This window comes from Metarhizium robertsii (genome assembly GCF_000187425.2).
Source record: "Metarhizium robertsii ARSEF 23 chromosome Unknown MAA_Scf_5, whole genome shotgun sequence".
NCBI classification, from domain to species: Eukaryota; Fungi; Ascomycota; class Sordariomycetes; order Hypocreales; family Clavicipitaceae; genus Metarhizium; species Metarhizium robertsii.
This window is the reverse complement of record NW_011942193.1, coordinates 1,664,443-1,934,291: the sequence shown is the minus strand read 5'-3', so window position 1 is coordinate 1,934,291 and position 269,849 is coordinate 1,664,443. Positions and strand designations below refer to the sequence as shown.

General features: G+C 51.5%; 80 protein-coding genes across 80 annotated transcripts in view; 38 read left to right on the top strand and 42 right to left on the bottom strand.

The window, feature by feature from the left end:
• MAA_04083 (uncharacterized protein) overlaps positions 1–1,766 on the bottom strand; it is a gene marked incomplete at both ends in the record, with an annotated part of 2,612 nt that extends 846 nt beyond the window's left edge. Inside the window, 3 exons of the mRNA XM_007822081.1 lie at positions 1–781; positions 837–1,127; positions 1,486–1,766. The exon at positions 1–781 is cut by the window's left edge and continues 846 nt beyond it. Coding sequence (XP_007820272.1) covers positions 1–781; positions 837–1,127; positions 1,486–1,766 — 1,353 coding nt within the window. The remainder of the gene's footprint in view (positions 782–836; positions 1,128–1,485) is intronic.
• Positions 1,767–6,389: 4,623 nt separating this feature from the next.
• On the bottom strand, positions 6,390–6,617 carry MAA_11227 (uncharacterized protein; the record flags this gene model as incomplete). The annotated part of the gene is made up of 1 exon (XM_011413207.1): positions 6,390–6,617. The coding sequence occupies one exon, from the start codon at positions 6,615–6,617 to the stop codon at positions 6,390–6,392; it is 228 nt and encodes a 75-aa protein (XP_011411509.1).
• Positions 6,618–7,350: 733 nt separating this feature from the next.
• Positions 7,351–8,376, bottom strand: MAA_04084 (uncharacterized protein; the record flags this gene model as incomplete). Its single annotated transcript, XM_007822082.1, has 1 exon — positions 7,351–8,376. The coding sequence occupies one exon, from the start codon at positions 8,374–8,376 to the stop codon at positions 7,351–7,353; it is 1,026 nt and encodes a 341-aa protein (XP_007820273.1).
• A 2,337-nt stretch (positions 8,377–10,713) lies between these two features.
• On the top strand, positions 10,714–12,147 carry MAA_04085 (Annexin; the record flags this gene model as incomplete). Its single annotated transcript, XM_007822083.1, has 2 exons — positions 10,714–11,796; positions 11,860–12,147. 2 exons carry the CDS (start codon positions 10,714–10,716, stop codon positions 12,145–12,147), a joined length of 1,371 nt encoding a protein of 456 aa, XP_007820274.1.
• Positions 12,148–13,930: 1,783 nt separating this feature from the next.
• Positions 13,931–16,309, top strand: MAA_04086 (uncharacterized protein; the record flags this gene model as incomplete). The annotated part of the gene is made up of 3 exons (XM_007822084.1): positions 13,931–14,377; positions 14,617–14,976; positions 15,260–16,309. The coding sequence occupies 3 exons, from the start codon at positions 13,931–13,933 to the stop codon at positions 16,307–16,309; spliced, it is 1,857 nt and encodes a 618-aa protein (XP_007820275.1).
• A 3,118-nt stretch (positions 16,310–19,427) lies between these two features.
• On the top strand, positions 19,428–20,543 carry MAA_04087 (uncharacterized protein; the record flags this gene model as incomplete). The annotated part of the gene is made up of 1 exon (XM_007822085.2): positions 19,428–20,543. One exon carries the CDS (start codon positions 19,428–19,430, stop codon positions 20,541–20,543), a length of 1,116 nt encoding a protein of 371 aa, XP_007820276.2.
• A 1,168-nt stretch (positions 20,544–21,711) lies between these two features.
• Positions 21,712–24,839, bottom strand: MAA_04088 (uncharacterized protein; the record flags this gene model as incomplete). The annotated part of the gene is made up of 3 exons (XM_007822086.1): positions 21,712–23,812; positions 23,906–24,635; positions 24,692–24,839. 3 exons carry the CDS (start codon positions 24,837–24,839, stop codon positions 21,712–21,714), a joined length of 2,979 nt encoding a protein of 992 aa, XP_007820277.1.
• Positions 24,840–29,544: 4,705 nt separating this feature from the next.
• MAA_04089 (retrograde regulation protein 2) lies at positions 29,545–31,422 on the top strand (the record flags this gene model as incomplete). The annotated part of the gene is made up of 3 exons (XM_007822087.2): positions 29,545–29,648; positions 29,703–31,181; positions 31,236–31,422. The coding sequence occupies 3 exons, from the start codon at positions 29,545–29,547 to the stop codon at positions 31,420–31,422; spliced, it is 1,770 nt and encodes a 589-aa protein (XP_007820278.2).
• Positions 31,423–31,519: 97 nt separating this feature from the next.
• Positions 31,520–33,693, bottom strand: MAA_04090 (uncharacterized protein; the record flags this gene model as incomplete). The annotated part of the gene is made up of 6 exons (XM_007822088.2): positions 31,520–31,689; positions 31,750–31,959; positions 32,024–32,366; positions 32,421–32,755; positions 32,822–32,936; positions 32,998–33,693. The coding sequence occupies 6 exons, from the start codon at positions 33,691–33,693 to the stop codon at positions 31,520–31,522; spliced, it is 1,869 nt and encodes a 622-aa protein (XP_007820279.2).
• Positions 33,694–39,260: 5,567 nt separating this feature from the next.
• On the top strand, positions 39,261–42,700 carry MAA_04091 (choriogenin Hminor; the record flags this gene model as incomplete). The annotated part of the gene is made up of 2 exons (XM_007822089.2): positions 39,261–40,487; positions 40,547–42,700. 2 exons carry the CDS (start codon positions 39,261–39,263, stop codon positions 42,698–42,700), a joined length of 3,381 nt encoding a protein of 1,126 aa, XP_007820280.2.
• A 3,584-nt stretch (positions 42,701–46,284) lies between these two features.
• On the bottom strand, positions 46,285–48,504 carry MAA_04092 (uncharacterized protein; the record flags this gene model as incomplete). Its single annotated transcript, XM_007822090.1, has 2 exons — positions 46,285–47,857; positions 47,921–48,504. The coding sequence occupies 2 exons, from the start codon at positions 48,502–48,504 to the stop codon at positions 46,285–46,287; spliced, it is 2,157 nt and encodes a 718-aa protein (XP_007820281.1).
• Positions 48,505–51,020: 2,516 nt separating this feature from the next.
• Positions 51,021–54,567, bottom strand: MAA_04093 (SNF2 family helicase; the record flags this gene model as incomplete). Its single annotated transcript, XM_007822091.1, has 3 exons — positions 51,021–51,642; positions 51,696–51,787; positions 51,847–54,567. 3 exons carry the CDS (start codon positions 54,565–54,567, stop codon positions 51,021–51,023), a joined length of 3,435 nt encoding a protein of 1,144 aa, XP_007820282.1.
• A 405-nt stretch (positions 54,568–54,972) lies between these two features.
• On the bottom strand, positions 54,973–56,531 carry MAA_04094 (Ubiquitin-conjugating enzyme E2C-binding protein; the record flags this gene model as incomplete). Its single annotated transcript, XM_007822092.1, has 2 exons — positions 54,973–55,566; positions 55,938–56,531. 2 exons carry the CDS (start codon positions 56,529–56,531, stop codon positions 54,973–54,975), a joined length of 1,188 nt encoding a protein of 395 aa, XP_007820283.1.
• A 367-nt stretch (positions 56,532–56,898) lies between these two features.
• MAA_04096 (cell cycle checkpoint protein RAD17) lies at positions 56,899–61,500 on the top strand (the record flags this gene model as incomplete). The annotated part of the gene is made up of 4 exons (XM_007822094.2): positions 56,899–57,370; positions 57,429–58,061; positions 58,122–58,194; positions 58,788–61,500. The coding sequence occupies 4 exons, from the start codon at positions 56,899–56,901 to the stop codon at positions 61,498–61,500; spliced, it is 3,891 nt and encodes a 1,296-aa protein (XP_007820285.2).
• Positions 61,501–63,512: 2,012 nt separating this feature from the next.
• On the bottom strand, positions 63,513–65,208 carry MAA_11226 (proteinrelated to Gim complex component GIM4; the record flags this gene model as incomplete). The annotated part of the gene is made up of 2 exons (XM_011413206.1): positions 63,513–64,946; positions 65,164–65,208. The coding sequence occupies 2 exons, from the start codon at positions 65,206–65,208 to the stop codon at positions 63,513–63,515; spliced, it is 1,479 nt and encodes a 492-aa protein (XP_011411508.1).
• A 1,232-nt stretch (positions 65,209–66,440) lies between these two features.
• MAA_04097 (mucin) lies at positions 66,441–67,199 on the bottom strand (the record flags this gene model as incomplete). Its single annotated transcript, XM_007822095.2, has 1 exon — positions 66,441–67,199. The coding sequence occupies one exon, from the start codon at positions 67,197–67,199 to the stop codon at positions 66,441–66,443; it is 759 nt and encodes a 252-aa protein (XP_007820286.2).
• Positions 67,200–71,914: 4,715 nt separating this feature from the next.
• MAA_11225 (uncharacterized protein) lies at positions 71,915–72,262 on the bottom strand (the record flags this gene model as incomplete). The annotated part of the gene is made up of 1 exon (XM_011413205.1): positions 71,915–72,262. The coding sequence occupies one exon, from the start codon at positions 72,260–72,262 to the stop codon at positions 71,915–71,917; it is 348 nt and encodes a 115-aa protein (XP_011411507.1).
• Positions 72,263–72,774: 512 nt separating this feature from the next.
• MAA_04098 (D-lactate dehydrogenase (cytochrome)) lies at positions 72,775–74,795 on the bottom strand (the record flags this gene model as incomplete). Its single annotated transcript, XM_007822096.2, has 6 exons — positions 72,775–72,811; positions 72,861–72,934; positions 73,000–73,029; positions 73,086–73,545; positions 73,620–74,446; positions 74,505–74,795. The coding sequence occupies 6 exons, from the start codon at positions 74,793–74,795 to the stop codon at positions 72,775–72,777; spliced, it is 1,719 nt and encodes a 572-aa protein (XP_007820287.2).
• Positions 74,796–77,520: 2,725 nt separating this feature from the next.
• On the top strand, positions 77,521–80,797 carry MAA_04099 (RNA polymerase II Mediator complex subunit Sin4; the record flags this gene model as incomplete). Its single annotated transcript, XM_007822097.2, has 8 exons — positions 77,521–77,672; positions 77,732–78,086; positions 78,158–78,413; positions 78,481–79,134; positions 79,197–79,316; positions 79,369–79,482; positions 79,541–79,822; positions 79,884–80,797. 8 exons carry the CDS (start codon positions 77,521–77,523, stop codon positions 80,795–80,797), a joined length of 2,847 nt encoding a protein of 948 aa, XP_007820288.2.
• Positions 80,798–84,953: 4,156 nt separating this feature from the next.
• MAA_04100 (intracellular protein transport-like protein) lies at positions 84,954–88,591 on the top strand (the record flags this gene model as incomplete). The annotated part of the gene is made up of 2 exons (XM_007822098.1): positions 84,954–85,537; positions 85,822–88,591. The coding sequence occupies 2 exons, from the start codon at positions 84,954–84,956 to the stop codon at positions 88,589–88,591; spliced, it is 3,354 nt and encodes a 1,117-aa protein (XP_007820289.1).
• Positions 88,592–89,467: 876 nt separating this feature from the next.
• On the top strand, positions 89,468–91,738 carry MAA_04101 (DNA polymerase; the record flags this gene model as incomplete). The annotated part of the gene is made up of 1 exon (XM_007822099.1): positions 89,468–91,738. One exon carries the CDS (start codon positions 89,468–89,470, stop codon positions 91,736–91,738), a length of 2,271 nt encoding a protein of 756 aa, XP_007820290.1.
• Positions 91,739–92,507: 769 nt separating this feature from the next.
• Positions 92,508–93,558, top strand: MAA_04102 (peroxisomal membrane protein 24; the record flags this gene model as incomplete). The annotated part of the gene is made up of 5 exons (XM_007822100.2): positions 92,508–92,597; positions 92,638–92,753; positions 92,838–92,864; positions 92,961–93,091; positions 93,182–93,558. The coding sequence occupies 5 exons, from the start codon at positions 92,508–92,510 to the stop codon at positions 93,556–93,558; spliced, it is 741 nt and encodes a 246-aa protein (XP_007820291.2).
• Positions 93,559–94,436: 878 nt separating this feature from the next.
• On the top strand, positions 94,437–95,774 carry MAA_04103 (PCI domain-containing protein; the record flags this gene model as incomplete). The annotated part of the gene is made up of 2 exons (XM_007822101.1): positions 94,437–95,666; positions 95,745–95,774. The coding sequence occupies 2 exons, from the start codon at positions 94,437–94,439 to the stop codon at positions 95,772–95,774; spliced, it is 1,260 nt and encodes a 419-aa protein (XP_007820292.1).
• Positions 95,775–95,950: 176 nt separating this feature from the next.
• MAA_04104 (GDSL-like Lipase/Acylhydrolase) lies at positions 95,951–97,062 on the bottom strand (the record flags this gene model as incomplete). Its single annotated transcript, XM_007822102.2, has 4 exons — positions 95,951–96,251; positions 96,380–96,568; positions 96,639–96,684; positions 96,852–97,062. 4 exons carry the CDS (start codon positions 97,060–97,062, stop codon positions 95,951–95,953), a joined length of 747 nt encoding a protein of 248 aa, XP_007820293.2.
• Positions 97,063–97,914: 852 nt separating this feature from the next.
• On the top strand, positions 97,915–99,908 carry MAA_04105 (phosphoribosylaminoimidazolecarboxamide formyltransferase/IMP cyclohydrolase; the record flags this gene model as incomplete). The annotated part of the gene is made up of 3 exons (XM_007822103.1): positions 97,915–98,063; positions 98,185–99,667; positions 99,753–99,908. 3 exons carry the CDS (start codon positions 97,915–97,917, stop codon positions 99,906–99,908), a joined length of 1,788 nt encoding a protein of 595 aa, XP_007820294.1.
• An 888-nt stretch (positions 99,909–100,796) lies between these two features.
• Positions 100,797–105,402, bottom strand: MAA_04106 (vacuolar sorting protein; the record flags this gene model as incomplete). Its single annotated transcript, XM_007822104.2, has 2 exons — positions 100,797–101,439; positions 101,528–105,402. 2 exons carry the CDS (start codon positions 105,400–105,402, stop codon positions 100,797–100,799), a joined length of 4,518 nt encoding a protein of 1,505 aa, XP_007820295.2.
• Positions 105,403–107,907: 2,505 nt separating this feature from the next.
• Positions 107,908–109,640, top strand: MAA_04107 (uncharacterized protein; the record flags this gene model as incomplete). Its single annotated transcript, XM_007822105.1, has 2 exons — positions 107,908–108,210; positions 108,312–109,640. The coding sequence occupies 2 exons, from the start codon at positions 107,908–107,910 to the stop codon at positions 109,638–109,640; spliced, it is 1,632 nt and encodes a 543-aa protein (XP_007820296.1).
• Positions 109,641–110,528: 888 nt separating this feature from the next.
• MAA_04108 (general amino-acid permease GAP1) lies at positions 110,529–112,637 on the bottom strand (the record flags this gene model as incomplete). Its single annotated transcript, XM_007822106.2, has 4 exons — positions 110,529–111,591; positions 111,712–111,921; positions 111,999–112,206; positions 112,295–112,637. 4 exons carry the CDS (start codon positions 112,635–112,637, stop codon positions 110,529–110,531), a joined length of 1,824 nt encoding a protein of 607 aa, XP_007820297.2.
• A 2,160-nt stretch (positions 112,638–114,797) lies between these two features.
• On the bottom strand, positions 114,798–117,036 carry MAA_04109 (glycoside hydrolase family 47 protein; the record flags this gene model as incomplete). Its single annotated transcript, XM_007822107.2, has 3 exons — positions 114,798–114,992; positions 115,065–116,404; positions 116,484–117,036. 3 exons carry the CDS (start codon positions 117,034–117,036, stop codon positions 114,798–114,800), a joined length of 2,088 nt encoding a protein of 695 aa, XP_007820298.2.
• A 689-nt stretch (positions 117,037–117,725) lies between these two features.
• On the top strand, positions 117,726–118,342 carry MAA_04110 (autophagy-related protein Atg10; the record flags this gene model as incomplete). Its single annotated transcript, XM_007822108.2, has 2 exons — positions 117,726–118,034; positions 118,094–118,342. The coding sequence occupies 2 exons, from the start codon at positions 117,726–117,728 to the stop codon at positions 118,340–118,342; spliced, it is 558 nt and encodes a 185-aa protein (XP_007820299.2).
• A 273-nt stretch (positions 118,343–118,615) lies between these two features.
• On the bottom strand, positions 118,616–119,323 carry MAA_04111 (Nucleotide-binding, alpha-beta plait; the record flags this gene model as incomplete). Its single annotated transcript, XM_007822109.2, has 3 exons — positions 118,616–118,912; positions 118,973–119,189; positions 119,241–119,323. 3 exons carry the CDS (start codon positions 119,321–119,323, stop codon positions 118,616–118,618), a joined length of 597 nt encoding a protein of 198 aa, XP_007820300.2.
• A 366-nt stretch (positions 119,324–119,689) lies between these two features.
• Positions 119,690–120,906, top strand: MAA_04112 (actin related protein 2/3 complex subunit; the record flags this gene model as incomplete). Its single annotated transcript, XM_007822110.1, has 3 exons — positions 119,690–119,912; positions 119,966–120,790; positions 120,866–120,906. 3 exons carry the CDS (start codon positions 119,690–119,692, stop codon positions 120,904–120,906), a joined length of 1,089 nt encoding a protein of 362 aa, XP_007820301.1.
• Positions 120,907–121,149: 243 nt separating this feature from the next.
• On the bottom strand, positions 121,150–121,761 carry MAA_04113 (uncharacterized protein; the record flags this gene model as incomplete). The annotated part of the gene is made up of 4 exons (XM_007822111.1): positions 121,150–121,266; positions 121,333–121,536; positions 121,625–121,638; positions 121,719–121,761. The coding sequence occupies 4 exons, from the start codon at positions 121,759–121,761 to the stop codon at positions 121,150–121,152; spliced, it is 378 nt and encodes a 125-aa protein (XP_007820302.1).
• A 1,687-nt stretch (positions 121,762–123,448) lies between these two features.
• Positions 123,449–125,882, top strand: MAA_04114 (glycosyltransferase family 39; the record flags this gene model as incomplete). The annotated part of the gene is made up of 3 exons (XM_007822112.1): positions 123,449–123,703; positions 123,776–125,411; positions 125,476–125,882. The coding sequence occupies 3 exons, from the start codon at positions 123,449–123,451 to the stop codon at positions 125,880–125,882; spliced, it is 2,298 nt and encodes a 765-aa protein (XP_007820303.1).
• Positions 125,883–126,568: 686 nt separating this feature from the next.
• On the top strand, positions 126,569–127,955 carry MAA_04115 (glycosyltransferase family 69 protein; the record flags this gene model as incomplete). The annotated part of the gene is made up of 3 exons (XM_007822113.2): positions 126,569–127,162; positions 127,235–127,463; positions 127,543–127,955. 3 exons carry the CDS (start codon positions 126,569–126,571, stop codon positions 127,953–127,955), a joined length of 1,236 nt encoding a protein of 411 aa, XP_007820304.2.
• Positions 127,956–128,415: 460 nt separating this feature from the next.
• Positions 128,416–129,306, bottom strand: MAA_04116 (uncharacterized protein; the record flags this gene model as incomplete). Its single annotated transcript, XM_007822114.1, has 2 exons — positions 128,416–129,072; positions 129,115–129,306. 2 exons carry the CDS (start codon positions 129,304–129,306, stop codon positions 128,416–128,418), a joined length of 849 nt encoding a protein of 282 aa, XP_007820305.1.
• Positions 129,307–129,754: 448 nt separating this feature from the next.
• MAA_04117 (methyltransferase) lies at positions 129,755–130,606 on the bottom strand (the record flags this gene model as incomplete). Its single annotated transcript, XM_007822115.1, has 1 exon — positions 129,755–130,606. The coding sequence occupies one exon, from the start codon at positions 130,604–130,606 to the stop codon at positions 129,755–129,757; it is 852 nt and encodes a 283-aa protein (XP_007820306.1).
• Positions 130,607–134,221: 3,615 nt separating this feature from the next.
• MAA_04118 (transcription factor) lies at positions 134,222–136,558 on the top strand (the record flags this gene model as incomplete). The annotated part of the gene is made up of 2 exons (XM_007822116.2): positions 134,222–135,270; positions 135,322–136,558. The coding sequence occupies 2 exons, from the start codon at positions 134,222–134,224 to the stop codon at positions 136,556–136,558; spliced, it is 2,286 nt and encodes a 761-aa protein (XP_007820307.2).
• A 2,346-nt stretch (positions 136,559–138,904) lies between these two features.
• MAA_04119 (carbohydrate esterase family 3 protein) lies at positions 138,905–139,573 on the bottom strand (the record flags this gene model as incomplete). The annotated part of the gene is made up of 1 exon (XM_007822117.1): positions 138,905–139,573. One exon carries the CDS (start codon positions 139,571–139,573, stop codon positions 138,905–138,907), a length of 669 nt encoding a protein of 222 aa, XP_007820308.1.
• A 1,277-nt stretch (positions 139,574–140,850) lies between these two features.
• Positions 140,851–142,771, top strand: MAA_04120 (asparagine synthase-like protein; the record flags this gene model as incomplete). The annotated part of the gene is made up of 4 exons (XM_007822118.1): positions 140,851–141,477; positions 141,549–141,959; positions 142,026–142,574; positions 142,700–142,771. 4 exons carry the CDS (start codon positions 140,851–140,853, stop codon positions 142,769–142,771), a joined length of 1,659 nt encoding a protein of 552 aa, XP_007820309.1.
• A 3,955-nt stretch (positions 142,772–146,726) lies between these two features.
• On the top strand, positions 146,727–147,638 carry MAA_04121 (uncharacterized protein; the record flags this gene model as incomplete). The annotated part of the gene is made up of 1 exon (XM_007822119.1): positions 146,727–147,638. One exon carries the CDS (start codon positions 146,727–146,729, stop codon positions 147,636–147,638), a length of 912 nt encoding a protein of 303 aa, XP_007820310.1.
• Positions 147,639–148,025: 387 nt separating this feature from the next.
• MAA_11224 (ankyrin repeat domain-containing protein 28) lies at positions 148,026–149,402 on the bottom strand (the record flags this gene model as incomplete). Its single annotated transcript, XM_011413204.1, has 2 exons — positions 148,026–148,544; positions 148,605–149,402. The coding sequence occupies 2 exons, from the start codon at positions 149,400–149,402 to the stop codon at positions 148,026–148,028; spliced, it is 1,317 nt and encodes a 438-aa protein (XP_011411506.1).
• Positions 149,403–149,642: 240 nt separating this feature from the next.
• Positions 149,643–151,390, bottom strand: MAA_04122 (CoA-transferase family III; the record flags this gene model as incomplete). Its single annotated transcript, XM_007822120.2, has 4 exons — positions 149,643–150,148; positions 150,198–150,702; positions 150,803–150,929; positions 151,011–151,390. 4 exons carry the CDS (start codon positions 151,388–151,390, stop codon positions 149,643–149,645), a joined length of 1,518 nt encoding a protein of 505 aa, XP_007820311.2.
• A 1,294-nt stretch (positions 151,391–152,684) lies between these two features.
• MAA_04123 (uncharacterized protein) lies at positions 152,685–153,347 on the top strand (the record flags this gene model as incomplete). The annotated part of the gene is made up of 1 exon (XM_007822121.1): positions 152,685–153,347. One exon carries the CDS (start codon positions 152,685–152,687, stop codon positions 153,345–153,347), a length of 663 nt encoding a protein of 220 aa, XP_007820312.1.
• Positions 153,348–153,647: 300 nt separating this feature from the next.
• On the bottom strand, positions 153,648–154,967 carry MAA_04124 (anthranilate phosphoribosyltransferase; the record flags this gene model as incomplete). The annotated part of the gene is made up of 2 exons (XM_007822122.1): positions 153,648–154,556; positions 154,626–154,967. The coding sequence occupies 2 exons, from the start codon at positions 154,965–154,967 to the stop codon at positions 153,648–153,650; spliced, it is 1,251 nt and encodes a 416-aa protein (XP_007820313.1).
• Positions 154,968–155,715: 748 nt separating this feature from the next.
• MAA_04125 (uncharacterized protein) lies at positions 155,716–156,759 on the top strand (the record flags this gene model as incomplete). Its single annotated transcript, XM_007822123.1, has 1 exon — positions 155,716–156,759. The coding sequence occupies one exon, from the start codon at positions 155,716–155,718 to the stop codon at positions 156,757–156,759; it is 1,044 nt and encodes a 347-aa protein (XP_007820314.1).
• Positions 156,760–158,558: 1,799 nt separating this feature from the next.
• MAA_04126 (ATPase, P-type phosphorylation site) lies at positions 158,559–162,943 on the top strand (the record flags this gene model as incomplete). Its single annotated transcript, XM_007822124.1, has 3 exons — positions 158,559–158,954; positions 159,043–162,428; positions 162,490–162,943. The coding sequence occupies 3 exons, from the start codon at positions 158,559–158,561 to the stop codon at positions 162,941–162,943; spliced, it is 4,236 nt and encodes a 1,411-aa protein (XP_007820315.1).
• A 221-nt stretch (positions 162,944–163,164) lies between these two features.
• On the bottom strand, positions 163,165–165,204 carry MAA_04127 (drug resistance protein; the record flags this gene model as incomplete). The annotated part of the gene is made up of 4 exons (XM_007822125.2): positions 163,165–164,348; positions 164,402–164,492; positions 164,553–164,816; positions 164,965–165,204. 4 exons carry the CDS (start codon positions 165,202–165,204, stop codon positions 163,165–163,167), a joined length of 1,779 nt encoding a protein of 592 aa, XP_007820316.2.
• A 1,848-nt stretch (positions 165,205–167,052) lies between these two features.
• On the bottom strand, positions 167,053–170,118 carry MAA_04128 (UBA-like protein; the record flags this gene model as incomplete). The annotated part of the gene is made up of 3 exons (XM_007822126.1): positions 167,053–168,365; positions 168,429–169,571; positions 169,818–170,118. 3 exons carry the CDS (start codon positions 170,116–170,118, stop codon positions 167,053–167,055), a joined length of 2,757 nt encoding a protein of 918 aa, XP_007820317.1.
• A 195-nt stretch (positions 170,119–170,313) lies between these two features.
• On the top strand, positions 170,314–170,757 carry MAA_04129 (uncharacterized protein; the record flags this gene model as incomplete). Its single annotated transcript, XM_007822127.1, has 1 exon — positions 170,314–170,757. The coding sequence occupies one exon, from the start codon at positions 170,314–170,316 to the stop codon at positions 170,755–170,757; it is 444 nt and encodes a 147-aa protein (XP_007820318.1).
• A 1,667-nt stretch (positions 170,758–172,424) lies between these two features.
• On the top strand, positions 172,425–173,621 carry MAA_04130 (uncharacterized protein; the record flags this gene model as incomplete). Its single annotated transcript, XM_007822128.1, has 1 exon — positions 172,425–173,621. The coding sequence occupies one exon, from the start codon at positions 172,425–172,427 to the stop codon at positions 173,619–173,621; it is 1,197 nt and encodes a 398-aa protein (XP_007820319.1).
• A 348-nt stretch (positions 173,622–173,969) lies between these two features.
• MAA_04131 (Oxoglutarate/iron-dependent oxygenase degradation domain protein) lies at positions 173,970–176,027 on the bottom strand (the record flags this gene model as incomplete). Its single annotated transcript, XM_007822129.1, has 2 exons — positions 173,970–175,861; positions 175,964–176,027. The coding sequence occupies 2 exons, from the start codon at positions 176,025–176,027 to the stop codon at positions 173,970–173,972; spliced, it is 1,956 nt and encodes a 651-aa protein (XP_007820320.1).
• Positions 176,028–176,887: 860 nt separating this feature from the next.
• On the bottom strand, positions 176,888–177,857 carry MAA_04132 (Ribulose-phosphate 3-epimerase; the record flags this gene model as incomplete). The annotated part of the gene is made up of 4 exons (XM_007822130.1): positions 176,888–177,154; positions 177,202–177,447; positions 177,559–177,685; positions 177,742–177,857. 4 exons carry the CDS (start codon positions 177,855–177,857, stop codon positions 176,888–176,890), a joined length of 756 nt encoding a protein of 251 aa, XP_007820321.1.
• A 724-nt stretch (positions 177,858–178,581) lies between these two features.
• MAA_04133 (cell wall protein) lies at positions 178,582–179,200 on the bottom strand (the record flags this gene model as incomplete). The annotated part of the gene is made up of 2 exons (XM_007822131.1): positions 178,582–179,013; positions 179,120–179,200. 2 exons carry the CDS (start codon positions 179,198–179,200, stop codon positions 178,582–178,584), a joined length of 513 nt encoding a protein of 170 aa, XP_007820322.1.
• A 1,086-nt stretch (positions 179,201–180,286) lies between these two features.
• On the bottom strand, positions 180,287–181,685 carry MAA_11223 (uncharacterized protein; the record flags this gene model as incomplete). The annotated part of the gene is made up of 3 exons (XM_011413203.1): positions 180,287–180,453; positions 180,533–181,353; positions 181,459–181,685. 3 exons carry the CDS (start codon positions 181,683–181,685, stop codon positions 180,287–180,289), a joined length of 1,215 nt encoding a protein of 404 aa, XP_011411505.1.
• Positions 181,686–191,050: 9,365 nt separating this feature from the next.
• MAA_04134 (Zn(2)-C6 fungal-type DNA-binding domain protein) lies at positions 191,051–192,277 on the top strand (the record flags this gene model as incomplete). The annotated part of the gene is made up of 2 exons (XM_007822132.2): positions 191,051–191,588; positions 191,643–192,277. 2 exons carry the CDS (start codon positions 191,051–191,053, stop codon positions 192,275–192,277), a joined length of 1,173 nt encoding a protein of 390 aa, XP_007820323.2.
• An 831-nt stretch (positions 192,278–193,108) lies between these two features.
• Positions 193,109–193,640, bottom strand: MAA_04135 (uncharacterized protein; the record flags this gene model as incomplete). Its single annotated transcript, XM_007822133.2, has 2 exons — positions 193,109–193,442; positions 193,528–193,640. 2 exons carry the CDS (start codon positions 193,638–193,640, stop codon positions 193,109–193,111), a joined length of 447 nt encoding a protein of 148 aa, XP_007820324.2.
• A 2,582-nt stretch (positions 193,641–196,222) lies between these two features.
• Positions 196,223–199,765, top strand: MAA_04136 (C2H2 finger domain-containing protein; the record flags this gene model as incomplete). Its single annotated transcript, XM_007822134.1, has 1 exon — positions 196,223–199,765. The coding sequence occupies one exon, from the start codon at positions 196,223–196,225 to the stop codon at positions 199,763–199,765; it is 3,543 nt and encodes a 1,180-aa protein (XP_007820325.1).
• Positions 199,766–204,452: 4,687 nt separating this feature from the next.
• MAA_04137 (transient receptor potential ion channel) lies at positions 204,453–206,792 on the top strand (the record flags this gene model as incomplete). Its single annotated transcript, XM_007822135.1, has 2 exons — positions 204,453–206,346; positions 206,407–206,792. The coding sequence occupies 2 exons, from the start codon at positions 204,453–204,455 to the stop codon at positions 206,790–206,792; spliced, it is 2,280 nt and encodes a 759-aa protein (XP_007820326.1).
• Positions 206,793–207,599: 807 nt separating this feature from the next.
• Positions 207,600–210,198, bottom strand: MAA_04138 (guanine nucleotide exchange factor Vps9; the record flags this gene model as incomplete). The annotated part of the gene is made up of 3 exons (XM_007822136.1): positions 207,600–208,244; positions 208,309–208,481; positions 208,689–210,198. The coding sequence occupies 3 exons, from the start codon at positions 210,196–210,198 to the stop codon at positions 207,600–207,602; spliced, it is 2,328 nt and encodes a 775-aa protein (XP_007820327.1).
• Positions 210,199–211,543: 1,345 nt separating this feature from the next.
• On the top strand, positions 211,544–212,185 carry MAA_04139 (ATP-dependent RNA helicase DHX8; the record flags this gene model as incomplete). The annotated part of the gene is made up of 1 exon (XM_007822137.1): positions 211,544–212,185. The coding sequence occupies one exon, from the start codon at positions 211,544–211,546 to the stop codon at positions 212,183–212,185; it is 642 nt and encodes a 213-aa protein (XP_007820328.1).
• A 267-nt stretch (positions 212,186–212,452) lies between these two features.
• On the bottom strand, positions 212,453–214,219 carry MAA_04140 (HET-domain-containing protein; the record flags this gene model as incomplete). Its single annotated transcript, XM_007822138.1, has 1 exon — positions 212,453–214,219. One exon carries the CDS (start codon positions 214,217–214,219, stop codon positions 212,453–212,455), a length of 1,767 nt encoding a protein of 588 aa, XP_007820329.1.
• A 486-nt stretch (positions 214,220–214,705) lies between these two features.
• Positions 214,706–215,137, bottom strand: MAA_04141 (KLTH0A01078p-like protein; the record flags this gene model as incomplete). The annotated part of the gene is made up of 3 exons (XM_007822139.2): positions 214,706–214,780; positions 214,846–215,002; positions 215,100–215,137. The coding sequence occupies 3 exons, from the start codon at positions 215,135–215,137 to the stop codon at positions 214,706–214,708; spliced, it is 270 nt and encodes an 89-aa protein (XP_007820330.2).
• A 2,011-nt stretch (positions 215,138–217,148) lies between these two features.
• Positions 217,149–218,002, top strand: MAA_04142 (cytosolic Cu/Zn superoxide dismutase; the record flags this gene model as incomplete). Its single annotated transcript, XM_007822140.1, has 3 exons — positions 217,149–217,404; positions 217,483–217,792; positions 217,924–218,002. 3 exons carry the CDS (start codon positions 217,149–217,151, stop codon positions 218,000–218,002), a joined length of 645 nt encoding a protein of 214 aa, XP_007820331.1.
• Positions 218,003–219,585: 1,583 nt separating this feature from the next.
• Positions 219,586–221,775, top strand: MAA_04143 (histidine kinase group protein; the record flags this gene model as incomplete). Its single annotated transcript, XM_007822141.2, has 2 exons — positions 219,586–219,791; positions 219,897–221,775. The coding sequence occupies 2 exons, from the start codon at positions 219,586–219,588 to the stop codon at positions 221,773–221,775; spliced, it is 2,085 nt and encodes a 694-aa protein (XP_007820332.2).
• Positions 221,776–222,192: 417 nt separating this feature from the next.
• Positions 222,193–225,114, bottom strand: MAA_04144 (fungal-specific transcription factor domain-containing protein; the record flags this gene model as incomplete). Its single annotated transcript, XM_007822142.1, has 4 exons — positions 222,193–223,495; positions 223,556–224,297; positions 224,371–224,884; positions 224,941–225,114. 4 exons carry the CDS (start codon positions 225,112–225,114, stop codon positions 222,193–222,195), a joined length of 2,733 nt encoding a protein of 910 aa, XP_007820333.1.
• A 3,671-nt stretch (positions 225,115–228,785) lies between these two features.
• Positions 228,786–231,396, top strand: MAA_04145 (N-terminal binuclear Zn cluster-containing/DNA binding domain-containing protein; the record flags this gene model as incomplete). Its single annotated transcript, XM_007822143.1, has 6 exons — positions 228,786–229,122; positions 229,202–229,221; positions 229,289–229,389; positions 229,449–229,682; positions 229,780–230,385; positions 230,445–231,396. The coding sequence occupies 6 exons, from the start codon at positions 228,786–228,788 to the stop codon at positions 231,394–231,396; spliced, it is 2,250 nt and encodes a 749-aa protein (XP_007820334.1).
• Positions 231,397–232,803: 1,407 nt separating this feature from the next.
• MAA_04146 (snf5/smarcb1/ini1) lies at positions 232,804–234,649 on the bottom strand (the record flags this gene model as incomplete). The annotated part of the gene is made up of 2 exons (XM_007822144.2): positions 232,804–232,899; positions 232,979–234,649. The coding sequence occupies 2 exons, from the start codon at positions 234,647–234,649 to the stop codon at positions 232,804–232,806; spliced, it is 1,767 nt and encodes a 588-aa protein (XP_007820335.2).
• A 934-nt stretch (positions 234,650–235,583) lies between these two features.
• MAA_04147 (SCP-like extracellular) lies at positions 235,584–236,222 on the bottom strand (the record flags this gene model as incomplete). The annotated part of the gene is made up of 3 exons (XM_007822145.2): positions 235,584–235,605; positions 235,662–235,770; positions 235,835–236,222. 3 exons carry the CDS (start codon positions 236,220–236,222, stop codon positions 235,584–235,586), a joined length of 519 nt encoding a protein of 172 aa, XP_007820336.2.
• Positions 236,223–236,851: 629 nt separating this feature from the next.
• On the top strand, positions 236,852–237,391 carry MAA_04148 (Zinc finger, DNL-type; the record flags this gene model as incomplete). Its single annotated transcript, XM_007822146.1, has 1 exon — positions 236,852–237,391. One exon carries the CDS (start codon positions 236,852–236,854, stop codon positions 237,389–237,391), a length of 540 nt encoding a protein of 179 aa, XP_007820337.1.
• Positions 237,392–237,677: 286 nt separating this feature from the next.
• MAA_04149 (Armadillo-type fold protein) lies at positions 237,678–245,635 on the bottom strand (the record flags this gene model as incomplete). The annotated part of the gene is made up of 2 exons (XM_007822147.1): positions 237,678–244,206; positions 244,254–245,635. 2 exons carry the CDS (start codon positions 245,633–245,635, stop codon positions 237,678–237,680), a joined length of 7,911 nt encoding a protein of 2,636 aa, XP_007820338.1.
• A 334-nt stretch (positions 245,636–245,969) lies between these two features.
• MAA_04150 (cwfJ domain-containing protein) lies at positions 245,970–247,667 on the top strand (the record flags this gene model as incomplete). The annotated part of the gene is made up of 2 exons (XM_007822148.1): positions 245,970–245,986; positions 246,050–247,667. 2 exons carry the CDS (start codon positions 245,970–245,972, stop codon positions 247,665–247,667), a joined length of 1,635 nt encoding a protein of 544 aa, XP_007820339.1.
• A 410-nt stretch (positions 247,668–248,077) lies between these two features.
• Positions 248,078–249,559, bottom strand: MAA_04151 (rhodanese-like domain-containing protein; the record flags this gene model as incomplete). The annotated part of the gene is made up of 3 exons (XM_007822149.2): positions 248,078–249,128; positions 249,251–249,473; positions 249,532–249,559. 3 exons carry the CDS (start codon positions 249,557–249,559, stop codon positions 248,078–248,080), a joined length of 1,302 nt encoding a protein of 433 aa, XP_007820340.2.
• Positions 249,560–255,293: 5,734 nt separating this feature from the next.
• Positions 255,294–258,416, top strand: MAA_04152 (DNA polymerase V; the record flags this gene model as incomplete). Its single annotated transcript, XM_007822150.1, has 2 exons — positions 255,294–256,317; positions 256,378–258,416. The coding sequence occupies 2 exons, from the start codon at positions 255,294–255,296 to the stop codon at positions 258,414–258,416; spliced, it is 3,063 nt and encodes a 1,020-aa protein (XP_007820341.1).
• Positions 258,417–258,755: 339 nt separating this feature from the next.
• MAA_04153 (uncharacterized protein) lies at positions 258,756–259,795 on the bottom strand (the record flags this gene model as incomplete). The annotated part of the gene is made up of 2 exons (XM_007822151.1): positions 258,756–259,718; positions 259,793–259,795. The coding sequence occupies 2 exons, from the start codon at positions 259,793–259,795 to the stop codon at positions 258,756–258,758; spliced, it is 966 nt and encodes a 321-aa protein (XP_007820342.1).
• A 2,106-nt stretch (positions 259,796–261,901) lies between these two features.
• MAA_04154 (uncharacterized protein) lies at positions 261,902–262,762 on the top strand (the record flags this gene model as incomplete). Its single annotated transcript, XM_007822152.1, has 1 exon — positions 261,902–262,762. One exon carries the CDS (start codon positions 261,902–261,904, stop codon positions 262,760–262,762), a length of 861 nt encoding a protein of 286 aa, XP_007820343.1.
• A 781-nt stretch (positions 262,763–263,543) lies between these two features.
• On the bottom strand, positions 263,544–264,880 carry MAA_04155 (RNI-like protein; the record flags this gene model as incomplete). Its single annotated transcript, XM_007822153.1, has 2 exons — positions 263,544–264,605; positions 264,689–264,880. The coding sequence occupies 2 exons, from the start codon at positions 264,878–264,880 to the stop codon at positions 263,544–263,546; spliced, it is 1,254 nt and encodes a 417-aa protein (XP_007820344.1).
• A 511-nt stretch (positions 264,881–265,391) lies between these two features.
• On the top strand, positions 265,392–266,749 carry MAA_04156 (Cytochrome c1; the record flags this gene model as incomplete). Its single annotated transcript, XM_007822154.1, has 4 exons — positions 265,392–265,466; positions 265,630–265,781; positions 265,923–265,985; positions 266,077–266,749. The coding sequence occupies 4 exons, from the start codon at positions 265,392–265,394 to the stop codon at positions 266,747–266,749; spliced, it is 963 nt and encodes a 320-aa protein (XP_007820345.1).
• Positions 266,750–267,740: 991 nt separating this feature from the next.
• On the top strand, positions 267,741–268,496 carry MAA_04157 (uncharacterized protein; the record flags this gene model as incomplete). The annotated part of the gene is made up of 1 exon (XM_007822155.1): positions 267,741–268,496. The coding sequence occupies one exon, from the start codon at positions 267,741–267,743 to the stop codon at positions 268,494–268,496; it is 756 nt and encodes a 251-aa protein (XP_007820346.1).
• A 558-nt stretch (positions 268,497–269,054) lies between these two features.
• Positions 269,055–269,849, bottom strand: part of MAA_04158 (uncharacterized protein) — a gene marked incomplete at both ends in the record, with an annotated part of 1,498 nt that continues 703 nt past the window's right edge. Inside the window, one exon of the mRNA XM_007822156.1 lies at positions 269,055–269,849. This exon is cut by the window's right edge and continues 318 nt beyond it. Coding sequence (XP_007820347.1) covers positions 269,055–269,849 — 795 coding nt within the window.

The window sequence follows — 269,849 nt, the reverse complement described above, 5'->3', positions numbered from 1 at the left end:
CGCGAGAGCTTGGTTATGCCAGTTGGGTGGAGGGGTATGACGAGCCCTGGGCTCGGGCGTTGGGAAATCGCTATGGGGTGGACTTGGATACGGGTTCTCGGCAGTGACAGGTTGTCGCTCAATAGACAGCTGGGTCGGTGGTGAGATCGATTTTCTGGTTTTGTGCTTAGCGGTAAGAGGGAAGAACTTCCTCATCGTGCTTCCAGCGCCAAAAGACTCGGACGTTCCAGATCCTGTGGCTGCTGCCAGGGGTGTCCCGTTGCGACCGGGTCGTTTGCTGCTCTTTCGCGGAATGCCCAGTGGCGCAACATTCAAGTCGTCGCGAACAGGTTCGACTATCACAGACCGGCCGCTAGCTCCATTCCAAGGCGGGCGGCTATCGAGCGGTTGCGGTTTCTCTTTTGCAGGCCAGCGCATTTGTAACCCATGTGAAGGCGAAGAGATATTCATATTCTTATTTTCGAGGGGGGAAAGAGGCGTGTTTGAATCAGTAGACATGACTGGACGCCGGGTATGACGAAACGAATCACTATCTGGAGGGGTGAGTACCCGTCCAGTATGAACTTGCTCGTTCCATGCTCTTCCACCATGTAATTGAATTTCTCGTGGCTGAGTCACTAGACCTCCGTCATCCCGTTGTGCAGATAGACTTGGCTTGGGTATAGCAGTCCTTTGTTGTTGCGACGGTAGGTAGAGGGCATCATGGCTATTCCCATGAAATGCTGTCCGCTGAATGTCATCCAAGTCGTCATCGATAGGTGATACATCTCCAGCTGTAAACCTGTTCCAATGTCAGAATTGCGACAAGCTCCCCCCACATCCTAAATACAACGTACCGGTCTTGCGTGGCACAAACGTCCGGCGAGCTGGGCGGCGATATTTGGTCAGCGGCAGAGCCGCCTAGGCCAGTTGAAGACTCCAGTTTGTATTTCGGTACAGGTGTCAACGATTCTCCGTCGCTCTTGTCGTAGACTGAGGATGCTGGGCGCCAGACAGGATTCGTTTGAAGTTGCGAGGATTGTTGCAGCTGCAGCTGCAGTTGTTGGCGCTGTTTTCTGCGGGAGCTTCGCCGAGGAGGCACGATATCTGGATGCACAGATCCAAATGGGTTTTGCGATGGCAAAATACTATGACCGAGTAGTATCACAAATTAGATATGAGAAATGTGAGGTTCGCAGGAGACATATTTTTACTCCGACTTGGCTGAGCCATCTATAGCCGCAGTGAGAAGGGCTGTGATGAGCAATTGTGCTCCGCACGCAGCCCCAAACAATGACAGGTATTGATTGACTTTTTATGATGTTCACTTGAACAAACAATGCGTGGCGCAGGACAAGTCTGCCCTGGACCATGAACACCAAGCCAGCTTTTGATACTTAAAAATAGCTCCGCATGACCAGCAGGTGGGTTAAAGACGCAAGCGCCACGCCAAGGCACTTGATGCAAGAAATAGCGGTGGGAAATCGAAAAGGAACGTGCGCTTACATGTCAACGTTGTGGTATCGGGGCACGACCTTGCCTCGCTGAATAGCGAATCGGTTGGGGCTGTTTGTATCGTGAAAAATCCCCAAGTCGTCGAGTGGTTCGGGAAAGTTGTCGTCAACAGCGTCTAAGCGATGATGTGTCCTCCCAGGTCTGACAGCTCGCGCGCGCTTTTGGGCCACCATGTGCTTATGTACGCTGCCACCTGAATGACGTCCCTGGAAGACTTCCTCTGGGGCTGCCATGACAGACGGTGATGACGAGGTTCGCAGGCGGTCCCACATGGCGGAATATAAGCCTAAAAACTTGGTAGGGTCTGCTGAAACGTGAGACACAGGAGGCCGGAGTGTGTTGATGGTGGTGGTGGCGGTGGCGGGCAGCGCTTGGCAAGCTTTCCGGACTCGCCCAAGCTCCTCTGACCTGCGAGAACCTACCGAAAACGCCGGTGTAAGTTATTGGTTGAGCCGGGTGGGCAGATGCTTGGCCAGTTGGCTGGGCTTGGGACTGACCAATTTCTAGACTGGTTCGAGCTTCAGTCTTGCAAAACCGAGGTTTTATTCGTTCCAAAGCACACAATATGAGCTTGCTTCGTCCTCTGATGCACAACACCAAGGCCCGAACAAAAGGAAAAGCCGTTTAGCTACTTGTTGAGATGGTGGGTGGCGTGGCTAATATTGACTCCTGCGAGTGCTCCAAGTGGTTGCAGGGGCCACCAGAACATCCAGGGCAACTGGTCGTCTGGGTGTTGTTGTGGTGTTGACCGTCTTGTTCGTGGGCCGCTCGGCCATGCGCGTGCCAGACAATGGAGTTGATGCTTTGGATCAATGATGGCTGAAAAGCTGGCTGAAAAGATTACGAGGCCAAAAAATAAATATTGACAGTCTGGTTCAAAGCGAGCTCAAAGCTCACCAGACATGTGCAAGTCAGCGGGTCGCACGTACCACAGGGAGGTAGTTCCTTCCTTCCCTTTGTCTGTTCGCCGTGCCTTCCGATGGAAAAGGCTTCGCAGTTGGTAAGACAAGAGGTCCGTCGAGTTGGCAGAACCCAAGAGTATTGTCAGGGTTTCAAGGCCGACAGACTTGCAATGGCTTATCCTGGTTTATGTATGATTTCCATCTATAATGCGGTACTCCATGCTCCATACTCCATACTCCATACATACACTGTTCCTGAGACTAATTATAATCTCAGCCAAGGGGTCAGCCCACCCCGCAATTGCCTTGTCGCGATCTGCATTCAACCAGAGCCACTAGCCATGCGTTTGCATCCACAGTCCGCGAACCCGCGCGCGGTTGGAAAATGACGGCAAACATACCAATTTGCCAATGGATCTCCTTCTGTGGCTGCAGTGCTGTCGGCCTTGTCCTTGATCGCACAGACGTTTTGCAACAGCTGGTTTGTTTCCCAAATGGCCCCATCTCTGTCAGGACTGAGATGGGTAGGGATCAGCCCTTGCATGAGTGCAGAATCTTTACCGCCATAAACCAGCTCTTCACCAGCTCGCCAGTATCAGACGACAGGAGCCAACCGAGCCAAACAAAACATGGATGAATGTTCTAGCGTCTAGCGATAAACATTCTGGGCCATACGCTTCTCGCCGTCTCACATCCACCTCGGCTGGCGTCCTGTTCCATGTTGGTTTCAGAACATTGGGCCGAATGGCAGGTACTTGGGCAACTGTTGAAAAACATGCCTCGTGACGAAAACGAATGTCAAATCGATACAATCTTCTCCGAACTAATTCCAGATACAGAAAGGCTTAATTATTTGAGACGGTTCTCATGCTTTCGGAAGGCGGCACGCAAGATTCCTTTAATACACATCATCTTACTCGTCGTGATGCCTTCATAGCCAGGAATGAGAATATCAACCTTCCCGAGATTCCGGTTACGTCCAATTTTATCAGCCTAGGGTCACACCGAAATGACTACTAGGCAATGGCCAGGTCCAGATATCAGTCTTGCCACTCAAAAAATAGCCAAGCACGAACATTGTTGTGGCCACTTGATTTGTGAGTGCACGCCTGGATAAAACGGGGTATTCTCACCATGATGCTATCTATATGCGAACTTGGCAGCATTTGCTACTTTCTTGCCCACTGTACATGCTCACTGTACGGAGGTGTTTTTGTATCCCAGCTTCGTTGCGCGGACATGGAAAAGCTCCCAGGTTTCTTTGTTGCCAGCCATCGAGCAAACACATCTACCTACCTAGGTAGGTAGTCGATAGCAACTTCGGCCAATAGTTTGTTTCATGAGCAGGCGCTGGGTGCTCCGTACAGAGAGTAATGGCTACTGTTTCAGGCCTCGGCGGCGCCAAACCCTGGCTCACTCCACCACATCACGCTCTCCTTATTCGTCTGAATAGAGCAGTTGCACACGACAAAGCCAGCAAATGCTCCGCAAGCACGGACTACGCTATACCTTCAAGTGGGTTTTCAACATTTAGTTATCACTGCCGACTATCTTGGGAATTCTACTTACCCTTGACGGTGAGCAGAGATGGTTGGTACCCGGTACTCTTTCCGGACCGGATTCACTTCGTCGAAAGAGGGCAAGGAGCACAGCAAAATGATCAGGATGTGCTGCACAAATGACCACTGCGTCAACTCGAAATATTCCTCAATGCTGAGCCAGGTACAGTGTTCCAATCGCATCATCGCGATCGACAATCTCAGACCGGACGTTGGCGCAGTCACTGGCTCCAACGATGACAGAATTGTATGTTGGCACGGAGGTCAGCCTTCATTCCCTTTCAAGACTGTTATTGAAGTGTGCTACTCCGTATAGCGGCATCATTACCCGTAGCTCGTGTTTCAAGGTGGTCAGGACATGAAATGTCGCAGTCTCTAGCTGTAAGCGTTCTCGTGTTTCCAATGATTCTTGATCGTATTCTGAATGTCAATGTAGAGATACAAGATCCACGCGAGTCAGCGACTAGAAACACATGCTCTCTGATTGTAGTTCAGCTCTAGACAGCTTCATCGAGGATGATTGTTATGTCTGGTTACATACAATCGAGCGCTAGCGCCGGCAGGAGACTTCTTATATGCTGTTTTTCACGCCGTACCCATCCATACAACTCAACTGTGTGTGTTCAATGGGACTTGAACAACATGGCCAGGTTAGTGTTATCCGCCAAAGAGCAGCAGAGCATTTCAGGTATTTTGTCGGCTCATTTAGCGACGCCCAGCTCTGAAAGGCATGGCTGGGACCCATGAACTTAAAGCATTGCCCACAGAGTCACACCACCCGCCAATCCCCAGCCAACAACATGGCTTAATAAAGGTTGACCAAGGGCGCTCGCAGCGCTTCTCCCACCGGAACCATACACGGTTCCGTCATGCTGGACCCTGAATTCGACCGTCAATCCCGACGGGGTGCATATCGTCCCGGCAGCGCAGTTCATCACGGCACTCCACTGACCACTGGCGCATCGTTGGAACGAGTTGGTCATGCAGTTCCATTGGCCCTCGGTGGAACAGGACGAGCCAACTGACTGGGAGCGTCTGAATAAACTCGGTGGTGCAATTTCAGTCTTTTGAGCGTATGCATGAGCTGCAAGCATGGGCAAAAGGATGAGTGCAATTGCCGTTTGCAGAAAAAATGGCCGTAGCTGAGAAAAATCCATGTGTATTTTGGTAAAATGGTCGGAATATGAATTGCCCAATTCGGAAGAATGGACTCGAATCGTTGGACAAAATCAACGGCTGAAGGCGTAGGAGGGGCTCCGATGATTTCTTCTCTCTCTCTTCTTTATGAAAAGAAATTAAAAAATTACAAGAAAAAAAAACGAGTTTATAAAATCGGGACGTGGTGAAATTTATCCTGTTCACAATGGTGCCTTTCCTGCCAAATTCGCTTTGTGACCGAATTGCTGCCCAGTTCGGACCCATCGCCACGGACGTGTATACATCACATTGGCGGGATCGAGTCACGAACCCACCAGATTCACGTTGGGACAGCTGGGATCGAAGCGGTGTAATGGCCCCAGGCCCTGTGCCTGACGGGATCATGGCAGGGTTGGATTGGGCTGCAGATGTTCAATGCGTGGCAGGTCCCCGGGATCGATATGAGTGAAACATGGGCGATTACCGATGCTCAAAATTTCGGGTTTAATCCACGCATAAAATAGAGAGTTTGGACATTTTTTTTTTATTTTGCTGCAATTTCGAGACTTGGATCCTTTGCTGGCAATTCATTTCTACAACTCCTCTAGCCCAATTCGTATCTTCAAATTTTGCCTAGCAAACGACTACATATGCACGAGTCAGAGCCGTGACGGGATCGCCACGGAGAACTCATCCCGTAACCAAGCCCCAAACCGAGAGTTTGAAGCAAAAGAGTGACTTGTCAAACGCTGTAGCTAAAGAAGCCTACTGTCAACATCCCGCGGAGCCGTGAGCTGTGAAGTGGCGGACGAGGAGGGTGAGCAACATGAAGACTATCTATCACGCTTCGAACGGTCTCAACCCTCCTCCCATTAGATTGGTAGTCCGTGTATGACACGCAAATAAACAATGGTATATAGAACTGCGTAATCTACCTACTTCTTTGGCGGACGATTGTTGGATGCGATCGGAGAATATATACGCCCAAGACACCCGGCAGCCTCGAACGTCCTCGCAGACCAACGCGCATTCGCAAACGGCGCCGTAACACCAGCAAGTCGACGTTGAGCTCTTCTTCCAGCAAAAAATGCCCAATGCAGCGTCACAGCGAAAGAGAGAGCTGCCAATGCCATGATCTCAGCTTCCCCAACCAAAATACCTGTACTGACCACTCGCCGTATACTCCGCCCTGCAGGTGTTTTGCAATCCTTGTGTACCGGGGCAAAAACAAGTCCTGCCTTCGCTCTCAGTCCTTCCTCTGTTCGGGGCCTCTGTGCCCGCCTCCATGGTGAATCCCTCAAGCAGCGCCGTCTTTGCTCGCGGCTGCCTCATCCCCTTGAACCCTCGTCATACGACGGAGTCTCTGTAGAACAAGCAGCACAGATACTGCCGTCAGGGCCAGAGACAAGACACAAGTCACCAAAACCGCCACAATGACAATGGTTTCCTTCTCGGCCGTGGGCGAAGTTTGTACGGTGATGGCCGTGCCGTTCGCGTTGGGGAAGTCTGTCTCTGGGTTCCACATCCTGAGTGTTTGTTTCTGGAGAAGCATTTAGTCACTGGTTTTTCACTCATGATGGCGGTGATTTCTTACTGGGAAGTCTCGAGTCTTTTATGCCGGTAGTTGAGGGCGGAGTCACGATTTGCGAGATTGCGTTGGACTGGTTGATGTTTCTGAGATTTATCATGTTGCCGGTTGTCATGGCATTTGATTTGAAATTTGGGAGGGAGTTTTGATATTGTTCAGCGCGGCGACATTGTTGTTGTCCTGTGAGTTTGCTTGGTTCGATCGCATTAATATTGTCGCCGAAAGTGAGCGTGATGTGACAGGCATGCATATCTTGCTATATATAACAATCGCTTTCACCTGCACATTTTTTTCTAGAAAAGAAAACACCCAAGAAAATCCATCAAGTATTGTCATCCTTGTAAGATTGATATTATTCCGTTTATCGACATTATATACCTAGGTAAATGGCACCACACCCCAGCGCTTGGTGCGTGTCGCCACAACCAATTGACAATATGCATATATACATATGCATGAGTATGCCCCAGTGATATCCCAAACTCCAAAGGCCATGTGCTGCAAGTTTCTGATGCCCTCCTCCATATTCTGCATGCGTCTTGCAAGGTCTTCCCCGTCCATGGCCGCGATTCCCTCTCCCATTCTCATTACTTCTTACATGCGTTTCAAAACATATCGGCAATGTGGTGAGTTTGTACATGTGAACTCATTAATAATTTACGAAATAATCTTAAAAACGTCGGAACCGATGCGTAGCGGTGTCATTCCAAGCTGGGTATGTTGTGTGCCACTTGCCATCGTCATACGTATTTGTTGAGGTTGATGAGGATGAGGGCGTGAGGAAGACAGTGCTCAAAGTGGTGGGGATCCAGGTGGTATTAGTCCCTATGGGCGCAGGAGTCGTGGTGGACGGTTCCGGTCTACTTCCGGTTCCAAGAAGAGTCGTTGCGCCTACGGCTGTGTTGGTGGTTTCTGAAAATGGATCTGATGTGGTTGTTGTGTGGTTGGAGCTTGGAACAGACCAAGGGTTTGTTGACATTGGTGCAGGCGGCGTCGCAGAGGGGATCGAGGGGATTGTATCCGTTGGGGTGACGACGATGGATGTTGTGGAACTAATTGGCGATATGGGTGTTGCTGCTGTAGAGTTGGCCTGAGTGGAGGTGGTAGTAAGTGTTGCTGTTGTTGGATCAGAAACCGAAGTCGTTGTTGGATCAGAGACCGGAGTCGTTGTTGGATCAGAAACCGGAGTCGTTGTTGGATCAGAAACCGGAGTCGTTGTTGGATCAGAAACCGGAGTCGTTGTTGGATCAGAAACTGAAGTCGTTGTAGGAGCAACAACTGAGCTCGTCGTCGCAGGGGTGGCGATTGAGGCCGTCGTTGATGCAACAGTGGGTGTCACTTCAGCAGTTACAGTTATTGTAACATCTGGGTTGCCTCCAATGGGAATTATTGAGATGGTGGTAGGAGCCGGGTGCGTGACAGTAACAGGCTGGCCAGTTTTCGTGACTGTGTGAGTAACAGGATCTTCGGTCTCGACGACCGTCTTGGTCACGTCACTGCCCTTGGAGCTATTTTCGCCATTGCCACCGTTGCCGCTTTGTGGATCATCATCGCCAGGCTCAAGAGGTACCACGGAATACTTGGGCTTAACAGGAGTAGTAGCTGCTGCTCGAGGCACCATGTCCAATTGTGGGAGTGCAGAACCAAGCGTGGCAAGTGCTGAGAGCACGGCAACGAATGAGACGGGTCCACGCATGTTGACGGAAACTGTCCCTTCAAACTGCGCCGGCCGTAGCAATGTGGTTGTGGTTATGGTTGCGATGATGTTTCAGATGGCAGTTGAGGAAGTCCCAAGGACAAGAATGGATGACAACGGATGGTGATTAGTGCAGTTGACCAGGAATGCAAAGGCAGTCTTGCAGACGAAAATGGACAAGACGGAGAATGGCCACTGGTGGCAGTAAATATAGAAAAGAGAAAAGGTATGTAACGCCAAATGCGTACATATGTACGGAGTACTCCATAGCGATTTTGACATATCGTCGGTGCGCCCGCCTATGAATGTGGACTGGTGGTGGTCTCGAGAATTCAAGGTGGCTGGTGAAATGTGGTGGTTGGAGACGGCGCGGCAAGGGACAGGGACAGTGCTGCTGAAAGAGGCAGGAACGGGAGATGGTAGCAATTTAGTGCCAGGGGTAAGTCTGTGGAACATGGGGAACACTTGGTGGCCAAGTACATGACGGGGCAAATTTGGCGGCAGGGTACATGTATGTTGTAGTACCAGTACTAACTCTGTTTGGAACTTGGGCCGATTACTTGGCTGGTTGCAACACAAGCATTGAGGTTCCAGGTGTCTGACCCGGGTGAAGTTCCAGATGTCCGCCGTGCAAGGTCCAGTTCAGTGGCGCCCGGTGTTCCTCTGTCACTCAGACCGTTGGTGGTCAACAGTGGCGGTTGGCCTCAGTTGAAAATTCTGGTTTGGTGTTGCCGGACCCCGTACTCCGTAATCGTGCCAGCCCCACTTATTTTAGGTGGTGAGGGCAACGAGCCACCTAAAGGTGCACGATAACAACCTTGCTGTACTCCGTATCGCCCCCTGGCTGGTTCGGCAGCACCCGCCGAGGCCAGCCACCTTTAAATGTCGGTTGTTTATCAGACCATGCCCTTTGTTTTCACAGCAGCAGACCCCTTCAGCACCCAAAAATCTATCCAGCAAATAGGACCAGATCCCTCACGCCCATCGCCTTTGTTCCAAAACATCAGACTGGTCTGTCCCGAGAACAGACAATAGGCTTCAATGTTTTCCTGGAGGAGCACCTCCCCCAATGTTTCGGGATGTTGCTTCCTTTGTTGATGTACTGTACGAGTAAGTCTTGGCTGAACGCCGTGGCGCCGCGTCCCCTCATTTGACTCGAAGGTACTACGTAGTAGGCAGGCACTCCGTCCTGAGTATTGAGTGTCGACAAAGAAGCATTCTCCTTGATACTTGCCGCCATCAGACCAGATGGAATTTGCACGTAGCCGTGAATCGTTGCAGCTGCAGAGCCCAGCCAAGACAAAGGCAGCCCGACTTCGGGTAGCTTAGTCAGTCATTGCGCAACTGCATTGGAGGCCTTGTGGCAGTGCAATCGGGATGCGTGACTTGGGCACAGCTCACCAACAACCAGTCAAGACTGACAGCGAATGGGTGGCAATTCGACAGGCGAGCACTCCGTACAGAGCAGTTATAACGGCTTCCTCATCTACCGTCTCCTACTCCGTACTCCAAGTCGCCATGGATGCCGAGTATTCTCTGCCCGCCACATCAATTGATCCCATTGCTTCCGCTGCCTCAGCGACACAACGACATGGCAGCCAGTAACAGGACTTGGGTTAGTGATGTGCTGCTTCGTCGCAGAAAAGTAGCTCTGATGTCTGCCGATGCACCAAATGTCGCCCACAGTTGCAGGTTAATCCATGATCCACGCAACTGTCAAATGTGTTTGTGGGAGAAAACGTCATCATGTGAGGCTCACGCGAGACCGTTGCGGGGTTTCGTCCAGCCGGCTGCCCACTTTGACCAGGCTACAGTGGGTGTACAGTGGGTGTACATGACGTTGAGATGGCCAGGCCAGCAACTCAGCTCCAAGCTCAGCCACCTTGTGATTGATCATTGATGGCTTGTCGCCACCAGACTGTCAATGGATGAGGCTGCCAGCCAAGTCTCAACGGTTTGCACAAGTGCTTGGCTTGCTTACTTAGACGTCTGCATGTGGTGTTCAGGTAGTTGCAAGGTACCAAGGCTGACGAGAGCAAGTGGGATGGACAGCACGCACACAGGTTTCGTACTCCATTTGAAGGAAGGCCTTTTCGGGTCATCAGAGTGGGTTTGCCCGTACTTAAGCTAATCCCTCCCCTCATCACGGCCATTTGCGCCGCTTTTGCGTTTCTCCAATCCACCTGTTGATTCCATCCGCCGTGGCTGCTTGCGTCATTCGCAGATCGACCCAGGAACAAAGAAAGGACGGCAACCCGATACGCAGAATCCCTTTGTCAAAATGTCGTATCAAGGATATGGTCAGCCCTACGGTCGTGAGTGAGACCCAACCCCTCCATGCGCGAGCTCCTTGTTCGAAAGCTTGCCCGACAGCTTGCACTAACCAGCGTTTTGAAATATCGAACAGAACCGCCACCACAGGCAGGCTACGGCCAGTATCCTCCGCCACAAGGCCAATATCCTCCGCCGCAAGGCCAATACCCCCCTCAGCAAGGCCATTATCCTCCACCCCAGCAGGGAGGATACTATCAACAGCCGCCTCCGCCTCCGCCAGGCCATTATCCTCCTCCTCACCAGCAACCCTACGGTCAACAGCCGCCGCCGCAGCAGCACTTCAATGCTCCTCCGCCCGCACCTTCGCCATACGGCCATCACTCGCCTGCGCCGCCCCAGGGCCAGTACGGCGCTCCCTACGGCGCTCCCCCTCCCCAGCAATATGGCCATTCCGTGCCAGCAACGCCGCCGTCGAAGGGATATGGCGCGCCCCAGATCATTCAATGGGATGCCAATCCCGATGCGCAGGCATTGCGGGCTGCGATGAAGGGCTTTGGCACGGACGAAAAGGCCTTGATACGAATTTTGTCCACCAAGGACCCACTACAGATCGATCTTATTCGGACGACATTTGACCGCACTTTCAAACGAAGTCTCATTGACGACATCAAGAGCGAGACAAGTCGGTATTTCGAAGACGGGCTGGTGCAGCTAGCCTACGGCCCTCTGCTGGCCGATGTCCACAACCTGAGAGATGCTATGAAAGGCATCGGAACCAAGGAATCAGTCCTCAACGACGTCCTTCTTAGCAGATCCAATGCTGATATCAAGGCCATCAAGGGCGCATACCGTCAGCAGTTTGGCAGGTCCCTGGAGCAAGATGTCAAGGGTGATCTGAGCATGAAGACTGAAAGGCACTTCCTCATGGTGCTTGCGGCCAACAGAGCCGAAGATGCTGAGCCAGTGGATCCCCGAAAAGTCGACGACGCCGTGATGCATCTTTATCAGGCGACTGAAGGCAGGATGGGCACGGACGAAATTCTTGTTTGTCAAATCTTGACCAGCCACAACGATAACCAAATCCGTGCCATTGCCCACACCTATAAGCAAAAGTTCAACCGTGACTTGGCCAAGGTTATTGACTCTGTAAGTTGAAGTTCCTATGGGTCCTGTCGATGAATGGTTTAGCATGGGGCTAATAACGAGCAGGAATTCTCTGGGCACATGAGGGATGCGCTCCTCTTCCAGCTGGGCCACGCCGTCGACAAGTATATGCACGCTGCTGAACTGTTGGAAGAGACCATGCGCGGCGCGGGAACCAAAGACTTTTTACTTGTTCTTCGCGTAGTCCGGCTTCACTGGGATCACACTATGCTATCCAACGCCAAGGCTGCATATCAACAACGCTACCGCCGAAGCCTGGCCAGTCGTATCGACGGAGAGGTATCTGGGGATTACAAGAGATTGATGCTGGCGTGCATTGGCGAGTGGCGTTGAGAAGTGTGATGCAATGGTGCGATTTTGGGAAGGTAGTTGTGACTCGTGAGGCATACAAATCGGCAGGGGGGCAAACGGAAATGGACATGGCATTGCGGAACTTTCGGGCTTGCTGTATGGCGTTTTGGAGCACAGGGTTTGCTATGCGCAGTCATGTCATGCGAAGGGACTGGCTGAAAGCATGGCGCAGCGGTCATTGAGGTCCTATATAATACTATGTAGCATAAAGTCCGGTTGAAAGATCTCAATGTTTGAGAGAGGAACTACTGTTACGTCCCCACGTATCCTGTAACGATCGCAACTTCTCCTTTGAGCCTTGATACATGTATCGGTTAGTGGGGCTTTGCAGGGTTATTGCCGGAGAATTACGAGACATTTGAATGCATGATATGGGATACACGATCATGACTCGGCGGCAGGATTGTATTGAAACCCATAGGCCGGTACATACATAAGTTCTTATGCGACACGACAAGCATCCCCAACACCTCTCAACCTGACGGATGCGTTGCAACGCATGGCAACAGGCATGCTCAAGTACTTGTCTAGGAATAGGCACCAAGACAGGTCGAACTAGGTGCACAGATGAAAGTCTAGACGTTCAGCAAGGCGCTTGCAATGGCACTCGGGCTATGTTTCCTGTCAGAATCGAGCCCTGAGAAGATGGCTTAGAAATCCACATGCCAGTGAAGCAAATGAATCAGTAGCATCAAACGACATCCCTAATAAGCCTTAGTCGGCGAAATAAGCCTTTTCGGCATAATAATTACCGACTCGAAAACGATGAGACTGGGCATTATTACATGGGTGCTTGTGGAGACTCGGTGTCATGAACTTGTACGGAGTCCTCCGTGCTCCACAACTAGTACTAGATGATATTAAATTACTCCGTGATCTACGTGTGATAAATTACATAAATTCCCGGTGCCGGTGGGGTGATGAATTATAAGCCAGGTTGTGTGAGCCTACCATTAAACCGCTAAGCTGAATTAGCCCTTTGCCGCCTATGCAATTATGCGCTAACGTACTTATGTGAGCCTAAATTGTGAGGCAGAAATAGTCTTTTCTCCTCGGCCAACCCCCTCCAACTACTATTACCGCGCTCTCGTTTTAATTTAATTTTTTTTTTTATGTTAAAACAACCCTTCCTCCCTCCCTTTGCTCGCCCAGGGACCCGGAACTGATTTTGTGCATGTCAAAAAAGCACCGGCAAAAACTCTTTTTCTAGGGACAAATTCAAATCGCTCGGCCTGACTCACCATCTTCGGTTTGTGTTGGCACACCACGCTTGACGGCTGCACATCGCGCTCCGTCGTGACTCGTCGGCCTGTTTATGCTGCCTAGTATCGACCTAACTGGGTAATTTCTACGTACCAAAGGTACTTGGGTACTACGGCGTTCGCGTAGACATTGTGGAGGACCACTGTTTGTCTCTCGTTTAAGCACTTTAAAATCGGCACCGTCAGATTTTGCTTGGCGGGGGGGTGTGCTGTGCTCCTCAATATAGGTACGTACGTCGAGTTGTGATGAATACTAGTACTCGGTTTCTGTCTATTTGCTACTGTTGTTCACATTATTATTCATGCTTTTCCCCTGAGGGCTTCTCCACCTTATTTGCGTTTCGCAGTTGCCCAAACGCGGACACTAGGAGAAAATAAAAAGAGAAGGCACCACCACCACCAGACTCATCTAACGCATATATTTAGCCACGAATCCCGCCGGCCTGTTAGGCAATCATTGATCTTTGGAGGCTGGGCCTATGCAGGTTGAGACGTGTCCCAAAATGGCGGACCACACAGGCCAAAAAATGACTGGGCCGGCGTCGCCCGTTGTGGTATCAAGCGCGTCATCAATATCAACTGGCCCTCTGCCTTCGCCGGGAGCAAGCAGGCGCAACTCGCCTTCAGATCAGAACATGAATGCTACACAGGCTGATCCCTCCATGCCGACTCAACTGGCACATCCGCCCCCGGCACCAACTCCAACTGCACCAGCGGCACCGGCGACGCCTCTGACACCAGCGACCCCGATTGCCTCTGGAGCAGCGTCTGCCCTGGGCCAACACAGTAACGCTGCGGCACAGATGCTCCCGAGTGTGCAGACTGTACGACCTCAGATGCCATCGTCGACAATGGCTCAGGTTCATCGACCGCCGATCAACGGCTTTGGGCCGCCTCCTATGCATCCTCAGCAGGGCCAAAGGCAAAGGGTTGCCTACCCATCTCCGAGGGTGAACGACACGCAACTATGTAATTCGGCACAATATGTTGCGCTAATCCAGCTGATGCAGAGAACTGAACCCCAAGTGCTGCGGCAAGTGATTAGAGATTATCATGAAACGTGTTTACTTGGTTCAGAGTATCACTTAGCCTTTATAGTGAGTAAAGCGCCCTCATTACCTACCAGACTGTGTTGTCGTCCAAATCGATTCGAAAGCTGCGTCGCTTCAAGTCCTAACCTCTCGACTAGTTTAACACGGCGATTCACAAGGCCCACAAGCCAACATTGACTCAAGCCATCGCAGATTTTGGCTCAAGGCTTGTTCAAACGTCAAAGTCCCAGCTTATCTCACACTTCACAGCAGAGGACTTGGATGAAGTAGCAGATGAGATCCTGAGCAAGGCCAGCACCAACTTTTTGGACCAGGCCCTGGCCCGGCGGTTGGAGACCATTCGTGCCCGTTCGCTGGTAAATGCTCTGGCCAAGGCAGAGCGTCTTGGATATGATGTCAAGGATGCTGTCGAGGAGAGAAAGGATGGAACTGAACATGTTATTCCGTACATGAAGCATGATTTGGCCCAACACCCATCACAACATGAGCAGCCTCAGGTACAGCCTCACGCGCAGTCTTTTGTGCAGCCTTCAATCCAATCAGTTCAAATTCAATCTATGCCAGCAATGCCAGCCTCTACATGGCCGGGCCCGCAACCGCAGGCGACGCAAAGACCAACGAATAGGCACAGTTATTCCACTTTGACTCAGTGTGGAGTCTGCAGTCGTCCGTTATCAGGTCCGGACGCGCTCATATTTGTAGGTTTTGCTGGCTCCTCCAACCGAATCCAACATTTGTACCCTGCAGCAAACTAACTCAAGTCAGCATAAATTGAAACAGGTTTGCTACGGCAATTTCAGGACAATTGACCGAGTTGGCAGAGAGATTTGCCCTCACTGCGGATCCTACTTCAGTACTGGTGGTTTGCCGTATCATATCAAGTCGCAAGCGTGTGGGAAATACACCGAGAGGGACGCCTCTGCCCTTATGCCATCACTACAAAGGTTCTACCAAGAGCATGTTTCTGCTGGACCCTCTGGAGCGGCCCAGGGCCCACGGTTAATGCCGTCGTCAACCCCAGATCAGAGCCGGAGGCAGCCTGCCCAGTCATCTGCCCCTACCACTCATTTCACAGCTGTAAACTCGGGCACGGCGGCGACGATGACGCCTCGGAGTGCCTCTGCAACAGGGAAAGGCTCTGGCCCATATGCACACCTCTCGCCCGAGGACAGAGATCGACTTAAAGAGGAATTGGCACATACTGAAGCACACTACGGTGCACTCTTGCGAAAGGCCATGCAGCTTCCACAACCACAGCAAGATGAAGAGGTAGCCAAAATCAAGAACTGCTTCAATACAAAACAATCAACAACTCGCAGGAAGTATGGGGTTAAACTTCGGGAAAGACGCACCAAAGCCGAAATTGAGGCAGAGCGCGAGAGGTTGATCACAGCACCACCAGAAGAAAATCTTGGGCGGCGACAAGACGCGTCGGCTAGTCAAAATGGGTCCGAACCAGTGGGAAAGAAGGCTCGTATCAACGAAAGAGGCGATTCTGCACCTACTTCGCAGCCTGCAGTCTCAAGCCCTGTTACTGAATCACCACGGAAGCGAGTTCGACTGGCAGATATGGGTGGCCTAGGTGCATCAGCAGCCACGGCAGAGCACATAGATCCTACCACTGCGGCAGCACAAGACCATTCAGCGTCACAGCCGCAACCAGCGAAGGAGTCACCTGGTAGTAATGTTGTCGGAGCTACCCCAGACGCCCCGGCGAGTACAGGAGCACGCAACGACCCGATGAAGCTTGACGACAGCACTGATACCGAAGACTCAGACTCTGAGGAAGAAGATGGCGATATCCCTGCTGTTTTGACTAAAAAGATGTGAGACGCAGCCGGCACGACTGGTCGAATCAACTTCTGACGTTATTGATTGGCGGTATGCATTTGGAGCTATGGCTGCGGAAATTAACAATTGTGGTTCTGGAGCAGGTTTTTTTAACAGAAGGGAGTTTATGCGTGATTTGTGGGAACTGGGAGCAATATATCACATTTGCGTTTTACAAGGATGGTGGTCTTTATGGCAAACCGTAGAGGGAGACTTGGCGCAGGGAGTATGGAAATGGCGGCATGAGGAGCAGAACAAGGATAGGAATGAATACCATCTCGGGACGAGAACGAGAGTTGAGGATAGATACGCATTGCACATTCAACTGGATGATTAAGCTCCAAAGTTGAAACTAGTTGCTTTGGCTCCCCATGTAATATACCTTTTTGGTCCCAGCGACCTCGGCAGGGACTTCAATGTTAATTTGTTACAAAGCCTCGAGCCAAGACTTGTGAGCTGAACTTTGCCCAGTATCGACGATACGTTGACGCAATCAATCGACTTCGAACTTATGAGGCATGTGTGCGGTGCATGAGAACGGCCATGCAGCGCAACCTTGTGACCTGCATTCTCTGAAACCGACGCCAGGTGGACAAAGCGGGCGATTGATGACGGCACCGGGGAACCGCCTATTCACTGTGTGCGCGCGCTGGGCGCCGTGGTTCGCAGCGATCAACGCTTTGATACACGGGATGATATTACGAGGGGGCCTTTGCATTCTGTTGGACTCGGTCCAGGGGGGGCCAATATCTACATCTGTACGGAGCACGGCGGCTCTTGGATCACGATCGTAGATGAAAGGTGTAATCGCATGATGGTCATATGCTTGCTTCCAAATAGTTTGTAATCTGGAGATGTCTGTCATGGAGCCGAGGTCACGGCTGCGTTATCTGGCATGGCGTCTGGTGCGACTGTGGATGGACGGACAGCTATCGTGAGCGTCGGGTCGACGGGAAACCGTGCTCTTGCATCCCTGAGCGTTCATCTGGCCATTAAGGTTCCTGCCCAGTTTGGCTGGCCAGACGGGGTGAAACACGGATTATCATCTTGTCCGGTGGCCAGGACGGTGCTTGCCTTTTCTTTTCCTTTTTTCCTTTTTTTTTTTTTTAGTAGTTCCCCTTATCTGAAACCATCTACTCCGTACGTATGTATTATATTCGCCATGTCTTTTTGGCCAGCATGATTGGACCGAACTCGTACATGTCTAGTGGTCTGCTGCGCCCGCGGGATCGGGATGGGCCAGGGTCTTTGATAATTCCTGCAGCAAAAGACTCGTGATGATTTTACTCAACTCGGTATGTGTATGTAGTACATTCACTTTAAATTACTAGGTAGTCGGTGCGTGGCCGTGACAAACCAATGCGGGTACTTTGCCTCCACTCGCCCCCCGGGGTCATCTGCCTCTGTGACTGATTAGTACTTCCGAGCTGACCTGTATGGCTCAGGAACAGAAACGCAAAGCGAAATCGACACAATGCTACGCCGTGCTGCGTACTGAATCGATGGGTGTATATCGACCCACAGCCGTGCGTCTCCCGTGGCCCCCGGTCGAGTCAGCTCCTCGCAGCATCGACGCCGTCAACGGAGTGCGACAAGAGAAATCATGGCCACGTTTTTGTTGGAGTCTGTCTCACGCCTAATGAACCACATACCACGTTGCCCTACTCCGTATTGGCCCGTTGTTTCCCCTTCTCCTCTCTCTCCCTATGTCAGCCATGACGCAAGTTTCCTCAAGACCTTCCAGAGGAGTGCCGAGTATTTGAGTACATGCGCAAGTCGGCAAAGTAGGCATCCAGGGATCGGACCACGCATAAGAGATGGAACCCTCATGAATCGGCTACCACGCTGCAAGCAGGTCATCTTCCCGGTCGCCAAGGCGATGCGTGGGAACTGGAAAGCCTTTGAAAGGAAAAAGAGAGGAATCCAAAACAGCAGTGCTCCCCGCAATTCTGTGCTACGCGAGAAGCACGAACCCATCGCTTGTGGAAAACAGTGTCGATCCTAGCCCGGCACTGCTGGTAAAAAAAATTGGGGAACATGGGTTGATATGAAGAGCGACATGCATGTCTTTGTTTTATTCTGCTCTTGGTTGCTGGGAAGCCTTCCTTCCTCTCCCCAGCTGATACAGCAACAAGCATTTGGGAACCGGGGGTTGGCTGCTGACCATGGTTGAAATAACAGGGGTGTCGTGGGTGTCATGAAACGTCTGGTTTGGCCAAGAAGTCTGCTCGACATTTCTCCCCTCGGAGATGTGTGACTGGCACGGGACGGTGGGAATCCTTTAGCAATCATCTAACACTCTTGCACTCTTCTTTTGTTTGTCATGGAGCCTAATAGTCTTACGGAGTACACATGAAGCATGTCGGCACCGTTGGTGAGGCGGCCACGTCCCAATACTAAGGCTAAAGGGTTATGAGTAAGTCCTCGGTGTCATGCTAGCACTAAACAGGATGTTTGACCCGGCTTGACAGGAGCACACTACTCTGTTTCAAGATCCCTTGATTCTTCCCTGGAGGGGGTGGTGGTTTTGTAGGCTGCGGACTTGCTTACTCTTTTGTTCGTATTGCAAAACAGTTCAAAAGATGTAGCTATGCGTGTTAACCACCAGCCCAGGCTACGAGCGACCATCTGTTTCCTAACACCCGTGTCTTCTAATACATAGTTAGTCTTACTTTTATAAACTCTTGCTGGATGCTAGCTCTTTTCGTTTTTTTTTTATGTCCTTGGTCCTCCCCCGGTCTGCCTAGCTAGGTTTATGGTTGGGTGCGTGTCATAAGGTGCGTTCTGCGCACCGACTGGTGTATCGACCCTGGGCTCAGGCAACCTTGTGCGTCACATTCTTTTACTAACTGATTGTAGAAAGGAAACGACATCACATCTTCCGTGCGTCTTCCCGTCTTGGCTATTCGGGACGGTACAGGGACAGACAGGCCGTTGGGTTTGCCGGCTTTTGCGGGAGGAGAGGGGGCTTTGCTCTTCTTGCTATCAATACATTTCTTGGCCGTCCGCACACGCCCATCGACACTGCTACTCTTGAGTGAAGAGAGAGATTCAAGAAAAAAGAGTACATGACACTTGGCTTGGCGGGCGTCTTGAGTCTATCTAAACTACTGATGCCATGGTGCCCATCAATCGCCTGCGCTCACCATGGCACTCTCGTTGTCAACGCCAGCACCACTACCATCAACACCATGCAACCGCCTCCAAATCATCATCACCAAGACCCAGCCTCGATAAAACCCTCCCTCCACCACCTAACGTTGCCGCGTCCCAATCCACCTCCCGGTCTACCTCAGAGCCAACCCTAAGCTCAATAACAACCGTTCTTATCGGCGCCAAGCAGCAACCCTTCAGCGTGAACTGCCAACTCCTTTGTGAGGCATCGCCCTTCTTCTCTGAGCGCCTCCTAGAGAACTCCCAGCCGAAATCAGTTTGCCTCTGGCTCCCCGGTGAATCCTCCACCATGTTCGCCCTCTTCGTCCACTGGGTTCACGCCCCGGGCTCGTTCCGCCAGTTCCTCGACCATTCTATAGCCTCAGCCCATAACACGGGCGAGCAGGCGGCGCAGGACATCCACTGGGCCATTATCCGCTTACATCTCTTCGCCTCGCACCTGGACCTTCACAAACTACAAGACCTAGCCATGGACGCCATCCAAGACATGTACCTCAAGTACGACTGGGACGTGCCGCCAAGCCTGATTACCTACCTTTACACGCAGTGCGAGTCCCTGCCGGCCGTCCGCGTCCGCAGATGGGCCGTGGCCATGGTCGCCTTCTCCCAGACAGTCGGCAGCAGCATCGCCAACTTGAAGTTCCACCCCCAGGATTCCGCCACCTCGGACCCGGCGCGGTTCAGGGCCCTCTTCGACTCGCTGCCCGACTTTGCGGCCGACTACGCCACGCACGTCCGCAACATGAAGGCCGCCCGGCTGGACATACGCTCCAAAAACCCGCAGCTGCGCATCTCGGCCAACAAGCTACGCAATGACGAGCGCCTCTTCGGCTTCCGCGAGTGCTCGTTCCACTCGCATCGCGCCGCCATCGGCGAGCGACGCTGCCCGCACAGCCGCGGGAGGAGCCGGAGTAAACACCCCGACATGGGCTTGCGGCTAAGGGATTCGTATACCGGTGTTCGGGAACTGATACCAGAGCCGCTATTCACGAGTGGCCGGCGGGAGGAGGCGAGGTTAAAGCACGCGCGGCCTATCTCGAGTGAGATGAGGGAAGGGTAGCGTCTCTCTCTCTCTCTCTTTTCTTTTTGCGGGGATAAGAGGCAGCTGTTTCTACGCCTTCATCTTCATTTTCTTTCTTCCCTTTCTCTTCTTTTCTTTCTTGGGGGGATTTCTCGCGGAAACAGCTACTAGTTGAGTAATAAGCGTGGGCTGACGCATCGCGAAGCAGCGGGAGACCCGTGTAAGTCAGTCGTTTGGCATGAAACAGGGTGGTGGGCTACGGCATGTGGCAGTGTTGCTGATCAAACGACCGCCCCTTACGCGGCACATGTACATATCATGCAGCGAACTTGCTATTGAACAGTGGATCGAGAAGATCCCTGGGTAGACGATGAATGACACGTTATAAATCTGCAAGGAGAGCATCGTGAGGCCGCTGTGCGTGTTGTTAGCAGGGTGGGCGGCCATTAGTAGCTGGCATGCCAAGCATGACTGGAATATGCGGTGCTGCAATGCCCATGTACAAGGAAGGGGCCGTGGAGGCGTAACGAGTGCCCGGCATCAATTGATCATGGCTAGCTTGATAAATGCCAGGCGTCACTCGAGCTTGGTTGCTGGTGGGAACAGTTTCCGCAGCCTGATACGATGTAGATGCTGCTCGTTGACACGGCTACAGTTGTACTTGTAGGAGGTCAGACGCGTAGATTACTATTTAATTCATCCACAACCTACTTTAGATATCAAGGTACGAAGTACTGCTCTTGGACTTAGGGGTTACGTGGGCAACGTCTGTTTCTCTTGCCGCCCCAACCCCTCTTCTTTCAATCTACTCTCATCTATTCTGTAGATAGATAGATGGCTTATAATATATAGTGGCAAAACACGTGTTCCAGGCAAAGCACACAGAAATAGGGCAGTATATTAAATGATATAGCTGCTAGCCGAGTGTAGAAATTCTTTTCAAAAAAAAAAAAAATCTAGTAGCAAAAATATAGCCATCGCTCCTCTGAGGTCTGTTAACCCTCTTTAATTATCATTCAGTCGTAAAATCGTCACGGAAATTGTCCCAAGGTAAATTGCTGCCGACTCTCGTCGGATGTCGTCAGCCTGCAAAAGGTGCTAGGTAGCAGAAAAAAAAATACAAAATAGGTATATATAAAATGGTGGGTAATGGTGAAGAAATCGTAAATATCATTATATTTCCACATGTCGAAAGGGGACGGCATATTTAGAAAGGTGACTGCGACCGTCGACCTTCTCTGTCTCTGCGGCGAAAGCGCTTCAGGCGTTCGTCGATATATGCAAGGCGGTTGGCAAGCGGCGTCTTGTTAGACGATGACGCGGCACTGTTCACACTCTCCCCGCCAGTTTGGTGTACGGTAGCAAATGGACGGACGACGGCGTCGACATTGATCGTCGAGACGCTGAAGTGGCGGTTCGGAAATGAGTGGCTCGCGGCCTTTGCTGAGAATGGCGAGCCTAGCCTGGCGGGGACAGTCTGTGAAGGCGTCAAGCCAGTTATTGGGGGGAAACCTGAGGACCCGGCGGCTGGTGACGGAGCGGGATGTGAGGCCTCAAAGAGTTCCTGCAAGTTGGCGCGAGGGACAAAGAGGCTGTCATGGTGGTTGGAATCGGTGGAGCTGAATTGGATAAGGGGCGCACTGGATGCCGCATTCTCGTTGCTTGCCGGGTCTATCCAGAAGTCTGAGCCCAGACTGGGCCGCTTGGTACGTTGTGGTTCCAGCACAGACTGCCTGGATCTGCGCTTCTGCATGCTCGACCGACTCTGGTCGAGTCTCAAAGGCGACCTCAAGCCTCGCAGCGTACCAACCGTGCGGGCTTGTCGTTGGGCTTCGGGACTGACATCAAAGGCCTCTTCCAACCCTGTTGATGAGCTAGGCCCATAACTCCTAGCCATGAAGGGAGACCCGAGAGGTGGTCTGGGCTGATCCAAGGTGTCTCCAAGGGCAAATATCGGCTGGTGTCCTAGCGTGGTAGCCTTAGTTGACGGTTCGGGCTGCGAGGCGGTCAACCGAGCCAAAGGCCCTTGAGGTTGCATGGAATCTGATGTGCAGATAGCTAGGGACATGGCCATGTCTGAAGCAGAGAAAACCGTGGGAGAGCGGGCAGGCGCCGATCGACGGTTCCAAAATCGATTGATAGACTTGCCAAACGATGCCGGGCTGTTGGACAGGTTTTGGAGGCTGCGAGATGGCCCGCCGCGAGCTTTGCAAAGCTCTCGCAAGTGACCCCTAGTAGCTGCGCATGTGTGTGGCCACTCAATGTATGGCCCAGCAGCCTCGGCTGTTGGCGTTGAACTGCGGCTCTTGATTTCCGACTTGGCCACAGGCCTCGAGCCTTTCCAGCTTCTCTTGGCTTCCCTGGCCACGCGCATGCATACTCCGGGCGGAGGAATGCCGCTCTTGCCCACCTGAAAAGGTGTAACTTTTGGATCCTGCAGGTACATGGCGTATGTGGACCAAAGATGCTGGCTCATTGCCCTGGTCCAAGGAGCTTTTCTTGATTTCGCTGATCGTGTAGCCGTCATGAGCGACCTAACCGCCCTACCGGCATCCTCTGGCGAAAGGAACCTGCCAAACCGGTCACAATGGTCGCTCTCGGGGCTGGCGCATTGGCTCAGGTCTTCCGATGCAAGAGAGAAGCGACTACACAGTGACGAGCTGGTCTCACTCGATCTTGCCGTGGAGGGCCGGCTGCTGTCATACTCGGGGCTGGACTCAAGGCTGCTAATGGCAGCATCGATTGACCAGTCTGGAAACTGCTTTGTTGACGGCGACGGAGCCAATTCGGGAGCTGGAGTCTTGGGCGGCGAGAAGGTCCTCCTCGGACCGGGGTGTTCAAATGTGACGTCGTCAATCCGGTCCAGTTGGGGGATAGATGGGTAAGCGATGCTCAGCATGTCTTGGTCGTCGTCGTAAACTTGAGGCCCTTCAATGCTGGGGACGGGAACATCGGCGGCGGCAACTGATGCGAGAAACTGCTGAGTCGGGGCGTTGAGTTGTGATGATGTAGTTCGCCTCCTCAAGCGAAACTTGGGCCGCGCTGGTGACGGGGGCTGCGCTTGGCTTTCAGCAAATGGTTCTGGGGTTTTGGGCGCCGCTGCTGCCTGGCGAAGATGCCGTGGGCGAGCGGCCCTGTAGGGTTCAAGGGGTGGCATTGTTGGAGGATGGCTGGCGTTGTATGCGATGACGCTTGTCGCGAGTCCTGCGCGATGGTCGTCGTTGATCTCGGGGAGGCGCACGGAGTGGCCGTTGAAGCAAGGGGGATGGATGGACAGAGGAAATTCGGCGCGCAAGTTGCAAAAGTGTCTAGAGTCAACTGCAAGGTCGTCTGAGCTTGCCTGTTTCGTTTTGAGGGTTGTTGTGGTGTCGGTTTTGAATGGCTACGCCGGGCAGGCCGACCTTGTCGCAAAGCTAGACAGGTCCTTGTCGCAGGCGGAATGCAGAGTCTCAGTCGCTGCGTCGAGCCACGCGATTGATGTAGGGATGCGCCACGACGAAGAATCGCAGAAGCAAATACTAGTATTGATTCGTAGGTAGTACCGGGACAAAGAAAAAATGACGGGTCGTCGCGAGAGCTTCGTGCGCGAGGACGGGAAACGGCGCGCGGTCGGAGGAGTCTGCGCCTGGCGCTGCCGGCCAAGGTTCAATGTTGGACCAAGGAAATGCCACGTCGCTATTGAGGCACGGAGCGTCGCGATAGTGTAGCGAATTCGTCGTCCAGAGACGGGAGCGGTGGTCTTGCGACGCAGCAACTGGCAATCGAGAGCAACTCTGCCCGCTGGCGTGTCGGCGCAAAGGAGGGACTGGAATGAGGAGGATGAAGGAGAGGAGTATGGCCCAGGGCGCCCGGGGTGTGGAGGAGCAGTTTGTATGTACCAGACATGTATGGCGGTGGAGTTGAGAGACTGGCTGTTTGGGGCAGCGAGGGGAGGCGAGAGACGCCAGACAGCGCCTGGAGCCCTGGGGAGGGGGGAGTGGCCGAGGACGCGCACCCAACCAGGCAGAGGCAGGCCCTGCGAGTCTGCGACGCACAGAGCAGACATGGACTGGAGAGCGTCGACGGTAGAAGACGCATCGATCGACTCGACGGTAGCCAGCGAGGTGCGGGAGGTGCGGATGCGCGAGGACCCTGTTGGAACAAGCGCCAGCCAGGCCTCTTGCTGCGGACAGGGGCCAGGCACACACAGTGCTCGCGCTGCGGTGCAGGCTCATGGTGCCTGGCCTGTCGCTTCTGTCGATTTGCACCACTGGCCACCAGGCGTCCACCGGCCTGTTGCTTGGTCGCCGTGCCTCGACGCGCTCCATGTTTGGTCCGTTGCTCACGCGGACCCATCGAGACGCACCAGAGCTGTCGACTAAAATGCACGCCGGCGGGCCTTGCCAGAAGCCGCCCCCCCACTTGAACGCTCGGGCCCCACCCTCGATGTCGGTGACCTCAAGTCCTCAAGCGCCTTCGAGTCTTCAACTTGGAGCGGTGATGGCGGTGGAAAGACCAGACACCAGGTTGCGTCTGCGGGAGCTGGTCGGGCGGACCGTCCAGACGTCCTGCAACGTGCAGAGTTCACTGCAACCCGGAGCCGCCGTCATCAACACTTCCCAAGCCCAGCAGATTGACCCCTTGGATGTGCTCTTTTGAGAGTTGGGCGGTGGGATGGAAAGTGGCAGCAATCATGTCTGCGACCCCAAGCCAAGAAGAGATGGGAGTCTTCAAACAACAATTGGTGGACACTGCTGCTTCGACATGCAGCCTCTCAGTTCCTCGTATGATGCAGACCGTACCAAGTACCGAGGAGTTGCCAAAAGCTCTATTTTTAACCGAGAACAACTACCAAGACGGGAACGGGAACAGCAACGGCTTGCTAGCAGACGACTAACGGCAACCGGTGGCGGCCATTGTCTAGCTCCAAGAGTCATGTAAATGCCAATCGTCCAACATTCGACAAGTAGAGTTAAGTAGTAGCGTACTGTAGATGGGATGGTGATTTTCTTAGTGATTAAAATTGCGGTGGAGGGCGATGGCAACGGCTACTATTCCGTAATCGTGTGTTGGAGGATGACCGTGGCCGAGACTAATTCTTGTCTTGACCCTGGCGTCGTCACTCGCGAGCTTAATATGCTCACATTTCCGGAAGATGAATAGCTTGGCCGCCCAGAACGAGGGTTTGGTAGGTTACAGTATACTCGAGTGAGGAGTACGTAATGATTCAACCCCCAAGTGTGCATGCAAGGGCTCGGGAGGCTATCCAGGTACTACAATCCGTCAACGTGGCCAGCAGCACTGCAACGTTGGCAAAGAGATGGAGAGGAGGAGGCTGGCGATGGTCACAATAATTGCTGTCTGGGATGGGATTGGCCGTTAGATGCCAGCGTTGGACAGTGAGAGAGTGCTTGTCGTCGTTTCCTCATTTCTCGACCCAAGTCGTGGGAAAAAGCAACCGCTTCTCCTCCAGTCCGTTAAACTTTAGCCTTGGTATGCAATCTAGTGTGGGCGAAAAGCCCTAGTACTACTACTGGATTTGGGCGGGTACCTAGGCGAGAAAGAATAACTCGCAGCATTCGCGATTGCGACGTCTCTGTCAACCCCGTCGCGGCAAGAAACTTGCTATCATTACGATGAAGCATCTCGACGCCAGCTCCCGGTGCGATTCGGTTATGACTTCAGAGACACGCTGAGGAAATCGGCTCTTCCTCGCTCAATCGCCAATTGCGGATTGTGTGGAATATACGGAGTACGGAGTAGTATCTAGTCCGACGAGGATTGTGCGTGGACAGGATCAACGCAAAGTCGCGTGTGACGCGTTTCCGACGCGTCAAGAGCGGGGAAGCGTGCCTGGGATAGCATCCAATCATCGGCTCTCCTTCGAGTGGCTGGTGGGGTTGTCCGACTTCACCTCGATGCCACGCAGCAGTTAGCATTCCAGCATGAACCCTCTGCATGTCTTCACGTCCAGATGTGCCTTTGTGCTCTGCGCATCTTCCCAACTCAACTGAGCACCGCATACAATATTGTGGCAACATGGATACTAGTCGGCATGGTTTTACACGGCCTCGGCCAGTCTATTCAACCGACTTGTCGCCTCGACCATTCGCGGAACACTCCCCTACATTTCCGATGCTGCCATGTCAAGCTTGAACTCTGGGGAGGAAGCATATTCTGGGGTTGCATCACTACAGCCTATCCCCCCCCAAGGTTCCAAGGGGCGCACGTTTGTCACATTGATCACATTGATCACATTGTAGACCCCAGTCCCTTAAATGACACGAATGCCCACGTTCTTGGACTTGTGGACTGTCAAGTCTCGACTGTGCTTCTCACCTGTGATGGAGCGACTCACAACAAAGTAAAGTCGTATTCCCGCTGATGGGGCAGACTGTTCGGGGTATCTCTCAAACCATATGGGTGCATGCGTTGGGATCAATGCACCGTAGAGAGTGCACAACAATGTCCTCCAGTGATACGAGATGTCGTCTACAATGGGCTGGTGCCCATACATGAGCCGATGCCTTATAGATATCGCTACAGAGCCGAAGCGCCAGCAATCAGGTTGTACAGAGTACTTCGTCGCAGTTTCTTTTCCTGCAAACATGTGGCGAAATTTTGGACCATTGGCTTCGCCGGTTTCCTCTTGGACTATCAGGTCGTGAGCCTCATCTCTTGTAATTGCCGGTTCTCAACGCATCAAACGGGAACACAGGAATGTGCCCCTTCCATTTCAGACCCATTGTCGTACACCAACGCCCTCGCAGGGGAGGAAAAGAGTAGCAGAGCCATCTGAAAAGGAAATCACCAGCATGAGGCCGTCCATGGCGGACAGCACTTGTCGGCGCCATTGTCAATGCAACGAACATTGGAATGCCAGCTTGCTCGGTTCGCAAAGCGCATTCCGGTCCTGGAACACAACCACATGGTCAAAACACAAAACACTACCTGGCGAGACGGGATTTTAGCTGGCGCAGTGTTCCAGACGCCGGCCATATGGCGACATTGTCCTCGTGTTTCACTCGACTGCAGCGAATATGTTGGGAACCTACTACGTAGTACGGAGTAGTAATGGTGTTCTGTCTGGAATTGGGGAAAGTTCTCGCCTCACATTCCCCTCTGCCGTGGCTTCCTTTCTCGAACTAGGGCCAATCGTGATGTCGGTTCCACAAAGAGAACAAACCTGGTCTGCGAGTCGCTCACTGGAGAGCCAATCGCTACATTCTGCCATGTAACTCCGTACAAGATGAAGAAGTGTATCGTGGAGTATCAGCCACGCAGCGGGGTGGCGTGTGGAGTGATTGTTAACCGCTTGCAGGTAGTTGTACCCAAGGCAGTTGAATGGGCCCAGCCAAACGTCCACTCGCGAGAGAACAACGGGCCGGTGTTGAGGCCAGCACTTCTATGAACAATTCGGGCCCCTAGGTTGCGAGGGAAAGGATGCCGAATAGACACCCCAATGTACTCCGTACATACACCACCCTTATAATTAGCCGTCTCGGTCGAGACATCACGCTCTCCAGCGATGGGTAAGTACAGAGCACGAGGGCACAAGTAAATGTCCTAGAAGCAACATTACCACAACATCAACGTCTAGAGAACGACATGATTCGGAACGGCTCGTCCGCCATACACTAGAGGAATGCGGTTGACCCTGTCACCCTGTCTCCCAGCTACCCATGAAGTCTGTCCACTGAGACACGCAGAATGGACACGCAGGAACTTGATGATGCGTCACGGGCAAACCCAACTGTCCCCTCTTTTCGCTTTCGTGCATTCCAGATACGACCCCATCTTGGACGGTCCTTCTCTGTGGCCAGGAATACACTTACTAATAGCATCTCCGGTTCATGCCCGACTTGATGCCACAAGGCCCGGACGGGAGCGTCCCCGTTCAAGCCGTCCATCCGAGGCGCCAAAGAATGCGGCATCTGCGTCGATTCCCTGGTCCTGGTCTTCGTGCGAGCTGTAAGCTTCTCCCTTCCAGATGTAGTGCCAATTGGCATTGCATTCATTTCTGCCCAACACCCAACAGCGCAAACTGCTGCTTGGTTAACACCCAACCCAATGTTGTGACATCATCTTGTTTTCCCGTCAAGCCAAAGTGTGCATGTACAATATAAGGGGGTCGGGCAACGTTTTGGCAACTGAGTCGCGGTCGGGTGTCTAGTTCTTCAAAATTATCAGACCTCTCAGGAGGTGCCCGTATACCCGAGTCTCTTAGCATTGTTGATACCGACTCCCGTCCCCGGACCCGTATGCCGCGAGTGTACCATTCATGTGCTATCCAATACCTGCGAAAAGGCTCGTTGGCTGAGCAAACGTAGACGGAGGATACAGAAACACGTCGTGGCGTCGCCAAGATTTCTCTAGGTTCACGGGCAGGGTATTTTGTTGATGATCTACCATGTCGTTAGACAATTTCTGTCATAGTATTTCAATAGGGTGTCAACATAGCTTATAACTAGACTTGCGCAATCGGATGACAGGTTTTGCCTAGATATGCGATATCTGTTGATGCTTGGTATGTTCTGGCTGGTGCACTTCGTATTCAACCATGGATATCATGAAAAGAAGAAAGATAAATGGCTGGTTGAAGAAATTGCTGATTCTTTGTTGATACATATGTTTAAAACTGGCCTTTTCTGCAGTCATTCATTCTCACCTTAACAAGCAAGGGCAAGGCTTGCTCGGGACTTGTGTAGACAAGAAATACGGGGTGCAGAGCATCAAGTATGGAGTATGGGGATGTACTCCGTATGCATGTAGCTCGGAGATTTGCCCTGCCCACTTGAGCACTCGGCTCGCCCGTTGAAGCACCTGCCCAGACTTGGTCCATACCCTGATGCTCACCCCACTTTCAATCATGACTTCCCAAAATTCCGGCCGCAGAGAAGCCTCACCGTCCACCTTTACTTCTGATGATGCGCATGCTATGATACCCAACTCCCGCCGCCTCTAGCCGACCCAATCATTTCGCACTCCTGTCGAACTTCATCATCATTGTGTATCTTGTTTTTTTTTTGGGCCACGGCCGGCTTAATCATTCTCTCCCACCATGCCTCCGTCGGATATCATAACCCTGGAGACCCTCCACGAGAAACTCCCACGATGGCATCCCAACTATGAAAACCATCTCTATGCCATTGTTGACATGGGAAGGTCTGCTTACTTTCAATTACCCAATTGAAAAACCCGTTCTAAGTAAAATCATAGTAATGGAATCCGATTTTCAATTACGTCCTTAAAACCTCCTACCACGAGGCTCCTTGAACCGGTCTACTCCAGTCGGGTAGCCATATCTCTCTTCGATGCTTTGACACCTTCGGATCGGGGGCCAATATTTCCCTCTGAAACTATCAAGGCCGTCGCATCTGCCCTATCGGGATTCCGCCACATAGCTGTTATGCATGGTGTGCCCCAATCGCAAATAATGATTTTGGCCACGGAGGCGATGCGGCGTGCCGTGAATGGAGGTCAATTGCTGGAGGCCATTGCAGCTGAAACCGATGGCCTTGGCGTGCAAATTCTTGATCCTGCCGTGGAAACCTTGTTTGGTGCTGTTATGGGATCAAGAAGCGGCTTGGTTTCGGTGCACAATGGCGCATTATTCCTCGACCTCGGCGGTGGCAGCGTACAAATGACATGGGTTGATACCAGCAAGGACAATTATGAAATCGAAGCTGCCATGGCCGGCCAGAGCCTTCCGTACGGTGCGGCAAAGCTTGCAAAGGTTCTTGACGGGCAGTCAACTAAGGTCCAGGCCGAGGAGATTTGCGCCTTGCAAAACGGGATTGCAGGCATATATTCTAACCTATGTGCCAGGTTCCCTGCCCTCCGAGCCATAAAGGAAGCATATGATAGGGGGGAAGACGCATCCGTCGATGTGTACATGTGCGGTGGTGGATTTCGCGGCTACGGAAGCATGTTGATGCACAACGACCCAATCTCACCCTACCCAATTCCTTCAACCCATACGTATTCTGTCCCAGGCTCTCAGTTCAAGCAGCCAACCAAGATGCGCCAAGTCAACGATGAGTACGATGGGAAGATTTATGGCATGTCAAAACGGCGTCGTCAGCAGTTCCCGGCCATTGCCACGGTTATTGAATCGTTTATCGCCGTCGTGCCCAATATCCGCCGCGTGACCTTCTGTGGCGGCTCAAATAGGCAGGGTGTCCTTTTTATGAAGATGCCCAAAGATGTCCGGGAAAGCAATCCCTTGGAGGTCTTGGCAAATGTCACAAAGACGGAGCAGCCGCTGTTTAATGCCATCTTGGGCTTGCTTTCAGCGTCAATACCAGGCGACCTGAACAATATTCCGACTATTTTTTCTCCTGGGCTAGGAGCTCTATTTGTTAGGCAAATTTGGTCTCGGGCCGGTCACAGCTCTAACAGCAATAGCTCGAGTGCTCTTCACCATGCTATTATCCGCGACCCAGATTGTCCGGGCCTGACGCATCTCGCTCGTGCCTTGTTAGCTTTGACAACTTGCGCTAGATGGGGCAACGACATCGGTCCTTCCGACGAAATTCTCTGGCGCGGTCTGAAAGGAGTGATTGAGAGCCATCATCCAGATGCCGTGTTCTGGACTCTCTACATTGGTGCTGTGGCGAACATGCTCGCAACTCTGTTTCCCGTCATGCCCCAAAATGCGAGGGAGCTTCTTTCAGCTGTCAGGCAAGTCATCTCCAAGTCAATAAATGGCTCTCTATTTATATGAACTGCAATGCTAACTTTTAATGATAGACTCAATTCGAAGATTTCCAAAAACAAATCAGAAAAAGACAAAGTGGAATTAACCGTGAGCCTATCAGCCCAGATCATTGAACACGTCAATCTTGAGGAGCTCTCTGCAACAATGAAAAACACAACCAAGATTAAGGGAGAGAAAGGAAAGTATAAATCAAACGTTCAATTTTCCAACTTGTCGTGAAATTTCCTCTTCAAAGTGTCATCCGTCGTCAGCATTCTTGTTTTGAATCGTCAATGTCATCAAAGGGCTGGTTGAAAAGGCCCTTCCCCCACTTTTTTTACTCGTCATCATATTCATCGTCATTACGGTGTGACTTTTTCGACTTAGAAGTTGACCCCTTGGGATTTCGTTTCCGAGCATTGAGTTTCTTGATTTCGTGCTCGACGACGAACGTCCAAAGCATGTTGTCAACCTCGTCTGTTTCCGAAGTGGACTTGATATAGTTGTCTGTGATATTGTTAGTTCAGTCACTTGCGACGGCTGGATAAGTTCCTGTGGGGAACTTACACAAGTCTTTTCTTGAGGCGAGCAACTGGTGGCCAAAGCGGCGAATGAGCTCCTTGTCTTCGCGCGGGACATGGGATGAAGAAATTCCATCGAGCCACTCGAACGACAACTCAATGCTCTTCTTGGTACGGAACTGATAATGATAGAAGATCGTGAGCAAAGGGTAAAAGTTGTCCACCAAACGCTGGTATTGGTGTGTCTGAGAGCTGACTATTTTTGTGATGATTAGTTTCTCCCGCCAGAATTCTCAATGGCTTCAGTGACCGAAACTTACTGAATTCGTCCGGCGAGCTTGGGTCCTGCGTCATCTGACCCAAATGGATTTTGTACCCCGCCAACAACTCGCGGTACATCAACATGAGTTGCCACATGCTCACCCAAATTGCCACCCTCTCCTCTGCCTTGGGCGAGCCTTGCTGGCTGAGGCAATCGTCCAACAACTTCAAGACATCATGCTCCAGGAGGTCCAGTGCTTTCCGAGCGATGCTTCGCAGCTGTGCTTGAACAGATACTGGAAGATTGGCGATGTTCTTGGAAGGGTCTCTGCACCAGAACGACGGCATCTTCCAGATTCTGAAAAAACAATTCATTTTGTGGACCTTTCTGACCAGGTCATACTGTCTGGCTGTCAGCTACCTTGATATCAACAAACTGGACTGCCTATTACGTACCTTGGGAAGCTTCTTCAGTCCTTCTTTGGAGTAAGCCAGCAGAAAGTTCTGCAAAGCCTGGCTGAACTGCGGGCCATGCTCACGCTTGATTTGGTCTTCAACCCATCGCTGTAGCTTCGGGTGACTGGGTACCTTCTCACGGGGGAAGGCAACAGTCCTCGGGCTGCCAACTTCATCATGGTTGTTGGTGGGTCTGTATGCCTGAACAGTGGCATGCAAGGACGACGAAGTGGTGTCCTTGCTAAAGAAGATGGAAATGTCTCTGGCACTCCCGGTGTAGAACCGGGGTCCAGAGCACAGATACTGCTCTTCTGCAGCATAGCTGGACCAGAAGTCTAGGGCTGATGTTAATCCATGGTTGACGAGTTGGTGGATTGTCCAAGAAGGGGAGAGCTACACACCTGGCACCTTGGCCATCACTGGCCAGGCCATTGCAGGAGTCATGCGAGTGCACACCAGATGAGAATGCTTTGGGAACGCCTTTCTGCATGTAGGACAAACGCCGCTGTCATGGCACTAAAAGAGAAAGTGGTCAGTCAAGAGATTCCGCCTGTGGAGTTGGGTGATAGTGTCTCACCCTGGTCTTGGTTACTCGGCATGGCACACACGCCCCACTCTTCCGGACGTCTGCCGTTTGTACAGGGTCAACGAGCTGCCTGGGCCTTTTCTCGACATCTTTGCTGGAGCGGCGGCGCTTTGTTCCAGCAGATTTGCTTGTCTGGAGGCCAGTATAGTCTCCTCGAACGAGAATATGGGAGGGATATCCCCGACGAGCAGCCTTGGCCAGGTCAGTTTGGGGATAAGTCCACTCATCGTCCTGGGCTTGGACTTCTTGAAGGGTAACATCAGAGTGGTGGGGACGCTCTTCGGCGTGATCGAGGAAGACAGATCCGGAGTGGTCCGAGGGAGAGGTGCTTCCTCCTCCCTGGATCAGTTCTGGGGGGGAGTGTCCGGAGTAGTCAGAAGTGGTAGCCGTGTCATCGTCAGACCGGAACGGAGCTTTCATTCTGTAAAACTCTGTTCGGAGGTCATCGATGGCAAAGTTATCAAGGTCAAAATCAAGAGATGTGGGAGTGAATTGGGTTATGAGCTTGGACAAGCTCCCCGGGGTCTGACGGCCGGGGAGGCGGGAGGGTTCTAGCTCCTCGGTGGACTCGCAGTAAAGAGCCCAGTCAAATATCTCATCGAAAGGCACCTCTTCCACAACCGGGGATGAAAGACGAGGGGTTTCTTTCCCAACTTGGGAATGCGCCCTGCTTCTGCTTGCATCCATGTTTGATATCCCCGTGTAAGTCACGAGATGCAGTGGGACCTTTGGCTAGCTCTAGGACGAATTGAACACGAAGGGGGGGTTCCTATCAGATGGCAATAAGGTGAAGATGCCCAATTGATCCCAGGTATTCTGTGTAAGATTTGTCGGTTCAGAAACTCTGCCTGACACAAGAGAGATTATAATTTGGCGTTCAAGGAGGCTCTGTCGTGGACCGTCGACTTACACCATCACCAGTTGCGCATTTTCGGTGAAAAACGGGGCCTTGATTGGTCAATCCGACAATTCGACCCACCATAATCAACCAATGACAACCATGTTCTTCACCGATTTTGACAGTCGTGCTTGGACCAGTCCTATTCGGTGTCCCCCGGAGCAGTCAGGTGACACCCCGAAGAGCACTCCATGGGAGTTTTGGGAACGTACACAGCTTCGTGAAGGCCATTATGGCAGGGCGATGGGAATATTCTGTTTTGTGACCGTTTTCGGAGGAGATGCGCTTGAAATATTGGGTTTCTGGATGAAGCTGAGGGGGGAGATACAAGGAACAAGAGGATGGGTCAAGCCTAGATGTTCAGGGAATGTCAAGCTCATGAAGTGTGCGAATATGCAATGCCGTGGCTGAGAGTGCATATTCCAGAATAGCTCAAGCATCTCTCAAGACAACAAGCCGAGTTTGGGAACAAGACACAGTCTGATCAAGGGCTGAACGTTACTCGAATAGACGGCAAAGCAAAGCAAGACGCGCGTCTGGCTCTTTGAACAAGCACTCTCTCGAACTGCACAGTCCGAGGCTGTCAACCCCGGCCTGGACACGAATGAAGAAATGTGTCGTTCAAGAGAGAAGGAGAGAGAGGAAAACCAAAGCAATTTATTTCTAGAAAAGACACTACGAAGGGCGGTGCAGACAGAGTACGCTACGGCCCGGGCCAAGAAAAAAAAAAGAGCCGTCCCAAGACCCCGGAATCAACAAACCGAACCCGAACCCCTGTGCCATCGTGTTTAAACAGGGGACGCCCAAGTCGAGTGGGCTGAGACAACGGCGGGGGAACATAGCACCGTTGACCAAAAAGTGCGGCTTTTGCAAGACGGGCAGAGTCGAAAGAAAATTCCAAATGAAGGCCGTTTGAACAGACCCCCTCTGCTCCGGAATCTCGACACTTATATTCTTGTGAGGCTGAACACCGTTTTGGAATTTGCGCATGGCACCGGGTAATAAAACGGGCAAGGGGAGACTTCCTTGATGGAGTGAACAATTTTCCCTTTCTGGTTGTCGTTTGACTTCTAGATACACTGGCCAGCTGGGGTGTAAGGGGAAAGAAATAAGACTAGGTAATATTCTGTGGCCGATGATAGAGGTGGGTCTTTTTTTTTCGGGTTTTTTTTTTGGTTACTACTTATACTGGTATTTTGGGCTAATTGGTGTTGAACAGGGAAGATCTGACGTAACCGAACAGTCGGTAACACGATCTCCAAGGTGAGAGCCCGCATTGGAAGGGGGCGAACATGGGGTGGTTACATTATCGAGGGGGGAGCAAATACCTTATAGAAGGAAGGGTGGTGAAATCTGTTGCCGATGAGAAAGATCCGTGGTTGTGCATAAAACGCCATGACCAATTTTTGATTAGCAGTGTAAGGATGGGCCTGGTTCTGGATTTGAGGGATCCGTGCTGCTTGGAGATGTAGAGTATCGCCGTATTCAGTGCAGCGTCAGGAGGTAGGCATACAGCCGTCATGCGCATATGCAGCATTTCTACACTGCGTAGGTAGGGACCTAGGCTGGAAGAGCTCTGTCTTCTCAAGCTCTCGACGTTATCCAGCCGCCACGTCCACAGACTAGGAAATACATAGGCATTGTAGCCCATATCAGGGGTTATCAAGGATTACCAGGGATTGGCACACTACTGCTCCGGCTCCGGCTCCGGTCCTGGTCCTACTCGGCGGCAGAACAAACCTCGATAAGCCAGATGTTGAGGGCCGTTTTGTATGGTTGCCGTGTTGATTATTTCCAGGATGCTCCTTTTTGTCCCCCCCGAGGAACATTTGTGCCTGAGCGTCTTTTACTCTTTTATGCAACACTCTGGCCAAATTAGGCAAGTTGGTGTCACGTGAACAAACTGATATGTGTGTTGGCTTGGTTGCGGGGTTCTGGAAGCTTGTCCAAGACATGCTTAAACTTTCCGCGAAAAGGAGCACCACCATGTGGGTGAAACATTGTACGAGGTCGATTTTTTTTTTCCGTCTGCATTGAGCGGAACAAAGCACACCTGGCGAAGAACCAGCCCTCTGGTGATTCGTGGTTCTGGGCCATTCATTGTTGACTGTAACATGTAAGTCTATGACAAGCTAGGAGCGAGGACCTGTATTCCAATAATTGATTCCTTACGACCATGCATGCACGCCGGCACAAAAGACACCTGTATTTTAGCGGCTTCATGTAAACAAGAAGAGGAAAATAGTACACCTGTTGCTACGAGCCGGAACAGTGTGCCGAAAAGTTTAATGCCCAACACATCGGAAGAGCCGGCGCAGTTCTCTTGGTTCATGGTTCTGGGGACTGTTAGGGACGGTGGAGTTTATTAATGTGCAGAGGCAAGCAAGCAAGTAGTAGTACCTTGAAAAGGTGGCTTGGCCCAGGGCAGGGACAGACACTTGAAATAGCCGCGTTCGTTGATAACTACATGCAGACCTGCAGTAAGTATGTACTGTGTACGTATTGTGCAGGATTGACAGGCGGCTAAGATCAATAACGCGACCAGAGCTCAGCCTCCGTTGCCGGCGGATCCAAGTCCCTCGCATCCACCGGGACCATGCGGATATATCTATATATGATGGGTTGATGTAAAAGTGAAATCAACAGACAGGACCATTTCAGAACATGTGAGAAAGTCGCGAGCTCCGCTAGGAATGAATCGTCTCACCGCCGCCGTAGGGATCGGCCATGAACCCTACAGGCTCAACGCTTATGCTGCATGATGTCCGGTGTACACAAAGCGAGTCAAGTAAGGAGTGTCCCAGTACTAGTACATACTATTCCCAAGTCTCGAGCCAAAAAGGTGGTGGGGCAGGCCACGTTTGATGGCTGAGGCTGATCCACTCTTTGAGGCAAGTCCAAAATGGTCTGGTCGGCTATGGCAAAATGACGTGGGCATCCAAGCGGCAGATGCGACAAGTTGCGTACTATAGTATCTATTGATCCCGTTGGTCTGGTGATTTATTTGGTGTCGTTACTCGTTTGGTTTGTGTTCGCATTGCCCTGTGGCGGCAAGCTTCTCATCTCTGTTAGCTTAGGCATTCCTCGACATTAGGTTGCGTTTGCTCCCAACAATTCCACCAACGACACTACGAGTATGGTTGAATGGCAGAGTGAGGCTGAAAGTAAGTCGCCAGTCGCTGACTGGCACCACTGGCCGCAGAGGCATGGGCGTGTTTTCCGCTTTGGCTCTCGGATGTACATACTCTGTACAATTGCTACAGACTGGCCGCCCGTGTCCATGAAGTGTCCATAATCAATCGCTGAACCAGAGCTGCAATCTACTTAAGTAGTATCTCGAATCTGATGGTCGATGCTGTGGCGACCAGAGGTGGCCCAGGTGCAGTGCGTGTGCGGCGAGTGATGAGAGTTGTGTTCCGTCTGGTTCTGTGCTCTGGTCTTTGTAAGTGAGCACAGGCGACTTTGCCGTGTTCAACTGCCCCCCCTTCTCCCCTGGAAGTTCCCACGGCTATCATTGCCGTAAACCGACATGTGGCACAGCAAGACATTGCCTGGATAATGGCTGGACAAGAGAAGAAAGGAAAAGAAACAGGCTGCAACACAAGTGGTCCTGGCTAGCTTGTCACTGCACGTGCAAAACGGGAAAGTGCCTGGCTGGACCAGACACTTCAGCTTGCCAGCGCGCCTTCCCTCACCTGCCGAGACGCTAGTTGCCGTAGCAAGTAGGAGCTATGCACATGTGCACCCAAGTACTCCCTAGGTACTCCGTAGATGGGTGGATGCGGGCATCAGTCGGTTCCAGACCACATGCGCAGTTTCTAAAGTTACCAGTCCAGTGGTGGCCTCTTCCTCAAGCCCCAACTGCTAGCCCAAGTTGCTCGTTGCCACACAGCACGTTGCCCGGCCATTATTATTATTAGAACGCGGCATCCATCCGCCCGCACAAAGATGACAGAGATGGAACTCTGCAGACGATTGACCCGTCCAAGGCTGCAGGTCCAATAACCCGAGAACCATACTGTACATACATGATCCACCATGACGGAGCAGGGATGTGCATGCGACGGCTTGACGCTGTTGTCGGGGGACCGGTGACCTGGTCCAAGGGGAAGCAGGAAGCACAGAGGGCAACAATGCTAATAATGTTGCAATGCAGAGCATGTACGGAGTACAGGGCATGTACACACACCTGAATCTGCATCCTGTCCTCTAGTACTACATGCATTGTCCAGCTGGTTGGCACGGGTTGGGTCTCGAGGCTTTGTCGACGGATGGTATCCAAGTCTCCTGCGTATAACTACCCACACACAGCCGAGCCGTACAAAACTCTGAACCTGCCGTGATTATCCTTGAAGCCATCGACATGGCGCGCATCTGTGGTATGGACACTTTGTCCACGGCAGACTAGTCGAGCCAACTATTACTCAAGTACGTATTGTGGTCTGGCTGCTCGCCCGTACAATACAACTTTCGACTACTAGCCGTTGGGGATGAGACACCCGATCGACTCTGTCTCCCTCTCCATCCCTGCCCGGCGGCCCCTTTTGTTGCCAAACGGCCAAACGTCATTCAAGGCCCCCGCTGCCAAGACCCTCTCACCAGACCCTCTCGATCCTCAATTACCTTGCTCTGCTTGGGTAGGTACCCGGGTACTCACCCACGCACCTACTAGCCTACCTACCGTAGGTACCGCTACTCCGTACGCCGTGGGCCATCATCCGTCGTTCCGAAATCCTCTATTACGTCGTGTTCCAATATCCACGAGCGTCTCGTAAAAGAACGGCTTAGCACTCGCGACTGCGTGGCAGTTTGCGTAACTCGTGCCTCGATAAGCCCCGTGCTGCCGTGTTCCGCCTGCCGAGTAATAAGACCAACATTGAGCTGAGCCCACATGCACATTCACCACCGCAGCATCCCAGGTCACCCAAGGTCATCCAAGGTGTGTATAAGTACTTTGACTTTTGCCTCCGCCTCCATGTGCCCTCCGACTCTGGGCACGAACCATGTTGGGCTGGGCTGATTCGTTGCAGGGCGAATCGCTGTGCACAGTGGGTTGTATCTGTGACCTCCAAGTTCCCCGTCCGAAAAATCGCAATCCCAGTCCCCTGGTGCGGCGTCGCTCATCAACAGATCCACGTTTCCCTTTCAACTGCTCTCTGTATTAGCACTCCGTACTCGGTACGCCGTACTCTGGAACGGGGTGCCCGCCTGATTTCGTCTTTCGTCTTGCGTTATTATAGTCTTCTCATCCCGTCGGCCTTCATTGCTCCGTTTGGCAGCATTCTTGATTGCGCTTCCTCTTAGCCTGCTGCATGTCAGACTCACCCGCGGGCCGGACGGTCATATGTTGCCCAGTATGACCACCAGTAAGTCTTTTAGAGCATCCATGCTTCCTTCCTCGCTCTCCTTTCCTTCATTCCGATCCACGTCCAACACCGACTGCAACGCCAACTCCAACTCCAACTCCCATCCATCCCCCGACCCCGAAAAATCCAAGCGGAGGTCGCTTTGGCACAAAGGAACTACGCACCTACCCATGCGCAGGCCATTGCCGGCCAGGGACCTGAAAGAAGAATCCAAGTCAGCGACGGCCACAACCCCGGCGCCCGCCGCCACCAACTTGAACAAGGAGCAACGAGAGCAACAAGGGCAGCAAGAGCAACGAGACCCATCACCTGCGCAGCCTCTTCCGAATCCTCATTTCCAAAAATCACCTTCCTGGGGTCTCCGTCTATCGTCACTTGTTCCTCTACTCACACCTGACACTGCAGACACGCACCCAGTGTCCGTCAACCGCAAGCCCGTGGCAGTCAACATGATACCACCACCTCAAACACCTCCGCCGCCACCGTACGTTGCATCAGAGGCCGAGGACGAGCGCAGCGGTTCAAGAAGCAGAACCACCACCAGCGTGGAAGCATCGGGGAGCGGCGAGGCGGCTGTTCACCCACAAGAGTCGCCTCGAGCCCAAATACGAGCCCAAATACGAACCGTCCCGCCTATACCTGAGTCTGAACCGGCAGAGGTCCCTGAGTTTGCAATCTCCTTTTCCACGCACCAGACACCGGAAATTCTGGCTCCGATCCCGCCGTCTCCAGACTCTCACCATGCCGCGTTGACAAAGCAGGAGCCTGCCATACAACCGGACGCATGGAGAGTCAGTGGCGCTGCCGACAATGAAAATGAGTCTCAGAAACAGGCCAAGTTGCAAAAGGACAATTATAAACCCCGACCACGGAGAAACTCGTTGTTTCAGCCCAAATTACCCGAGCCACAGCCCGGCAATATCTACCCACGGCAAATGTCCCCTAATCCCGAGTCTAGGGGCCGAAGAAGTGTCTCTGGCCAGATGTCGTTGGCCCCGTCCGGGTCTGTATCACTAGCGCCAAATTCCCGGTCTGCCTCTTCTCATGATGGTAGCCAAAGCCCGACGAGGGCCAAATTACGCCGAAGCTGGCTGCCAGGTGGAGCGCGATCTCGTTCCAACTCAGAAGTCACTAATGGCGTCAAACCCGAAGCCTGGATCATGTCGGATGACGCTCACGCTGAATACAACCCTTCCTTTTTGAGAAACGGTGAAAAGGTAACAAGAAAGCATTTTTCGAACCCCCCCCCCTTGCTCATTTCTGACTTGGTTTGTAGGTTCCAGAGTTGTGGAACGAGAATGGAAATGTATACGTATACCTGTACCCCCGAGGGAGCGGCTATGGACCCTCTTTCAAAGTACCAGAGTTCGTCGTTGGCACATCTTACGTCTTCAATGAGCTTATTTATACCGAACAAAATGCCGAATCGCCCGGAGACAGGGTATCGAGCTTTGGGGGTCGCGATAACCTCAGTGTTCACGATGCCAACCGTATCGCATCACCATCAATCGGGTCATCTATGGCAGAAGAGCCGAATGCGCTGCGCCTCTATATCCCTGCCGCACCCGGCGGAGGAGCGCCAGCAGAACTGGGTCGATTGATCGCCATCAGGAATCTCTTTGCCTTCCTCACGGGACAACCATTGGTTGCAACCAAGGCTCACCCTACCATTTTCCACGCCTTTGTCGAGCTCGCAGGTCTATTGCTAGAGTTTGGTTTCTCCGGCCCTGATGGTAGCACATTTGGTGAAGCTGTGGAGCTCAGCTTTGGCTTCTATCTGGAGCAACTGGGCATTTCGGATTGTCGCCACAGTCGGGAGAAGACGATAGAGTCGCTCATTTTGGGTGAACGCATGCGATGTGTTGAGTTGTATAACGAGGCTTTTGCTCATGCTGCCGGCAAATACTCTGCCATCATCGACTTGCGATTGCCATTGTTTGAGCAAGTGTCCCCGCTCACTCGTCAGAGATTGGAACGAGCGCACTTGGATCTCGTTAACAGACAACACAATGTGAACGAACACCTGGAGCAGTTTGAATTCCCGTCACTTTTCGCAGGCATCGCCAATTCAACCTCTATTCCTGAGCTCAGGCAGGTGCGATTCAAGACGTGGCGAAACTCATTCAGTCGGATGCGGCAATTCCTGCTCAATTACTACAAGTCAACATTTGGAAATTGGCCCCCCAAGGCCAGCAACAAGAAGAACCCCTTTGCCGAAAGTGGGCTAAACAGGCTTGTCCTCAAAGTATTGTATTCCGACATGTGCGCCTTGTACGATTTATTGGTTGACCGGAACAGCCTAACGTCTCGGGTCATGGACGAGACTCCAGCCATTTCGGACGAACCAAGTAAAATGACAATATCTGCTCTCCGAAACATCCTCTCCGAGTTCGATCGCTCCAAACCCCCTGTTTTGCCGCCGATTCCGTTTGATCTGCCGCAACTGCCTTCAATGAAAGCGATCCACGAGACATTTGACAACATGTCCCAAAAGGACCAGAACAGAATGGAAAAGAAGATTAAAGAGCACGAACTGATTCTCATCTTGAACAAAGCCTACAATTACGACACAAACCGCATTAAGCTGCCGTTCCTTGACCATTTCAAGGACTTTGAGATTCGAGAGGGCAAAGGCAAAGTTACACACGACTTGGTGGACCAGCGCATTGGGTACTGGTTGTTCCTGTATGTAGTGCTTCAATCTCTACCCATGCTTGTCGTAGACGCTCCGGGAGTCAAACACACCGAAGGCGTCGAGTACTTCCTTTGTGAGCCTCCCATGGGCAATCTGCCTTGGATTGAGGACGGACAAGTTCGCAAAATGTGGTATGAGGTCACTGGCGGCGGCGGTATCGTTGAGCTTTCCGCAGACGCCGTCATGTTCAGCGTTGAAGCCACATACCATCGTAGTCACTGTTGGCTCGCCGCAAAACAGTGGGAGGGTCTGGATGGAGTTGATGCTGTTCCGCCCGAGGAGCCTCCAATGTCGCCCTTGCAGCCACCGCAACCCATGTTTCCCGGAGAAGAACCTGCGATGAATAGTCCGCCAGTTGTTGGTGGCCCAAGCACTCCGTCACCGCCGCCTGGAGGCCCGCAACCCGCATTGCGCTCCCGGAATCTATCTCCAGCTCATCGAAGTCGGCAATATTCTCGATCGAGCATCGCAATGGGCCTTGAGCCAGTACCCATGGAACCTCCGCCGAATGTCTTTGGAAGTCACAACCGAAGCAGTTCCATTGGTCCTCGCCCACCAAGTAGCCATCTCGGTCTTCGAAGTGCTTCGGTAGGCAATCTTGCCGGCATGACTACTCGAGTGGTAAGCCCTGTGTCTCAAACCAAGCCGGCGGCCACGACGGGGGCTACATTTGACGATATTCTGGGCGAGACTAAGAAGAAGCCAGTTGCGAAGAAAAAGGGCCTTTTCTTCTAATCAGCACTACTTTTTTCCCTCTTTTTTTTTTTTTAAATCCAGACCTGTGTAGTCTGTTGCATCTTCGGGGCATAATTTAAGCGAGTCTATAAACGATCGGCTTCGAACCTTCCAAAATATCTTTTTCTTTTTAATCTGTTTGGATATAATTTTGCATCTGGCGACGGAGTTCAACAAGTAATAAATTATTGGATTGGAAGAGTCCATATTCATCAAATAACAGATAGACCACACGGCCATAACAAAGGCGGAATAGATTATCGCTGGGGTCCCCAGCCCATTTATTTGAAACCGTCACAAGGGAACATTCTCGTCATATCCACTCGTGCAGGTCGAATACAGCAGTCATATCTAACATAAAACCACGTCATCAACCAGTTTTGTGTGGTCGGAGCGCATCAAGGGGATCAATATCCATCCAGCCTGCCGCCCTGTTCATTCTCACGAGAAGCCCAAAAGCATGGTAAATGGATAATAGCATTGTCTTTCGAGAAAGATGAGAAGTCTCCAAGTTCTTATCACCCCATCGTCACCATAGGCCACGATTCATCCCATGCAGAGACGATCTGATCGACGCCCCGTCACGAAACGTCACACTATTATAGATGTACACTCAGTAAGCCAGTCGCCATTTCGCACCCATATTCATGGGTGAAACTCACACTTTGATATATCTCATGTCCAAGGCCTATGGCTTCATCCTTGCCCGTTTTACAAAACCCCTTGTTGTGGCAGACCACATCGGCCCCGAGGCTTCGATGACGTGCCGAATCATCACAGAGCGGGCCCAGGCACCGGTCGTTCACAACATTTCCGATACATATATTTGACGATTCTATGGTTTTCTGACCTCAGGCAGTGGGCAAAGATCTTCTGACTGGTGGTGTGTGAACACATGGTTACGGTGTTGCCATGGAATGGGACAAAATGCTCGTGTATATGGAGCGGTGCTTAAAGGCAGTAAATACAAATCGGTAGTCGGTTTGGACTCCTCCTCAAAGGGATCAGTGCCCCAGAAGCAAATGGCATCGTGGGTCATTGCATACCACAGGCAACCTAGTGATGGGTTGGTATTCAGTTATGTTGCCGTTGCAGCACGGTGCTACCGTCGTTTCGTTGAGGCTGCAAAAACAGAATGCGGTCTTGACTCTTTAAGCAGCGGTCGCCGGTAGTAGGAGTATGAGTTCACGCCCCAGGATGTAAATGTTGCAGAGAGCACGATTGAGATGTTGGCACGCCTTTTCAATGAATGCCTTGGCTATCGATGTGCGAAGGGTGAGTTCTTCTTGGCCAAGGCGGGCCACGGGGGCTCGTGTGAATCAGTCTACTCTTGGCATCTCACCGAATACTTGCTCAAGGCTATATACGGATTCATTGGATTCGACGGCGCGGCCCTTGTTGAACAATGAAGACGCGCAGGTCCGGAACTGGTGCGTGCTCTACTAGACAACTTGTACCCATCCCTGGAGATGTAGCGGACTTGTGTTCATGCCAACCATGATGTTGGCGAAACTCACCATGGTGTCTTTGATTTTTCTCATAAAAGACTTTGAATTCTCCCGCTTCGCCAGGGGTCAGAATCGCAAAAAATCAACCACCTCCTGGTCACCGACACCTTTGCAACATTTACACGTCCAACAGAACGACTACACAGAAGCCGGCAAAAGTACAATCTGATCAAGATGTGCCATCGAGACGTTTCATACGCCAATTGCCCTTGCGGTGTGAAATTCATCAAACTACACGCCGTTGAATATTGCGACCGAGGGAGGGCTCTGATGTTTAGCTGGAAGGGAACACGAGCTCAAGGTTGTGCCCGTGCCTCCTACGAATGATGAGGACTCTCCTATTGAGGCGGACTGCCCTGCTTGCATATCCGAAAGGGGGGAGTGATATGAGAAGGGAAGAAATAAGGCCGCTTCAGCTCCACTGTCTGAGATGGTTGAATGAGAAGCAATGTCAGCGGCAACATGTTCTCGCAGCAGGAATGGACAGATGTTGACGGTGAGCGCTGAGGAAATCAAGGGAGAGTCTATTGGATAGATGGAGACACACTTCCAGGCACCAAATTTTATGCGCGACGGATGCCCGGTGAACTGAGTGTGTCAGATCAAGATTGTTTGTCAATATAGAAATAAAGTTGGTTTGCTTTCATTGCTCAAGTTGAATTAGTGAGTCTTTGTGTCTGACGGTGAATGAATACATGCGTCTGAAGATGCAGCTTAAACGAGCAGAACGATGGTCAACTATAGATAGGGAAACTTGGACAGCCTCCGTACAGTTGGGCCACAAATCTAGTATATTATGTAGCGAATATCAGAAACACGTAGGAATAAAAGCTTCGAAATGAGGAGTGAGTTATTGCGCAAGACCGGCGGCCTCTGTGATTGCGGAGATGTTCCTGACAGACCTGAAGCGTCGGATACGGCACGTCATGATCTAGCTCGAAGAGGATTTGAGCTTGCTCCCTCTGAATATTAGTTTACAGAGGTATATTGGATAGTGGCTGTCAACATAACCGGCTCGAAGGGCTCAGAGACAGGTTGAACGAGTCTACGTGCAACCAAGCACGAGGAGCACAGCCGTAACAAGAACAAGATATGCAGAAGCAAATCGGAAGAGCGACGTCAGTGAACATGAACTCTTGAGGTATAAAAGGGCTGGGAGATTCCTTCGAATCCGGATTGAAGTCAGGCATCGCAACGCATTTCTCTACAGTCTCATCTTCTTTCAAAACACCATCCAGCTTGACCTTTGAAGCCTTCCGCCCGATATCAGCACTCAACTGAAGATTCAAGTCAAGCAACGCAACGCCATTCTCCACACTCGGCATCTTCTTTAAAAACTATCCAAGCTTGCCCTTTGGAAGCCTTCCACCACGATATCAGCACTCAACAACTGAAGATTCAGTCAAGTCAAGCAACGCAACGCTATTCTCTACACTTGGTATCGTCTTTCAAAACACCACCCAAGCTTGACCTTTGGGACCCTTCCACCCTAATATCACCATTCAACAACTGAGCTTTGCAAAAAACGGCAGTCCAAGATGTGCTATTACTCGCAAGGGGGTTGCCAGTGCACCGATTGCCGTAAGTGGAATATCATCGAGGAACCCATTCAGATATGTGGCATGATGCTCGGGAACAAAGACTTTCGAGATGGGTTCAAGGAGTTGAAGAATAAACACCCCGGAACAGAGAAACTCAATACGGCGCTTAAGGATATGTTGTTGGAGTATTCACATCCAGTCGAGCTTAAGTGTTCTAAGTCCAAGACATACGTCTGTGACGGGTGCCGTGGTCATTAAAGACTACGTGACCTGGAGTGAGGGAAAATACAAAAACGCATGTACGCAGAGGGACTTGAGGGAAAACAACGCCAGCAGGGAAATTCGTCGTGGTTGAGCCGGGACCGACTGAGTGATGGGAACCGAGGTCCCGGGGGGTTCTGATTTTTGTTGATTGTCATTCTCTTTGATTTGGATTAAAAAGTAGCAAAGTACAAAAAAATAAAATTGCTGTGCGTTGGGGTATACATATTGGTATTAATGCTAGTCCGTCGTGAGAACAAGTCGTCGTGAAATCTCAAAGCTCGACTTTCCGCCATCGTGTCCTCTCAGTGTGCCACCAGCTTTCCTTTTCCCTCTTATCAGCAACAACGCCCTCTCGCCAGTTCCAGCTTCCCGTGCATCCTGCTCGTCCCACAGCTGGGCCGTCACCCAAGTCGTCACGCAGATCAGGGACGTCGACAAGACCGCCCTTTTGGTCGCTAGATCCCTCGTCCGGGAGGAGATGATAGTGGATATCGCTGCCCACGGTGCCAATGTACCCTGCTAGCCCAAATGTCTCAACCAGGTCACCTTCCTCATCCGTGACATTTACTTGAACCGTGTAGGAGTCGCGCGCTCGATCCAGGCGTGCCTGGGCAGCCAGCCGCGCCACGACGAGGTTGGTATGAGGGCTGATGGTCATGATGGATGGCAGCGAGCTCGTCGTGGGTGATTTGGAGAGATACTTTATCGGGGAGCTGGGCACGCTTCCGCATTCCGAGACAGACATGGTTCGGAGCCGGTCGCTCGGCAGGTCGATTCTTTCCACCGGTCGACACAACTCTTGAAAAATGCCGTCCGGGTCATTGGGCGCTCGTAGTGTTTTCAACGAGGGGAACCCACCCGCTCCGATGCTCCTCGCGAGAATGCTGTCTGCGGCATTGCTGCACTCTGGATGACTGGTAATATCCCAATGCAGATTCTTGACGCTCCTCGACGCCAAGTATGGCATCATCCAAAGAATAAACGAGTCTGACTCGGGCATCAATGGGGGGAAAGTCTGCACCAGTGAAAAAGTCGATAGGGACTGCAGGTTGGACAATATGCGCGCGAGAGCGGGTAATGAGGTGAGCGGTGTGTGACGAAGAACGAGCCGTCGAAGAGGTTGGCTGGTAGATCGTGTTGCAAAGGATGAAAGGCCATTAGATGAGATGCCGCGGATACCTGAAAGAGTCAAGCTTTGTAAAGGGGGAAGAGACAGGAGATTGACATCGTTGAATGCACTCGGTGGCAAGTTGCAAAGGTGTAGATGCTGCAGCGAAGGGAGAAGTGTCAGGGTTCTGGCAAGCAATGTTTGAGGTGCAAGCGTTGCGTCAGGTAAACACTCTACAGAGAGGCTAGTTAATTTGGCCCAGGCTCGATGTTGTTCCAAAAAGGCAATCTGGTGATCAGTCTGTAGCTCGTCGTTGGTCCCAAGAGTACAGTCTTTACCTGGGGCCAGGGCCACTTGTTTTGTTGTTGTCAAGTCGCATGATTCAATCAGCCAGTTCATATCTTTCAGATTGGCTCTCGTAGATAGGGCATGAAACAGTCTCTTGAAGGAATGGTCGTAGGTAAACACTGGCCCCGACAGCCTCTCAAGGTTGGGACAGGCCATTACCAATGCAGCCACATTGTCTTCGTACTGCTCAAATGCCGTAGAGCCCTTGGCAGTTGACATGCCAGTTATGATTTCAGGCGCAGGAACCTTGAGCGAGCGCACCATTGACGCAATTTCGGCGTTGGCTCTCAAAGTGCGTCGCAAAAGCGCCACACGACACCCTTGTATCATCTTGAACCTCTTCTTATGGGTTGCCGAATCCGGACCGTTTAATTGAATATCTTGGTATCTTGATTATAGTTAGCCTCCGTTAAAAGCACTCCAGACTCATCAAAATTATTCATCAACTTACAGCGCCAGGCGTGCAGCCTTGGACCACATTCTAGAACAAACCGCAATGTTGCAGGCATCTCGCATCCAGCATGTAGCACAACTTTCATTCCCGTTCTCGAGATGAATCTGTTTCAACATTTCGAAAATGACTTCCAAGACCTCCCCTGGTAACGAAGCAACCAAGTCCCCAAGTCTAGCTCTCCTCTTTTGTTTTTTCAGAGGCGTAGGTGTCTGCGGCGGCACGTAGCTCAATCTCCAAGTGGATGAGTCGACTTGTCCATGGTCGAATCCGCTGCCCCAAGACTGACTCCTCGTCCTTGAGCCTACCGGCCCTTGGTGTCGCCCACCTGCCCGGGAGTATTCCGATGTGCCTGACAGCTTTCTTGGGCGGTTCAGGACTGGCGGTGCTTCCATGGACGATTTTCGGTCTATTCTCGGCATTTGAAGCCCGGGATACATGGGATATGCAGACGCATCTCCTGCAGTCAGAGGTCGGGCGGTAGATGGAGGCTTTCTGGCGTCCAAGGCATTGTTGTTGTGTTCGGGGATCGAGTATAAGTCGGGCAGCATCCTGTCGAGGGCGGCGGGATGCGCGGGCCGCATTGTGATTGTTGTGCTCATTTTTGTGCCAGATATTCAGACGCTGATGACGGCTCTCAATTTGACATGGCTGCTTCAACACTATTGTAGCTTGTTGGTCTGTTGGGAATCGTGCTGGCTTCTCGACCAGTCTACTCCCCGTAGTTCCTCAAGTTCCTCAACAGGGCCTGATTCACGCCTATAGGAAACAAAAGGACTCGAGTAAAGGGAATTCCCAGACTGAACGTGAATAAAAAGAAAAGGAGCATTGGCCTGGACTTCCGAGAAAGCCGATAGGGATCGCAAGGAATTGAAAGGGGAAGCGGAGGAGATATTCATGAGCTACTATAAGAATATTAGGACCATATTCCAACAATGAAACGTGCTTAATGGCTTGAACAGCTTCGCACACTACTGTCAACCCCTCCAACAAAAAACGGAGTATACCCCTGTTCTGGATAAAGAGCAGCAGGTCGATCGTGGCCCCTGCTGAGACTCGGCATACCAGTCCTACTGGGGGGGCTCCGCATGCTGTGTTTGCTGGGCTGTCGTTGGTACTGGTCTAGAGCCCCTTGGCATCTTGACGTGCCTGGGTTGCAATGATGGCAGGCATCTGTGGTCTAGTCCCGGCCGAAGTTTGGATGGCCGGGGCCTAAACGGCCGTCCAGGGGATCTTAACAGTGGGCATTAATCAAACCCCCCAACAGACTTGACAGAACAAGGAAATTGCTGCCGTCACTGTTCAATGACCGCCAAGGACAAAAGGTGGATTCGGACGAGAGACATGGCTATGCAAATCGAAGCCAATAGAGGTTAGACTCGAGTTGGACGTTGTATTGGTGAATTTGCATTGTGCCGGATTTTTAGAATGAATCTCGACGAGGCTCGAACTTTGTCAGGAGAGCAAGTGAACCAAGTCGCCAAATGCTGGGGCTGATGTTGAGGCTGACGCCGGTGCTGATGATCCTTGTTGAACACCCGAACAGGACGCGGGCAATAAAAGGGGCATCTTGGCAGTCACCATCTCTCCTCTTTGATCCGTTTGTTCTGTTGCATCAGTGGGCCAGCCCACGTTCCCTGGTGCTCAGACAGCTGGATCCAAGGACACTCTTTGCTGATCTTGTTGATGAACATTTCTCGTCTTCGGTTCTATTGTACAGAGTACTCCGCAATAGACTGTTGATTCTGCTGGCTGTCTTCACCACGCCAACCGCAAGTCGCCCAAGGGTGAGGGTACATACAGTACAAGACGGAAGGCCTCAAACCCGCCAGCTGAAATTTTGGCGCCAGCTCAAAGCCAGGGTTAAGGCAGTGAACCTTGCCTGGTGGTTTCTTGGTGACTGGTCAATGACTTGGATGAAAAACGTACATGATCACCGGGGTTCGCATCACCAATAAAGTAGAAAAAATGCGTAATCCATTGCCAGTGCATGCCAGCGCAATGGTGAATAGTCCTCCTCTTGGCTGATTCTGCTGGTCCCCGGGCCATTTCCATCATCACCATCGGTGGGCCGTGGATTTGCTCTTGATCAAGCCTCCCAAGGCCCATGTCGCCGATATGCATGCTCAATTTTATCTCAATGGACTGACCGCCTTGGCCCCCAGCAAATGCAGCCTTGAACTTCCCAGCATACCGATTGCGTGCGTGAAGATGAGCAAATTCGTCAAAGGGCTGCGCAAGACCACTTCGCTCAACTTGGACATGCAGGGCAGCTCTGTAGTTGTCCAAGGGAGGGAACATCGCAGCGACGATTCGACGAGCAAGGCATCCAATAAACCTTTATTGAATCACCTAGTTTCGATCCTACTGCTCTCATCGACCTTGTTTCCAACTCTCTTCTGTTCTCTTCTCTGGCTTGGGCTGCGGCTTCAATGCTACAGTCGCGAATTTCATCTGTGCTCTGGACCAGCGCCGGCCACCGTCCGGGGATCTAACGAATCAACAGCCAATGTGCCTCGCACCTCAGCTGCAGAAATCCAGCCACTCTACTAACAGTATTGCCCTGGCTGGCGAAAGCGGACTTGCAAGAATTGACCCGTCATTGCCTATTTATGGGCCTGGGGTGCCGGCAAGGCTAAATGTGGCTTGCCGAGACGCCACTCCAGAATATGCCGGTGTTGTTGTAGTACTAGTTACTAGTAATAAGTTGCAATTTTATCACCAGGGAAATATCATTTGTTGTTTGTGACTTGCAGGCCCCGAGGTCTTAGCGATAATACCATCACGGTACTCAAAGGTTCCACGATAGCTCCCGACGAGACTGCTAGACTGGGAGACCATAACGAAAATTCAAGCTGTGAATTTACTCAGTTGTATGTACTGATAAGTCTTGTATATTATCTTATCCGATCATGATTCTGGATCACCGCTTCAATGTGTGAGCAAGCAAAGTTCCGCTAGCTGAGACATTTAGGTCAGTACTGCCTAACTGTCATAATATTTGTGAGATAACAGAGCCGAAAATGAATTAGACGGGTCCGAACGACCTCCCGTAATGCCCCTAGTAATACCGATTACGCAAGTCCCGGGTGTGGTCTTCTCAATCTTCTGAATCGGAGTCAGTCGCAAATCGAACTCGGCGACCACCCGGATGTGATACAGGTTCATGCTTGTGTAGCACCTTATCCGTTTCACTCTGAGCCTGTTCAATTCCCGGTCCAGCGTCATATGTACGTTTTAACGGAGTAATTGGCGAAATATGGGGCGTCAAGCTGGAGGTCTTCGTTTTTGGCTTGATAGGGGAGTCTCCCAAGACAAGTCCATGATCAGGGTGCAGTTCTGTTCCAAATCCTTTACCAAATACAGGTTGTGGCATTTGCAATGCTGCCATATGGGTCGGAGTTTGGTGACCAGAGGGCGGCAGGGCCACAATGGCAGCATTCTTGATCCAGTTATATATCGGCCGTACGTCAAGGATAGACTTCATTTGGCGGTGCTCAGCTTGCGTCATGTGTTGTTTTCGCTCCAAAATTACTTCGTCAATACTATCCTTCAGAACGAGGGTCTCAACAAATACAGGCTTTTGCTGGCTTATGCGACGAACTCGCCCGATTGCTTGTGCCTCAACTTGAGGGTTGAGAACTGGATTGATAAAGTAGACGCGTGAGGCCTCGCGCATATCCAATCCAAAAGCAGCTTGAGAAAGATCCATCAGGAGGACTCTTCACAACCGCAGTCAGCATGACGGCTTTGAAAAATGCTATCAGGCACTTACCTAAATACGGGATTGTGATGAAACGTGTTGACGTATTGTGCTTTGCGTTCCGTAGTCAATGTCCTGGCATAAATGAGATGTTGTACTTGAAGCTGGAATCTGTCAGACACAACGCTTTCTTCCCACACGAAATCCATTTACAAGCACGTACCATGTCTAGAACGCTTGCAAGATACCAAGCAACATTTTCATTCTCGTAGAAAATGATGATTTTGTCGTCATCTTGATGGCGTACTATGCTGTCAATCAGATACGAAAGCTTAGAGGATACAGTTGATACTAGATGAGTTTGCCGCAAAGCCGGTGGCAGGCTGTCCACAGGAAATGCTTCAGTTGGACCTATAGCCCCAGCTTGAAGTCGAGGCTTGCGACGTCGAGTATCCTCTCCAAGTTTGGTGTTTCCCGCCAAGGTAGCTGATTTCTTCTCTTTGGCATCAGCAACTTTGTCAGATGTTTGTACAGCTAAGATCTTATTTCTCTCGATCAATCCTTCTCGAATGAGACCTCCATTAAGCAAAGAGTTCAGCAACTCCGTTTCATGGGCCGCCTCAGTCAGTAATTTTTGCAGAGATAAAATCATACTTGCTGATGTGTATATTGTATCTCCCCCCTCACCATCCAGGGACCATGAATGGCTTGCATCCCCAAGCGGGCCATGGACTCGAATGGGAATGTCATGATAACGATTGCTGAGATTTCTCAATTTGTCATTGATGGCAACTTTTCCCAGTATTATAGCTTGTCGCAAATGGACGCTGTCTTCGTCACTGATTGGCACTTTCTTTTCTTCCAGGAATTTCTCCGCCGTTTCAACAGCCTTTGCGATCTCTTCCGAAGAAAAAAACGAGCCCCCAAAGAAACTCGACTGTTTTAGATTGTGCACGATTTCCAATAGACTCTTACGCTGTCGAGGGTGAAAGAAGTAGTCCATGTCTGTTCGTTGTGACTGCACGGAATTAAAGATGATCATCATAGCGAAGAGGTTCAAGGACAGCCGATCTTGGAATGAGCCTTCAAGCAAAATTACCTTTTCATCAACAGGCGGCAAGAGATCGCTGACTTCAGATAGTCGATGTCTGATAATTAAGGAGTTAAGGGTCGCCTTCAAACGGTCCCGCCGGCCGTAACTGTTCTTCTTGTGCCGCGGGAGTAACAAATATGTCCCCCAATCCGCACGAGTATCTTCGTTTTCCGTCGCAACATTCGCCCACGGCCTCGCCTTCAGGTACAGCGAAGAGATCGAGCCTAGTCGCTCAAGATCTTTCTTCTCCATTTCAGCGGATGTCTCTCGAGTTTGTATAGGGAGTAATGTTGGGTCTCTCGGTGAAGAACCCGCCGGAGTTCGGTTATCTACACCAAAAAGACCATGTGAGGGCGTTCCAGTCACAATCCATCGCGACGAGAAGTTCATTCTGTCGAGGCCACGTAGCAAATTGCTCTTTCGGCATATTTTTGAATTGCCGAGTTTATGGCCTTCATCAACGATGCAGCGTTTGAAATGGACTACAGAGAGCGCAGTACCACCTACTCCACCACTTTCTTTAACGAGCCTTTCGAATCGTGATTGAGAAAATAAGATGATATCGATATCTAACAATTCTCTCAAGGAAGGAATTGATTCATCCTTTGAGAGAACGCGGACAGTTAAGGAGGTAGTGTGCTTTGCTATTTCGTGCTTCCACTGAGAAAGCAGATTGGTAGGCACAACCACGATGGTTGCATTGCTCAAGTAGATTTTAGTAGGCGCTAGTTCTTGGACAGGATGTCGACCGGTACGACGAAGTTTCGGTGGAGGACGCAAGTAATATCCTGGGTTTCGTTTGAGAGCGGCCTCGCATCGATGAAATTCATAACCAATCTGGCGTCTCCAGGTTTCAAAATATGATCTCCACGGAACGGCGTGCCGGGTAGCACAGGCCGCTGCCATGTCGGCAAGTGAGGCTATTTTGTTTCGTTTAGGACAACTGATACCGCTGCAAAGCTCTGGGGGCCGCGTTGGGAGATTCCTAGTCGCGAGGATGAGAGCTAAGCAAATAATGGTCTTGCCTGCTCCCATTTCTTCTGCCAAGATGCCGCCACATACACCATCATAATATCGTGGTTCTCTCAGAATGGTCCCAGCCACCGGATCAGTGTACCATGGAGTTCCATCATGCCCATCGATAGCAATCAGGCGTGGATCAAGAACCTTGCTTGGCTCTGCTTCCTTTTGCACCATGACGGCTATTGACCTGCGTTGGTAAGCGTACAGTTCTGTGGTGACTCCGGGTATGGTGTGCTCCAAGACATCGTTCATAGAATCCCGAGCGTATGCGTCGGTAACCAGGTCAGTGGCCGGGTTAGGCGAGGGAATATTGTTAAACACCTGCAACAGCGATTCGTTCTCATCGCCTGCAACGTTATCGCCTCCGAGGGGGGATGAGCCATCAACACATGCAATAGTTTTTCCTTCCCATGCGTCTGTCGAGTAGTCTAATAAATGAAGAAGACGTTGCCGCGATTTTCTGAGACTGACACTGGTTCTATCAATCAGGCCGCGATATGCATCATCCGGTAGCAAATATACCCGCACCGTGCCATATGATCCATCTTCATGTACACAAAACTCGAGATCTATCCATTGTGATTTAAACAGAAGTGAGGCTAATTGCAGAAATTGTAGCTGGAAAAGGCGCTCTTGGACGTTGATTGGTAAATGACCATTGTCAGCACGGACTTGATTGTCGTCAAACTGGTCCAGAGACGAGTGATGGCGGAAACTTCTCCAAACCTTGAGATTGATGGTATCCCAGGTCTCTTTTGCAACATTGGAATCGTCAAAGGAGACTCCAAGGCATCCGGCAGGGATATAGTCATGCCGTAGAAGATGCATTTTGTCCACATCTCGTAGATCGTCATCAAGCCGATTGCACTGTGCCTCTCAAAGTTAGAGTCATGATTATCGGAATTATAGGAAATTAAAACACTCGGTGTATCGTTTTCATTCTCCCAGAAAGGAGAGAAGAAAGCTTGAACGTTAGGAGTTGTAAGTCCTATTAGTACTGATGGGATTGATGATAATAGTAAAGGGGCAAGATTCTGACACCAAGATCCGGCTGTTGCCTAATACTGTAAATGCTAATTTCTTCACACTGTGAATCGCCACTCCCGAGGCGTGATGCAGACAGTGCCAATAACACACTGTGTGCGAAAATCATGAAAATCGATGATTTCTTCATCTTAGCGAGGTAACAACTAAATAATCAGCTTGAAGTGGTGTGTAAATTACTATAGTTTCCTATCTCGTTCCGTCCCAACGATCCAAAAGTCCGACCTGCCACTCTTTAAAGGACCTTTCCTTTTCCGGTAGCAGACGATTGCTCGATTTTAGAATCTCCCTTGATAATTGAATCGTGGCAGTCGGAAGACTCAAGTCTTGTACATCTAATACGATTGAATCTGTAAGTTTATCACCCTCTTCTGCGGTGATCTGCTGATATAGAACCTTCATCGCTGTTTTCTTGCCCTGAATAGAGGAGGATGAGTAGACGACATTGGGGTTCAGAACCCAGAGATAGAGCGGCGTCGTCTGATTCTCTCCCTCTTCGGACGCGTGTGCTGATATAAGCGACTTCGCGCTTCCTGATCTGGAGATATTTGCAACAAGAGATGCTGCAAGACACTCGGGTCCGCTTGGGACTCTATTGCTTGGCACAGTCGTGTTGCATTTGACCTGCCACTTGAACAGATTCACTGAGCCGATTTTCACGTTGAAAAGACCGATTTCTGCTTCGCATGCACCGCAGAAAATATGTAAAAACTTTGGCGGTGCTGCATCTGCTAAGGCGTCGGAGCTATTTCTCGCAGCTTTTGCTAGAGTGGACATCGAAAACTGGCAGGATGTAAGCATACAGTTCTTACGGCTTTCGTTACCGAGCGAACAAACGTGGCAAAAGATATGCCAACCAATGTACCTCATTAAGATCTCCCAGCAACCATGGCTCTGATTACTAAGAAGAAATTGGGAGGTCAGCCGTTCACCCAGGTCATCAGAACCCGTCCTGGAGTGAGGAGGTTTCAAAGACACTGGTTGCCCCAGACAGAGGCCGGCAGAATCCAATGATGTTGGGGAATTGTATCGATGACCATACCACCGAGTAGCCTTTGACGGCTGATCTGGCCACCTTCTATTTCCCCGGATAGATTGAAAAGGACATAATAGTAAAACAATGCAAAGGCGTCGCATTAGGCAGCGGAACTTACAAGTAAGTTTTGACAATTGGTTTCATCAAACATGAATGAGGTAATGTCAACAAAGCCGGTGCCAGGCTGGGCAGTTATAACACTATTGGCGCCATATCCTCTATCTGCCAAGCTTTCTTGTTGATGCTCACTGTGATCGTGTGGTTTGTGACAGTGCCAAAACTCCATCATTTCGGCCCAGTTTTCGCTAGGCAAGTCTTTCCAGGATTGTATGGTGTCCTTGGGAATGACGATGGAGTTGCAGCTTCGACAATATATGACAGATCCATGTTCAAGGTCTGAAGCAACCCACGGAACAGCCTGAGTTTCGGGTGAGAAGTGCGGAAATGGCGTCCCTTCTGAAGACAGTGGCAATCGCCATGTCAGTTCGCGAGAAGCCGATTGGGAAACTTGCAATGTCGTATTGCCAAACACCGTTCCTGGCAGATCCAGGGCCTCGGTCTGGCCATCATGCTCGATGCATAACCGTCGACCGCCATCGAAAACTTTGGCTACAGTCCTGGGACCTGGAGGCGACGGCAATGAAGCAGCGATGGAGACTTGTCTGATGTTCGAGAGCAACTCTGCATAGATGGAAATCCGATCCTCCTTCATCGGAACGGTTATCTCGAATCGGTCTCCCGCATCAAGGGCGGTGGTCACTACGTCTGAATTAGACGTTTGCTCTGACAAAAGCAGTGTGGCGGTAGGCCTGCACCAGTCGAAGCGCGGTGATGGGGTCTGGAGCGTTGTTTGTGCTGTGTCTGTCTGTTGAGGTGCAAAAGACGCGGACTCGCATTGTGCAATCAGGACAAGCAAGAGCCCGGTTCCCCCCCACTAATACTCCGTAGAGTACGGAGTACCAGACTGTACATCTCGATCCCCACTCATGACCTCAACGCTTTCAGCATCATAAAAGAGTCCACTTCTTGACCCAACAGTTACCGACAGGAAATCATGCGGTCTTGCTAAATCATCCAGAATGTCTGGAATACTATCATATGTGCTTGGTGGCGACCGGAAGGCTGCAGCGATCAACTTGACCCCAGTGGAAGTACACCATATAGAAACCAACCCCGATCGCAGGGCGCGGTCACTCAAGCATCTGCTCAAGGCTAATCACGTCAACTATTCTGTCGTCTATAACCAGCTCCGTTTCGATAATCATAATGCCCATATTCTGAGCTCGGCATATTTACTCGGTGCCACACCGAATCAGCTCCACGATGTTTATGAGGAACAGGCCAAGGAATTGGACGCTTGGACGCCGTCTCCGGCGGAACTGGTTGATAGTGACTGGGTCGACTTTTTAGGAGACAGGCATTATCAAAGAGCATACGTGGATTTCTTCGAGGACAAACTGGCCATGGAATACGCCTATGACTGGAAGAAGGTGGTTGAGCACTTTCTGTTCTCGTCCGACAAGCCGTTGGTCCATGGACTAATTTGCGGCCGTATGTTCAATATGACGGCGCCAAAGTTCTCGAAACCACCTATACTGACGTGTATTAGTTGGCCACCCTCTAATTCAGCTGGGATATGCATATGAAATGGACAGCAGAGAGGTCGCAATGGAGGCTCTCACACTGGCGTCAGTACAGCACAATTTTCTCTACAAGTACAGCGCTGATGCGTCCTACACGAGGCCCTCATCTAAGAGCAACAGCTCAGTGCTTGATCTGCTTGTCCAGATGTCAGAGGATGAAAATTTCGACAGTCTGTCGAAAGATATTGACTTTGGAAGCCTTGAAAGCATGATTACCAATCATGAGGACCTGATAATGGAGTACTGGAATGCCTGGAAGATCTCCGATCCGGTCAAGGATTTTGAATCATCACAGAGAGCCTCCGTCGCGCTTTTTGTTACATCGGTCGACCATAAATCACATAATTACAACTTCTTCATCGTGCATCTGCTTACGACCAGCTATGCGTTGAGGGTCTTGCTGCCATTCTTCCCAGCCAAGTATCACATCAGCCTTGTGAGGCAGTGGTGGCTTTTAGTCATTGCAGTCTTTGTCTTGAAGGGAAGGCCATGTCCGAATCTCGAAAACATTGACAAGGACTGCAATAGCCGTGGCTGGGAGTATATCCAGGACAAGGCGCTGAACTCCCAGTTTTCATGCGATGCACATTATGTCAAGGGTAGGTTACCAGTGATGGGCCCCTAAAGTTTCCGACTGGATAATCTAACTGACTGCTTAGCAATTCGATCAATGAGGGAAATTGGTAGACTTTGGGGAGACGAGGATACTTTCTATCTCCGGGCGGCTGCAACGTTTGTGGACAATTTTCACGGATGGAGTTTCTAACCTCGAAGGGTTTTGGATCGCATGTACTTGTAAAGGATTGTTTGAGTGGGAAAACTTGTCTTCCGCTGTATGTACACCTATGTGTGAGTCATTACAAATTGAAATTGTATCTGTTCATTACTCTAATTAAATACAAATCAGTTGATAAGCATGCTCCTTTGGTGCCATGCACACGCTAGTGACTGCTTACTTTTATCAACTTTAGAAGTCAATGCCCAAATGGACCAGACGACAACATCAGTGTTTGGGGCACTGCATGTCAAGTGGTACGGGGTAGTTAATGTTGAAGCCTGGTGGGGTCCAGGTCGCCGTAAGCTACCAGACAGATATTGAGTGCACGTGGACATGGAATTGACGTTAGTTCTGGCGCATGGCCTCCATGTCCAGTGGACCGGGTCACCACAGTGATGTTAACATAGTGCCTGGCAGCCTGGCAGCCTGGCACTTCAGCTGGCTGGGTCCAGTCGAGTCGGGTCGAGTCTGGTCTGGCAGCATGCAGTTACCAGACTTGGGGCAAACATTCAATGTTGAATCGACGCAACTACCTCTAAGTACTTAGTGTTACTTTCTCCCATCACCCGCCGTCAACACCAGACCAGTTGGCAGCCTTCCCGACCGACTGGTTGAGCTCAATTCTACAAACCCAGCCCGTATGGAACTCCGGATACACAAATGCTTCAGTCGCTTTGATGGCACCGTCCGCGAAACGCCGCAGGCGGAACCCAGTTGAGGCGTCTGATGACGAAGATGAGCAGCCTCGAGCCAACACCCTCTCCAATTTCCTTCTGTCTTCGCCAAGCTCTTCGTCAAAAGACCCAGCCCCGACTGCGTCTACGAGTTCCCCCAAGGGCAAAGGTTTTGCGGGCCAATCTGGCACCAGTTTTTCTCCTCGAAAGACGCGGCAGGCAAGCTTACAGAAGAATGGTAGCAGTCCCAGCCCCAAGAAGTCCAAAAATGTTGGACGAATCGAAGAAAGGGGCAAGACGGCCGATCTCAAAGCACTCTTTTTGAAACAAGCCCAACGGGCCACGAAGCCGGGGAATGGCAGCGAAAAGCGACCTTCGCCCATCGATGACCCCATCAGCGATCCAATATCCGAAGATGACGAAATATCAGAACTCAAGGCTTGCTCATCGAGCTTGGTCAGCCAACATGCCCGTAAGAGATTGAAAAATGGGAGTGCAACTGCGGCGAGCGAGTCGTCGAACACTGGCTCAATGTTCCTCAAACCACCCAGACCTGCAAATCCAGTTGGTGTCGATGACGATTTGCGACCATGGTCGGAGCGGTTCGGGCCACGAAATCTGGATGAGCTGGCAGTCCACAAGAAGAAAGTTGCAGATGTTCGAAGATGGCTAGAGGATGTCATGTCAGGACGCATGCGACAGCGGATTTTGATCCTCAAAGGGGCAGCAGGCTCGGGCAAGACAACCACTGTCCGGCTGTTGGCGACCGATATGGGGTGTGAACTCCTTGAATGGAAAAACCCTACGACGAATTCGGGCACGGGATATGTTTCTGTGTCGGGCCAGTTCGGGGAATTCCTTGGCCGTAGCGGCAAGTTTGGGACACTGGATGTGGAGGAGCCGGCTAACACAACCATGAAGAACTCAAATGGGCTTGCTCAAAGTCGAGCCAAGCGAATCATTCTCGTAGAGGAGTTCCCAAACACATTTTCAAGGTCCTCGTCAGCGTTGACCTCTTTCCGCAGCACAATACTCCAGTACTTGGCTGCGCACACGCCTTCACTAGCCAGCTTTGGGAAGGCACCTCAGCATAGGAATCAGATCAGTCCGATTGTTTTGGTCATTTCAGAGACCTTGTTGACAACAACATCCGCAACAGCCGATAGCCTTACGGCTCACCGTCTGCTGGGACCAGAAATACTTCGTCACCCTGGTGTTGGTGTGATAGAGTTCAATGCAATTGCACCTTCGATCCTGGCAAAGGCCCTGGAGCTTGTCGTCTTAAAGGAAGCGAGAAAGTCTGGCCGCAAACGAACTCCTGGACCCCAAGTGCTTAAGAGACTGGGCGAAATTGGAGACATTCGAAACGCCGTCTCCTCTCTCGAGTTCTTGTGCCTCAAAGGGGACCAAGACTCGGACTGGGGAGCCAAGGTCGCTTTTACCAAAATCAAAAAAAGTACGAGGGATTCGATTACTTTGACAAAGGGGGAAGCAGAGAGCCTAGAGTTGATATCGCAACGCGAAGCCAGCCTGGGCATATTTCACGCAGTTGGCAAAATCGTGTATAACAAGAGGGACGAAAAGGCGCCAGCAAATGATGCTGTCGAAAACCTTCCCCCGTTCCTATCAGAATATGCCCGGCCGAAGAGGTCGCAAGTATCTGTTGATTCTCTTATTGATGAAATCGGTACAGACACTCATACATTCATATCCGCCCTCCATGAGAATTACATTCTTTCATGTGAGAGCACTGACCCTATGGATTTATCAACACCAGTGGACTATGTCAATGAATGTATAGAGTGTTTATCAGAAAGCGATCTTCTCTGTCCGTCCCGAGACGTATTTTTTGGAGGTAGGGGCGGTTTTGGTGGTTTCAGCGGTCGAGAGACAGGCAGCCATCTTCTTCGGCAGGACGAGATGACATTTCAAGTCGCCGTTAGAGGTATGCTCTTCTCCTTACCAAGCCCGGTCAAACGCAAGACAACTACAATGACCAAAGGCAGCGATGCATTCAAGATGTTTTATCCAACAAGTTTGAAGCTTTGGAAGGCCAAGGAAGAGATTGAGGGCATTATCGACATGTGGTCATCAAGGATACTGAAGGGCGGATCAGAACTGGCAACAAAAAATCTAACAGACGGAGCAAATGCATTTCTGAGGACCCAATCCTCTGGAGAGCCTTCTTCTTGGATGCAGCGCCAACAGGCACGCGCTGCAACTGCAAACACCACCGAGCAACAGGAAGAATCCTCGGCCCCATCGCCCTTGCTGTCACTGGGCAGCTCAGCTCAGCGGGAAATGCTCCTCGACCGCCTACCTTACATGGCTCACATGGCACGAACCCGAAGAACAGGTTTGAGACTACGAGATCTTGAAAAAGTCGTGTCCTTTCATGGCGTCACGGCTGCCGCCGATGAAGAATTCGAGGCAGAGGATGATGCAACGCTGGGCGAGGCTTGGGCTACAGACAAACCCTCGGAAGAATCAAGTCCACGCAAGAAGACTGCGCGGATTAAAGCAGGCGGCATGTCCGGCATGTTAGATCAAAAGTTAGTATTAAGCGACGATGATATCGAGGATTGAAAGAGGGCGTGCGCTTTTTTTTACTGTACTACTATATTTAATTTCCACACCAACGGCTGGGGTAAGCAGGCAGCACTTGAGGCGTTTATGACGAGCATGAGCTAGTTGCGCGGGATATGGGGCTCCCGACAGCACTCGAGAGTGCTTGTCCCAGGTACTTGAGCACGGTGCTCATCAATTTGCTTGTTTCTGTCACACAGAAGGTCCAGATCTTGTTCACGCTCTTGTTGGTAAAGTTTGGCGATCCAACTTGCAACTCAAGCTGTCATGTAAAATAATAGTACCCAAAGGCGTCAATGGGGCCCGCACTACCAACATTGAACCAGCAGCAATCCATTCATGCAGCCAATATGTACGTCCCCGGCATCATCCAAAGTCCACCAGCAAGCTACTTGTAATTGTATATTACTAGTACTACGGAGTAGCTCGAGCTGGTTTGGTCTTGCACATGTGCGGTTTGCCACATCTGCAGGTGCTCGGACCCGCGTGTGCCACCAGGGAGGGGGCAAGAGAATGGCGGCTGGGCCCCGGCCAGGCCCGAAAGAAGGACCACCCGACCAGCTCCATAGTAATAATCACAACCTGAGGCTGAGGCGCCGTTTGCGGTCTGCCAGCCAGAGCGCGTTACAAGCTGCGACTCGACTATGGAGTACTGGTCCGAGAGTCCAGTTACAGGGACGCAGCATTTGGATTCCAACGAGGGTGCCCTGTCCGTCTCGACCTGTTCGTCCCATCCATCGACCCTGCAGCGAGCTAAATCAAGCCACCACGCTTCTTCCATGCCCTCGCCGCCGGGAAGGAAAGTAATTGCGGAACAGCGGCTATTATGGAATTGGGCCACGACAACGCCGTCAGTTTTTACCCGACTTGTAAACGCCGCGTGGTTGGAGAACAAGCAATAAAAAAAAGGTTAGCCCACGACAGATAAAAGAGCAAAAGAAAAATAAGAATAAACAAGACACTCCTGAGAAGCGGGGCTTGGGGCCATGCCCGGACCAAAAAGCAACTGCTTTATGCAGGAGATTGCTGCACCAAGCATTTGGTTTGTTTGGGCCTACAGCACGTTGAGCACGTTGAGCGGGTTGCAAAGTACATACATACATACTTTACATACAATCACGTTGTAACAAAGGTTGCATGTACACACATACATGTATGTATGCAGCGCCGTGATATCATGCTGTACAAAGCACACTTGGCCACATGATATTGGTGCTTTCTTGCTTCGGCGCTGGCTCCGCAACCCACAAACCCAGCGCCCGAGAGTCGTGATGAAACAACATAACCTCGCCGCATTCATCAATACGCATCACGGTAGTTCTAGACAAGGGTGGATTCGGGACAAACGTGCCCAGCTCGTGGACGGGCCGTTAAATTAACAACAGTCGTGTGTCTACCCGACTACCTTTAATGTCTTGCATCTCCATCATCCCATCGAATTCCCCCATACAAGTAAAATGACTCCTTGAACTTCCAGTACGCGCAGTCAAATAATCAAACAGGGCCTCTCCCCTGTGCGTCCATAGTTCTCATCGTTCGTTAACAGACCAGGTCCCTCAAAGTTCAAACAAAGAAAATAAGAAAAACTCGCTTCAAGTAGTAAAATGATTGTCAGATTCCGTCAAACTCCTAATGGCATGGTGTGACGTTGGTTGAGGTGAACCGTAAGCAGACCATCTATACATTATCGCTTCTAAATGACCAAAATTTGTCATCTGGCGTCAGAATCGTGAAGTTGGGCATGGGAAGAATGAAAAGCAAAATCGAGACAGCAAAAGGGTATAAGCGCAGCGAGAGCGATGAAGGAAAAAAAACTCATTTCGTGACATCAGTTCTGAGATGGGCTTGCTTGCTCATGTATTTGTGTCTTGTGTTTCGTGTAGCTTGTGTATGATGTACACATGTGCGGGATTGAGTATTATTGCGATTTCGGGACGTGTAGATAAAAGGATTCGTAAGCCAAATACGGCGGTGGCATCTCTCGAGTAGTTCAGGCCGATATCAGCACAAAATTATGACCGACGCACACGGTTCCAGAATCTCTTCATTACGCCATTGTCATTTGCCAGTAGGTCTTCTTGATCCATAGTGGCAAGCTGCCGTTCAATGCTTTCTTTCGAGTGTCCTTCTCGGGTAGTAGACACTGGCGACAACGGCTCCTCTCTGGCCTGAGATTTTCGTCCATTGGAGGTCTTTTGCCAACCATAGATTTGATCCTCATTTGCGCGAAGATCAGGCCGTGTCAAGGTCATACGGAGTGTCATTTCCCGACATGCTGCTGGTGCTTGAGCATAACCGGCCGTGTTTGATATGTCGTCCTTCTCTTGGCTAACGCGAACTGGTTTGACTGATAGAGATTTCTCCATTTCTGGGGTCCTAGGCGACTCGGGCTCCTTAGTAGAGGCCCCATCACTGTAGACCGAGGATTTGTCATCCTCAGGAGAGCCATTTGACTTGGCCATGGAGTTAGTTGACTGTCCTTGTGACAAACTTGCCCTCTTACGTCGTGGGTAATTTTCGCTGCTCTGTACTTCCTCAATTGATGGAAAACCAAATTCAACGGCCTCGTCAAATTTGTGTGGCGAGGCAAGATACACTCGGAGCTTCATCCTTGCGTCTGGATCCTGGTAATGTGCTGCTGCGGCATCAATCGAGACAGGTGCATCTGGAACTGGCTGCTTGTTAGGCGAGATGAGAGAAAGAGCCCGTGATCTTCGGCGAACATGGCCAAGAATAGGTGAACTTGGGCTTGAGACAGGTGATCCCATCAGTGGCGGGCTCACAGAGGTGTCCTTGGTAGTTGGTCGACTCAACGTAGACGAAGCACGACTGCTGAAAGGAAGCTTAGAAATGGACATGTGCCGTCTAAATGACGGCCGGTGCTTCTCAGCCAACACATCCTCGCCTCGTAAATTGAAATGATGGTCATCGAGGCACAACTTCAAATCCAGGTCCTCCTCCTCCTCTAACCAGCGGAACGACTCATACATGGAATCGGCAGTAGACTTGAGATCCGGGGCCGCAGTTGTGGTATTAGTAGAAAGCGACACCATGCTGCCAGGATTATGTTTCGGACTCGTCGAACTTCTGGGTAGACTTTCAAATCGCAATTGCCGTTTTCCCATTCGAAGGATCGATTCCTCCGTTGCATCCGATATCATACTCTGTCCCGAGCTCTGTCCCCTCAACTGGTCACAGCTAGCGTAGCGATTTCTGCTAAGGCGATTCCCTGGACTGGCATATATCCGCAATGCGTTGCCTTGAGGCCGGCGATGGGGAGCGTTCTCAAGTTCGTCCTGTCCAAAGCCAAGTCTGAGAGGCGGTCTGTCTTCCTCGTCACAAGACAAGGCAAAAGAGAGACTATCAGAGCTCTCCTGGCCAGAATTGTCTATTTCTTGGTAATCTTGCCCTTGAGTGATCCGGAGGCGCTCGAGCGTTGAGAAGTACTATTCGGGATCAGGAGGTAATTAGTGTTTGTGTCAAACATGGAAAACGACTCATCTGGACGGATAAGGGGGAGAAGGAAACAGGAAGTAGCGATCATGAAAGGGATGGATGGGATATACATATGGCTAGATCTCGGGTTGAGATTACCATGTCAGAGGCAGTTGTGCTAGAAAGGGAATGGCATGTTTCAACGCAGGAACGAGCCCTGACACACACCACGGGTAACCATATGTCAAGAAAGCGGGTACGTTGCGGTGACATCGTGAACTGCGGCAAACTAAAGGGCCATATTGCGTTTGTACTACTGTACTATGTCGTACAAACCAGCACAATCATGTACTATTAGCCCAGAGCAATTCTCCATCTTCCTGGCACAAGGACAACAGGGACACCCCTAATTACCCAGCAGCCACAACCGACAGTCTGTTAGATTAACAGATTGCTCTTGGGATGACCAGTTACGCAAGCTGGTCCGTCCCTGGCTGGTCAGTTTTGAACCGAGGGTGTGAGGGAACGTGCTGTCGTGGCCCGAATGGTGCTTGACCGCTGGAACTAGTACGGAGTACGTCCAGCCCAGGCCCACAGCACAGTCCTAGTTCTCCGTATGTGGAATGGCCTTGGTCTGAATATGACTTGTGACGAAAGTGTGGAGGGTAGGAGGATGCAGGGACAAAAGCAAATAGGGAACGCTTAGAACCCTTTCAGCGAATGAGTCGCGCGGGGTGTTGTTGGACGGCCAAGGGCACTTCTGCTTGCGAATCAGACAAAGCACGACTGTTGCAAGTACTCCGCACGCCGTACAGAGAACACATGGGGTGTTGGATTTGGGCCTGCTTTGGGTTCATCCCTGGTCAACATCTCATGGCTCACCGCCGTGGGCCTGACCGTGCATTGCATTTGCAGGGGAGGACCGAACAATATTGGGGCCCAGGGGATGGGTAAGGGCAGGGAGTACGACAAGAGCCGTAAAAGGGCGAGGTAAACATGTGCTCGAGCCGGGGCAATTATTAGGAAGAAAATACTAGAACAAAATAAAATAAAAAAACAAGAAAGAAAGAAAAATGAAAAGAGATGACGACATAAGCGGAAGCAAGGATGATGACTTGAACTAGACGGAAAGTGACAAGGAGGCGCCCTCGTGAGGTTGAGGGAGTAGGCAGAGCGGCGTAGCAATCATACTTAATTAGCCAAAACGACCAAGATCAGCAACTTGCAGCCAGTGCACAGATAGCGGAAGCAACGATATGCCAAAGTTGCGCCTGCTGCAGACAAAACTGGCATCTCGTACTTTTTTTGCGACTGTGCCTGGACCTTCCGCCTTTGTCTATGTGCCATCAATATGCGGATTGCTTCTTTGCAGGACCATCCTAAAGGAGTACATGCCAGGCTCGGGCTGAGAGCCTGTCAACTGGTGACTCCTGTGTGTCCGTCTTGTCAAGTCTCCAATTCAATCACTTGCTGCTCTGTTCTCGATGCGTCTTGCTCCAGTGTTCTTAACTTACTTTGCGTTGAATAGTAGGTGGCAGTGCCTCGAATTCATCCCTCGTCAGGGCTGGAGACCGTGGCAGGCCATCTGAGGATGATACTCTGCCATGGCAAGAGCTCCGCAGAGGCTTGAATGTTTGCATAGGGTTGCATCTTTGATTTGAGCTTCTAGATTGAGGCTTTGGGGGTGGTGGTACAGCTTTCTTGACGACCTCGTTGTTCATGAGCCTTATGCTACTATAGCAGTGATGCTGTGTGTTGCCCATATGTGAATGTTCGGTATCGTCGCCGCCGTCAGTAAAACTGTCTCGCACTCGTCGTCGACGAAAAGGACCTCCGGCATTCGGCAGAATGTAGTGTCGGTTTCGGCTTCTTGTGGAGCTATTGGAACTGGTACATGATGTCTCTGTCCTGATAGACATTGGAAATGTCGCAAGGCTATTGGAAGAGCCAAGTCTAGCTTGGTGGCCATTGTCCCTGGCGCTACACGTGCTAGCGATAGACTCTAGCTTTTCAATAGTTGAAGGCGCATTAGCTGCCATGATGGCTACCGCAGCAGGAACCGAATCCAACAACAAGAAGCTGGAATGGTAGTAGTCGGCATGGTCGTGCTCGCCGGTCGAGAGAGAAAATGAGCTCTTGGTTGGAGAGTCGAGATCGAGAAAGCTTTTCATGTCCTGATAGTAGACGGGAGAAATGGGATAAGCCAAATGGAGATTGCCGTTGTCGTCGGCCTCCCAGGCCCGGCTGTTGTCGACCTGAGCCATGCTAGCCCAGCAACCGAGCTATCGCCCAAAAACGTACGACTCTAATTAACTGACTGGGTGTCAAGTATGTACCTGTGTGTACTCAGTAGTTGTGACTGGATAAATTTGGATGCAACCCCGTTCTTAACAAACGGAGCAATTGACAGGGCCCAGGACGCTCCCCAATCTGATCCTTCGCACTTGCAAGCTCCTTGCAGTCTTCCCAGACGCTGGACTGGGTGAGAAGAAATCTTGCAGACTGAACGACAAGAAATGGTGGGGGCTTGCGAGCTGTACAGTGTACAACAGAATATGCCGTACAATTGTATTATAGAGCCCACAGTCAAGGTAAAGCCTGGGAGAAAAGACTGTACGAGATGCTTGGCGATGCCAAGGTTGTGCTCGATTAAGGTAATCAGGGCAGGGGAGGGCAATACCGCAAAATGCCCAAGCACTTACCCTTGTGTCCGGATTGTTCAAAGTTGCAGCAAGCCGAAAAAGAGCATGTCGCTAGCAATGATCTGAATCTGAGCAACAGGCTCGCCATCCATGTCGTTGAAGGGATGGGTATAAGTCGGTTGGTGGTTTGTACGGAGAATCTGTAGAACGTCAAAAGTTGATGGCGTGGGCAGCGATATCTTGATGTATTATTTTCTTTTGCACTGGCATCCGGGGCAGGTTGCACAGACACACTGGTATTATACACAGGACTCTGACAGTACGAGCATACCAGACAACAGTGCACCGAGTACACGGAGCACAAAGTGCAAGAGCGGCTGGCCGTGCCTGCATCCGAGTCGGTATCAAGCCCCCTTCTTCCCACGCCTCGCAAAGCACGATTGTGAACACACATGATCCGGTCAGGCCATCTCCATGACAAGAACGACGTTGCAGCCAAGAAAAACTTTTAATACGCCTTATACTCAGCCAGCTCAAGGATGACGGTGGAGGTAACGGCCCCGGCGGCCCACGGGCCAAGACGCATCCCCATTGAAGCGAACAATGTGGCAGCTCCAGAACAAGCACCGACCAGAAGATCGTCACGGAGAAAACTTGTGGCACTCGGCAACGAACATTGTGTACATACTCCGTATGTACGTACGTCTGGACGGAATACTCAAGTCCAGCTCCGCGGGGAAGTGCCACCGCTGGTGGCCAGGGTCATGGAAAGTTAGGGGAAAAGCACCAGACTCAACAGGTGAAGCTTGAGCTCCGGCCACGTCGTGGTTCCAGAGATCTTGTAGGTACGCTCCACACCTGCAGCTTCTTCGCGTTCTGTGCTCAATGGTGAGCTTGGTCGATGTTCGTTGAAATCTTTTTTACGGAGTATGTAAGCCTAAAAATATGAGCTATCCCCTCTCGCCTTTCAAAATGACAGAAGATGAACACGAACTCTGAGACTGGGGTTTTGTGGCTTGCTGAGCGGCCGCAAACACCAAAACAGCTAACCGAGTCTTCAGGCATAGTTTTCCGTCACACGCATAGAAAGGCTGAGAAGCACAATTTCGCTTACTCAACGTTGTGATACGACTACTCCGTACGAGGTACAGAGTGCTTGGCCTTTGGCAACAAGGAAGTCCAGATCATGTCTTGCAAGCTGCCGGCCACTCAACATTCGCCAGGGTAGAGCCCCTAAATGTGGCTTGGCTAGACAGAACAAGAGCCACCTAAAAATAAAGAAATATAAGACACGGCTACGTACTACTACTGCGATCCGACGCTAGGCAGTTCTCCTGCGCTTTCCGACGCAATCTAGGAAACAAATTTATTGGTTTTTGCAAGTCTGCCCAGGATATATTACGAGTCTGGTCTGGACCTTCAAAATGAGGAGCAGCAACAGCCGACGGGATGTCGTGGATACCATGTACGGAGTAGGACAAGTCATGAGGAATGCAGTTGCATAGCTAGGTTGCTTCCATGTGCCGAAGCAATCATTTAGCCAATCCTGACTGCCACCACCTAGTATTATTCTTCATAGAAGAAACATTTGTTGTATAACAGAGCAGCGCACTTGGGGCCGAACAGCATATAGGCTCGCACAAGAGGCCATCTCACAGCATAACACAACATACGTATCAAAAAGTGCCACAACGTCATCGAGGTTAGCAGGTTCTCGTCTTTATGAGGGGCATTGCACCGATTCTCTCGTCACTTGTGCTTGACTCGCTTTTAGTTGAGCACTTGCGTCAGCTCGTTCATCCACACCATGGACACTGTTACAGCGTTGTCCGTAGAAGCGGTTCATGTATCACAAGAATTATACTGAGTGATGGGAGACGAAACAAACCAGACTCTTGGGCTTGGACTTGGATTGAAATACGGTTCTCCGGCAAGCGTTGAACATGATCGCAACCTTTCGTCGCTTATCTCGATGTGTAGGCTCGCCTACTGTGGTGTTCTAGCATCTAGGAGTTGAGGCACTTATTCTACTACCCTTTCTAAGAAACGTGCATGGGTTTGGTCCCCAAGGCCAGCCGACAACTGCCGAGTACTCGCTTGTCACAATCTTGTCAGGTACTTACAGCCTACAGTGGTCTCCAGTCGGTATGTGCCCAACCCGGAAGCCTTGATAGTAGACGTTGCATTCCGCCGAGCTTCTAAGACGTTGTTGTAAGCTGAGAAGAAAAAGGCACGAGCGATGCTCCCCCTTGATTCCCTTAGCAAATCCAGAGAATACCTATCTGGATTCGCATACGTAGTCCGCAGTAGACCATGTATCACAGCAGGGGGAGAGGACATGATTGTCTCAACGGCGGGTGTCAAACGGTTCCCTTTTCTTGTTGTCTCAAACATAAATTTTTGCTCTTCCACGTTTTCTGTAACCGCCAGTTGTTTCGGTGTAAGACGTCCTTTTCCACAGTATAAGCTCTGGCTCATACCAAGGTTCCTGTCATCAGCTTCTCCCGTCAAGCACAGCCCGCACGAGAGGAGATGACGATTGTACTTGCTAGGTATTAACCGTGTTCAAGCCGGGGCCAACCGTACGATCAGGGGTCCAATTCAAGATCCTCAGCCACCGCAGGGGGCATCGTCTTTCCCAAATTTTTCGGCAGCTGTCATCAATGATTAATGACACCAGACAAAAACGCCATATAATCAAACCTGACGTCTAATACAAAAATACGGTGAACGTGTTCATTATTCAGCCACACTTTACCCCACGTGGCGGCTTGAACAGGCTACGAAGACGGCAAAACAGCACCGACAACATATGTAAGATACCTTGTACGGAGTAAAGGCACAGATGTTGCGTCGGCATTTGTGAGTCAGGGACGTGCAAAGTCGGAAGAATATCAAGTCGGTGGCGGCGCTGTCAGTGTGTCAGCCCGTCAGCCATACAGCAGAGGTGACCGTTGCGCGTGATGATGACGTCCAGAAGTCTCAAGGGGATGGATTAGTTCAGTCATTCTCGATGATAGTAATTACATCAAGACATAGTCATTACGGCAAGTGATTTCATATGTACAAATTGCATACTATTCAGCAGGAGACTATCCCAACTTCGTCAAGTAATATACCATGGTCTCACATATGGCTTGTCATTTTAAAACTTTTGCCGGCTCTGCTCTGAACAAGGACAGGCGACGTCTTCTAGAAGTCTTGGCCGGAAATTCAACCCCCCACAAGTTCATTTCAGCATAAGCCCCCAACGAGGGAAATTTTCCGTTAAAGAGGTCAAGTTCTTTGAGGGAGGGGTGTGTCGTGGACTCATCAATGGTCCCGTCCCTGTTTATGTGCGCCCCCTGGAAGTATGGTAACATCATCTCTTGCAGTACCACCGAGAAATTTCCATATTATGCTCGAGTTATACGCCGGGACACTTGAATAGTTTCTCACCCAGATATCAGGGGATATCTTACACGGATGCAGTTGACTTCGAAGTGCCGAGGGGCATCATGGCTCGGCAGAGCTTTCGGTACTCCCTACAACCCCATGTACTACTTGCTCTGCAACGACAAAGAAGCTTGTACGTACTTAAGTACATACATGTACATACATGAATCGTTTGGTCCCTGCCATTACAGTGTCTACAGTAGGCCGCCAACAAAAAAGCCCGACCGGCAATTTGATTTCTCCACAAGCCAAGTCTTGTCGGGAGACACGCTAAATGTCCGAGCCATTTATCTATGTATTTTTACTTATTTTCATCTTTTTTATTTTTTATTACAAGCGAAGTGCCCCATGCCGGCCCAAGGCAGCGTCCCACCACGCGACAGGGTCAGAGATCGGTTCAAAATTGGGTGCAAAGTCGTGGTCAAAACACCCCCTCTCATGACCGAGTGCGATGGCGTTTGATAGCAGAGTCCTGTACAACATCAGCGAGCACTCTTTCCAAGTCGCATGTACGCATAGGCCGAGGGCATCATGACATATTATTGCTCCTGTCAGCCGGAGACAAGATGTTCAATTTCTCCAAGGCAGATGTCATGCCATAGCGCTGCTGCCCGCCTACTTCCACACTCCTCGTCAACGGGCCACCGCTCTCGCAATCGGCATCTGTAAAATCGGATGGGAAATTGATCGCCTTGACATGCCAGTCAATAAGCAGCAGCATGCTCGCAATAGCACCCGTTGACCTGGTGGCCATCGACCCCCAGTGCCCACATGACCGATTGCAAGTACTTTTGCAATATTCTCTACGACTGCCGAGCGTATCTGTGCATGACTCCCCACAAACACGGCGTACCTTGAAGATATTGTAATGAGGCACTTACTAAGAAGGGGCTCCTCTGCAATCAGCCGGTGGTAATATGACGGGTCCTGTCCTTGTAGTACGTTGGCACGATGGGTTTCAGCGGCCATAATTTCTCAAAGAAGAAGCCAAAGGACTGAACAGCCTCGCTCTTGGATAGTAGATCCTTATTTATCAGGGTGAAACTATTCCGGATCCTTTGCTCACCGGCTGACTCTCCACGGGCCTGCTGTTGGTTCGGTTCCTGGCTTGACATCCTTGTTAACCCGGTAAGTCGGGGCGTAGTCGCCGAGCAGCCATTCAAGTCGTTGGCATCTTGGGTACTAGTAGTCCCAGCAAACGTCAACAGATCCAGGGCATCCACGGCATTGTGCAGCTGCGCTAAGACCATCTTGTTCTGGCATCTAGGGGCGCAGCCGACGAGTTCGGCGAATACCGGATTTCATGGCTGTGTTCTGACGACGCTTCTTCCGCGTTGCGTTCGAGTCCTGTGGTCTTGAATAGCGTTGCAGTGCTCCTCTGCCGAAAGTTGTAAGCCGGCGACGTTGCCGATACGTCGTCCTAGTTGCTCTTGGGCGAGGGCCCCTGTCTCGCTTGCGTGGGTGAATGTGGTATCCGAATGAAGCATGAAGTGAAGTCAACACATGATGACGACGGTCGGATAATCAAGGCATTAGACCCCACAATGGTTGTATGGCGGCGGGATTGGCTGTCTCGGCTCAAGCATCCGTGGTTGCTACTGACGACATGATCAGCTTAGGAGAGCTATTCTTACTTCGACTCTACCGTGTTGCAATTTTAGCCATGCCCAAGTCACAGCTGCTTTATTGGCACTTGAACTGTCTCTTGATCGATCAAATATGTCACTATTTTAATTATACGTCACGGACTCACGGCTAATATCTACTCATCGAAGACCTTCCCTGGGTTAAGCAGCCAGCTATTATCTTATTAGTCACGGTTCACATTCGAATATTGGCAATACTCACTGGGGATCAAGAGAGTCCTTCAAAGCTTTCATGACTCCCAGCGTTGCACCATCAAGCTCCTTTGCCAAGCAATGCTAGTGAAATTGTTAGTAGACAATGTCATGCGCCTGCACCAATCTCGGGGGATTTGATTACATACCTTTTTTCCGAGTCCGATACCGTGCTCTCCCTTCGGGGTAATTAGACAACCAAAGTTTGATACATCTTGGATCAGACAGGACTTACTGAGACCGTTCCTTCCATTGCGATAGCACCCTCCACCATCAAGTTGACACAGTCTGTAACCGCCTTCTTCTGTTCGGGAATGTTCGGGTTATACATGATCATCTGATGAAAGTTTCCATCGCCGACATGCCCTATGATGCTGTTAAATAGTCCAAGCTTTCTTGCTCTCTCCTGAGACAATTCTACTCTTATTAGCGCGATCCCGTCCCAGGTGAATGGAAGACACTTGCCGATCAAGTCAGCCATTCGCGACAGCGGAACAGCTACATCTGTAGACCAAACTTCGGTGCCCTCCGGCTTCACCGCTAAAGACGCCCACAGTACTTGCTTTCTTGCAGACCACAGGGCCTCCATTTGTTCGGGGCTACTGGCAAATTCGAATGATTTGCAGTCAAAGGATTTGGCAACCGTCTGGGCGGATTTTATATTGTCCTTAACTGTGGCATCTGTTCCTGAGAATCTGTCCGAACATGGTTAGAATATTCAAGGCTTTTGTAAATATTGGAAATGGAAGCATCTCTTTTTTTATCTTACTTGATGAATAGAGTTGGTAGTTCTTTCCACATTCTACCCCCAGCACCTCCGTTTTTGTTAATTATTTGCATTTGTACGTCATCCATGAGCTCAACAGCGGCCACAGGTACACCAGACCGAACGATTGAAGCCGCTGCAGTTGCAGCTTGTCTGATATTCTGAAACGTGACAGTTGCAACGCTGTGGCTAGATGGCACAGTCGCTAGTTTCAGCGTAATCTCAGTAATGATGCCCAAAGTCCCTTCGGAGCCGGCAAAGAGGCCGTTCAAATTGTAGCCGGCAGAGGTCTTTCGGGGTCTGTTACGGGTCTTGATGATGGACCCATCAGCGAGAACCACCGTCAGGTTGACCACATAATCCTTCATGGTGCCATATCTCGTGGCATTGGTACCGCTGCAGTTTGTCGAGACCATTCCGCCGACTAGGGCTGTCGGGCTGGGATCTGGGGGGAGGAACAGTCCAGAATTTTTGAGGTCATTGTTGAGATTGGTCCAGTTAACACCTGGTTGGACCACCACGTCCATGTCTTCGGCGTGTAGTGCTACAATATTATCCATGGTAGATAGATCAATGCATATGCCAGAGTACGGGGAGCTGAAGTTACCTTCGACGCTTGACCCTGCGCCATAAGGAACCATTGGCACCTTGTACTTGGTACATACTCTAGCGATGGTTGATACTTGCTCTGTTGATTGGGGTCGAACAATGGCAACTGGTCGAACTTCTGTGTTGGAAGTAGACCATTCGGAGTAGCCGTGCTCTTCCAGGTCGAATTCTTCTACACTGACTGCATCCTCGCCTAGTATTGATCGTATTTCGTCAACCGCCTACGTGAAGAAGAAAAAATTAGCATTCGAATCTGAAATGCTTCGTTTCCCAGCGTACCTTCAGCATGGTTTTCTTGTCGGCGTATTTGCGAGAGAGTGCGCCACGGCTTCCAAGTACATCCCGCCATCGAGGAGTGACGCCCGATAACACTCCCTCAGAACGAGGCCCTAGAAAAGAAGCACCGGCAGCACCGCCAATTAGCAGGCCAGCTCCGAGATACAAAAGAGTCCTGGAGCTTCCATTTTGTGTGGCCGAAGAGGTGGAAGCAAGACGAATTGGTCGAAGTTGCCGAGCTACCCTGAGGCTGGACGGCGTCCTCGCTCTAAGCAATCGCGTGGCTAGCTTCATAGTTCTCCCAGGGCATAAAGAATTACCCAATTTAGTTATCACCTAAGATCAACGAGTATATATTGAGGCTTGCGAATGTTCTCAATAGTTTGCTACATGGCTCGGCAGCCCAGAACTGAGGGAGGAGGATGGCGAGGCGAGAATTCAAATACGTAGCAGGTTGACGACAGAGCCAACCTCCCCGCGATTTACTGCCCTCAATTGGACGGGTCAGCTGGCAGCACTGCACATGTGAGCAGTTCCGTTGGAATTCCTTCATCCCCCGGGCCAGCTTTCAGCGACCAGTAAGCAGCCCTCGGAAATGGCTGACCGAACGAGCCGGGGAAGGTGCAGGGGTCGGATACATGCCAATCGGAATAGCGTCGACCGGTCGGAATGTGTGGGTCGCGACCCAAGGATAAGTTTATTTAGGAAACATTGAACGCTTCGCCGCGCGTAACTGATGTGACCTCTGGTCTTGACGCCACCGATGTCGTTCAAACGGTGATTGCCGATGTTGTGCTGCGGGGGGAATCCGGGGTAGCCTTGGTTGCTATGTAAAGGGCTAAAGGGCTAAAGAAAAAACTTATCTTGAGCCATTTATAAGCTGTGCTGTCCGTACCTGGTTAGGAAACTACCAGGCATTTTCCATTCCCTTACCCTTCTCGTTACTCCTGTATTGCTATCATGTTACGGGAGCCAAAGTATAGCTTAAGAGTTGGTTAAAATCCTGACCGTGGCGTCGATAGTGTTAGCGTAGAAGAAACGTCGCCCTGAGAAGCCCCGTCTTTTGCCGAGATTGACGGCACGACCAACCGACGACTTCTCCGAACGATTGACTGGAAGCTAATGCCTGTCGTATGCATCCCCATCTCATAAATCCTAGCTTTACTTACATTCCGAAAGACAAGTCAACTAGTACGTATACTGCATCCTCTAGCAGCATCTTCAGCTTTGCGCTGCATATGCACTTCAGTACTATGACAAGGACATTCTTGGCCAGGCCGTCATCTTTGGCCGCTGGTACACCCACTCGGCACAAGTATTGCGGTCCAGCTACTGGTATTCCTTCAGTGGCGGCTCACTCCTAGTATCGCCCCTCATCAACTACAGCCTGGGCCACATATCAGGAGGCCCAGTCCATCCATGGCAATACATGTATCTCATCGCTGGTGCGATTACCTTTCTTTGAGGCATTGTACTTTGATAGGTGTTTCCAAACACACCTCACAATGCCAAGGGCTTCACAGAGGAGGAGCGAAAATTGTTGGAGGAACGGGTTCGGGCCAACAATGCCGGAGCCGAAAACAACCACTTCAAACCTTACCAGCTAAGAGAAGCGCTAACTGATCATCATCTCTGGGGCATAATAACCCTGCCCATGGTATCTTTCACGGGCTCAGGTGTCGTTACTGCCTTCGGCTCTATAATTTTCAACAGCATGAGAATCGACGTCTTCACATCTCTGTTGTTGAATCTGCCGATTGGTGCTCTGGCCTTCATTTGTATCCTCGGATCAGGATACTTGGGTCGCATTGTACCCAATTCCCGGTTCTTCATCATCGCTGCGTCCTGTTTCTTTGTGATAATTGGATGTGGCCTTCTTTGAGTAGAACCTCAGTCATGGTTCTCCGTGGCACGCTTTGTGACTGACTGATTACGCGTCAACGACGGATAGGTGGCAACTGCCTGATACTAATCGGGGTGGTCGTACTGCCGGCTTCTACTTGATCAACTTTTTCTCCTCCTCGTGGGTTCAGTGCATTGGCCTGGGCACATCAAATGTGGCTGGACACACCAAAAAAGCTGTATATGCCGCAGGAACCTTTATTGGCTTCTCCTTGGGCAACATCACGGGCCCCTTAATTTTTGATGCGTAGGTGGCTGTCGAAATTTAGAACTTATAACCTGTCCGAACGGGCTTCTCCGACGTGATGTCTAGGAAATGGGTTCCACGATACGATCAAAGCTTTATTGGTGTTATGGCCTGTTTTGCCGCGTGTTTTGTTGTGGCCCTGGGTCTGCGGTTCGCGCTGGCGAGAGAGAAGCAAGAAAAAGAGCGCAATCATGGTCCACCGGAAAGAACTCATGGTTTACAAGATTTAACAGACCGTGAGAATAAGTCCTTTCGATACAACTTGTAACAGGCTCGCAATGCGGACGAAGTCGATTGCGTGTGCTGTTTCGTGGTCTCTGCTAAGGGGTTATGATGTGAAATCGCGTTGAAGAAATATATAAAAGATGCACCATACTATACACGAAAATGTACCCCGTACATTTCACAAAGCCAAGGCACGTCTCCATGGTTGACATATGCGTAACCGGCAGTTGCTGCGTGTGTAAGTGATGCAGATTGAGTCAGGTCCGATTGATTGTCGTCGATTTTTGCCTTGAATGCCGATATTTTGCCGTGGGCACGGCCACACTGTGAGCTAGGCTGTGCAGCGACCGCGCGCCAGTTAGTAGTTACCTCATGCGTGTCATTGAGAGAAAGATCTCGTCTGCCAATCATCGACCATTTTGTTTCTGTCCGCTGCCTGCACACCTTCACAGCCTTTCCATGCGCAGGCTGCATCGCTGAGTTGCTAGCGCCAAAACTCTTCTAATACCCTTTGTTTTCCTTTTCTTTCTTGATGTCTTTGTTTCTTTGACGCTTTTTATCGATACGCTATTTGCTTCCAACCTGATTGACCTTTAGATACCCATAGTGCACTTGGACAAACCCGCTCAGATGACAGCCGAGAAGATGCCTCTCATACTGGATAATTCCATGCAAGTAGACCTCGACAATGTCGATGACTTGTTTGGCGACGATGTCCCTCTCTCTATTCCTGTCAGACCCCAGGGCAAACAGCTGCAGCAACGGCTAGATGAGCTGAGGAACCGAGGCGCCTGCCAGTATGAAATTTTACTCACGCGTAGCCTCTCACGAAATCACCATACTAACTGTTGTGCAGAGCTGTCGCGTGGTCCAAGTCTGGCACAATAGCCTCATTGGCTCCCGATGGTCTGACTCTCGAGCTTCGATTCTTAAGATGCCATCCGGACACCGGGGCTTGGGAGCTCAGTGAGCCGACCACTTGTGACCTTGTCAAGGGAACGCCAGCAATTCCCCTGGTGCATTTGGAATGGGGCACGACAAACACTCCGGATCTAGCTGTAATAGATGCGGCTGGAAGAGTTGCTTTGGTGAGCTTTGCCATTTCGTTGAACCACCCCTTCATAACCAGAAAATGGGAGACGGACACGATTGACGACCTCCATGGAATCGCTGGCTGTTACTGGCTCCCTGTGGCCCCAACAAATCAGCAGGTGAGTTTTTCTTCTCCTTTTATTGGCCATATGTTCGGAATTGTGTTGTCGAAATTTCTGACTTGTCCAAGAAACCGTTCAACGTAATGTACGGGCCGGCAAATAAGAGTGGAAACGGGTATCAATATGAAAGCTCCTTCGTACATGCTATAGGGCCAAATCATCCGCATTCGGCCAAGAGCGCTCTTTTCTGTGTGAGCTCTGGGGGTATGTTGAAGATGTACTGGTCACAGAACAACGGCCGCATGGAGGAGACAACAATGGAGCTCGAGAGCATAAACACATCTGACGAGCTTGTCACGCATGCAGCTTTTGCTTCCGATAAAAGTGAGTGGGCTCTGTCTTTTCTAAACAACCACAAAATCCCTACATCAGACGGCTGAATGCAATATAGAACACCTGCTCGCTGCTGTTGCAACCTCGTCTCGGCAATTGAAGCTCCTTAAAATCGAAATACAGTGGGGGGGACCTGGTTCCTCTTCAGAGAAAATAACCATGCCCCAGAATGCAAGGTTAAATCCTGCTCTTGTGGAAACACATATTGCATCGGCCAGCTGGTTATATGCTGGCCCCAACGAAACAAATTATGACGCTTCGATGGCTGAACTCTCCTTTTTGCATGTCTTGCCGGCCGTAATGGACAACACTGGCTCCAGCACAGTTCCGCCATTGATCATGACTGTGAGGTCGAGGAATGTGGGTGATGGATCTTTCCAATCAGCCCAGAGCGTCTTGGATCGATGGGAAGCCATCGAATCCAAGCAAAGTCTTGATTCTGCCTTTGAACAGCTGGGAAATCGGAGAAACAGTGTTTCGTCGGACCTGCCAAACACCATAAAGCTTAAAAAACTGGAATCCATCGTGATCAACAAGGTCGTCATTGGAATTCAGGATATCCAGTACAGAAAAGTCCTTCTTTTGACAATGTCAGATGGGTCGATTGAGTATCGAGATCGATTCACGTTCGAAGAAATATATGCGAATGAAGATCTCACTAAAGTCATGACCTTGCGACAGGTTGGATGGACCTTTTCCGATAGCGGACCATGTAAGTCTTGCCATGCATACATTTGTTTGCATATATTGAAGAATACGGCTAACACCAAACAGGCCATCAAGTCGCTTTCTCCCCGACTTGCTGTTCCATGATACAGATTGGAGACGATGCAAAGGTCCGGTGGAACAAACTTGAGTATCCATTAGGTGACATTGGCAGCTCTCCACAAGATCGTAGGTTATAATTCTGCTTATTGCGTACGGAAGATGGCCTAACGTGGCTTAGCCCATTATCCTGCTACCATTGCAGCATTATCCATCGCAGCGGCATCTTGTCTGTGGCATCAGAGCAATTGTGATGATCTTTTAGCTGTTGTACAACATCTGGCAACAAGAAAGAGTAAGCATTTGCCATTGAGAAACCGGCTAATTAAATCCGCGAAATTAACGTCAGGCAGGATTTTTACCCGACTGGATCAGTGAAATCATTCGAATTCTGAAGATTCAAGTCGATTATTCTGAGGAGACGCACCATGACTCGCTTATGAGGAACTCTCCGCTGCAGTCTTGCCTCAGCATAATGAGTAGCTTAGGGTTTCGGGGGGAAACTCGTAGACGATCATTTCAGAGCAAATTTGCCATAATCAGTCTGAATATGCGAAATGTTGTGATTCTCATCACTCTTGCAAGCAACACGCCAATGAACATCAGAGAGAAGATGAGTCCTTTGGATGAACACGGTGAGATTGATCCCCGCGCAGAGGCTACGTTGATGGACCTAGACTGATGCCAGGTTTATAGAGGTTGTGGAAGCTCTCGCAGGCTGCGCAAAGTGGTCTGTCGATCTACTGTGCTGGTTGGTTGACTGTCTATTTGAGCTGATGAATGATGACAACTTCATACAACGACTAAACCCACAGCGGTTTGGGGAGTTGAACCAATACCTTCACGACAGGAACGACGTGTCACTCCACTTGTTGCTCTCATCTTCAAGTCGCAGTTTTGTATCGGCTGTATGCCGCAGAATTTCCCTCCTAGAGAACATTAGCAACAAAGCCATCGAATTTTATAAACGACAGGCATCAGGAGATCAACAGGGCGGTGCCAAACCACCCAATCCTCAACTGCAGCAAGCATACCAAAAAATGCAGCAGGTTACGTCCACGAGCCTGATTAAGGTGACAGAATTTGAGAAGTTGTTAAATATACTGGCTTCGGATATCCGGCAAACATACGCACAGTGCATACCCGGAATGGCCAGGAACCGACCCAATCCTCCCCAAGGGAAGCAGATGGACATTGCTATCAAGAACACTCAAGCTCATTTCGAGATGGCAATGTTGCTTAGTGGGTCTCTCGGCTCGTATTTCCTACCAGTGTTGAGCAAGCTCTTTGCCAAGGACCTCCCTGCGTTCCGCAAGCTCACCGATCCGGCCAAGTTGTTTTTTGCAGACTTTGAACTATTGGGAGTACAAGACGACAGGAGTAGTCTGGCTGCCAGGAAGGCCAAGGGTGTGCATGTGGACATCTTCAAAAGGACAGAGCTACGAAGCGGCTGTGGAACAAGCAGATGGAGGAGATGCACAAGATGCACAGCGGTCATGGAAGATGTGTTTGGCAGTCGCCCTGGCTTCACCTTTGTGCTTGCACAGCAGCGCAAATGTTCTTGCAGCGGGTATTGGGCATTACTGCCCAAGGGGAAACTAGTTCTGTAGTGTGGCATTCGCCGACTCTTTATTGAATGGAATACTACGACATGCACATAGAGTAGCTAGACCCTCTCGTGTTCGGGCAGGATAAGAGTTTTATTACCCATCAGTCCAACGTTACTCGACGCCCACAGTAGAGAGACCAGGAAGGCTTGTTTTGCCAAAGAACCGGCAATACAGCGCGCGGTCAAATATGTGAGTAAACGCATCCCAAGGCACCGCACTCGATTGCGCACTCCAGCATCAGAGACAACTGTGTGAGACGTAGTGGCACTAGGGGAGCATGGATTGCGTCGAAGAATAGAAGCATAATGGATCGAGCCTACATCTCTCGTCCATTGCACTCATCTACAAAGGATACAGAGCTAGCCTAGCACAGAATATTCAACAACAGCACGGAGTAATGGAAACTTATCACGCGAGCATCACCGCTATACCAAACGCAGACATCAAGAGCCATTCACACACGCTTCACACACAAAGGTGACAACTTCAAATCGATTGTTCCAAGACCATATGCCATGATTGGACGTCGATCGTCAAACAATCAACGTGATGTCTCCCATTCCAGCCAATGCCTTGGACGAGCGACAGCAGCAATGTGACTCGTTAGCGAAGGAAGAACCTACGGCATCAGTCTGATTGCAGAGTATCGTCCGGACGGAGCAGTGGTAGCACTTCTAAAAAAGACACGCCCCCGCCAGCTAATTTAAGCCAAGGCTGTGTTTGGGCCAACAGTTGAAGCCATGGCGAGGATTACTCCAAAAAGCACTTTTGGAGCGGACATGGACTATCAGACATCTGAAATTACGCGGTGGGCCGTGGGTCTTCCAATTTGGAAGTACCGAAGCTTCTGTCCGGGGAGGAAGAATAGCGAAATGGCTTCTTGGAAAGGGGACACGAGATTTTGCCCTCTGCTTTTTTCTTCATCGTGTAGTTACTAGTTACATTGTACTTACTTATGCGTCAGGCGCTCCGAGACAAGTCGGTGTGGTTCCCGACGCAGGTACGTAGCCGCGTGAGTACTCCTTAGACAAGGTGCCCATGCCCAGTGAGCCAGCCCGTGCAAGAAGATGTCAAGTGCCAGTGGAAGAAGCAAGCAAGATGCCATGAGCAGTCGTACGATACAAGGGCACGGAGATATTTTTGGTGGAGGGCCAAAAAGCAATCAAGGTTTTGGAAGAGATTTGATTTCTTGTTTTTGGCAGGGAAACAACATTTGGGACCTGGTACTCCGTACTCGGTACTCGTATGTATGCATGCTTCACTTTGTGTGGTTGATAACCCTGATGGTTTCTGAAGCATCTGCTAGGTTGCTTGCGACTGGTTGACGATGCCATCTTGATAGACCAGCGATGGAAACCCAGTTTCTCCAGTGCTGCCCAGCGGCACCGATACGCATGAGAGTGACCTGCATCGTCGCACACGTGGTTTGCAAAACGCAAACGCATCATGGTAACACCTCGTGATGACAACCACCAAACGCCACGAGTTCTTCTTTCCCAATGAAGTCGCCATTGTCGATGAAAGGGTGCAAGGGGCGCAAAGGCTTGGCGGCGACGGCGCTTGGCTGACTGGCTATGAATTGATTGCGTTGAAGCAATCGACCGGACCGTTAAAAAGCTCAGCCTGGCCAATCCATTAACAACTTAATGTTGCAGGCGCTTACACACCATGGCTGGATGTACTTCGTACCTTGCTAGTCGTCTGCCCATGCAACCAACAACCCCCAAGTCTGAATGCGGCGATTCTCCTTTTAGGTCCCTTGTTCCTTTTGCCAACCTCATCTTGGTCCCCTTCCGACCAAGACCTGGGAGCGGAGTCCTTTGGCCGCCGTACATGGCCAGCCAACCAGTCCGTGTGTCTCTTGTTGGCTTGTGGAGTCGTGACTCCATATTAGTCTGATGCGTTGACCTGATACGATCCTCGGCATGTGCAAATATCCTAGCCTATAAGTGTACCCAGGTAGTTAATAAGTGTCCCTGGTTGATTGTAGTAGTATTTCAAACCAGTCGGAGATATGTATGTACTACGGTGAAGTGCAGTCTGAAGTGAGACGAGGGCAGGATTGGTGCTATGATGCGTGAGCTTCTAAAACCAGTTGCATCCCGGCAGACCGGGTATCCAAAACTCGTAGTACTCCGTATCGTGAACCTAGTACACGGAATATACGGAACATCTTCATATACGTGTATGAGATGAACTCGTCTTGGAAAACCCCGTACACGGATGATGCAGTGGAAGCCACCGAACAAGTACGTCCACATCCTCCTACGTCAAGGAAAAGTCCCGAGAGCGTAGTGCCGGCGCTAGGCACTGTCACTGACAGCTTGAAACAACGTGAGAACCATTTACGGTTTCATCCTGTTTTGATCTTCCTCGCATGCCTCGCCAACGTCGGCGAAGGCCGTGTTTTGTACGGAGTAGTATTTATTCCTGTTTCGTTTGGTTTCTGGATACCAGATCGGGTTACAACAGAAAATACGGAGTAACTGTCGCAGCAATCGTTTGGAGATTGACTCTGCACAGCGAATTATACATGCCTACGGAGTTATTAGTAGACAGGGGGTTGAAGAAGACAGGCAGGGTCGATACTCGATGCCAGTCGTCATATTTACGCGCGCGGTCTTGTGCAGTGGTGTACCGAGAACGGAGTACTCCGTACCTGCAGAGAGCAACTGCCGCCCAGTCGTAGTACGAACTACGGAGTCCTACGAGGCGATTTGCTGCATCGCGACTGTGGCACCCCAGAGGTTTCCAAGCGTTATTAGGAGCGCCACGCTTCATGACCGTTGTAACCATTTGAGCAAAATAGCCCCAAACTAGCGCTGCTGCCGCCACGGGGTGTGCATGTGAACGTTGTTGCTAGCTTCAAGCCCAGTCGACAAAGCTTGAAAGCATTATGCAATTGTCACCGTCCTGTTGGCAACCGGTGCAGGCTCCGTCGATCCCCGTCACTAGCGCAGGAGCACGACGGTTTATCCTGTCGAAATGAAGACGTGTCTGTCTTTCCTTAACCCGTTCCCCTCCGGACGGCTGGCCAGAACCAAGCCAAGGAACAAAATCCAGAACCAGATAGCATGGTGGGGATGTCAGGATGTGGTGGTGAGGCTGACATGTCTGGCCAACGTGCGTTCGTTCGAACTGACAGCCCGCCCAAACGGCGATGGCGTCGGCCCAACTGTTTGGCTGCTCTCTTTGTGCGGGCAAGCGGGCTTGCAGGCGTTTGGCCAGGGGTGGCGCACGCGCAGTCGGGATGTGGTTGGCTTGGTTCAAGTGGTTGCTTGGAGGTTGGAGGTTCGTCCGGGGACAGGCGCACAACCCTGCCCACGCTGCCGCGATGCGTTTGTCTTTCAAAGATCCACCAAGAGTAATCTGGAGGAGGGTCCAATAAAGTGGCTAGCAGCGGGACTGGCGATACTATTGTGCTCCGTACTCTGTAATTGCTTGCATTGTACATACGGAGTAGTATTCGGTAGAAGGGCGACGAACCAAGGAGGAGGAAGCGAGGGGGGATACATACTAAGTCCTAAGTACCTGAGTAGATTAGGTAGAAAGGCCACTGGGACGAGCGCGAGCGTGTTCAACGTTGGCCTGCCGCGCCAACCCATCCACCAGACCTTTGCCATCGTCCTGTTCGCGCATTGCAGACTGGGTAATCATATGGACGGTTAAATGCATGTGCATATTCATGTGTGATCGATTGATTTGCACAACCCAAGAGCCGCCGCCGCTTGACAATGGACCCCTGCCCTGTGCAAATTAGTCTCAACCCCTTTTCGGCCAGCGAAGCCAGGAACCAGTCGTTGACGATGCCACCCTCCCGGCCGGGTGCCTGCCGCTAAACCCATTTGGGATCCACGCGCGCTCTCCACTGTGCCTCGACATGGGAGTGACCCTGCGACGACACTCGGTCACCCTTGCCCTTCTTCCTCGCGCCATCTTTTCCTGTTCTTGGCCCCCCCCAGTCAACAACGTCTGATGGCTAGTTCGCCCTCACCGTTGATGGTTCCCAATGTCCGCCGCCCTGGACCGTGCCTCTTTCTCTCCCTTTCTCGTTCAATTTGCCGAATACTGCTACATCCTTTTTTTTCCATGGCCAATTTAATGACCCGGTGATAAGACATTGCTCCTCGGTCTGGTCACATACGCGAGTCCTAAAATGGCACAATTAGCTTCGCTTCATGGTCATGCCTTGGCGGACCTGGAGCCAGGCCCGTCATCCATCGTGTCAACTTCTGATACAACATCTGCCTCGAAGTCTTCTGACACTCTCCGACACGACGAGCTCTTCTTCTTCTCAAGCCACCACCACCAGCAACAGCCGCCGCCGCAGCCGCAGGAGCAACAAGACGACTCCTTGGACAAGATCTGCCATCAAACGCCTTCTGACCTTGACACTCCTCCTTCTCCTTGTCTACCCATAGGACATAGCGTCACCAGCAGTCTCAGCTCCTTGACTTCCATCGCGACTCCTGTTGCCGGAACTACGTTTCAATCAACCATTGCTCACTTCCCCCCTCCTCCTCTCAGAACCCCAATCAGGCGGAAGCCGTTGTCCTCATCGGCGTCGTCCTTGGCCGCATCATTATCTCTACGCGATTCAGTTATCGCGGCGGTGCCTGCTCCATTGAACCCTGACCTTCTCCCAAGGCCGGGCCAGAGATTTGCCAGACCACCGTCTGTCGATAGTCCGACGTTTTACGACTATCCGCAGTCGATTCGAACATCGGTGCCCTCTTCCTCGTAAGTTTCGCCCTCCTTTGACCCCTCCTCAACCCTGCTATTGGGCTTCTCTCCCTACCACATTGGTCCACCTTTCGTTTGCCCCATCGAGTCTTGACTTCGTTTCGACTATATGAGCTGGCCACCTATGCCTTCTCAGCATAAGCCTCATTTCTATCTTGTCAAAGGCGTGCGGCTGCCTCTGCTAGGCTCACGTAACGGACACGGCAGAGTGCCATGAATCCATGCTCGAATTCACTATAAATTTGAACAGTATCTTGTACTGACTGGAATTCAAATCCTAGATCTCCAGTCACTATCTTAGCTTCCGCCCAGGCGGGAGCATCCGAGGCCCACAGCATTCCAGCAGACGAGCTTCGACACAGAGACTCTTCTGATTCATCAGGCGTGCTGTCAGTGTATGACGAATTAACTTCACAAGGGTCCAATTCGTCTTCACCAGACGAAGACAACGCCTGCAGTTCAACTCCTGGGAACGCCATAGACGATCACAGCCTTGACGAAATCGAATCGCTTTACGGCGACCACGCAGACCACACTCTAAGTCCTCTCATGTTGGCTCCAAAACCAACGCCCCCGCACCTAAAACTCGATACTGTCGAATCGTCAGCTTCCCAAAGTCAATTAGAATCTCGGCGACAATCAGGATCCCCCGAATCGGCCAAGCTAGCTGCATCTCCGCACTTAAACAAGCCACTACCCAGATCACCTGGTCAAGGATCGCCTTTTGCTTCATTGTTTGGCTGGTCCAACCCGTCGCCGTCGGTGACAGATTTCTCCTCGATTCCTTCGCCACTGTCCCCGGGTAAAAGCGTAAATGCGTCGCATGAAACGTCGAGGAACGCCGGATCAAATTCATCATCTAGTAATTCCAATGGTGCAACATCGAATCCAATCAGCTACTGCGAATCGTACTTATCAACACCACCTCCTGGGACGACCGCGTCGTCTCTTGAAATCGACGAGATGGAGGACGAGCTAAAAGCCATCAGCTCTGAGCTGGCTGCATCTATTCGGCGTGAGATGGACCTTGAGGACCTAGTTGATAGGCTCCAAGAACAAGCCAACAACCCCCAAGCGCCGAGCAAAAGATCGAGCGATTACTTTTCCGATTCCGGCTATAGTTCTGCCAAACTTAGCGAGTACGACCAAAGCAGAGAAGAGATTGAAAAAATACAAAGAAGATCAGAGCAGGAGAAGGCGACTATTCGTTTGGAATTAAGTAATAAGCTGCAGGATGAAAGGACAAAAAGAAAAGCCCTCGATCAGCAGATCAAGGATCTGTCTGAGAAGGCTTCACAAATGGACCTTGCTCACATGAATAATCTGGATGCCAATGACCGCGTCAAGGATTTAGAAAAGGCTTGCGAAGATTTGAGGCGACGCCTTGCTGAAGAACGGGAGTCCAAGAACAACTTTGAAGACCTACTATCTGGACTGAAAAGTGAATTACAAGACACCTGTAATGAAAGAGATAACCTTCGAGATGAGGTTGTCCCTCAGTTGCGAGCCAGAGTGGAAGGTTTGGAAGCCGAAGCCGCCTCGTATGCTAACCTCACATATGAATCAACAAAGATGCAACATCAACTTCAATCTTTAAAGCAAGAAAACACTTCACTACGCAACTCACTTGGCCCTGACGACATTGCCTTAGCAAGATCAAACTCGGTAGCAACCAGTTCTTTTAAGGCTAGAGGCCCTCCTGCTTTGGGTGGATTGGCGAGGTCGGAGAGCGTTAAGCAGCCTCATTCCGAATCAAGAGAAGCCCTTGCAGAGCGATTGAAAGACGTGGAGGCTCAACGTGACGCCTTACACAATGCCTTGAAGAATCTCCTCGAGAGGCAGGAGTTTCAGAACCGCGAGAACGCCAAGAAAATCAAGATTTTGGAAGCAGAGCGCCAACGCTTGTTGCTAGAACCACGAAAAGCCGGATTTGACAAGGAAATATCCAGTTTGCGCACCGAAATCAATGTCTTGCGACGTCGTGCAGAGGATGCACTGGAGCAAAAGTGGCAGGTTGAGAAGGGCCTTGGCGGTCTGAAGATGGACCTTGATAGAGCCGAGGAAGAGATTGCTTCCCTTCGTTCTTTGCTTGAGGAGAAGGATATTCTGATTCCCCCTTCACTGGCTCGATCAAGTGCTCCCAATGGCACGCCCAATGTCCCTGTCACCTCAGAATCTCTTCAGAAGGCTTACCAGGACCTGCGAAGCTCCTACTCTGAGTCATTGGAGCGTATTAAGAAACTGGAGCTTAGCACAGGTGACGCTTTGTCCGATGAGAAGACCAAGCTTGCTATCGAGCGCCTCGAGCAATCTCTTTCAGCAGCTGTTTCTGAGCGAGATGCCGCCCGACGGCATTTAGATGGCCTTATGAACCAGGTTGAGAGCCTGTCAAATAGGGAATCCCGGAATCTTGACAGGGAGAAGGCTCTATCTGACGAGCTTGGGGAGTCGGCTATGCGTGTTGAGCAGCTTGCTTCTCAGGTTCAGCAACAGCTAGCCACTAATGCTGAGTTGCGAAAGCGTCTTGCCGATACTGTAGCCCGAGGCGACTCTGACCGAAAATTGAACTCGGAGCGAATCACCGAACTTCAGGCACGTCTCCACGCTCTCGAGGAGCAGCTTGTCACGGCACAGACCGCCTCTGAGGAGCGTGTGTCTCGACATGAAGAGGAACTTTCTCAACTTCGTGAAGCTCATAATGAGCAACTTGGCCGCATCCATGGCGGTGCTGGCGTAGGCGTGACTGCGCGCAAGGGTTCACTGCTGAAATCTGGCGTGGCTAGTATTTTCGGTCGTTCAGGCCAGGCTATTACTCCCAAGAGCTTTGAGGAAGAAGTAGAAATCAAGACTCTCCGAGCTCGGGTCGCTGAACTTGAGAAGGCTCTCGCGGATGCTGAGAGCGAGATCCAGCAAGTCGTTTCTAAGATGAACGAGGCGCAGATCCAGGTCATGGATCTTCAAGAGGAGCGCGAGACGGCGGCTCGAGAAACGCGAAAGCTGCAGATCATTCTTGAGGAAGCGAAATTGACACCTCTGAGCGGACGGGCTTAAATTGGTGATCGAGGAACGGTCGCCATGACGCCGCAAAGACCAGGTGAGAAAAGGCTGAAGATGGTTTGGTGCTTGAAACAAACGTGTCATGAATGGAATTAATTGTGCTGCATAAGCGATTGGAGTTTTTTGTGTTTGCTTTGCTTGCATCCCTACGGAGGTAGGCTCTATCATGGTATGGGAATTGACATTGGCTGTACATCAATAATACTGAAGGCTAGAGGCATAAACGCCCGGAAAGTTGGGTCATCGTTATATACACAAACGCACACACATTCGGGTATGGTTATATACAATAGTACCGCGCTCAAAAATGCGGGTGGACGGACACCAAGGGCGGCGGGCGGAATTCTTGGGCTGGCGATGTCATAGCCAGCGGATCAACCATGGCTACTCCCGCCGTTATTATATTTTGGGACTTTATAATGTTTTAGTAGTTAAATCTAACTCTAGTTATGGTGGAACAAAGGAGACAGCAGTGTATTGCTAGCATTGTGTATCAAAATCAACAAGTTTCACCAGGCAGCTTTTGTTTTTTTATGACTGTGTTACGACATGGTCAGACGGATGATATGGATTACTGGGATTGGAATTTGTGCGGTACGAATTTGGAGTGGATGCCTGCGATGAATTCAATTTCACCTCCACAACATTCACGCTCCATCTGCACCTCCAAGACGTCGTCGCTGATCTTTGCACCAGACAACCGGCACAGTCACTAGTCAACATGAGAAGCTATTATATTTCGCCTCTGGTGCCATAAAACTACCGATGCAACTAGCCAGGATCTTGTTGCCGCTGTGTTGAAGCAAAAAAACTGCATCCGTATTATCGCGGAGTTATCAGACATACCCCGGCACGAGCCAGGCTCTGACCATGGCGCTTGAACAGCCAACTCTTGACCAGAAAATCGCCTATTTTGATCGATTAAAGGCGTTGCAAGACGATGCAGATGATTTTGACGCACTTGAAGAACAAGACCGTTTGGTACGGGCACGGTTCTTCCACACAAGGACCATACCACCTAGACCGCAAGCATATGAAGGCAAAGCGGCACGGAAGAATAAATCACCACGGAAGCAAATAGAGAAAATTGAGCGACCGGGTTTATCCAAAGAAACAACTATAAAAGCCACGCCTCAGAATCTCATGCGCAACCGCCTTACTAGCCTCCTCGACCAAGATGGCACTATAATACCCGACTCAGCTCGTCTGAAGAAGAATAGCGTGACTTCACTTGAACGCTCTGAGACAATAGACTCCCCTTCAACGGGCCCCAAGAAACGGAAACGCGACTCGATCAATCTCCGCCCAGAGCAGGAACAAATCTTCAAGGGCCTGTTGTTCTACTATATACCCAACAATGACATCGCGCCCTTAAGAAGACTGCGCATTAATAAGGCCCGTGAGTACGGGGCTTTGTGGACGCCAGACGTAGAGAGCGCCACGCATGTTATTGTCGACAAGGGAATCCAGTACGAGGACGTGGAAAGGATTATTTCGGGGCGGAAAGTGAAGTTGGTGAATGAGGAATATCCGATTGATTGTATTCGATTCAGGGCTGTGGTGGATGCGAGGCAGAGGAAGTATATGGTGCCGGGGCAGCCAGAGCAAGATGAGGAGAATGGAGAGGAAGCGCAGGTGGAAAGTTCGGAGGAATCGACCCAGTCGTTAAAGATCAAGCCTCAGCATAGGAATTCAAGGAGGTGGGATTTTGTGCCGGTGTTGGGGACGCCTGATGTGGAGGATTCGCAGCGTGTTGGTTCGGTGGATGCTGGGGGGGCTGCTGATGGAGAGAAGGTTGTCCCTAGAAGTAGGGAGGACGAATATCGGGTTTCTGGCGAGGAATCTGAGAGAAACGATTCGAAAGGGAATGATGAGTTGTCGCAGTACATTTTGATGATGCAGGAGTTTAAGGGCCTTCCGCTTGAGAATGACGACGACTACGATAGCCGATCTACGACAGACGGGGCTGAGCCCCATTTACATGCGGAAGAGGATCGATCGTCATCTGAAGAAGAGCAGCGAACGACTGGGCCGGGCAAGAAGCGCGGATTTGGTGGCAAGCACACCCCGTTTGAGGATCGGTTTGCTTGCAATCAGGCTGGAGCTCAGGATGCATTTCAGAATAACCCAAACTCAAGGACGATTGAGGTTCTGCAAAGCATGGCCAACTACTACGATCGAGTGAATGACCATTGGAGGACGACGGGCTACCGGAAGGCGATTACGACTTTGAAGAGGCAAGCGACTAGGATTACTATAGAGGAGGAGGCGTTCCAGCTGCCCCATATTGGGCGAAGAATCGCGCAAAAAATTGAGGAGATTGTCACGACAAACAAACTCCAACGACTGGAATATGCGCAGGACGAACCGATGGACGGCGCTCTCCAGGTATTTCTGCGGATATACGGCGTGGGGAACAAACAGGCGCAGCAGTGGGTTTCCCAAGGATATCGAACGCTCGAGGACATCAAGTCAAAGGCCAAGCTCAACCCCAGCCAGCGAGTTGGCGTCGAGCATTACGACGACCTCAACACGAGGATTCCGCGCCGTGAGGTGGAGGCCCTCGGGGCTTTTGTGAGGCGGGCGGCGGCGAGAATTGATGCGCAGGCCGAGCTGATTATTGGAGGGAGCTACCGCAGAGGCTCTACCAGCTCCGGCGACATTGATTTCATCGTGACGAAACTAGACACCGAGTCGGTAGCGCAGCTGCGTCCCTTTCTCGACGAACTGGTTCGTGCGTTGGAAAAGGACGGCTTTCTCACGGCGCGTCTGGCGTCGTTTCACGCTGGCGGAGATGGGAGCAAATGGCACGGATGCTGCGTCCTCCCCAAGACCAAGGGCATCAATGACAGGGACTACCGGCCGGTCTGGAGACGCATCGATTTCCTGCTCGTGCCGGCGTCGGAGATGGGCGGCGCGCTGATTTACTTTACTGGCAATGACATCTTTAATCGCAGCATGCGGCTGCTAGCGTCCAAGAAGGGGATGCGTCTGAACCAGAGGGGCCTGTACAAAGATGTGATTCGGGGACCTGGCAGGGTGCGCGTTACGGAGGGGGAGCTGGTTGAGGGCAGGGACGAGAGGAAGATATTCGACATTTTGGGCGTCAAGTGGCGAGAACCTCATGAGCGGTGGTGTTGACGGGTTTTGGGCCAAGCATGGATGGATGGATGTAAGTTGTGCAGAAGAACCAGATGGGCCATTTGAGCAAAAGGGGCCGGGGAACTTGCCGTTTTGGATCTATGCTCCGTGATGGTATGTAGCGAGTTTATTGCAACGTGATTGACACGTCTGGTCAATCCATGTGCCCGCCGGTATGGAGTCGATACTAGTAGTACTAGTAGTACTAACTAAAGATGACATGGAAATGACCGTTGACATGTGAAAGATGCAGCTCAGCACAGAGGACGGGGACAGACGGGGACGCCAAACTTTGTGCGTCATCTGCCCCTCAAGCTCAAGCCCGTCCAACCGTGTTGCCCCGTCGCGGGGCGGCCGGCTCCAGACCTGCAGATGGCCCAGTGCCCTATGACAGCACGGAAACTCCCAGTCACGGCCAACTGGGGCTGGCTGCACAGTGCTAGGCCCCGCCGGTGGCCAGGATTGAAGCTGCTGGCGCTACGCAGCCAACACAAGCCGAAGCCGCATTCCGAGGCTCCAACTGATGAATATTATCCCGGACATGTCTGTCTGCGTTCTTGCATCCTCTCGAACTGTCAACCCTTCTGCCAACCCCGACCCAAGCGCATTTCCTTCACTATCAGTCCATGCGCATGCCGATGGTTTGAACCAAGCAACCTCCCCCCTTTGAGCCTCGCCCTCTGCCTGCAAACCAGGCCGCTGCCTCTCGCCGTGCGGCTTTGCGACTGACATCACATACCTACATCCCCACCCTCTGCCGAGGCACAAGATGGCGACGTCGGTCCAAGTTCTCAAGGTACGGGATGCAATGCTCAGTATCGGCACAGTTTGGAGCTTTGGAAGAGCGAGTTTGAGAACTGTACGCTGACGTTTGGGGCCGCGGCTCTGCTCCCGTGTAGGCCGCCCTGGAGCGCATTGCGCTTGACCCGAGATACCACGACCTGTTGTCGCTCGTCAAGACTGCCCGCAACGGCGCCGTCTACGGAGCAAAGGTCCGGTTTCCACACGCGCTGGTGTAAGTAGACGGATTGATGTGCCTGCAGCCTACAAAATATACGAGTCCCGGAATGTTGGGAAGCTAACACGGCGCGTCGTTTAGGATGATCTTCCTCTTCCGATCGGGAACGTACGTCCGCCCGCCCGCCTGCGAACCGTGAATGAAGGCGACATTGGTCCAACTGATATGCTGACACAACTGAACCTTGCTCCGCGGGAAACACAGATTCCGACAGAAGATTAGTCTCGTGTGGAGGGCTACCAGAAAGCATGCCACCAACCTGGCCCGATTTGCAACCATATACAAGTTGACTGTGCTTGCGTTGAAGCACTGGGGTCCAACGCCCGGAAAGGAGGGTACGTGACGCGCGCCATCCTGTCGAGCCCGGGATAGAAACCCCTTGCTAGAATTCTAAACTGACACGGAGCCTTTTCCAACCCACGCAGGCCCCTACGACACGTTCATCGCCGGTCTTCTGGGCGGCTACATTGTCTTTGGCCAGCGGTCAAAGCGCAACGGCAAGGTCTCGTCTGTCAGCCAGCAAATCGTCATCTACATCTTTGCGCGTGTCGCGCTGGCGCTGGCACGCATTGCCGTCAAGCCCGGGCACGGGTTCCCCGTCGTCTCCAAGGAGCCCCTGCATTCCCAAATCAGCTACTACGCCTGGCCGGCCTTTGCCTCCCTTTCCTGGGCCATGGTCATGTACCTTTTCAAGACGCATCCCGAGGACCTGCAGTCCAGCCTGCGCAGCAGCATGGTCTATATCTACAAGGATTGCGACGAGTGGGATGGACTGCGGACGCTGCTGTGGCATAACAAATGAATAGAGTTGAGATATATATACACCAATCCGCAAAGAGGATGGGTTTTAGATGGAACTTGTATAAGGGTTTTTGTTTCTAGCTGAGGATTCGTCGTCCATGATGGGAGTGGGAGAGGTTGAGGAGATGGCGTTGTGCAAATGCGTTGAAAGGTATCTTGTTACTGTTGGGGTTTATTTTGTGGCATAGCATGGGTCTCTTCTAAAATCTGCAATACAATTGTGTGCAAGGCACTTGCTGTTGCATCTGATTGTTGCGCGTTGATGTATCTTGGGTTCATGAGCATCATGTCCAGTGTCCATGGGCCTGGTACATGGCTCCTATGCCGTGCGTTCCAACAACTTCAAAGACGGTGGCGGGCTTGAAAGCTCGAGTCCCAGGAAATGTCTTGGCTAAATTTAGCTGTACATACTTACACAAGTCTAGTAGTTATTGCACAAACATGACCTATTAGGTCAGGCTTGACTCTGCTCCTTCCTCATCTGGGACGAGGCCAAGTATGCCTAGGTTGAGCTTAATCAGAAGTCCCAAGTTCTCTTTATTTTATCCAACCCGCTGTACGGAGTAGACTCTACAAATCTAGTTCTCTAAAGATACATCAGGCCGAAGATTCTCCACGGGCCATAAAAACACATCAGACTCTGCATGAGAGCAATGGCATCAGTTGACGCCCACAGCTGTCACTGCCCCGCTAAAGCTCCCCCATAAGTCGACATCGATAATTGACGCCCCGCCAATTTCAAAGTCCAGGACTTCAGAGCTTCCCCACATGCAAACAGCATCGTAAGCACCCCAGCCCTCACGTCTCACCTCTCGGACCTTGCCTCAACAACATATTTGGGCTCCAACGGGGAGAATTCGAATATACAGCCGCACCACCATGGCGCCCAGCACACAGGTCGTCCAGGCTCTGACCCAAGCCGAGTCAGCATCCGGCGAAAAGGGACCCCTTTACGAAGCTCTCCTCGCCGACATCAAGAACCTCTCCTCACCACCCAGCGCCATCGACGACCTCAATGCTACCGCCGACTCCTTCTTCGGCCAGGCCCTCGGCGTGGTAGCCACCCGCTCGGTCCTCAGCGCCTTCGTGGCGACCCTCAAGGCCCTCAAGAACACAGACATTTGGATCCAAGTCGGCACGCACACCCTTTCCGCGCTTTCGTTACAGCCCTCGTCCTTCTTCGACGCCCAAGCTACCCTCTGCGACCTCGTGGCCACAGCCCACGAGACCAACGAGGACTTTACAGACGCCGCCAAGGTCCTGGCCGAGATCCCGCTCGACAGCTCCCAGCGCAAAGTCACAGACGAGGAAAAGGCCAGGATATGGGTTCGTATAGTCCGGAACTACCTCGAGGAGGACGACCCCACGGCCGCCGAGACGTACATCAACAAACTCAAGAACATCATGCACACCGTGTCCGACCCAGACCTGAACCTGCACTTTAGACTCTCGCAGGCGCGCATCCAAGACGCAAAGAGGGACTTCCTGTCGGCCTCGCAGCGATACCACGAGATTAGCTTCTCGCCCGCCGTCGTGGAGGAAGAGCGCCTGCACACCCTCGGCATGGCCATCAAGTGCGCCATCCTGGCGCCCGCCGGGCCCATGAGGAGCCGCATGCTCGGGAGGCTGTACAAGGACGAGCGGTCCGTGCAGCTGGATCAGTTCGGAATCCTGGAGAAGATGTTCCTGGACCGGCTTCTCTCGCAGGCAGAGGTAGATAAGTTCGCCGAGGCGCTGGAGCCCCACCAGCTGGCCACGACGTCCGACGGGTCGACTGTCCTTGCGAGGGCCGTCGTCGAGCACAACTTGCTCGGCACGTCCAGGCTGTTCAACAACATCCAGTTTGGGGCCCTGGGCTCGCTGCTGGGGCTGGATGCGGACAAGGCCGAGGAGACGGCGGCCCGGATGATTGAGCAGGGACGCCTCGTCGGGCGGATAGACCAGCTGGATGGCATTGTGTGGTTTGAAGGCGGAGAAGCGTCCGGGGAGAAGGGCAGTGGCAGAGCAGAGGTGATTGCGGGCAAGGAGATGCGCAGATGGGATGCCAATGTGGAGAGCCTGGCGGAAGAGGTCGAAAACGTGACCAATTCCCTGCAGAAGGAGTTTCCTGTGAGTTTTTTCCTTCTTTTACATTCCTTGTCAAAAAGGTACACCAGCGTTGGTTTCTGGACTAATATTATGAGACAGGACTTTGTGGCAGTAAATCTGGCTGTGTGAATGGATGCATGATCCCGATCCCTTGCGGCATAAAAGTAGCGTACACGTTTTTCAGTCTTTTGCTTTTTCTTCTTTGGCGTTTTAGGAAAAACCACAGGAAAAGGAGTCCCGGTGAAGAAGTATCTTAGACTTGCTCATTTCCATTTATCCTATAAACCTAGTTTATAATTGGGCCATTACCACAAATCCTTCTTTCGCACCACCACGTATCCCTCGCTTAGTTTCCCAGGGTTGCCAGTCTCTTCCTCGAACACGGTGCTGTCGTTTGTTCTGGAAGGCCGTTTAGAGCTGTTGGGCGCCGGCGATGGTTTGACACCATTCGCCGAGGGGAGTGCCGCCAAGAAGCCGTCGGCAATGTGTCCGCCCATCCACTCGTAGCCTTGGTCTGTCAGATGCAGGCCGTCGTCCCAGTACTTTTGCCTATCTTCTGCTGATAGAGAGTGGTACGGCAGTTTGGCATGGAGATCGAAAGCATGGCTATTGGGGGGCGGGGGGAGATAAGGTCAGCTACCATGTTTGGCCCATCGTTGTGACGTGACGCTTATGCGTTTTCCACGGGGGTTTATTCTTTGTTTTCCAAAAGACCAAGAAAAGGGCATCCTTACTAATTAAACTCCTCGTGGGCCAGAATCGAAGAGTTAATCTCTGATCTATTCTGTATTACCCACGCAGGCTTGGACCGGGATTCGGGGATGGTCAATGCAAGGACCTTGCTGCCTTTTGCGAGGGCTATGTCCCAGTTTGCCTGGAAGGACTTGTACATTTCCTCTGGGGGAACCATGTAAGCCAGATCGCTGTGAAAATGTAAGAACAGGCAAAAACCGCGACTATTAACATGCTGAAAGAGAATGGGGAGGGGTGTACTTTGTGCCTCCTAGGATGATTACCCAGTCGTGATGCCGCTTATCACCTATGATGTCATGTTGTGAGTTGGTGCGTCACAGATGAGAGGGTGGTCATTTCAGCTTGTGTCTGCAGCGTTCACGGCCGATAAAAGAGAGCTGTTGTTGTTTTGGATGACCGAGTTCTCCCCCCTAGTGGAATTAATTGCCAAGGATGGGGCATGTTTATACTCACATTCTGCTTGTAGTCTCTGGCGAAATGGCTGGAAGGAAGCAACGTCGCCTGGTCTGCCGTTGGTGTAGACGTGAAGCTTGGTTTCTGGCAGGGCTTCCTGGACTTTGGCGGCAAAGGCAATGGAGTATGGATGGGACTCGAGACCCATGGCATAGTAGCCCGAGGTGAGGGAGTCGCCGAAGCAGAGGACGCTTAGCGTTTTAGGTGACATGATGCCAGCTAGCTAGCCGTGTAGCTGAGTTCTTGGGCATGTGTCGGGTATGAGCTTGGAGTGAGGGCGTTGACGCGACGGGAGGCGATGACCGAGGGTCAAGTCTGGTGTTGTGCTGTGCTGCGTTGTGTGTGGGAACCTGAGAGGACCTGTTGATGTCGGTTGGAGGTGAAGCGCATCAGACGCAAGCGGTCGAGCTACAGGTGCCAGTGACAGCGACAGCAACACGACGCACCGAGGGCAATGCACAAGCCTCCGCCGTAGATAGGTCCATTCTGAAACTGCACGAAAGGAGCGTATTTTTCTTTGGCGTCCTCTACCCGCTCGAGAGCTTTGTAAATAATGCAACGTGGCAGCAATATCTACCTCTCTGATGGGATGGAAATAAAGCATATCAATGCATGTGCACACCAAACCAGACTCGGGTACCTCGGGCAGGTGACTTGGTGCTTAATTATTCCGACATGAGTGCTAAACACTATCAACAGATGCGGCTGCCCCACCAACATGCCTGGCACCAGACTATTGACCCCTCTCCCACGGCACGTACAGCGCTGGCACGGACTTACTCGGCCCCTAACTTGACGACTGCCGCTCCCGGATTGCCCCGCGCACCCGACAACCCCCCCTCCACTACGGCCTGTTTCGACCCTAGTACCCACCAAAACTACGCCATCGCGATACTATCAAATTCCTGGTTACCCCGCCAAAACTTTTTTTTCTTTCTCTTCTCATTGCGACCGCCACCGATCGGCTCTGCAATCCTCGAGAAGAAGAGATTTGCAATTGGTCTCATTCCTCCTTTTCCTCTCTTTTCGTCCCCCTTCCTCACAAAGGTTGGCGTGATTCACCATGTCTGCAAACCAAAAGATTGCCATTCTCTCCGTCTACGACAAGACGGGGTTGTTGGATCTGGCCAAGGGCCTCATCCAACAGAATGTCAGAATTCTCGCCTCGGGAGGAACTTCTCGCATGATCCGTGAGGCCGGCCTTGCCGTCGAGTATGAACTTCCCTCCCCTTCCCATGCCCAGAGCCCAAGTATACGCACGCGCCGCCATTGCACCGGACAGAAAAAGGAAAAGAAGAAGGAGAGAAATGAACCGTTGGCTAAAATAAAACAGGGATGTCAGCGCCATCACCAAGGCTCCCGAGATGCTCGGTGGTCGTGTCAAGACTCTGCACCCCGCTGTCCACGGCGGCATCCTTGCCCGCAACCTGGAGTCGGACGAGAAGGATTTGGCCGAGCAGGGCATCGCCAAGGTCGACTATGTCGTGTGCAACCTGTACCCCTTCAAGGACACTGTTGCCAAGGTCAATGTCAGCATCCCAGAGGCTGTCGAGGAGATTGACATTGGAGGCGTGACCCTCATCCGGGCCGCGGCCAAGAACCATAGCCGCGTCACCATCCTCAGCGACCCCCGGGACTACCCTGGCTTCCTCGAGGAGCTCGAAAAGGGCGACATCACCGAAGCGAGCCGAAACCGATATGCCCTCAAGGCCTTTGAGCACACGGCCGATTACGACACTGCCATCTCTGGCTTCTTCCGCAAGGAGTTCGCCGGCCAGGGCGAGCAATACATGGCCCTCCGATACGGCGCCAACCCTCACCAGAAGCCTGCTGCCGCCTACACCGTCTCCGACAAACTTCCGTTCAAAGTCCTCTGCGGCTCCCCCGGCTACATCAACCTTCTCGATTCTCTGAACGCCTGGCCCCTGGTCAAGGAACTCAAGCAGGCACTTGGAAAACCCGCAGCCGCCAGCTTCAAGCACGTCTCCCCCGCTGGTGCCGCCATTGGCCTTCCCCTGACCGCAGAGGAGCGCAAGGTGTACTTCGTCAACGATATCGAGGGTATTGAGAGCTCTGCCCTCGCCCAGGCCTACGCTCGCGCCCGTGGTGCCGATCGCATGAGCAGCTTCGGCGACGTCATTGCCCTCAGTGACATTGTCGACGTCCCCACCGCAAGCATCATCTCCAAGGAAGTCTCCGACGGCGTCATCGCCCCCGGCTATGAGGATGCCGCTCTCGAGATCCTCAAGAAGAAGAAGGGCGGCAAGTACCTCGTTCTCCAGATCGACCCCGACTACAACCCTTCTCCCACCGAGACCCGAACTGTCTACGGCGTCACCCTCCAGCAGCACCGAAACGACGTCGAAATCTCACCCAAGTCCTTCGACACCATCATTACCCCCAAGGATGCCGGCGCCCTCCCCGAAAACGCCGCCCGCGACCTGACCGTCGCCACCATCACCCTCAAGTACACACAGAGCAACTCGGTTTGCTACGCCTACAACGGCCAGGTCATTGGCCTCGGTGCGGGCCAGCAGTCCCGCATCCACTGCACCCGTCTTGCCGGCGACAAGGCCGACAACTGGTGGATGCGCTTCCACGAGCGTGTCCTCAACATCAAGTGGAAGAAGGGCACCAAACGGCCCGACAAGAGCAACGCCATCGACCTTCTCGTTAGTGGCGAGCTCCCCAAGTCTGGTGCCGAGCGTGAGGCTTTCGAGGCCATTTTCGAAAAGGTTCCTCCTGCCTTCACCGACGAGGAGAGAGAAGCTTGGATGAAGCAACTCAAGAATGTTTGCGTCTCCAGCGACGCTTTCGTACGCTCCTCCCCCCCCTTCCTTCCGAACCCCGGATCACGCCCCTGTTACAATTCTTTTTTAAGCATTGACTAACACGTATTAGTTCCCCTTTATCGACAACGTCTTCCGCACCTCCCGCTCAGGAGTCAATTACATCGCCGCTCCAAGCGGCAGCCAAAACGACAATGCCGTCTTTGAAACCGCCGAAAAATTAGGCATCACTTTTGTCCAACAAAACATTCGTCTCTTCCACCACTAAAGAGCACAAAAGAAAAGTTCAAATACCAACTTGATTTTTGTTTTGTAGGAGCCGGCGGGAAAATAAAAAGACAAACATGGGAGGGCATCTCAAAAGTTGGGAGAAATCGGTGGGAATGAACTGGGATTGGGGCTTTCTTTTTTCGAATATCCGCAATCTTTCAACTCCAGTTGGGTTTTATTTTTTTTTCCCCATATTGTATATATCCTCGGGTGTTTGGAGTTGTTAATGCTCGCCTCAACGTGATGCTCTAGCATATTCCTCGAAGAATTAATACCTTGGACTCTGTATCCCAGTGTGTGTAGCTGCTTATCAAGCAAGGTACCAAGGCTGCAGCAAAGCTAAGGCCTTCGAAAAGCACAAAAAAAGGCGAAAATATTCATGAATACCCAATGAGGGACTGGCCGGCAGGCAGATGAGTTGCCAAGTCGTCATCGGTGCTGTAGGCAGGCAACCACCCACCTCTCAAACTGATGATCAAGTTACTTGCCGCTCTTGATGCAGTAAACGCCTTGATTGCTTGCTGTAAATGTCAACTTTCACGACTTTGGGCTTGGCCAGTATAGTCACTAATTTACACATTATATTTGCAATTTAGTCGGGATTAGTAGTTGGAGTTGTCTATTAGCCTCGTAATCAGGTGTTTTCCTCGTCACACTTTTTTTTCAACACTAACTACAGCTATTAAAAGTTAATGCGGCTCGTGACGTAGATCGCACGTGTCAGTTCATCATGCATACATTGTCCAAGATACAAAGAAGCCACGCTAAATAAGACTGGGGAGCCGCGAAGCGGCCATTCCTGGCTTTTTCTGGTAATATACTCGCGGCTCAACGCCGACACTGATTCTTACTGCCCTCCCTTCCCATCCCCCGTCTCTTTTATCTTTCATACCTCGTCATCACTATCGTCCCCTAGCAGCTCCCCTTCGTCATCGTCGACAATGGCATAGTCACCGCGGCCCCGTGCGAAGCTGTCTCTAGTCGTAAACCGTCGATTCCCACTAGAGAACCAGCTTTGTCCGCTACCGCCACGTACCCGGCTGTATGAGCCCGTCGCCGATCGCCAGAGACCGCCGACGAGAAGGGGTAGGGTTGCCACTACTGCCACCACAGCCGATATCGCAATGACGGGGTACTTAACCCATGGGCGGTCGCTGTCAAAACTGGAAGATGTGTCGCCTAGTCGAATCTGGCCGAATTTGCCGTCCCAGTTACGATAAACCCACCAGCCAATGGCCCCCGCCAATGTGAATGGGATCACCACGGCAAAGAATATCGCCGTGCCTGAGGTCCGGTGCTTCCTCTCAAATTCGTCCTCGTGGCCTTCGCACGGATGTTCCTCAGATGCCTTGTCCAGTTCCCTACCGCCTTCACAGGTGGAGAGGGGGATTCGACGGTAACCTGTTGGGTCAAAGTATGAGGTTGCGTTTGGATTTCTGGAGCACCACTCCTTGCCCGACAGAGGTTGGTAGCCCTTAACCAGTCGGCACTGCTGAGAATCAGAATCTTCCAATTCAAAATTGTAGGCGCTAGACACAGATTAGCCCAGTTATCTTAAGTGAGTCTTGAAGGGATGAAGGGGGCAAAAGGAAAATTCGTAGCAGGTTGATGACGTACCACTCGAAGTCCTCTCGTTTACAGGGGCAATTTTTAAACTCCACCAAGCGCTTGAGATTCTCGTTGTTGTAGCATTTGCGATCAGTCTTCTTGCGAAGGTACTTGGATTCATGGCCAAACAGGCAGTTATCGGCTTGTAGTGGGTGTTGAGGTCCCCACAAGGTATAATCCGACTCAGCTGCTGAATCTTTGTTATATTTGCATGGCTTGTCTGCGAGGCCGCTGAAATCGAGGTTAACCGTCATCATCTTGTCCTTGTTGTCTCGGCACCATAAAAGAAAGTTTCGCGAGGTTCCCGATTTAAGCGTCGTAATATCCAATACGGTGACTTCGCTCTCGGAGAACTCCATGTCTTTCCAGGTCTTGCCTTCGTCGGTAGAGTAGGACACAATCTTGGTTTTGACATCATTCTTGCGAGTGGCTCGTTGAACAAGAACCATGATAGATCCTTGATCACCGTACTGCCAAGTCCAGTGTCCCTTCTTTACGTTTGCCCAGGTGATGCCTCCGTCAGTACTCAAGAAGGTATCGGCATCCTTGATGTCACCTAGGCTGGCCCCAACATTGCCAACGCCGAAAATGAATCCCACAGCAGTGTCCGCAGCAAACGTCCGCTGCTTATCGTCGCGCTCCGTATAGTGGTGCAAGTGAAGGGCGCACTTGCTGTCTCCCTTGGCGCTGCTGCAAGAGTACGATTTGCCTTCTACGTCTTTTGCGGGAGGCGGCAGGTATCCCCACTGGGATCCATCGTTGTGCGAAACCTTGGTCTGCAACGTATTCGTCGTCTCCTTCTTGTTGTCTGCGTTGGTAACCACATTGATCAGAGCTACCCCTTCCAACCCGGCAACCTTTTCAAAGTCGACATACATGTCCGCGTCGCTGTTGACATTTGCTGCGCTAACGACATACGATGTGCCATTCGAGTTGCTCTTGATGATCGAGCCATACAGGCGGCCAGCGCCAGCCTCTGAACGAACAAAGAGATTGACGGCATGCGTAGAGCTGTCCAGCACTGTGTAATCGTCGTTATGTCCCTCGTGAAAGTTATGGGGATAGCGTGCCACCTCGAAATTCTTGCCATCCATGCTGGCAACCGCACGTGTGGCGCCAGTCTCAGGATCCTTGCTCGCTAGAAGTATAAACTCGCTCATGGTTGCAAAGTTGATTACCTGCCCATCAAATTTGACTGGCTCATCGTCGAAAAAGTTGTCGCTCGTAATGACGGTGAGGTTAGAATTCATACGCTCTTCGACATTGACAAGGCAAAGAACCTGCTTCTCGTCGCGGAATTTGTATGCAGAGCTGCCGGTAAACTCGCACTTCTCTGCATAACGTCGCAGCGTCTTCCAGTTATCTCCACGATCTCTTGATACAGACACTTCGGGGAAACAGGACTCCTTCCCCCCGACCTTCTCGCAAGTCTCACCCATCCACAATAGCCAGTCCTTCCTATCTGGGTGGAATGCGAAAGGCACTGCGCCGGTCTTTGGCTTTGATGGGGCTTGAAAGGTGTGGAAGGATTGTCCACGGTCAACCGTGTAAATGACTTTCCTGTCGTCAGTTGTGAAGTAAACGACATCATTAAAGTAGTGGTGTGGGAAAATGCCGTGAACATTTTCTCCCTTGAGAACTTGCTTCCACTCCTTGCCATGGTCTTGAGATAGCCAAATTTGGTTCCCATCTGATGCTGGCCACAAAATGACAGTCTCGTCCGTGGAGGTGCTTGCATCACCCTTCTCGAGATATATCTTCTCAAATTTGTCGTGGCTAAAGTCAAAGATTTTCTGCTTCAAAGTAACCTCGCCAGTAGCAGGTGGCTGTGAGGGCTTTGTGTCGCCTTCAGAGCACTTTCGCTCGACCTGGTCGTCCTTTTGTTCACCACTCTTTCTTTTGCATGTGTTGCCGGGAATAAGCCTCCAGCCGGAGGAACCCTTAAACGTGCCATCGGGGTTGTCCTTGCACTCCTCACTGGGCACAGGAATGGGACCCGCCAGGACACACTTGTTGTCCTTGTCCCTCTGGAAATTGTAGTCGCATTCGAAGTCGGCATCGGTACATTCGCAGTCCTCTGTCTTGGGGACGGGGTCCTCGAACGGCTTCTTGATGAAGCAGTCTGCGGATTTCTTGCGGCGAGAATATGTTTGCTTGTGGCCCATGATGCAGCTGGGGTTGCCGTCTTTGTCAACTCTGGCGTGCCAGTCTTCCAAATCCTTGTCCTCACAAGTTCGCTCTTTGAGCCCTTCAAAGTCAATAGCAATCATGTGAAAGGTGCGATCCCTTTCACCCAAAAGCATGAACTTTAGACTGGTGGAATCCTGAGTAGTAATTAACACGTCCGGCTTAATACTGAGATCCTTAGGTAAAGGCACATTCTTCCAGTTATCTCCGTGGTCGAGTGAATATGAAAATTCCTTAATGTCTGGCTTATCTGAGTCCTTGATGGCGATTAAGATTGAACCCGAGTCGCCGAATTCGTACTTGTGAGGCCCATCCAGAGCTTTCTTCCAGGTCGAGCCAGCATTGTCAGAGACGTACAGATTGGCGTCGGTAAACCTTCCCAGAGATTCACCCGTGTTGCCGTTTCCCATAACCAACCCTGGCGCAGGACTGGAGAAGACGCGGCCCATGTTGTCCAGCTCCGTGACCGAATGCAAATGTAGTCTGTCGTCACCAGACTTGATTTCCGAAAATGTTCGGCCATCGTCAAAGGTGATGTGGCTCACGATGATCTTGTCCGTCTTCTCCTTTGCTACTTCTGCACCGTTCTTGACAGTGTTCACAAGAAAGATGCCCTGGATACCAGAGATCTTTTCAAAATCAACATTGCCTTTGGTATTGCGATTAGTGTATGGGATATTCTCGGTGAAGTAGGTGCCATTCGAATTACTGGTAAATAGGACACCCATGGGCCGTGAAGGATGAGAAGTCATGACGTCAACCTGAATGCTGTAGTTTGTGCCTTCCAGGACAGTATATGCGCCTTGGTTGATTCTATGCGAGTGGTCATGACTGTCGTCCTTGGGGAACATGGCTCGGTGCCACTTTTTCGTGTCATCACTTACATACAGGGCCATCTCGTCGCTGTGTGGGGAGGAGGTTGCCACCAGTAGGTACTTCTTCACCACGGCCAAGTTGAGGAACCCGGTGACGCCTTTGTTCATTTCGATGTTTGGTTCAAATTCTTGGATGTGCTTGTCTTGAACAGCAAAGAAATCGTCGGAAATAACAAGCTTCTGTTCTTGCCGAAAGAAAGATATTGAATCTCTAACGATACAGAGCACTCGCGACTTATCCGTTTCGGGTTCGCCAGTGGTAAATTCGGGAGACGACTTGGCCCACCAACACCCTGTCGTGCTGACACGAAGGGCTTGGGTCTTCTTGAAACCATCGGTGGTATACATTGACTGCTCGTCACAAAAGATTCCGTCGCAGTCCATTGCGTTGAATATGATTCGATCGGGATCGCCGGCGTTGAAGACCATGACCTCGGGCTGGAACTTGCTGGGAAGGGCTTTTGTATTGAACCTGGTCCACGTCTCTCCTCGATCTTCAGTTCGGAATTGAGTTTTGCTGGGGGTGATTATATAGGCCCTTTTCTTGTCAAAAGGATGCATAATGAGCTCGAGAACTTTGCCATCAGGAACGGAGTCGACCCGTTTCCATGAGACGCCTGCGTCTGCAGATCGGTAGACATTGCCTTCGATCTTGTCTTCGAATATGACAACGTCGCTGTCCTCAAAGTAGTTGATGTTCAATGGCGGGTTTTCAAACGTATTGACCGTCATCGACGGCTCATCTTTGGCGAGGACAGCTGTCCACAAGAGTGAGGACAGCAGGATGCGCCACGCGGCGGCTGCCTTGCCACCCGGCCTCATCGCGGTGAAGCAGCGGGCGCTGCCAGGATCATCAAATTGTGTCGACGATTGAAGGGAGGTTTTGAAGGTCGTGAGTACGAGCTTTGGGCACAGGAGGATGCTGGGCCTGTCGGATGCGCGCAGATGGTGAGGAGGTGTGTCGTGGACACATGTGCTTGTCTCACGAGCAGCTAGAGCTGGAACCAGACGTCAGCAAGCGAGGCGTTTCACCGTGTTTAACGGTGAAGGCAAGTGTGGCGCGGGCTGACGGGCTGACGGGCGGTGCGGGTCAGGGGCCACTTGGAACCACCAGCCGTGGCTTGTGACTGGTCGACTGGCTGACCCGGCTTAAAATTCAAGCCACAGTTGAAGCCGGATGGGAAGCTGCTCGAAGCTTGAGGAAATGCTGCTTTTTTGAGAGCACTCGTTTCCGCTTGCATCAAGCACGATTGTGGTACTCCGTAGTAGTAGTACACCATTCCGGCTGGGTTCAGCACGCAAGGGCTCCTCAACGCCGCGCATATTTCAAGTTCTCACCGACATGTCGTTTGTGCTGACTTTTGGCTCAACATAGCGAAGCTGAGGCGCATTAGGAAGCATGCAAAACTCGGGGCTTTAGTGTGCCGCATGTGTGCATGTACTAGTACGTAGTACATGCATGTTACACGTGAAACGCGACGGGCACCACCAGGCCAGCAAGCCGTTGTTGTTCTGACTTGCCAGAAATGTCCGACAAAGTTTCCGCATGCATCTCTACGACGCTGATCAACCTTTGGAGATGACAAAAAACAACTAGTATACCGATCCCCGGAAAGCAGAATCACAAGGCTAGCCGGAACAGGATGCCGGCTCAACCGGGGCGAACCATTTAATTACCTATTGGGAGGCAGTTACCTCTTCCTCGTCCCTTGGCTCAAGGGCATGCTGGGATAGCCTGGTCATGGAATGGTGGCATTCAACAGAGTCGGGGCGTCTGGCTGCGTTTGTCGAATCGTCATGCAAGCGTCAAGTCAAACGCAGTAGTACTCTCTGCATGTACAATACACGTTCCGCACTCCATGCCCAGTAGAGGGGATGGTAATAATCTACTAGAATTATCATCCAGGCAAGGGATAGTAGTATACAAAGTCATGTATTGTAAGCTGGCATTGCATCCACCTGTCCGTTAGCATCATTCATGCTCATGCGTCGGGAGATGAAAGACTCGTTTGCCTGCGACTCAGAATGAGTACTCCGTACGGAGTACTTAAGTATGTACAGTGGGTGTACCTGCATGAAACACATGGGGGACGGTGGGTACCAAAGGGCCTTCATACCAAGTACTCGTCGTACGGAGTAGATACTACTAGTACATAAGTACTCCGGTCATATGCATGTAATATCTGTTCGCGATCCACGTGCCCGGTCCTGTCGACATTGAAGCTAATGAGCGCAGATGTGACCGTTCCTGACTGTCTAGCGCTGTACTGGAATATCAATTGACACTGCGCGTCTATTACGAAGTCCGCTTGTGCAATGTACATACAACACTGTGTCGGTGGACTGTTTGGCTTCTGGCGGATTATTGCTACTAATAAGTACTTTAGGTACTTAGTACATGCAGCACTTGACGTACAAGACCTCAAAAGGTAATAAACGCGTCTCAGCGCGGTCGGCGCCGTGGCAACGCCCACTGTGTTTGTTGACCAGGTCAAATCAGTCAAATCCCCCTTTTTCCAAATGCCATCAATTGATCATCCCTCTTCAAGTTGTACTAGCGGAAGCTTCTGATTTCTAACCCCAGCATTGCATTGCTCCTTGGCTCGTGGCACCTCCCTGCACTGCCCTGCTGGTCCCTGCCGGTCCCTGTTGTCGCCTCACGCCCCTGTCTGTCCCCTTGCCGCCTCAACCAGACCCGTCCTCCAATTTTCCAGCGCCGTCACTTGCTCCTTCCCCGGATAGACGAATGTGACGCAGACGCGCCGTCGGCCACAAAGACTCCAGGACTGACTACGGAGTACGCAATAACGAGTATTTGCCCATCCAACCCGGTGCAGCAAAAGTGAGCAACGTGAGAGAAGCTACCACTGTTGCATGTACATCCGGCCCCTCGCCAAGGTCACGACTTGACGCCTCGACGCCCCAGTCGTCGCCGTGTCACGGTCCCCTGCTTCGAAAAGTTGTGGCTCCTCGCCGACGCAAAAGCCAGGCCTGGTCATATTAGTATTCTGAATTTGCTTCGCCCATCCCGCTCTCTCTTATCAATTTGCGCTCTCTTGTGGCCGGCTCTTCCTCCTCCTTCTACATCTTCGCCGTCCCTCCTTTTTGTGAAACCGTCAACCGCCAACCGCCAGCCGGAGCCGAAACAACAGCCACAGATACCTACTCAGGATACTAATAGACACCTTGCCTTTCTGCCCCGCTGTTCGACGTTCCTGCCCCTCGCAATCGACAAAAACAAACAAAACGCCGGCGCTTCCTCCGCCTCACCTCATCTTCAACCTCAAACACGCCTTGATCCCACGCGTCCATCGAGCCAGATACACCATGGCTTCTGTGTACAAGCAGTTTTTGGCTTCTCCCAGCTCCTCTCTCCTGGCTGACAAGGCCTCGCTGCACTATGTCACCACTACGACGTCCGTCTTTGGTGCTACCGAGATCATTAAGCACCTCAACACGCTCCAGAAGCAGGTCAAGGTCAAGAAGCAGGAGTTCCTGAATATTGTCGACGGACAAACCGTCATTGTCGCCGAAGTCGATACGGCTCTGGAGTTCCAAACTAGTGGTGGCGCTTACCTGCCCGGCCTGGACGACAACTTCCTGTCTGATCGTGTTGCCTATCTGTCCATTGTGAGTTCACAGCTTTGGTTTCACGCTTAATAGTTAGCCGGCACCGGCCTGGCTTAGCACCATGGGGGAATTGGCTTCCAATTAACACTTGCCATGTCTAGATTCACATTGTAACACTCGACGAGGAGGGCAAGATTCTTCAAATCCGTCAACAATGGGACCAGGGTTCCTTACTCAAGCAGATGGAAATCATCGGCAAGACTGGTCGCAATTGGCCTATTCGGGATAGCAGAGAGCAACTCACTTTGATCCAGTCCTGCCTCAAGTCAACTGGCGCAGCCCCAACGCGGCCCGAAAGCCACAACGATGTCGTGATCCGATCCCGCTGCAGTTCCAACAACGCCATGCGCGACCCCCATGCATCTCTGCAACTGTTTGGAAATCGAGAGGAGCTTGAAGCTGCTGAGTCCGAGACTGTCGTGTCACCTTATGCAGGTCACCGTAAAGGACAGCGGTCTTTTGCTGATGTCTTGGGTGACGATCCTACTGGTGAGCATTACGGAGAAAACCACCATCGATCAGCCTCGCCGAGCAAGGCTGGACAGGGCAAGAATGTTCAGCCTATGCGCATCTTTGAGGGCCAAGAGCATATTGAGGAGGAAGAGGAGGAGACGCCCAAGACCACCAAGAACAAATACATCAAGCCTAATCCTCAAAGGTATAGCCACTTCGACTTTGCCGATGGATCCGATCCCCAGGACAAACCTCAGCCTGGTGTCTCATTCGAGAATCGTCCGAAATCGAAGCATGATAGCCAGTGGGATTTCCAAGACTTCACCACCCCCCACAAAACTCAGCCCACCAAACAGTACCGAGCACAGGATGTTCGTCACTGGGACACTGAGGCTAGCAATATGGAAGATGATTCAGCTCACCAGATTGGGAAAGCTCGCCGTGATGCCGAAACCCATTTTGAGCTTCAGGATGATGGCGAGAAGCTGCCACATCAAGAGCGCGCAAACACCCGCCCTAGAGGTTCAATGCACAATGACGGCCTCGGCTTGTACAAGAACAAACTGTTTGATCAGGAAGGCGCTACGCCGGAGCCCAAGCGTGCTCTCGGTAACATTACCAACTTGAAGGGCCGTGGCAATGATTTTGATCCCCACTTCGCCATGACTGACGAATCGCCTGCTCCTGGGTCCTCGCGCAATCACCACATTCCAGAGGGAAGGATGAAGGCTGTTAAAATGATGGACGCCAATTGGTCTTCTTACGATAAATCACCGACTGCCCAAAAGGAAAATAAACGAGGCGAGGCCCGATTCTTGGAAGACAACAAGATCAACATTGCTGGTGATGGTATGGGAGGCCGAAAGGGTACCAACCGCGACTGGCTTTATGGTGGTGGTGGTGACGATGACACCCCGAAACCTACATCACGAAAGACCAACCCCGGTGCCGCTCAAAAGAGCTTCTGGGACTTCTGAGATGCTGAAGCAAAAAGGTATTTCCGAGAAAGACGCCAGAAGATTACAGACAGAGGATCAGGATTGTTCAACAAGGTGGTCTTGTACTTGTTGCGCGAAGGTTGTACGGGGAGTTTGTGTTGGTATGACGACTTATACGCCTAAATGGCTCATGATTCATGAGAGCCTTTTCTTTACCACTCTGCTGAATTTGTTTCCTAGTTTGTTATCTATCCCCGTTGTGTTGGACATGCACTCAATCCACGGAAATTGAGCCACTATCTGCCCTTTTCAAACACATTCTACCATAACATGTTTTTTTTTTGTCTTTTGTTATCATACACCGTCTCGGGCATCACGACAGCCGTGGACAAGGACGAGGGGTAAAGCTTGTATGTTTCGGGCACATAATGTACTTAACCGTATTGTACAAGACTATCAAGATGCTGCTGCTGCTGATGTTTGTCCTGTGCAGTGTCAGTTCAAGTTTTTCCGCTTACATGTAACTTACATGCATGTTGTGCTACTTGTGACATAAATATAAGCCTGTCAGTCACGATGCAAGTAAATCAAATGCAAGTGTTTTTTGGGTCTCTCGGTCATTCACTTGCCCTGTTGCTCCTTCATTTACCCGTCAGCGACTAAGTGAAAGAGCCCCATTGACTTTAGTTGCCAGCGGGTATGTTTATATCCTTGACCATATATACAATCGGTGATGCGTATACCTGGTATAACAACATAATAATAACACTTGCCGCCCATATATCATAATGTCCAACGCCACCCAGGCCAGAATCAAAATGCCCGCACAAGAGATCGCTAAATTCAAAATCTACATCCCACCCACTTAGAAGACAAAAATTACCGGCTACATGGATCTGTGGGCCGCCTCACAATGCCCAGAGACGTCTAACACATGAACTTGTAAAACTTCTTCCATTGAGGCCACGAAGCTCTTTCCTCTTGCTCCTGCGCAATCAAAATGGGCAGATTGAAATCTCTCCTGCCGGTATCGACATCCATGTCGCAAACCCTGACAAAGCTGGTTCTGAAGTACAGCTTGTGGAGGATGTAGAAGAGCAAGACGATGGGCACGCCCATGAACTTGAGGAAGAAGTTCCGAGTGACCTCGCCGGCGGTCATGGCCTGCCATCCGATGGGGAAGGCGCCGACCCAGAACTGGGCAATGAGGACGAGGACATTAAGGCTGAAGCCAACGTAGGAGCCGATGACGCCGACTTGGGAGTTGTACGCCATTTCGCTGAGGCGGCGGCCGCGGGAGGCCCAGGCGCGGCGGAAGCGGATGTGGCAGAAGCAAATGGACGTCCATGTGAAGACGGTGGAGAGGCCGGAGATGGCGAGCAGCCAGTCGAACACGCTAGACTGCTCCCTGAGGTCGGCTAGGAAGGCGAGGAGGCCGAGGAGGGCGGCGACGAGGATGGCGACGAGGGGCCGGCCGCGTCTGTCGACGTAGCCGAGGATAGCGGGGGCCTGTTGGAGGTTGGCGAGGGCAGCGAGGGTTCGCGAGGAGCCAAAGACGGCAGAGTTGCCGACGGACAGGACGGCGACGAGGATGACGGCGTTCATGACTGAGGGAAGGACTTCGATGCCGGCTTCTTCGATGGCGATGACAAAGGGGGATGCCTTGGCGTCGGCTTTGCTGTCGCCGCCTATGAGGCGGGGGTCGTTGTACGGGACCAGGAGGCCGACAAGCGTCAGGGCCACGATGTAGAAGAGTGTGATCCGCCAAAAGACCTGTTTGATCGCTGTGGGGAGGGATTTGCGCGGGTTGGCTGTCTCGGCGGCTGCGAGACCCACGAGTTCGGTGCCTGTGAAGGCGAACGCCGCGGTGACGAAGACGCTGCAGAGACCCTTGAAGCCGTTGTTAAAGGCGCCTGGATTTTGCCAGAACTCGCCGCCAATGTAGCCTCTGTCTGGTGTTCCGCCGCAGTTGAGGACAATGCCGAGAAGACTGCAGATGTTTATGTGTTAGTCACACGTCTGACTAGGGAATGGCGTATTTGTACAAGCCTGGAGATAGAGGAGAGAGTATGTGGCTGTAACAAGTAGAACTAAGCAGGGTGAGTCGTACATGAAACCGATGACGGCAATAACTTTGATAATGGAGAAGGTAAACTCGGCTTCACCGTAGCCCTTGACACCAAAGAGGTTAATCATTAAAATTATAACAAGAAATATGCTGACGAAAACGGCCTTTGGTAGCGTCTCGCCCCAGTAACTTATTGTCAGAGACGCAGCTATGATTTCGAGTGGCAAGACGGTGAGCCATTGCACTGCATAGCTACAGAACGGGAGCGATTAGCACAATACACACCATCGGTCATGGGGGCCAGCAGACGGGTTGTGGTGCAAACTCACTTCCAGCCCATGGCAAATCCCCATGAGGGGTCCAGAAAACGTGTTGCCCACGACGAGAAGGACCCAGCAATCGGAAACAACACGGCCAGCTCACCAAGAGCCTGGCAAGTGCAATAGAGCATAATTCCAACGATGCTGAATGCGATAAGTAATGAAGCTGGACCCCCGGAGTGTAGGGCAGCGCCCGAAGCGACAAAGAGACCAGTACCTATACGACGCCACCAAAGTTAGAACAACCCGTATACTATCAAGTAGCTTGGGAAAAAATTATAAAGAAAAGAATCCAGTAGGCATACCTATGGAACCTCCTATGGCAATCATCTGCAAATGCCTCCCTTTGAGCTTCCTCGCCAACCCGGTATTTGCGGACTCGAGCGCCGCCAGGCGCAAGTCGTAGTAATGGTTCCCATATCGGCGTTGGCTAGCATGGCTATTGACTTGACTAAGGTGGTCGTTCGTGAAGAACGGAAGGCTGGTGTCCCTCTTGAAGCCATCGAGGAAGCGTTGGAAGCGGGGCGGCGGTTGGTTGTCGTAGTATTCTGGCTCGCGCATGCTGTGGGAACTGCCGTGCGTAAAGGACTCTTCTTTGGCTTTGAAATTATGGACAGTGTTCAGCTCAATATCTCGCGGCGGTGCCATCCTCAATGGTGCGTTGGAATCTGCGTTTGGCGGGACGCAGGCTCGGCGGCGGGATGACGACACCAACCAGCCCGCCAGCGACGGCAGAGTCGATATCAAGGTTGGTAAATACGTCGAATGTTGGCTGTTGAAGACTTCAATGGCTAGGGAACTATTCAGGCATGGTGCCGGAGCGGCAGCTTATTATATTGTTGAGAGTCGAAGCTGGTCCCGTTGACCATAGTCAAGACGTCGACAGCTTGACGACGCTCGGCGGTCAATATCGGTGCGGTCCACGAACGGTCAAGTCACAGCTGCTGGCGCCAATAGCACATGCCGCCACCCTCGGACCGGGCGCGATGTCGGTTATATCAATGCCAGAACGCAATGGAATCTCTTGGAGGTTCAAGATGTGTGCGTCACTGCGGGAGCAGAAGAGCTGTTGTATGTGAGAGGAGCGGATTGCCGTTGGGGAAAGATGGGCGGCAGGCCGGCTTGACTGCGTACTTTAAGATGGCCGGGCGTCTCCCAACTAGTAATCTGCTGGCGTTGTAAACAGGCTCTAGCGCCGGAAGGAAGCCATGCCTGCCACATGCAGAGATATCAACATTGAAAGAATGGTCGGGCTGTGTGTGGGTGCGGTGGATCAAGCCTCCGTCTGCTTCAATGTTGCTGTGTGGTTCTTGGCCAGGCAGCTTCGATTCTTGTGTTGGGCGGCGTTCCTCCACATGCAGACATCCAAGGATGTCCAAGGATGGGCGCCAACACATGTAACTGACTGGTGGCTCGGGTCCAGGTTGCCAGGGTTTGGCAGGTTGATATCGTGGTGCACCTCAAGGATTATCGTGATTGATTGATGATGGACCGACGCCGAACGAGTGCTAGCCTCGATGTCCCGAATGCAACATGCAACGGCGACGTGCGGAGCAGGCTGGTTCCGAAGGTAACTTGACGTTGCGTTCAACTTGTTCTTGTTTCACCAGAGCATTCAAGGTTCTTTGTCTATGTCAATACTTCACCCGTGGCTTACTGCACCCTGTTTTGGTGTTTTGCACCAAGTCTGTACCAGCATTGGAATACGGAGTGTGCACTATCGTAAAGCGACTTGGCGTCTGGTCTGTCATGATGACCAGCGCATCAATCTGTTACAGCGGCGTCCGCAATAACGCCACTCAGCCGCAGTCCCTTCCAGGTTCAATCGCACAGACCAGTTAACAACTTCTGTCCCCTCCCCTGGCCTGGCTAGGCGCTGAGGTCTTGGCAACGCGGAGAGAGTAAGCCGTCAGCGGCTAGACCTGGGCGGCGCATGAATATGGGCTGCCGTAAACCCCAGCGATGGCTTCCTCGATTGGACCAGCTTCAACTTGTCGTGTCCAACGCAACTCAGAGCCTCTGGCATCATTACGCCATATTCCGTACATAACATGCATTTTATGTATGTATGTATGTACGGCTTTGGCAGCAAGGGCTGCGCGCCCACCGCCTCATCATCTCCAGTCTTGGTTGCAACAACCGATTACTTGTTAGTTACCAGCCCCCTGCTCGCCAACCATCTGCGTCGACTTAAACATCTTGGCGCCCCCTTTCCGCAAATTGTTCTCCAAACCACATCAATGCTCCCTTCTAGTTCCAAGTAGTACGGAGCAAGTACTAGTAATAGAATAGTACCAACAAAATTTGTTGTGAAGTGTTATCGGGACTTGCAAGCCATATCAATACAATTCACCGCTCTCAGGACCTCTGGTGGCTGGATGAACCCCACGACCGACGCCACGCCTGAACAGCCTTGGGAGAATGAATCGCGTGCCGTGTGACAGGAACAAGTGCCAGCGCCATGATTAGCCATTGTGTAGTAGGTAGTCGGCATTTACACTGGAGGCCCCAGGGAAAATAGGGGAGTGTCACCGCCTCATTTCAACGCGCCGAAGAAAAAGCATTGTGGCTGCCGCCCAGATATTGATGTACAGCAGCAAACACGCCCGTCACCCTACTTGGCTTCGTGATATCAGTGAACCCATCGTACATTTCTTTACTTTCATTACAACAATAGATTTATAGTTTAACAACGAAAAAACATGTATATATATGACAGAGATGACAGCTCACTAGTTAGTTAAAGCTGAACACTACCGCCGCCGATAGATGCAAACATACGTCAGTTCAACTCCACTACCCAGGGATTTATGAAGATACAGTCCCCGTCTTTCCAATAATATTGCCATTGGCATCCCGAGGTTTGCGCTTCCATCCAGTTGAGAAGAGCCTGCCCAAGTCGAATCGAGGGAACGGATGTGCCTCGGTATTGATGACGACCTTGTCCAGGGGTAACAAGTCGTTCGGCGAGAATAGGAGGTACAGGTATTTCAAGGTTTCAGCCTGCAGATAGATGTCAGCAATCTGTTCCAAGTCATATGCAGCCGCGTACATCCACGGCACGTTTAGACTTACCAGCCAGAAACTTTCCATATTATCCTTTGTCACGGGTGGAATCGTATTGGCATTGCTCAAACTGGTAAAGCCGCCCTCGTTCTCAACAGCTGTGTAGTTGACAAACGACTCAAACATCTCCCACCCCCATTCACGGTATCTAACATCGCCCGTGATTCTCCACATGTAAAACAGGCTCTCCACAGTCTCTGGTCGTTGCAAATTGTGTACGTCGTTCGGCTGGACTTGGAAATCTTGTCGCCAGGTGGCTTGAGGGTCAGGGTCGAACTCGGCTGGCGGGTGATGTGGTGCCGATTCTGGCAGGGGCGGATCCGCGATTTTGAAGTATGTGATCTCGGCCGCCAGTCCGGTGGCCATGACCTTATACATGCCCCAGCACGTCTGCATCAACTCCCGAGCGAGTTTCATTTCGTCTTCCTTCTTCTTATTCCAGGAAGGAAGCTTGCGCGCCTCCGCTTCCGTAAGTCCCCCGGTAGCACCTAGGGCTATAGTTCCAGGCATAAAGCATACAAGGTGGTCCATCTTGGGTGACAGGTAGCCGTCTAATCCACTTGGTCGTTCCCCAATGATGGTATAGCCAGTCGGTTCCGTGTACGTGATGAGGTGCTTGCGAACACCTTCGAGAGCTTCGTCCCACATTTGTTCATATACAGGTTCCTGCTTGTTCGTCTGAAGGTACTGCTTGATCAGGTACTCATAGTACGAATCACCCCGGCTTCCCAGGCGAATATTCGAGCCTCGGAATTCTCCAGTCGTGGCGTAGATGTAGATAGGGACCAGGCCAGCCTTGGGGTTGTTATCGTCAACAACTTCCATAACCTTCTCAGCCTTTTCCCAGAAGTTAGTTTCGCCAGTCAGCTTTGCAAGGTATTTAAATTCGAGTTGAACAGTGGTTGCTTCAGCAGTGGAAGAGGCGCCGCCATCTGCATGCGAGGGAAGGCCTTGCATCTTGCCAAGGTTTACACTAGCATAAGGAACACCAGATTCGGATTCGAATGCAGCCATCAGCCGGTCAGCCAAATCTTTGGCTTTTTCCAAGTAGAGATCCTCGCCCGGCTTCCCGTGGTCGTCGTCCTTCACAGGTGCCAGATTAGGGTATTCGTTGGAAATATAGTGAGCGGATAAGAGACCGCCGAGCATGCGAATCGTGGTTTCAAACGTATTAACATCCTGGTCTTGGTCCCAAGTCAATGAATTCGCCAGCCATTCGCGAGCATGCTCTACTCGGGATGTCAAGTTCATCAACATCATCGTGTCCAGTGAATCAATTATAATCCAACCCAATCCTTTGGAGGCCATATTCTTCCCCGTTTTCGAAACTGGGTGATACTCGTCGTAGCCTGAAGCAAAAAAAAAATCCCAGTTAGCAAACACAGCAGCGCATAAACGAAAAACTAAAGGGAACCAGTAGAATTGTACCCCAAGCATAGCGCGAATACGTATCCCAGCTTAACTCGAACGCTTCGACAACACTCTGCCGTCTTGCATCCCAATTAGCAGCCTTGTTGATCTTGGACATGCCCAGCCATGCCCATGTAGATGTCGACGTCGAGGACCGCTTCTCGTCATTGCCGCCAAAGAACCCAGTCAACCAGAGAAACGTCAACGAAGCAAGCGCAATTGTGCTTAGTACTCGTTTTCTTCGCCACCATCGCTTCCTCCCGTACCCGTACGGCTTATCTTTATACATTGGCAACGAATCGTCCTCGAAGTAATGTGACACCTTCCTCTGGACGCCGTTTATAAAACCATGCGACGCATCCCCTTTGCCTCGAGATAGCGCTACCCAGGCTCTGTCCTCTAGGTCTCGATGCGGCGCTCCAAAGTTGGGAACATTCTTCGGGATATGGAAGGACATGTCGAGGGCCGCAGCGCCGACATGCGCTGCTGTTGTTGTGATGTGTTGGACTGTCTGGAAGGCTGTGGCTTTAAAGGCGTTCTTGCGGTGGATGTCAAATGGATCGCGGATCATTGGGCCGGCTGGCTCATCTCGTGCAGCGCGGAGGAAACCACGCAATCGCCGTGAGAATCTGGACCGCAAGCAAGCTCTAGAGCCAAAGCTAGTGCTATTTGTGCCGTCGACAACAGCCCGGTTCGACGATGCGGGAGTATATTGTCCTTCGCAATGGCGACACGTTGCAAATTAATCGTGGTGAACGACTAAATGCAAGTTGATGGGCGACGAGTCGACGACGGGGCGACCCAACCAGCAGGGGGGACCCCTAGAAAAGGACAGAGAGTGTCGAGTAGGTGACCTGACCAGACCTGACCAGTCCCGACCATTTCTCGTTAGTTGGTGGTTGCATGTGGGCCACTTTTCTCCCGAGGTCGCCCCTCTGCAAACCCCGATGTTGGTGTCCTGGTGGCATAAGATTTCAGTACTTGTGAACAAATCAACCTATCTCCCCGACTTATTTGCGCTTCACTCTCATGGCATTTAAAATGCGGCCATGTCTTTAATTTAGCTATTTACAAGCCATAGGAAAGGGATCATGAAGACACAAGGAAACCTAGCTGACAGGTATTTGCTAGACGTGTGCTACGGAGTATTCCTTCTCAAGGCACAGGACTGTTCTTGCCCTAATACTCAACTATCCAAAGTTAGCCCTCGTTCGTGATAACGGAGGCAATCGAGCCGCCCTTCTTCTCACAGACAAAGACATGGATATTGAAAACTATCCATTCATCAATCCGGAGGAATTTGCAGAAGCTTGTCATCATCTTGACAGTCAATACTGCCGTGCAACCTTGGGTCCGCTGAGAAAGCGATGGAAGCTCAAAGTGTGCACAGCTCTCGACCTGGCTTTTTCCACCGAATTGGGATATACTACATATATTCAGATTGTTCGTCCACTAGAAATACCGGGCGACCTGGATTTGAATCTGGACAGCTTTACAATATCCCCTTCTCCCACAACCCATGACATTCCGACAGCAGACGATAAAATGATTGACGATGAATCGGACGAGGTATGTGGTTGTTACTATTGGTATGTAGCTGTAATATCATATGCTCACGATTATGCTAGGCCGCCATCGTCAAACCGACATCTCAAGCCACAGAGACCGTGACTTATGAAATTCATCGTCATCCCACATATAGGGTTCCATGCCTTTGGTTTAGTCTCCACGGCCTTCCCCCACATGAACCTGCCTTCAATATTGACACCGTATTTCGCCGTCTCGTCCCCGATGAGTACAAAGAGGGCCTCCGAGGGCTTGGTGGAATTGGTGGCATCTCCGCAGATGTGAGTTTTTCGAATACTTCAAGTCTTTGATTGGACTCATTAGACTCATACATGTTGTTCGCTATAGCACCACCCTGTTACAGGAGTCCCCGCCTTCTTTGTTCATCCATGCTTGCTTGGAGATGCCATATCCAGCTTCAAGTGCTCCAGACAGAACTACTTGATGGTTTGGCTCGGCTTGGTTGGAGGATGTGTAGGCCTGTGGATACCCAAAGAAATGGCTATTCAATGAAACGTCGGTGTGTCTTGAGCGGGACACTGTGTTGTCGGCTTACAATATTGTTCGTCTCAGGCACCTGAAGCTCATTCGTCGTCACTGTCCTCCTCCATTGCCACGTCACTTTCGCTATCCTCGCCTTCATCCTCGTCTTCTCGTCCTCGCTTTTGGCCGCGACTTTCTGGCGTACCAGCGTCGTTCATGACCTGGTCAACAGCAGCAGGTGGTTTCGCAGGAGCAACGGATCCCGGTGGTGGCGCGTTGAAAATGCTTTGCTGAAGTTGTGTTTGTTCGACCACTGCGGCTCCCGATGCACTGGGCATCTTGAAAGTTCCATCCAATTTGGAAACAAAGTGCGACTTCGACTTGGCATATTGGATTTTCTAGGATTTGGACTCTCCTGTCAGTGTCCAGGTTCTCAAAGGAATTTAAATGGCACTCACAAGCTGCCGGCCCAAAAATTCTTGTCCCTCCAAGGACCTCATAGCTTGAGTAGCTGTTTGTACATCCCGGTAGACAATATGTGCTTGCCCTCGCATGGACATCGTTTTCAGAGCAACGACATCTAGAACTGGCCCGTACGTCGAAAAGAGAAGGTAAAGGGCAGTTCGAAGATCGGCTTTTTGGATTTTTGAAGACGGAAGATTCGTTACATATAGCCTAAAAGGGTCAGATGGAGGCTTGAGGGGTGCAGCGACCGTATTCACTCACGTCTGGTTGGGCGGGATGGGCTGAACTTTGGCAGGCAGGGAAGCGTTCGGCACCAAACCCCGAGTAGGGACGGCTGTAGCCATGGTGACTCAATTGCTGCGGTACTCTGATAAAAATATGCGTGCACAATGATTCTACATATATTCTCGTGGGAGGTGACTCAATAGGTGGGATCTGGTCGTTCGCGGCGGTCGCAGGTGCAAGAAATAATGCTGAAAAACGTAAGTTTTCGTGCCTCGCGATGTTGCGGTGGTCTGCGACCAGCTATGGGTGGTCCGAGCTCCACCTAGTGGGTACGTACCCTCACCATACGTAAGACGTACTCGCAGACTCAGAGGTTCACCCCGCCATCATCGTCGCCAAGTTCATCAACGTTTACTTTTACAACTAGATTTCCTTGACCTGCGGTAGTAGAGAGCTACTCCTATCGCCAAAGACAACTCATCAGTATGGCGGATCCCGAGGTTCACCACTTGTTCCATAACCCCATCGCGGACCACTCGTTCTCGGCTGACCATGGCACTCTGGCTGTGGCCCGAGACTCGTATGTCGAGCTGTACGGCAGAGTGGGCAACGCTTTTAAGCTCAAGGATGAGCTGAAGGGCCACGATAAGACTGTCACTAGTGTGGACATCGCTCCTCATAGCGGTCGCATTGTTACCTGCTCTCAGGGTAAGAGCTCTACCTGGCATCTCACATTTGTATTTCCAGCTAACAGAGGATAGACCGGAACGCCTTGGTTTGGGAGCCGTCTCCCACGGGGTACAAACCTACTCTCGTCCTTCTCCGAATCAGTCGAGCCGCCACCTTCGTTCGATGGTCCCCGTCTGAAACCAAGTTCGCCGTTGGGTCCGGTGACCGGGTCATCGCCATCTGCTACTTCGAAGAGGAGAATGACTGGTGGGTATCCAAGCACCTAAAGAAGCCCATCCGCAGCACTATAACGAGTGTTGCATGGCACCCAAACTCAGTACTCCTTGCCGCCGGTTCAACCGATGCCCATGCCAGAGTCTTCTCTAGCTTTATCAAAGGGGTCGACGCCAAGCCTGAACCCAGTGTCTGGGGCGAGAGACTTCCTTTCAACACCGTCTGCGGAGAGTTCTTGAACAACTCTGCTGGTTGGGTGCACTCTGTTGCATTCTCCCTAAGCGGCGACAGCCTTGCTTTTGCCGCTCACGACAGTAGTGTTACCGTTGTCTATCCCTCTGGCCCTGAACAGCCGCCCCGCGCCGTTCTCACCGTCTCGACACAGCTTTTGCCATTCAAGAGTTTGATCTGGAAGAGCGAAGATGAAATAATCGCAGCCGGTTACGACTGCGAGGCTTTCCGCTTCAAGGGTGGCGAATCAGGCTGGCAGCTTGCGGGTCCCGTTGAGCCCAAGGGCCGTGATGCCGGGGCTCAGCGTGAGGAGTCTGCGCTCAACATGTTCAGACAGATGGATCTCAAGGGCAAAGTCAAGGATGACACGCAACTGAAAACCATCCACCAGAATACGGTTACTACCCTCCGTCCGTTTGAGTCCTCTGGTGGCCGAGTCACCAAGTTTAGTTGTGCGTATATCCCATCGCATGTGACGTGCCTCGTTCCCTCATTCATCTTATCTAAATAGCTAACAATTATTACAGCGAGCGGTGTCGATGGACGTATCGTGATTTGGAATGCTTAAAAATAGATGCATATAGGAGCTAGACTATGTCTTGTAAATAAGAATTAACAGTCATTGGCCCATGTCTCGTTAGCTGTAGAGAACTATGCAACGCAAACAGACGATATCAAGACAATTAGACCCCGATGCTTGTCACGACTATCGATGATGAAACATTTATACTATGGACCAGGTTGATATACTTTTACAGTTTTGATTTGCTCTGGCCGGGCCTAGCTACATGCTATCTACCTCAACGCACGCTTAAGGGAGGGCGATAGCCTCAATCTCGACATCAACGTTCTTAGGGAGGGTCTTGACGGCGACGCAGCTGCGAGCAGGCTTGTGTGCGAACCATTTCTCGTAGACAGAGTTCATCTCCTATTGTGAAGGGTCAGCTCTAAATCACAGCCAAGTAGAACAGGTAGGTAGAAATGAGGTACGTACGGCGAAATGGGCCATATCAGAGATGAAGATGTTGCACTTGACAACCTTGGCGATGGAAGAACCAGCCTCCTTCAGGACGGCCTCGAGGTTCTGGCAGCACTGCTTGGTCTTGTCGGCGATGGAGCCCTCAACCAAGGTGCCCTCAGCAGTGAGGGGAATCTGGCCGGAGCAGTAGATGGCCGAGGGGGTCTTGATGGCCTGGGACTACGTGGGGAAAGTTTCGTTAGTATTCGCGCAAGCGCGGGGTGTATTTTTTATTTCCCCCGTCTCCCATTGACGGGCCAGGACTCACGTAAGGGCCGACAGCTAATTTCGTAAGAGCTTATCAGTACAATCGGAGCCGAATCGGAGGAGGGACAGAGCACACAGCTCTCTGGGATACTTACGGAAAGGGGCGTCCTTTGTGAAAACAATCTGTTGGTCCGCCATTGTTGATTTGGCACGAGGAAGAACTGAGATTGGTGTGAACTTTGATCCTGCTACTGCCGCTCGTCGAGCAGATGTGGTGATGCTCCCAATGGAGGATCGCGGGGCAAGCCGAGCAACGATCGACGACATACCTATGCAGAAGAACGAGAGCCGTTGCGCGTAAGTAAGGGTGGTTTCTCTTTTGACAGGGGCTGATGTATCCTACAGAAAGTGTGTTTTGAAAGTGAAAAGGGCGCGCGATGGGGGACGGGGGATGAGGGTTTACAAATAGGAAATAGGACAACTCGACTAACTTCTATCTCGAGCGGACGGAGGACATCTGGGAGCTCCTGGTGTCTCCGGCATCCGGCGTCCTTCACCCCGCGGCGGGGCAGCAAAGCTGGCGGGTTTTGGCGGCCTAGCTAATCAATTGGTGTGGCGGATGGTCCACATGTGCGCATCGCGGCCCAGCCTGGACGTGCACCTGGGTAATTCGTTACGTACAATGTACGTGGTGTTTACTCGGTATGGCTGGGCCAATGGTAGTTTGCAAACTCCCCAGGGTGGACGGGGAGATGGCCAGGAGGCCCAAGACGGCGGTCTTGTCGATTTGTTCGGAGCGCACCGGAGAGTCGGGGAGTTTGGTGCTGAGTGTGGTGTGGAATGTGGCATGGGGATGGGGGATGGCGAATGCTGTTCATGGCTATCAGGGTGTCTAGATGGGTGAAAACACTAGCAGAAATATTTCCCAGATGGCATCATTTTGAAAAGATCAATTATCATAAAGCTTCTGATCTGGGGCATCCAAGCATTCAAGATCAGAGTACAGAAACTGGCTCGGCTGCTTCAACCGTTGACACTTTAGCACGGAGGGTCCCTCCCTAGAGAAAGGGACTAGAGGGGCTTGTTTTTTCAGCGTTGAGGCGAATAGCTGTTTCTTAATATCTCCAAGTACAAATTCCGCAAATACTTAAATGTATTCAATGGTTGCATCTTTCCAATGTTAGACAAACTTACCTTAGACTCGACTTGGAATGCCGTAAACCGACTTGGCCAAAACGTGTCTCCCATCCCGAGAGAAACGGGAGCTGCAATATGCAGGGGCAAAGACAAATACCATCATTAGCGTTTAGTTCCCTCGTAAATCTCATCGATAGCCTAGACCCAGATATTTGGTCAGGGTGTTCCAAAGATAACTGATCCATCAAGCAAGGGCTGAACAGGAGACAGTTCCTGGATTGTGGGCCGAACTGGTGCCGTCTGAGCCAATCGTCTGCCTGCCCTGCCCTGGTCCGTAAACGTAGGCCGTCCAGCGCTGGGAGCTGCTGGACTTGGCCACATTGACACGTTGTGTCGAAGGTTTTGTCTCCTGGCTCCAGCTTCATCATTCGTTTCTTGGCAAGGAGGGAGGCCAACCCTTTGCATCTCCAACTCAAGCCTTCAACACACATACTTGCGTGTCTTGATTTGGCGGTTCTGTTCTTTCAGTTCGTTTCTCCTTGTCCTTTTCCTTTTTGTATCTAATACCTTTTCTTCTTCTGCATCTTGGGCATCAAGCCTCCCCGCCGTTTTGTGAGTCGCCAGTCCCTGAATCCCAACGCGATCGCAAATGACGAGGAAAATAATCGCACCGCACCCCCCCTTGCATCCCGTCTACTCATTCAGTACGTCTCGCCGCTGACCGCGCAAAATTTTGGACTATAGAATCATGGCCCGTAGCCAAACACCGCAAGGCAGCTTGCGGCAGAGAAACGTTGGCTCCAAAAAGGCCGACTCGAGCACCTCCGCCGTTGACGTAGAGCTCGACAAGCTTGCCAAAGCCTCAATTAAGAAGAATGCGTCCAATTGCGAGCGCGATCACTGGGCTGCCTTCTCCTTGACCACCATTCTGGCTTTTGTCACCAGATTCTGGGGAATTAGTCACCCCAATGAGGTGGTGTTTGACGAAGTTCACTTTGGCAAGGTGGGTGCTTACAACGGCCGAAAGAATCATCAATCGTACTTCCTCTTTCTTTGCTGACCCATCGCAACGCAGTTCGCCTCATACTACCTCGAACGAACCTACTTCTTCGATGTGCATCCTCCCTTTGCCAAGCTTCTGTTTGCCTTCATGGGCTGGCTGGTGGGCTACGATGGCCACTTCCATTTCGAAAACATTGGTGATTCCTACATTGACAACAAAGTGCCTTATGTGGCATTCCGAGCTCTCCCTGCCATCTTGGGCGCCTTGACTGTGTCTGTTACGTATCTCATTATGTGGGAGTCGGGTTATAGCGTTCCTGCTTGCATCATTGCCGCTGGTCTGGTTCTATTTGACAACGCCCACATTGGCCAGACTCGACTGATTCTTCTTGATGCTACTTTGGTCCTCGCTATGGCATGCAGTCTGCTCTTCTACATCAAGTTTTACAAGCTTCGTCACGAACCATTCAGTCGCAAGTGGTGGAAATGGCTCATCCTGACCGGCTTTGCCCTGTCTTGCGATATGTCCACCAAGTATGTCGGTACCTTCGCCTTCGTCACCATTGGTGCCGCGGTTATCATTGATCTCTGGGATCTGCTGGACATCAAGCGCCCGGGAGGCGCCATCAGCCTTCCTCAGTTTGGAAGGCACTTTGCTGCTCGTGCTGTCGGCCTCATTATTCTTCCATTCCTGTTTTATTTGTTCTGGTTCCAGGTCCACTTTGCCGTATTGTCTCGCTCCGGCCCCGGGGATGATTTCATGTCGCCCGAATTTCAGGAAACATTGAGTGACAATGCCATGTTGGCGAATGCGGTCGATATTCAATACTACGACACCATCACGATCAAACATAAGGAGACCAAGGCGTTCCTGCACAGCCATCCCCACCAGTATCCCTTGCGTTACGACGATGGCCGTGTTTCCAGCCAGGGTCAGCAGGTTACTGGCTACCCTCACAATGATACCAACAACTATTGGCAGATTCTCCCCTCTAGCGACGACAAGCAAATGGGTCGCAAGGTCAAGAATAATGAATTGATTCGATTGAGACACGTTGGCACGGACACGGTTCTCCTGTCACACGACGTAGCTTCTCCCTACTATCCTACCAACCAAGAGTTCACCACTGTTTCTCAGGATGATGCCTACGGCAGTCGCGTCAACGACACCTTGTTTGAGATTCGGATTGAGAACGGCAAGAACGGCCAGGAGTTCAAGACGATTGCCAGCTACTTCAAACTCATTCACTTCCCCAGCAAAGTTGCCATGTGGACTCACACCAAGCCTCTGCCTGAATGGGGTTCCCACCAACAGGAAATCAACGGCAATAAGCAGATCGCCCCCAGCTCTAATATCTGGTTGGTTGAAGATATTGCGTCTCTGGCTGCCGACGATGCCCGACGAGAGAAGCCGGAGCGCAAAGTCAAGACTTTGCCGTTCCTGCGCAAGTGGTTTGAGCTTCAGCGAGCCATGTTTTACCACAACAGCAAGCTGACCAGCAGTCACCCTTACGCCAGCCATCCTTATCAGTGGCCATTCCTGTTGCGCGGCGTCAGTTTCTGGACACAGAACGACACCCGCCAGCAGATCTATTTTCTTGGTAACCCAATTGGCTGGTGGCTTGCCAGCAGCTTGTTGGCTGTCTACATTGGGATTGTTCTCGCTGATCAGATCTCTCTGCGCCGAGGCATCGATGCATTGGACCACCGTAAGTAATTTTCGTTCCTCAATGGCGCAATGGTTAGGGCGCAAGATACTAACGTGGACATCAGGTACGCGTTCCCGCTTGTACAATTCTACTGGCTTCTTCTGGGTTGCATGGGCCACCCATTACTTTCCGTTCTTTGTAATGGGCCGCCAGCTTTTCCTACACCACTATTTACCTGCTCATCTTGCCTCCTGCCTAGTCGCCGGTGCGCTCATCGAGTTTGTTTTCAGTGCAGAACCAGTTGACGAGACCAGAGGCCCCAGAAAGAGCCCCAAGAAGCACCTTACGGCGCGCGAGAGATTAGCTGGCCAGAGCATGATGGGAGCTTGGATTGCCTGTGGCGTGGTGCTGACCATTGTCATTGCTGGCTGGTGGTTCTTCCTCCCATTGACGTATGGTTACCCCGGTTTGTCCGTTGAGCAGGTTGTCCGAAGGAAGTGGCTGGGCTACGACTTGCACTTTGCGAAATAAGTGCGGATGACGGTGCATTCCAATAGGGAATTGCAGCGAAAAGGGAATCGTGTGCCTGTGCATGTGTTTGTCGGGGGGTAATGAATGTGAGTGGAAATAGTGGCTACAAAATAAATGGTGTAAGGAAAGGAATTTACTGGGTGCTGGAAGTCGGCAAAATGGTCGGTACTCGGCAGTTGTAAAATTAACAATTGATTAAAGATGTCCACGTATAATGCAACTCATCAAAGCAAATACAGTCTGCGAAGAGCCGCACATACTATGTATTGAGAAGTTGATGTGTTGTCGCATCCTTTCGTCAAGGAACCACCAGACTCCATTGACATTACTGGTTGACGCATGTCCCTACATGTACCTCAGGTACCGGGCAAGCGGGCTGGCGGCTGGGGCTGCCCACGCCGTCTGGGGGCGTTTCGTAAACGTCAAGTTCCTGGGCACCCCTGTGCGGACATCTGGACACATGCAAGCTGGACGTCTCGAGTGTAACCTAACCTCAAAGCAATCAGATCCATTATACACGCACACTTTGCCGCAACCTCCCAAACCCCATTGCCGGACCTCAACTGAGGCTTGTAGTCTCTGCGCCATGATCATTGAGGGTTCCAGCTCCTAACGTCATCAGCGAGCGGTCGGAGAGGTCATGGTGCTTCCCCAATCCACCACGCAGCTACACTGGGAGAGCAATCATGGTCCTCACCCCAGCTAACCGCCTGTACATGCGCCGCATCCTCCGCCTACGTGTTACCCGAGTAGCAGTATGCCTATTCCTGCTCTTCAACTTTATCGACGTGCTCCGTATTCATCACAATCTCAGTCACGGCGATGTGCAACGTCGCTCCAAAACCCCTGGGCCGTCGCGGCCGCACGAGCGAATCTATATTGCTAGCATGCACTTCAACAACGGTGCCATCCTGAAGAGCCACTGGAACGACGCCGTCATTGGGTTGACAGAGACGTTTGGGCCCAAGAATGTGTTTGTCAGTATATTCGAGAGCGGCAGTTGGGACGACAGCAAGGAGGTTCTGCGTGAGCTGGATCGACATCTAGAAATAAGAGGTGTTCCGCACCGCGTGGAGGTGTCTGATGTGACCCATCAGGACGAGTTGGACAGTGCGGACAAGGGCGAGGGCTGGATCGATACGCCGAGAAATAAGAAGGAGTTGCGCCGCATCCCGTACCTGTCGAGGTTGAGGAATAAGACAATCAAGGATCTGCTGCATCTTCATAAGCAGGGTGTTGAGTTTGACAAGGTGCTGTTTCTTAACGATGTGGTATTCACGGTAAGATGTGAAGATTGTGTCCCCGAGCACGTTTGGGGAATGCAGCATGACTGACTTTTCCATTGTTGCCAGGTGGAGGATGTGCTGGCATTGATGGACACGAATGGCGGTGAATATGCGGCAGCTTGCTCGCTGGATTTTGCGAAACCTCCCTTGTACTATGATACCTTTGCGCTTCGGGATATCGAGGGCCACGGACATGTGATGCAGACCTGGCCGTATTTTAAAGCGAGGACATCGAGAAACGCCCTCGTAAGCAATTTGGACGCCGTGCCTGTCACTAGCTGTTGGAATGGCATTGGTGCGTCTCAACACCTGTCTTTTCGGACCACAAGGGGGGGATCCTGCCGAGATTCATGAAATCTAACACTCCTTTGCAGTCGTTATGCCCGCCGAGCCGTTCGTCTCCTCAACCAAGCTACGCTTCCGTGGCGTCCCCGACTCCCTGGCGAATCATCACCTAGAAGGCTCCGAATGTTGCCTCATACACGCCGACAATCCTCTCTCCAGAACACTCGGCGTCTATCTCAACCCCAGAGTGAGAGTTGGCTATAATCCCGAGGCATACGTTGCTACACACCCAGCCGGATCGTGGGTATCCGCGTGGGGGATATTCATAGGGCTTTGGAAAAACAGGTTGAAACGCTGGACATCAATTACATTCGAAGGGATAGTTGTACGATCAAGGGTTAGGCATTGGGAAAAGGAAAAGAGTGGGAATCGTGAGCCCGGCGTGTTTTGTTTAATTAATGAGATGCAGGTTCTAGCCCATAATGGATGGGCGCATGTATGACAGGCTAGGGACGATCAAAATTATCAATGTCATCTTTGATGATGGGCTTCGGCAAAAAAAAAAGCGGATAAATTGTATAAAAGATCGATGAATGCGCAGATCAAGATACATATATTATTCCGTCGCTCAAGTACCAGCTGGATTCAACGCCAATCCGGAGTTTTTCCCGCTGCGAAGACGGAAAATGCAGCTCGCGGTTGCGTCTTCACCTCCCGAGTAAGTATCGATTCCTCCAAATTCAAATTTGAGTATCCATTCTTCCCCAAAACATATCCATATCCCTGTGTCCAGCTGACAGTCATGGCAACATGTCAGTTACCAATACCAAATCCGGCCCCGAGTATCCAATGACCTCCAATCCAAACCATCGCCAAGTTCACCCTTCTTCAACAACATGTTCTGGCGGTTCCTCCTCAAGCCTTGCTGCCTTCAGGTCCCATAATGACCGAAACACATGGGCTCACTCAGCAGCAGTATTGAACCAATTCTCCATGTTTTTCCAGCGGAAACTCCACATGCTATACGCAAGCTCTAATGCCGCATCACTCTTTTCGTATTGTTTCCTCTGAGTCGCATAACAGTGCACTGGAAGCAGCACAGCGCGCAAAAGCGAGGGAGTCTCGTAGAATCGGTCCTCAATCTCGTCGGCGGACTTTTCAGAAGGCAAGCACAGCTCTTTGCGGATGAATGCCAGCCTGTCCTCGCTGGAACGGACAGGAAATTGATCGGCGTTTTGATGTAGCCAGTCTTTAAGTTTGAGGCCGTTTAAGGTTATCTCCTCCTCCTCCTCCTCCTCCTCCTCCTCCTCCTCCTCCTCCTCCTCCTCCTCCTCCTCCTCCTCCTCCTCCTCCTCCTCCTCCTCCTCCTCCTCCTCCTCCTCCTCCTCCTCCTCCTCCTCCTCCTCCTCCTCCTCCTCCTCCTCCTCCTCCTCCTCCTCCTCCTCCTCCTCCTCCTCCTCCTCCTCCTCCTCCTCCTTTTTCTTCTTCTTCTTCTTCTTCTTCTTCTTCTTCTTCTTCTTCTTCTTCTTCTTCTTCTTCTTCTTCTTCTTCTTCTTCTTCTTCTTCTTCTTCTTCTTCTTCTTCTTCTTCTTCTTCTTCTTCTTCTTCTTCTTCTTCTTCTAATTCTAATTATAAATTATACACCACAGATGTTCGCGTACAACAGGATTAACCGGGGATCGAAGGTATTGTCTGACTACTTCGCCTCCTTCTTTATTTGCGTTGTCGTCAATCTCTTTTTCAGTTGCGTCGAGATCCACCCCTCCTCTGGCTGCTTCGTCGTCGATTTCTTCTTCGGTGATGTTTGGTCCCCAAGGCTCCTCCGTGGGCTCTTGAGCGTTTTGGAAAGCCATGTTTCGTCAAGGAGGTGGTTGATTGCTCTGGGTTGCTGGGAATGACTGCGAGGCATCATGGGCATTACATATGTTTTTCATGAAACTGAACAATCAATCTTCACTAGTGATATGGATTTTCATGGCTCCTCTGGACGAACGTGTTCGAGGGTTGTGTAGACGATGATATGTGGTGGCTTGTCATGGCTGTGGCCTTGTTCATGACGATTCATTTCAAGAACGGAGTCCTAGCTTGCTTCATTGGTGGGTTTCCTGCATGAAAACCCTGAATTTTGTCAAGGTTCATAATAATAATCAGCTCATAAGCTCATTGATAGTCATGTGGTCGCGCAAAACGCCAGGACTTGCGGCACCGATGAATTCAAAGTAAAAAACTACAGCAGAACACCAACGCACTGCATTTCACACATATACATCACTGGCAGATGACGTCTCACTGCCTGCATCCCTACACCTTCTCGGCGACGTACACATAAAGAACATAACTAACCTTCACCTTCCCATTGCCCTCCCTCTCCGCCGCTGAATCCCACTCCCTCTCGAACAATAACCTTGCTTTGCTCCTAAACTGTTCATCGGCCAGGCACTCCATCAAATGGTCCTGTGTAATGTAATCGAACATGCTGCCAATCTCATCCCTTCCAAGAAAAACATGTCCCTTGCCGGCTTCTTTATCCAGCGCCTCAACCCGAAAGGCGTGCAGATGTCGTGCCTCGAGGATCCCACGAAACGAGTCGACCGATTCGATCCACGACCGGCTCGCAGGGTACGTCATGCCCATCTGCTGAATGGCTTTTTTCATAAAGAGTCCCTGCCGGGGGTGATTCTCATGGGGAATGTCAACAATGAGTCGGCCCCCGCGACGTAGATACCCAGCCCATTGGGAAACGACACGGCCGGGCTCGTCGAATAATACAAACGCATTGGAGCAAATGATAACATCATACGAGCCCTTTCCGAGATGCTCGCAGGACTCAAGATCCGTGACATCATGCTGGATGAGAACCAGGCGGCGGGATAAAATCTCATCGGTCGCCTGCTTCTTGCGACACACGTCCATCATTGCTGTGGATGCGTCCAAGGCTGTCACCAGGCCATTGTCGCCGACTAGCGGGCACGCAATGACAGCTTCGAGGCCGGTGCCGCAGGCGAGGACTAACACACGGTCGCCGGGCTGAATGTCAATGAGCTCCATGAACCGGGCCGTGTATTGTGGGTGCCATGAGCTGTCGTAGTCTTTTGCGCGGGTTTGATAAGACTTTTGGGCTTGTTCAAACTGTGAGAAGTGTCTGGGCGTCATTGTTGGTCTGCGCTTTGTTTGGAGCAAGGCAACGGGCGCCCATGCAAGTCATTGCTGTGAGCTCGGGGTGGTTCTACAAAATACTTGGGTAGTTACAACGGCGTCCAAGAGGTATTCAGGCACTGTTTAGTCTGCCATGAAGTGCCAGTGACTCGTATGGCGACGGCATTGGCGTGGGCTTCGGATCGGTTCTGCATATACGCTTTGTCCGTCCGACATGCAGGGCCGTCTGAGAATCGTAGAGTAGAGTGCTGGACACAATCACCACAGAATCTTGGCAGTTACTTGCTATGTAGAATAGAGCCCGGTGTAGCCCATGCCCTTGCCCAGCGAAGGGATTCAACACTTAACGAAGCACAGGGGAAGCATAGAGCTGGCAGTCCAGTAAGAATATCACTGCCTTGACTCTAGCGGCTCAGGCATCACCTCCTCACCCCGGAGCCTGAGGAAACCGGATCGTGTTAGGAGGCTATCGATCGCAGAGCCACTCTTGGCCGCTGTCTCGTGACGCAATGCCCTGTATGCAAGGCAGCGGAATAAAACATACACGGCCCCAGCAGTGAGTGGCTGGTTCCACACACTGGAGTAGGACAAAACCGTTCCTTGGCGAAGACAGCTTGTTGACCTGAAGTCAACAAGTGAAATACTGATGCCTTGAGCTATTAGTAGTATCGGATCTTCATGGGGTTCCACGACCCCAGACGTAGGCTGCTCGATTAAACACAACGCAATTGGCCGCAATAAATGCCACTTGGGCTCGCGCTGCCAACAAACCTGTGAAAACCAATACGTGTCCAGAAGAGAAATAAAAAAAAGAATTCATGCAACCCTTGACGGCGGCGGATGTGATCCGCGGAATCAAGACGAGTCCGTTGGTTGTTACACGGCCGAAAGAGGAAACCGCCGGACACGAATGCACCGCATCAAAGACAGCAAAGCGGATAGAGTGTGACTCAGGTGTCTCGGCGCCATTCCTCTCGACTGGTTGACTGGCTTTCAACTGGCGACCGAGTGGCCCTTGAGTGCTTGATAGATCCTGACTGGGCAGCCCTACGATGGTGGAGGAGACACCCGGCATCAGACCTTGCCTGGGGCAGATCAATTGTTCTCCTGGTTGGACGCAGGTTGGCGATTGCGACAATGCACAGAAAAGTGGAATAAGCCAGTCTGGCCTGACAATAGATGCAGCAAATGTCACAGGTGGTGCTCGGTGGCTCTCCAGACGCCACCACATGTAGGTATTATTAGCCGGGACTCGAGAACTCGAGAGCCAGGGAGAGTTGGCAATGCAATCAACAGGTCAAATGGCCAAAACGGACAGGGTTCGGGGCCAACGTTGTTATTGAAGCCATGTGGGTTGCTGCTGTGCTCCAAAGTCCTTGACAAAAGGTTGCGAGCACTTGAGTACTACTACCTTGACGAGGTATTGGTCACAGCGCTGTCCTATATCCAGAGCAAACGTCAAAGAACTTCGATGCTGGCAGCCATGTCGTGGCTGAACAGCTAATAAGCATCGAAGGATATCGATCCCCGTCTTTCAGCCGCCAGGGGGCGCAGTTCGAGAGTTCCTGCTGCAGCACTTCGTAGTTTCATCAATCGTGACGTGCTGGGATAGGATAGGACATTGAACGTGCTCCGTAACAATATTGCATGTACGTACAATATATCTGCTGAGGACCAGGATGGCCAGTTCAAGCATCGTTCAAGCATCCACAGAAAGGGATGTCCTGCCACGAGAAACACGGGTCCAACAGCCGAGTCCTAGCAACAGTCGGTCGTCAGGGACTTGTCAAAAAGCGCGAGACCTGCAGGCTGAGACCGAGAGACCTGAGGGACAGACAGTGTCACTATTGTATGTATGTATGTATGTCAATGTCCTCAAGCCGTAGACGTAGATGGGGACGCGCTGGTAGACCCAATGATTCCGACAATCAGCGAACCGGCATTCGGGGCAACCCACCCCCCTTCGCATGTTGCGTGTAAGGCATTGCGACAGGCTTACGGCGACGGAAGGGTCATGCCGGACACGGTGGAAAGCCAACGTGGAAGCAATTCGTCATCATCCCGACCAACAGTCCGCTTGTTGGAGTCGGTCGTCTTGCAAAGGTCCCAATTGCTCCCGTCCCGCCGTCCGACGCACCCAGGCATGCTAGCGGTTCTTTGGGAAGTGGAACTTGGGGAGGTGGTATGCAGACGCAATGCCCGTCGTCATTTGGGACAATTCGGTGTGGATGTTTTGGCCTTTGTTTTATCTTGTCTGGCTCTCTTGATGCGATGCGGAATTTGGCTGCCTTCTGGCGGGCAAGGGCAAATGACAAGGTCGTCTTGGTGCTCAAGCATGCGACTTGGGGATTGACAGAATGGTGGAACGGAACGGGGCCAAGGGGGCCCAGCTTGGCTCCAATGGTTCCGTGGCGGACTGTGGAAGGGTCACGTCTTGGGTGACCAGGTTCACTTGTCATAGCGCCGATACTTCGGTCGCTATCTGACGAGAGACGTCGAGGTCAGCCCATGCCCGGGCGGGTTGTGTGAGGATGCGGCTCTGCGCCAGCAAATTTGGCTCGAGTCGCCCACCCTCTCGGCTCTCTGTTTGTTCCGCCGCGTTACCCTGCAAAGTACCGCCCCATCTTCCGGCCTATCAATCGCGACGCTGCTGACAGGGATTACCCTCCTCCACACAGCCCACCTGGGCTACCCACCAGCCTGCGGAAGCCGCTAGTCCTGTTTAGGTCAGAACTCTAGGCAGCAGCGTCTCCGGGCTGAGGACGCCTGGCATTTGGCCAAATGCCCCAGTGCGTTTCTAAGCAAGCAAGCCGTTGGCTCCGTCGCGCCTCATCACCAAAACGCTCTCTCTCGTCCCAACGTCTGTCGTCCCTCGACTCTTCCAGCCGCTCATCCATCTTGTCTCTCTTTGTCTGGCGCCCACCATCATCCGGTGGCTATTATCGTGTGTTTTCGTCCTTTGGCGGGCCCTTTCCCGTCGTCTCCAACGACTACCACTACCCCCCTTGTGCCTCCGATCCGAACAACTCCCGCTTCCGCCTCTCGCACATATATGCGTTTTGCGCCCCAGTGCCTTCGCCCGAGCCACCAACCTTTTCAATCTATCTGCTTGTTCATAACAGTCATTCCCTCGAGCATCCCTCGAGCATCGGCTCTTCCATCATCGACGTGCGGTGTTTTCTCCGAGTCATAGACATATTCAGGGGTCCTCAATCCGCGCCAGCATATCGCGTGCTTCTATTCCACGTGCAATACCATCGTCCGGGCTATCACGCTTGTGTCCCATTACAAGGGCTGCCGAACAATTTTGACGGGTATATTGGGTAAGGACATTTGTTCTCTTCCACTTCAATATACCCTGCCCGTTTTGTGCCCTTCCTCTCTACATTGCTGGGACGGACACCAGGTCCTTGGTGGCTCCAATTCGAACCTCCCATCTTTTGGCACAAACGGCTGTGACTCACACCGACGCCATTACCTTTCTGCCATCCAGCTGTGCCTCTCTTCAGTTGCGGGACACACAAAAGCTAATCCGTCTGGTTGTCGGCACAGCCCTTCAAGGACACCCGTGCCAGTATCATCATTTTACCCCACGTCTATTCAGCCTTCATCATGTCCTTCGCCAACCCTCGTCGAAGGGCTCCTGTGAGTCGTTCTGATAGGGACAATGAGAGTGGCCTGGCCTTAAAAACAACTATGACCCTCCGTAAGGGTGCCACCTTTCATTCACCCACTTCTCCAGTCTCTTCAACCTTGGACGACACCTTTGTTCCACCTCAACTCTCCCGGTCCCAGACTCATCTGGACGACGTCGTCGACGCCAATCGTCGACGCATCGCTCTCACCCTAAGCGACATCGACGAGGCTCTCGCAAAGACTGAGAACCTTTCTTTGTCGCCCAACCCCAAGAACAAGACCCTCCGTGATACCAGCCTTCCTGTTCCTCGCGGCTTCCTCGACCCTCCTCTCGTCTACCCAGCCATGGCCCACCCCGAGCCTGAGCGCCGGGTCTTGCGCCCTCGCTCAGTGCGTCGATCAAAGCAGCAAGCTTCCGACAGCGGTCTCGGTTCTTCTATTGCCTCTATCAACGAGAAGTGCGAGGCCGCTCAAACATCTGACAAGAAGGACACCAAGACACTGAAGACAGCATCAGCCCTTACTGGCTCCGGTGCGTCTTCTACCAAAGGGCTTCTCCCCGCTCTAAGCCAGAAAGCCTTCAACCGCATTCAGGAACACACTCTTGGCCCACTTCTTCAGAAACAAACGCTCAAGGATTTCGAGCCTATCGTGCTCGATGTACCTCGAAAAATTCGATCCAAGGAGATTATTTGCCTTCGAGATCTTGAAAAGACCCTGATCTTTATGGCACCGGTGAGTCAACTTTTAACTGATGACGGCGTTTGGAGTGATACTTATCGGCAATTGCTTTTAAAGGAGACGGCCAAGTCCCCCGCCCTGTATCTCGATTTCTGCCTTACCTCGATTCGATGCATTCAAGCAACTGTCGAATATCTCACGGACCGCGAGCAGGTTCGATCAGGAGACCGCCCTTATACTAATGGATACTTCATCGACTTAAAGGAACAAATCTACCAGTATGGTAAACAACTCGCCGCCGCCAGGGAGAAAGCCGGCTCTGGCGACAATATGGATGTGGACAAGTATGTACCGTGCTTCGTAGCGCTAGACCATCCTGCTAACAACAATCCAAGGGAGGATGAGATCAGACTTTACGGGGGTATTGCAGAGAATGGCCGCCCCGCTGAACTTATTCGAGTGAGAAAAGACGGATCCGCCATTTCCATGGCCACTGGAAAACCGGTAGATCTTGGTGAAGCCCCCATCACATTCAAGCGCTCACTCTCCGAGCAGCGTGAGGACGAGGAGGAGATCATGCGCTCCATGGCTCGCAGAAAGAAGAATGCCACAGCTGAGGAGCTGGCCCCCAAGAAGTGCCGTGAGCCCGGCTGCAATAAGGAGTTCAAGCGACCCTGCGACCTGACCAAGCACGAGAAGACGCATTCCCGACCATGGAAATGCCCTATCCCAACTTGCAAGTATCACGAGTTTGGCTGGCCTACTGAGAAGGAGATGGATCGCCATGTCAATGATAAACACTCTGATGCGCCTGCCATGTTTGAGTGCTTATTCAAGCCTTGCCCATACAAGTCGAAGCGTGAATCAAACTGCAAGCAGCACATGGAGAAGGCACACGGCTGGACCTACGTTCGAACCAAAACCAACGGAAAGAAGCTTTCTAGCAACCCAGCCAGCTCTGTTCAGCAGACTCCTCCTCTTGGCAGCGTGTCCACCCCGTCCAGCACTCCCACTTACAGCGTCCCTACTCCTCCCCAGGATCAGGACGCCATGACTTTCCCTACCTACCAGTCGGATGGCGATTGGTTGGCTGCATACGGTATCCAGCCGGAAACTTTAGATGGTATGGACTTGACACTGGAGCACACCTCTCCATCTTCTGCCACCTCTTATGAGCAGTACCCTCCATACCAAAACGGATCTACCTTCATCCTCAATGATGAGGATATTTATGCTGCGCCGATGCAGCTTCCTGCGCAGTTGCAGGTGCTGGACCAGCTATATAACAAGATTCTACCTCAGCAGCTGCCCGTTTACCGGGCTCCTCAACCCTGCCCGCCTCCGCAGCTGCAGGTTCCGCCTCATTTCTCGCCCTCTGGACAAGAGAATGCGATGCTCTTCACCCCGAACTCACTCCGCGAGGTTGACGAGGGCTTTGACGAGGTGTTCAATGGAGACGGCTCGGATTTCCAACTGTTTCCTGCCACTTCCACTAACAAGGGTAGCAACTTGCAGCAGCCCTTGTTTGCTGATATTCCCAGTGCAAATCTTGGGTTCTCCCAGTCCTCGCAGCCTGACTTCTTTAACCAAGCGGATTGGACCAACTTGGGCCTCCAACCTTTCCGGGAATAACTCACTGCGGAAGATATAGACCATGGTTGGCTTCACAGCCATCACTCACACAATACAAGACTGCTCTCCTGCGGACACAAGACAGTTTTTTCACTTACGAATTTTATGAAGATGGGATGGAATCGGGACAGCGAAAATCGTTCGCTCATGTAATGTACCAAGATACTTGTCGTACTGTTTGCCACTTTGTGCTTGTTGATAGGCACTTGAAAACGTTGGGATGAAGGTTCACGGGACCCGTTGTATTGGAGCGTTGCGTCTCCCTTGGGTATTAATGTTGAAGACGATCATAGGGATGGATTTTTATCGACATAGATTTCGCCTTTTCCGCCGAGAATGGAATATAGAAAGATTGTCCACCCTGAAACTGATGCCATACCATGTATTTTGTGACTCGAGCTCGTTTGTGTCTACTATTGTGAGCACTTCAAAGCATCTAGTCTGTACGGAGTAGGCCAGAGGTAACCTCAACGATCCCCGTGGTTGCAAGCTACCCTGCATAAGGACGGATGACATTGCGTCTTCTTTCCTTTGGTTAAGTCCGTGTGTGTTGCTTTTATCTGGCCTGGTTTCTATATGGTGGTATTGAAATATGTATTGTTAAGTGCAGAATGCCGATTTGGTGCCCGTTGGTAATCTGTTCCCATGAAAAAAGACTACACAGGCAGATAGAACCAAGGAACCTGCTGTGTGGACTGTTAATGCTACTTCTCGTTGAAAGCAAAACACGATACTTGGGAGGCGCGTGAGTAAAAAAATATGTACAGATTTACACTGCAAACTTTGAATCTATGCAATCAATGCTCCGCCGACAAGGATCACAGCATAAGAATTTAAGCAGGTCCTGCTCACTCTGTTATCATGGTGATGTCTGATATAAGAGCACCATACTCCATCACAGACAAATTTAACTGCCCAACAGAAAAGAAAAAGCCAACAACGCTACTAGCTAGCTTGACAGGGGAGAAGATGACTACAGCCCATGACCAATAAACTTGACGCTTTGCCTGGAAGCTGAAGTATATAAAAAAAGAAGAAGAAAAACAAAGGCCGTGTTGTACAACAAAAAGATTGGTAGACCTTGAACCTCCGGTACAGGGAATCGAACCCTGGGCTGCTCGGTGAGAGCGAGCGATGTTAGCCACTACACCATACCGGATGTTTGATTGATTGATGGAGGAGTGGAGGACCTGAAGATGCTCAAAAGTGTTGTGGAGTGAGAAGCGAGGGCAAAAAGAAAAGGACCATCTCACGATGTGGAAAGGGTCGTGGGGTCAAAAAGAATGTCCTCCGGTACAGGGAATCGAACCCTGGGCTGCTCGGTGAGAGCGAGCGATGTTAGCCACTACACCATACCGGATGTTTGATTGATTGATGGAGGAGTGGAGGACCTGAAGATGCTCAAAAGTGTTGTGGAGTGAGAAGCGAGGGCAAAAAGAAAAGGACCATCTCACGATGTGGAAAGGGTCGTGGGGTCAAAAAGAATGTCCTCCGGTACAGGGAATCGAACCCTGGGCTGCTCGGTGAGAGCGAGCGATGTTAGCCACTACACCATACCGGATGTTTGATTGATTGATGGAGGAGTGGAGGACCTGAAGATGCTCAAAAGTGTTGTGGAGTGAGAAGCGAGGGCAAAAAGAAAAGGACCATCTCACGATGTGGAAAGGGTCGTGGGGTCAAAAAGAATGTCCTCCGGTACAGGGAATCGAACCCTGGGCTGCTCGGTGAGAGCGAGCGATGTTAGCCACTACACCATACCGGATATTTGATTGGTTACCGGAGCTCTTATTGTCATATAATAAGAATTAGACAAAAAAAAGTTGCGGATTTAATCTACTACCATGTTAACTTTTACATTATTTCGCTCTGTAGTCAAATGAAATTACAAGCATGATACGAGTATCGTGTAAGCGTAGAATTTAAAATAATTTTAGGCTATACTAGGCTAATAATAATAAAAGACTAAAAAAATAGACCGTCTATACACGCATTGTGACGCGTTAGACGTACCAGCGCAATTAGTGCAGCGCCGCGGCCCGCTAGCCAAGGCCATCTCGCGATAGCCTCAGCCACCGTGATCATGGAAGCAAACTGACTTTGTGATAGAATGCTCCCTAATTGTCATTTATAATGTTAAATAAGCCTTTTAATTTCTAGTTTTTCTGGATTATAAATACCAACATTTGGCGCTTAAATTACGAAAGATGGGGATACATGGTCCGTTGCCTTGTCATAGCTTCCATTCACAGCAAGTGCGTCTGGTCGTCCGCCACCACCTCCGACTCCTCTGATGGACATGATTCCATCAAAGGTAAAAGACGTGTGTTCGTGGCCTTTGGCACCCAATTACGCGCCCGGAACAGGCTTGGGATTCTTGAGGAACCCCTTGCTCGCAGCCTCTTGAATGCCGCGGAACCAAATCTTGGCCATCTTGTTGTAGCCCGCATCGTTGGGGTGTGTGGCATCCGCCAAGTCGGCCTTTTGAGGGCCGTCGGCGGCGTGCATATCCACCAGGACGATTCTCTTCTTCTGGGCGGCCTTTTGCCTGGCAACCTCCTTGATTTGCGCATTCACCTTTTCCACGCGGGCCTCAACCACGGGGTAGAGGTTGATGAGGAGCGTGGACAGGATGATAGTGGAGTCTGGGGATGCCTTCCAGAGATACTCAAGCAGGTCGTCTGTTCGGCGTCCGGCGCCGTCGAGTTGGAAATTTCGACCGCAGTCGTTGGTGCCGGCGTTGACGATGAAGACGTTGGGGAGACGGCTGGGCACGGCGGCCTCGGCCTTGGACTGGACCTCGTCGATGAGGAAGCCCGGCCAGCCCTCGACGTCGTTGTCCTTCATGGAGCCGTGCTTGCGAGACCCGACCATGTTGACGGTGTAGCCGCTGTCGGTGAGGAGTTTGTGCAGGTCGTTGCGGTAGCCGTTGCCGGTGGAGGAGCCTTGGCCGTAGGTGATGGATGCACCGAGGGGCATGATACGCAGGGGAACCTTGGCGGCGTCTGTCTCTGGCATTGAAGCTGGTGATAATTGAGCTGGAGGGGGAGACTTTGTTAGTGGTGGTGTTCAGAGTGGTGTGCGAGATGGGTGGTCTACCGGTGGTGGTGAAGGCCAGGCTTGCCACAGCCAACAGGCTGAAGGTTTGGAGAAGCGGTGACATTTTGGACGTTTTTCTCTCTCTTTTGGTTGGATTCTGTTCGAATTGCATGATCTTGTAAATGGGCTTCTCAAATTCAGTCTAGTGCCGAGCAGAGGCCATTTATATGCACAGACAACAACATGACGTATATAGCGACACCCTTCTTCATCAGCTAGTGTTTTCACAGCAGGGGTTTGGGGACGATTACGACCAAATACGTATGTACTAGACAGTCCAGTTGTAGATTCTCAATTCTAAATTCCAAATCTTGAATGCATGTCAACGCCCTACGGCACAAGGCTTCGCTATGAATCGGGTGAGGGAAGGGGATAAGTCGACCTCGCTTCCTTGCGATCCGGCCCAGAAACCATTTTTAACTCCGTTTCTGACAGGAATGAGACGCTTGTTCTGCACTCGTGCGCCCTGGGTCATAGATACCATGTAAGCTGAGTTTCTCTCGTCGGTTTTGGTATCCGCTCGTCAGCTTCAGATCGGCGGTAAGCAACAGGGTAGGCGGTGACGTTGTGTGGCAGTGGAGGGTTAAATCATGTGGTCGGACTACTGGATTTGTGCTTTCATTTGATGGGTTTCATCGGATATAGAGCAATACGAGTCGTACGCAGGGAACGTTGAGATGACCCCAAATTCGTAAACGCGGCCCTATCTACATACTATGCTTCTGCATATCTCGGAGTTGGTTCGTTGCTGGGGGCCGTGACAGGTACTTCGTCGCGCGAGTGGTATATTCCATATTGGTGCCAAACTTGAAAAGAAAGTGTTTATCAGAGTTGCATACGGAGAAGAGACTGGCGAGTAAACATGAAATCATGGAACGGCGCTGACCAGGCCAAAATGGCATTGATGGAAGCGTCAGAAAATCAAGATGCCCAAATTTCTACTTCAACCTTCTGCGACTGCCTCTATTCACTTTTCTATGGGGCCTGTAAGCACCAGTGACCTCTCAACTGCCCAGGACCAAAAGTAAAAGTGGGCCCTGGCTAACCATGAACCTCACTTGAGCTGGGTCCAGTCTTTGGCCGCAAGAAAAACGAATCCATCTTACCGAGTAGTAATACCTCGTGCCGGCACCACAAAGGGAGACAGAAAAGGTCCCCCAAAGAGCGTCTCACCTTTGATAGGCGCCGGCTGGAATATGTGCGGCATCCATGCCGCCATTTACACAGCTGGACAATGTCCCATACTGTCGGCCGCCCTGGAACGTCGTCTTCGCTGTCGTGGCCCCGATTACCTGGGCACTGTCACGACCAACCTGGGCGCAAATGATGCTGTATCGCTATCATTCACGTCGACCGTGCTTTGTTTACGGGGGAATCACATAACGAAGCAGCCGCTGGTGGATGAGACGACTGGCTCAGTGCTCTGCTGGAACGGAGAAGCTTGGAAGATTAGGGGGGAGAAAGTCCACGGCAATGACAGCGAGGCTGTTCTGTCTTTGTTGAGCGTGGCCAGCCGCCGCTCCTTGGAGGATGATGGAAAAGGCATGCTTGATGCACTTCGTGAGATTGAAGGCCCATTCGCTTTTATTTATTTTGACAAACCCGCGAAGCGTCTGTACTATGCACGAGACCGTTTAGGACGGCGGTCCTTGCTGGTACAGCCCGGAGAGCCGTTTCTTCTGGCGAGCATTTCTGACTCTCTGACATCTGGATGGAGCGAAGTCGAACCAGACGGGATATACACGTTGCAACTCAGCCATCAGTCTATTGCTCTAGAGGACCTCGTTCTCACCAGACACGACTGGGTTGAGGACAACTCACTAGTGAGTCTATTCACGATGCAAGCACCGCATCGTCGGCTTCCGTTCCGGCTGCTTACCCCTCGTCCGTTTAGATATCAGGAATCGGCGTCTTCAACGATTCCATCCCAGTGGAATCCTCTCGTCTCACCAAGAAGTCCGGTGCTGTAGCCCAACTGCGTCAGCTTCTAACCGAATCTCTGCAGTTGCGAGTGTTGGGCGTACCCACACCACCGAAGGCATCATCCACGGATGCCAGAATTGCGGTCCTGTTCTCCGGAGGGCTGGATTGCACCGTGCTGGCTCGTCTCGCAAGTGACATCTTGCCGCCGGACCAGCCTATAGACCTGCTTAATGTTGCCTTTGAGAACCCCAGACTTGCAGCCCACAACAAGGGTGCTTCTCAGGATGAACTCTTTGAGTTGTGTCCGGATCGTATTACAGGAAGGAAGGCGTTTGCAGAACTCCTCGCTGCTTGTCCCCTGCGAAAATGGCGTCTAGTTATTGTAGGTCTTGATCTGTCGTGGCCCAGGTTAGCCCCCGGCTCTTCTCTTCCACTGACAATGTTGCAGGTAAACGTGCCATTCTCGCTGGCCACAGAACATCGTCCCGAAGTGATTGAATTAATGCACCCCCACAATACGGAGATGGACCTCTCCATCGCCTACGCGCTTTACTTTGCCGCAAGGGGCGCCGGACTTGGTCAAACCAGCCATGATTCGCAACCAGAACCGTATGAAACCACCGCTCGTGTACTCCTCTCTGGCCTGGGCGCAGACGAACTCTTTGGCGGCTACATCCGGCATGAGACAGCATTCAACCTCCACGGCTACACTGGCCTCATCGACGAGCTCAGACTCGACGTAAGCCGTCTGGGGAAAAGAAACCTCGGACGAGACGACAGGGTCATGGCCACCTGGGAGCGAGAAGTGCGCTTCCCCTACCTTGACGAAACGTTTGTAAAATGGGCCATCGAGCTCCCTGTCTCCCATAAATGTGGGTTTACCAACGATGACATGGACGACAGCCGCCACGGGACGCTTGAGCCAGGCAAGCGAGTGCTGCGCTTGCTAGCTGAAGAGATGGGTATGAGCGTCGTGGCAAGGGAGAAAAAACGTGCTGTAAGTGTTGGTTCTCTAAATGTTTCTGGTTGTAGAATACGACACCCCGAGGTGCTAAAATTAGCCTGCCCGTCAAATCCCATACGGCGATCACGGAGCAGAAAAAGTCCTAACGCGGTGCACAGATCCAATTTGGTGCTAGAACAGCTAAGATGCAGAGCGGCAAGGTCAAGGGGACGACTCTGATATCACCGTGATGCAGGATATTTGCTCGCCTCACTGTACATTTAAGAATCTGTCTGCCTACGGCAAGTACAGTACTGTTGGACACTTGGACACTACACTATTCACCGGACTGCCTATTTTCAGGGTGCTCCATACCTAGTCTTGCTAGGATTTACGTGCGGTGATGCGGCAGTGATGACAACAAACAGATACTTCTGAGCCATTGTCGTTGCTTTTGGGGGATGACTCGTCTTTCCCGACCATGAACAGTAGTTGTGTGTTTTGCCCAGTGCGTAACCCCTCTGTTCTTAGGGAATCGTGTCCGTCTCTTTACGACCATGGCAATGACGTCGTAAAGGCAAGTCTGAGCCGCGCATGTACTTGATCTTGCTTACAACTTTTGTTCTGTTACCAATCTCAGGTATATCGCCCTGCCTGATGGCGAGGACGGTGGAGACATCGGTAAATGAATGGCCAAGAGTATGTAAGTTGAAAGGACAAGTAATAAAAGTACGGATAGTAATCCGTAGATCAACAGAGCAACACTGGCAACGTACGGAGTACTAGTATTTTTGGAAACCGCGATAAGTCAGATGAGACATTTCCCGTATTCCCGCAGCATTCATCAGAAGAGGCAACAGCCCGCAAACTCAAGGCACCGGACTCATGCTACGTACTTGGCACCGAGCAGTAGTAACAGAAGAGAACTTGGACAAAGGCAAATCGCACTTGACACTCTGGCACCGGAACTTCGGCGCCTTGGCTGTGCAACATTCAATAATACCAGTCATATACGTAGGTGACGCAGCAGTCTGTCAAAATTTTCTCGTCTGCGACCCAACAAAAAATTTGTTGCAATGTCTTACTTTGAAGCGCGAGGCAGCGTCATTATGGCACAGCGAAAAAGGGGGATTCCGCCATGACCGGGGATGCACATATTTGACTCTGTTAGCGAAGCTGAGCTTGAGCACCGCTCATTCACTCCCTTGACTTGGTTGGGCAGGGTCCTCGTTAGGAGTCGGCCAACAGGATTAGCGACCGGCAAGCAGGTTCCGAAAACGACGTGTATCATTTGCCATGGGATGTCAATCCGTTGGAAAATGAGACTGGGGTTTTGAAGATTGAACCATTGTGCTTTTTTGGAACGTGCCCAATAGTACGGAGTATAGTACTGGGTACTCCGTACTATCGTGACTGTCCCATTTGGTGTCTCACTTTGACCTCTGAGATGGCGAAATGACAGCCAAGTAATGGCCCAGCTCGTCCAGCCACACGGGCATGTGCGCGCCAAGAGGCACATTTCCCACCTCAACCGCAATACTATTGGGCCTGAGGGGCTTGGTTCTCTGAAATTTATGAAGTGGATTGACATTTGTGGCGAGCCCGGCGACTTGGTTGATGGGAAGGTTCCCGCAGGGAGACTCGCCGTGGGCGACATTATTGTCACTCCCACCAGACCTGTTAGTATTGTGCTTCGTACTCGGCAGATTGCTTCGTGTGATTCGCTGTCCAGACCGTTGGCTAGAGGATCGTCGTCGACGAACGAACGAACGACTTCTGGATCATGTCGACACCCTCTTGGAGACCACGTTATTCAGGAACACCGCAACGGTGATTCAGACCACTCTGAGCCTCAATCTACCTACTCCGTAGCTTGCAGGGAGATTTGTGGCTGCATGACCCGGGTAGTATTGTCACATGCGCGATGGGCCGGGAATGAGACGCCTGAATCACCCAAGCCAGAACGGGCGGCGATGAGATTATGAACTTCATTTTTTTCTTTTCTGGTAGAACTCAAGAGTGCATGGCTTGACGACCGTCCAGGACACACAGTGTATGTACTACTCCGTACTCCGTACTCTCAACCAGCCAGGCCCACGCATAGCCGCCAGTGTCCAACATTGAATCTTGACCCTTGCAGCCGCCAAGGCGGCGACCACCAACACAAGACGGGACATGGATCTACCAACCCCAGTACTTTGTGCCCTGTACTCCGTACAGACGCCCGTTCCCGCTTCTGGGGTATCAGACCGCTGATCTTGGTTTGCGGGTGATACTACGGAGTAGTACGGAGTACGGAGTAAGTTGTGTTGGTATCAGAACCGATCTCTCCATCAGAAACTGGCCCTGTCGAACCCCTTAGTACGGTGAGACATTGGGAGTCGAGGCCCGGGCCACGGGGATCAGTCTTGCTTGACCCATTGACCAAGAACAGGCATTGGGCATGGAGGAAAACTTGCTTTTTTTCTTCTCTTTTTTGTCTTTTCCTGCTGCAAAAAGTACATGCGTAACATTGTCTCTGAAGCGGGCCATTCAAATTACACAACTCTAGTACTAGCCTCATTGGCAGCGTACGGAGTACAATAGTAGTACGGAGTACGTATTACTCTTGTCTCAGCCTGGCAAATTCGCCTCAAGAATCCAACCTTGTGGTTAGGATGAGAGTGGCTACCGTCTCTGCAGGCCAGGCCATGTAGTGGAACTCGTCGTCCGATTTTTGGGTTATCACACAAAAATTCTCCGTGACTGGCGACCAGACACTTTGAGCTGGGCTTCACGTGGCGATTCAGAGGCTGCCAAGGTGGATGTGACGCTAGGATGGGAATAGTTGGGACAGTCGATCCGTTAGTAGTAGTTGATATTAGCCTGCTGTCAGATGGCTTCCACCGGCTGGCTAGTTGAAGTTGCTAATACTCCGTACGGGGTACTCCATATTTTGCTGAAAATCGGGTAGACGTGGTATCGAGTATGGAGAATGTCAAACCAGGATTTGAAGGGCCCGTCATGTCGTGGATCTGCCGCAGCAGAGGTGGCCCATGTTACGTCTGGTCAGATTTGCCCGTGGTGCCCAAGACCGCAAAAGCCACAGCCCAGGCGCTTTGAATCTTGTCCCGGCAAATAAGTGCCCATTTCGCCAAGGTACCACAACTTGACAAGGCCTCGAGGACCGGAGTGCCGGGATCGGACCCTGTGTCTGCAAATCCGACCTGAAAAACAATGGCCACTCCGTAACATTTTCTAGAATCACCGACTTGGCATAGCCGTCTCGTGCAACTGTCATCGCAAGCACTACTCCGTAATTTCTCCGATAGCTGCTGCAAATCCTCCCGTACCTGAGTATTGCGTCCCTTGCCGTCGGCCCTGTGTAACTGGTCCATATGCTATACAGACCCAATCGGATGGGAAGCGTAGATATCTGGCGCTGTTCACGGGCCTCTTGCTAATCTTCTCTCCGGCATATCCTGCATCTTGTGGGGCTGTCAACCTCAATGTTTGCCTCCTGTTTTCTTGATACATATGTACGTACTTCGTACCCCCCCCTGCTCTGTCATGTGGAAATCCGTCATCGTGTTGCTGTTGCGCCTGGTAAATGCTGTGATCCGTCTGTCCCTTGCGAGAATGTTATGAAAGAGCGGCAGCCAGGCTCCACAGATACTCGAGAGAAACCCCTGCTTGCTTTAAATCACTTGCTCTATGTTCGTATGACGGTGACCATCAGGTGGTGGCTGAAATGCACCGTCTCCGGCTAAATTAGACCAGCGACATGGGCGAGGGCCCTGTTCGGTACGGAGTGTATGCAGTCCACGATGATTTTTGGTCGAGCTGGTCAACCGGGGTGGCGGGCCGGTCTGCGTAGAGACTTGCTTTGCATGATGGAAAGTGGACTTCTCATGGCAGACCGGAGTACTAACATTGTGTTAATTTGGACCTTGTTGTTGTACATGCGCCGTGCTTGGACCAATTTGAGATAGGAGACAACTTACAGGCAGCCCAACATCACAAGAAGCACGGTCCGTGAATGTTATATAAGTCGATGTGTGGTCCTCCTCAACTTCATCATTCCCCAGCCTTCAGACTCCTCAACAGCAACTGCAAAATCCTCGAACGCTTCGGCTTCGTCATTCATTCGTTTCTGAACAATTAGTCGCTCTTTGATACCTGACCTTAGTCACTGCTTGTAGCAGACTCTCACCAAACCAAGACACTATGCGTTTCATTGCTGCTTTCGCCAGCCTGGCTGGTCTCGCTTCTGCCACCGTCCTCGGCGTGAATGGCAATGTCAATGCCAATGCCGATGTTGTGGCTGACTCCAAAATCGACCTTGATGCCCAAGTAAGCCTCAACATCAACAACGCCAGGGCACTCTACAAGGATTACAAATGCCCCCACGACATGACCTACAGCCACTGGACCAAGTGCTGCAGTTGCCCTCCTGGTCAGTGGCTCGACCTTGGCGAAAAGACATGTGTCGGTGACAAGATTGTTGGTGCCTGGCCCAAGCCGGATGCCACGGTCTACGCCTCAGTCAACATCCAACTAGGCGCTTTCTGCGCTGCCGCTCCCAACAAGATCGTCGCTTATGACGAAAAGCATGAGTGGTGCCAGGCTAGCCCTCTTACTATCGTCTTCCTCGCTGACATCGCTATCGCGCTCGAGCTCACTGCCGGGGTGGACATTGACGTCAATGCCAACATCAGTGTTGCGCTCAAGGAAGTGTGTGCTGCTCTGTCTGGTCTTTACCTCGAAAGTGTCGTTGATGCCGTTGTTGCTTTCAACACCGACCTTCTTGGTCTCGCGGTTATCGAGGCCGACATTGAGGCTAGCCTGGGCCTGAGTCTTTTCAGCATCATCAAGAACCTCACTTGCAAGCTTGGCATTGGCAAGTGCAACTTCGACTGCGTCGCCTACTGCACCAAGGGCTGCCCCAACTATATTGACGTTGTAGGCGAGTTGGGCGGCCGCATCACTGGCCTCGTTGGCCTTTGCATTCTCCCCAAAGTCATCCTCGTCGTCAACAGCTTGAAGGTGGTCGTCAACGTTGTGGTTGACAGTCTTCTGTGTCTTGTTGGTGGCATTATCAAGACTGTTCTGTCTACCTTCGACTGCCACTGCAAATGATTAGCCAGACCTGATGTGTGAAGAGCCTGTACCAACGGCCTGAGTGTGCTATAGTTGATAGAAAACGATCTAGCGTTTGCATCCGGTAATGTCTTGGCGTTGGGTCTCATGTCTGCAACGATGTAAATAGTTAATTTTCTTTTTGAGGCGATGAAATAGTCTCCATAACTTCTAATATACCCAGCCTGGCATCGAGTATGAAATTTCCATTGCGCGATCACTTCAAGTGTATGAATGTAGTCTTGACTGGACCTTGTCTCATTTGCATTATTTCGGCGACAAAGAAATCCTGTTAGGCGTACTGCTCCGCATTCATTGGGTATACAAGAGAGTTACATTATACAGTTATGAGCGCAGACAATCCACAATCTTTTATTTAAAAAGCCTTCACGCACATGTCGATACAATCATTGGTTTTCCAAGGTTGTCCACCATGAAATGGCTAAACGATTCGTCATCATTGTCGTCAGCTAGGAATGCCCTGTCTTCGGTTTCTGGAGGAAGTTTGGAGTATAGGCCTTGTCCAGCCTTTGGCCAAGTAGATGGGAGCACGTCCTCCTCGACGTCCTCGTCCTCTGGGGTGTCAACCTCATGTTCTGCCCTTATTAGACGTTTTAATGCCTTCTTTGCGTTCTTTTGCCTTTGTCTCGATTTCGGATTCAGTACAGTGTGACCATGTCTAGGCCTTCCAGCTGGACGGGCACGACGTACTGCCGCAGCAATCTGGGCGTCTAGAGAGCGGGAAATCGGCCTCTGCCAGTCTGGAGAGTCGAAAATGGGCAAGTCTGGATGTTTTTTCGACACTGACACCAGAATATCAGCAAGAAGTTGAGGCCGAAGTTGGTCGCAGAATGAAAGAATATTCAGCAAATCTGTCCTTCTTTTCCCCAGGAAATATTGTGTACGCTCCAAGTGCCCATGTTAGCTTGATACAAGGCCGTGATGGAGCGTGTTGACAGAACTCACGACTATATCGGATGCTTGCCCAGCATAAAAGCCCACCAACTCTGACTTTGCGGGAGAAATGCCATCCGTAATGGCTGAAAGCCTCTTTTCTCTTATATTTTCAACTGCGGCCTGACCGGAAAGGCTGATTGATGAGTGGAGGTTCCCCAAGGCAGTTTTTGGTGTGCTGCTCTCGGCAGTTGATGGCTGAGCAGATGCGATGACTTTGGAATGAGAATGGACCATCGACTCCGGACATGCAATTGTACTCTGTGTAAAGTCAGGAGCCTCGGACTCAGGGTCGCGCTTGCGTTTTAAGCTGGAAGAGATGGAAGCTAGTTGCTCCTGATGCGACGTCGAGGTAAGGGACAAGGCTGGAGTAGGGGCATTTGGCAACGGCATTGTCCATGAATCCATAGCCTCTACCATTCCCCCTTTTCGGCCAAGCTTATTTAGAATGCCTGATGAGCCTCTCCTGGGTGGTTTGAAGTTGTCATTGGTATCTCGAATCCGACTTAGAATGAATGCAGCTGCCGAGTCGAATTGCGGCGCATAGTTGCTGCTAACGATATGGTGGCCTACAATCTCATTTGAAATGTCCTGTGTGGCATTCATGTCGACAGATGAGGGGATGGAAGGCGTGCGGTCGGAGTCCATAATCTTAACAGCTATGCATTCCTCCCCTACCGGCGTCTCTGGTGCTGACGCCATCATCTGGATGACCTGAAATTGGTCAAGGCATAAACTTGCATGGAAGCTGTGTGCCGATGCTCGGAGAGCTGGTGACGGATAACCGAAGAAGAGAAACCCATCTACCATTCGTTGGCGATGAACGATAATTATATATTCCCGGAGCTCAGGGAGGGAGTGAAGTCACGATGGATTGAGTGAGTCTGGCGACAATTGCAGACCAGGTCTTCGGCGGATGGCCATCACGTGATATCCATATGAGCCTGCACCGCGACAACAACATGTGGAGATAGATATAGATGGAATTGATGGATTTATTACATGTATTTATGTGATGTCTAATGTTCTTTTAACAAGATCTTTTTTTTTTCAACGTATGGCCCCTCGTTCTTTCAGGTCTGAAATGTCCGACTGGCTCATACCAAGATGGTCACTGAGAATTTCGTCAGTGTGCTGGCCAAGCATAGGTGGCACGGAGCGGATGGAAGGCTGGGTTTCAGAGAATTTGACGGGGGTGTTGACCATTTTAATTGGACCGCAAATCTCATGTTCCATTTCAACAACCATGTTACGCGCCTTTGTGTGGGCGTGGTTCAGCGTGGTTTGTACGTCGTTCACGGCTGCGTAGGGCATACCACTGCCTTCGAACACCTGTAGCCACTCCTCTGTGGTTTTTTGTTGTGAGATGGCTTCAATCTCGGCCTCCAACCGTTGGCGGTTCGCGACTCTGTCCGCGTTTGTCTTGAATTTTGCATCATCCTTCCACTCAGGTTTGCCAAGGCCGTCGCATAGGACGCCAAACAGACGATCATTCCCACCGCCAAAGAGGATGTCTCCATCCCTAGTCTTGAATGATCTATAAGGAACAATTGAGGCTAGGGCCTGTCAGCTTCCCGTCTTTTGATGGCGGGTGCAGTTACTCACGATGCGCCGTGCCCCATCTACCCGTGTCCTTCTTCCCACTGATGAGGCAACTGCTGGCAATATTCGCCAAGGTTGCTGTCTGGCAGTCGCTCAAGGCCACATCGATGTGTTGGCCCTTGCCTGTGCTGGCCCTGCCCAGAAGTGCTGCCATGATGCTGTTGCTGGTATACAAGCCTGTGGTAAGATCAGTAACGGCTACGCCAACCTTGACGGGAGGACCGTCTCTCTGGCCGGTGATGTGCATCAGGCCAAACTCAGCTTCCACCATGACATCGTAACCGGCGCGGTTGGCATATGGCCCTGTTTGCCCGTAGCCGGTGATGGAGGCATAAATGAGACCGGGATTGATCTTGCGTACAGTCTCGTAATCCATCGAGTACTTCTTCAATGTGCCGGGAAGGTAATTCTCGACGAGGATATCACATTTGGCAACAAGCTTGTGCAGAATGTCTACCCCCTCTGGATGCTGGAAAGAGAGACCCAGTGACTTTTTGTTTCGGTTGGCCTGTGACATGAGATGTCAGCGGGGCCAGAAGCTGAATTCATTGTCGGCTGCAAGGTGGTAACATGGCAAGACGGAGATGATCGATTGATGGCTGGCTTACCCCGAGAAAATATGCAGCCTCTCCAGGGCCATCTGCCTTTGTATCCGGCTTGTATGCGGCATATGGCGGCCCCCACGCGCGCGTGTCATCTCCTCTCACGGGATGCTCAATTTTGATGACCTCGGCACTGTATTTTGAAGAGAGCAGGTTAGTAAAGACGACGTCCAACAGTTTATAGTTGGGAAGCTGTGGAGAATGCTCAACTTACCCAAGGTCACCCAAAATTTGAGTGCAGTAGGGCTGGATCATGGCGGTGTCAGCAGAGTCCATCCGACCATGTTGGCGGCGCGACGTGATGTGAGCTCTTGATGGAAACTCTTGGTCGGAGCTGGTGGCGGTCAAGGCTTGAAGGCACTTACACCAGCCAACACACGGGTCATGTCCAACACGCGATATCCCTCGAGGGGCAGCGGAGTCTTTGATGCACTGGAATAGCGACGGAAGCCATTGGCGAGGCGCGAGGACCGCATCACCGACAGCGGCCGGATGCACCTGGACACGGCCGACATTGCCAACGCGCGCGTCGTCAACAGCGTTGTTGAAGTGCGAGTTGGTTCGGAGGAAGATTGAGGATCGCAGGAGGAACATGCATGTGGAAGGTGCGAGGGAGAAGTTGCATGTCGGATATGATACGTAGTAGTAGTCGGTGATGAGCGGAGCGGAATCGGGGGAAGCAGGGACAGTGGGGTTCAATGTTCGGCACAGAGCCGCGTCCGGGGGAGGGAGGCTTCAATGTTGGGGCGGTCAAGTTGCCCCAATTGGTCGGCGGTTGGGCGGCTGGGCTGGCGCTCCAGTGCTCCAGTGCTCCAGTGCCACTAGTTTTAGTCCGTTAGGGGCTGGCCAGTTGACATGTGCAGACGGGCAGTCAGGGGCTCCCCGCGCGCCACGGACTGCCTGGCACTAGTATTGCTAGTAGCTGCCTGGCCTGGCCGTCTGGTTCAATGTTCCCTGGCCGCGGGTCCCGGCTCCCCGCGGTTGAGCCAGCCAGGCACCCTGAGCTTTAGTCAGAGCCATTGATTATTGATGTCAGTGCTGCTTCTGCTAGTCAAATTTGACGTCAACATTGAACAACGTTCGAAATCCGGGGCCGAAGCGCCCAACATGGCCTCCCGAGGACCAATCATGTGCTCCAATGGCTTTGCAAGGCACTCCAGCGAAAGCCGGCAATGCCTGTCTGGTCCGGCATCGACTTTTGCCCACACGCATTTCTGTTGGTTCGCACCTTGTTACTTTAAATATTCAAGCCCTCTCTCTGGTGGCCAATGCGTTTATAAGATGGAGGCGCAGCCCTCGTTCGGCAGTGTTGACTACGTCTAGCTGGACAGGTCATTTGTCCACATCATCAATCTATTCTTAAATCAATGATCCATGCGCCCCTGGATGCCGCAAAAAGTTTGAGGCACCAAGAGATGTCGCGGTACCATCTGTTTGTCATGATCTCAATTATTTGTCCAATAGAGCGGCAAACCCCAATTCCCGTTTTTTTTTGTCATGTCCTAGATGCCAAATATACAGTTCTATCCGCTTGGCTAACAACCCAAAGCCCAAGTAATATCGTAAAAATAAAATGAAACGACAAGTTTTCTCATCAAAACAAGAGAGCATGCCATGTCTAGCCTGTTCCAGACGGCAAACTCTCTTGCCGGCCTGCATTCTCACCCCCCCATGTTTCCATCATACGCAACCCGCCAATAATAGAAGACAAGGCGCGGCACAGTCGACACCCCGGATGATTGGTGCCAAATGAAGCAATCAAAGTGACAAATTCCATGACCCCTCGTATTTCTTGACGTTTCCCCCATTTCTGAATCAAGACTCGGGCCATGCTCACCACATGATATGAGCATCCTGAGGTGGTGGCCGTTCGCCAAACACAGTCACCATGGCGCATTTGTCGAAACGAGTGTCATTCGAAGACCAGACTACAGAATATGGAATCTGGATCGTCGTCACCATAATAGCCACCATCATCATCATATCCGGCGTTGTTGCCGCCCTCGTTATCCTTGTCCTGAAGTACAGGCAACAGCAATCCTACAGCCAAGTCCACTGCATTGATTCTCAACCCTCGAGCGCGAAACTGCCACAAACGACGCACAGTATGTCTGTACACAATGTTTTGGAATCCGGAAATGAGGACCAAAGAAATTACATTATTCGAAAGTCGCTGGCCGGCCGGATGGCATCAACCGAGCCGCACGTTGGGCCTGCGACTCACCTTTACAAAGCAGACCGAAGTGGGAGGAGCAGTGATCAAGGAGAATACATCTGCCAGATAAAGAAAACGGGCTCTTTATTAAAAGACTGGAAGCAGTTTGAGGCGGGACTACGGAGGGACAAGTCGAGATCGCCGACTCGCCATCCCAGCGTGATGATGCTGACACACCCACCATCTGCGCAAAGAGCCTCTGATCCATTCGTCCCGGATAGTACACGGCTCAACAGCGCCGAAGAGGTGGTTGAAGAGGAGGAAGAAACTACTGACGTGAGCAAAGGGTGTAACACAGGGCCGCAGATGCAGGTCGAGTGGGGTGGACAGAGGTAGCCGTTGATGACGAAAACCAAGAAGTAGGAGACGGAGAGATCTATGAGTAGCTGGGGGAGAAGACGACTGAGGAGGAAAATAATACTAAATGGGACTTGGTAATGAATCATGTGATGTGGCTTTGCTGTAGTACTCACGAGCTGCCGACGCGAGGCCAAGTTCGACATGGCGCTGCAGGATAGCACATATCCCTAAGGCTGTTTTATCTCTAGGTAAATATAAATGTTGTGTGAAACGTCAAATTTTCCATCTGACCCGTCTTTATCACAAGGTCCAACAAGTGCCAGACTCCTGTATCCATCATGAGCCGATCTCGTTGGTAACCTCGACAAATGCATGCCACTGCTTCCAAGCCTGGCCGCTCTTGATAGCCCACTTGGCTCTCCTGAAGCCCTCCTTCCAGCGCTGACCGGCGTGGCCGCGCTCCAAAATGACCTTGCCATCATCGCCGTGCCCCATGTCACTGGTGTCGGCCTCACAGATGCCCGACACCACAAAAAGGGCAGCCGTATTGATGGCTATAAAGTCGATTAACGGATCATTGTCCGGGAACTCCCCGCAAAGAATCTGTCGCAGGATCTCGGCATTCTCAGCCGCCTCCTTGCCTGGCGACACTTCGCTGAGGGCGTGACGCGTGGCGCCGAAATCCTCCGGGGTAATGGTAAAGCGCTCAATAGCAACCTCGCCTCCGGGAGACTTCTCCCGCAGCATCCAGCAAAGAGTCCCGCCGGCACAGCTAATCTCGTCGAGTTCCTCTTCTCCACAGACAATCAAGGCCTTGCGGCAACCAGCAGCTTTCAACGCCTCCGCAAAGGCCGGACCAAGGTCCCGTCGCCCAACACCAATCACACGTGCCTCCAAGACATCCTCCACGGGGTTGGCCAGTGGCCCCAGGTTGTTGAAGATGGTTCTGAATGGCAGCTGTTTTCGAACGGGCGCAACGTAGCGCATGCCGGTGTGGAAGACGGGCGCAAACAGGAAGCTGTAGTTGGTCACCGAATACACCTTGACGAGGGAGCCGGACTTGACGGCGTTCAGGACCGGCGCCCTGGGTTTCATGCTGTTGAGCATGTCGGCACTGCCTGACTTGGAGGTGCTGGCTCTGTTTCCGTGCTTGGACACCATGAGAAGCGAAGAGGCGAGGATGGATGCTGTCGTGCTGACGTTGAAGGTGTTGTGAGAGTCACCTCCTGTGCCAACAATGTCGCACTACATGTCAAAGTATCAACGGCGTGCCCTGGTCTGTATTGTAAGATGGAAGAACAGTATGGAACGTACCAAGCCGCCATTGTAAGCGCCTTCTTTCCTGCCTCTCCTCGCCAGAACTTCATTCAGCTCCTTGACCGGGATGTCCTCAGCAGCTTCCAGCATGACGGCCGCAGTCTTTTGCAGAACGTCTGCTCGGAAATCCAACTTGGTGAAATGAAGGGCCATCAACAGCGCGGCGGTCTGCGCCTCGGTCACCTGGTTTGTGAAGAAATGAGAAATGGCCTCGGCAATTTCATCCGCCGTCACCTCATTATTGACGGGCCAGAGCTTGGTCAACAACGGCTTCAAGTCAACTGGAGGCAAACCCGGCTGGCCAGAGCCAGAGCCAGAGGGCGTGGATGTGGATGCCATTGTCGGGCTGTGACTTCGCAATATCACTGCAAGGTCACCAGGAGATGCTGGCAATATAGAGTTATGCCAGACTGTTATTAAATATTCGGGCCAGCACTATGTCGAACCGGGCTCAACGTGAGTCAGCCCATCTGACTGACGGCTGCAATGTCAACTCGATTGAGCGTGAAGGTGTGGAAGTTTTAGTGGGTAAATGCTGATGCGAGGACCATTATTGGCCGATCTCGGATCCACGCGCCGGCTTTCAAATGTCCCTCAATGCATCCTAGTACTGAAGTGAAGTGTCCAAGTACCTAGGTACCTTTTAAGTTGGTGCAGGACGGTGCCGAGAAAGAAAAAGATTCTGCGGGTTTCTGCTTCTGGTAGCTACCAGTCATCGATCAGACCAATCAAGATTTTGCAATAATGACCAAGTTACTACTACAAGCTAGTACATGATTGACGACCCGTTGGCCGTATTAATAATGGACTAGCTTCAGAAGCTGTGTGGAGTAAGCAAACTTCCTAATTGTGGCGTGGTCATGTGACTTCGTCCGCCAACGTGCATTTCACTACTCTCCCCGGCCCAGCTCACAGCTGCGTTTTTCTCTTCCCCACGGCTAAGGGAGATTTTAATCCCTTCAGCTCGCAAAACAGTAGTTAAGAAAAGACACGAGAGCTGCAGACAAGACTCGAGGCGGCCAAGCGAATCCGTAAAGTGTCTGACCAAGTGACCTGCGGTCGCGCCGCCAATCCAGACGAAGCCAGGATGTTTCCCCCAGGAGGAGACGCGAATGGCGGAGGCTACCAAGAAGACCTGAACAACATCCTTTGTTGTCCAGACTGCAAAGAGATCCCGCCCAACCTAGTGGAAGAGTTCTCCAGCGGTGACATGGTGTGCCAGAGCTGTGGTGTTGTCGTCGGCACCCGTATCATCGACACGCGGTCGGAATGGCGTACCTTTGCCAACGACGATCACGGTGGCGATGATCCCAGCCGTGTCGGCGGTCCGCAGGATGAGTTCGTGGAAGGTGAACAGCTTGCGACGACTGTCGCCTTCTCCGAGTCCAAGGCACACAAGGCTCTCTCGCGGACCCAGAACAACGCCAACCAGGATAAGGCGCAGAAGGGATTGATGCAGGCCTACAAAGAGATTGTTTCGCTCTGTGAAGCCATCAACATGGGCCAAAACGTCTCCAACGCTGCCAAGCACATTTTCAAACTTGTCGACAAGCACAAGTTCATGAAGGGCAAGCCTCAGGAAGCTGTGATTGCCGGATGCATCTTCATCGCCTGTCGGCAGAACAACGTGCCGCGAACGTTTCGTGAAATCTTCAACCTCACCAGTGTCAGCAAGAAGGAAGTCGGCCGCGTCTTCAAGCAGCTGCAAAAGTTTCTCCAAAAGCTGCAGGATACCGAGGGCGAGGGCGCAACGGGCCTGAACACTGTGACCAATTACGAAAATACCTCTGTTGGTGCCGAAGATCTTTGCAGCCGGTACGTGTCGCAACTCGGCTTCAAGAACCAGCAAAAGATTTCCAAGATTTCCCGAGACTTGGCGGAGAAGGCAAACGACATCTCGGCGCTTGCTGGACGATCTCCCCTCTCCGTGGCTGCCGCGTGTATCTATATGGCTTGTCATCTTGTCGGCGAACCTCGCTCATCGCTTCCTATTGCGAAGCAAGCGGGTGTTAGTGACGGCACTGTGAAGACAGCCTATAAGCATCTTTTTGCCGCCCGTGAGCAGCTCATCAAAAAGGAATGGCTTGAGGATGGTGGTAGTATGGACAACATCCCTCAGGTGCAGGCATAAGAGGGAACACTCGAGGCGTTCTGGTTTAAAGCCGGATGGATATCGCATGAATGCTCATGACCTTTGTGTGTTGGAGCTTTTTTTTTCTCCCTTGCTTTTTTCTTCGGAAGGTTGTTGTCGCTGATTCGTGAACCTGAAAATCGCAAGCTGTTTTAAGCTTATTATTCTTTGTTTCATTTTTATTTTAGACGAGCAGCAGCGCAATTCGGCCATGGCGTTACACAGGGGAATTTGATATTTTTGTGAACTGGCTCAATTGGTACGGTCAGGCAACTGGTTGAGGTACTTACACCGGGCAGAAGAATTAGAAGAGCCTAGATTGGGATATCAGAAATAGCTCTGAGCAGATAATACAAAATTGACACCATAACTTCTGCGTGTTTCTGTGTAGGCGCCCCTGTGAGTTGTTGTAACAAACATGTTGACTGCCCTTGCCATCCACGAAAGGTTGCCTCCAACAACAAGCATAAACTGTACAGCCAGCAACAGCCGCCTGGCCATTTTCGAATTTACCTAACCGTTACCCGTCTTTAACACTCGCTCCGGATTACAATGTCCTGTGACAAGTTCACCAAGCCCGTATACTGACACTTTATTTATTGACACCGACAGCGTCGTTGGATACAGGGGCCCAGGCGATTGAGAGAAGAGCACTCTGACAAGGCAATGCAGAGCTGTGGTAGGCGGGAATAGTTCATCGTGATGGATGAGCAAGTCCTCCACGTCCACAACAGGTCCTTTATTGGGATGAAGCCACCACATGCAGGGGCCTATTTATGCACATTGGATTAATGTTCCGGCGCAAGCGCCATTGCCGCCCACACGTGGCTTGACTTATTAGCTTAATGGAAGTTCTTGATTGTTCCCTATGACCTGGCGTGCTCAGTTCTGGGGCTGGCTGGTTGGCTTGATGCTTGCGGATTGGCGCACATGGTCTGTTGGCGGACGCCGCCTCAGGGGGGCAGGCCAAGGCGCTGTCCAACCACGGCTGCATGCTGAGAGGCGAGAGGCCACCATTCTTTGTCCAGTCCACCCAAGTGTGTTCACAAGGTTGCCACCTGGTCGCGCTCGAGTCAATGTCCGTATTGTGCTTGAATATTAGCGGTAGCTGAACGGAGTACTCCGTAGCCCGGCGGGAATGGGCCTACGCGGTGCAACCAGCGCTTGAACCGATGTCGCTGGTATTGTAGATCTATTGCGTGTTGTTGTCGATCAATGATCCATTGGTGAAAAGGGAGGTGGCGTGTAAATGGAGTACTAATACTCCGTAGTCTGTGAGCAAACCAACGGAGCGATATACAACCGTGCCCTCCTCTGTGCGAGACTCGAAAATTCTTTCTAGATCTTGGGGAGAGAGACAAGTCCTTCGTTCGCTGCCTTCGTCGTTTGTCTGCCGGAAAATAAGAGTCGAGACACCACGTAGCACTGCATTGCACTGCCTAACCAATCCAGGCGCTTCAACGGTTCCGTCGCTCGATCCGAGACCTTGTCTTGGACAACGCGCCCACGACCCGGAAGACGCCCTAGACCCCTGTGCAATAGTCCCTTTACTCCATCTTTTGGATACGAGGCGCCGTCCTGGTTTCACTCTGGATGTGGGTATTTTCTCGCCAGTGCACTGGGACATGACGAATGCGTCGAGCTGGGCAGCAACGTAAGAAGGCCTGGGTTTGCTGTTGGCATCCTTCGTTTTTCAAGTCCCAATCTCGCCTCAGAGCCCTTGTCCTTCGTTTCTTGGGATTCCGAAGAGTTGGCAGCGGGAAGTGTCCGGCTCTCCTTGATTCGCTTCCAATCGCATCATGGCCGAGAGTGAGTACAGCACAACGGAAAAGCGCCCGGTCCAAAATACCCACGAATCCAAATTGCGACGACATAAAACACCGGCCATTCGAGCCCCTTCAATACAGCAGCTGGAGAGCAAGCTCCGTGATGCCGCCAGCAAGTTCTATCAGTCCACTGTGGTCGAATTAATCCTCCGGCGCAAGCATTTGTCTGCATCCAAAGACGGAAGGCACATCCCACTTGCCGTTGAGCACAGCGAGCCCTTGATCGACACCAGACGAGGCCACGCATACATCTCCAACAATGTTCGGACCTCACGATACACGGTGTGGGATTTCATCCCGAAGCAGCTGTTTTTTCAATTCACTCGCGTCGGAAACTTTTACTTTTTGTGTGTTGGCGTGCCGCAAATGGTGAGCATCTTGACACCAGTCGTGTCCCTCCCTCTGCTTCGCCGTTGAGCCTTCGGCCTTTGTCCCGCTAACCTTGTTTCGACCACAGATTCCCGGATTGTCGACGACTGGGTCGTATACAACAATCTTGCCTTTGCTTTTCTTTATTCTCTTGACAGTCGCCAAGGAGGGATATGACGATTTTAGGAGACATCGATTGGACAAGGTGGAAAATGCCAACTTTGCGACAGTCCTTGGTCGAGAAGACCACTACACGGGGAAACTCAAGCCACCGAATCTACTCCATCGTCTGAACCCTTTCCGTATTAAAACTACAGCGCAACCTAGGCCTGGACCCGCCGACGAGTTTCAGGGTATTCGCTGGGTACCGACTAGGTGGAGCAACATCAAGGTTGGGGACATCGTGAGGCTCTCTCGCGATGAACCCATCCCAGCCGATCTGGTCTTACTACACAGTGATGGAGAAAACAGTCTGACGTATATCGACACGATGGCTCTCGATGGTGAGACTAATCTCAAAACCAAGCAGGTTTGTCATGCCCTTGAGGGTTGTGGCACGATTCAAGGAATCGCAAACTCCCAAGCTGAGTTTGTTGTCGAAGACCCGAATCCTGAACTCTTCAATTTCGATGGTAGAGTCACGGTGAATGGGAAAGCTGTGCCATTGACGCTGAATGATGTCATCTACAGAGGGAGCGTCATGAGAAATACTACGTCTGCTACCGGGATTGTCATCAACACTGGAGAGGAATGCAAGGTGCGCATGAACTCAAATCAGCACCCGAGAGCAAAAAAGCCGGCACTTGAAAAAGTCGTCAACATGGTTGTTATAACCCTTGCCACTTATGTTGTTATTCTTTCCGTTGGCGTATCAATGGGCTATGTCAAATGGAAAAGCGATTATGAGCAGCATGCTTGGTATTTGGATATGGCCACGGTCCCCTTTTACCAAATCATCATCGCATTCATTATTATGTTTAACAACGTTGTTCCTCTGGCTCTCTACATTAGCTTGGAGATTGTCAAGATTGGCCAGCTATTGCTACTGAATTCCGACATCGAAATGTACCATGAAGAGTCTGATACTCCCGCTCGGTGCAACACCAACACCATCTTGGAGAATTTGGGTCAAGTTGGCTACATATTTTCTGACAAAACTGGAACCTTGACGGACAACATAATGAAATTCCGCAAATTGAGTGTTGCAGGCACCGTTTGGTTGCATGAGGACCTGACCGATGATGAGGAGATCGAGAAACCACCTGCACATTCCGGAGAGATCAGCTACTCCGACCGAAAAGGCTCAGTTCAAAAATCCGGCCCTATCATTCTTGAGGAACAAATAAACGACTTAGAGACGCCAATGTCTCCATCAAGGGCATCGTTTGGTGGCCGACGGTCGTCCTCGCAATGGCGTTCAACGGGTCGCCCAGACCATATCCAACCAGACGTCAATACATCTGATCTCGTTGACTATCTCAGAATTCGACCACACTCCGCGTTTGCCAGGAAAGCTAAAGAGTATCTGTTGGCGGTTGCCTTGTGCCACACTTGCTTACCTGAAGTACAGGACGGTAAAATTGATTTCCAAGCATCATCGCCGGATGAGTTAGCTTTGGTTCGGGCCGCCTACGAGTTGGGATATCAGGTTACCCGTCGTACAGCCAAATCAGTCACCTTGCAAGTCCCTCTGCCTAGCGGGGGCTCTGAAAAAATGACATTCGAGATTTTGGATGTGATCGAGTTCAGCAGCGCACGAAAACGCATGTCAATCGTTGTCCGGTATCCAGATGGGCGGATATCGATTATCTGCAAAGGTGCCGATTCGGTGATTTTGCCTAGGTTAAAATTAGCTTCTTTGGCTATGCAAAAGGCCAGTGAAGTGAGAAAAAGTGCAGATCTTGAACATGAGATGTACCGTCGAAGCCAACAGCACGAACCTCGAAATAGTTTCGGCGGCAGGCCGAGTCTAACGGTACGTCGAACTGCCGGTCTACACCGAGGCCGCAGTATCGATCAACAGCGACCTTCCATGAAAAGACGAGAGTCGTTTGAAGTCCACAAGCTCAGGAGACTCTCCGATGACCGTCCACATGGCGGGTTGTCCGCACCGCGCGGGGTCTCCTTGGACGTATCTAGAACGAGGCTACTAAGCCAATCGAACCATCACCAACCGCAATCCGTGCCAGAGCATCTCGGTTTCCTTGAAGACTCTACCATATATGACGAATCCGAGGTTTTTACCAAGTGCTTTAAGCACTTGGACGATTTTGCAACAGAAGGCTTGAGAACATTGCTCTATGCCCAAAAGTTTGTATCCGATCAGGACTACAAGGCTTGGAAAAAGCGCTACGACGACGCATCAACCAGTCTTGTAAATCGGCAGGACCTCATTGAGGCGGCAGGGGATGTGATTGAACAGTCGTTTGATCTTGTCGGAGCAACCGCGATTGAAGACAAGCTCCAGCAAGGGGTTCCCGAAACTATTGACAGACTACGACGAGCCAACATCAAAATCTGGATGCTGACTGGTGACAAGCGTGAGACGGCCATCAACATTGCACATTCCGCCCGGATATGCCGCCCTGGATCCGACCTGTACGTTCTGGACGTCGCCAAAGAGCCGTTGGAAGCTCAGCTCATGGCACTGGCCGAGGAGCTGCACACCGGGTCGATACACAGCGTCGTTGTCATTGATGGTCAAACATTGGCAGCTGTCGAAAAGTCCAACACTCTTTCAAAACAATTTTTCGCAATCATGCTGCTTGTTGATTCGGTGATTTGCTGTCGTGCATCTCCTGCCCAGAAGGCCCTTTTGGTCAGAACTGTACGATCCTCCTTGGGAAAGTTCAAGAGCAACAAGCATAGCGGTTTGACCTTGGCCATTGGCGATGGAGCTAATGATTTGGCTATGATCCAAGCAAGCCATGTGGGTATTGGAATATCTGGAAAAGAAGGACTTCAAGCTGCACGTGTTGCAGACTACGCCATTGCGCAATTTCGTTATTTGCAACGACTACTTCTGGTTCATGGTCGATGGAACTATGTTCGGACAGCGAAATTTATTCTCTACACGTTTTGGAAAGAAATGTTCTTCTACCTACCAACTGCTCAGTATCAAAGATACAACGGATACACCGGTACATCGCTCTACCAAGCCACGAGCTTGACAGTATTCAACACCCTGTTCACAAGCCTATGCACAATTTGCATGGGTATCTGGGAACAGGATCTGAGCGCCGAGACACTCCTTGCTGTCCCGGAGCTTTACGTATATGGACAACGCAACATGGGACTGAATGCATGGAAATATGCACGCTGGATGTTTTTGGCTGCAGTTGAAGGAGTCATTGCCTGGTACGGCGTCTGGGCAGGGTACGGTTGGATTTCTCCTACCGCCCGCGACGAGGGTCTATACGCACTCGGGACTCTCGCATTTACTGTCGGAGTGCTGTGGATCAACTGGAAGCTATTGTAAGTCAAGTCTGCACACATTTGTTTCTTCAAAAACAGACTTTTTCTAACACGTTGATAGCATTTTCGAAACCCACTACAAATCAACCATCGTCATGTGTTCCTTTTTCATCACAACATGGGGTTGGTTTGCCTGGCTGTCCTTTTTAGACGGCGTTTATGCACCAGGTCCAGAAGGCCCGTATCTAATTCGGCATACTTTTACACGAGCATTCGGCGACGATGCTGTATGGTGGGCGACAGTCTTTATTGTTCTCGCGTTTCTAGGCCTCCTGGAACTTGTCGGCAAGACTATCAAGCGTAACATGTTGGTAGCAGGCGTGTGGCACTGGCCCCCGTGGAAAATGCACCGATTGGACGATAACGTGGAGGAATGGGACCTCCAAGTATGGCAGGAAATGGAACAGGACCCCAAGGTCCGGGAACGGCTGAGAAGATTGGCCAATGACGAGGAGACAATGGAAGACATAGAAGCGGAGGATGTGTTCAATGTCGAAGCTAGAATGGATGGATAGAATATGGTGCTTTGTTTCCTCGCTTTTTTTTTTTCTGTTTTTGGCCCCTGTTGGCGCTTAGAAAGACGCATGATACCCCCGAGTTTTGAGACACGATACCACTCATGAGTAGAACAAGTACGTACAGAATTGTCATATAGAGATACGAGAACTTATCATTTTGTCATCATGGCTTGCTGTATTCGCATGCAAATCTATAACACTTGGCTCGCCGAGCTATGCTACTTCTTCTCCGCCACAGTCCTCTCGGGGTCATTACTGTTATTTTCCGCCGAGACGATCCCGCCGCCAGATTCATCCCTGACCAAAGTGGCAGCAGGTCTCGACTTGCCTATAATGTCCATGCTCCTGAACGCCGTCACAACCACCAACAAGGAGGCCGTTCCAAACGCAAAATTCACCCAGCTGGCGGCCCTCAAGCCCGTAAGCGAATCCGCGTCCCACTGCCGAATAGGACCTGCCTCCTTGACGACAACGCCACGCGCCTTGGCCATGGCAGCCGTTTGAATAGCCGTGCCAACAGCCAGGCCTATGGAGCGGCCAAACTGTCCCACGGCATTGATCAACGCTCCACCAATGGCCTGGTCCTCTCGTGGGAGAGCCTGGGACGTGAACAGCGTCAGACAGGGCCAGGAGGTATCGGCGCCCACGACGGCGAGTACCATGGCGGGAAACCCGTACGCCCAGTACGTCGTGGTCGGGGGGATCGGGACAGCGTACAGCAGACACGCCACCGACGTGGCCAGCGTTCCAGACACAAGAATAAACAGTGTCGGTATGCGACTTAGCAGCTGGGCTACAATGAGAGCCACCAGGACGCCCGTCACACCGGTGGGGATATACCGCAGCATGGTGTTCAGCGGCGATAGTCCCTGGAAGTCCTGGAAAAAATAGGTAGTGAAGATGAGATAGTTGTTGAAGGCGGCGAAAAAGAGGCCCATGATGACCATGGCCGCGGTGAACCGCCTATTGCGGAAGACGGAGATCTTGATGAGCGGCGCGCGAGAAACGCCGCGGGCATGCCGGCGCTCGAGGCAGATTTGCCAGAGCGCGAAGAGCGCGATCAGGAGGATGGACATGACGAGGATCACGGGCACCCAGGGCGTGGCCCAGCCAACGACATTGCCTTCTGTGAGTGAGAGGTTGAGGGCTAGGAGCGCGGTGGTGATGAGCGCTGCGCCGAGCCAGTCCACCGCCGGGGGCTGGCTCTCGGAAACGCTGACGTCTAGTTTGGTGTCCGAGGGAGGGGGAGGAGGCGGGCGAGGCGGGATGAGCAAGATTCCAGCGACTGTTATGATGGCGGAGAGGATGGCGAGCGCGCCAAACACCCATCTCCAATTGGCGTATTCGGCGATGAGGCCGGAGAGGAGATTGCCGCATACACTGCCCAGGGGGGCGCCAGCTCCTTGACAAGATAAGGTCAGCGGGTGGCCGAGTCTGGGCTCGAGTTGAACTCACCGTACGTGCTGAAGGCGTAGTTTTTTGCTTTCCCCGGCGGGAACGTGACGCCCAATATCCCAATAGCCGTGGGCACCGTCGCCGCCGCTCCCTATCGAATAAGCCTTCAGCATTCATCTCATTGCACATGATTGTGCATGTCAAAACCTACCAGTCCCTGTAGCCCTCGGAACAAATTAAAGGCAGTCTCATTAGGCATAAACGGATTCGCCGCCGTAACACACGTCACCCACAGGGAACCAAGGATGAAGATGAGCCGCTTGCCGTAGATGTCGGCAATGCGACCCCAAAGCAAGAGGAAGCACCCAAAGGCAAGGGAATAGGAAGAAACGATCCACTGCTGACGACTTTCGGGGATGTCGAGGCGTCGTCCAATGGTAGGGAGGATGATGACGACGCTTTGGATGTTGAGAACCTGGCAAAAGAGTCTCTGTCAGTTAGTCTTTTGTCTAGATTATTTTGCTCCCCCTTGCCAATTATCCAGAGTCACGAAGGGGAATGAAAGTATTGAGTGATTTCCGTCAGGCGAAGAGAAGCCACCCAAACTAACTTGACCGACTTACGTTGAGAAAGGCGGCTCCAGTGACGGTAGCCACAAGCGCAATACATCGTGCCTTGGACATGGGCAAGTCACCATTCTCATCTTGGCTGCCGGGCTCGTTCCGCTCAAGGCTGGCATCCGAGTCATCATGGTTTGTATGCACCGAGACGGTCCTGGTGTTGTGGTTTCCGTCGGAATCCGCCCGTCCCTGTTGCGACCTCGACGTCGTATCCCTTTCGGCAGTCAGAGGCTCGGAGCCCATTGTGAAATATGTCTTCACCTCACAGGGCTCATGGCATCGTCAAGACACACCCTTCGTCCGGACCTCGAGAGCAATACAAACCGGGGAGCTGCTTCTTTTTAAAAGATGCCAGGTAAACGGGCACAACTTGGTCCATGTGGATCCCGGTGCTTGTCAACGGACCGATAACCAACTACAATCAGATCCGTACGGAGTAACTGAAGCGCCATTCAGCGCGTATTCAAGCAGGTTCGTGTGGTTTGTGGATGCAGACGGTGGGCCCAAATTTGAGTTTTGTTGCCGATTCCATTCCCGATGCTGCCCAGATGGCACATTTCTCACAATGGAGCAAGAATCCAGCACCCATTACGGAGTACTCTGTACGCGTTCGTGGACATGACGGGGAAATACTGGCCCTAATGTCGAAAAAAAAAGAAGAGAGAAGAAAAGCCACGGCACTTCAATGCAGCAGTACCCAACATGTCTGCCATGGACGAGGTGGTCAAGAGAAGCTCTTGATCCTTGAACCCTTGAATCTGCACCTTCCTTCTCTTGGCCGTGTCACCAATCGGATTCTAGTTCGCCGCCCGGTATTTAGCCTTTTGCGGGGAATAACCCAATGTACTGTTAGTGTAGCACAATTACTACCTCGTAGGTACTTCTGTAGGTACCAGTGCCCAGTAGGCACCCAAAGTACCTGGGCAGGTACCTAATATGGAACGCGGACCAAATGCCGGTGTGGTGCGGAAGCGGCCGTGATAGGTTGCGCAAGGCGGCCGTCGCCTTCGGAAGTTATTTTTACCACCATTGGGATTTGCACATCAACCATGCTTAGAGCTACAACAAAATGGCATTGGGAAGCCAATCTTGGATCAATGGGTATTCCTGAGGGTGCTGATCCATCCGCGTGTATACGAAGATAGCAGCAGGCTATTCATTCACGCCGTCAACGGTCAAGTCAGATACAAAGCCGCCTCCTTGCCCAGCTCAACATGGAGAGCATCGGCTCTGTACCTACCTATAGGTAGATGCAGGCCCTACCTCTACAGTTCTTTCATCCATACGACATCTCATATCAAACCAAATCCGCCGCCTAATAAGACCATTGACAATGTGCATATTTCTGATTGACTATCTCCTATCGCATCCCATCGCATTGCATCTCCTGGAGACGACCAAAAACTCCTCAAAACGCACATTCCCTCCCGTCGTCAAATACAATCTGTCCTGGGTCATCATCCCCTTTACCAGAAAATCCTCGTGAGCCAATGTCAACCTTTCATGCCTTTACCTGAGGTGAGAGCAGTAACAATATTATCAAGGAAAAAAGAGTGGGAGGGTGAGAGACAGGAAAAGGAAAGAAGACCTCGCAAAGTCGCAAACTCGTCCAAGAACTATCGGCGCTTGATATTTCGTGTAGGAAAAATAATAAACTCCACACCATCGTTTTCCTTTTTGTCTTGGCCAGTGCTGCTCCCCTCCCTGATTCTTTTTTCTTATAGGATATTCTCGACAAAAACAAGAGGAGAAGGGAAAAAACGCAGTAAACAGGTTTTCTTTTGCAATTGTACACGTACGCCATGGGCCAAAAAAACACAAATCCATCCGGCCCATTGCTGTTTCCTTTGCCTCTCTTCCGGTAATTCCCATTAAACACCTGTGCGTTGCGGCACGTGTCTTGGTGATCATGTTTTCCCCTCCCATGCTTCGATATAAAACACACAAAGACGACCCATCTCAAGGGTTCGGTAAGTCAAGGCCGAGCTCTCTCATCATGCGTTCCTCACGTTCCCTTACACGTATTCGCTCGCCATATTCTGGGCGGTATCTACCTCGCCGCTTTCCATCGCGATCACGGTTCCTACCCCACTAATGGTAGTTTCCGCCCCAGCCGCCACGCTGCTGCTGGCCACCTCCGTAATATCCACCGCTGCCGAAACCCTGTCCGTAGGAGCCGTAGGGAGTGTTGCCGTGTTGGCTGGCTCCCGCGCCCGCGCCCATTCCGTAGGCACTACCATGAAGGTTGTGTCCCTGCAGGTGGCTGGGATAACCGCCATAGGCTCCGCCCATCTGGGAATTCTGAGGAGGAGGGAGGCCGCTCTGGCCACTCGGGGCATTGTTGGTAGCAGATCCGGGACGAGGTCCGCCGCCAAGAGAAGGAGAGGGACCGGAGGCCGCCGTTTTGCTATCACCGAAAGGCTTCAAGTCGTCAGCGGAGCCCGAGGCCGGGGGCTGGTTCTGGCTGTTGAAGGACTGGTTCTGAGATTGGAAAGAGGAGGCGCCACGAGCAAAGCTGTCGTGAGCACCGCCAAAGCTGCTGCCACCCAAACCAGGCTGGCTACCCGCCTGACCAGATGCGGCGCGGCCGTACTCGCCGAGGCCAGAGCCAAGGCTACTATCACGATGAAGTGAGGATGGGCCGCCAAATGTGCTGGGAGACGAAGCATGGTCATATGGCGCATTGGGAGACATTCCATAAGGTTGGCCATACATTCCGCCCTTGCCGCCATAAGGACCAAAACCGCCTTGTCCGTAGCCGGAGTAGTACTGATGATAGTAAGGGTTGCTATAATAAGGATGATTGTATCCAGGGTACTGGCCATGAGACTGAGGCTGCGAGCCAGGTGCCCCCTGCTGAGGCTGCTGGGTTTGCTGGGTTTGCTGAGCCTGCTGAGCCTGCTGACCTTGCTGCTGAGCCTGAGCTGCGGGATTGGGAGTTGAGTGGCCGCTGTTTTGGCTGTCATTTGAACCACCAAATCGAGGTTGATTGTGCAGAGAGCCACTCTGCGGGTATTGGCTAAGGTTATCGGCAACATTGTAGCCGGCAAATGGACGCTGTTGAGAAACGCCGTCATGCTGGCCATGGGCAGCTTGCTGAGCGCCGTACTGCTGTCCGTAAACATTGTAAGGGTTTCGTTCTTGCTGATTGGCAGTGTAGTAGTTGGAGTAGTCGGATGGGGCAGAGGTAAAAGCTACACCAGGCTGCTGAACTTGAGGCTGTGTAGTCTGGGCGGCAAAGCTGTCGAACTGGGGTTGGGAGGAGGGAGTAGGCTGGGCGGCGTTGAACGGATCGAGAGGCTTTTGTGTAGCAGCAGCAGTGGCGGTGTCGGGAGGACCAAATCGGCCGTACTGTTGAGTCGCAGCAGCAGCAGAAGCCTGAGCAGCAGCGGGAGCTGTGGGAACTGTACAGTGTTTTGCTACATTAGCTTCAGTCATCCAACAAACTGGCGCAAGCCCAGACTTACCTGCTCCGGTGACGGCCGAGGGTACGGCGCCAGCAGTCTTCTGAGAGAATGGTTCTGGAACGGCGACAGGCTGAGACACAGGAGGGAGAGAGGCACGAGGATGAGCGACAGGAGAGTCGGCCGGGGGCTGAGCACGAGTCTCTGGTTCCTCACGCTCGCCATCAACGTCCTCGTCACCGTCATTCAGGCTGAAAGCCCCGAACTTAACAGCAGCTCGATCCACCTCGCGGTTGCCTGGCATACGAACAGCCTCTTCCTGGTCCAAAACTCGTCGTTGAAAGCTAGGGCCACGAGAAGATCGTTCAGTAGTTGCCTTGATCGCCGACGCAGCATATCCGCTTGCAGCAGATCGCTGAGCCTGATGCTGCTGGTGAGCAGCCGAGATGGGTGTAGCGGAAGCACTAACGGGGCTCTGTCGCGGGTCCCAAGAGTCAGCAGCGGTGCTAGCAGCTGTGCCAGTTGCAGGTGGATTAGAGGCATCAACAACCTGTTCAAGATTTGTCTCGGTAAGCTCGTCTTTGGTTGGGGGCAGAGCAGCTTCAGGTTCAGAGGTAGTAACGGGGGCCTGGACGGGGACAGCGCTTTGAGCCACAGGGGTAGTCTCTTCTTCTACGGGCTCAATGGCTTCGGGTTCGGCTGGGGCGGGCTCGGATACAAGCTGAGCTTCAAGATCAGCAGGCTTCGGGGCAAGAACCTCCTTGGGAGCAACAGGCGCGGGTTTGGGAGTGGTTGACTGGCGCAACATGCTGGCCCACGTCTTGGCTGCGGGAGCTGCTGGCTTAGCAGTTTCGACGGGAGCAGACTTCTCCGCAACAGTACTCTTGAGCTCAGGCTTGTCGTCTTTCGATTTGGCATTATCCCAGGCAGAGGATTCCTCAGTAGGGACCGAGAGCTGCTGGTTTTCCTTGTTACGCGTGCCATTGGTGCTGGGCTGGAATGAGCGGCCACGGCCGGCGGCACCACGAGCACCTCTATCAGTACCCCGTCCTCGACCACGGCCGCCCTCAGAGACGGCCCGTCCGCCACGGGCAGATCGGGAGGCCGACGTGGTCGACTCGCCGGCAGGGGCAGTCGTCGTGTCCTTCGCCTTTGTGCGGGCAGTCTTCTTTGGCTTTGAGACCTCGCCCCACTGGGAGATGTTGCCTATGCAGGGAGTAGATAGAGTCAGCTTGGGGGCTGCACCACGATAATGTATGTACAGGGCTCGAACAAATGCCAAAAAAAAATTAGAAAAAAAGAGTGAGAGGGCAATGGGAAAGGCTTGACACACTCGACACGCATGTGCTCGATTTCGTGATATGCCTGAATTGACTGCAGGGAGGCGTGGGCATTGCGATAGCAGGTTTTGGGTAGCTGTGAAAAATTCAGGTGCAAACGGGGACTACGCACCTTCAGCAATGCGTGCGACAGCTTCGTTCTCGTCACCATTTGTCTCTTGGAGGGCAAAAAGAACATCGGCCTCGGACCAATCGGGGAACATCTCGCGGATGACAGATGTTTTATCGCCATACTTCTTGCGGAGCTCGGCGAACTCGCCTTCGTCTTCGAATGCACCGAGGTTTTCGTCTTTGTGGTCTGACTTGTCGCCATTGGTTCTGGAGCGGCCGCCTCGACCGGCGAAACCTCCTCTACCGCCTCGGCCAGAGCCTCTGCCACGCGTGGCGGACGACCTTGATGCGACTTCGGACATGGAGATGGTTTGTGGTTTGTGGCGGGAGGCGAAGGGTCTGAGGTGGAAGAGGTCTGGAGAGACGCAGTGGCCAAATCAGGTGGCCCTCTGCAAAGAGAGAAGGAAAATTAAAAGAAAAAGGACAAAGTGGGACGGAGAGGCGGCTGAGGGCCAACTCCGAAATAAAGAGATAGTCCCGTGGATGAGGACACGGCAATGTGTTGCGAAGCGATGAGCGTTGTTGAGGAGGAGGAGTTTGAGAATGGTGCAAGTGGTAAGGGAGGCACGAGGTTTTCCCCGGAAGCAGCAAAGACCAAATGGATCAGGTCAACGAAGGATTTTGACTTTGATGGGCGCCAGCACCAACCGACCGGACACCAAACCCAGCGACCATTGAAGGGCAACGCGCAGCTACCAGCCGGGGCCTGGGTGGTGCAGGCGGTCTGGTGGTCCGGGTCCATTCGAACTCAAGTGCGCAGGTGCGCGCAAGTGCTCTGTGTCCATGTCTCTGGCGCTGCCAGCACTGTGGAGCAACTGGCCTGGTCTAGTGGGCCTTTGGGCCATGAACATGGAAGCCATCAATTGGACCAGCGCCAGGCAGGCGACGTCGGGTATGCGCCTCAAGCCTCAAGCCCCAAGCCTTCAAATGTTAAGCCTTAAAGCCTTAAGTCATGTCTGGTCCGCCGCTTAAATGGTTTGAACTGGTCTGGTCAGTCCATGTCACTGACCGAACAGCCCCGGCGCGGGCCTGGCCTTGCTTGACGTCGGCCAGTTGACGTTACTGTTGCAACGGCCCAGTGCCCAGCCAGCACTCAACATTGAACCAACAGTGAAGAACTACAGTGGGGTGCACCAGTGCTGACACTTGACGCAGCACTTCAGCCGTCGAGCGCATGTTTCCAGTGCCAAAAGGAGATGCCGCGTACACTTGACCTGACAGGCACTTGTATGCACAGTATCATGTCCAAATGACGTTCAATGCCAGCGGCGGATCATACGCAATAGTGCAGCCCAATGCTGGTGGTGGCAAGTAAATGACACCAAGTACCAGACGTTATGCCATTGATGTACTTTAGGCAAGTCTGGGGTATGTTTGCGCCTCAACATCACCAGCACATCAGGCAGTCATCAGCGTTGCATTGCACTCCGTGTCCGCACCGTGGACGGTTACGTCCCTGCCTTGGCTGGGTCTTATCCCATCCATGGCGTTTCCCAGCAACATTCTGTTGCAATGATATCTGTGCTCCCTCCCAATCGTGTGCAATCAGTGGGGTGCTTCCAGGCCGACTGGGTTATTTTTGCTGCCCAAGTTCTTGATGAATCCCTGTCCTTGTGTCGCCCCTTCTGTGTGCAAGACGACTTCAGGGAGAAAGAAAAAGGGATTGATAAACATGTATTCTCCGCTGGCCGGGTCTCTGCGCAAGCACGGCAAGGTGCTCGTCTTCGGAGCTCACCTGGGGGTGCTTTTGCCGACAATGGAAGCGCGCGCCATCACTTTTCCAAGCCCTTTGTTCCATAGCCGCGCATAGAACGTGGTCAAGTGTTTTTTTCTCCGCCCTGGTAAGTTGCATGGCGATCTCGTCACTATTTTGGGCTTGGATTGGGGCTCCTGCGCCGTTTTGCGCAGCCAGCCATTGTCAGTCTTGTCGACCACATCAGCAACCTCGGCAGCTCCGACACATGGAACTGACGAAACAATCAAGATCTGACCGGACTCGAGATATCGGGACGTTGCCGTCCATCCCGAACCGCTGGTCAGCACTCTCTACGTACGTCTATCAACTAGATACAAGTACATATCGAGCAAACGACGTCGCTATCACACGTGCGGGTTTGCCATTTTTTCATGGAGCAGTGCCACGCCTACGTCGGAGTGCGGAAACTTCAGTCTTCACTCGTCGCTTTGCATCTCCGATCGCACACTTCAGCAACCCAGCCTGGACCTGGTACGTGTCAGCATTCGGCTGTCCCTGCAGCAGGATGAACCAATGTCAGGGACGCTCTCCGTACAGATATTCCGTAGCTCGCTTTGTTTTCTATCCTGAGGCCAAAAACTTGGCTCCGAGGCACAGACACTGCCCGCCCCACACTAGCTCCCCTCCTTCAATTCTCTTTGGACAATGACGGACAATGAGATCTCCGATCTCATCACGTGATGCTGCTCCGAGACTCTGACGTTGACCACCGTGATGTCGAAGGTCTTGGCTGGGCTGATCCAAGGCAAACGTCACCACCTCCAGTAGTCCAACGGCAAGGTTATCATTGCCAGCGCATCTTTGTCATGAGTCCGCCATAGGCAGAGCTAGCTCCCTCTGCGACCCTCTACCATGCTCTCAACAAAATCTACCCAAGCGCTGCGGAACCTCTTCGCTGGCTATCACGAGCCTGCTGGGTTATCGAAACAGCAGTCTCAAAAGCTTTTGGATGGCCTCAAGGCATCCTTTCGACAGCAACTTGACCGTGAATATGGCCGAATAGGTTCCGAGCGCGCCGCGGCCTTGGCCAGAGTCGCAGATCCTGACCAACTTATTCGACATTCGGCCGCAACCCGACATCTAAAGTCCATTCTCTCCAATCCACTCTTTAGCTACAGCAAGCAAGTTAGCTCCCACTCATCAGCCGAGACGTTGCCCGTATCCAAGCGAGATCCCATGGATGTATTCGACCATGCCGTGGCCAAAGGAATGATGACACTCACAGCCGCTACAGGATGCATGGTGGCCAAGCGACAATTACTCTCCGCATCCAACTCCCCCCACGATGTCTCTTCATCACAAACAGCACTACGAGTTGTTCGGTGGCTCAAATCATCCGGTGCTGAGGCGAATCTCAGGTTCCTCGATGACCAGCCTTTTATTCGAGCGTTGACGCCGTTGCTCATTGCAGAAGGTTTAGAAAGCGTTGCGTGGGAATGGATAACCCGAATAGTCAACGACACTGGCCTCTCTTGGGAGAAGGATGTACGAATCAGTCGCGCCGCATTCATACTGGTCCAGATTGCTCGCACGAAGAGTCAACCACAACACGGAAGCCTGGACGCAGCTATCACAACCGTATTGGATGCCGAACAGCTTTACCACAACAGCCCTCTCCTGCCTCGACTCCTCGTCTCCCCTTGGCGATCGGTATCCTGGCTATCTACCGTCGAGTCATACAGCCGAGGGGCCGCGTCAGAGAAACTGTTTGACGCGCACATGGCCACGGCCGAGCTGCTCCCTCGACGATTTGAGATTGAAAAGGCACATCTCCACCTCTATCACCCCACGCATCCAGACCACGCGCCAGCCCTGCGTCTGTTCAACGACAAGGAAAAGTTCCGCAAGTTAGTGGCAAAGCTGAACCCTGACAAGATCAAATGGAGCAGCATCAAAGGCATGGCTATGCTACCGTGGATTGCCTTTCTGGGCCACGACACAGTCAATCATTTAACACAGTCGGGGAGGATTCGAGAAGCAGACAGCGTGACGGAGATTTTGCGGTCGGAATTGGCGAGTGTATCGATTGACTCGTTGAGCCCAACTTGAGTGGCTACTTGACATGGATGACTCTTACTCTCCCAACATGACATTCTCCTAGCCCCAGACGGGCTTTAAAAAGCTACTCAACTTCGCGTATGCTATCCATGCGCGCCGGTAGCATGCCGGGTATTCACCATATACCCGGCTTCTATGCCGCATCCACAGCGTCCATCACATGCCCAAGCTGTGAAGAAGGAAAGGCCAGTCCGGCTGAATGCGAGCTCAAGGTGGAATGCACAATCTCGTATATTAGCAAAATATATGCCAGATATCTGGAGTATTCAAACGCTCCAATATACCCAAATTCATGGTCAATCTAGCTCTTACATAATGTTCATAAACACCCTGTTTCTCTTAATCAGACTCACTTCCCTCCGAGTACGAAAACCCTTGGAACTCATCCTCATCATCTGACTCGCCCAATGCAGGACCAGCAGCAATCTCTCCATTGCCGTCCTCCCCCTCAACCTCCCTCTCATCTTCATCGTCAAGGTCTTCTATCTCAAAGACGCCCGAGATATCCCACCTATCGCCCTTGGCCTTCCTGCTCACATACTTGACAAACTTGAGGGCGCCACTGTCCCGCAGCACAATAGTCAACTCATTCCATGACGCAGGCTGGAAGAAGAGGATATTGTCGTCGTCCCCGAAGGTGTTGTATACAGCGGCATCTTCGTCCTCGTCCTCGTCGCCGGCCATGTAGATTTCCACGCCGCCGACCTGGTCGTCCTCCCCATCCTGTTTGGACGGTAGCTCTTGCTCGGCTTTGGCCTTGGCCTTGGCTTTACCTTTGCCTTTGACCTGGAGCTCCTTCTTCTTCTCCTGTTTGTCATCGTCTCCCCAACCGTCCGTTGGCGTCATGCCCAGGCCGAGCTCGAGCCGGGCCTTGCCTTCATGTCCTGTGGCGAGGGTGTAATCGGCGCCGCGGCGGAAGCGGCGCGCAACAAGGTCGTGGCTTTGGACGGTGCACTTTGTGGCGATTTGAAGCCAGTGGCGGAATTGCCTGCTGGGCAGAAGTATGTCGAGGAGCTCGGTGATGGGAGATTCCTCCTGGGATGTGCGCAGCTGGTCTGGTTCGCTGGGCCGCTGGTACAGATAGCGGTGCTTGTGCGGGGGCCGGGACACCTTCCAGGGCGAGGACTTTTCGATGGCTTTGCTGTCCTGCGGGAGAGTCTGCTTCTCCTGCTCTTGGATATAGTCCTTTAATCGCTGGGCAAACTTCTTGGACAGGATGTTTGACAGCGTGATGCTAGAGTTGTACTCAAAGTGCTCCGAGACCTGCTCGAGCGTCTGGGGCATCAGGTATGTCGGCGCAATGTACTTGAGCAGGAACTCCAAATCGTCCTCTTCAAAATCGTCCTGGCTAGACGTGGGGTTGTCAATCTTGACGGGCTTGGCTTGGGGGGCGTCGTACTGCGCCGGGTTGCCCTGGAGCTGCATCAAGCTGCTGTTCTTGGCGTTCTTTTCCTCCTCGCCCTCGATGTAGCCCTCCTCTCCAAGCTGGGGGATATGGAACCAGCCGCTGATGGCCATGCGAACTCGCCCACTGTCCTCGTCTAGCTGCTCCTTGGTTGCGGCGTGGTACACCTCCTCCACATCGTGGAAGCTCTCCCCCGGCTGGACAGCAAAGAAGCTGAGCTGGTTCCAGGCCGGGGGGATCACCTTGACAACGTCGGGCAGCGGCGTCTTGGCCACCTGGCCGTCTTTGTTCGTCATCTCCTCTACGGGGAACAGGCGCAGAGCACCGCCCCATTCCGGCTGCCACGGCTTGTCGGGATCAGTCAGGTACAAGATATAGCTGACTCTGCGACTGCCAATGACATCATCGTGGCAGAGGAGAAAGCAGCCCGGTGTGTACACGTTGATTGCCATGTCAGTCTTCCTTCCACTCAGCGGACCGCAGCCAGTGATGCCGGAAACATAGTCTCTGAACGTCTCGGAGTAAATCGCGTCTCGGAGGGCCAGCAAAGACGGCAGCTTGGCCAACGACTCGTCGTCAAGGCCATCCAAGTTGGCCAAGTCTCCAGACTGGTGAATCTTGTAAATGTCGGTCTCCTTGAGAGTGAATTGCACGTTTTCGCGGACCTCCGCTCGCACAGAGCGCAGCAGCTTGTCGTCGACCAGCTCGTGGATCACGGCGTGCTTGTAGGGTGAAGAGGTGGCATATTCACGAGTGTACGAGTCCAACACAGACTTGTCGAATAAGCCGCTTCGGAACCGCTTCTGTGCCTCCCCGGCCGAGAGAGCTGTTCAAGTCCGAATAACGAGGTCAGTTCTTTGTCCGGTACTTGCGACAGGTTGCCTCGGTGGCGGTGTGGTGGTGGTGTCGGGGGAGCGCAAAAACGTACAGTGTTTGGATTTTTTGCTGCTGGCTTGCTTGCCACCGGCCTGGCCTTCTGCCTTTCTCTTCATTGCGAATACGCCTGAAACAATTGTATAAGAACAAAAAAAAAGACCAAGGTAAACTTTGGTATGGCAGGGTAAAAAAAAAAAAAAAAACACGCTCACAACCAGGCAAGGACAGGCGAGTGTGAAGTGCTTCTTTTCTCCAGAAGCTTTTGAGCCGCCGAGGTGGGCCAACGCCGTCAGAACCCAGAAATTTTTCCGGGCCGTGGCACCACCTCATTGTCGGCGTCCCACTACATACATGTACGGAGTACGTCAATGTTGAAATACACCGTCACCGACTGGATCAATTCATGGATGGATGAAAAGGTGCGCTTGGCGAGCCTGGCGCCGTTTTCCGCTGCAAGCACAGTCGATTGAAGGCCAATCGTCAGCACACAGACATCAGACGTGCAATCATTTCCACCGACACTCAGGACATCAGCCAATTGTATTTACTATGCCATTCATTGCATCTCGTCGAGGCGCTTAGATACTTCGCAACCGCCTGGCGGCGACAGACGCTTGGCAGACCTTTGGCTAGTAAATAGTCGCCGCTACTATTAATACGTACTTGCCCCCTAAGCCCGCTGCCGTGACCTGCACCAACATTGAAGTGCCTAATGCAATGCATGTTAGCGCCAGGGAGACATTGGCTCATGTGGTTTCATCTGCCAAAGATGTGTTGCACGCAGGTCTTGGATTTTCAAAATGCGACTTGTGTGCCTGGCCGTGGCTAGTAGATGATACATATCCTCGTTACTGAAACGAAATGAGCAGTAGACCCTCGGTTTGCGTTTTCTATTATTTATACCAAGCATCGTTCCATCGTCTATTCGTGTATATATATAAATAACTTCAACCAATGGCAGCCCATCACGGCACACTCATAGTCTACCAGCCCTCGAATCTACCGATTTTCGCAGTAAAGAAATAACCTCAGACGGGTCCTTTGCGCCAAACACGGCACTACCAGCAACAATGACATTGGCCCCAGCATCGGCGGCCTGGTCGATAGTCCCTGGCCCCAAGCCACCATCAACCTCGATGTTCAACTCGGGGTACTTGGCCCGCAATGCCTGCACCTTGGGGAGCTCGCTCGCCATGAACTTCTGGCCGCCGAATCCAGGGTAGACCGTCATGACAAGAACCATCTGTCTAGTCAGCAAAAACAACAGCCGCCAGGGAGATGTGCGCTTACGTCGGGCTTCTCCTTGGGATCGGCAGTCTCCAAGATATCCCACAGCACATCAACAGACGTGTCTGGCTTGATGGCAATGCCCGCAAGCATTCCGTTGGCGTGGATATACCGAATGAGATCTTTGGGGCTGGTCTTCTTGTCCGACGTCTGCTCGGGGCTCTCGGCAGCCGTCGAGAATGCCGCTTCATAGTGGAAGCAATACAGGTCACAACCGGCGTTTTTAAACTCCTTGACCCATTTCTTGGGCTACAGGACAAGCAGGAAATCCGTCAGCCATGGCCCAACTTCAGTAATTGGAGTCTGCGCCCTCCACAGACCGGCGCTCGGCCCCGTTTCGCACCCCGGCAAGGTATTTACCTCTGCAATCATCATGTGGCAGTCAAAGGTGCCTCTGCCATGGCCCTCGGTTGGCTTGTCAACATGTTTTCTGATCTTGGCAACGACGGGAGCTCCAAATGTAATGTTCGGAACAAAGTGGCCATCCCTAGAGCTGCATTAAGACATTGCAAACGGCAGTTGGGTAACATTGGATGAACAAACATGATATCGACGTGGAGCCAGTCGGCACCTTGTTCCATAGTACGAGCGCATTCCTCGCCCAGCTGAGCAAAGTCAGCAGACAGAATTGAAGGCGCAATAATTGCCGGCGGGGTCATGGTGTCTTTTTTTAAAGGGAGAGGGGGGAGAGGAGGAGGAAGAGGAGGTCGGGCCCTACGAATTGGAGGGCGAAAAGGAAGAATTGGGTGGAAGAGTCGGGATGCCAAAGAAAAGAAGCATGTCTCTAGTCGTGCCTGATGCCAGTGGGGTCAGCAGAGCGGGCAGTACAATGGCGGGGTGTCCGGGTGAGAGATCGGGCGAGAGACGGGGTGGCCCTGATTCTACGGAGTACTGTACCCCGTACTCGATACCACTTCAGCAATCTAGGCGCGTACAAAAGGCAACATTGAATCAGCTGCACCGCTGTGGGCAAGCAGTTTGGGGCAGGCTCCTATTTTCAGGGGACGTGCTCTATAATAATCCAATTTGGAGGGCTTCTGGGCATGCTTTTCGCCGTCGCAAGCAAAAGCCAAGTCCAAGGGAAGTCAATGGGATTGAATTTGGCAAGGGCAGCACAGTGATGCAAGGTTGAAGACAATAGCACGGTTTGGGAAGCCGATATATAAGTAGGAACAAGTTAAGTCGGGTTGCCAGAGTACAGGAAGCATTATTATATACATCGGCGCTCGTACACAAACAAACAAGTTGAGCTTCCGCCGTCGTCGCCGTCACAATCACCACTGGTTCTGCACATTTTGTACACCGTCAGCAGCCTAGTTCGCGTCCTACCTACTTACTTGGTATCTACCTAGGTACCCAGGTTAACTATAGGCCATCTGTTGCTTAGAGAGCGGCAACGATGGCCAAAGCAGCACCGAGAAGGCCGCCTGGGTTGCCAAAAGCAGGAGCGGCAGCACCAGTGTGAGTCGAAGTGGCAGCAGTTGTGGCAGCAGTTGCACTGCCAGAGGGGGCGCTCGTATTCTGTTGCGAGCCACTGGCAGTAGGGCTGGAGCTTCCGGTCTGGGTTGCGGCAGAACCTGAGGCTGAGGCAGAGCCAGACGAGCAGACGAGCTGCTTGGGAGTGTCGACGCCGCTGGCGGCACACAGGCCGGTAGCCACTTTGATGGTCTTGTCAATATCGGCCTGGTCGCAGACCTTTTCCAGGCAGCACGAGATGCCCTGAATGAACGCCTCGTTTTTGCAGATGCATACAATGTCGGCCGGCTTGCAGCCTGCAATATTCGTTCCGGTGACGTAGGACGAGACGCATGATTGCTGTAACCAATGAGCCGTTAGCAACCGGAGCAAATAGCAAATTGAGCAGACCGGGGACGTTCAAGATAGCTTGAGATTGTGTCGGGGGTACAAGAGGTGGTCGTACAGCGCATGAGGGGATTTCGCCGAGCTGCTGTGCGGCTGCGAAGCTGACAGCAACTGCCAAGGTGACGAATGAGGGTCGCATCGTGGGTATAATTACTAGAGGGCACGCTAGAGATAGAGTCTTAGGTGTTTGAACAAGATGGCGGCGACGGGGCCGGATGTTGGCGGAAGCAAGGGATGCAGAATCAAAAAGTTTTGGGAGGCCAAAGTGCGACGAGGTGACGGAGACGAGATGCGCCAGATCGAGGAGGGAGAGAGATCGGACCTGCTTGGCAGCCACATGCACCTGCACCAATAGACTTTATGTGCCTACTTAAGTAGTAAGTAGGGAGGGAGTAGGGACTATGAAAGAGTCTGGTCTGGTGCAGAGGCAGACTTGGGTCTCTTAAGTAGCTTTTCAACGAACTTGGCTGCGCCATTGACATTGATGTCGAGTCTGGTGTACGGAGCAACCGCCCACCGCCCACCCACCATAGGGGGAGGGTCCTCGAGCACTAGCACCGAATTAATTCAAACCATGTCCAAAGTTACTTGTAACAAGTGCCAAGCAAGCAACGAGAGGCTCTGAATGGGCCGCTACCCCAGAAACCAACCTCGGCAGAGCATCTGTCTCGTTTTAGATGCATACGGGCTGAGCCCATCACCTAATTACACCTACCTACTTTACCTAAGTACTTAAGTAGGTACTTGGTCAAAATGACCGGCCAGGAGGTGGCGTGGCCCATGCAACTGATCATGCCATGTACATACATGTCGAGTACTCCGTACTCAAGTACATTGTGCACATGTTTCAACGCCAAGGCCGTAAATGAGGCTGGTTGTCGTATTAGTCGTCTGGTTGTTTTGGCCAGTCATTACGTCATGTCGCGTTGATGCGAATCGGCAACGGCACCTGGGAAGGGCTGCACGGGTCCTGCCCAATAGATGCCAGTAACGGCAAATAATATCGTCATACAACGAAGCAAGTAGTATTATACTATCTACTGTCGGATGACTGTGCTTGCACCGAGACGCACCCGCCGGCTCCAGTTGCACCAATAGAGACGTTTCATCCAGCCGACAAGGCGTTATTGCACTTGCAGCTGTGTATTATCAGTAAAGCTCTCGGGCTGATACGAGCCTCCGCATCGCCCTTGTATTCCCTTCAACAAAACCATCTCTGCTCTTCTCACACTTTCTTTCCCTGTCTAAGTAAATCAGATACTTTGGGCGGCAAAACAAGTGCGCTCCTATCGTTTCGTCTGTAAAAGTCTGCTAACGAGATGGCAGTTTTTTCCGGCATGTCCTCGTGGATGAAGTGGCCGGCTTCTGGGAATACTTGCAGCGCATATTTGCCTATCCATTGTGATTAGCACGTATTGACTTGCCGCTATACAGAAACCAGAGGGAGGAGATTACTTCCGTGCGTGCTTACCTTGCATTTGTCCAATCGTCAATTCTGTATCCAAGCGGTCGGTCCCCGCTAACAATAAGAGTTTCCCCCCCCTCGCGCCCAGGAACTTCTTGCTCAATCCCACAAACCAGTCTTCCCAGAACGGCTGGGTAGCGGCCAGGTTAGTTCTCCATCGCCATGGCCTAGAGGCTGTCGCCGACTCTTCTTGTCTCAAAAGCGCAGGAACCGACGTTCTGGCCGACACGGAGCTTCGTATCGTACGTGACCGTATGTGCCAGTCAATTGCCGTCTCAATGCTTGCAAATCCACTCGGTCTAGTAGAGAGATAAGTCTGCATGCTCTGCAAGGCATCCATGGCTGAGCCTTCTACCACATCAAGAACAGCATATCCGAGTAGGGATGTGCCCAACTTGCCTGTAAAGGCCAGGTCTGTCACAACCGCGCCTCCCAGAGAGTGGCCAACCAGCATAATCGAAGGCATCTGGTGCCATCCCATTTGCTCCTTTGTGGAGTGAATCATAAAAAACAGGTCTGCAGACAATGTGGCAAGACGGAGGTCCAACTCTGTGCCATCTGGCGATATCGTAGATCCATGACCTCGGCAGTCAATGGCGAGGATTCCGGCTGAAGGAAGCCGCTTCCGAATCTCGGAGCTCACAACGGCAAACGAAAGAGCTGACGAGCCGGCTCCATGATGCATGACAAACAGGGGGCCATTGTCTGCCGGAGATGTTAGATAGGCGTGAAAAATTACCCCTTGAGTATCGCCGGATTGCATATAAAGCTGCCGCTCAAAGTATGTCGTCCAGGGTATTGGTTCAAGAGTCCTTCCAGTACCAACACTAGTCTCGGTCAGCAAGGCAAGGGTTGGCGCGAAAATATAAAATAAACAGAGCGGGGGGGAAAGGGAAAAAGAAAAGACGAAGAATGAAAAGGATAAATCATACCCCTGGGGACGAGCGAATAGTCGTTGACTCGGTGTGGGAATAATGGTGCCAGTCGATGACATTGACGAAGCCGAAGAGGAATCATCATCCGTATGTTCTGGTAGCTCCGGTACCTGGTCCCCCGCCTGGTCTTCCTGCTTCAGCTCCTCCTCCTCCTCCAGTTCCATAAAGGGTTCCGGTACAAGTCCGAGCTTTGATTTAGCCCATGCTCGCCTCAGGTCGCTCATGGCGGATCGTCTCTGGTGGCTTTCTCTGTCGTTGTAGCCGCGGTGACTGGGGAGATATAGTCGACATGTATTGTACAAGGTGTCTATCGTTCCACTGCGAATGCCTCTCAGGGAAGAGGAAGTGGGAATCTAGTACCCCAACACGCTTCTTGGTGGCTTCAATTCGCCCTATAAACTTGTCCAGTCCGTTCTCATACCTCTATCATGTGGTAGATATATCGTGACGATGCGGACTTTCTTCGGGTGGGGTTTCTTGATACTGTGCATGAACTCCCCAGCTCCGTGCGTCAACACGGTGCGGGAAAAATCTCCACTTACCAGAGAGGTGGCCATCTCGCTACCCTACAACACGGGTAATGTAACTACTACACTTCAGAACTGAGCGCTCACTTCAATCTGAGGATTCTATAATTCGGCCCATCGTCATACGCCCCGGCGGCAGCCCAAGCTGAACAATATGTTGGCTCCAGAGTGTTGACCATGGTTCAGCCGTTGCGGGCCGGTCAAGAGGCGTCTATCCCTTTTCCAAGAGAGAGAAGCCACTTGGCCTCCGTGTCGCCGCGTCCGTTGGTAGTGCTCTCAAAGTTAATTGGTATGTCTTTTTCGAGCTGTTATGCAGTATTGGGCTGGCATAGGGATCCTGACTCCTGAGCCTCGAATCACCCACCCCCTGATCACAAATGAAGCTCACCTCCTAGGACAAGTGGTGCCCGTGTTCCCGAGATGGCAATATGGTCCCCCAATTAGACACAGTTTTAGGGGTAATATCTTATTACACTTGTTCCTGCAACCAAACCCCAGCACATGCTCAACACAAGTGTGGATTGGATTCAAATGCCAGGGACAAAGAGGAGCCAATGGGAGAGTTGATTTGATACAGGCTGAGTCTATTCCACGGCAGATGCTATGACAATACATACATATGCTGTGCCTTTCCCGCGTTGGTGGCTGCAAGGAAGGCCCAAGTTGACGCGACCTCCAGTCTCCAGTGGCAGCACTAACCAGATCCGCGTGCTGGTATTGTTGGACTTCATCATTATATGATCACCGGATCAAACAACCATGCACGACTTCACCTGTATCACTTGACGTGCGTTGCTGAACGAGAATACTACTGCACCGCTGTCTTGTTCCAGCCCCAGGGCGCTGGCACCTCTGTTTCCCCCCTTTCTTGTCAGGCGAGAATGAATGCAGCCCAATATCTGACGACCGGGATGAGATCGTGATATAATTTCTTTTTAAACAGGTCCCGCAGGAAGGACTTTGCGTACAATGTCTTGAACAAATGATGGCTGTACGTACTCTGTACTCCGTACAATACGTTGACGTGACCATGTGTGCTCATCAATGCCAGATAAGGGTAAGAAATGTTTCCATGCAGATCTATGCACGGGGCGAGCTCTGTACAGATGTTTTACATCTGGGGCATAAGTGAGACACTTTGGGATACCCAAACCACGCCTTTTGAGAGCGTCCGCTTGTGGCGGGAGTTTCGTCCAACCAGTGCGTCATTGCTAATAGACATTCACAAACAGACAGTAAAAAGTGTAGAGTATAATTATGCACACAACAATGTGAGTCGGCAACGTGCCATATTTTCGTGTCAACGTGACGGCATGGCAAATATCTGCCGATAGGACTGTACTTGGAACAACAGAAGCTGGCCAAAGTCTTGTCGCGTACGGAATATTTCCATGCCAGAGGCAGGCCATGGCCATGGCATGTTGTACAATATTGAGGCCCCCATATTGGTTCTCGTTGACGGTGTATTCGTACCACGTATTGACCTAGTTCAGTGGTCTGTGATAAATGGCAGTGAGAATTTGGCTACCAATGAGACGACGTTTTTCTTCTTTTTACATCGACCGTGTTGGCGAGGGGGGCGCTGTGAGACACCAACCGACATGAGCAATGACCTCCTTGTGGCACTTTCAAGATGGTAACCCCGGCCAGTCAGGTTAAGAGCCCAAGTTCTCTGCGGCTGAGTGCAGATTCACAGCCAGCCTGTCGGATCAGTCAACTGCATCTGATAGGAGGTGATGCCGGCGCCGAAATGCTCCGACGGGGATGCCATTTTCTGGAGGCAGATCCAGAAAGCTATGTTGCGTGGTACCAAACTCATACTACCCCAAACACAGGAATGAAAGCGAGGCCTTTCCTGAGGATCTAGATTCTTGCACACAGGCCGAACAAAGCTGCGATAATGTGGCTCATAGGGGACACGCCAATGCTGCCAAGAGCGGTCGGTACAGAGATACCGGTAGTGACGAATTATTGGCGTATAGTCGCACTCCGTTGATAATGTGGAATAGTACGGAGTAAATTTAGCCTGAATTAAAAAAGGAAAAACAAAAAAAAGGGCTAGCTGTAATATGGAGCAGCATGCTTGCATATTTTGCTTGACTACTTCGTCCTCTGACAAAGTACTCTCCACACCACGCACACTCAGATCGGGGGTGGCGCCCATAGCCTGGCGCTGGCCTTGCCAGGGTTCGAAGTGTCGTCTAAGAAGCAATGGGACATTATGTTTCTCAGGAAGCTCATAGACAGTAGTACTATCCTCTGTAGGACTCCGCAATGCCATCAGCGGTAGCAAGGAAACAGGATGGTTGGTTGACCTAGCAGTGCAATCTGTGGGTTGCTGACAAGGCCAAACAGGTGAATTGTATGTATGTATATGCACATACTCCGTACGTATGTACTACACACGTATTCATAGGACCTGGAGTCTTGACAGGACGTCCAATCCAATGCGCTTCACAGCCATGACGAGGGCGGAGTCTCTCCAGAGTGGATCGTATGCATGTCGCCCGAAATGGTCTTGACATTGACGATTCTAATTAGCGTGGGACTGTCCAGGAGACATCGTCTGGTCCCAGCGAAGCCGACTGATAAAACGGGTATTTCGAATGATGAAGTCAGTCTTCCCCATCACCCCCTCCTATGGAGAAATGTGCATTGTTGCTAGCTGGGGAACCATTGCCATCGACGCAATGCGCCGCCTCCCGTTGTGGCACCGCACATACTGGTAGGCAGGATGGAGCACTTACACATGCACTCCTGATAGAACGGTCCGTTCGATACTACGGCGAGGCGAAAATGGTTTGCATCGGCCTTGTTCTCCGCCTTTCTACCTTCTTCTTACCGCTGTGTTGGGAGGCGCGGAAATCCTTTGCAATCATGCGAGCCTTGAGACGTTGTGCAGGCGCAGCGCTGGCAGGGATCCGCAGTATTCATTTCATATGTCGAGCATTTCGCAGAGGAGACGTTGCAATGAGTTCCAAGCTGGAGGGATTTGCAGTGGCATATTCTTGAGTCGGCAAAGCCACTAGCTCCTACTCAGTCGACCTGGCATTGCTCACTTGGGACAGCCGCGGTGCTACTTCATGGCGGTTTGTCAGTCGGGGGGGACAGCCAACGGATCCTGGGCGCGACAACTTCGCGGTGATAGCTCCTGACATTGACACGGTACTCCGTACACCGTAGAAGACCAGACATTTGGAACGGTCCCTGCTGTGTTCCTACTGTCAAGGACCAAGAGGTCTGTTAAACTTGGTGGCATAACCGGCAAACACTACTGGCACCAGTGATCAGATACCGTGGCCGTCGGCTGTTTCTCGAGAACAACCCAGGCAGCCACTGGCAGAATCGGCATATGCACTCCGTCCTGGACTAGAATCACACTGGCTGACATGGCTGGCTAGTCTGCGCGTCGAGGCATAAGGAAGGGTATAATACATACATATGGATTGCTGAGGCAAGGCGGCTTCGGCTTCGGAGAATAAAATCAGCATCCTAGTTGGTGTTGCCAGACCCCATTTCCCACGCTGAACATGGACAGTAGGAGCAAGGGGAGAAAGGTAGCGGCGCCACATTTGTGTGGACTTCTCCATCCTCGCCTTGAATAAACCGTCGAGTGACATTTCGACCTAGAAAGGCCAAGTGCATCATGTATAGGCACAATGATGTTTCTCTGGCATCATACATAGACCAGGTCGAGCACGTACAATGCTACGCCGTCACCGTCGTGTCCTTTGTCAAAGAGCAAGGTGGGCATATAATGAACCCTTGATATGGATAAGACCTCAAGTTGCTGGTTCAAGTGGACACCCATAAGGAATCCGACAAGGTTTGGCATACTCGAGTTATGCAACTCGCTTGCCTGGTTGGATCCATCCTCGGAGATGCGTCCACATACATGAAAGGCTGCATTTTGGGGGTCGTTGGAGTGGATCGACCGGTGTGAGCGTTTTTTTCTGCAACATTGGAACCCACGGGCATCGCATACCCTGCACGGGTAAGGCAATGGCAGGCGAGACAAACGAGGCCGACGAGGCAATGGTTGTTCTCTCAGCTGGGCATGGTCCTGTCATGACGGCGCTGGTTGACTTGCCGGAACAGGACCGGACAGCTAAACAGCCACAGCGATGTGTGTGTGTATGTACATATATATGTAGTATGTGTGTGTGTATGGTGTGTGCATGTGTGTGTCTGTATGTATGTGTGTATGTACGGAGTGCATGCTACATGCATACACACAGTCTGTTTAAACATTTTGTGGAGGTGCGCTGCTGTTCTTCAAGATCCACAGAGTCTCGAGGACCTGTCAAGTGTCGGAGGTCTCTTTCGTCCCATGCAGCGGTCGGCGGCATCGAAGCTTGACAAGCCGTCAAATCGAAGGAGCGGGCATAAGGCGTCCGATCGCCTTAGCTGCCTTTCAGGGCATTTGGCATTTTGACGTTTGGCATAATTGGCCTCCTCCTCGGCCGTGACCACTGTACTTGCGTAGATCCGTAGCATCTGCCAGTGTCCAGAGAAACTCGACCCTTGCAAGCGGCGACCAAATCATACGAATCGACGAGTAAGAATGCTTGTAGCTGATGGCCGTGGCTTCAGGCAACTGATGTGTTTGGCTCCGTAGGTTGGTGCAAGCTAGCAAAAGAGCCCTTCACAAAGTTCCTAGCAGCACCTCCTCTGTGCCGAGACCTCTCTGCTGGCATTATGGTTATACGGGTTGTATAGATATGGAGAGCTATAACAGATAGGAGAGGAGGAGGAGGAGGAAGAGGAGGAGGAGGAAGAGGAAGAAGAAAAAAGAAGAAGGGGGATGACGAAGAGGAAATGGCGTGCAGAGTGCAGAGCACATACAGAGCTCAACCGGGCCTTTTTGGAGAAGCAAAGCCGAAGGTGTTTTTGGATGGGCCCAGGTTTGGGTTTGGTGGGCTCAGCGTCCAAATCGACTGGTGAGTATTTTTTCTTCCCCCTCTCCACCTTCATGGCAACTCTGACCAGATTTCGCAAACACAACCACGCCGACGTTAGCGTTAGCGCAGTGCGGATGCCTCCCCCGGCTCTCCCGAACGCCTAGGGGACTTGGCTTTTCCTTTCTTCTCTCACAGGGCAGTATGAGACCAGATGACATCTGCGGCTAGATGGGACCTGGTTGATGTGTCGTGCGCCTCTGGTGTGGCTCCTGGGACGCTGTGCCAATCGAAGCTCAAGCACGAAGTACGGAGTATGATTCGGTCAATACTACCAGTGCTCCGTACCAGTACTTTACAATCCTGTGGCCTGCCTCCCTGCCTGTCAGATCTCGGCCGAGGGGCGAGGAGTTGCTGGATGGTGATCCGACGTATTATTATGGCAAGCAGGCCCGCATTTGCTTCTCCAACTATCGCAAGAGCCTCGACGCTCTCATCCCAAAGGATGCTGTCGGCTTGCCTAGTCCAACTTATGCTGGTACGGATGCAGCTCAGCTTCCGGCGTCATGTTAGGCGCGAGATGACAATATGTTGGGATTGCACGTAGCTAATTGTACCTCCAGATCGTATTTGGTGGACGGCGGAGTACTTGGGCGAATGGAAACAGAGGCCTCGACTCTAGATTTGCGAGACCATCAACACGTTGCGGTACTTGTCGTACAATAGTTTGCTGCAATCGTTCTCGATGGCCCTCGTTCAGACGCCGCCATTTGTCGAAGCAACCTGCGGGTTTGACTGAAGCCTCAGAGCAATTCGCTTGTCTCAGCCTTGCGAAAAGACCCCTAAACGCTTGGGACGTGTTTGCAACGCTAGCCAGCAGCTACAGAGTACATTCCATGCTTTCCCCTCCCGGTGAAGCGAAGCGTCTTGAATTAGCTACCAACAGGAACTCTTTGGATAATATCTGCGTACAGAATACGTATGTATGTGTCGACGAGTGTAGATCTCGGTCAGGCCATGATCTCGCAGGAATGCCCCAAAGGTCCACTCTACACGTTTGACACATCGGCGAGCTTGGAATATGACGGCGGTAGGGTCAACGAGCAAAATGAAATTTGGATTGTCCAGTCGGTACTTTTCGCCATCTCACTGTAAGCGACAGACGAGCTATTGCAAACCTACCTGCCACTATGGGCAACAATCGAGCACCGCCCCATTCTTGCTCTGTCCTGCTTGTCTCCAGACCAGAGCTGCCTTGTGTGGCAACCCTCCATGACATGCAACTGGTGTTGGCCAAGCCTTTCAGTGCTACCCTAAGCAGGGTTAGTCCTCTGGGACCTCAGTGACCCGTTCAACGGCGCTAAGAAGCTACTTGCATGCCGCAAATTAAGACCTGGCCGGAAGACTCAGGTACTGCTAGCCTAGAAACGCGTACCTGGGGGAGCTGGGGGAAGGGCCGTTTGTGCCGGGCCAAAGACACGAGAACTCACGCCGGAGATGCTCTGGCTCGACTGCGGATCTTCTCTCAAACAGATAACAGACATGAGTCTGTCGATAGCAGCAGCAACATGGTTGTTTGCGCAGTACGGTGGTTCGGGACAAAAATCATCGACAAATCTGTGATGAAGCCATAAAAAGCCCGGCCCGGTGTGGATCATGGACTACTCCCAAGGCGGCTAGGTAGTGATTAAAACGATGCGAGAGATGGCGAGGCCGCAGGGTGCTTCCGAGGCGCCGTCGTTAGATGCCGCCAGGATCCATCCAATTGGCAAGCCTTTGACATGGACTCCTGTTTGATCTTGAACAAGACGGCAAGCAGCTTTTCACTCACTCGATTCGCCCGACGCACGGCCTTCAAGCAGCTGTTGGGGAAGAGGTGGAACGAGCACAACTTCTGCACCTCTTCACTCATCCCTACATGAATATCATTGCCTGTGACCAAAGTGTGGACAGGTGGTGCCTGTCTCCTACGGGACCTAGAGGCAGTCCCAGTCGGCAAACTGATGATACTACGTACTACTGTTTAATAACATATGTACGAGAGACGTATCGGGCTATATCGAAGGCTACAGCCGCGGCAACGGTGCAGATTGCGCCGATGTGCCGCTGCCAGATGCAACAGTTCGTTTTGTCGAGCTTGTTGCCATCGTTCGTCTCCAGCCCCCAACTGTATTCCAGTCCTTTTCTGGCTAGTGGAGGGCTTGTACTTTGTGTTGGCACCGTCTCCCCACTAACCTGAGAGTCAGGGGGGGTGAGGGACTCGCGATGACATGAGAGATTGGCCACCGAGAGATGAGGCATGGAGTCAATGTGTCAAAAGTTTCTGGGAAACGTTTTCGCAGGCAGCGTCGTACCATCCCTGCCCAGCGTTGCTCGTGCTCAGTGCTCATGCTTATGATCACGGTCACGGTCATGCAACCAGCTCACGCCCGCCTCGTACTATTACAACATCAATCGCCACGAACGACGACGGAGTACGGAGTGCGCTTAATCTGGATAGAGAGATGCTTCTAACAGGGGTCCGCAACTGCTCATCGGAAGTACCTCAACGGTCCCCACCAAGATACGCCAGGTATTCCTAGGATAGAAGTGAGATATACGGAAGTTCCATGTCTAATGGCAGCTCTGATTGTCAAAATGTGGACGCAGAATGGACCTGCATACCGAACGCAAGATTTAGAAAGACTAGACGCACTAGTCACACTGATTCGGGCTGATTCTTACCGCCGGTCACTTGGCAGGGAACCTCGCAACATGTATTTCATTCCCGGGGGGCCATTTGTTGCTTCATATTAAAAATATCTCTCGCCCCCGCCCAGCAGAGTTCCATCAGAGAGTCAATACTTGCCGCCACTCGCAAGCCTAGTAGACCTGACCAAAGTGAGCTGAGGCACCGACGAGTGAGCAACCAAGCAAGCAACTTATTCACCTGTGACCAGCCTGCGACCCTGTCCTTCATTTTCCCTTCCACTCACAAATATATTGGTCAGCCCATGTACTGGCTCTTATTTACCCAGGACTATCGCTGATCCGAATTGACTCCCAAGTCTCTACCTTCCCATGGTCCCCCCTTGACAGGGCAAGTCTTCCTAGCACTGATGGAATAGAGAGTGTTCTAGTAGAGAAACCTGGCTGGGAGTGACTGGCTACAGTCTGAGGATTTCGTTTCCACCCCGGTAATCCACGCCACGCCTTCGAAGTCCACAGGTGAGGAAAAGAAACAAAGTCAGCGGACGCTTAATAAGAGACATCCCGCCAATCTTTCTCCTCTGGGCTAGACACCATCAATCCGCCTTCCCTTCTGTCACCCATCAGAAATTTTGGAGCTTGATGCTCCAATAGCTGCATACAACCCTCTCGGCTCGTCCAGGCGTGGTATAAAGGCGACCCGGCAACGCGGAAATAAAAAGAGGAAAGGAAGAAGAAGAAGACGAAACTGTTCTCTTTCAGTCCCTTGTTGTTGTGGGCTGTTCCAAATTCGTGGCAGGTATACGCAATACACTCCCTTCGTTGTACCACAAGCCCTTGGCACCCTTTCTAGACAGCCACACAGCAGACCTCCAAACCAGGAACGACTCATTCGGGACGTCCCGGACCTAATTTCATAGGTGCTGGGACTAGTTTTCAACGACTCTTTTACAATCTTTGAATCGTCTGTTTACGGTCGATTGCCTTTACTGCCTTCATAGTTCACCTTTCAGCATAGCGCCAGTCTTCGGCTACATGCGATTCGGCTTCGAGTATCAAAGAAAGTCATCAATTGTCAACTTGGTTTTTTATCCCAAGATTTAGACCGCCTTTCAGAGGATTACAGTTCCGGGCCTGGTACAGACAAGTAACCTAGGCGAAAACTCCAGTGTTACAGATCGATTCGACCATCGCAACCACGCTGATTGTGTGGACTCTACTATCCATCGCGAAATCTTTCATGGTTGTTATTGAATCGTGGTGATCGATTACTGTGTATTGATTTTGTAGGGGGTCTGGGCCGTCGACGCTGTTACGGAAGAACCAAATTCTGGATGCTGAATAATGGCCTATGACCTGACGCAATCCTCAGAAGATCAAGTGGGTGCTTGCTCCTTTCCGCTGAATTCTGACCTAGATAGCAGCTTACTTATATTGCAGACTTTGTCACCTCCAAGGGAAAATCAGAAATCAAACATGGGATCACCAGAGAGACCCAGAAGTCCCAGTGCGGTGCTGAAAAGATCCTTTAGCACTCCAGATACGGCACGATTACAGAAACAGGCAGCAGAGGACTCTCAAGGTCAGCAATCGTCTACTGGTGAGAAGAAACGCAACAAGCTTGGTTATCATAGGACATCTATTGCCTGCAGTATGTCTGATTTCCTTGATGGGCTCTGTGCTTCCTCTTGTGCTAATATGGAGGTTGAAGGTCATTGTCGACGAAGAAAAATTCGATGTATTGCGTCGCCAGATGTCCCTAACCGCTGCGTCAACTGCATTCGGTTGAAAAAGGAATGCAGCTTTTACCCTGTTGATCAGCAGCCGGGGACGGACACACGACCCAAGGCGCCACCGCGGCAAGCGGGTGGCCCAAATGCATCATCTGCATCATCATCTCCTGCTGTTGGCACCGGAAGCCCGGCAGGGACGCCATCATGTATGATGGGAAGTGGCGTCACCTTGTCAGGTTCCCAAGGAGCGACGGCCGACTACTTCTCGTCAGATGCTAGTGGTAAGTGCCCAACTGTCCGTAGAGGATTTCTCACTAATGCGCTTTCTTATGCAGTCTCGCCCAATGGCATGCCTGCCGGCAATCAGTACACTTTTGCAAATCAGCCGACTTCAGGTTGGGTATCAACGGATATGAACTCGGCCAGCGTTTCGAAACCCGAAGACATGGCAATGCCATGGCATGCGTATCCAACAGAGTCGCCCATCAGTGGCCAGTTTTCTCCCTACACGCAGACGTCCTCTGCTTCGATCACTTGGACATCTGGAACCTCAGAGGCTGGGTCGCACGACGACATGGCTTGGGGAGAGTTTCCAACGCCAATGAGGTCGCTATCGTACAGTGGTGAGAGCGGCGGGAGCCATTCGCAAGCCCCCTTCATCCAAATGACTCAAGCACAAGCATACGAACGTCGGCAATCGAATTTTTCCGATGCGTATCCGCCCTTTCCAACAACCATGGCCGGAGGCAACCCAATGACCGCCGTGAGCACCCCAACTCAGATGCTACCCGGGGCACCGTTTGTATCTGGTGTAAATCCATGGCAGTCGCAGCAACTTCTCGCAGCTCAAGGCTCAACTCCGGATTGGCAATATGCCACAACAGATGGAAATCAAGCAATATTGATGGAGGATCAACGAATGGCACCAGGGGTCACACAAGCTCCATCCGGTGTATATTACTCCACCTAGGTTTGATTTGATGGAGTCGACTATGGACTTTAGAGCTACCAAAATGACCTGAAATTAGTGGAATGCCTGATTCAATACGGATTCCATGCTCTGCCAGTCATTACCGCGCATCCTGCACACGTTGTTCACGACAGCTGTTTGGGCACATGTGAGTCGACCAATGCAGCCGGTTGCGACAAGATTTTACCCATCAGTCCACAATAAAGGAGATTCAGAGATGAGAAGAACGGTTGAAGACTAGTTGGTCCTTGGGCTGGAATATTGAATTGTTTCCGTCAAGAATCATGTGATGCCTACCAACCGGTCGATCGAAGCTTGCAGCGCTGTGGCGAACTTACTGCACCGTGAATGCACCATGTATGTTCTGGAGAAGGGGGTTATATGTTTTACGCTTAAGGAACTTTGGGACGAAAAAAAAGTATCTGATAAAAAAGAAGAACGATCCAAAGGACAATTTGGCAGGCGAGACTGATAGAATGTGCATTTGGCCTGGACGAGGAGGGATCTAGGCCGGTTGATAATGGCCATCTACTGCTTCATTATTCACGTTTGAACGGCCTCCGAAGTACATATTACATTTCAGGGGAACAAGGAACTAGTCTTTAGAAGTGCCTCGAGTAGAATCATTTGAACGGCGTTGGGTGACTATTCAAAGGATAAATGCATATACAATAGTCGCTTGGGGAAAATATACATTGTACCGACAGTTTGCTTCTTTCTTTAGACAAAATCTCGACCGCTTCATCCCGAGGCCTCGCACAAATTGAATCGCATTCTTCTCGAAATGAACAACCTTGACTTCAGCGCCAACAAAGCCGCGAGCGAATATCATTATGAAACCAAACGCCAGGTCAACACGAAGAGGGTGATGTATGCCCCTAAACTCAACGCCGTCATGAGCAAAACCGTATCACCACTCGTCTTAAACTTTCTTCGAATGGTACCATCAGAAGACTCAGCAGTGAAGAATTGCCTGTTCCCTTGATACCGTCGATACGCGGCTACAAGCAACACAGCCACGCCATACGCAGCAAATAGAGCACCGATGGCATAAAACTCCTCGGTGAAAATCTTGATGATGACCAGAGCAAAAGAAAATTGCCCGAGGGCAGTGCGCATATAAGCACCTTCAAAGGTGCGCTGTGCTGCGCGAACCTCGACAAGCCTGTGTGTGATTTGAGGATCCCTCAGTCAGTGGTTCGCGATTCTTTGTCACGGCAGCAGGTCCCCGGGGCGGGATCGCGACTCACTCCTGAGAAGTTAGGACCACGGATCGCGCCCTGTGAAGACGAAGGTGGAGGTGTTCTTCGGGATGTGGCTGCACGGGGTCGCGGGCAATCAGCCTCAAGATCTGTGACAACATAGGTCCTGCTTACCAGGCCACACTTACATGGAACATGGTTGTGTTGTGCCTGACCTGAGGCTATGCCCGTTCCTGCATGCCTCGTTCTGCGATGAGTTGGCTGGGCAGGCGCGTATATACCATGTGTCGTGGCCGAGGTGCCACAGCAGATGCCAGCGCTGGGCGATGTATCGCGGTCCAGATAGTATAAGCAGGTGTCGTTGGCAAATGTCGCCAGCCTATTCCTGACGGTGCGAGGTTGGCGCAGAGGTTACGTTATGGCGTGAGGAGATGGGTGGCCAATCTGGGCTTAGCGTGTCGCTTTCCAGCCCAGACTGCCATCAGCCAAACGTCGTCTGGTCGTAGACATTCACCACGCGGTCAACTGGCCTCCCGGTGTCTGCTATTTCGGGAGCAAAGAGACAGGAATGCTGGCATTGAGATGGAACCTAGCCGTCCATCCTTTCGGGATTCGAGTCCAAGTTTACAAAAATCGCTACCAGTTCAAGTCACAACGCCAATGTGTGCCTTGCTGACTGAACGAGGGACACACCAAACAAACGAGTTGCCTGCCTTTGCTAGTGTAGATTTTTTTTTTTTTGACAGGTATGTACATACCTACCTAGGTAGGCAAGTAAAAAGCCAACATTGAACTATTACTTGCTCTCAAAGTGGGAGAGTACAAGTCATTCCGGCGTGGGCAGTGCAACACAGTGCACATAGGGCAGGTGGGGTTTTCACTCGCTTCAGCCGCAACACTATGGGAAGTGTACCATCCACCATCGTCAATCACTTCTTGTCTTCGTTTGACCTTTGGGTCAATGGTGCCAAGCGGAAAATGGAAATTCAAGCCGTGGTAGCCAGACCCTGCACGCTGCGGATCGGAACTAGAGAAACTTCCATCGACTTTACACACCATGTGCCCAAGCTGTCGTCGAGGGGAGACATGTCGACTGCCCGCGGCCCTTGGGCGTGATTATCGGGGCGGATCGGATTTGATCGAGCCGGTCTTCCTCGATATGGAAATGGTGTTGTGCGTCGTTGTAGGTTTGTTGTATGTATGTGCTACAGTGAGAGCCAAGCTGACTACGATCGGATATTCAGGCACGGACGAGGGCATGGACTATCAAAGGGTATTTCCGTGATATAGTATGATGGGGGCTTCAAATCGGGATGCCGGCACGCTTTAGTCACTCGTCATTGCGGCTTCAACTATCGGGTTGTATGACAGGGAAACGAGGTCAAGCCTCAACCAGCCCAAAAGGTGGCTGACGCTTTTGGATCGACTAGACATATTCTCACGGGTACTACTAACTACATGGCAAACAGGCAGAGATGGGGAGGGAACAGCAAGTAGCCTCTCTCCACCCGTTGCTGCTCCTTGTGAGGCGTTCTGACGTTGGGCGAGGCGGATTGTGGCCAGATTCAGCCCCGTGGCAGTGGAAGTGGATCACGACCTAAAGCCTTGCCAGCTTTTAAGGTTTTGAGGAACAAATAGTAGATGAGACAAGTTGAGAGGATGGTGGGGACTCGGCCCCAAGGCTGAATTGGCATAATACTGGACATTGAGTCTCCGTATTAGATGTTGTTCCATTTTGGGTTCTGTCTTGACTCTTCCTCTAGACCATGACAGACGCTAGATAACCGTTGCCCACCATGACCATGTGGTTAAAGGCACATCCCCACCGTGAGGGAGATGAGGGAGAAGCCTGAAGAGGGAGCCCATTGACTGGCTGCCCTAGTGAGCGGATGGAGCTGCCTGATGTCGCGGATCATTGAAGGCAGGGTGGAAGCTGAATGCTCCGAGTTGATTTCCCCGTCGGCCTTTACACCACCTGAGCATCTAAGTAAGCAGACCGAACCCCCTTGTACGGCTTCACAAGACCAGTGAGTGTCCTGGTGTCTCTGGGGCCGCAGAGCTGCCATGTCGCGCATCGCAGCGCTCTGCAAGAACACACGGGCACCAGTCGACCAGCCAGTCCCGAGCTGTGCTGTGCAAGCGCAGGATTCAGTACAGCGCGCACCTGGACCGTACCAGACATGCGTGTAACTACGGAGTATTGGTGAGAAAAGAACGAATAAAGCCATCCATCTCGCCAGCAGACTAGCAGGGACAGGGCATCCGCCACTGTTCCTAGTACGAACGACGAAAAATATAAGCAGCTGCTGGGCCGCTCCGCACGGTACATTGTATATGTATGCACACCCATCCATTGACTGTATGTACCAGCCGCTTCCTACTTCAGCCCTCGCACCTTACCTTTTTCTTTAAGTACCCGTTGCCAGGTTCTTCCCCGACAACACCACCGTCTGCTTTCAAGCCCATATCACGCCCGTGACGCTCCCTCGATTGCTGCGCATTCGTTTTGCCCGAGCAATCCTGGCCGGTGCTAGAAGCACCCCTTCCCGACCCTCTTGAAGCGATTGCCGTCGGCGCAGCCCAGGAACATGACCCCCTGCCGGTGACTTCATCCACACAGAGCTCCATCGGTCCGCAGCCAGACTGACTGACAATCGGAGCTGCTTTTTTTCTCTGCCCTGCGTTTGATATATATCTCGTCTTGTTTCTCGCCGGGGATTCTTTGTCCTTCGGCTCCGCCATCATGGCCTCAAGCTTTGCTGAGGCACCTGCATCTTTGCAAAGTCACCTCTCTGAACCCCGCAATACTCAACCTTCAGCCGGCAACGGGACCCAACACACCCCGTCTTGCGGAACCGATCCCTTCACCTTGTCGCACCGTCGAGACGAAGCCGTGTCTCCCCCCGTCGAGCATATCGAGACACCTGCTGGTTCGATTGCGACTCTGAGCCACTATCAGTCTAGCGACTTTAGCGACCTCGACGACGACCCATTCTTTGGCGCCGACTTCAACGCCATTGACCCGGCGACGCCCTCCTTTTTGGATGAGGTCGCATGGGATCAGACTACTTCCTTTGCGGACCATCCTACCATATCTGAGTCTCGCCATGGATCAGTAGACGGCTCTCCGTATCCTCTGACGCCCACACACACAGCCTCTGTCCACACGACGCCACCTACAAGTGATCGGAAGGACCTTGGTATAGTCGTAACTTCCGAGACGATACCCGACTCAATCTCACCACAACAGCTCCGACGACCGCTCAAGCCAAATCCCATCCTTGTCGGCTCATCAACGCTTACCCCAAGTCACAGCGGTAGTAATCGGACAAGCGAGGACGGTCTTGCCCCGGCTCCTGCCGCCATGTATCCCCAGAGTCCAAGAGTGACCATCTCAGTTTGGGACAAGGATGATGACGCTCCCATCCATACTGTTGAGCGCACGTTGGAAGACAGTCCCGGAACGGTTCGCGGGGGCATCCACTCCGCAGGTGACCTCATATCTACCGTTCATGCTCAAGGCTTCATCACTGGTCACAGGGATTCCTTGGATCGCTGGCAACAGGAGTCCGGATCCAGACGAGCGGGGCTTGATCCCAGCAGTCGTCCTCCTGACGAAATACCCAGTATCAATGAAATTGTTTCTCAAAGAAGAAGCGACGAACGCAATCGAGAAGTTGGGCGGTGGTTATCAGATAATCCTGGTAATATGTCCGCTCCAATGGAGAAATCTGCGGACGAACTACGAGCCATTGACCGCAAAACACAACAGGATGATGAGATTCCTTTCGGACATCACACTCAAAACCAGTTCAAGGAAGGGACGACTATTCTTGGTGGCAGTGGAGGGGAGATGTCTGATGTGGATCGAAAGATTCTTCTGGCCTGCCGAAATTTTGGAGACGCACCTATACTCCATGAAATTCAAATGGGCGAGCCTGGAAGATTCCAGCCAGAATCATCACAGGCCGCCATTGCCAAGTTTGAGAGCATGTGCCGAGACAATGATTCCATCATCTCGAGATCTGCAACCTGGGGCACTCGTCGACGGAGCTTTCCAAGCGTTGTTGACGTCGAAGGCGTAACGAGCGGGAATTTTCTGAAGAAGCTGTCTATTAGCCGCGGTAACGGAGAGAAGACCAGCAGACCAGGTAGCTTCCTCAGGGATCTTCGAGGCCTCGTAAGACGTACCAGCGCCAACCAACTTCGCAAACGATCGCGGAGCCGTTCTGATGGTCGCTCTGGCAGCCAGGCGGAGACACCATCTCACGACGGAACGGGACAGCATATCAAATGCGAAACCACACCGCACTTGTCGCCCCCATTAGGATCAGCTGGTAGCGGTAAGAAACAAACCCCTAGCATCAATACGACTCTGGCATCCATGGGCCAAAATTTTGCATCCATATGGACGGGTCATGCTAGAAGCGGCTCTGTCAGTGGACCGTCTCCGATGGGCTCACCCAGAGCATCTCTCAATAGTCTTAGCGTTAAGAATTCACTGAGAAGACCTCGGAGTAAATCTGAGATTCCCAAGTCCACAGGTGGTACACCTGACATGGAAAGCACATCAAGTCTCGTCGACATGTGGCGCAAGTCTGGTGGCCCCCCAGTAGCTCCCGTCCGCAGAGTCAACCAGGTCCACGCTGTCGATGACGATGACGACGACGACGACGACGAGCTCTGTGAAGATAATGATATGAAGGCGAACCCGAATCTCATTGACGAAATTACGCCAAACTTGGCTGGATTTCAACAACATGTGATAACGTTGAATCCGGCATTGGGGGACACACATGGCTATCTAGTGGAACGCATTGCTCACCAGCAGGTTGCCAGATACAAGTCGTTGCTCAACGCTAAAGTTAAGCACTTGGGCCTGGGCGCTAATTGTCCTTGCGGCTCCTTGTGCGTGACACTGGGCGGAACCGCAAATCTTCTTGATCAAAAGGGTGATACCAAGGCGCCAGATTCTTTATCAGCTGGTATAGCGGAGGAGGGCATGCCAACAGAGGGCACGATCAATAAAGAAAGCTTCCCGCAAGACATTCCCATGCCGCCCACTCAGTATCTACCCGCCGAGTTTGAGTGTCGGCTTTGCTATCAGAGCAAGAAGTTCCAGAAACCATCCGACTGGACAAAGCATGTGCACGAGGATGTACAACCATTTACATGTACTTGGGACAAATGTCGAGATCCAAAATCTTTCAAACGGAAAGCCGATTGGGTTCGACATGAGAACGAAGGTCACAGACACTTGGAGTGGTGGACCTGCGATGTAGACGATTGTCGACACACCTGCTATCGCAGAGACAACTTCCTTCAACATTTAGTGCGCGAACACAAGTTCTTGGAGCCTAAAGTGAAAACGAAAGCTGCCATGAAGCGTGCCGGAGGAGTTGATCCAACATGGCACAAGGTCGAACAGTGTCATATGGAGACTACAGGTCGACCACAGGATGAGCCATGCCGATTCTGTGGCAAGAGTTTTCCAAGTTGGAAGAAGCTGACAGTTCATTTGGCCAAGCACATGGAGCAGATTTCCCTCCCCGTTCTGCGGCTGGTAGACGCCAAGGCAAAGGAATTGGCTGCTGACACCATTATCAGTCCAATTCAGGACCCCGCCCCAAGACAAGCAATTCCTGTGACCATCACGCAAGCTGCGACTCCATCAGAGTTCCCTGGTGGACAACAGATGCCGCAACAATCAGCACAGAAGCAGCCACGGCATAGCTACAGCCACCAGAATTTGGGATTTCAGTCACCAAGCTCCTACATGTACCCTGTCATGCCCGCTGGGCAGTTTCACCAACAGCAGCTCTATCCACCACAGTTTGAAGATATTGGACCGAGCCTTCAGTCTAATATGGGTGTTGGGCAAATGAACCAGGGTTATAATACGGGCCATCGATTGCAAGGCATGCAAGGAAACCAGAGCGGAAGTTACTTGCCGTCCAACAACAACTTCATGACCATGTCAGATAACGATGTAGAGCCATTCCCACAACTGAGCATGAATGCTCTTGGGCTGCAAAGCGTCGGAGACGTGCAGCTAGGAGGCCAGTTTGGCGGGCAAATTACCTTTGACACCATGATGGACCCATCCAGCGTGAACGGGAGTCCCTTTAGTGGTCACGAGTCGCTGTCGACATATTCTCACTCGCCACACATGAACGCGTCAGCCTATAACCAAGACCAGCGTCATAATCAGCAACAGCAGCAGGGGCAGCAGCAGCAGCAGCAACAACCACAACAGCACTGGGACGAGCGGCCGCTTTTTCTCTAAATTTTCCAGTAGTATCCCGTCGAGGAAGGAGCCGTTATTGTTTGGACGACAGTTGAAGGATGCACTTCTCTTCCTCTTTTGAGTGACCAACACTGTGTTATTTTACAGTTGAACATGTGGTTTTCTTTGTTTTTCTTCTTTTTAGCCCTTTCCCATTTGCAGCGAGCAATTTTCGAGTTGGATTGCGCAGTTGCTATCGGTTTTACCCGATGAGGGCGCAAACGCATGGCTGGCATGGTGTTAAGTTTTAGAGGCGAGTGACGGAGTGTTTCGCGGGCTGTACGACGAATGGGTCTTGCGCCATCTAAGCGGCTGGTTATGAATTATTCAGACGCTGGATATGCCAAAGGATATATTTTTGTTTTATTTTGAATACCATGGATTGGTGGAACACAGCTTGCTGCAGAGACGGGTTGACCTCTGCGAATTTATGACGATTGAAGATGTGTCCATGGATTGATATACCTTGTCTGGGTGCACATAGATGCATATTTGGTTTGGTTTGGATTCTGTAACGAATTATGACAGCCGTGACCAAAAATGAATGACTTTATTGAAACATGAGCTAAACGAAAAAAAGGAGAGGAATAACTCGGGCTTCTGACATAACTAGGTGTCTGCTATATGCAAATGAGGTTCATCAATCTGACATTTCAGTTGGGTCAATATCTACCCGGTGGGTAGCTGACGTGTGTCGAGGAAAGCTTGCACCGGCTTGAGGCTGTAAAGCGACAAAACTGGTTTTTTTTGTGAGCACCCTACACTTGATCGCATGGAACTTTTAAACGCGCGACTGTCAATTTTTTGATTGTATACCTAGGCAAGTATACTATCTGCGGGTTTAAATTGAAGGCCTACTATTTCTTTTACCATGAAGCAGTCAAGATACCCTAGTTTTTTACACTAATAGATTCGCTTGCATCATATATGTGCTAGGCAAAGATATTAAAGGTAATTAATCTTATACTTGATCTACGTAGTAAGTTGTAAGGCGCGGCCGCTGGTCACGCCGGGAGGACGGGTCTTTTTGGCTCGACAGTCAATTGCATCTATTAGTGCGTCGGGCACATTGAATCGAGTAAATGGCATGGTAAATAATCTGGCAGTGAATTTAACAAGCTAAAATTAGAGATCAAGAAGAAGAGCTTACGGAGTACTACTAGTAATAAGTGTGTAAACTGCTGGGATATCATGTGTATGTACAATGCCACAGGCAAGCCCCCCTTCAGCCTGCCTGCTTGGCAGGGGAAAAGCTTGAAATCTGGAGAAGTGCCAAGTGGAGCTTGGCGGATGCTCGGCGGCTGGTTTTCGAACAAGTCATTTTCTACTCCGTACGGAGTACTACTTGACAATGTTTGGGTGGGCCAAAGATGGTGCGGTTGTGATACCCCTACTGAATACTGTGTTTTTTCGTTTCGACGAGGGGAGATTGGGTATTGTCAGGGAAATGATACCTTCCAAAATTGAGCCTGTGCATGTGGCATCTACTCATCAGAGGACAGTTCGTTTCCCTGGGTCTGAGTAAATTATGACGTGGCATCGTGCACAAAATTCATAAGCCAGGGATACCATCTGAAATTAGGCTAGGTTCTTCTGGAGTTCTGTGTTAGCTACGGAGTACCTAGGTACTTAGTACGTATCAGGATTGAACGACGGCGTGAAATGGACGAATGCCTACAAACGAAAACATGCCCCCCAGAATTGTACGGACCAAACAAGAACGGAAACGAAAGACATGGTCAAATAAATAAAAAAAGAGCTTTCACACTGAAGAAACAACTCCTCGTATAAAGTACCGACTGGCATGGCGGTGCATAAAAGCAACCAGGTTCAATGTTCGTTATGGAGTACAATACGGAGCCTGCAGTGGAGCCTTTGGCTTGGAGGGATATTGGGGGCGAGGACGGCGTGGCTGGCTACTTAAGTAGCTAGTAGTTTGTCTTGCCCAGAATGAAGACAGCAGCAGGGAATGCAGGAAGCGAAAGTAGCTCTGCATTGAAATGTAGATGGATTTTTTTGAGCAATAATCGTTGGTGCATGGGGTACGAAGTATGTACATACGTACTAGTCGGTTCTCAGATCCCTTGGCTGAAGTCAGCATCACCACCACTAGGAAGCCAAAGTTGAGTGAGGCATTCGTTCGTATTCAATGGTATGCGACGAGAAATCCGTGCGTGCCTGTATTCGTGGTCATGTGAAAGCTGGTCGACGATGCATAAACGGCCTGACCGGCCTCTGACAGGAGGCAGTGCGGCGAACGAAGACACATGTCGTCCCATCAAGGCTCTAAATATACTGCGCATGATAGCCTCCTCGCCTTGCCAGATCCACCAGATGAACGTACCGAGTACACTGCGGGAAAATCGATTCATTTGCCTGGTTGTATAACCCAGAGAGAGAATCGGTTGATGCTGAGAGTACGGAGTAGTAAATCGACGGCTGGGATTGTTGGCCGGACAATTTAGAACGGCCTTGTTTGCTCAATTAGTGTGTACATGACTCTCACCAAAGCTTGAATTGCCATCTGGGACAAGACATTCTTGTTGTATTCGAGGCTGCTTCATCGGCCTGGCCGTGAGAATAGACCCCAAAGAGGCCTCGACGGATCGTTCAGCAGTCTCGTCGACCACTCGCCTAAACGCTCCACGAGAGTCGACATGGAGGGCCAGTCTCTGCACTCTCCTGACCAGCGTCGCCCCCCCTGGCGGACTGTTTGGCGGTTAACAACGCGGTGGTGGCGGGAATTATGCCCCTGGCCAGGATGAGGTTTCAAGTATCGCACCACGGATCGACCACAGAGTGGATTGGGATGCAAAACCGCGCGTCTCGATTGGCGGGCCTAATGGGGTCTTGATTAAGGCTTGGTCTAAAAGCCGCAGAGCCGCAAGGGTTCGCAAGTGGTGAAGCGCACATTGCCATCGGAGCAGTAGTACGTGAAATGTTTGGGGAGCGGTGACGGTAATTAGAAGAACAGGATGAACAATTGTGGCGCAAATACATGGCTTATGTTGTAGCGCCCGTAACGAACAACTGACCCCTTTGTTTGTTGCAGAGTATTTGGTAGACATGTCTGGGACAGTCTGGTTAATAATAGAAATCAACACCAAACATGACGGGCCCCTGAAGCCATGTGGAGTCGGGCCACACTTGCCTTGTCGTCACGCTCAACCCAGGTGCCAAGACATGCATGTGGCTTTAATGTTACATATGTACATGCAGCATTTCCGGCCCAGCGCATTTAATTCTGGCAGCGAGTTCAAACGGCGGCCAGAGGAACATGCTGCTCCAATGCGAGACCTCGACATTGTATTCACCATGGTAGCATGCCTAGATTGAAGCTGGCTTTGCTGAAATGTTGTTCCATCTTCATGACATCTTGAGGCCGTATTGTTCCTGCAGGCTTGGCAGAGTACAAACACTGTGACTGGTCAACATGTCACCGCCAGTCAACGTGGCTTAGAGTCCACCCGCCAGTTTTATACCCCTGGGATCTCGTTTTGATTCGTCAGCCTCGCCCTTGACCCCTGGAGCTTGCAAGTGGCTCTCGTGTGGATCGTCTCAACCACGGAGCACGGAGTACGGGGACACGAACTTGAGGGAACTACGGAGTACGGAGAGCAAGAGCCGTCCAAGAATCGTCCAATAACCAATGTACATACACTGCCCCTATTACTTTGAGATCGAAGGGCCGATATATTACTTCGGTGCGAACATCTAGGCCCTAGGGGAGGCAGGGAGCCCAGTCTGGTCCATGCTTACCATGCATGCTCCCTCTCGATTCAGTTCTGGTCTTCCATTTCTCTGTACTTGTCATGCCCGATCCACCCTCTTCCTTTCCTTCTCCCCAACTTCGTATCCCTTCTCTCTCTGTCTCTCGCTCGCCAGCCGTTGATCATTTTGTTTTTGCGTGTTATTTTGCATTCTATTGTGATTTCGACATTCGTTTGGAAATTCGTTTTTCTCATCACAGATACTCGACCTCCCTGCTGACCCTTTCTCTTTTGCATCACCGCGCCGCCTTGGTTGTATGCGTTTCAGGTCCGCCCCTGGTTCGAGCTGCCGCCGCCACCACCACCACCACACCAACTACATTGTACACCTCTATCGCGGCCTCAATCACAACTACAGCCGCAGATACTGGCCGCCACCTTTCCCCCGATTTCTCTTTCCCCTTTCAACAGTCTTTCAACGGCTGGTGAATCCGTAAACGAGGCGATATTCCTGTCCCTTCGTGCGATCTCGCCTTTTTTTTGCCTGTTTGTTTACTTCAATTCTACCTTGGTTGACCCTTGGCAACTTTTGACTTCTTCGACACCGCTGGACGTATTTTTTTTTTGGTGTAAATTCACCTCTAACACGGTCTTTCAACTTTGAAATCCAGGACCAATATTGGAAAAAAAAAACCAATTCCTTGGATAGTCCTTCTTTCGTTAGCAACCTTTGCCGAATTGGGGAGAACAAACACGACTCTATATCGAATTTCATGCGCATCTGCTGGTCTACAGCTCTTTGTTGCTTGTTTTAAACTCCCTGTAGATATGTACCATATCGCTTCCAGCTTTCAGCCGATGAAGTCGTAACCGAATTTGAAACGATTGAATCCGAAACGCCGAATCGAAGTTGTTCCGTACCCGAGTCGTCAATTTTATCTCGACCTATTTCTCGACATCTTTAGCAGAGGGCAAGAATGGCTCGTACTAACCCGAGATGGAGCTCCTGGGCCCAGGGCATGGTGCTATTTGGTCTCATGGCGACGAGAGTAATGGGGGGACAGATTCTAAAAACCAGCGGTTTCAGCGACTGTGGCTCTGATTCGACCATCAAAGTCGACAAGATTAATATCAGCTACAACAACGAGAACAAAACTGTGAATTTCGATATCGCTGGGTCTAGCAGCAAAGAACAGAATGTAACGGCGATACTCGACGTTACTGCCTATGGTAACACGGTGTACTCGAAAAGTTTCAATCCCTGCGACAAGGGCACATTTGTTGAACGCCTATGTCCGGTTCCCGTGGGCCAATTTGCTGCTCAAGGGAACCAGCAGATCCCTTCCGAGTTTGCCAACATGGTGCCTGGTATTGCCTTCCAGGTACCCGATATCTCTGCTCACGCGACTTTGCGGTTGATGAGCCAGAACGGCGATAGGGTCGCCTGTGTTCAATCCGATGTTTCCAACGGCAAAACAACTGATATCCCCGCTGTATCTTATGTGGCCGTCGGTGTTGCTGGCGCCGCTCTGATCATGTCAGGAGTATCGGCTGTTGGTGCTGCACTGTCCGGTGGTAGTGCTGCGCTTGGAAGTGGCTCTGGCGGAGCCGTAGGCACTATCAGCCCAAGCTTTGGGGAGGTGGTTGGGTGGTTTCAAGGCATGGCAATGAACAGCATGTTGTCAGTCAACTATCCTCCCATCTACCGCAATTTTGCCAAGAATTTTGCATTCTCCGTCGGTCTTTTTCCCTGGTCAGGAATGCAGACCACAATCGATGATTTCCGATCCAAGACGGGCGGCAACTTGACCCAAGACAGCCTCTCTTACCTTCAAAAAGCCACGCTGGTATTCCCAGATGGTTCAACAAGCAGTCCAAACAAAGGGCTATTCAATTTCAAGCGTGCTGTTGACACTTTTGTGGAACTCGCCAACAGGGCGGTTGAAGCTTCTGTCAACCCGACTGAACCTGTTGACAGTGGCGACTCGAATGACCTCCAACACAAAGTGAAGGGCATTCAAGCCTTTGCTGAGAAACTTCTCGTTCCCAAGTCGAACATATTCATGACGGCCTTGCTGATTGTGGCTATCATCATCGCCGCCATCGTCGTTGGCATTCTCCTTGTCAAGGTCATTCTTGAAGCGTGGGCTCTGTTTGGCAGCTTTCCAGAGAGCTTGAAAGGCTTCCGAAAGCACTACTGGGGCTCTATTGCTCGTACTATTACCTCTCTCATCTTACTACTCTATGGCATATGGGTACTCTATTGCGTATTTCAATTTACCCATGGCGACAACACCATCGCAAAGGTTCTTGCCGCTGTTACCCTTGCCATTTTCACTGGCATCTTGGCCTTTTTCTCGTGGAAGATTTGGTCAGTTGTGCACAAGCTCAAGAAGCAAGATGGTGATGCGGCTGCCATGTATGAGGACAAGAAAATCTGGGTCAAGTACTCTTTGTTCTACGAATCATATAAGCGACAGTACTGGTGGCTGTTTGTTCCAGTCATTTTTTACATGTTTGCCAAGGGTGTTGCAATTGCTGCTGGAGACGGTCACGGCATGGCCCAAACGATTGCGCAACTGGTTATTGAGGGCCTTATGCTTTGTTTGCTCTTATGGAGCCGGCCTTTTGAGCGTCGTTCGGGAAACGTGATAAACATTGTCATTCAAGTCGTACGCTTCTTGTCGATTGCTTGTATTTTGCTCTTTGTGCAAGAGTTCGGGATCAAACAGACCACACAGACCGTTGCGGGCGTGGCACTCATCGCGGTACAAGCTACGTTAACTGCAGTGCTCGCAATTCTCATTGCTTGGAATGCCATTAACGCTTGCTGCAAGATGAATCCTCATCGAAAGAGGAGAAAGGAGGCTGGTATGTTACATTCCTCTGGATAAAGCTTTATCCCTAATCTATGCTAACCATTTCACTTAGAACAACTCAAACGCGACATGGATAACCTCACACCTCTTGACGCCCGTAATTCCCTACTCCTTGACCGGGCACCAATGCCAGAGAAGTCAATGTTTGCCGTCTCGAGTGATTTGAACGAGAAGGGCCATGTGCGGAATGGTTCTGCCGAGCGGTTCTATCCAGGCGGTGGCGATATAAGACCACCTGTTGCTCCTTCTGGCGGCCACATGTACCGACCACTTACACCAACTACCGCGCATGACTCCCAGAGCCTTTTGGATGGAGCTGCGCCAATTGGCACATCAGATCGACAACCCACTGTGCCCAGTGTCGACCGAGAGTATCGTGGAGCGTATGCACCATCCACGACATACGGCAATGGAGGAGGTTACAATCGTCGGTTCTAATGTATGGTCATGCTTGACGAAAAAGTGAAAATCGTGAGCCATTAGATGTGGGAATGAGTCAAACGAACATCCCCCCCCCCGCCCCGTGTTCTCTGTAGGCTTGGTTTGATGGTACCTTGTCGTTTAGACGATATTTAGCCTTGTTGCTCCCATTTGTTTCTTATTTGGTTGTTTTAATCTCTCTCCTTACCTTTACATAACAACCCACTTTCAATGACCACTATCCGACGATTGACCTATCCTTGAACACCGCACTGCATCGAAATAGTGTATATAAAACATGGACATCTAAATTGCGCAAAGTATAAAGAATAGAGCGGCATGCATAGCACAGACACAATTGCATTTATTGGAGCTTGGATAGGGTTTTGTACAAAGATGATATAGATGTAGCAAAAAAAGGCCCTTTTCTTTTTGGAAGAAGCCAGATGAATTGCACGCATGCGGTATGAATCAATTGATGTGCTTGCTGTTTGGTCATGAGAAGGGCTTGTGTAGAAAGGCTTTAGTAATTGTAGCTAGCTAGGTATGTTTGGAATGCGATTTGTGTCGACGTGAGAGTGTCTACTACATGACGGGATATTTGAAACCGATGGGGTGTACAATGCCTATGTGTTGAATTATGCTCCTCCTCAGTTCCTTCAACCATGATGATGAGATAGATGGTCTGTAGACCCAGACCCCCAAATGTCTATGAGGATAGCGCCAGACATGCATCAACCGCCAAGCCAACCCTGTTATATGACCATATTAGCACAAGTTGTCAGTCGAAGGGAGGGCGCTGGAACGCCTAGAAAAATAAAGTCCCTACCTTCCCTGTTTCTGGTAAACAACATCGCTAATCACATCTTTATCGAGATCAGGAAACATGCCCGCTAGTGTCTCTACAACGTTTGCGTGCTCGGCACGATGCAGGCGCTGGGCCTCTGCTGCCTCGGCGCTTGCTTGTCTCGCGGCCGCTTCTTCAGCAGGGAGCGCGTGCTTGGCGAGCAACACCTCTTGTTGGCGTCGCAAAGCAGCCTGTTCGTCGCGGTAGTTGGATCGGGGGGATTGGCGATCCGGCGGAGCTGGAGACCGGGGCGCACTCCCGGGGTTAGAGGACGAGCCATTTTCGTCAGAGAAGATGCGGCCGATTGTGCTGAGGGGTTTCTGGATGGTTCGGAGGAGGCCGCTAATTGCTGCGCCATCTTGGGCTTCGCCTTCGTAGGACGAGGTCGAGCGCCGGGGGGTTGAGCCCTCTGCGCCGCCGTCCGTGGAGGGACGCCCGCTTGATCCGCTGCGATGGATGCCGGTTTTTTCGTTGAATGTTGCCTGCTGCTGGACGATGGGGGATGTGGCTTGGTGTTTTTCTGCGATGGCTGATACGGCTGCCTCAACGTTTCTTTCAAACTCGTCATCGGATATAGTCAGTGATGATCGGTCCATGTTCTCGATGAATTGGATAGCGCCCATCTGTGGGAAACCTGCGTTAGCAATTTTGGGCAGAGCATGGCATGCAGGCCGTTGTGAAACATACCAGAGATGACAAGTAGTAGCCAGCTTCGCCGCCGAGCTTCTCCTGATTTCTGAATCGCAAGATGTACTGCACATTGGAAACCAGATGCTCTGGGTTGGATTGCAGCACAACGTAGATCAGAAGCGGCATGAATGAATCTGCTGATGAGTCGGACTTGTTATGTTTCAACAGACCTGTCAGAATTAGCAACCGAGAAAACACCGTGTGATGATTATGCTTCTAGAGGAGCTCACCAAATATCACCTTGGAGCAGTTGAGAACACATATAATTTTGTCTCGTGGCGCTCTATATGATTTGATTTTTAAGAGTTCTGGAGAGAAGGAATGAGCCAACACGTTAGAACCCTTGTGCCATTGACCAACATAGAGACGGGCCATACCTTGCTGAGCTAGCTTCAAAAATCGGCGACCGCTGTCACCTACAGGTGGAATATCCAGATGCTCCAGCTTCACCCATCCATAGATATTGATCTTTTGCGTTAGAATCTCATCGCGCTCGACGTCTTCTTGGTGTTGCCCTCGGCGACCCGGTCCTAAAGGTACATCTCCGCCTCTCCGTCTTGGTTTGGCACCAGGGATGGGCTTCGGAGGCGCAATCGCAGGGGAAAATGTCTGCGTATATAATCGATTCATGACCAGTTTTTCCATTCCCTCGCGGGCATTGTCGAATTCAGCGTCGGACACATCCCTCCAGACGTCGCACAACATCATCTTATTGGCAATGAAGGCCAGGAAATCGCTAGTAATCTTGACCTGCTCGTGAACCATCCACTGTTTCTTGCCAAATTCAGACAAGAACGACTTGAGATACCTTGCAACTGGATCGGCCTTCTTGTTCCGTAGCTGTTCTAAGAACCTGTGAAAATCGAAGGGCAGTGCCGGTTCTGGTTCTGGATCAGGCGGAGGTGGCCGATGCATAGATAGCTGCGGAGAAGTTGGCGCCGTGATGCTAGATGGCCGTCCGTCTTCTCGTGTCCTAGGGGGAGTTCCAAAGGCACCGTCCTTGGGCGGAACGGGGGGTCCCTGGTCATCGGTAGCCCGTTCCTTGGACCGTACACTAGACGGAGACGAGGTAGACATGCGCAAGGCGCTGAAGTCTTGGAGTGGGCTCGGTATCGACTGCGAGAGCGGCTCCAAGCTCGACTTCCGCGGTGGATGCGGAGCAGGCCCAGAAAGAATGGGAGAGGCGATTTCCAGGCGCGGGCTCATGACTTCGTCTACACCAGGCCCACCACCTGCCTCGCTGAACTGCTCCATGATGCTCTGAATTTCGGACCGGGAGCCGCCATCTTGCTCGTCTTCGCTTGTATACCTCTTTTCTTCATCTGCACCATCGGATCTTGACGGTGAGGGCTCGTCGGATCGGTAGGATCTTGCAGTGGTGGAGGGACACCGCGAAGGTGGCTGCGAGGTCACGGGGGTTGCGGGTGTGGGATCGACATAGGCCGACTGCTCGGCCGTAAGATATTGGGCATCGTTTTCGATTTTGTGTGACGACGAGGCCGGGGCCTTTATCGTGGCCACCGAAGATGTCATGACGTCTGGTGTACCTGGCTCATGGAGCTTCAATGGTGCTAGGACCTGCTTCCCGGTGGCGGGTGTTGAGGGCTGTTTGATGTCGTCGGCGGGGCTTGAAGATGCGGACAAAGCTTCGGCAGAGGTAGCATCCTGCTCTGTCCCCCTTTCACCGGAAGTAGAAGCATGCCCTCGCTCGTTGTCTTTGTTCTTGGAGCCGTGTTGCTTGTCCCCGGCAACGGCTGGCTCAACGACATGTTGGGCTGGGGAGTCGCAGAGGTGTCTTGGCTCTACATTTTCTTTGATAGTTGCTGTGTCTCCGCCGCCAGGTTGGCTAGTAACCTCTTGGCCCGCGGGCTCCTCCGGCGGCGACATGCACGGCGTTGGATGATTGCGGTGGTTGTGTTCAGTCGCGGAGGGTCCAGAAACGTCGAGGTCGGTGAGGTTGCTGAGTTGGCGGATATGGGATGCGGGGGCACGCCAGGCAGTTGGACTCGGTAGCAGACGGTAGAAAAGCTATGAAGACATGGAAAGGCGGGTATATCTAGGTTGCGTCCGGGGTTGAGAATGGCGAGCTGACGGTGCAGCGTTGGAATGTCGGCTGGCTCGAGATGGATGATGCATGTGGTGTTGGCCACGGTTGTTGACGCTTGACAGTAGCTCGCGGGCCGCGCGTGTGGAGGAGCACTGGAGGAGCACTGTGCACGGCCAAGTCGGGCCACACGCAGCCACTGGCGGATGGTGGAGGCGGCGCATCAGCGGACCAGACATCAGAGAACTGGACATTGATTGAACGTCCAGATGTCAAGTCAAAGCATTGATGTCAGCACAGAGCATGTCAGTAGACATCAGTGGATTGACATCAGTGGGCCGCGGGGTCTAGTCAACCAGGGCTCGATACGGAGTAGTTACTACGTACTCCCATGCCGTACAACAGCGCCTTAATCCCCCATGTCCCCCCATCAATGTCGACCAGACGGTTGATTGACTTGGTCAATGCTCGGTGCCAGTACGGAGTATGTATTCAAGACTGGTCACGTCACCCAAGATGCTAGCTAGCTACACTTGCATCACGGTGGTGTGTCACATGGGCACTTACAGATCAAGTAATCTACTAGGTAGGTGCACTTGGGAATTATTGATTGATGTCGACAATCGACCAGCATATTTGACTTGGCGCTAGTGTCGACTCGGTTGGCCACGGTTTGGCAAGCAACGTTTCAACTCGTCTCCTCTCATGTCAATTCAATCTCAATAGGCCGGCCACTCTGTAAAATGAGGAGCATATCGTGACGGATTCTTGCTCATGCACAGTCTTGGCAGTGGAATATCTTTTTTCACTAGCCTTAGACATGTAGCGACTCCGTGCCCTCTTCGAAATTCTCGAATCCAATAGCAGCAAGTTGTTACAATGCACGAAACGCATAAACCCCCCAAGAAAAGAAACATGACTCATTTCCTTGACCAAAACACACAATCTCCGTTTCGTAGCGAAAATGCCTCCCCGGTCGACTCAGCAATCGTCATGAAAGTCTAAGCTTTGCAACTCAGCCTCACGATCACCAGCCCAGACGTTTTCCGAGGCCGAGTTAGTCACAACACTTGACTCGGCATAAAAACAAGCCCTCACAATCCCAATAGTATAATATACCCCGACTCATCGATTGAGAACCAGCAGCCTTCAGTAAACACTACTCACCATAAAATCACGGCACCAAAAATGGCTTCAACACCCCCGTATCGCCAAATACGAGCAACATACACGCCCGACACCATCACCGTCTACCAGGCGTATAAACGCTCCATTGCCGATGCCGCAGTGAAGCACCAGAAGCTCAATGCCTCTCCAGACTTTCGTCCCGGACGGATGACTTGGGTCAAGCCCAGCTGGAGCTGGATGATGTACCGCGCAGGATATTCGTACAAGGACCCCGGGCAAGAGCGTATTCTAGCATTGCGCATGAAACACGAGCACTTCATCGCGCTGCTCGACAAGGGCGTGCTGTCCGCGCACACTGAACGGATTGGTGGTGTTGGCGGTGGTGAGCAGGGCCCGCGCGATAAGACGAGCGAGGTCAGGATTCAGTGGGATCCCGAGCGCGATGAGAGACTGCGGGTTTTGCCGTACAGGAGCATACAGATTGGCATCCCGGGGTCGCTGAGTAAAAAGTGGGCAGAGGAATGGATCGCTGAGATTGAGGACGTCACCGAGAAGGCGAGAGGCCTGAAGGCGGCACTCGATGAGAGAGCCGACGTTACGAGGGAGGAGCTGCTGGATATGGGATATGTTCCTGAGGAGAGAGTATTTGAGGTTGGCCACGATATCAGGGAGAGGTTGGGAATGGATCTGGCTGGCTCGTAGATGCTGCATTTACTTTGTAGCTATGAGTGAGTCGGGCTGCACAGAATTTGTATATACCTACCTACCTAGGTAAGCATATACGGGCATGTTTCTGTAGTATACTCTGTACGTGGTAAATGCAAAAGGAAAGACGGAGAAGAAAAAAACCTTGAGCCTTGTAAAGAATTCTTGACCAAACAGCGAAACTCTTGTGCAGGAGTAGAGTGTACTTGGCCATGGGAAAATACAACTGGCAAGACACTCCATATTTACAGCCATCTTGCTTCATCACTTCGACCAAGTAAACCCTCTCATATCCCTCATCTCCTTGGTTTCAAGCTTCAACGTAAATACCAACCTCGAATACCTTGTCTCCAACCCAAATGTCCCAACCACAACGTCATTGCCCAACACAAGGACCCCTCTCCTCGACGTCTTATCCAATACCCTCTCAAGCTCGGCACGGGCAATTTTGTCCTGCTCCTCAAACCCGCACCATGGAACAAAGTACAATGCAGGCGTACCAAATGGATTCTCTGCCAAAGGCTCTAACCCAACCACCAGACACACGCTTTTCGTCTTGGTCTTGTCGGCCCCCGCTTCAATGGTAATCTCTATTGTGCCAAGAACTTTTGGTTCCTTGAGCTCATCAACGGCTGGAATGGGATTCTGCTCAAAGTTGATTTCGTACGAGCGCTCCACGGCACTGCCCTTCATGCCGATGAAGTATTGCCACGTCGGAGAGCGGGATCGGACGCTGAGGGAAAGTTTGTTCAGCGGGTGATGGACTTCAGGATGGAATACGATGCCGCCAGGAGGGCGGGCGGAGGTGCACTTGTGCGGGATGAAGATCTGGCCAAGCTCAGGTTGCTGCAGCGTCGACCCGGTTCCCGAACCGGTACATAATAACGTGGCCAGTTCGTCCGGAAGGACCACATTGTTCATCATGGATAGGCCGAGTATATCAGGCCGAATGCGGGCCATGTCCGAGTTATTGTCCCATGCCGTTCGCTGAAGTATAATCACTGGGCTTAGGGACGAACTTGACCGCTCTCGTCCCATATCACAGTCCAGAAAGGCGAGAAATATAGTACGCGATGTGTCTTTCGGAAAGGGCGTCACGAAAAGATCCAAACGCAGTCCTCTGTTCGAGACCGTGACTGTCCGATTTGAACTCCGCGTGAGATATCTTGACCGACGTGGAATCATATCGTTGTAGTTGCCAAATGCAGCAGGGCTGTCCGCTAGGAGCCCCCAGAACTGCCGCTTGTCTGCTATTTCGACGGGGCAGCTCCATGCATAGAGTGACTCGTCGTCGGTGGACTTTATGATCTCGTCTTGAAGGCGTCTGAATGCCTTGGTGGCCCCCTCGCCGTACAGAAGCGGCATGTTGATATCGAAGATGCCGAGGAGACAGTATGAAGCGTCCTCTGCCCGTGTGGTGGTTCGGTTCGCAGCCCAGCTCATTCTTTGCGCAACCGAAATCCCATCAAGGCGATGGCGACTTTGTAGACCGCCGTCCTTTGATGCTTCGAGCACATCTTTTGGTATCCCTGTGATATCGCGGATGAGCTCCCTGAGCGAATCTCTCGTGAATTGCGCTTCCCAATGCCGATCGTAGAATATGACTTCACGGGGAGCAATTAGTTCCTGCAGAGTCCATCCTCTTGTGAACCAGCGACTGGATCGGAACGTCGTCGAGGCCGGAGTGTCTGTCGCGGCATTCCAGTCAGACAAAAACGCGATGCATAGGCGAGCTTCTTCGTACCATCTGAACATGGAATTGATGGCTTCAGAAAGCTCTGCACTGCTGGATTTGTCGATGCAGCATGTGTCAATCCATATGAAGTCTAATGCTAGGGATTTTGCTACGGCGCAGCTTTTCTGTATCTTGTCCCATCCTCTCTTCTCGCGAGCATCGTGCCTCCGCAGCCGGGACAGGTCATTGAAAGTGATTTCTTCATCAGCCCAGGTGTGTGATAGAATGGCGTATGGCGGGACTTGATCATCTGTGAAAACGCATAGCTCGAATGAAGGGGCGTGCAGTAGCCTCATGACTTGATGGGCAATGATTGTTGTTGAGCTGAAGCTGCGGACAGCACTTTGTTGGAACTCGGAGGCTCGCCCGGTGAACAGGGTGCCCCAACACATACACAGCCCTCCTCGGGCCCATGTCCGTCGGCGTGATATTTGTAGTAACGCGGCAATATTGATATGTACATCGATCAGGAAAGAGTACGAGATAAAAGCACCACAATCAAGCCTCATCAACATTATCATCTCTTGTTTATTTGATACACATAGCCAACTTCGGCTGGGCCCCGGATTACGAAAGCTCCTTCCGAAGAGTGCATGTGGGCCATGGCCAACCAAGGCACCAAAGAGCACCAAAAGGCGCCTCCCTCGCGATCGCTGACCTCTCAAACCTCGGTCGTGGCAAGAAGTAAAAAACGACGAAATAAAATATATTCCCTAACCCGAGAATTCCCTTCCAACGCCGGCGCCTGTATATATACGAACGTAGTAGCTGAAAATAAAGATCTATAGGGCGATTGCGCCTCTTCGGTTCTCACGGACGTGCAGTAATCCCTGGAAACCACAAAACACAAGGAAAGCCTAACAACAAGGTCAGCATAGGTGGCACACGAAGAGTTTGAAAGTAGAAGCCGAGGGTCCCGTACTGCGTAGACAATGACGGCTGTAAAGATGGTTCCAGCTACAGCCTTGCCTTCCACGGGGCTGGGGTCGCCAACGCCTCCAACAAATTCCTCGTGCCCAGTGCGGTATAGCCCGGCGAGAACGCTGAGGATGAGGATGGCAAAAACAGAGATGACGGTGCTGTAGGCGGGAACTCGGAGTTAGTGTAAGAGCTGAAGACGCGGGTTCAGCTACAGAGAGTGCGAGCTGTTATTTCGGGTGAGGAGTCAGGACATACCACGACCAGGCGTGCATGGCACTGACGACGGGCTTCATGATGGGGAGTGGTGGCGCAAGCCCGTCTATTCGACTGATGGGAAATGAATGGCCGTCGAGGTGCTTCGGCAGAATTGGGTGATACCGACGGTATTGCTGTCGCGAATGATGGTGATGGCTCTCTGAGCTACACAGTGGTGATGTGAGATGTCGCTGGTACGTCCGCCCTACCTGCCTGAAGGATTAGGCAGACGTAGGGCAGCAAGCCACAGGCAGCGAGCGGCTCGATCAAGCCACATACTGGACCTGCGCCACATGCATACTCAGTGATCCCTCTATAATATGTACATACTATTGCCGAGCACTTTACATCAACCGTGATGGAGAATTGCCGTCTTTGAACGGATTCATTATCCATTCTTCCGTTCCCTTAATCATCTTCTATAGCCTGTTTTCTCGAGCGCTCATGAGCGAAAATTTCATTTTCTCGTCCGTTTCCGTGCCTGCCTACCTACTTACACATCAGACGGAGCCATAATTGTTTGTGCGTCTGCCGAAAGTTTAGCCGAGAATAGCTCAGAACCCATCTATCTGTTCGAGTCGTGTATGTACGATGCCATACGAGCATCCATCCAACCTCACAACTTGTGTTGCGAAACCTCACGGTACGACTCATAACCATCATGGATCATGACGGATGGTCAGCTTCAGAGGGATCGCACCCAGCCACGGCCTCGCGATGTTTTTGTGTTTTCACGAAACAACGTGGCAGTTGTGGCAGGATCCCAAGGTAGCCTGAGATCTCATCTTCCGACACGAAACGATTCACACTCGGATAGTCCCCGGAAGTCACGGCAAAGAAAATCTTCCGCATCAAAATCTTCCGCAGCCATATCTCTGTCCAACTCGGGAAGGGCAAGGAACGCTTTTCTTCTGAAGCGTTCAAACCAGCCCCATGGAGCGGGTTGCGGCGATCCGTGCGGACCCTGAAACACCAAACAAAACAGCTCTACTCAGGTGCATTGCCGAGTCCCGACAGCTGTTCCAAACAACTTATTCATTCGGCCAAGAGCTGGTCTGCTGGTGCTACGCCGTCTCTTGGATTTACACCTCAGGCCGGTTGGAAGTGGATGCCATCGACAACAGCAAACGTCTCACTAGGGCGTCGGGCCTGACACAAGGTTCCAGTAGAATGGAAACGAGACCTCGAGGCTGAGTCAAATTGCCATTTATCCGTGGCGGGCCCCCGTTGCTTTATCCTCACCGCAATCGTGAGTAGAACAACTGGCGCGATGCTACAGCGTACATACGCGCACACGCATTGTTATCTCGGCTACCGGACCTCGTATTGCGGCGAGCAGGACAGAAACACCCCCTTCGATTCGTGCCGTTTTAGAATGTCATGGTTGTTTGCTAATGTTTCTTGGCTATTGGCCTCCAAAGGCTGCTACGGTTTGTCGACGTGTTAGAGACCTATCATGGATGCGACTGATGAACCCATCAACACAGGCCACCAGGTACAATATTAGAAGAGTGCAGTGCTGAGGTCGGAGTGCGGACTGTGCGCCAATGACTCAAGGGGTTGATTTATAAAATAAAGAAGTGCCCATCTCGTGCCCCCGTGGTTCCTTTGTCTATCTTGTTGGCCTTTGTTTGCCGTTTCTAGTAGTTGCCCAATGCCCATTCCGCGCATCCGCCCGTGCTTTGGTTGGTCTGTCTTTGTCTTATTATTATCAACAATCTAACATGCTGGATGCACACTTCAGATTTCCACAAATTACACTACACGCCGATCTCGCACTCTCCGACTGATATTACGTACCAGACTGGATCCGGCATCTGCTTCATCTGTTTCTTTTCTTGGAGTTCCCCCCGACCTATCATTAGTGTCGTGTGTTACGCCAAGTTTTCTGCCTTCGTGATATATAAACTGCTCGCAGTCAAGCATTGTCCAGGAAACCCTGAGATACTCCGAATCCAACTAGGGGTGCATGTCACACGCATTAATTGCTCAAACTCGTACAATCCCTCTTCGGCGTCACAAAAAAAAGAAAGAAAAAAGAGAACAAAGATGCGAGTTGCAGTGGCAGTGGCAGCTCTAGGCGCTGCAGTGAACGTTGTGCGCGCTGCAGACCTTTTGCCCGAGATCACAGACAATCCTCTTGATGTAATCTACACGGCTACACTTCCGCAGGATCCCTTTTTCCACGCGCCAGAGCTTGATGGGAACATTAGAGGCTTTATAAGTGCTGCCGCGCCCCCTGACGGCGTGGGTGTTCGATTCACTGTGCGATTTGAGAACTTGCCCAAGACAGGCGGCCCTTTTCGTTAGTACACTGTCAAAGAACCAAGGCAAAGTGGATTTGCCATGTTTAAACGTTGCGGATTTACTGACTGGAAAGCAGCTTACCACCTTCATGTCAACAAAGCAAGCAACGGTAACTGCACCGCAACGGGCGCACACTTGGACCCCACGAACCGTGGTGAGAAGCCGCCTTGCGATGCTGGCTCTCTTCCATCGTGCCAGGCTGGAGATCTTGCTGGAAAATATGGCAAGATTACTAGCGACCCCTTCATTGTCGAGTACGTTGATAAGTTCGTATCTCTAAAAGAAGGCGATGCTACCTTCTTCGGCAATCGGTCTTTCGTCATCCACCTCGCCAACTCGACTCGTATCACTTGTGCCGACTTTGTCAAGAATGATGCCAACATACCGTCTGTTTCTTTGCCCGGATCTACTTCCACGAACAATCAGACTTATACCCAGACTGAGACAACTACTTATACTCAACCCTGTGCCTGCAGTGACCAGCAAACTTCCTGCACAACAACACATTCTAGTACAGCTACGGCGACGACCAGCACATCCACTACATCCACTACATCAACAAGATCTACTCCGACAGGCACGGGGGTCTCTTCTAGCGGGGTTGTTGGCCCTACCCCGTCAGTCGTCATAGCAGCGGCGGGAAGGAGGGTACCGGGGCCGTTGCTATGGTGGGTGGGAAGCGTGGCGCTGGTGATCTTTTCTCATTAGTCTTGCGCATTTTTTTTTTCTTTACAGGATTTCCGCAATGTATTATATAGACAGCGTATAGCTTCCGTGGGTGTGACAGAAAGGGTGCCGTAGACTAGACACTCCATTTATCTTGGGACGTAATGGCAGGAACGCATATTGCTCACATATGAGGATTGTGAATTAGATGACCGTATTCATGTGCAATGTTTTGTGATTTGCAACTTAGAATGAAATGTGTGTGAACCATAAAGACGCGACCAGGAAAACAGATACTCTTACCCCCTGAGCTTTCTGGACTGCACTGTGCACAAAGAATGAGCCTATTTCGAGCTCAGAAACCATGCAATGTTTGCTGGCATCAACTGAGGCCTTTCATTTCGAGCCCGGGCCATAACTCGCCTCAAACATGCCCAGGTTTCGTTTCAAACGGAAAGACAAGAGGCGCTCCTGGTATTAGCGATGGCCATCAATCAATGGACTGTGTGGCGGCAAATGCCCACACAGAATGGGGAGAAAAACCGGGTGGACCAATTAATCATGTTGTTTTGCTAGTATAAAAAGGAGGCCTTATGCCCACGTTTTTAATTCATTAAGCACTTTACTTTACAGCTATTTAACCCTATCTTTTGAACTTGTTGATTTAAACCATTTGATCAGTCTCTTGTATTTGCTACGATTAAGGCTGTGGACCTGTTTAACTACTACCTTTAAACTTGCTACTTAGCCTGTGTTGTCTGATGATAGAGGAGTAAAATCCGCTCTGACACTAAAGGCTTCTACGATGCCGTGGATTTAATAATCCTAACCATTTGATCATTACAATCGCATTTATACGCAATTCCTTGAAAAGAGATAGCACCACGATTGACCGATTTACCCTGAATTGTAACCCGGTTGTGAAGCCTTATAACACCTGCATTGGCTTCTCTGTGTGTGTGGGTTTTGACCCATCAAAGGACAAAGAATCAAGAATATCATTCAAGTTTCATGACACGTAATAGAACCTAATTCGGGTTGAGAGCTTTTATTTCACTTGGAGCATTGCATGTGCAGGTGGGAAAGAAGTATCTGAAAGTTGGGATAACCTCACCAGATGTCGGTGCAAACACGTCGTCGCACGTGATTTGCATCCCACCTTTTAAAGCTCCCTTCCCGACTTCTGTTCACCTTCCGCGCCACATGGTCAGTTATTCTTTCGCTTTTTTCTTCTCGGGTGTCTTTTCTTCTTCTTCTAGTTCTTCTAGAGATTGCACTATTCTTCCAACAGAATCATTTATGCCATCTATATTATGTGACATGTATATCATCTAGTTCAAGTCCATCGATTTGACTTCCAGATTAATACTCGCTCTTCAGCTTTGGAGTTTACCTTTGCCCGAAATTGCGCCACGTCGAGATACCGAAACCTCAGCTCCATGCAAAACAAATCGCCGTCGAACAGGCAGGGGCCGTAGGAAATCCGCATTCTACAACACTAGTCATTCTCAGAATGACCAAATCCTCCAAGAAAGAGAGGCCGTTAAGCAATATCAAATTGGGCAGCGATGGCGATGCTTCTTCACCTACCAAGAAGATGGGCACTCCATCTGACAAACTGCCTCCGTCTCCAACACCATCTCCTAATAAGGGCCCCAAATTAGAAAAAGACGTGTCTGTCACGCCTCCGTCGACCGGTCTCATTATATCTCGCCATAAGTGAGTTGTACTCTCCCAACATATCTGCGGGCGCAGCCTTTACGCCACAGTTCAGGTGACAGCAGGATGTCTCTCCCTAGACAATTTCTGACTTGAATATACTAGGCATTGGCGTCATATATCGGCCTTTCATGGGCCATGGCTCCAATTACCTATCAAGATCCTGGAAATGATCGCTCACACAAATTACAACGCCCCTCGACCTCGTCCCGTTGACCCGGCTGTTGTGTTTGATGTTCTGAAAATTCGCAAGGCAGTCGACGAAGCGACCAACTTTGCTGTAGTGGCTGCAAGTGACTTGGCCCCTTCGACATTTGTCAATGTCAACGGAGGTGCTCAAAAATTTGACCCCTTCAGCCATGGTGCAAAGCTGAGTGGAGAGAGAAAATTACGGATCAGAGCTCTAGCATGCCAAAAACTTGCCCATGCATATCGGTTGGACGAGATAGCGTGTAGTGTTGCCACAATGCAAGGCGCATCTGCTTTGGAAGAAGTCGGTGGTTTGGTATTGCAGCGAAACCGGGATGACCTCAACGCCAAATATGTCCACTTTTTCCATGAAAGGATTCCGTCGAAGCGATTGGTCGAGACTACAAGTCTTTCACCTTTGACTGACATGATTGAATCGGCACATTACCAAGCAGAAGCTCTTCGTACTCGGGCGGCAGTCAAAGTTTTCCGACACGAATTTGATGGTGCAATACAAGACCTTTCGGCGGCGCTGGCGCTGGCTCTACAGAGGCATCATGTTCCACCTCATAACTCAAGTCGGAACCATTTGGGCCCTGAGAAGACCCAGAAGCACGGTAAAGAAAGAAACAAGGACATTGTTCTCCCTGAAGAAGACCAGCCAAGTGGACTTGTGGCACAGCTGTTCTTTCAACGAGCTTCGGTAAACATCACTATGGCTTGCCAGCATGTCGATTCTTGCTTTGACCCTTCACCGCCTCAAAAATCCCAAGGCGAGAATGGAAATCCGAACACAGCTCTCAAAGGTATTAGCGAGACACAAGACGTGTCAAACGAACGGTTTGAGAATCGAAGGCTTGTGAAAACCCTGGCTAAACGCGCATTGAAGGACTACACCTCCTTCCTCTCTTACTTTGACTATTCTCCTAATCTGCCAAAAGCGGCTCTCTGTGAGTTCAGCGACCGCGTGGCGCATGCAGCGAAAGGTATTGGCAAGCATTGCAAGTCGTTCGAACAAAGGCACATTGTATACCGCTTATCAGACCTCTTTGCAGCCGTGCCGCCTCCGCATCTCCCTCCACAAGAAACTGGGACCCAGGATGAAGCCAGAAACGCTGTGCAAAATGACCCAGAGCCGGACACAAGCGAAGAAGTCACATACCATCCCCTCTTAACTGAAGCCTTGCATTCCTTACTACTCTGCCACTGTCTTTTGCAAACGTCAGTAAAGGAACTGCAGCGTCATGCTTACATGGTCGCCCGTCTCGTGCGATTGTGCCACGGGTGTCCAGTATTTCTCGCCGCACGAGCACCAGCTCGGTCCGACTGGGAAGAAGTGCTCCGCCGGACGAAGGACTGGCTTCCCCTAGGCTCAACCTGGGAGGTTCTATGCGATCATGCCCCTTTGGATGGTAGTGCGGCAAACGACTTACTATCGGCAGCTGCCGCCTCCCTTCTAAGAGAAACTGATGCAGGAACATCCTCCCCAGACAATCAGAGGGGCAGGCCTTTGGAGACCTCATCTCAAGCAGGAGCCGTAGACCCAACAGTCAACCCCGTACACCTAAGATCATCTACACCATCATACAAATACGACCCCTTTCGGCACTGGAATTCCAATGACGAAACCAAGGACTTTCCGTTCCTTACGGAGAGAACAATAGCTATTGTACGTTGGATCCAGGAAGTGCCTGTAGGAATACGCACAGCGAAGAAAAAGAGGCGGCCCAGGAAGGCGAGGGTCAAAGCCGACACGGTGGAGGCCGACATGAGCAGGTTGGACTTGAACGGATAAATGAGAGTACTACCCTCAGATTGATGTCTTGGCTGAGGGTATTCGCAGCATTCGACTTTTGAAGGTTTAAGTACATGCAAAACGGCGGGTTGGCTCAGCGTTTGAACTTTTGTAGACTCTATGAATATGTGGCAGCCATGAATTTGTCTTACTGTGCACGTCCGCTTCTCGCACGAGTTTCATATTTGCAATGCGTCCTCCTTGTCTAAAATGTCTTGGGTTACTCTGGGTATATAACCATATCCCTTGCCATCCAAAAACGCCCGCTCACTTTCCCTAGCACCACTCGTCATTTAAATGACGGTAATGCCTCAAAAGCTAATACAGAGTCTGGTACACAACTAGGCGACATGCCTGGGAGAAGAATTGTCTGCCGAAATTACAGTAGTCTCGGCAACTCTCTCCTCGGTGGTAGTTCTAACACCATCTTACATCTGCCATGTTGTTTCCAGCGTTCAAAAAAGCATCAATGTCTCCAATACCTTCTGTTTCCAACGCATTCATCAGCTCCAATTGCTGCGAGTGAGTAAGACTGCCTTGTCTCCCAGGCATGAAGCCGTACTGGCCATGGGCATCAAACCCAGTGGCCATGTTCTGCAGCCCACCAAGGCTACCAGTTGGCACCTCGGCAAAATTATTAGGCATTGCGTCGTTGAAACAGTTGCTACTCATAGGTCCAAAGTTGTACGGCGAAATAAAGGGAGCGGGAGGGGAGAACCAATCAGCAGCGGAAGTGGTGGCCGGCAATGGCCGCTGGGGCACCGATGGCCTTGCCGTGGTGAAGTTGGGCGTTACTTGAGTTGGCTGCCCACTCTGCGGAGGCGAAATGTGGTCTTGCATTGGCACAACACGAGGTGCGGATGAAGCGTCAGATAGAGCTGACGACTGCAATGGCAGATTTTGCGGCGAAAGCGTCGTGTTGGGAGTAGTGGCCGACATGGTGCCAGCCGGGATCGAATCAGGTGGCGTCGGGATCTGCCTCGAGTGGTCTACAGAAGGCGAAGTCGTCTGATTGTGACTCATTACAGACTGGGCAGGATGATCTTCTGGTGAACCTTCGGGCGGGAAATAAGAGAATCTCCTCCCGTTTGCATCAGTAGCAGGATTGCAGAAAATTGAATTGGATCTAAAAGTCGGCTGAGGTGGCGGGTAGTTCGGATCAAAAGTATATGCATTCATGGACTCTGGCGGTGAATCGAATACAAAACCAAATTGGGGAGGATTCAGGTACGGGAGCTGTTGAGAAGGCCCAGTCTGTACATAACTGTCGGGTGATGACTGTGGCTCAGCGACCGACGATGGACTGGCGAAGGAGAACATTGGATGCTGGCTGTCAGGAGCCCTGTCGTAGCTTTGCAAGCAGGCTTTGGAGATGACGCTGTATAGTTGGGCCGTATAACGAGTGCCGGGCCATCGTTCTGCGCACTTTTCGAGGCACGCCAGCGCTCTGGCTACAAGATCCTCCACTTCCTGTCGAGAATGGGCCTGCCGAACTTCTGGGTATGACGTTGACCATAAAAGGGCATTTAAACATGAGGTGAGCATAAGTAGTAGTAGCCAAGTGATGCTGAAGAAGCCGCTGCTCATTTGCTTTTCTGCCAGGTTGATAACAAAGGCAGAGCTCTCAAAACAAATCGTAGCTGCCCGTGCAGAGGGCTGGGGAACTTGCGGCGAAGGTCTGTAGAGAACCACCCGAGTGTGGTGATAGAAGGTGGCACACCTGTTGCATCTGTTAGCACAAACATTACGTGAGAGGTCCGAGCATTGATAGGCATAATACCATGAAGGGCCCCATTGAATATGACTGGGCGCAGCGTCCAGCCAAGACTTCATCTTCTTTTCTATACTATCGAACCAGGTATGTGAGTCGTTATTTGGTTCGGATCGCTTTTGTTCATAGAGAGTTCTTCGAATTTCCGCCTGTAATTCTCGGCATTGATAGAAGTGAGCAGCGAAAGCCTTTCGTGGACTGGTAGGGCCAGCACTGATTCCATTTGCTGTGATGTGCTCATCATCAACGGTGGAAAAGATGGACACATCTACTTTGTCATTTCCTGTTGCAAACCCACTGGGTCGCCCCATGTGATAGGACAACCCAAAGTCCATGACTGCGACAATCCACGCAAGGCGTCTTCGCATATCAATGGTCTGCTCGTCCAAATTATAGCCAGTAGTGATCGTCTGCTCGTCCGTTAAGCCCTCTTGTTGGCAGATGCGAGTCGCAAGGCCAATGACATAGTACACTGGTGTTCTCGTGGGGGTGAGGAGCGAATAATGACCGATCAAAACTAGGCACTGCAAAGTCCTGAGATCCTTGGGACGTATCACAGCTTCGGCATACTGCATGGCTGCCAAGTAGTAGCTGTCTGCTAACCCGGCATATTGTGAGTCAAATTTTTGAAGGGCAATGGCAATAACCATCCGCAGCACGAAGTTTTTGTACGGGTCTTCGTCACCATTGTACACTGCTTCCATGTCCCTTTCAAAATTCTTCTCATGGAGAACAGGCCAAAATACTTGTGCTAGAAGATGAGTCAAGTTAGCACTTCCTCCAAGTCTATTGACTGTGGCCAGTTCGGAATTGGTAAAACATACATTTTTGAATGAATAGCTCGATAAGTTTGTCCATGGTTGCGCGAGACGGTAGACCGTCGGCAGGGCCCTCGCTAAGCATCGGGTAGCTTTTCTTTCTGCCATTTGTTGGTCCAGTCATTTGTATAGACTGCATCCGAGCTTGGCTTCTAGCCCGTACCTCCGGTATGAGGTCGGATATGCGGTTGGATACCGTGTATCTCTTGGCCTCCTCCATCAACAGCCTGGTCATAGCAATGCCACTGCTGGGCCCCAAGTATCTAGACGTTTCATCACTTGCTTTGAGACGGATCATGCCTCCAGGTCGAACAATGTCTTCAGTAGTCTTGGGATAATCATTCTCATCATCCGTGTAATGGGCCAACTCGGCCTCGAGCGCCCTAACCCTGTCCTGAAGCTTAATGACATAGTATCGGTTAATCTTCTTGCCTTTGGCAGTATCCAAGTATTCGCATATTGAACCAGACCTCTCGCACGGCAAACATCGTGGCAAAGACGGATCGCAGCGGGTTTTCCGCTATGGCATTGTGTTAGTAAGAGTGCATGCAATGCTGGCAGGCAGGCTAGTCATACCTGACGACAGCGACAGCAGGCTGTCAATGTGTGGGCAACGCGGTGACCTGAGCCGTCGTCATCGGAAAGATCGTCATTGGACCTTTGTGGTTTCTGGTAATGGGCCGTATATGGTTGATTTGGGCGGGACGGGACAGACCCAAGTCCTTGCCTAAAAATGTGTGCCGGATCCATGATGGAGATCCTTCAAGTTGCTGGCAACCCGCCTGTCTCTAGAGCATGCGCCTTGCCAGAGGTAAATATTGACGTAGAATGCGCCTGTTCAATCGTATCGCCCCAACGTATTTGAATAACGACACCGGGTTGCACAAGGAGCCCTGTGCGACTGGTCGAGTCAAGTCTGCGTACGTCGTGGGGCGTCGCCTTGGACCGGGCCGCCGGAAACAGGCTGAGAAGGGCGCAATGTGTACCGAGCTGCCGGCCAGGCTCGCTGTAGTAGTCAGGCTAGTAATATCGTTTTGATGTCAAGGACAAACTGTCCTAGCAATCCGCAACGAGGCGGTGGAGGAAGCACACCAGTCCAAGGGTTTGCGGAGAGCGGCAAGGTTCACACGCTGACTTCCAGACAAAGCAAAATTATAGCGGCGGGCTAACAGGTGGCTAAGAGTAGTCTTCAGAGTCGATGACAGCTATATATCCTTGGTGGATCGAGCGGCAAAGGCGGTTGAAAGAAGAAGAAGAAGCTCGGCAGAAGGGGCTGCGACTGCGCAGGCGATGTGCAGAGTGCAGAGTGCAGAGTGCGGAATGAAGTCGCGGTTGAGATGTGCTCGCTCGCCTCGAGGATGTGGTCAGCGGTGCTTGGCGGAAAGGAGGGACTGACATGGAGGTTTAGGAGGGTCTTGATGACCAAGAAGAACCGCCCGGCCCCAAGATGTCAGCCCCAGACACGAATGAGAGGTACCTAGGTACACAGCTGGTTGACTCGCAAACATTGAAGAGGGTCAGCAGCCAGGGCGTCCGCACCGACTCGGGCAAGAGCAACCGGAGGCGCATTAGTGGATTGAGCGCATGTGTGCTGATTGGCACGGAATGCGACCGTACAGGAGAGAAGCCATCCAGCCGTCTACCCGTCAGGTGCAGAAATGGCCTGGGCGCTGGGGCACTTGAGCACTTGAGCACGTCAACTGGACACCGAGTCCTCCTGTGTCAATTGGCAAATAACTAATCGGTACCGACATGGACTTATTACTGGGCTCCGATGTCTGTGAAAAGAACGCGAGCTCAATATACCGGGCAGTAGATCCCCAGGTACCTACCCGGGTACGTGGGTGCATTCAATGTTGCCCTATTTGAAACGTGCACATCATGCTGGACCAGACCCTTTATCGCCGACATACTACTACGTTCCTAGCACTCGTTAACGCGTGGATGGCCGTCTGTCGTTCTAAGCCACATGCATATCCATCGGCAGAACTTGACCGAAGTCTGCGGGCATTGGCGGGCAGGTCAACGTCGCATCGCTTGGTTGAACGGGCTGCGGACTTGGCAAGCACCAGAAACAATGCCCCATTGATCGTTCCGCTTGTGGACAAAGGCACACGCGCTATCGACAGTTGCGAGAGCCATTGGTTCTGGCAGGTACCATCTGAAAAACTAAAAAATGGCAATGATGCGATTCATGATGAAAACAAGTCCCCCACCACAGCGAGCCTGCGAGTGTCTCGGGAGCACTAGAGCGCCGCAGATCCACACAGCCAAAAGCACCAGGGTCGTCCAACGTTCGAGGTTGACTCGAGTACTATGCAGTTCACATCACTTTCTTGTCCAGACTTCAACAACCAGGCCAAGGCATGTATGTACAGCCGCCAAGTATGCAGTCAGCGATCGTAAGATTATGCTTTGGGAGGCTGTGCAGTGCATTTTGTCAACCTTGGTTTCCTTGGGAAACAATCCTAGGCCCTGGCTCGTACCTCGATGCGCGGCGCTGCCACGTGGAATGGCGTTTGTCGTCGAGATGCGGGTCGGAGCACCAGAATTCAATCTTCACCAAGAACTACTGCATCCATCCATCCGCAGTCTGCCGCTAGCCTCGCTGTCAACTCTGCAGCCTACCTACTAGATACCTTGGTATGCAGATGTCCCCAAGAGCGCGGAAATCAATGGGCAACAGAAACCTCGCAAAGGCACGAGCTGTGGCTGGTGGATGAGGAAGATGCGCGCAAGCCATGAACCCTATAAAGTGGCAAGTTCGTCATGTATCAATATGTCGGCCAATCGCGCCACAGCATAGTCAATCGTCTCGCCGAGTCTCGATGAACGAGGCTCCGCAATTCCGCGGGCCATTGGTGTTGTTGGCTTTCGATAAAATAGCTGCCTAGAATCTAGTCAGTTGGCTTCCAAGAACGCGGGAGTACATTATTAATAGCAATACCGACATCTCAATCGTACAATGCGATGGGTGACAGGCGAGATGGGGTGGCATTGATGCAAAGAAGCACCACCCTGGTCAACTACCTAGGTGCCTAGGTCGTTAGTACCAGGTAGGGAGGATTGCAGAAAGACTCGAAACATGGACCCTCCGGCCTTGGCTTCCGAATCCCCGTCCGCTTGTGCCTGGACCCTCTTGCTGTCATCGAAAACAGCGAGAAGCACGGCACACGTGCATGCAGAATAGCACGGACTGGCGGAGAATGGAGTGTTGGGCGAGAATAAGTTTGAAAAAAACGACAGATCTTGTGTCATCCGTCATTCGGTTCCGTGTGCCGTGTTTTGCCCCTGACAGATTAGTACATCGTTCTTTCCCCTTCTCCATCGCTCCTGCCGGGTGCTCCTTCCACCGACGCTGGAGTGGCGCCAATATTGCATGTCGCATGTCGACGGGTCGCAGATCGTGGTAGACAGTTGATGACATTAGTTCGGGAGGAGATCCAAAGATGTATGTACATACACACACACAATTTCAGAAAAAAATACTCCACGGAGAGAGCGTGTAGGTGTGGGTGTGGGCGTGGGTGTGTTTTCGGCAGACTACGTATGATGTACGTGCCAGATACAGAACTCTCTCTAGTACAGGCCAAGGCCAACCTTGGTTCGCCCTCTAGAAATGGCATTTCCTTCTCAGTAGTGTTCGACTTCAATTACACCTAGACAGCAGCAGCCTCCCGACTACTCTGACTTGAGCAGGTTCTCCATTGTCGACTGTTCTTCTTGGCCAGATATGATACTGACCCCACCAGGGTGGCACTCTTCTTGGCCAAGATGGAATGAAACATGCAACCTGGAGTTGCTATTCCGTCTCCCTTGTCTCGTGATTCTCCGAGTTCTTCGGCTGGCCTTGGCTTGTTGCTCGCACTCCCCGCCGTCGCCGTCGGTTCTCGACGTTCTCGAGTCGAGTCCAGCCTTGTCTATGAGGAGGGTCGATGGCGTATTGAGGAACTATATGGAGCAATCGTAGCCGGCCAGCGTCTCTCTCGGCGTTTGTTTTGCCCGTTTCGCGTCGCAGCTCTTATTAATGTCGCACGTTGGTGGTGCAAAGAAATCAAAGCAAGTGTCGGGTTGCTCGATCCAAGGCGGCATTATACATACATACATACATACATGGGCACCGCTCAAGGAACAAGGAACCAAACTAGACATTTTGCTGGTCCCAGCCCTAGCGTCTCTCCGCCACGCTAGTTGGCTCGCCCGGCCGGCCCTGGGGTCAATTTGATCTCATTACCCCAGCTGTCGCGGTCAACGAACAAGGTCCGTTTTCCAGTCCAGTCTCCAGAGAAGGCCAGAGAGCCTCGACCGGCCCCGCCCCTTGCCTTGCGGCGCCTCAGTCCGTTGGTCGGCTCTGTGGCTGTCAGTCGTCCAAGTGCCATACAGGTCCGGCTGTGGCACATTCCAGCCATCCATGTCCATCCATGTCCATCCCACTCGCAACGACAACCCGTTCACCCTGCTCAGTCAATAGTAAGCCGCTTAGCTCACCATCACCTCCTGCGCGACAGCTCCGCGATACCTCACCACTGCTAGTCCCTGTGCTTGCGAGCTTGCTAGACGCTCCTCTACATCGCCTTGGCACCTTGTCGTCTTCCCAGAAGCACAGTTCTCGGGCCTTTTGCCCGGCTGGCCTCACACTCCAACGGCGCTCAGTTTTCCGCACCGCAGTTCTTGCGAGGCAATGCGCCATGCCCCGCACTAGCTTCTCGCGAAATCCCTTGTTGAGGGTCTCTAGGCCAGTATCGGCGTGCTCGCGATGTGAGTTGATGCAATATCATGAAACCCGCCTAGTAAATTCTGCCCGTTTCTCCAACTGACCGTTATCTTATTTGCCTAGGTCGTGCCGCCAAGGTCAAGGTACACAGTACTTCCGCCAAATGCTTGCAGGGTTCATCTTTGACAGCTAACCTCTCGTGAACCTCAGTGTGATGGCAAACTACCTGCTTGCACCGCTTGTGAAAAGGCAGGTCGTGATAATGAATGCTCGGCAGCCAATGATCAATTTGCCAGAGGCAAAGAACGGAGGTGTGTCATCAGGGCGACGAATTTTGCCCGTGTCCCGGCTAACCTCTCTGTGTGAACAGTTATGTCGCTGCTCTTGAACTCCGTATCGAGAAGCTCGAACGACGCTTGGATTATGCAAAATCTCGAAAAGACTCCGTTGGACAGCATGAAGCCGATGGTACTACTAACACCAACCTCACTGAAGCGGAGAGAAGAGATTCCCTAGCGGCTATTCGAGCTGCGATCCATCGCAAGGCGGCGCGTAACCGGGAGGACTTGGACGTCAACTCCCTAGTATCAGACTTTGGTATCCTGTACGAGCTTTACCTAGTAGCGCGCTTCTGTCCTCTTTTCTCCTGTTTCTGTTTCCCCCCCCTCCGGTACCGTTTCTAACAGTATACGTATTTGCAGATCGGTCGATGCCACCACTAGAGATTTTGAGCCTTCTCTGGGCAACATTACTTTTGCAAGGCTTGTCTTGGCGGTTACGACAAAAGACTCACTACCAGAGCCACCACAATCCATGCTGCCTTCTAGACAGGCCGCCAACACGATCGTGCAGTATTTCATGGCAAACATTTACTCATTGTTTCCGTGTTTCTCTGAGACTGCGCTCTTGACAATATTAGACGACGTATACCGTCAAGACGACCGCGTTATCAGGGACTCTGACTACTGGTTGCTGTTTCTGGTACTTGCCATCGGCTCTACCTCTCAAAGTCGCAAGATCAACGATGAGTATTATGTTAGCGGTGTCAATTTCGTTTGCAGAGCCATGTCTTATGCAGATCGAGCGCTTGGGCCGGGATATGTCACTCAGATCCAGTCGCTACTTCTACTAACCATATATTCCATGCTGGATCCTGCTCACTTTGATACATGGCATCTAATAGGGTTCACGTCGAGGGCTGTGGTTGACTTGGGATTGCACCAGGACCCTCCCACATCGTCAGTGTCGGACCGGTCCGCCCTCGATATGCGACGCAAGATATTTTATTGTACCTACGCTCTCGACCGGTCAGTTATTTCCTTGCTCCCCTATTTCGTGTGTGCCATCACATGCTTACTTGAACCAGTGCTATCAGCATGGCCCATGCTCGGAGCTTCTCGTTTGCGGACGAATCTATTAATGTTGCATTCCCTCAAATGTCGAACTTGGGGGATAAGCCGGCCAATTCGAAACTTATATCCGGTCCTCAATCCGCGGACCCGGCCTTGTTACTTTTCCAGCTCCGCCGAGCCCAGTCATATTGGTACCAGCTTCTTTATCAATCAGAGCAGACTCCTTTGTCGAACCCTACCGGGTTTCTTTGGCAGATGTGCTTGGATATGAGAGAATGGCAGGAGTCCCTCCCCAACACATTACCACCTGGAATTCGGCAAATGTTTGAGCAGGAGCTACGTTACAGCTATGTGTACTGCATTGCACCGTCAGCCAGAGCACCTCAAATCACAAACTACATTCGAGTCCTGATATTCGAGTATTCTCTAGAGTATCTCAACAACATGTATGACATTGCATACAGTGGTTTAAACAGCGCATTCTACACATACCATGATGCGTTAAAAGTCTACTTCATGGCCAATCAGCTACTGGCTGTGCTGCGAGACGCACAGGATTTACTCGTCTTTGGGGCACATGTCCCACCTCCGCCAGCTCCCCCTGGCTCTGCGCCTGCTCCGCCCATACCTCGCCGCCATGTGAGACCTGATATTCCCGTGGGTGGCAATCTATATCTTGATAGAACTATTTGGTGTTTAGAGCGCATCCCCAAGACGTTGCAGCTTTACGGGATGAAGTGGGAAGATGCACTGATGCTGGAGCGGAGCTTTGTTCAATTGTCCAACGGGACGGTGGACCGCCTGAGAAATCTTCGCCAGTTGTCTGGTCACAACCAGTATCAAAACGGAGTCCAATCTATCACTCCTTCAGGAGTAGTTCAACTTCAAGGCCAGCAGGCACCCGCTGGCATGAGATGGGTAGGAGTGGATGCAACTCAGATGATGCACGGAGGACCTCGTCAATAGCCGACATGACCGACCTTTTTTTTTTTTTGTTAAATTTGAACAATGATGTATGTTTATGGGCTTTTGACGGGCACATGGCGTTTGTTGCAAGGGAAGAAAAGGATACAATACCCGCACTTGTATGTCCTATTTTGAATACTACTCACGGGCACGGCCGAATCATGTACGCATAAGGTCGCGGCTCTTGATGCTTGTCCATCCCTGGCTATTTCCGTATTACATTGCGGACTTCCACGTGCTTTGGTTGCTATCAAGAATCGAAAGTTTGGAAATAAAAAAAACCGGTACCCAGAAACGGCAAAGTGACATGAAAGATGCCAGAACAAAGCAAAGGCACACGGCTAATATCAACAACAGCATTAATCCAACCACTGTAGCCGCCACCTCGTGACTATTTTGGTTCACGTACTCGACAGAATTTTGTCTCTTGCATTGCCGCCTTCACAAACACTGGGAGTACTAATCATTCGCCTTGGAGCAAGTATATATCCAGAGGAACGTGTAAAATCGGAGCTGTTTTAAAAAGGTGGCTGTCTTTGTTACAAGGGGTTTTGAAGATATCGACTTGGTAGAGGCAGCATGTAGTTGGGAATATGATAGATTCTGTCGTTTTACAGTACGAATAGCCCTGGTTTTGAGCATCATCTATGCCAGAGCAGGGCAGCGCTTCGGTCAGCAATGAGTACACTATTCGCCAGAAATGACGTCGAGCCAGATGTTTTTTTTCTGAACAGACGCACTTTGCACTGTTTGAAGTGCATTGTGTCGATGGGTAGAGACACTGCAGATGATGCCAGAATATCTCAAGGAGGATGGATGGCTTCCAAAACACACGATATTCAAGATGGAGGAGAAACGGCATGCCGCCAATGCTTATTGATTGACCGGCAATATTGATACGCCTAACATCCTGGTCTACTCTACACGGAGCTTTTTCCCATTCGCCCTCCAACAAATCACCCAAGATTTCTCAGATGGAGTAAAAAGACTAGAATCAACAAAGGTCTCTCACCCATGCCCCCTTTCGATCCCTCCCTTCCTTTCACAAAGGTAGCACCGAGGCAAATAAAAAAAAAGATATATATCAAAAGCAGCATGAAAGAACATTCCCTGTACGCCCCTTCCCCCAACGAATTGTGAATACCCTTCTTGTCAAAATCATAGCCGTACTGAACGTCCTTCTTGTATGCCAGACTCCACGGCTCGAGCAATCAGAGGGCCAAGGCTACGGTCTCCGCTTGTGATGGGAAGTGTCTGCAACCAATCTGTCGAGTTGGACGGCAAGCGCCCTCGACTAGAGTACAAGCGTGATTCGGACTGGGGAGAGCCCGTCGAGATTTGCCCAGAGCACCGCTCAGGCGTGGCTTTGTCCGCCTTGTCCCTGCCGCTTTGCGTGACGGAGGACCCCTAGGCCGCTCGAGGATCTTGCATGTGCAGGTTTTTGGTTTGGCGAGGGAGCTTGCGATCACGCTCATATGAATACCCACAGTTTGCACATAGAGACTAGCATGTCCGTTAGCACCAGGCATCATCAGGGGACGGGGGAAGAGGACGCGGTCAACTGGAAAAACATTCGACTTACCTTGGGGCCGGCAGGGCCATCGCGAACTGCCCATACACTGGTTCCCCATACTCGGCAGTGTGTGCACCTCCATGTGTGTCTCTCGACGTCTGTCAATGCGCCTCCACCGCCGTAGCCACCGACATCCGGGGTTCCACGACCTCCAGGCGTTCCGCTGCGGTTCAGCGGGCTGAGACTTCTAAACCGTCGCTTCTTCTTCGATCGTTCGCCTCTGCCCATCCTCTCCTCCTCCACTTCCGCAGGGGCGCCGAAAGGCGTGCCTCCCAGCATGCCGGCTGTCGAGCTAAATCGCGCCGTCTCACGACGCAATCGCCGGGCTTCTCGTTCCCGTTCGCCTTCTCGTTTTTCTATTTCCTCCTTGCTCAGGAATTCAACCTTGGGCTCCCAATCATCCGCCAAATGGTCCGGATCATACCTCCACCCTGCTTCCGTCCCCAAAGCCGCATCGTTGGGCAAGTCTTGTTGTAGTCCACCCCAGCCAGCAACCAAGCCACCGGCTTCGCAAGCCTCCTTCTTCAGCCGTAGAACGGCTTCATAGATCGCGTGGGTCATTGCCGGTATCCATTCGCCTGTTAATCCCAGATCTGCACAAGTCATCTTTGCAAACGCCTCGGCTGTGCCAGGAGGATGAAGTAGTGACCACTCGAACTTGTCTGTATACAACATAGATGACAGGTTGAGGCTTAAATTGATGATGCAACGGTAGGTATCATCGGGGTTATAGTCGTCAGAGTCCGGCAGGATCGGTGTAGCTTCCGCCGTGACATTTGGTGCTGCAGTCTGCGACGGGGTTGCTACGCCGGCGCCACCTCGAGCAGGAGTATCTGGTCGTGAAAGTGCTCTGGCAATCGAAGCCGGCGAGTCTTCTCTCGACTTCATCATCAGGCTCGGCCTCGGTGTCCCAACAGCCGTCCCATTGGCACCGCCTGTGGCCGCCGGCGCCGGCACCGCTGCCGGTGTATTTTGTTCCGTGTGGAACAATGGATGAAGCGCAACGCCTGCATATTCCTCAAGCTGAGTTCTAATTTGTTTGCTAATCTCGGCAACCACCACGCCGCGGTTAGGCAGGTCCAGGTCCTGGGCGAGAGTCTGCGCAAACTGGTCAGTAGTAATGAGTGTTTCGTGCAGATTCCAGCAAAATATGTCTCTAAGCTTGTACGGCACTGTCATCTCACCGGGTCGATATTGAGGAAGAGAGCTATCGACTGCAACGGTATTTGGGATAGGAAAGGCCGCAGCAGGGACAAACGCCGGTATATCGAGATCGATTCGTATAGGAATCAGGGTGAGGGGAAGGCTTGCTTGCGCAGCATTCTGTTGGTCGCTCTTTAGTGCTCGGTTCTTGCCCATCCAGTCGCGCCAGATGCCTTGAACTTCCACGGGCTCCTTGGTATCTTTGCCAGCCTTCTCAGCCAAATCTTGTCTGGATGCAGAATCTTCCTTGCGCAGACTCCTTAGGCCAGTCGGTCGACGGCGGGTGTCGTCACTATCTTCTTCCAAGTCATCGTAACCATCCTCGGCGTAGTTTATGATGGTGGTGCCTCGCTTCGTCGTTCTCGAGAGGGGTCCCGAGGGCGCACTGGGCAGCACTGGCGTCAGGAGAGAATTGTTGTAAGCGCGCAGGCGAGGCGCATAAGATGATTGAAAAGCCTGAGGCCTTGATCGTTCCATGATGTGCAGTAGACGACCGTATCGGTCAGGTCATGCTGGCGCAAGGGAGCAGCTGTGGTGAGGCGATCGCAACGCGCAGCAGGGGGCTGGGGCAAACCCCGTGTCCGCAATTGACTGCAAAAGCGCGGCCCTGGCAATCAGCTATCTAGCGGTCGTTCCGGGATGATACTGATGGATATCGCAGTTGGGATGGTGGTGGCGTGGATGGATTGGACGAGGTTCGATGATGGTTGAAGCTTTCACAGTCGCGACTCGTGCATCCATCGCTTTGTCAATCGCGTTGTTGGTCAAAAATTTCGGCATATTCCGTTTCGCAAACAAGGAATGTGGCGGTGCGCCACGGTAGATGTGCACTAGCCACACACATCTTTCGTTCTCGACCGCGCCATTTGCCGCACGTCTCCTCCTTCAGCCGTCTTACTGTACATAACTGTAACTGGAGATAAAAGTACACATGAGAGGCCAAATTTGATTTGGCTTCCGCGATTTAGAAGGGGGTAAAAAAACAGGCTGACTGATAGAGTCAGTTTGCGTTCACATACATAGTTTACCCGAGGAGCGACGCCAAGAGCACGCATAGCAACAAACACAACACACTCTGGCTTGACCAAGAACTTCTTTGCTTAGTATATCTAATGACTCTACTCCGTTTGAGACGGAGTAATTTACAACCAATAGATGCACCATTTTAGACCGTCCAGCACGATTCGGTTGTGCTGCAGCAAACCGAAGTAGCAGTACCATCAAGTACATGACATGTATTGGCTAACAACATAATTTGGTCCAACTAAAAGGGATTGTCATCTCCATAAAGCTTCTGAAACATTTCGGCGCAAACTTTTGCAAATAATGATAATAAATCGCCCCCTTAATACATGATATTTGGTCTTTTGCGCAAAGAGACGGCCTGATGTGACTGGGACTGCAGCTGTACCTAAAACGGCTTCTGACCGACACTAAGCCTGTCAGCGAGAACTACACGCAGCATCTATCCGATCTGTGGTTTACTCACATGTTCCCTTCTGGGGCGAACCGGCAAACATCGAAGAACTTGTAGGGCTCAGAGATGCTGTAAGCTCGAGCACAGCCAATCCGGGTGGTGGTAGACCACATACACTGGGCTACTCAGAAAATCAGTTTGTTCCCGAACAATATCGCTAGTGCAAAAGGAGGACCTGTACTTACACCAATGAAGCCACGGCTCTTTTCCAGTAGTTATCGGCTGGCCGGTATATAAACGCTCTTGCGATAACCAGGCACGCATTGCCGCTACGATAGGGCTGTCATAATCCGCGTCGCACTGTCCGGCTGATTGCTCGTACAGGTTTTCGCCCTGGCTCGGTCGATATGACACTGGGGAATGTTCAAAGGGCTGCATCCCGCTTCCCATTTGATTTGCCCAAAATTGAGCATAAGCCTCCAGGTTGGCGTCCCATGAAAGAGGTTGGAGGCCTTTGCCTTGACGAGCCTGATTTACAAGTGCCAGGGCCATGCTCGGATCATTGCTTCCGGCTATGGCAAGGCCGCTCTGAGCCAGAAGGCAGGAAATAAGTGAACCAACGAAGATCTTCATGGTTGCAGCCTGTCCAGGGACTTGGCCAGGATGTGACGCTCTAGATTGATTTGGAGAGGATACCGGGCGTTGTAGTTTGTGTTCAAAGTTGAAGTTGCGTAACCCAAGGCAAGAATTTCCTGTCTTGCAGACCAAGGAGAAATTCTTCATAGTATTTCTCAAATGGCAGGCGCCATGGATATTTTTGCCGGATTCCGAGCATACTGGTCAGGAACGACACACACACGGAATCACATCAGGCAAGAGCTCCGCTCAGTTGCGAGGTCAGTCGCCCGTATGCGGTATCTCAGCACAAATTTAAAATGAGAAGACATCGAACTTGGCGTAATACGTTGCTTGGGTTGTTTGGATCTAAAAACGATATTATGTACGGAGTACATGCGAGAATATCCTGCGATATTGCAACCCATGCTTCAAGCCTCCAGCCAGCTCCAGTGGCCCACCAACTGTCGCCCCAGGTGTCTCGCGTGGACCCGCCTGGCTTATGACGTGCCCTTGGTTTCTCGAACTCTCGACCGCAAAACTTCAACTTCCCCCGACCAAGCTCTTCAGCAATTTCGACAACCACTGGCAATTACCGCCCTCTTTGCTTTTAACCACGCCACCAAGAATCCGCAACATCACACACTATGGCATCAAGAGCAACAACGTTGCTCTCATTTACTTTACGGCAACTGCGCCCTCAACGGCTCCGCGCAATCCCCTTGCAGCCGTCGACCTTCCGCTCTGCAAAGCCCTTCTCCCCCATCGTCATCCGAGCAGCACACTCGATTCCCCGCCCACCCAAGAAACCAGTATACTTGAACCCCGAAGCCGAAGCGCAAGCAAACGATTCCAGCGAGGCGCCCGCAAGCGAAGGAGAACGCCCAGAGGTCAATCCTGCATACTACCAACTGTCGTTTACTTGTGTGCCATGCGGTCATCGCAGCCACCATAATGTCTCGAAGCAAGGGTATCACACGGGCTCGGTCCTTATCACATGCCCTAGTTGTCGAAATCGACATGTCATCAGCGACCATTTAAATATCTTTGGAGAGAGGAAGGTGACAGTCGAGGACTTGATGCGGGAACGGGGAAGACTGGTCAAGAGAGGCAGTCTTGGTGAGGATGGGGATATTGAATTCTGGCCTGAAGAGACAAGTGGTCAGACAGAAACAGCGAAGGAGTGATAAGTCTGCCATTGCATACAGGTGGATAGCTACCATACCATTGTACGATTAGTGGCATTGTAGGATTGCACTGAACTGGCGTCGGCGTTTGAATAAAGATACCCTTCTCATAAAATGCTGGGAGAAATATAGAAGAGGAAAAATGAACGGCCCGATTGGCCAAGATATTGACGCTCTAGTGCTCATCTAAAATAATACTATATGATGACATGAAATGAACCGGTTTTTAAAACACCATATATGCACATGAAAAATCCTTGTAAAACGCCATGCCAATGCCCTAAAACTACCAGTTCTTGAATGATTGCCTCGCCTGCTTTTGTTCCCTTGATCGTACTTTCCTCCTCTCCTTATTCTTCTCGAACTTCTTTCTCTTGTCTCGTCCATACTTCTCCGGTTGCGTAATTGCTTCAATCTTTCTCTTGCTCGATCGCTGCTGTCTTCTTGCCTTTACTTCTTCCCTGATTTCCATAAGAACCTTGCTGTACTCTGCAGTGCCAAACTTCTTTTGGAGGGAGTCCATCATAATTTGAGCTCTGGTCTTGACCCCTTCAAGCTTAGTCTTGAATACTTCATCATTACTAAAGGGGGCAGGAATAGAGCGATCAGTCAACTGTTGCAGAGGCACAAGCACAGTCTTGAGCGAAGGTCGGCCGGGAGTGGTGAGTACACGTCGGCAGACAGTCTCCAAGATTTCCATGGCAGCGACCTTCGAGTTAATCGCCAATGATCTGGGGGGGATTTCTCTTCGGAGAATATGTGATAGTCTCCAGAAGAGATAATCAACACCTTCCCGTTGTCCTGAGACTGCCTCGTCTTCATCTTGCTCCTCAGCCTCCTCCTCTTCAACGTCTGTTTCGACAGTCGTTGAGACGGGGAGACAGGTTCCAAGGAAGACAATTACCTGCACTAGCTCCGAGGCAAGATCCTCATCAATATCGTTGCTGTTCAGGGAGCCAAGTGCGAGCCGCGTAAAATTGTACATGTCTTCGAGATCGAGTGTGAGACCGTACGGCCCATCAATAGCCTCTCCGGTAAAGGCTTCAGTGCGCTGTCTGGCGAAATCGGCAAGGTAAGAATTTACTGATCTCACCGCCGCTAGCTTCACAGATGGCTCAGGATGACGGAGATATCGAGCAACGTCTCTCCATAGTTCTTCCCTTTTTGCGGACAGCGCCTCCTCACTCATACACCCGCCAAGCAGGCGAGCAACACCGAGTGTCGTCTCGATTAGCTGGCTATTAGTGTTCTTGATGTCTTCCGCCTTCAAAATAGCTGCAGATCTGTTCAAAACTAGTCTGCAATCCTTCTTGTTATTTTGAGCATCGCCATACGATTCAAAGTAGTAGCCAAAGATTTGCAAAGCCAGTTTCTGCACAGCCGGGTTATCTTCCTTATCAAGCCATGTTCGTAGGAGTCCGAGGATATGCTGGATTCTTTCCTTATCAGCCTTCTGGAATATCTCCTTCATCAGCTCCCCTGCTGACAGTCGACATTTCTCGCTATCGTCATTGGCAAGAACAAAGAATAGCGGCAGGAAACATGTGCCCACTATTTCTTGAACAAAGTCATTAGAAGACTTCATGAGCAAGAGATGCACGATTTCCATAACTGACAAGCGACCGCCCTCTCGATCATACTTCAAATTGGCTACAATGAAGTTCAGCTGCTTAGCCCAACGAGCCTTCTTTTGGGGGTATTCCCTGATAAATTGGAAGAAGGCACCACGAGCTAGATCCCTCGTGTCTTTGTCATCGTTCGTAATCATAACCGTACCCACATAGTCCAAAGTATCATAAACCGTAGCCGTCTCAATCTTACGATCCATAACAGATCGCAAAAAGTTAAAGGTAACATGTCGATAAAGAGGTTCTGTAAAATCATCCTTGAGTTTTCCAAGGAGCATATCAACCGCAGCGTCCTTGACCACGACCTCCTTGCGATCACGTAGTAATACAGCCAAAAGTTTGACAGCTGCTTGGGATATTTCTGTTGTCGTGGACGTTGACTGCGATATGCTCTTGAAAACTTCCTTCACCGCAACCCGGTAGATGCCGGTGCCATCTTCGGAGTTGAATGGGACCTTTACAAGTGTTGCGAGAAGACGAAATGCGGAGATCTTCACTTCATCCTCCCCATCGATGATAGCATCTCCGATGATAGGGAGGAATCCTGCAACATTTTCCGGGGTTCGCAGGTCTTCATGCTTCTTGAACATGGATCGCAAAATGTCGAAAGCGAAGCGCACCAGCTTATAAGTGTGCTTCGTCGTGCTACCGCGCTCGCCACTCCTTTTTGCTCCCTTCTGAACAAGATACTTTCTCACCCTAGGATCCATCCTTGGGGCTTCTTCTGGTTTCTGGCTCCGATATGTGTCTTGAATGATCTCGTAGCAGAAAACCAGAGTATCCCGAGAGCCAGCGTCAGGGTTTTGGAGAAGGCCAGAGCCGATGCGGCCCATCAGAGCATCGATTTTGCGCACCAGTTTTAAGTCAACCTTTTGCAGCAGAAGAGCCTGTAGCGGCTTAACTAGATCAATGAGGTGACGAATAGACGCGTTCTTAGCCACCAGTTCCATGGAGTCTTGACTCTTGCTGCTCTTGATTTCCTTCATTTGTGTCGTGTAGCCTTCGGCGTCCTTCTCTTGGCCGATGACGCCAAAAATGTCATCCATAATAACGGTAACAATGGAAGGAAGGCAGTGATCCAGGTCACCAGTCGCAAAAGTAGGTATTGTGGCAACCAGGATAGAATGCATCGTATATGAGAGAACATGCAACTGGTAACCTTTCGTAAGGGCTCCACGTAGTTCTTTGAGAATGAAGCCGAAGAAAGAGGATCCGAGAACAACCGCAATATTGACCAAAGTGTCCCGTGCCATTTCACGAGCTTCCCAGGCTTTACTTCGGAGAATATGGCATATGTCGGTGAGAACTCCAGCCAGCTTCTGCTCCATCTGCTCCGGAGGCAGCAGTTTCAATAGTTTTACGACCACAACGCCGACAGGGACACGGTAGCTAACTTCAGACTCGTCCTTCTCGTGCAGGTGCTTGATCAAAGGTGGTAGGATATAGTCAAGTACGTCAACGGACAGTTTAGTAATAGTTGGGACAGTGGCCTGGAGTCTCAAGCAAGTCGCCTTCACCTCGTCTCCATCCACATCCATGCCATCATTTTTGTTCTTCTCCGATGACAGAACGAGGGCGTCCACAAATTTTCCTAGGAGTCGGATGGTGCTCTTCTGCATCTCTGGTCTTGATTCGATGTAGCTAATATATCGATAGAGAGTCATTCGGTAATGGTTCCAATTCAAAGACAGCGCCAGATTACCAATCGTAGTCGTAGCCTGCGCTCCAAGTCCGTGATCATCACTACCATACTCACGTCCGTAGATGAAGTGCTCCAGTAAGGGGATGAAAAATTGGCTCAGGTTCGGACTGCCCATTTGCTTCACTGTGTTCGCTGTTTCAAGAGTTCGTAGAGCCTCCAACTGTCTCGAAGTAGCAGGACTCAAAATATTGAAGAAGAAAGACGGTTCGGATGAATCTTCATTGCGTTCGGTCAGAAGCCCGCTTAGATCGGCAACGGGTTCCCACCCGGGCATTACGGTAATGATGTAGCCCATGACACGCAAGTATTCTCTGCGTACAGTGCCTGATTGCTCTCTTGAGCCAGCGTATAATGCAGGCAGAAGAACTGTACGCATCTGATTATCAAAGATGGGCTTCACCTCATCTGGCTGACAGTTTGCCACATCCTGGATATAGCGTCGCATACCATCTGCAGAATTTGACGACAAAACACCAAATTCTTCATCCATGCGGATAAAAAAGATGAGATTATGAATAACGGGAAGCCATTGCTTGGGACTCCAGGGAACATCATGAACCATGGAAATAGCGTTGAAAGCAGCAAGACGACGGTCATAATCCGGTTCATCAATTCGACCCTCCTTGAAAGTGTTCAGTTCGTTGCAGAGACTGGCTATTTCTGCGACTTCGGAATCCTGTTGGGAAATCGCCAACATAGCTCTGGAAAGAGAATGGCGGTTCTCCCTATCTTTGAAGTAACTGAACAAGGACGAAAGAGTGTTGTAAACATCTGACAATAAGGTCTGGTCCTTGGCTGCGTCATGCAATGCCACAAAACGTTCAACGATGAGCAAAATTCGACCTTTCGTCCTTGGATTAACTCGGCGAGGGGGTTGCTGCAAGAGGAAGCTACACATGCGAATGACGGTTTGAGTATTATCCAAGTCCTGCAAAACCGGCGCGAGAGCCAAGACGGTCTCCACAGAAGCCTCTAGGAGAGCATTGCTGATACCACCGGTATGCAAGACGACTGTGATCTTTGACAGAATTTCCGTAGAGTTGGCTTCCAGGAGCTCAGCCTTAATAATCTCATTGAACTCAGATTCCTGGGCTGGTGCCAAGGCAAGTTTGACTAGATTTTGAAGAATAGTAAGCACAAATATCTTCACATCATCTTTTGTCTTTTCCTTGGATATGCAGTCAACCAAGTTTGGCAGCACACCCTGCGGCAGAACCTCGCCATGTGGACCGAGGAACATGGCCGCCTTTGGCAGAGCTGACCAAGTAGAAAGCAAGTGAAGCATGCCAGAAACGCCTTGCGTCGTCTCAACTGGGAGCAGATCAAGCCTGGGCGCCACAACCTCCTCGATTATCAGTTCTTGGTAAGGATCCCATTGAAACTTTTGTGCATTTTGAAAGAGTGCTGTTAGGCACTTGATACCCATGGACCTTGCCGATTTGAGTAATGACAAGTCGCTGACCTTCTCATCAAGTTCTTCGTCCTTGGCATCATCGTCTCCGGACGTGCCACGTAGCTGTCTTGAAGAATAAACAAGACAGTACAGGACCGCATTGACAAGGGTATTCGTGTATGGTTCGACATTAGCCCCCAGTTCAGAAATAAGAGATGAGATCATGTTTAAAAAGCCAACTTGTTTCCGGGTCGTGATAATAGGTTCACTGAACAGCTTCTTTCGCTGGGCCTTTGTCACCGTAACTTGAACATGCTTCAACTTGCCTGCGGCAATTTCAAGAAAACTCCCCATGTCTTCGACCGAAAGGTTTCGCAGTACAGCAAGTCGAGTGGCCTGCAGTCCATTCCTCCCACTGGCAGCACCCTTCTTGGCAATGGTTCGGCCATAGAGGAGACGAAGCAGCACTGGCAATAGCTCGGATCGGTGCTCCGGTTTGATAACATCCTCCCCCTGGAGAAATACTGCAAGCTCGTTCTTGAATCGGGCTTCATCAAGAAGGTACTCCAGGTTCTCCTGGTATGCCTTGACACCATCTTGTTTCCAGGTCAAAATAGCTTTAAGAGCCAGCTTCTGTACTTCAACGTCGCCATTCTCCATAAGCAACAGCAGTGCTTCGTAAACTTTTTCATGTTGATAGAGCACTTTTGGATTGATGAACTGTGCAAAAACGCCCAGAAGAGCCTTGCGGTCAGCCAGAGACCAAGTCGATGCTTGAGCACGTGCAGCTTCACTACCATCGGCTTCATCTTCTTCTATTGCCCAGCACAGGAAGTAAGGGACAAGCTGCCGGGACCGTTTTTCGGCAACAGCTGGAGCAGCATTGAAGACTTTGAGAGCTCTCGATCTTGCAGAAGGCGGCGTGTGCTCAGTCAAATGTTGTTTCTCATCGAAATTTTTGAGAAGCGAATCGTCTACCTTCTCGGTCAGGTCTTGTATTACGTTGGCCAATTGTTCCAGTCTCCCCAGAGCAGTGCATTCGAAATCCGTGTAGAATCTCCGATCTCCACCGGCACTGTCGGGGTTAGGCGGTGTCCATCTTGTGGATGGCTGGTTAATCCACTGAAATGCGATAGCAGAAACAGCTTCTTCTCCTATACTAGACTGAGTGAGGTATTTCAGGTTCTCCACCGCTTCGTCCCATACAGGGGACAGCTTCACGGTCAATAAACCAAATATGAATCTTGGGATTCCGTCCCGCAGCCAGGTTGACGCATCGATGGCGTTGTAGTGCAGCCCAATTTTCCGCAGGTGCATTGCGATAGTTCTGGTATTCTCATGACTCAACGGCATCTGTTCAATTTGCAGCATGGTTTCCACGCAGTTCGTCAATGCCTCGGTTTCGCTCATCTGCTTCAGCAGCTCCAGGGACGCTAATCGGATTTCGTGAGAAGGTGAGCTGAGGTTTTCCACCAAAGATACAACCATAGGGTCTTCTTCTGATGTTGGACTGTCGCCACCTGTTATCTCCATCTGATCAGAGGTTGCAGGAGCACCCGTTTGATGAGCCTTCTCGTAAGCCAGATATGCTTGCAGAAACCCGACCGAGCGTGCAAATCTCGGCACTGCTGCACGAAGCAACGGGCTCAAAGAGGTGTCAATTGATCCAGCTGCCTTGCTCATGCGCAAATAAGCATGAAATCCTTGGCTAACGATAAAATGAACCTCATCAGATGCCAAAGATGAGGATGGTCGAAGAGCCAGTTTCAGCTTTCTTGATAACAACTCAGCAATTCGGGCATTCGTAGACGGGTGTACGGCGGTAAGCTCAAGAAGCTGCAGCAAACCAGCGTATTTTGGTAAACACCGATCCCGCCACTCTTGAGGGTCTTTGTTGTACGGTCCACGCTCAGGAAAGGGCGAGATTTCTAGGCGCTCGAACTTTGACACAATTTGGTCCTGCCAGGCTTGTGGCAATCTGCAACAATCCTTCTCGCCCAGCGGTGGGAAAGCCCGTATTTTGATCATCTTTGGAAGCAAGACGCAAAGGACATCCTCGTTTTTCCCTTGCGACCAGTGACCAGCAACAAACCTGTAATGTTGTTAGTTAAGTTCGAATTATGTCGGACTACTACTCACTTCTGAAACTCAGATCGGAAAAGGCTACCAAAGCGGCTAGTGTCAAGATCGCAAAAATATACGCAGAAAGGAATGAACCATCGCATAAAGGGTTCTTTCGTGAGTGTTTGGTTGAGAGTTGCGATATGGGGTATCAAGGCGTCCATAGGTGCATGGTGCCAAACGATGGCGACTTTGACCATGATGGAGTTCCACAAGACATCAACTTGATCCGGTCTTATCTCCTTGGATCCTTTGCCCGTCATGCTCAGAATGTCGGTGAAATCTCGAAGAAGCCCATCCCAATTGCTGATACGAGAGCCTCGTCTAACTCCAGCTAAAACACCGAGAATCTTGATATATGGCACGGCCTTCCACTGTACCTGAGCTCCTTCCACAAGCTCCTTCTTAGATCTAAGCTTTGTGAATATCTCTTCCAAAAACTCGCTCATGGTGTCTGCCCTCCCGTGGTGCAGAACACTGGTCAAGACTCCACATATGACATCCGACCAAATATTCTCTCGAGACAGCGTACATTCGTTCTCTGGAATTGCGTCAATGAGGGCCGATACGATGGCACCTCCAGTGGAATGAATCATGCCATCAGTTCCTTTGATAGCCTCAGCAAACATGGTCATCACGCCATCATTGTACAGGGTAAATTGATACGTTTCAGCCGCGCCAATGAGATCGTTTCTGACATGCTCAACAAAAGACTTGAGGGCCATCTCTCTGTGAGAAGGCGCAGCCGCCTTCTTCACGAGAAAGCTCATTGCTTCGGCGGCGAAACGAGCAATGTACTGAGGGTGTCGTGATCGTCCGAGCAATGGCGCCATAAGATCGTACGTTGGTCGTAAGTCGGGAATGAGAAGCTTCGAGAGATACTTAAACAAGAATGCCATAGCACCAAAGGTCCATTCAATAACCTCCACAGGCTGAGTCTTGCCGGCAATGTCCAGCAACAAATTTATGCTCTGCAAATAGTGCTTCTCGAATCGTACACCCAAATCATGCGCAAAGGCAGTCATGAGGTCTAAAAGAGGCTCCAATGCATCTTTGTCACCCAGAGAAATATATTGGGCGAGATGTCCCATGATCTTATCTTCAAAGTGCAAAATCTGCGGCAAGCTTTCTGATAGTGGTAGCACATCTCGCCTGAAAAAGCTGAATGGTTTTGAGATATTCAGTTCGCTCCACTTTTGCAGTCCATTGTGAAAGTACGATGTGGCCGTCGACAGGTCTTCGTTTTCGAGATCATGCCGTCGAACTTTTCGCAGCGGTTGAAGGGAATTAAACTTTGAGATTTTCGTGGAGAAGGACTCCCATCTGTGATTTTTTTGATGGGGTGTTGAGTATTTGTTTTTCCGCACTTTTTCGATGCGTCCAGATGATTTGGACGGCATTTTGGCGGTATGCGCTGCCGATTGCAATAAAAGACGGGGAAAATTGCAAGTCGATATGAAGACGGAATCTCCGAGTCAAAGACAGTCCCCCGCCAGTAGTAGTACTTCCCGTAATTTTTTTTTGATCGGTTGATATGCGGGAAAACCGATAAGCATTATGGTGGATCTATAGATGACCCACCTGAGCTCTTACCCACCAATGATGCGCTTCGCGCAAATGCATTATCGTTCTCGGCGACCCTCCACCGCGGCTCTCTGTTCCCTCCACACTTCAAATGAGGCTCCCAACCTCAATCTCGCACCTTAATTTTTTTTTGGCCAGTGAGAGACCATAATGGCTGCCCCGAAGATGTAGGTCAGCCAGTTGCTCTGTATTAATAGCAATTTATAGAATCTAACCTCTTGGCTCCTTAGTATCATACTCGGCAGCCTCAATGGCCAGCTTGAGCCCGTGTTCAACAAACTAGCTACTCTCCACGCCAAGAACAACTTTTCGCTAGCAATCCTAACTGGCGATGTCTTCACCCCGGATACCGATGACGAGACGATTTCCGCCCTTTTGAACGGTTCTCTGGAAGTGCCTCTTCCCACCTACTTCACCATCGGGACTCACTCGCTCCCTGAGCGCATCGCTACGAGAGTGGAAGCAGGTGAAGAAATCTGCCACAACCTTCACTTTCTGGGAAAGCGCAGCATCACAAAGACCTCGGAAGGTCTTCGCATCGTCGCTCTGGGTGGTCTTCTGGATGCAAAAGTGGTTGGCGGCCAGTCGAAAGAGCAGCATCTACCATTCCACACCGACGACGATGCGAAGGGATTGAAAGGCGCAAACAATGCCGACATCTTGCTGACGTCAATGTGGCCCGCCAATGTATGGAACGGCTCTCAAGTCGTCCTCGGGCCAATTCACCAGGCTTCCATCCAGAGCACCCAAGCAATTGCAGAACTATGCGCGACCCTAAAACCACGATACCACATATCCGCATCCCCAGAGGCATTCTTCTACGAACGAGAGCCCTTCGTGCATCAGTCCAGCTCAGAAACAGAGCCAACCTCCGTCACAAGATTTATTTCCATGGCACCCTATGGCAACGAGGCCAAAGCAAAAGCCATGTACGCCTTCACCCTCAACAAGTCAGACACCACCGTGCCCAAGGGCATAACAGCCTCACCATTCACTCCGAAAAGGAAACGACCCCTGGACAACGACGAAGGTGGCTACAGCCGCTTCGCCTCCCACGACAACAACAGACGCGGTCGCCAGAATAAACGCCGCCGCGAGTCACCTCCCCCCGGCCCAGACAAATGCTACTTCTGTCTTTCCAACCCCAACATCTCAGCCCACATGTGCTGCAGCATCGGCGACGAATCCTACGTCACCACCGCCAAGGGACCACTCCCTACCTCAACCACCTTTGCCGACGAAGGCCTCAACTTCCCTGGTCACTTCATCATCATCCCTCTCCCACACGCACCTACCATCCCCAGCATGGGGCCAACCTCCGACCCAACTTCCGACGCCGTCAAGGCCTACAACGAAATGAGCCGCTTCCGCGAATCCATCCAAGCAATGATATCGGCAAAGTCGTCCCACAAACTAGGCGTAGTAACCTGGGAAATATCCCGCGACCGCAACGTCCACCTACTATGGCAGCTCATGCCCATACCCGCTGAAATGATTCACAGCGAAATCGCAGAAGCCGCTTTCCGAGTGGAAGCCGAAAACCAAAAATACCCCTCCTTTGTCACCAGGGAGCTGACGCTGGAAGAGCAGCCCACCTTTGGGGACTACTTTCGCGTTTGGCTGTGGGCAGATAACGGCGAGGACAAGATTAAGGGCAAGTCCCTCGTGATGCCCCTCAGCGCAGACACACGCTTCGACCTCCAATTCGGGCGGCGCGTTATTGCGAAACTACTAGGCTTGGAAAAACGATTCATCTGGCAGGACTGTGAACAGACGGTGGAAGAAGAGACTGCAGATGTAGAAGCGTTTCGGGAGGCATTCAAGGCGTGGGATTTTACTCTGGGGTAAAGACGGAGATGAAAATCAACGCACGATGGTAGTGCATTTTGTCATCTTGTCAATAGGGTTCATGCAATTCACCAATTTCACAGGCGTCGACATACACTGGGAGATCAAAAAGGATTCGGGCAAACAAGGCGTGTGGCTGGTCACGCAGTATACTATGATGCACTGCAATACAATATAATGTGTACATACAAGCTTAGCGATAGCGGAAATATGTTCCGTCACGGACGGCATCTCTGATTCAATTTCATAAAACTCTTACACCACTAAATCAGAGGCACTCTCTCATCTATTTACATTTCTAGGAACACGAAAACATCTGGTGATAAAGGAAAATGGGTATTGTGACTGCATACGCTATAATGAAAGGTACTGATTGCATACGCTATAATACAAAGTAACGTAGCCGGCCCTCAGTACGAGGCCATCCGACGGGTGAGCATCGACAGTGTGGTGTTGCGCGAGCTGGGTCGGATCTGTGCAGTGGGAGAGTCGTTGATACAGGGCTCTCGCTGTCCGAAGGCGAATGTCTGGGAGCGTCCCAGGCCCTTTCTCGCTTTTAAACGACTCATTTCTCTTTCGCATGTGCGTTGGTGCTTCTCATCGGACATTTCGACGTATTCGGGAGGGTAACACCTCCCACGGTGTTCGGCGAAGAACCCGCTATATCCACCGTCAAGGATATATACCTCGGGGTACGTTAACTTGGGGTAGTGCTCTGCATTTACTGTCCGGTCGTGAGATCGAACATGTCGGGCCATTAATGGTGCACGATGGGCTGAATACTCGCAGTGGAAAATCAGTAAAGTGCGGCCTGCAATTGGTGTTTGGAATAATTGGGTAGCCAGAAGTTCTTTATCATTGTGGTTGACGGCTCCCTCGATATGCCCACCGTCGTATTCATATTCGAACCGACAATCAATAACCATTTTTTGATCAAAATGGTCTGCGTATTTACCATCCAGAACATCAAGCAATGTCTCCTTGGCAATCCGAGGGATTGAATCAGTGGGATCATCCAGCAAGAAATGGGGAAGCACAGGTTCATGAACTTCTTCAATATCCACGACTGACTTCAATGCTGACGCAGGTGACCCTTCGGCTTCAGTCTTGGGCTTCATAACGTCGGCAGGATGTTCAAACATGCTCAACGACCGACGAACTTGTTTGCGGTTTCTCAAGAACGGATTTGACTGCCTTCTAGCATGGCCATTAATGGGCGACCCAAAGCGAGTGGCTGCAGCACCGCCAATACCAGTAAATAAAGGGCGAGGTCGAGCGACTGCAGCTAGTACGCAGGGGCTGTTGTCAGGTACAGGCTCCTTCCGCTCCTGTGGCGGAGAAGCGGATTCGAAGCATTCCCATAGAGAGAGGTTGGAGCTCATGGCAGAGTCGGCGCCAAAGCGGAAGGGAGGTAATGGGTTATGAGTATCGCTCTGAGCTCTCGAGAGCAACGGGGTGGAACTAAGTGCTTTCATCCGACTCAATGAAGGCCTACGGGGGGCTGCTATCCTACGGCTGCAGACTGGCAATCAGTAGAAGTTCCCCAGGTGCGTGTTAGGGCAAGAGCAAAAGCTTGGACTCACTCAGCCAGAAAGTAATTGGCAGCCTCCGACGAGAGCTGGCGAGAAATGGGCGCTGGAGAGTCGAGAACCATGTCTTGGTCATATGACGGTATAGAGCCTGGCGTCGGAGAACTTATCTCCATCTGTGAAAAGAAAGGTGCCTTGTGCGGGAGAGGAGACAGGTCCATATACTCCACGACGGGAGCAGGTGAACTCGAAGGCAGCGGAGGAGTAGTCACAAAGTCTGATGTGACGGTCAGTGCCGCACAGGCGGTATACAAGCCACAGCAATGAAAACTCACGACGACTCTTTATGCAGCCCATCATCATGGCGAAAAGTTTGATTCTCGAAAGCTTGGTTCTGTGAAGGCTGTTTGTCTGTGGAAGGCCGATTCTCCATCATGTCTTAATAGCTGAACTGCATGGATGTAGCGTATACAATGAAGCAAGCCAGGGAAAATGCAAGACGCAAGACGCAAGACGCAATATGCCAGATGCCAGATGCCAGATGCCAGATGCCAGACGCAAGACGCAAGAAGAAGAAAACTACTGCAAGCCAGAGAAAGAATCGACTGTACGAGCAGACAACGCAGCGAGCCTCGGAATATGGGCGGGGGGGAGCAGGAAAAAGAGTCGAGAAGGTTGGAGTCGAGTTCCAAATATTGGCCGGACACCCAAAGCCACCACAAGTCCGGGCACGCTTTCTCACGCAAAAAGAGAGGCGGCACTCAATGAAGAGCGACGACCTTCTCTTGTAAAATTTGCGTCGATTGCCGGGTGAGGCAATTGGGAGGAACAAGAAGCAACTTTGTGAGAAGTGGACGAGGGAGCAACGCCTTTTGAATGGACCGTGCAAGTGCAACGGAGCAGGCCCAGATGCTGGGGACGAGATGGGGACGTTGTTAGGGGTGACTAGAGCGAGGAGGGGGTGAGCACTTGAGCACAGCGTTCACTAGAGGGTGCGGGCGGGCGGTAAGCACATGTCCACACCAGTTGGCCCGACATCTGGAACTCGTCAAGTCAAGTCTGGTGCAGTCAATGACGAAAGTCGGCGCGCCTGCAGGGAGTTTCAGCGAGCAGCAACAGGCTAAGCTTTGGGAGTGGGCGCTACTTGACATGTATCCCCCAGCGCCAGGCAACCCAGCACTTGTGCCAGGCACCGCGGTAGAACAGTGGACGCGCTAGCGGGTTGCCGGGTGTGCTGGGTGCAGGGCATGCCACCCCCCCCCCTCCACCTCCCCCTCCCCACTGTACTTCAGCTTCGCCAGCGCGAATAGCGTCACAATCCCTGGACCCAAGCAGCCAAGCCACTCCAGCAATTGGTGCATCGCAAGCTTGTCACCTCGCTGAGACCGGAGGCATGTACCTGGCTCTCGCGCGCCTATAGCACAATATCCCGTGGTATATTAGCGTAGAGTGGTTGTACTTGGTGGTGTTGGGGAAGACATGATAGAGTCCGGTGTATTTATTATATCGGATTACTTTTGATGAGCCAGGTGCCGGCAACTGTCAACTGCCCAGTCTCTGGGTAAAGTACCTAGGTACCCCCTACAGCAGACACATGGCAATTCGTACCCGAGCATGTATAATTGCCTCAAACTTCTGCTGGCATCAACAAGCTTTTTTTGGCCTCTACCAGGGCCCCTTCAAGGCTGCGATTGGGCGGGCCATTATGACAAAACGCCAATTGACTGATCCTCAGCCTATGTACGGCGTATCCAGGTACACTAGCATCTGGACCTTCATGCGAACATGGACGACCCGGCAACCCGCAGCTGCGCATCAGCAAGCATCGCCCTGGTATGCGAACATGCTCCACGGCCACGAGCACGAGGCAAGGCTCACGGGCCAAGACGCAAGAGGGACAAAAAAAAAAAATCCAACTTCACTGGTGGTAGTAGTGTAAAATATGGATTGTGCCGTTGGTCCATCCAACCGAATGTAGCTGCCCTGCATCGCCGACCCAGAACGACCAGGTCGCCTAGCAAAGATCTTCCGGTTGCTCTGCGGAGAGTGGAGAATTGAAGGGACCGAACATTGAAAGCATCAAACCGAGACAGTCCTCTTCCTTCTCTGCCTCCCTCGTCACGTCCAACGCCTGCCTGGCCGAACCAGGGACGGAGTAATTACTCACGTATTTTGGCTGGGCATGTCCGGGGCTCGTCGGGGGTTCAATGCCTTCAGGGAAACGCAACCACGCGCCGGACGGATAGTGCTGAGGTCATGTGGTGTCATGGGAAACGTCAAGCAGCTTCTTGACTCGGAGGCGAGCACGTTGAGCGGGACAGCAGGGTCAAGATGATTACACCAGATTCCAACCGCTTGCTCCCGCCGACAAAACGAGCGGCTAACGGGAATTTGGACGCTCTTAGCGTTGACATGACCGCTACAGTTGCATGCTGCATGCCAGATGGTGATATTCTTGGTCGATAAGACTCCATAGTTATTGTCCGTGCTATCAATGCCATCGAGGTCACGCAGACTGCGTTGCTGGGTTAAAAGACAAACTGGAGATCAAATGACGGACAGAGAAGCACTGGGCATTCGAACCCTGGTCCGAATCGGCTCTTTTCTTTTTTTTCCAGATTGGAAAATCTCGGCCAAATCAACACCTTCGCCCTTCAACTATCATATGTATAACATGTCATCTAAGACTCGGACGATGAGCTGGGGGCGTATTGGTTCACGGCAAACTATTAGCTTCGTGGAGGCCAGAACAAATCCCATCGATTGATCCCCCAAAGCTCCCTTGCATCAAACGCCTCCTCTATGTAATACATACATACATACTCCGTACATGCTATTCCCATTTACTCTGCACATAGATTGGCAGAATCGCGGTTTCTCCCACAATTCCCACTCACACCCGCCCGCCCACATTATGGCTCGGGTGTTCTGGTTCAAGGTCTCAGTGTGTTCCTTCCAAGGGGTCTCCCAACAGCCGACATTAGACAGTTGCAACGGAGCCGGCCAAGAAAGAAGATTGGAAGAGCTGATTGTCTTCGCTCCGGCCGGAATCCTCCCAACACGCGACGGTTTATGACATGGGCAAGACAGGTTTGACAGGCTCATCCCGCATCCCTTGACTTGGCATGGGAGCCGGATCTCGATTAGGATCAGCTGAGTCAACCCTTTGTACGTAGCATGCACGCCCAGTCGCCTTGACGATATTCTGACGCACATTGTTCATTCTGCATGTATGTGCACATGTATATGTACGTGTACATGATCGTCGGCGGCCCTAGTCGGGCTTGCGTGCAACCTCCCACGGCCCACGGGTACATATTTGAATATTCAACACGTGCAGCGCTCCAGTGGGAGAATCAATCTCCCATTGCGGCGGCATGAATATGTACTTAAGTATGTATGTACATACATACATGCAGGCCAGTCAGTTGCTGTGCGTATTGTCGACTACTATTTGCGTCCTATGGCCAGTATTTTCTCCTCATAATAGCTCGTTGCCGGAATTAGAATTGTAAACAAGGCACGGTCCCAGCCATGAACCAAACTGGAAGCAACTAAGCCAAGCCAAGCGCCCCGATGCATGCTTTTGGCACAAAGACAGCCAGCTGCATTGGTTGTTTCTTCTGTGGGCGCAGAATTGGTCCATTTGGGGACATGCATGTCAGACCAGGAGGGAAGGGAAGGGGTGGGGGACGTCAATCCCAACTACCTAGAAGTACCTACCTAGGTAAGTTAGGTAGGCATGTACCAGACTATTCCCTGCCTGCTCCGCACTGCTCTGTGGTTGCTCGAGACTACCAGAGGGGTATTGATGTCTGGTGTTGGAGCGGAGCAGGCTTCAAACGTCAGACAAATACGTACCGTCAAGCTCGGAACTTGCTTCGCAAAATGGTGCGCGCAGTTAGGGGGGAAAAAAAATGAAATAATCATAATCATGATTGAACCAGGGCATGCATAGACCAGCAACAGTCTCTCAAACGGTCAACGGCGGTGTGCACTAGGGGCCGTGTCACCAAGATGATGACGTTGCGCGTCCTGGGCTCTTCCACTCCGTATCCGGCACTAAAAACGATGGTTTGTTTGTCGATTGCCCAACCGCAGCCCCGATTTCCTCGACGGCGAGTTTCGACAGCTCGCAATGCACAAGACGTCATACCATACCCTCGCACTGCCCTTTCTTGGCTTTTCGGTTTTGGCGGTCGGCGGAAGAGTCGGAGTCACCATGGTCATCACAAAGGCAAGCAAGGATGCACGAACGCCCATTCTCTACCCACCAGCATGTTCCCTGAACACCATGGCCCGAGTACGTAGCTGCAAGCCCAGATCTTGCCATTGGCTTGAGATCGAATTTCCATCGATTTCGCATCATCCGATAGTCTGCCTATCCATGAATTCTCGAATTCATAAACGACGGCACCCAACTAATCATGACAGCTACGGAGTATACGTCGCAGAAATGCGAAACTCCTCGGACAAAACAAACACCAAACGCCCGCGTCTTTTGTTTACTTCAGCCACGGCGCTTACTGCCTTCTCCGGTCTCCATCTTCGTGCTACACGGAGATCACAGGGCTGATAATGTTCCGTGATGACCCCCCGGCAAAGCCAATTGCCGACCTAGCTCGTCTTTTGTCCGCGAGCTCGAGCAGAGACGACAATATACGCAACTACTACAGACTACCTAGGTATTACGACGTGTTACTCGAGAAACTACCAATGGCCATGCTGCCAGCGCCCACCGACTTCCTCCAAAAAGCAAGGCCTCGGGCACGGCGAACAAGGGATATCACACGAGATTGTCCAATCACTTCATGGAACGACTCAACTCCAGCCAGTGTCCACCGCTCAGCTGGTCCCAGATCCTTCCAATTTTCCCAAAAGAGTTGCCCAGACCGCGGAGCCCCCGCCACATCAAACTTCAACAATGGCGCCAGTCGCGAAACGCACTTACGCCCTGCTAGTACGTAGGCTGTGTCCAGGCGAGAGCACTGGAGTGCTTTGATTGTCAAGCTGCCTCAGAACGAGTCTTCTGACCCCGTTTCCGACGAAGCGGGGAACCAAGAGCGAACATCATGGGCTAATTATATGATGACGCCTCGTCTCCGTACTCCATATGTACATACTATTTCATGAGTTGGTTTGAGAATTGGCCGAAGGCTGGTTTTGGTTCTTAAATTGTCCAAGCTTGCCAGACACAATCCGGCCCCCATCGAAGCGTCGCATTGATGCGGCGGCGTCGCGTAAATAAAGTAAACAAAAGTTGGTCAATAAAGCAGCGCCGGAGCGCGTTTTACCCCGCCCAGCAACGCCCTTCGGCTACCGCGAAGTCGCGAAGTCACGTGACTATACGCCGAACTCGCACACCGCATACCCTTGCCCTTGGCCGGTGACCAGGCCCACTTTGCAGCCGTCACTCCCTCGGTGTGGTTTGTTCAAGCCGTTGTGCCGCAGCAGCTCGGCAACGAACCAAACATTGAAGTGTTTCAGGTTGATAAGGCTCGGTGCAGATGTTGCTTTCTGCAGGACGATGACTACAAACATGCATATCTCGCTCCAGTTCATGACACTTGGTAGAGTATCAATACCATATGACATTTGAATTAATCGGTAGACTGAGCAAACCACTCCACGAGATGAGCATCAAACAGCAGGCCTGGGCAATGGGGCCCTGATTTCTGTCCTCTGTGCTTTCTTGTCAAAAACTTCTCCACCTCTGCACACGGACATGAGACGAGGATATCAAAGATCGGATAATACGTCTTCTGGGGCATGGAAAACAATGTCGCCTAAAACGTAGCTAGTTTCAAAGCACCACATGCGATCCGTGCTTTTGTTTGACGTGTCATACCAACTCACAATCAGCAGAAGAATATTTTCAGACCATAAAAAGTACCAAGTACCTAGGAGTTCAGGACTCATTGTTAGTTTAGGGTAGCCAGGCCGGCAAAGTGCGACTCCCATGCGGAAGGTGGGGCAAAATATAGAGCGGTCAAAGTTGGCAGAATCAAATTATCTAGGGAATTTCCATCTACAGCTGCGAATTTAGTAATGCGACAGCAATCGAGTGGAAATTCTTGCGCCAGACCACCAAAGACAAATGGCAGGAAAACGAAAGAGAGGAGCCAAAGATGGCACCAATACCTTGTCATCTGGCCCCAAAAAGGCCAAAAAGGGCAAGATATCAACCCACCTTTCCTCCAAACCGGACATCGAAAAGAAACCATTCGTTGAAGCGCCCATTGGTGACGATCGAAGACGAGAAGCAGACTTGTACGAAATGCTGGGAAGCGAGGACGAAAACGACAGAATCCAGGCCGCCGACTGTATTATTTCAAGTCTTTTTGACGGCGAAGGGGCTTCTGAAGCTGTTCTCCAACGACATCTCGACCGGCGATTGTTCCGAGGCCTCGCGAGCGGTCGCAATGCTTCTCGCATTGGATTTTGTCTCGTGATTACCGAGATTTTGGCTCAACTATTCGGAGAAAAGGATCTTTCAAAGTCGAAATATACTGGATTGTCATTCGACAAGGTGTTGGGCCTCTTGGCTGAGAAAACTCAAGCTGTAGGCAACATTCCAGGGCAAGAAGAGCGAGACTATTTTCTCGGCCAGCTATTCGGAATCGAGTGCTTTGTTAAGTCCAAAACTCTGTTCAGGGATACCTCGAGGTGGGATTCAGTCCTCAATCTGCTGCTGAAACTGGGCAACAAGAAAATCTGGCTTAGACCTCAATGTGGATGGGTGTTGGTCCAGGCTCTCGAGCAAATGGACCAAGCCGATGCGGCGGAAACGCTATCCAGGATTGCAAAAGCTGGTTTGGCAAAGACCCCAGAGGGGGCGGCCGCCTGGATCGTTGCCCTCAATCGATTTCCTACTCTGCAGCCCCAGCCGTGGAAGAACCCGCTTTCCAGCAAGTCTCTCCCTGACTTGACTGCAGTCCTCAAAGAGAGCTTCAAGGAAAATGGGAAGGATATAAATGACAAAAGCCAGAATGGCGGAAAGCATGCATCGTGGAGTGCCCAATTGCACTTTGTGTGGGATCTCATCTTAGCACGGTTTCTCAATGCCAAATCGGACAAGGCGGAGGAGGATTTCGAACAGTTTTGGAATCGGGTTGTCGATGGTATGCACTCTTCTTACCCCGTTTAATCATGTTACCCCTGCTGACCTCACCTCGATAAAGATGGTCTATTTTCCAAACAAGCCACGGACGGACAAAAGTTCAAGGGTTTCATGGTCTTTCAGAAGATGCTCGAAGGGTTTATTGAGGTGCCATCGAAAGTGCAATCACTTTTCAGTCGGAATTTCATGTCATGTCTGTTGAATCAAGCGTCGAAGGAGGACCGCTATTTGCACCGAGCTGCCATCAAAGCCCTGAAGTCTATCGAAGTGGTCGTATCAGTTCACCCGTCATCTCTGACACCTGTTCTCGCCAACCTCATCGGGAAGAATGGTGTATACGGTTTCGATCAGCGGACGAGTACGAAGACGGTGGATAGGCTGTTGCAAAATATTAACAAAGAAAACGCGGAAGCTGTGCTGGCTGTTGTTCGACAGCCTATCAAGACTTTGAAGCAAAAAGAAGCTGCTGACGCTCAGTCTATTGTTCGGACATACGCTGATTACCTCGCCAAGATCCTGAATGCATTCGCCTCGGCGCCATCAACAGATGATGAAGTTGAAGCTACCAAGGGGTCATTTAGGCCAGTTCTACAGGAACTCGCCGGATTGGCGTATGCTCAGCCAAAGGACATACCGGAAGATGCTCTTACCGAACAAATTCGAGAAATTTGTCGCTCTCGCCTCGAGTCGTCACTTGCCAAGCTCGCTCGCTCAAGCAAAGACTTTGCCCTTTTCTGCGAAGCGGTAGCATCAATAGACGCCAGCGCAAAGAATATGGCCCCAGAGATTAAAAAATCAATGGACGACGCCCTGGCACGCATGAACAAGCTTCTGAAGCGGAAGTCAAAGACACAAAGCGAAAAGGAGACAGCCCAGGGTCTCGCGATGCTCCACGCAATATCCATTTTCCAACTTTATAATGACGACCCTGATGCGATGGAAGTATTGGACGACCTTTCCCAGTTCTACAACAGACTTAAAGAAAAGAAGGCGAATAAAGACGGCGAACAGAACGAAGGTAGTTCAGAACTGCTAGTTGAAATACTTCTGTCGATGGTTGCTCGTCCCTCCTCACTGATGAGACAAGTTTCTCAACAAGTCTTTGAGGCATTCACTGGCCAGATATCCGCCGAGGGCTTGGAGCTCCTCACCGGGCCACTAGCCTCAGGAGAAAGTACAAAGGGCCAAAAGGAGCTCTTCAATATAGATGACGACGCCATGGATGTAGACGAAAGTGAGGGTTCAGACGAAGACGAAGACGATCAAGTCGAAGACGTCGAGGATGCCTCAGATTTCGAAATCGACTCTGACATGGAATTCGTTGGCCTCAACGGCGACGAAGACGGCGATGCCGCCTCCTCATCGGATGATACCAGCCCCAAAAAGAACAAAGGCGAATGGAACAACCCTGAGGAACTTGACGAAGTGCTTGGCAAAATCCTCAACTCCCACCGCCTCGACAGAGACGCCGACGCCGCTTCCTCCTCCTCCGAAGACAACATGTCCGACTCGGAAATGTTCGCCCTAGACGAACAGCTCTCTGCGGCCATTGCCCCACGCATCAAGTCGTCCCAATCCGACGCGAAAAAGGCCAAAAAGGATGCCAAGCAATCCGTCATCAACTTTAAACACCGCATCCTCGACCTCCTCGACATATACGTCAAGAACGAAGCCCTCAACATTCTAACCTACTCGCTGCTCGTCCCGCTGCTGAACCTCATGCGCACTACGTCTGCAAAACCGCTCGCCAACAGAGCCTGCGAAATCATCCTCGCTTACCAAAAGGGCCTCCGGAAGGCGAGGGCCGGCAAGGAGAGTGGCGACGACGCCCTCGGAGCGGATATGCTGGGTCTGTTGGTGCAAATACACGACGAGGCAGGCAAGGACAATTCCCACGCGTACGCCAAAGCCGCCAGTGCTGCTAGCTTGATCGTGGCCTCGAGCATGTTTGCGGGCGATAGGGGGGCGATTCGCGAGGTGGCGGGCGTGTATGCCAAGACACAGAGTGATTGGGTCTTGGGAGACGTCACGATGCAGAACTCGTTTTTTGCTGATTGGAATAACTGGTGCCAGAATCATGCTTCGCAGAGTCGGACGTGATGTGGATTTGGTTGCTCAAGTCGTGTACATAGATTCGTAATTTGGGGCCCATGGAAACGAGCGAGTTGCAAGGGGGATAAAAACTGATTCTAAGGCAGCATCACACACTTGCCCGCTGCATAGTCGAGGTGAATGTCTAGGTAGATTTGTGATGGAAATTCAGGCTCACATTTTTGCTGGTGATGGACTCCCCCTCACTCTCTTAAAAAGGTTCATTGCTTATTCTTCATTGCCCAACCATATAAAGCATTATTCTATGAACCTGCCGTGTGATAGTACAAGTGCTTTCGCCGCGTGCGCAACTAAATCCCCTTCCCCTTGTTGCTTCGCGAACCCTCTCTATTCCTCCATCTTATCATCGTCCTTCTTATCGTTCTCGTCATCGTCGTCTGAGTCATCCTCCGCCTTTGCTAATCTCTCAGCCTCCTCCCGCAACTCCTTGGGCACCTCGACATGGCGACCCTTGGTCGGACCGTCCACACCACTGATCCAAGTCATTTCCAGTTCAAAATCCTTGTCCTTGTTGTCCTTTTGTGCAATGTAGATAATTCTCGCAGCCTCCTTGACGGCCTCCTCCATGGTCATATTGCCTGACTGCAGATCCAGCTTCTCCAGCTCAGCCTTAGCCGCCTGACGACCCTTGCCCGTAGCAGCGCCGTAGTAGCCCCAGTACAGACCACTGGGCTCAATCATGTACAGGAAGGGACCGCCGTGCTTACCAGGGACCTTGCCGCCAGCACCACACTTGGGGCCAGAGCCAACTTCTCCGTCGACGGGTGTCTCTTCGGATGTGTCCACGCCGCCGACAATGGCCGTGATGCCGAATGGCCGGACGGAGCCGTACATGGTGTATGCCTGGAGATAGCCGCCCATTCTGGAGGCAAGATCGGCCGTGGGGATCGGGGTCTTGAAGTTTTGGCGCCAGCTTTGGGACTCGTCGCGGGCACGGTCGACAAAGTGTCGGCCGTCGGGGACCATTCCTGAGTAGACCTGGGTGCACAGATTAGCTTCGGCTCCGAAGACACGTTTTGTGTAGAAATGAGTTTGCTTTGGTAAAGGAGTTGCAAGGTTACGTACAACACCAACGTGGCTGTCGACGGTAGCGATTCGCTTGTTTGCGCCGGGCTTTAGCAGCTTTGATGTCACCACCTTCTCAACAGCTAGGACGACGCCATCCTTGCACCGAATGCCGATTGAGGTGCCGCCATTCTCTACTGCTTTAACTGCATATTCCACCTGGAAGTTGCGGCCATCTGGCGAAAAGATGGAGTTGAGAAGATCGTAGCCCGTTCCTATCGATGTCTGGATGTTGAGGGTTGGTTAGCTTAGCTTGCTTCACGGGCAGGGCATGCAAACAGAGACTGCGAACTACTGACCATCTTGATAAGTTGGTCTCCGTAAAACCCGTCCGAGAGATGGTTTCGTCAGGTAGAGAGGCTTGTTGTGTGAATGGCTGGGGGGATTATGAGGAGTTGAGACGGCAGATATGGACCTGAAGCTCCTCCAACCGACAAGCATCGCCAGGCAGCCTGAGAGCTGCGTATTGCTGTGTGCTGGCGCGAGGCTGGCCTACAGTTTTTGCCTGAGGCGCCAAACTCTGGTTGAGGTGTCAGCCACAGGAAGTCAAGCTGAATGTGGCTGACGCGGACATGGCACACATGTCACGCATCCACATCGGATCCGGAGCTCGGGGGCCTGTGTCCGTTTATTAGATCCCTTTGAGTGTGCGCAGGTTCAATACTTAACCCACTTACTTAAAGGTACTTTTTAACTCCAGTAAATAATCAGTATATTCTTTTAGTATATGTATCTTAAAATATTAAGTACTTATCTTATTGTATAATTTCTTAGTAAGTCTATATCTTTTTTATCAGCATTTAACATCAGCTAGGACCTTGGTCCGCTACCCCAATTGGACCTGCGCACATTCAAAGGGCTATCAAAGAATGACCCTGCAGTACGGAGTACGAAAGCAAATGAAGGGAAAATTCACATGTACAGGTACTTGACGAAGTGACTACCGCCTAGTAGCCAGTCGGCAGCGATTTTTGGGACTTACATCATACTGAGGATCAAATGCGCACCGTTTCATTGTTGTGACGCTTAGAGCATGAAACGCATTTTAAATATGGCCATCATGAAGCATCACCATTCGTGACTGATCGCATCAATCCAGACACCTGAAATCTGGTACAGGGGGTGCCAAAATACACCAGACCCTGGCGTGGTACGCAGACAGTCCACCAGAGGGTCGCTTTGGAAGGAGCTCTAGACATGAGTTTATTCCGGCCTGGCCATGAATTAATTGATGCAAGCTCCATTCGTACTTAGCCAGAAGCCAGACCGGGGCAGGTGGAAATAGTGGCACTCGGATGCCGGCGGACCAAGCCATCCGTACTCGATACATCCGTGTGCAGCTAGCAATACACGAAATATACATGGACCGTTGGAAGTCGAGCGTTCCATCTCTGTTCCATTCCTCAACAATCATGGCCCAGTGGCGTGAAAGAAAATGGCCGCGTGACGAATTCGAGTCGATGACGGTTGGAGTGATTGTTGCGTCACGAATTGCCCCTCCACACCACTAGAACCGCCGCTAGGCGCCCGCCAACCACCTGCTATCGCATGACTATGCTCCCTGTAACGCTCCCTGGTCTGCCTGCAGGTCCCGCGCCTGCAGGCTTCTCAACAAAGTCCATCGGCCTTCCACGGAAAGGATGATGACGCTCTGTTTGTTTTAATATATAACTTTGTGTCTGCCATGAATCAGCGTTGACGTGTCCTCTTCACCATCCATCGCGAAGCACGTATCTCTGAACACCAATATTGTCTCGTCGTTCCGTTCCGCCCTTTCTCTGTTCCCTCGAAGCCCAAAGTCCATCCCCCCCCCCCCGCCTCTGGACCCTGGTCCGCGGTTCTGGTCCACTGTGCCGCCTAAAATCGAAAAAAGTCCACCGCTCTTGTGCTAAATCCTGCCTGAGACAGGAGGAGACAGGAAATAGGAGACGAGAACCAGGAGATTTAAGGCAGCACCTGCTCACTTTCCCCTCCAGCTCTTGTCAACTTTCTCAGTCTTCACGCTCCTGTTCGTTTTCACCTTTTACCTTTCATCACCTTAGCGTAGCCGAAATATACTTCTGATTTGCCTCGTCTCTTTTGCCACCTGGCCACCCCAGCAGATCCGAGTACCGTCAGCTTGGCCATTCTGTCTTGATACCCAACCGCATATCGACCCAACCAAGGCCTTGCTTGAGAAAATAAAAGACTCACTTGACAGGAAATAAAAGGATCCGTGGACCGGAAGGCTAGCGACGAATACTGACTTCAAAGTTACGATACAGAGATACTCCAAGAAGAAACTACCGTCTTTGCCGTCCGTCGCTGGCTGCATTACTAATTCGCTAACAGCCGAGGTATGTGGCCTCCATGTCCGCCTGCGTGTAAGCGGGAGGTGTGATTGCTTGATATTGATTCGCTTCCAGATCATGGTTTCTGTTCAACCCGGCATGCAGGCAAACGCCCAACAGGTTCAGGATGACCTTGCCAATCTCTTCTCTCGTAACTTGACATTCAACCCCGACTTTCACGTCTCTGCCCAAAAAGAGACACCAAGACAGGAGCCGACCCCAGCGGCTCCAGTCTCCCAACCCATTGTGTATTCGATTTCACAACACTACCACCACTCCGCACACACTGCGAAGCCTGCCGCTCAACTATCTGAGAATCAAGGACAATACCAACCCCAGAGGCCGTCATCGGAGCCGCCTCAGAGCGAGATATCCCCGATGGACATGATTCTGCGCAGCTACGGCGTAGACCCCGCCGTCTTGACACCATCCCAGGTTCAACTCTTCCGTGTTGCCGATGACCCGCAGAAACTTCGCCTGATCGAGCTTTGGAGCATTTGTCCTCCCAACAGGGCCGAAGATATTCCTTCACTTGCCTGGAGCAGCACGACCCTGGACCAAGAAGAGCATCTTGCACAAATGCGATATGAGAGGCAACACAACCCCACCATGAGCCTGGACGGGACCCTTGTCCAAACAGATAACGGCAAATGGACTCAACAGGTCTCGGCCGAAAGTGAGCCATACATGATTACCGGGTATGAAGAACTCATGCGACGAGAGTATGAACGTCAGTCCATTGACACCAATGCCAGAGATGTTTACAACCACTATGGCACTGCCGTGGGCAGCAACAGATATTCTAGGTCTACTGACCCTGTGTACAAAGGGCCCGACTATGACCAGCAACAACAGCAGCTGGAGATGGCCGTCCAGTACGGTGCTTTTGAACAATTTAGGAATGCGTCGATGCCGGTTGATGCCATGGATGTCATGTAACTATGCTTGTTGGGGGCGATCTAATCATACACAATACTGCTCTCAGCCGTTAGATATGCATAGACAGGTTGTATGGATTGTGTTTTGCGTTTGTGCCTGGGACAAATCAAAGTATGGACAGAAACAAACATGTACGCAGGTGGTTTGGTATCAGTGTCATGGGCTTGGGGGTTTGGTTGTCATTATATACCAGGAGGGTTAATGTTTCTCTGGACTGGGAGATACCTTGTTGTTTTTCCTGACTATTCATTTCCACTCTTTCATCTTCTCCCCATCCCTTGTTCCGGAAGTGTTGATGTGGCGGCTAACAAAACTTTTAGAGAACCTGGTTTCAACTACAGCCAGTATAGGTACGTGCCCATATCCTCCCCAAAACCCCGAAGCCCCGATATTCGAGCGCATCCTGCTCCTACCTTCCATTTTCATTTCACTCTTATTGAAGTTCTGAAACTCGTGTGATGTTAGCCTCTTATACTATAAACCAAATGTTGAATATATTTCTGTCATTGACCAATATTTCCTTCATTGCAAACTCTAGCTGATACCCAATTTTTGTGCGTGACTGTGTGATTTACACGAGGTGATGCAGTGTGTCCTTTGGCGGCATTTTTTTTTTGTTGCGCGTGAGCTGGTTGTGAATTGGCCTCGTAAACCTCGTGTCAATCCTCACAGAAATAGTATTAAAGGGGTATCGTATGTATTGCACGCTCTAACCCTATGTATAATCTGAAGTGTATGTAAATAAATCATCCAACGCCACGGGGCATAACAGCATTCCAATCTAAATTTCGGCCTTCTCAAGCTTCTTAGCGAGAGCCTCGACCTCCTTGTCCTTAAGCTGGACCACAGGCTCCTCCTGAGCCTCCTCGGCCTCCTTGATCAGTTTCTCGGCAAGCTCTTCAGCAGTGACGCCCTCTTCCTCCTCCTCCTCCTCCTCATCCCCACTAAGCTCTTCGAGATCGCTCAGGCTGTCAATACCCCATTCGTCCTCATTGATCACATCTCCGGCAAGCTTCTCCTTACGCTGGTCAAGAAGCTCCTGCAAAAAGAGGATGGACTCGTCATCCTCGTCAAACTTGTTTCCATTCAATTCTATGCGCTTCAGGGCCGGTAGCGCGTCCTTGGCTGCGGCAGCAAAGGCCTTGACACCAGTCGCGGTGATATCATTGTACTGCAATCGCAAAATTTCGACTTTCTGGTTTTTGCCCTTAGCCAAAGCCTTCGCAAACAGGACACCGCCCTTGGCGCTCAAAAGTGAATCGCCAATACCCAGTTCGCGAACGACAGTCCAATTTGTGACGACGTTGGCGAGGGCTCTGGCACCCGTGAAAGTGAAAGTGTTGTCCTGGAGATCCAAGATCTGCAGCTCGGTGGCGTGAACCAAACCCTCGCTGATGAGATGAGAGATTCCCTCCTGCCTAATACCGTTCTGAACCATCTTGATGTGCTGGATCTTATTGTGGAGTTTATACGCCTTGGCCCAGGCGGTCATGCTACCGTTCTCTAGTCGGTTGCGGCCGCAGATGACTGTCTCCAAGTCGGGAACCTGCTTGCCCTCCTTGCGAGCGGCTTCCTTCTTGGCATGAAGCTCTGACAGAGCATCGGCGACAAGGATACCGGCGTGGGGGCCGAGGCCGTTGTTGTTAAGGTACAGGTGCTGCAGCGGCACGTGGGCGGAGAGGAAAGCGACGAGGGGGGCTTGTGTGTTGAGGCCAAATGCGTTATCGTTCAAATTGACGGTGTGGAGGTTCGGGTGGTTGAGGATGGAAGTTAGCAGCGAAGAGAGTGCCTCGGGGATTTCGCTCAGCAGTCTGCCTGTGAAAATGTCGGCGAGGTTGGCAATCTTGATGAGGGTAGCGTTAGTTTTAGAAACTTATCCATTTACCGTGAATTTCAGATAGCTTGATGGGCTGTAAAAAATCATACCTTCAAGTTCTTCTTGGTAGCCAGAACTTCTCCGATAACTTTGCAAGCTTCCACACCCAGGGTGTTGCCAAGCAACCTGACCTCCTCAACATCGTTGGCTCGAAGATCTTGGATATGAGGCTCGACATCCGCGGCGGTATCGAGCTTGAGGCCCTTGCCTTCAATGGTAAACAGCTTGTGGAGAACAGTCATCTTGTATGAGTATGCTCAAAACAATATAAAGCAGGACAAAATTGCAAAGCGGGTAAAAGAAAGAACGCGGTTTGCGTGACAGTATGGGTGATGATGGTTGCTTTTGTCACACTCAGCCAAATTAATTATATAGTGGGGGCGGGGCAAGGGTAAGGATGGGTGATTCAAGTGCAGGGGGATGCAAGAGCGTGGGCGCCAGGGGCATGAGTGCGGAAATTCCTGCCAGCTGGCGCCAGCTGCCAAGGTACCTACCCATCAAAAGTGGAGAATCTGGCTGCTTCTTCCTTAGGTAAGCAAGTTGTGGCCTGACGACCTGGGCCATCACCAAGCTTAGAGAATCACGTGACTTTAGCCAATCAGCGTCGGCCCATTTCGGAACGCTGGATTTTCTCAATAGGTATGACCTCTCCTGCTGAGCCTTTTCGAACCTCCGACCCTCGAAATCGATACGACCATCGCCGTCACATCCTCACAACGGCTCCCTCCACGGATACGGTATAGCTTGTCAATTATGCTGGCAAGGTCTTGCTTGCGCTCGACGCGCACCCTCAATGGGCTCCGAAATGGCGTCAACAATGTGTCCAAGGTATAACGGTCCTGCTCAAGCTCGGACTCGCCTGCCTCCCCGTTTTCGTGTTTTGCCGAGGGAATCACCACCACCCGCCCCAACGGGCCGGAACCACATCAATCGAATGATAAATGCATCTTGGATCAAGAATACCATTGCTGATTGTATTTTTGTCTTATAGCGCGCCGCCTCGACCAGCTCGGGTGCTGCCGGATCCCCTGCCCGATTGAACTTCGCCGCTATCGCCTCAACCACCGTCGCTGCCGGCTCCATTGCCTGGTACTACCACCTCTACGGACCTGTGGCCTTTGCCGCCAGCCCTGCTGAGGAAGGGTACGTCCCCCCAAGAATATATGACCGGGAACTCTTGTTGCCACGTCGTTGGCGTCCTCTGCCACGTGCGGCATAAATTGCCGTGCTCGGCTATATGGGGCTCTCTATTTCCATGACCAATTCACTAATTCATTTCAACAGTCTGCACGCTACACAATATCCATGGGTCCATCAGCAGTGGCTCAAGACTTTCGACCACCAGGCGTAAGTGCTACTTGTTCGGCCGCTCTAGGAATCTGGACCGGAGCATATGCTATTGATACTATGTCATCCTGATACTGACCTAGAATATTAGTCTTCGCCGAGGTTTCCAGGTCTACAGGGAAGTCTGCGCCAGCTGTCACTCACTTAGCCGTATCCCCTACAGAACATTGGTTGGCGCTGTCTTGACTGTCGACGAGGCCAAGGCTCTTGCTGAGGAGAATGAGTACCCTGGTGAGCCAGACGAGCAGGGCGAGATCCAAATGCGACCTGGAAAGCTGGCCGACTACATTCCCGACCCCTACAAGAATGAGGAGGCTGCCCGATTTGCCAACAACGGTGCCCTTCCGCCGGATCTGAGCTTGATCGTCAAGGGTCGCCACGGTGGCTGCGACTACATTTTCAGCTTGCTGACTGGCTACCCTGAAGAGCCTCCAGCCGGTGCCCAGGTCGCTCCTGGCATGAACTTCAACCCTTATTTCCCCGGAACTGGTATTGGTATGGCTCGTGTTCTTTATGACGGCCTTGTTGAGTACGAAGACGGCACCCCCGCCTCCACCTCTCAGATGGCCAAGGACGTTGTCGAGTTCCTCAACTGGGCTGCCGAACCTGAAATGGACGACCGCAAGAAGATGGGCTTGAAGGTGTTGATTGTTACGTCGGCTTTGTGGGCCGTCAGCGTCTGGGTTAAGCGATACAAGTGGGCATGGCTGAAGTCGAGAAAGCTTGCCTATGACCCTCCTGCGGACTCTAAGGTTCGCCGCTAGGTGATGAGGCAAAGTTGTGTGTCATGTGTATACTAGTCTCCCCCCCTTAGAGATGCTCCTTTGTTGGCGGAGACGGGTAGAACGGGGAGACGGTGGTTTAAAAATCAGGGAAGGTGGATGGTAGAGTGTAAATCAGATGAACCAAATTTCAATACCTTTACTTTTGTCGTAGTAATGCACAATTTGCTCCCCCACCTTACATGTGATTTATTCGAGGTGTGCCAATGATCAATATGGCAGTGCATGTGGTCACAATACTTCGTGGAAAGAAGCTATTCATAGTCCATATCAGCGCAGGACATGTTTCCAAGCTGTTGTCGTATTGTAAGCGGCCAGGCTCTTATTTCTGTTTAAATCTTTTTGACTTGGAAATGAATACGGTGCGGTCGCCTGCAACATTCATGTATGGCTGACCTAACATTGAAGTTGACATGGAGACCCAGTGCCCCTAGCAGCCTGGTTCCGTGGACCACTTACAGAAGGGCACCAGACTGGACTGGCTAGGCCGCTCCCTACATGTAGGCGGTTCTCTCCTCACTGTAATAGAAGACGGCTGGGGCCTGGCAGCACATGCACGATGCCTGTTTGGCCGGCCAGCTCTGGACGGGACCGGTCGACGCTTAGACCCGGCTGTGAGCAACACTGTGTGCATGTGGTGAGCTGGTTGGACAGCAAATGAACGGGCTTGCCGACTTGTACCTGTACTACCTGTACCTACTCCGTACTTCTAAGATAACTACATCCCTGCAGGACCTTGATTCTCCATGGGCACCTCTGTGGTCGTCAACTGTCACAAGAAGAAACACCTCCAGTCCCCCACCGCCCAACCGCCCACCTGCCTCCAACATCCAACATCCAACATTGACTGAATACCTCACTGCTACAGATGTCCACTCCGTACCAACCTATGAAGCCTGTTTCACACTCCCGTCCAGCATCTCGTTAGCTCACGCCACCATACGCATCACTGTGCCTCCAACCCGGCGTGAAGATGCCGTATGTCGGCGACGGCGATGATTTCCAGCCAGCACGAAAACGACGATGGGAGGATAACCACGACAGCAATGTCTACCGGCTATACCACGCAGACAAACAACAACCCGACTTCTACCTGTTGAACCGCGCGTCAGACTTTTCTGCCGCCCGCAAAATCCTCCCGCTCTCCTCGTCGAAAAGGGCTCGCATCACCCACGAAGATGACTCTCTCCACCACGACAGCCCCAGTAGCCTCGTACAGACCCAACGACGGCGACCATCGCAGCAGAAAGTGTTCCAGGACCAGACGGGTCTTGGAAATCGAGTTCCTGTGGCACCCAGTGCAGCGCTCCTAGCCCCATGCTACATTTGCCACCGGAGACCGACCAAGAAATCCGACCTCGACTCGTTCGCAGAGTGTCAGGGCTGTGGGGAGAGAGCGTGCTTCGTCTGCATCAGAGAGTGCCACGGGTGGAATGCAGACGATGACATGTCTGTGCTTTCGGAGCAGGAGGTGCTTTCGCGATCATTTCACATGGACGATGCAGACGACATGGAGTCTGAGCCACGAGATGGTCATCATGGCCACCCGGGGGATGGAAACAGCAACACACGGCAACTTTATGGGCACTACCAGGAGGAAGAAAAAGATTCTAAAGGATGGGCTGCGTCGGGACACCGCTCCGTTGTGTGCAGCAGGTGTTGTGTCGAGAGGGGCCGCGAAGGAGAAGTAGTTTGCTTGGGATGTTTGTCTGGCATGCCAGGCACTTGAAACTTATTAGGAGAGGTGGTTGATGACAGACGATCTAAGTTGGCTCTGGCGTTCTCTTCAAGTAATCGGGTGCGGAGTTATAGTCTCCTTTTTAAACTTCATTTCACATACGATTACATTCACGAATACATATTTTGCTGGAGGAGATTGTGTGGATAGCGGTGGCTTGGGATTTCAGTCATGGGTTAATGCTGCTTTTGATATGGATTTAGCGCGATATGAACCTGAACATTCACTATGTAAATATTTCACATGCGCAGTAGATAGTGCACAGACCATAGCGTCTGTATGAACCGTAGATAGCATTTTCTTAGGGTTGACCTATACTGGATGCGACTCAATGTATATACGTATCCATCGTGGATGCTTTTGCACTGATCATCATTTTTTTTCAGATGAGACTAGACACGACGTGGTTCCACCGTGAACGCCGGCTTCTATTAAACTTCTGCTAGAGGCATCAACGAGGTATCTAGAAGCGCAACCTTCCGTGTCATCTCCCATAGTCATACACCAAGGTTTCTAGTTTTAAAAAAAAATACAAAAGATTCACCCACTCTAGTTGTATTGCATGTAGGTGGCAGTCGAGTTGAACTTGAGGTTGCCCTTGATGACCTTGTCAACAGCACTCAAAAAGTCCTTCTCTGAAGCAACTTTTCTCCTTGCCCGAATAGCAAACATACCCGCCTCGGTGCACACACTCCTCAATTCCGCTCCAGTAGCATTGGGACAGAGCCGAGAAATGAGCTCCCATCGAATATCTCTCTCAACGGACATACTCTTGGCATGGATTCGGAGAATGTTGGCTCGGCCTTCCAGATCCGGAAGTGAGAACTCAATCTTTCGGTCGATACGGCCGGGTCTCATCAGAGCGGGGTCTAGAGTAGACGGTCTGTTGGTGGCGAACATGACCTTGATGTTTCCACGAGCGTCGAAACCATCTAACTGAGTGATAAGTTCCAACATGGTTCTTTGTACCTCATTGTCACCGCCGGCACCGTCGTCGAATCGGGCACCACCGACGGCGTCGATTTCGTCAAAGAAAATAATGCATGCCTTTTTCGTTCTTGCCATCTCGAACAGCTCACGGACCATTCGTGCACCTTCACCGACGTATTTTTGGACCAGTTCACTACCAATGACTCGGATGAATGTGGCATCTGTTCTGTTGGCGACGGCACGGGCACAGAGCGTTTTACCTGTACCGGGGGGTCCGTAGAGAAGGGCCCCCTTGGGGGGATCAATGCCCAGGTTGACAAATCGCTCTGGAGACAACAGAGGCATTTCGACAACTTCTCGCAGCTTCTCAACCTGTTCCTTGCAACCGCCAACATCACCATATGTGACGTCGGG